The following is a 230,316-nucleotide window of genomic DNA, read 5'->3' as shown; positions in this document are numbered from 1 at the left end:
AGCCCGCCCGCAAACACACACACTAAAATTATAACACTCACGTGAAACACCCAAAAATCGACTTGCCACGCCCCCGCTTCGAAGGTGTTGGATCCTTTTACCACGTTTCCGTTTTCAGTCTTCTCTATATTCTATTCTCAACAATCAATAAATACAGAAAAAAAAATTATATTTATAAACAAACAAAACTAAATGGAAAACTCATTGAAATTAAATTGATGTAAAAAGTTTAAAGTTGTTCGAATTGAAAGAAAATGAAAATACCATGATGTGGAATAAAAAAATATATATAAAAAAGCTGTAAAAATTATGAGAAACTATGTATGTATAATTAAAGATGAAATGTTGCAAAAATTAGTGAAAATAAAAATTTAAAAAATCTATTGTGCTTTGTTATTGAAGACTATTTTTTTATGTATTTGGTCATACTTTACGCTATTTATAAAAACGTTTAGATATTTTTCCTGGAAATTTCCAGATTCTAACACAAAACGTTTATTTATAACATAAACCTTATATTAATATTTTCATATACATAGATACAGATATAGATATATACATGGAATCTATAGGCTTTTATCACTATCAAATAGACATGGATATCGACACGCAGAAGCCAAATAAAGGGTAAGATTATTTACAACAACATACAGAAATATGGTGGGAAATAAGTAATAGTAATTCCTCAATTAGGAGCAACTTAAGACTTAATGTTTGGAAGATCTATTCACAGAAGTCGCGGATATAGGAAATAAGAGAAATTGATTTTTAATTTTACTTAACTTTTTATTTTATTTCAATGTTTTTTTTTGCTTTCATTCATAGTACTCCCTTTGTGTGGGCATTTTGGTAACAAATATTATTTGCATCTAAGTAACTTATTGACGAGATGCATATTTTGGTTATGGATAATAAAGGATAAGTAGTTTGTGAAATTCTTATTTATTTATTTTCTTTGAACTACATTGGGTTAAATAAATTGTTTAAAATAAAATAACAAATAACATTTATTGACAACATGTTTTTTCCAAAAATTCATTATAGTACATTTTTTTTAAACTGGAAACACATTTAGATGCTGGTTACACTATAGGGTCCGAAATATATCCTTCACTACGTTGCAAACTTCTGACCCAAATTATATACTCTCTGCAAGGGTATATAAATATGAGACTTACCATTTTGTAGTATTCCAATCAAGAATTTGGCACTGAAAGCTAATGCATATGTTTATATACTAAGTGTATAGTTATTATTATATACATCAGGTATTTAAATGTAATATTTTTAAATTTGTATAGAATTGACAGTGAGTAATTGGTAAAAAAAAAAAGTGAAGCATTTTTAACAAAATTTCTTTTTAGGCCAGTTGGTTAAATATCCAAGAAAAATGTTGTAGAGTTTTTAATTTGTTTAAGAGTATACAATTTGTTTAACTCCTACTGGATTGGTTGGAAATTGTTTCTTCAAAGATGATTAGGTTTCTTTGTTGGAGTTGGAGCTTTGTTGACGACGATTTCTGTGTCGATTTGTTTAAATATTTGTGTAATTTGTGAGTTCTTTTCCTGGGCAGGTGACAAACGTTGTTAATAATTGCATTAGGAGAGGCTTCTTCTAGGGCTTCTTCTCGAAGGTGGAAGGTGGTACCCGAGGTGGGCTCCCGATTATTGGATGATGGCTGCTGCTGCTTTTGGTGCTTTTGGTGCTTGTGGTGCTGGTTAATCTGTTGCTTCTATGGCCTCTTACAATAGCCGCTGTCACACGCACAAGAGTCTTAAGTCTAATCTTGTGCAGTGGCCAGCAGCTGCAATAAGTACCTTTCGGTTCGCGACGCAGTCGGTGAATCACTGGCACATATATACTCATACTCTCGTACTTTATATATCTCATATTTTAGTAGTGGCTATGGGGCGATGGGGCTATGGGTTTATGGGGCTATAGTTAAACGGACATTGCCGAACTGAGTGCTGAATAAATGATGATGATGCCCCTCGACATATGGTCGAAATTCCATGCTATAAAACGGGGTCTTGGCACGTTTTTGAATAATATATTTAATGGCTCTGCTTGCTTATTGATTTTCAATTGGAAAATGGCTTTCGGTTAAATATCCTTGTCACTTAATCACAGCGCAAAAAAAAAAAATGGTTTTTGTCTTCTAGTATCCTGTTTGGGCACTTGAAAAAAATTTGTGTGTGTGTATGTTTTATTTATATTTGTAGCTTGTGCTGGTTCTGTTTCTGTTTCTGGTTCTGGATCCTTTAGGCTGTGGTGCTCCTGTCCGCTGGTTGTCGCTTAATTAACGCTATTTAACTGAGACATTGTTCGGTGCGGCTTGCAGCTTTTATAGTGGCAGGTGGTCGCGGAACATCCCTCTGGTTTTAGCTTGCTTAAGTGCCACACACTGCCCGAAGTCTTAGATGTGTGTGTAATATTATTAGGGGCGCATTAGTGTGTGTCCCAGTCGGCAAACGGCTGCCTACTTTTCAGCGCTGCCCCCCCGAGGGGGCAACCGGAATCCGAATTCCAAAAAAATCGACAGACATTGAGGCAGGTTTCCCATATACTTTTATACTTTATATGTTATATGTTATATGCTATATGCTATATGGTATATGGTATATGTTATACCTACACCCGGGGTGTTTGACCAGAAGCCAAAGTCCCCGCTGGCGAAATATGATCCGAATGGAGATATGCAACTGCAACTGCAACTGCAACTGGATGTGGATGTGGAAGTGCAACTGCAAGTGCCACAATCACTGGTAGTGGTGGTGGGCTAAAAACCTAGCTAAAATGCCAGCTAAAAAGCCAACCAAAAACCCCCGCTTCATCCCCATTTCTTAGCCGAGGGCGTTACAAAAATTAAATAACATTTTGCCCGGCGGCGACTGAGGCATTTGTATGGCATCTCTGGGGCTCTACGGCTCTATGGCGTTTGGGTACGGAATGCTTCGCTGGTCAGCGCCCGTACAAAAGTGTGCCTGTGTTTAGTGTTCAGTGTTCAGTGTTCAGTGTTTAGTGTTTAGTGGGGAATCTCAACAAGGTAACGTGAACGTGAGCGGTACAGGCAATGGTAATGGTGGCTTAGCGCGTATCAAGTGACAGATTGTCTGCGGCAAGGAGGCCGGCAATCCAGTCGATGTCCATGTCTATGTCGATGTCGATGTCGATGTCGATGTCGATGCCGATTCGCTTGCCGTCTTGGGAAACCATAATTTCCGACAGCTTTTCACAACTGTCACTGCTCCCTGCAGCGCCAAAATTATGATTTATATGGCCGGAAATTTGCACCTAAATTTTGCTGTAAGTAAATCTTAGAAATCGCATAAAAATCATTAAAATAGATAAAACTAAAATTTATTGGCTAGTTGAACAAGCCATCTGCATTACATTTAGACATTTATCATGCTGCATCAAAATCTTTTTCAAACCATTCTTCAAATACTAAAATTTGCAATTTAAAATATAAAAAAAAAAAATTGTAATATAAAGGAGTATATTGTAAAAAGTATTAAAGACAAAACCATAATTTTGATCAACAGAATTGTGAATCACAAACTAAGAGTAGATTCAAGAAACTGAAAACTTAGAAAACAAATTAAATTTTGCTAAAAAGTCTGTTTGTAAGCCTAAATATCAAAATTATAGATTTCAAATGGAACCAACCAACAATACGTACAAATCAAAAAACTTATAATCAATAGTCATTTACAATGAAATACTTGGCACAAATATAAAGTAAATTTCAATGTTAAGTAAAAAATTAAAAAAGGAAGTTTAAAAAAACTAAATAAAATACTTCAAATTGCTTCCTCTTAGGCAATAAAATAAAAGCAAAGATCTATAACTTTAAATGTATTGAATATATTAACATTTTGCAGTTGTAACAATCAAGGTGCAATAAAGGAGGTGTCTCAAGTTATACGTCAAAGAAAAACTGGTAGAACGACAACAAAGCGTAACTTTTCGAACTTGTATGAATTCCTAATCAAATTGAGCAGGTGCTTTCTCTTAGCTTTCCAATAAATTCCAAATAGCCAAGGGTCGAAATACAAATATTTGCAAAACTTCTAACCAATTTAGCCTTCAATGTTGTCAAATAAATTGCTACACTTTTCAAGGTGGTTCAAGTAATTTTCCGTGGTTATTATAGAGATAATCATAGTAGAACTTTACTTATAAGTTTCCCTAAAGCCATGGAAATGCAAATATTTCCTTAAAATTGTATAAACTTTGGTTTTTAATTTAATAGGTAAAGTAATTTAAAAGAAAACGGGGTTCATTTCAAGCCAATTCTATATTCATAGCCATTTAGTCGAAGGCCAGCATTGAAAACGTCTTTTGTTTTGGCTGCCTGTCAAAAAGGTTGATTTGAATCAATATTCGTGAAATAAACTTGTAATTAAACGGCCACATATACACTTCTATTAAAAATTCCCGTGAGCGCGTCACACGTGTCCTTTGCAGAAAGAGAGGGACATAGCGGCGGGGGAACAGAGAGGGGGATAGATCCGCGACCTTCGCCGCTACGTCACAGTGCCTCAAGATAATCGAGAGAGCGGAAAGGAATGGCGGAAAAATCCTTGCGAAGGGAAAATTACAAATGGAGGGGAGTGCGTCTAAAAATAGAAGCCCCCGAAAATCTAGGACACTCCGCCCCCCGACACAGTGACGTTGCAGACGCCCCTTTTTCTGTTTCGGCACTGAGAAAAATGTTCGCAATCCAGTCCTGTTTTTGTAAGTCAAAATAAATCAGAAGGAAAATATATTATTTTATTTATTAAATAACAACAAAATAAAAATAAATTGTTTCAATTACCTCGGCTATAAACGTTGCTGTAGAGTATTTTAGAACATTTTAAATGTAAATGAAAATGAGAAGTTAAATCGGTGCATTTAAAAAGAAAAACACAAAGAAATATGTCAACAATCATGCAATGAACATTTACATCAGATATGCGTAATTAAATAAATTACTGTATATTTTTAGACAAATTATTAAGTGTTTTCAAATCACGAATGTTATGTGTATGTTATGGCACGCTTGTTAATTTTTTTGTAAGTTATGAATTTAATTTTTAATTATTTTTTAATATAAATATGTGAAGAACATTAAGTATGACATTTGTAGTACCCAAAGTAAGTAATGTTTTGAAATCACAAAGGTGCCCAATAATATGAAATACAATATTTATATGGGGTGCTACAGAAGTCACTAAAGTTTTCAAATTACTTATAAATGTGTCAAAAAGTATGCAGTAAAAAAAGTATCTACTTTTTTGGGGATCGAATTCATCCGGCTTTCGGTCTCAAAATATATTGTTGCATATTTACAGACATCGTAAAAAGTGAATTTAAAACCCAAATGAAAGGGATTTCAAAACACTTAACTTATGGGAATGTTTGATTAATTGTGAGTTTTTAACGAGATGGTTTAATCTTGAAATTGAAATGTCGACTTTGCTTCCTTTATTTCTCCGTGTGCTGTGTGCCCAGCCTCTTTGCCTTTCACTTTCGCCCAGCCAGCCACTTTCTCCCCGCGGATGCCTCGTTTCGTCTTCGGCGGGACATCGTCTTGGACTCGGCACTGGGTTACTGGGTCTGCACATCCACGTCCACGTCCACAACCACATCCACATCGCAGCATCAGCTCGGTGGCGAGCAGCGACTATGACGTCAGTGGCGGCGGGTAAATGGCCTCTGCAGGCTCGTCACATGTTGCTGTTGCGCCCAGAAACAACCACCCCCTGTGTGTGTGTGTGTCTTTTGCATCCCACTGCCACCCCCAAGGGCAGAACAACAAACAGGCGCAGGGTCAACAATGTTTGGGCTGCCCCCAAAAGTAGGCTGTGTTTTTAACGCTCCACCGCGAAGAATAAACAGAAATGTGGCAGGCGAGCTTAAATTGCTGTTGGCAGGACAATGCAGGATATTGGAGTTTGCAACTTCGCATGTTGCCAACTTTCGCTGCAAGTCTAACTTTTATTTGCTACCATAATATAATTAGCTTCCTGGAAGTAGGAAACACTACGGTTTCAAAGTAGTTGCAGTTTTTAATTTAAAACTTTGTGCTGGCTTTTAGCTATGTAGTTAACTTCATTTATTGTGTCCTGCTTTGTATAATTTATTTAAGTTAATTGTTGTACAATTTTAGAGAAAACACCAGTTTTATACATTTTGGATGACTTGTCCACTGAAATTTGTATTTGCTATGAGTTTCTTTCAATGAAATAAATATGTTTTGCCGCCAAAAGCACTTTGTTGTATGATACATCTCTAGCAAAAGCAAATATTTGATCAGAAATATTACTTGTGTTTTTAAATTTTAATTCAAAATATGTATTTCTGTGCATATAATCACTAGTAATTTAAAAGATCTCAAGAATATTTACTTGTTTGGTGGTGATAGTTGAAATAAGTAAAACAAAATCGGTAAAGATTCTAAAATATTATAGTTTAAATAACTAAAACAGAATCTTTATAGATTTTGAAATATTAGATCAATCAAAGTGTTACTTGTAAATATTTTTGTGAAATATACACTTCTCAAGTATGGTGTTTAATGTATTAACAAAAACATTCTATTAAATGAAAAATAAAGGCAGTTTTAAAAGTTTATACCGTTTTTAAAATATTAACTTTCAAGTCTTTAGATGTTCAAAGAAAGTTTTTGCCATTATTTAAATACTATCTATCACCTTTTTTTGAATACTTACAAAGGACTTATATGAAATAAGTAAACTTTCTTGGTTTATTTGTAGGACTCTGTTAAACTGAAGTTGTCCATCCCACGAACGAGCTCAACGTGTCAAGTTTTTGTTTTTAAAAACGATCTCAAAACTTGCTTAGTGGAACTCGTACGTAGGACAGAGATTTTTGGGAGATTACCCGTGACATCGATGGAACTTACTTCTTCACTTTTTGCACACTCTATAGGCACTAAACAAAAAAAAAAAAAACAAAAAAAAAAAAAAAGGATTTTGGCGCCAGACTTTTTGGTATTATTTGGGCTTTATGCCTTATTTGTTTGGCTTGGCTGGCTGGCTGGCTGGCTGGCTGGAGCCGCTCACGACTGTTTGGCTTGGAGACGAGTTTGCGACTGATTTTCCTAGATGCTGGCACCGCGAATGTAAACCCATGACCAGGCTCGATTTTTGAAGCGTCGACTGCGGCAGCGAACTGTGGCAGCATGGCATCGCATAGCATCCTATCGCCATCCCATTGCCATACCATCGCCATACCATCGCCGATGTCGCACACAGTGTCCTTTGCAGATTATGTCTGGGGTCGCATTTCGGGGTCGATCTCTCTCTGGGGCTGCGTCCAATGTTCGGTGCCTTGCTTTTCTCAATGAAAACTTCCATTTGCAGCATATCCATCGTCCATTTTTGGATGCAAGGCGAGATGTGCCTCACATCCTGTGAATGAATGCCAGCCGTGACGTCACTGGGCCAAAGCCTTCGTGCTCGCGACTCGGGTTGCTGCTCGGCATTCGGCACTCGGCACTTGGCATTCGTCACTAGGTCACTGTGTTAGCAGACTTTCGCCTGCCGCACCAAAGTCAAATAGAAAGAGAGAGTGCAAGAGTGAGAGAGAGAGATAGGGAGTGTGAGGGCGGCAGGACGAGGGGCGTGGCCGGTTCGAGCCCCAGACGGCAGATAGTCGGGAGTTCTGTTTTGTACCCCCGTGGAATACCCCGCCTAAGCCCATGCTAGACATTCACAAAAGTCAACTTTATAAAAGCCTCGAGTACAGAAAAGACGTTGAAACTAAAAAAAAAACTAAGAGACTACAGAATCTTTAAGACCTGACAATTTTTTAAGAAATTTTCTTAAATTTTTTTTTTTAACATATATGAAACTACTCTCCGCTAGAGAGGTTAAAATAGTTTTCACAATCATTATTTTGGATTTATTGGGTTGGCTAAACTAAAATAACTTTTTAAATTTGTAGATTAAGTGATAAATGTTTCTTCTTTTTACAACGAAAGGATGCTTTAGGATTTTTTTTTTGACAAATCTCTATAAACCCAAAAAAAAACACCCAAAAAATCGGTTTTTGAATCAAAACCTTGGGAAATAATGGTCAACGGATGGAATGTCATACATCGGCGAATTCGTCATTAAATTGCCAATCAAATGGCATTCTCAATTACAAATTTTTCAGATTTTCAAAATTTAGCAAAAAATGATGATGTACCCCCTTACAAAAAAGTCAAAAATTTAGACAAAAATAAATTTGTCAAAAAACGTTTTTCAAAATTCGGTTTTTGCGTCAAGACAAAATAAATTGTTTTCAATCGATCAGGGCTGGATAGTATGGGTTGCCAGCTGTTCAAAATAGCAACTCTTTTGACTTTGGGTCTTATTTTGGTAAAGTTACACCAAAAAGACTCTTCAGAAAAAATGTTGTTTGAAAAATCGCCAAAAATCCCAAAAAACACATTAAAAACTTGGTTTTTGTGTCAAAACCCTGGGAAATAATGGTCAAAATGTGGAATGCCATACACCGTTGAATTCGTAATAAAATTTCCAATCGAATGGCATTCTCAGCTAAAATTTTTTCAGATTTTCAAATTTCTGCAAAAAATGATGATGTACCCCCTTATCAAAAATGCAAAAATTGGTCATAACGTTAATTTTTCAAAAGTCTGTTTTGAAAAATCGGGTTTTCTTATTAAAATCAAATAAATGGCTCCAAACCGATTTTATATGGGTAGTATAGGTTACCAGCTATCCAAAACAGTCAATCTTATGGCTCTACCTCTAATTTTGGCCAAGTTACAAGAAAAGGACGCTTTAGGAATTTTTTATTTGTCAAATCTACAACAACCCAAAAAAATCACCTAAAAAATCGGTTTTTGTATCAAAACCTTGGGTAGTATAGCTCGCCATCTGCTCAAATCAGTCACTCTTATGGCTCTACCTCTAATTTTGGCCAAGTTACAAGAAAAGGACGCTTTAGAAATTCTTTTGTACTTATACATTTTTAGCATGAAACATTTTAAATATGCAATCTTACGGTATAAGGGTATGGTTTTGACTTTGGTGCTGGTACTGGAACTGGTGCTCGAACCCTTTGCCTGACTTGATGGAAGGGTGATGGAGTGGTGATGGTGGCTTTTGTTCCATGCAGCGGCAATGACGTCGACGGCGTCTGCACACCTGTTTGACATTGCCCATTGGCCCCGCAGAGTGGAGCAGATGAATGGAGGAGTCCGGAGCTCGGAGCACGGAGCACGGAGCATGGAACAAAACCCGATCCGATCCGAGCTGAACCGAACAGAACCGAAACCGAACCCGATTCGCAACCGATTCGGATTCCGATTCCGATTCACTGTCGCGCTGCTGCTGACTCTGCTGCTGTTGCTGTTGCAGTTGACACTTTGACCTTATGCAGTTGTGCGTCCAAGTCGGAGTCTGCTTCCGCCCCATTACAAAAAAAAAAATACATCCCCTCCCCCACCCACCGAATCCCAGCCAACCCAGCCAATTACGGACCGACCTTCCCATTTATTTTTAGTGCACTTCTAAAAATAAATCGGGGTCAGCTACAGAGAGCCAGAAAACCCAAACCATATCAAATCGAACTGAACTGAAACTTTCACTTGAGCTTCTTGCAGGCAAACACTTTTGCAAGTTCAGGAATTTTGATTCCCAGTTGGATTCCAGATGCCAAATGCCAAATAAAACCAGATGCGGTGCAAAGAACCGAGTAGGTGGAATATGGCCAGGAGGTGCCTATATCTTAAGATGGGCTACTATAGGTGTCAGCAAAAAAAAAAAAAAAAAGAGGAGCCAAGGAAAAGAATAGAGACACAGCCCGAAAGAAGCGTATTTTTGTTATGCCACATATACATTGTATGGGCGTCTATATAGACTGCTCTATACTATAATACATACTATGCCATATAGCTGCATACCCGTACCCGTACCCGATTATTCGGCGCTATGTGCATGCATGGATTTCGTTCTAATGCCAAACACGATTATGTGCGTCTGAAGATCTATATACTATATAGACGTATATAGTGGACTCATCTGTGTGCAAGATCTGTGGGCGATTCTCTTATAGGAATGCGTCGATTGCCGATTGTTGTTCATGCAAGTGTCTGGCACAAATAGAGGGTTTCCTGAATCAGCGCTGCAAAGACGCCTATCTACATATAGATTTAGGTGTTTGGGTAATACTCGGAAATAAAGCGATTTCGTGTTATGCCCCAATTGCTGAGACAGTGATTTTTTAAATTATAAAATACCTATAGTTTCAGGTGCTTTATTAGTTTTTTTAAACAAGAAGATAGATGCTTAAAGACTGTATTATATTTACATACCTTTATATGTACTATTAAAACCCCCCTTATTTAAATATTAAATATTTAAAATGTATGTTCAATTTTAAAACTAAATGTTTGATCTAATTGTATAGAAAGTATAACTACCGTTGACAAATTATTAACATACTTAAGATATTATTCATTATATTATTAATTGAAGAAAGTGGTTAGAATTTACTATAAATTACGATTAAAACTAGCTTTAACCTTCAGTAATGAATGATGATATCTTAAATAGCTACCTGTTAGTCTGCCTCCCGTTTTCCCCATAACAAAAACCAACATCTGTGATTACAGCGATGGAACAATGAGAAGTTTCCGAATTGGATCAATTAAAACGCAACTACCTTTGCATTCAAACCCAAATTGCAATCGCATTGGCCATTTCCCTTTTGCAATTCCTCATATGTCTGTCTGTTGCAATTCAGTGTTCGCTTAAGTCATCAAAGTCCGGCCAGATGAATTGCCCCGAATCAGATCCAATTGAATGCCAAACGGGACAAAAGGAGCACATTTCCATGGGCCAGGACATTGGGCCAGCGAGCACATGGCCAGCTTGGACCGCTTGACATTTATCTCGTGCATTTGCATTTCAGTATTTTTTCTGTTGCCATACCGCCACGCCCACCACCCACCACGGCAAATGGGCGGCCCATTGATGACGCTGAAGATTTTCATTCACAAAACTGCAGGATTTCAAGGCAGGCACGGAGTGGCAAACGTCAGCAGTGAATGGAAAAGCCAAAACACCCTCTCTCTCTTTCCCTCGGTGAAAATGTGGAAAATTGTGCAGCCCCGCTGGATGTCCTTCGTGGCGGATGTGGATGTGAATGCGGATGCGGATGAGGATGAGGATGAGGATGGAAAGGCCGGGCGGCGGAGGTCTCTTGGCTAATGAAGACCAATGACGTCCGACGGGCCACAGAGGCTCTCGGAAGAAAATGTTAAAGAGAAGATGAAATTAAAGTTAAGAACATTATCTTTGGTTTGTGAATTGTGGTCTTTTTAGGGAATTTATTTTAAGAAATATGCTAAGTGATTATTCATAGTATTTTTATATTACTAAAAATTAAACTCTATATTTTATAGCCCAGCTAATGTAACCCTAGGCAATCAGATTAAAAAATATTGTCCAAAGGAATTGTTTTCTAAATATTATTCACTTTTTTTATTTTTATGAAAAAATTAAATCTTACAAATCTTACAAGCAAGTTCATAATTGTCGGAAAGTCGGGGGAAAGACGTCGGAAAATGGTGGGGAAATCGGGGCTCCTGATTGACCTCAGCTTATTGGACCATCAATCAATTAGGCGCCATTTTCCTTTCCACGAGCGCATGCACATGGAATCCATATCATATTCCTGCAACACCATTATGTTGCATGTTGCATGGACTGACCTCGCCACTCCCGATGACGTCTGCCGTGGAAACTATGACGTCACTGCCGGAGAAACTAGTGCAAATCCACTACACGCTGCACACGCACACCATCGGTGTGCCCGGCTGTTTGTGTTTGTATTTGTGTGTGTGCGCCCACGTCATCAATATGGAATATGGAAACAAATATTTAAAAAAATAGCAGCATAAAAATAGATGCCTGGCTGTATAGATATTTTACTGAAAAAGATACGAAATACTTAATCCATGAAGAGGTTAGCATCTTGAGCTGGTTTTAAATGGTGTTAAAGTTCATTCTTCTATTAATAAAAAAAAACAAATAATTATTATTAACTTTGAAATAAATATATAACAATTTATATTTAGATTGAATTCGTTTTAGAAAAATAAATAGAAAAGAAGTTACTTTTATTATTTTAATTTATTGCTAAAAATAACTAACTATAAAATTGCTGCGAAATACTGTAATCTGCAATTGATATTTCTGTGGCTCTCATTTATTGTTTAATATTACTACTAATTTTTTAAGACAATTTTATTTAAAGACATTTTCTTTTTTAATAATTTTTTTTTTATTTTTGAATAGCTGTACTTGTGTTGTGTAACTCAATTTGTGTTATAATGAAACAAACTTTGACTTTGTCATCCAGCTGATTGCATTTTAGATTGAAAAGCTCACCAAAAGTTTTCATAACTACAGTTAATCCACGCAATATAAGTAAAATGCATTTGGACACTATAATCCGCTTAGGTGATTTAAATAAATTTGTAAAAACTTTGCAAGTTTGTTTCCAAGTTGGGCAGTGTTATTTAAATATTTCGCAGGACTTTGCCGGAGTAAGCGAAAGCTGACAGCTTCCATGAGTGTCAGTACATATATAATGCAAGTACATATAGGATTGAGGATGCAGGATGGAGGATGCAGGATATGAGTGCCTGTTTGTGCCTGTGTATATGTAAACCTAAATAGGTCAGCAGCAACAAGAGGGGAGTTCGGCGACGACGACGACGACAGCAGCGACAAATAGTTGTCAGGTAGAGCGAAAATTACAAGGCCAAGCCCAGAATGGGTGGTTAAGGGGGGACGGGTGGGATGAACGGGGGGTGAAAGGGGCGAAAGGTTGTTCTAAGGGGGCTTATGACGTTTGTTTTGTTTTGCTTTGACGCACTCGCAGAATGTTGACCATCGATGGTTCGCTTTTAACCCCAAACTAATCTCAATTTCGGCCACTTTACTGAAAAAATTAAATAGGAAACTTAAAGTTAAGTAAAACTAAAAATGCAAATAATATTTAAAAAATTTTTTTTTTTATTTATTTATTTTACTTTATTATCCTGATGCTAGAAGTTTAATACTTTAACATTAATGCGCCAGTCACACCAGTTTCACAATTGATTGATAAATACATAGATAAGGATAACTTAATATTAACATGATTTAGATGACTTACTGTACAAATAATGATTTAATAGTTTTTATTTTTATTGGAAGTGTTTCTTATTGCTTCTATTGTCATTTTATTTTAATTAATGGTTTTTATAAATATTTATGTGCACTTAATATTTATATTTATATTTTATTTTTATTTTTCAGTGTAATATTATATGGTTATATATTAACAATATGTTCTTTGTAACTTTGCAGCCCAGCTCCGCCTTTAATATTTCCTGTTTGCCAAAGACCCAAAAATTAAGAAGAATATAAAAGATGTTTTTGAAAAGAAAAACATTGTCAAAATTCATAAATTAAAACAAAAATTGGCTGAGCGCACAGCGAAATTGTTTTAAATGCTTTGAACGAAAATAAAGGCGAAAATAGATTCGTCCAGACATAGCCGAATTGATCAAGTTCCCTACGCAAACGAAAACGATAAAGAAAACGAAAAGGAAAACGAAAACGTTTCCCTCAAGCTAACCCACTGCCCTTCCGCAGTCCCCTTTCCATTTTCTCCCCCCTGGAAGCCAAGTTCTAAATTTAAATGGGGAAAAACAAAATAGAAATCATCGAAAACACATTTCGAAATAGAGCTAGAAAAAGCCACACAACAACAAGAACCAAAATGAGCAGAGAACAAATAGAAGAGCAAGGAAAAGCAACATTATTTTAAACAATATTTTGTTTTTGCTTTTCTGCAGAAAGTTTATAGAATCAGAACATACATATACGCGTCTATGTATATCTAAATTCATATATGATATATATATATAGACACGGTTTTGTGATCGAAACGTTTTATTTCTTTCGTTCTTGGCGAAATTTGAAAATTACTTGCGACAAACGTTGCAAGGCATTTTGTATACGGGGCGTATGCGTGATTTTCGTTTAATGGGCTGCTATAGGTGTGTTGCAGCGTCATCCGCACAGTTTACCATTATAGAATATATATATATATGGGATATATATGTGGTGCTGGCCATGTTCCGTACATACATTATATTTAGATTGACGGTGCCAAAGTAATTCAGCTAAAACATTGATATTAACAAGTTGGCTATATGTACGTACAATTCGGCAGGAATTCACTATTCGAAAAGTTTATAGTTATGTCAGCGTACAACATCCAAGATAAATAGCCGAACAACATGAGGGGGATCGTTAAAAGCGCTTTTCTAGATCAAGTCCAAAGTGGCACGGTCCGAAAATGATCATAAATGGAATAATTCCATTGATGGCGAATTACTTACTAATATGCCCATCGAAAGGACATTACTTCAAGAAGGGCTTTTGAAACTATATGAAGTTATAAACTTAAGTGAATAGAGATAACATTTTAATTTCTTGAACTTCTGTAGGATTTACATTTCCCTACTTTTTGATCTATAAAATTATTATATGTTTTAAAAACACGATTGCTTTTTACTTTCAGAGCTATAATATACAAATCACATATTTTAGGGAATTCCCTTCTATTATTATTATTCTTTCAAGTCGGGAATTCCAGAAAATATTCACTATTAAACTAAACAAATAGTTTTTTCAGGAAAACCATTTTCTGTGGCATTATCCTTTTTCTAGATATTTATCTGGCGATAAGGATTAATGTGCAATAAAAATCTGCAACTTGATTTACAAAGAAATGCATTTTATATTTAATTGTATTGCTTTTTCAATCATTTGGTTGATTGAACCAGTTGGGAATTCTAAGGGAATATTACTGATATTTTGTTCAAGCTTATTTTTATCGAAGACGACATTTTCTTGAGCTTTTATGCTCAAAAGTGTAGTTCGCGTATTGCCCAGTACTAAGGAAATATTTTCATATTTCGATCAGGGCTGGCGAAACCCGCCGCCGCCTGCAGGCAGGCCCCATCCCTGGCCGCATAATCTTGTAGAGCGACTGCACTGCCATCGCGTAGCCTCCTCCTCCTAACTGGAGCAAAACTTATTTTTATCCATTGCATTGAATTCCAAGCGGCTCCGTTTACACACAGCGCACACACAGACTGCAGATACGAATTTTTTGGGATACAGATTCTCCAAGCGGTATGATGGGCGTTACGGGCTGCAGTTGAATGGGGAGGGGGGAGGGAAGAGGGGAAGCGGTACCGGATCGGCATACGATCGGAAATGCTCGGCACCGGCGCCGAACACTTTTCGGTATCCATTTCGATTTTGGGCTCTGTCAGTTTGGCGGGTGCTATTTTTGGACCTCACACCCAGATACATAACCCCGCCCCCCCGAACCACTCTCGCCCGCTCTAGCCGTCTCGCTCTCGCACGTTCGTGAATAACGGTGGGCAGGTGGGCGGTATTCTGGTACGCAACGATACCGAAACGATCCGAATCCGAATCCGTATCTGTATCCGTTGCTTGGCTGGCCGCTAGAATATAGTCTGCCGTGGATCGTCGGACCGTTCAGTCTTTTTGTGTCGTTCAGTATCATCCGATTCGTGTGATCGACAGCACAGCCGAATTTTTTTTCTTTTTTTTCTAATTCCTTGAAGGTGAGTGCTTGAAGCGGAGCAACATCCAAAATGACAAAAAAATGAGAAAAAATGAGAAAAGGAAAAACATCATCGATAACAAATAACAATGCAAGATCAACAGCAAAAAGGAACAAAAAGCCGAAAACTTTAAAATGCAAATTGCAAATTGCAAAAAGAAAAACAAGTGTGCACTAATCCTTTCTCATACGATATATATGCATATATATCTGGACCTGACCTGAATAACGTGTGCGTGTTTCCCAGAGGAGGATTCTACCCTTTTTTTTTGCCAACAATTTTTTTGATATTTTTTTAAAGTGACAAAGTTTACAAGTGTTTACAAGACAATTCAACGAACAATATTTGCAACGTTATTTTGACTTGAGTTTTTTGAACAATTTTTTTTTGTATTGGCTTGCCAATTATGTAAGAAGTTGCAGTGTGTGTATGTGCGTGTGTGCGTGCGAGTGTGTGCGTGCTGAAAGCTAAAAATGTATTGCACAGAAAGAGGATCCATTTCGAAAAAGCTTAAAATGCTGAGAAAGTGCCTGAAAATAGAACGAAGGGAGAATAAGAAATCCCAAGAGAGAAAAACAATACACACACATGCCAAACACACTCACACACACACACACACACTCAAACACACACATAGAGAAACAAACGCACATATCGTCTATATAAAAATATCTGGATAAATACTCTCCGCACTTTTGGATTATTATTCGATTTGAATTTCGCTGTTCCAATTTCATTTTTTTTTTTGCCATGAACACATAAACAAATTGTACGGCGAATCATAAATAGCTGCCATATTTCTCGCATCCGAAATTCGTGTATCTATCAACAGGTTTATTTTTAACACAGACAGATACTAGATACAACAGAAGCCATCTCATTCGCTCTTACTCTGAGATCTATGCTAAATGGAGCCCGAGACTTGTACATTGCTTAAATTTGTTCTGCATTTCTCTCGGTGTGTGTGTGTGTGTGCATATCCGAAGGTCGTCGTTGTCAGAACATTTTCACGCCTTACCTTCGCAAAGGTGCGCAAAGACAAGTCGAATTCTTGGGGCTAAATATACGCCTAGGCCCCCTAGCTTTTCATTCTATTAAACCATATGGTTTTGGCATTTTGCTATCTACCTTTTAGAGACAAATAATTATGCTTTATTTCGTAACTTCCGAGCTACAAGTTTGCTAAGGTTTGCTTAGCTTGTTCTAAAATTATTAAGAAACACTTGGGGAAATTATTTCTGTGTAATTTTTAAAAGATTACTTTTAATAACAAGCCGAATCTTCACAGTAATATAATGTCTGCCTATTTTGTAATAGTCTTATTTAATTCAGCTACACATGGATATTCACAAAGCATATTGTGTTTTACTCCTTTAACCATTGACTTGTGGAACCACTTTCAAAAAGATTAATTAGCAATCTAAAGCTAATAATCTATATTTTCAATAGAATCTTTATACTTCCATAATAAAACAAAACAAAATAAAGTTTATTATTTGTTTTAAGAGGCAAATGCACAAATTACTACCTTGCAAACGGCGACGGTTTAAAGTCGAGCCAAGGTTACATATTGTGGAAAACTTTCCATCAACAAGATCAGCTGACTGAGCTCGCTCAGTTAAGAGGACCCGCTTACTTCTCTTTACTCGATTTCTAGGCACTCACTTGAAATTGGATATCGATGAGAGAAAGCAAAAAACAAAAAAAAACTTAGCAATATCGTGGTCTTTTTCTGGCAGGCAAACGCCCACGCCAAAGTAAATGTGCGAAAGAAAAGCTATCGAAAAGAGAAAGAGAGAGAGAGAGAGAGAGGGAGAGAGAGAGGGAGAGCGGGAAAATGAGTGTATTGCTGGGGTTGCCCCCCATATACGGCATGGCCCAATGCTGCGTATACGTAATATGCGGCATATGCTAGCATCATTGCGCATACGCACTGTGGGCCCCCGGTGAGATCGTAGGCGTGAGAGAGTGTGAGAACGAATGATTTATGGAACATATATATATATATATATATATATAAACACATAGATATATACACATATGTATATCGGCGTCTATACCTATAGCCATGTATATATAGGACAATTGGAATGATGTCATCGAACATTTCCATTCACCATTCACCATTCACATTCACCTCCAGTTCCAGTTCCTTGAGTTCACCTCTCGATTTCTTTTCCCTTTTTGCAGTAACCAAAAACACAAATCAAAATGGCTGATGATGAGGTGAGGTGAGTATCGTTGATGGACCCCTAACCAAACGCTTCGATCTATGGTGGATTAACCTTTGACCCTCTTCCGCAGTTAACTTTTTATTGGAAATTTATCGCACGCACTGCTACTGAAAATGGATGAGATTTGGACGGGACTACCCTTGACTGGACGTGGCTAAAGGTAAGCAGATTCCTCAAAATTAGGATCTTTTGCTTCTACTTATACTTGCCGCCCCCACTTTGAACAACCATGCAAACCAAGCCAAAATGCCTTTCTCTTGCTTTCACAGGATCGCTGCGATTTTCGACCCCCCCTTAGAGTCCCAGCCACATTTCTTCCTTTCGCTTAAGGAGCACAGATAATGATAACTGTCAAGTCTAAATGCAAAAACTATGTCTGTTATCGTTAGTGTGTGTCTATGTCTCTGTGCTTTTTGCTGTCCCTCATTGTTTTACGTTTGTTTGTGCTTGGAGAAAATCGTAGTCTTCAGAATAAATCTAAAGTTGCATCTGAAGTTGAGATGTCATCACTGAATTAATTCACTTATTTTAAATGATAATGAAAGAACTACTTTTTACTTGTAATGCTTATAACATATTGTATACATTAAAATAAATATTTCTTTGAATTACCAATAATTTGTAGTTACTTAATAGACCAATCCTTTTTATTTCTTAGTAACTTGCAATAGGACAAAAATTAAATTCGATTGTCAAAGTTGTGCTAAATTACTTTTGAATATAAGGTTTTTTAGCATTTTTTTGGTAACTAAATGTATAGTAATTTTTTTCAATTTTTTAAGTAACTTAATCCTTTAAGCTACATTTAATCCTTAAGCTACATTTTCTCCAGGATATACCAACGCCTTTGCCTCTATGAACCCCATTTAATTGTAAACCCTTTGCTTTAATTTCAGAAAAAGGCAGCAGCTCCGGCCGCGGCACCGGCAGCGGCACCGGCAGCGGCGGCCAAACCGGCGGCCGCGGCACCAGCGGCAGCGGCGGCCAAACCGGGAGCAGCCCCGGCGGCCAATGGCAAGGCAGCCGCCGCCGCTCCCGCCGCCCCCGCCGGTCCGCCCAAGGATCCCAACGACCCCAAAGTGAAGGCCGAGGAGGTACACTTGTGTACGTGTGTGCCCGTTTAGCTCAACGTCCACGTCTACGTCTACATTCAAGTTCTGTGCTGTGCTGTGCTGTGCCGTGTTTTATAGTGTTATGTCCAGTTTTGGAGATGTGGTGGACTGACCAAGCTAACCCACGGATTGTGTCTTTGATTTGCAGGCTAAGAAGGCTAAACAGGCTGAGATCGAGCGCAAGCGTGCTGAGGTGCGCAAGCGCATGGAGGAAGCCTCCAAGGCCAAGAAGGCCAAGAAGGGTTTCATGACTCCAGAGAGGAAGAAGAAACTCAGGGTAAGTAAGGGGTTTTTGTTCTAGTGTGGAATCACCTGCTAAAACCGCTAAAACTCCAATCCACAGTTGCTGCTGCGTAAGAAAGCCGCTGAGGAGCTGAAGAAGGAACAGGAACGCAAAGCGGCTGAACGTAGACGCATCATTGAAGAACGTTGCGGCAGTCCCAGGAATCTCAGCGATGCCAGCGAAGGTGAGTAGCCTCGGTCCTCGAATCGAGAGTGGTCTGCTCAAGATCCCGAAATGGGGTGCTCGGAAATCCCGGTTCTCGTCGGGGTTTCCTCGCACCTTCAACGGGCACAGGCATATGAATATGAATAACAAACGTATAAAGGAGATAAATGAAATCAATCAGTAAACCAGACTGGTGGATTATATATCCGCTTTGTCGAGAAACGATAAAACAAAATCGATAACCAAAAGTTGAACAATTGTCATCTATCGCATACATACATACATACAAAATCCATACTACACCAATACACTCACACCAACACGGACACACAATGCATTAAAACCACACACACACACACACACACATCAAAACACACACACACATACATACAATAATCGCAGGATAACCGATAACCGATAACCTCCGACCTCCCATATCGGATCTCGACGTCGCAGAGGAACCATTGTCTTATAACCATAGCCTGAAAAAGGACCACTGTGTGCAACATGTATCTAAATGTGTCTCTATCTCTATCTCTCTTTTGCCGCTCCCATGTCCGTTTTATATCCAATCGATCCAAACACACACACCCCAATCCACCACTCCACCACTCCAACACAACCAACACAACCAACACCCCATACCAACTCCGAACCACTCCGATACAAAAAACCCCCATTGTGAACAGACACACTCAAATCTCTGATCAAGCAACACTATGACAGGATTAATAAATTGGAGGACCAGAAATATGATCTTGAGTATGTTGTTAAACGCAAGGATGTTGAGGTACACGAACACCACCAACTTTTAATACGCCACCTAAATACGCCTAAGTCTATCCTCGATCAAAATCAAAAGTTAACAACTACGCTTAACAACTACAACAATAAACACCTTCTGTCAGCTATCTCTTTCTATATATCTAAAATACTATCTCACTCTCCAATCTATTACTTTTACTGTTTACTGTATAATACACTCTCTTATATATGTTCGTGAAAAGTGTTATTTGCCCAGGCACTAAAAACTGTACAGAAACTCAATAGCTATATAGCTCTAAAGCTCCGTATACTCACCCGATTAATGCAGGTCTCTTTCTATATGTCCCTCCAGTGAGGATGATGTCTGTTTATCTATGGAATTATAGGTCTCATACCTCGAGTAGTTTAGTTTCACACAAAAACACACTCACACTCCCACTCCCACAAAAGAAAAAAACAAAACAAAAAAAACACAACAAACACTTAAACACCTATCCAGATCGAACCGTTTTGATAACCAAACTACGTTCCGCAGATACAATTCAGGGTGTTTGTAAGGACTACAACAGTAAGATACTGAAACTGGAGTCCGAAAAGTACGATCTCGAGTACGAAGTAGCCAGAAAGGATTTTGAGGCAAGCAGCTCCGGTTTCCAATAGTTTCAATCTCTCGCAGATCGTAGAACTTGTCGATAACTCAATATACTTCACTAGCCGAGGCAGCAGCACAATCAGCCCAAAAATATATGCAAATATTTCGGAGCTATATATACACTAGTGTGTGTGTCCGGCGGACAAAAAAAAAAAAAAAAAAAAAAAAAACCAAAGCACTTTGTAGAAACCGTAGTTAACAATTTGTATTTTTCGAAACTCCGTTTTCTTTTTGGGAGAGAGCTTTGCAAACGAGGCCCCCACAAAACCAACGCGGTGTTTTGCGCACCCGAAAATCGTATATACCATATAGAAAGTAGAGCCCTAGTCAACGCAGCTAACCCGTAACATAAGAGCTTCTAGATCGTTCCCAAAATATCGGAAAGATCGAATTAACCTCGCAGCCTTTAATTACTAACAACCCAAGCCGAGTGCAACAAATGCTGACAATACCTTTTTTTGATGTCACCGTATTTGTGCGATTTTTTGCTTTTTGCGGCTTTAGCTATAAGCTTTTTGTGGCTACAAGTTTTTTGGCTTTATATTGTAGCGAAAAACACATGTACTATTTTTGTATTTTTGGATTTTTGTGAAAGCTTCTACTAACCCACCAAACGAAAGAATATTGATAAATGAAACGAAACGGTTAGAGGTAGGGAAGTGCAGCCTACTCCTAGTGTGACCAGAGCTCAGGTCAACCACGTACAGTCATCCCAGAAAGTACAGTCACGCACAAAGAAAACAACAGAAGACACTGACACTTTTACAGACACTTCATGTTGCACCAAGAAACGAATACACAACACTGTCTTACATTTAGAACATCAGTAGGTGATAAAGACCGAGTTCAATCTATAACTTTTTATTAATCAAATCTTAATCTAATCCTTCTTTTTCTCGAAAACGCGCCAAACAATCAATCGAACAATCAAACAAACAAAAAACAAACAAACCCAAAACGAAACAAACAATTTAATGCGTCGTTGTCGTCGTCTTAATCTTTCTCTCTTTCTCTCTCTGTCTCTTTTGCTATCTCTTTTTGACTATATCCATCTCTGTAACTTTACCTTTAACTATATCTGTCACTGTCTTTTCTTCCATGTCACTCCTTTTCTCTTCCCCTCTATTTTTCTCTATATCTGTCCTTTCCAAATCTTTCACTCTATATCTATATCTATATCTCTATATCTATTCTTTGATCCGTAACACTTACACACACACACCTACAAAACAACAAACAAACACCAATACCAACACACCCACAACGACACACTCGCAAACACCAATACAAAACGAACTTTGTTGTTACGTCTTCTCAAAAACGTCGAACGTTTACCGTTTCGTAACCGCTACTGTTACCGCTACCGTTACCGTTACTGTTTACCGCAGCCGAACTGCAAACAATATGCAAACAATATTGGCAACGCGTTTACGATTTGGAGGGCGATAAGTTTGATTTAGAACACGTGCAGAAAGTCAAGGCCCAAGAGGTAAATTCCCCAAAGATTTACAAAGTTTTGCCATGCACCCAAAAAAAAAACAAAAAAACGAATACAAAAAAAAAAAAAATCGAATGTTTTTTTCTTACTTTCTTATCAAGCAAAAAAAAAAGATATTTACATATATATAAATCGATTATTAATCATAACTCTACTTTACAATTATGCCCTTGATTTAATTATTTGATTTCATTTCTAAATATTTCCTAATCATATTTTTAGTTTTTACTGCGATACTTCTGTTCGTTTACCTAATTTTGATATTGTTTTAACTGCGCTAAACTACAGAACAAAAACAAAATCAGAGAGATCTTCTCGCATCGGCGCGTGCTTCAAACAGTCCGGATTTGGGGGGAAATAGTTTCCGGGCCGCCCGTGTACATAGTCTATCCGTCCGGATCCGGGAACTGTCTACCCCCGCCGAACCCCCCAAGCCAGGTCTTCGGTCCGCCGGAGGGGAAGCTTGTAGGAAAATCAATAAGGAACAACTTTCATTAATTGTCAAACCCGAATAATAAGTCTCAGCTAAACGTTAAGCCCATGGAAATCACGCGAACCCAATAAGCCAATAACGTAAACCGTAACGATCGCTTCCGTTCCGTTCCGCTCCGATTTGTTCCGTTCTGAAACAGTACAAAAATCAAAGCCAAAAAAAAATTGAAGAATGAAAACTCATCGAACACATAACATCTAATGAAGCTGCGAAACAACAAACGATATGATATCGATAACCATTATTGCGATAAACCAAAAGAAAACTCTATAAACAGTAAATTCAATCATAACTACTTTTAGTCATACCTAGATTTAGAACTTTACCAAACGTCCAACGTCGATTAAAAGTTTAAGCCAAAACCAAAACCAAATCCCGAAAAAATAAAATATTTTTGCAGGCGAATTGCAAGAGATTTGCGAAGAGTATTACGAGCGTATGTATATTTGTGAAGGCCAGAAATGGGATCTGGAATACGAAGTCAGGAAAAAAGACTGGGAGGTACTGCAACAATTTCAATTAAAATTTTCAAATCGTTCTCAATCAATCAATCAATGTCAAAACTCTGAATACAAAAGAACAACCAACCAAACAAAAAAATAATAAAACCAACTCACCCAAGACAGAATGCAACAAAATTGTATCAAAACTAAAATTTGAATTGATTATCTAAAGTATTCATTTGAGTTCTAGTATCATGTTCGTTTCCGTTCCGTTCAGTTCCGTTGTTTCTTTCTTACTTGTTGAATGCGCATCTCAAAAACATGTCTCTTAGTTTGTATCTGTTTAACTTGACTGTTTCACAAAACAACAACCACTCGTGCTCGCTCCGCCCGTATATATATACAGAAGCATATATGTGGGTGTGGGTGAGAGCACACATCAGTGACTATTATTCGTACTACTCCCTCTGTTCGATTTCAATTTCGATTTCGAGTTCCTAATGCCGTTGTTACTTACGTTTAACTCCAAAACTCAAGACGGAAACACGAATAAGCTGAGAACGCGAGGATTGCCAACCAGACCAGACCAGACCAGTCAATCGTTATCGAATCTATCGAGAAATCTACTCAACTCAATGTGTCGTGTCCAGTGAGGTTATGTCCGAACGTTTAGTGAGGTTAAGTCCGCTACCAAGCACACGAACAAACATGTCACATAGCACCTCCTCACTTCCTTCTTGCAAAAATATCAAATTAACTGGCAATCCAAGTATGCTCATCAGTCACACTACACCCCAGACAACAAGAACAACAACCAATCAAAAAACAACAACAAGCAACAACAATGTAGTATTAGTAAATTGCACAACAACAACAACAGCAAGATAACTAGTTTGTTGCACCATTTGTGAATTTTGTTTTGTGTGTGTGTTATTTCTCTTTTTCTTAACTGTAACCAAAAAAAAAAAAATTTGTTTGTGCCGCTGTCGACGCGTTACCGCCATTACTCAACAGCACCACAGTCTGTGCGTCCGGTCCACAAACACAATTACAATTTAAAATTTAAAAGCACAAAAGCATACAAGCACACTAGCACAAAAGCACACGACCACAAGTGAAAAATAAAAAGTACAGTCACGCTCACACGAAACGCAACGCAACGCACGCAAGCACGCAACATTTTGCATGCAGCACATACAAAAATCAGTTTAAAAATATACACCGAAAAGACCGACAAGCAGCAGCCAAGAACCTATCCCGATCAGCCACGCCCTCTACTGTCCACCGCCCACAAAGCCACCGCACTTCATTGTAAATAATGTTTGTGTAAATTTTTCCCATTGCCGCTCACACTGTCTATCTCTGTCTCTCTCTATCTATCTCTGTCTTTCTGTCACTTTTTTTCTGTGTTTCTATTACTCTCATGTCCGCGAAAAGCCACAAGAAAAGAAACGAAAAGCAAAGCAAAGCTAAGAAGAACTGAGTTCCATGTTGAAGAGCATAAAAGCCAAGCGTCGATTACTTCTCGATTGAATCACTTAATGCTAGTCCACTAAACGTGAAATACCGATTACCGATACCGATTACCGTTACACGAACCCGTCAAAAATGCCAAATGAAACGCGCAGCCGAACAAACAAATCAAAAGAAAGAGAAACAAGAAAGTAAAGCAAAGCAGGAAAGCAACACAAAACAAAATAACGAAGGGAGCAAACAGAGGAGGCTGTTATTAGCGATCCGATAACGATTACTATAACGATATATTCGAATACCGTTAAGCAGTACCTCAGCCCAGTCGCCCAATTGGGTTTTAAGTTTGAGTTTCAGTCGTTTCAGTTTCAGTTCCATTTCCATTGCAGTTGCAGTCAGGCCAACGTCGCTCGTTCCGTCTCACTCACTCCGAATCCGACTATCTATATCTCTGTCTCTCTCACTTGATCACTTTGACTATCTGTCTCTGTCTAGTGTATATATGTATAAACGAACAATACTCTCTATAAAACTACAAATAAAGCATTAAAGCAAAAGCAATCGACATTTGGATGTTATGCTGTTCAATCAACAAGAGGCGCGAGCTGAATATAAATATGAAAAGCGCCAATCTATTGAACCACCAAACCGCAACCACCAATATCCTCGTCTCGCTCCCACTAGGCAGTTTAGACCGCAGAGAACTTGGCTCGTATGGCTCGCCCGCTCGCTCGCTTACTCGCTCTATCGCACTCACTCACCCACGCACGCCAGCACGCCCTAGTATTAGCACTTAGAACTTAGCATTACGCCTTAGTGGTAGTGCCAATGGTAGAGTATGCTCTATACGTCTGCAACCCATGTTTCATGTTTCCTATGCATGCCTAGCCTAAAAAAAACCGCCCATCGAAAGGAAAGAGCTCGAATCTTTCAGCATTTTGATTTTGATAGTTGCCCGCCCGTAGCTGTAGCTCTATGTGTCGATAGACCGATTGACAACAGTCGATGAACTCGTACTAATTGCGTAACCTCTCTCTTCCCAACTCTCTCTTGAAATCTGGCGTTTGACCGCAGATCAACGATCTCAATGCCCAAGTTAACGATCTTCGCGGCAAATTGTAAGTACAATCGAAATAATCGATAGGAAAATCGATTATTAATCGACTGTTTTGTTACCCATAGCGTCAAGCCAGCCTTGAAGAAGGTCTCCAAATACGAAAACAAATTCGCCAAGCTGCAGAAGAAGGCCGCTGAGTTCAACTTCCGTAACCAGCTCAAGGTGGTGAAGAAGAAGGAGTTCACGCTGGAGGAGGAGGAGAAGGAGGTAAGTGGGCATCATCATTCTGGGCATCTACGGGAATCTGTTACCTATAATATCTCTACTCGACGATGATCTTCTATCTATCTCTTCTGTGACGTTTAGAAAAAGATAAAAGATGCCGCTGTGCTAAAGCAAGCCAAAAAGTGTAAGAACCTGAGTGTGTGCGTGTGTCCCAGATATCCTTCTGTTTGTATTGAGCACCTGAGTGCACCCACTCTATATCTTTCTCTCTATATCTATTGTCGCACTCTGATCTGTCCTTGTCTTTCTACGATTGGTAGCTGTCTTTAGTCAGTAGTTATAGTCAAACACTTTCTCTCCAAATAATCACTCACACTATATATAAAAAAAAAAATCCATAGATTTATTTAATATGTAACGAGGTCAATTTGATCTTTGTTTTTTAAAATAACTTACCAGTCAAATATTAAATCTTTGCTGTCTCAAAAATCGATCGATCGATAGATCAAATTGACCATCATACCATATCATAGTCTTTCGGAGCACACACACACGTCACTTGTATATGTAGATCACAATGTAGTTTATAGTGTCGGCACCGAGCATCCGCATCCAGATGTTGTATGTGGCCATTCGATTGTGATTATCCAACTAATGCCGATTCGTTTTCTCCTCTATTCCGTCATGATATCAACCAATCCACCACCAATCCTGGTTCCTGATTCTGGATGAGCAGAAGAAACCCGACTGGTCCAAGGGCAAGCCCGGAGATGCCAAGGTGAAGGAGGAGGTTGAGGCCGAAGCTTAAGTGTCCACACGTCCACTAGTGTCCACTGACCCGTGACTCCCGCCCTAAACAATAATTGAAATTATTTACAACAATTATCTGAAGCAATACAATTTATATAAATCTATTAATATATATATCTACAAAAATATATATGCATGTATATATCTCGCCATATATATGTGTCCACAATGGATTTGATCAGAAATGAAGTCAATAAACAACAACAGCAACAACTTAAACAACTCAAAATCAAACTCAGACTCAAACTCAAAAACTCAACTGCTACAAATAATTCAGATCAACGATTCAAAACAACAACCAAACATCTGAACACCTTGATGAATTATTGATTATATTTCATTATTTACAAATTATATTTTTTAATGTAAATTAAATTAAATTACAAAAAAAAAAAAGAAACAAACAGACAGAGTCTCGCACATTCTTTCTATCTCTCTATATTCTAATTTTCTTTCGGCACTCAAAATCATAATTAGCACACATACATTCACACGGGGAGGGATTCCATTTTAGAAAAGACTTCTCGGAGGAAATGCTTTTTTTCAAGGACCGAGGACATAGGTGGACTTTTCTAATATGAGAGAAGGCCCAAGGAATCGTTATATTATGAATTATTTTCGTATACAAAAAGCAATTTCGATACTCAAATTTATCTGTGAATTAAAATTAGCATATTTATGATCTTTTTATTTATTCTTGCAATTTTAAATCATGGCAGCAGCATGTGTGACAATATTATTAAATTCACATCATACAACCCAACAATATTTCCCTTAGTTTAATATAACCAGAAATTCGGGTGTTATTATTATATTATCCCAGACAGTAAATATTCCCTAGATAAAATCAAATACCGAATCCCACTGGATTAACTTTGGGGCATGTCAAATACTGTGCACAATCTCGCATTAAATCGAATCATAATTCCGCGCTTACGGTGTAATTCAATTACAAGTATTTCACAATAATTTATTCCCAATGACTGAATCCAGTCTGCCCCCACTTCCTCATATTGACCGGGCTATAATAATTGGATGCATTTCCGGATAACCCTGGGAACTGGGGCTGAATATCTATATCTAATTCGATTTAATCAAAAATATGAAATGCACTATGCAAATAATCAAAAAAAAAATGACTGGACAACAACATAATCGCATCCCATAATTGCCTTGTATTTTTGGCCTTGACATGCTTGTGGTTCAGCCCGATGAAATGCATTTAATTGGTTTTCACAAAACTGGGTGCTCCTAATTTATACTAATAGGCTTGACAATACTTTTGCTTTTCAGAATTGAATGTTTTTAATAAGTGGGAGTTTTGGCAATGGAGAAGTACAATCTCGACCGATAATACACTAATAAAATGCTTAAAAGTCAAGGCAAGAACTTGAAGTAATGTTACTTTAAGAGCTAGGTATTAGGTATTACCAACCTTAATTTCAATGGTTTAAGATTTGAAAAACTTTTGCTTTTCTTTGCCTTCGATACAGCAGATTCTGAAATGCTCTAAATAAAACCTCCAGGTGGACTTAAAAACTCACCTCATCGATCAATTTGCAGCTTAGCATTTATATAAAAACCGGAGTGTATAAATTGTCTATCAATAGTTAAAACTGCATGCTACACTTAGACGCTACTTTTGGTTATCTCTAGGGTGGAGGGCGTTGGTATCGTTGGTGCCGTGGTGGCCAGACTCCGGCTTGGCATGATTCCTGGTGCCGGGCCCGTTTTGGATCGCTTGGGCAGGGTGGCGGCTCGCAAATAGGGATTATCTATGTTGGGGTTCTCCAAAATGGCCTTGTTCGTGGTGGAATTGGGCTTGATCTCCAGCTCGGGCTTCTCCTCCTTGGACTTGTCGCCGTCCATCTCCTCGTTCTCGCTGTCGCCCTCTTCGCCGTCCTCTGAAAAGGGGAATAAAGTGTTGAGAATCGATGTGCGATATGTGCAATGTGATAACAAGGAGGAACGCACCTTTGCTGGGCACATCCTCTGTGCGATTGGCCACCAGGTAGTGATACTCCAGCTCCTCGAAGTCAAACACCTGATCCGTGGGATTCAAGGCGGCTGCATACGGAGGAAAGGCGGGCTTGCAGGCGATTACTGAAATGACACAGAACAAAAGAAGGTTAATCAACGCGAAACTAGGACTATTTCGATGCATTCTTACGTGGAAACATGTTGTCTTCGGTGGGGAAGAGGTTGTTCGTCTCCGTGGTCTTGCAGAGGAACTTGGTGAGCGCCTTCTCGATGTCCCGCTTCTGGCAGGCGGCCTTCTCCCGAATGGCCTCGTATTCCGTCACAGGCTGCTTGTGCGTGGGCGTCCGTATGTAGGCGTGTGGATCGGGCATGGCCGGGAAGTAGCTGGGCACATAGTGAGGATGCGAGGATTTGCTGCCCGCCTGGAGCAGGCTGAGTTGGCGCTGTTGCGTCTGCTGCGGCGGCAGGGGAATGGCCGCGTGCGTCTCCTTGCGCATATACGGATCCAGGCTGGCGATCGAGATGCCCATGTTGATCAGGGCCAGGCTGACATCGCCCACGGTGGGCATGGTGCGTCCACTCAGTTCGCAGTAGTTGTGCGCCGAATTGCCAATCTCCCCGATCACTGGAACGGGGTGTTTATCAATAGTGGCTGGATTCTAAGCCCCGGTTTCTACTTACGCGCCTGGAGCATCTGGGTGAGCGTCTCCAGACACTGGTGGCTCGCCTGGCCGGCGCCCTTGTCCACCAGCAACTGGGACACCGCCTTGTTCAGCAGTCGTCGATATGCATCCACATTGGGCACCGTCACCGCCTCCACCTTCTCCATTGGTTCAGTCTTTGTCCGGTTTGTTTACGTTAGGAAACAAAAAAAAAGCCGAAATTGTATTTTCGACACTTTAGCGGTTAGAGATGGGTGCATTCTATCGGTACTATCGATTACTACAAGTGAGATCGATAGTGTAGGCCCCACTGGTCTTATAGCTGGACTCCACTGCATCGTATTTTTAGACTTCAAAGATGTTTCCACTAAAAATTAACCACTTTAAACGAAATTTTAGTGGATACGCTGGGCAGCGAAAAAAAAGGCAGCTTTATTCTTCTTATTTTTGTTAGTTTGTAATTTAAACTAAGATTATGAAAGCTTAACTTTTGTTTAGGATTCAAAATTTAAGACTACCTTATAAGACTTTTTATAAGTAATCTTAAAAGTAACTTTTAAGCACCTTTAATAAGACAAAATTTGACTTTAAGCGGATAAGTTTCTTAAGTAAGTACCTTTATAATACAACATTAATATTAATTAAAATTAATAATTTTCTCGGCTGCTCTTTTTCTAGGTTCAATATTTAACAATTACTAACCCCTATGCAGCCCTAAAAAATCAAAAAGTTAATAAACACCTATATACCTAATTCAACCTTATAATACCAACAAATTAAATTTCAACATCTAAAAATTCTCTATTATGAGTATCTCAGAATAATACTTTCTACAGTTATAAGAGTGAATAAGTTTACTGATATAAATCCCGGAGTTTTACTACATGTTTTAACTATCGATAGTCGCGGAGAACAATCGATGTTTAGAAAAATAGTGCTATCAAAGTGGTTCATCTCAAATAAATCAGTGTATTTTTTGTTGTTGTTTGCCAAACAATAGGAGACTTCGTACTCTTAAATCGGGGGACCGGATCGTTAATTGTTCTATTAAATGCAGTTAACGCCATCGACTCGCCGGAGCAGAGCGGGATCAAAACTTTGAGTGAACTCTGGGCCCCCTGGAGTCATAGGTGCCCGGCGGAATCGTAATCTGAACCCGAATCGCTCCATCGGGAATTATTAATTGTGTACGTATATGGGAGTGGATGCTGTGTTGACTAATGTTTTTTTTTTTTTTTTGTTTTGTTTTTGGGGAATCGAGAGAGGGGGAGAGTCTCTATTTCTTGGCAATTTGCACTTATAATTGGAATTGTGTGCGGCATGTTTTTGTTGAACGGTATTGGTTTCTCTATGGTTTCTATTTTTAAGCCAAGTGTGCTCCACTTTGGTTATCAGGCGAAGTTTCCCCACATCCCCAGCCATATATACCCATACCACTCGCACGTAAATCCCCCCTTTCTTTGTCTGCGCGCCAAAGTGCTTTTCTTTCGAAACCTTAGAAAGTATTGTAGGTGCACAGGGAAAAATAAAGATCCTAAATAATGATCGATGCGATAATAGAGTGTTTACAAAAATAATTAGACAAGGAACAAGATTAGAAATTAGGTATATCGTGGAAAAAAGCAATTGGTCATTTATAGGGTGCTCAATTACATAATACCTTTTCAAAACGTATTCAAAAATGTGTATCCATTGATACCGGATAATAATACTGTATTATAAGACCTTAATCAAAATTTAATAACATTTAGGACTTGATATTACAAGGGTATAACTTACAAGTATTAAATCGTATTAAACTTAAGTGCTTATGGGCTTATTATCCTAAAAAGCGAAACCATTTCGTCCAGTGCTGTTGATATATACATATGGTCATTCCTTGTCTGATTTTTATTTTGATTTCTTGTAAACGGGCTTTTGTTTCACTTTGCATTTGGCTTTTGCAGTTTGCGGATGACTCAGTGACCGCCACCTTCAGGGCTCAGTATATCTTATCAGTGATTAAATATAGAACAAATTGACAATCCGGAAGAGGGCAAAGAGATAATCACATCCCCTCTATTCGACTGTAAAGTGCGCACTCGATCGTGCAGCTGTTTGTTTGTTTAGTTTAATTCCCCCCGAACCGCCGCAGCTGCTTGAGTGTACATATGTGAGTGGTCAAAGAGAAACTCGGACCTGGCCCTGGTCGAGGCGACCTACAAAAGAATGCCATGCAAAAAACCCAGCGCAAGATCGTGAATCACTTGTGTGGGGCGGGAAAAAGCACCAAAAGATCGCGCCACTGAGATCAGAGATATCATGGTATGGGTACCAAGTTGCATGTGTAATCAGTTCCATATTTAGGTACTTATACTTAATTCCTTGAATATTACAACTTTTGATATTTGTATACCGAATTCTGGAAAGATAGCTTACTATAATCGTATCTAACTCTTCTCTTTAAAGTTACCCTTATTATATATACCTTGTGATACGAACTATCCAACTTTGTGTGGCAATTACAAAGGTTTTTTGATTTTATTTTGTAAAATATGCACTTTTAATATAAATGGAAATATATACATATATACATATATTATATTAACACTTGCAAATTTTTTTAAGTAGTCATAAAACAAATAGTACTTTAACTACCTACGAGACATAAATCAAAGTGGAAAATGTTTTCCTAACTAATTGTTTTCTTCGGGAACTTTCTCATTCAGGAAACTGAGCAATGAACAAGGTGGGCAAGCATATCCAAAGCGGCATCTCTGGCCTGGGAAACGGCGGTGTTCCATTGTCCACGGCGACTCTACTGGGATCTCCGCTGGAGGCAGCCAATGGAACCAATGGTTTGGCCAGTACCACTAATGTGTTCAATTCGATCATGAGCTTCCTGCCAGACAATCGGCCCATCACCTCGCTGCACATCGTCGAGGATTTCGAGCGGTTAGTAGGGACTTATCCATTCCCAATTCATATATGTATCTAACAAAGGTTTTTTTCCGTCGTCAGGTGCCCGAAGAACTTTAGTGCCATAAACCGCACCTACGATCAGGACTCGGATGCGGATCTGTGGCGCGACTACAGCCTGTTTGGGCGCCAGAATACACGTTATCTCTGCCTGTCCAAGTCCGAGGGCCTGCCGGAATACGTGGTGGAGACACTGCAGTAAGCTCATCTTTTTGTGCGCCACATCCGTTGGCTTTTGTACTAAGAAACCCCACGATTTGCAGAGTCATTGCGGACAAGACGGCGCCGCCCAAGGAATTCTCGCAGGTCTCTCGCACCGCCGACAGTGACCAGAAGGCCTGGCGCAAGCGGCAGATCATCTACAAGCTGTCCAAGCGCGGCACAGTCACCCAGGCGGTCACCGACATCATACTCTGCTCCAAGCTAAAGGTCGCACCCGATGGCTTCAAGCTGGCCGGCGACATCAACGGAGTGCTCGTCTGCTATAAGACGAGCGCGATTCCGGTGCGCCTGTCGCCACCAGTGCCGGGTGGAGGAGTTGGAGGCGTTGGAGGTGTTCCAGTGGCCGCCACCTGCGAGGTGGAGCAGGCCTTGAACCGCCTCAACCTTCAGGGCCAGCGCAACTCACGTGGACCAGTGAGTAGTCACATGTTCCTTGAATCTAACCAATGCTAACTTATCCTTATCCTGACAAACAGCTGCCACAGCCACCGACTGAACACCATGACTACGAGGAGATCCAAGCCAACTATCAAGTAAACTCGCCACAGCGACCGGCGCCACCTCGTCCGGCGGGAATGGGTGCCAGCGGAGGAGGACGTGGTGGTACTTACGGCGGCACCGGCACCCTGGGCACCTACACCGAGCTGGAGGGCGTGCCATTCGTCATGGACATTAGGCTGCAGCGCAACCAAGCTGTAACTGATGTGAGTGATGCATCCATCTCCATTTCCATTTCCATCTCACTCTAATTCGTTGTTTGCATTGAAACAGGTGCCCACATTGCCGGAGATCTCCACACTGCTTAAGTCTTTGGACTATGACTTTCAATTGGAACGTCAGATCTTGTGCACCATGAAGTCATCGGCGTCAAAGAACCCGTTCTTCAAGTAGGAAGATTGCAAACACTCATCTAGGAAACACTCGTCACAAATTGAGCGTTTAGCAATATACCATTTATACAACAATACAACAATACAACAAGGCAACAGAACCGGAAATGAGTGGATTTAATACTTAGTTTAGCGTAAGCTTGAACAGATCTGATGCGCATGTGGCAGCTGCCATGGTAGACCGTAAACCCAGTAGTTATTCAGTTGAATTAAGTTCTGAGGCCCCTGTTCCCTTAGAGTAAAATGTGTGTAATATTCCTGTGCCTTCGATATGTATCTAATTTTCATTGATTGCCCAAGCGAGCAGTCGTAGACCTCAGTTTTTTAAAGTCCCTCATTGGAAACCAACCCTAGCAGAAGCAGAAGCAGAATCAGAATCAGAATCCTACCTATTTACATCATAGAAATCATTCATATACATGCATCGATTAACCCCGAATTGTGATCAGAAAAGCAGATTTGTCATTACTTTAGAAGCGCTAAATCGGATGGCTTTACGTGTACACAACACATACAATTATGTAATTCGAAAGGCCCACGCATTAGATATACACCTACCGCATATGTTTAAACAAAAATGTAATGTTAATGTTGATAGGAGTCTAGGAAGCGGATTGCTAATAACGAACCTAATATAAACCTAGTACATACATGCATATATCTGATATATATATTATATACATACGTTTATAGGCCACTTAGCACTTAAAACCAGTTGGTTTTTAAAAAGATATATCTATTACACATTAGCTCTAGTGACGATTAGACTGTATTGCGAAATCATAGATTCTTCCCAACTGCCTCCGTCCCCGTTCGCCCAACATTCCCCGCTCCCAATCTAATCGCCTCCTCGAAAAACTTACACCCCACCATGTGTTATAGAGCAGTTCAAATACAAAATACAAAATACAAACAAAATATATTATACATATATGTACGCCCGTGAAAATCCACCAGTATTATTGTCTTTTGATGATTCAGCGAATTAATGCTTTTTGGGATGAACGTTGCTCGGGTCTTTCCGGAATCGCGAAAGTTTATGTGAGCATTAGTCAGCATTGACATCCGGTTGTTTTTTATTCAACTAATTAAAGTAAGCCAATGACAAATAAATAAAAGTACTTTCTATTAGGGTTAAAACCTATAAATTTATTTAACATAACTACAAAAGTTAAGATATACAAAAAACATTTAGAATATGGTCAATATCCCTGTATGTGGGTTATTAAACCTAAGCGCCTAAAGTCATTCAATATGTACAGTGCTCTCTCTGGCATGAAGGATCAAACAGGGCAGTCCGTGGGTCCATTTCATCGGGTCAAATCGGTATAGATTAGATCACATCAAAATAGATTGTGGAAGAGCAGGTCCGGCTGCGACAGAGTCTTCTTCAGGTTGCGCATGCTCAGACGACGCTGGCGGCGATCGGCGGTGCATCTGTAGACGACGGGATCGTTGGGGATCGGAATTGGTGTTGGGGATTGGTGTTCAGGTTCGGGCATTCGAGTTCGAGTGGTTAGAAAAGCGTTCGAGACAACGGCACAGGGATGAGCGGTTTGGATGAGGCATTGAGGTGTATAAGCGCAGCTGGGATTCGGGATTCGGACATTGGGGAAAACAGTAGTGGGCGGCCAGGAAACCAATGCACCTTCACCAGGTAAACGGGAACGCGAACTGGGGCTGGGGCTGGGGCTCCTCCTCCTCCTCCACCTCCACCTCCACTTACTCGAATATCCGCCCCTGGTACTCGATCATCAGCTTGACGCAGTCGGCCAGAGTTTCGCCCTCGCGCAGCAGCTGCTGGATGTCCTGCATGTGGACGCCCTGCGGCACCGTGTGGAAGATCGACGGCGTCACCGATATAGACAGTGTCTCCGCGCTGATCTGCTGCAGCGGCACCTTGGTTAATCTGTAAGTTAAAATCAACATTAGCATACAGTTGCGGTCAAAATAAAAGTGGGACAATGTTAAGTGCCTCAAAAAATAGCATGGACCTATTTAATATATAAAATAATATATTAAAAAACTAAATATTTTAAACTCTTAATTCTTCTCTTAACTCTTTTCTAATATACTGTAGTAGTAAACTGTAGTTTGGGATTAACTATAAATCCTCGTTCATCATACAATTTTTTTGATTTTTTGATCTTATCTTTCTTAAAATTACAATTTTTTTTTATTAATCTAAGTTTAGAAATATTTAAAAATATTAATCCTAGGTAAAAGCTCATTTTTATAATGCTTAGCTTCAAGAAAATATTAAACAGTTTTTCAAAAGTTGCTTACTATTTCCGTAAGCTAAAAAACAATTGTTATTTTGACCGCAGCTGTGTATAATTTGAACCTTTCTAAGCTGTTAGGTATTTTGTTATTGTTATTAGAGTAACAATTTGCAAAAATATTAAATACTTTAATTTCAGATTATAGTTTATTATAAAATGGCTTTTAGAAAAGCACTGATCAAATTTGGTATCTGTTGAAAAACCCAGAAGTTGTGACAAAGATACAAAAAAAATCCTTTTTTTAGCTTCTTAGTTTGAAAACTAACCTAGAAGCTAAGACGATATAGTTAAGACTACAAAAATAATGACTAACCCGGAATTATATTATAAAGCCTGGGTCATGCTGACATTTTCTATGTAATTACAATAACAAGGAATTTATGACTGTGGCTTTCCATATGAATTACATTTAATTTAAAAACCAAACGCATTCATAAAAATGGGTCCTACGATTCCGTATTGGATGTGATATTAGATAAGTTAGCGGGCAGGATGATGATTTCGGGACCACTTACCGATTGAAGTGCCCAAAGATATAGTCCATGGTGTCGCGATTGCTCTCGGGCAGCGAGCGTATCAGTCTTTTCAGGGTGTCCAGCTTCACGGAGAGATCGGTCAGCACTGTGTGTACGAAACCGATTAGTAAATAGAAACCTTATAGCGGGAGGGACTGCCGAACTTACACCACTGATTGGGCGATCCAATGAAGGTCTTGGCCTCGTTGACACTGACCAGTGGACTCTTGATTTCGCGCAGGAAGAGCTTCAGCACCCCGGTAAGCGTGTGTATATCCACATCCGGCTGACGCAGTGCGTCATAGTCGTTGGCATCGATGCTGAAGCGCAGCGTTTGGATCTTGTTGTAGTCGCCGCACTGCCGGTAAATGCCCTCAATGGGCTGCGTGGAGCGGCGGTACTTCTGCTCGATGAGATCGCAGCAGTCGACGACGATCCGGGGCACAGTGCGCTGCTGGTCGTGCTTCATTACCAACTCCAGTTCCGTGTCGAAGCAGGGCTCGTCGAAGAAGATGCGCTGTTCGCGCAACGTTTCCACGCTGGGCCGGCTCTTGAACCAGTTGGACAGATTCATCCAGGCCACCAGCCGTGAGGGTCGTACATTTGGACTGCCTGTGGGATGCGAATGGGGATGACGCTTCGATCCCGATCCGGATCCGGATCCTCCCGTGGATCGTTGCTTTTCCTTGTCCCGTTCCTGCAGTAGCTCCCCCAGTTGGCGACTCATCTCGCCCACTTTCTGCTCCAACTCCTGGCCGTAGGTGGTCTGGACCAGCAGATCCTGCTCCAGCGTGTGCACCCGCTGCTTGAGGTCATGCCACCGCCTCGCGCAGCTGCTGCAGCACTCCAGCCTGGATCGGGCCACCGCCGGACTGCCGCCGGAGCTGGAGTTCGAGGAGCAGACATCCAGACTGGTGTTGGACACCAGCACGGCCGTATTGGTGGCATCGTCCAGGAAGAGGCGGGTCAGATCACGGGTGCTGTTGCTCTTGAGCAGCGCCAGTTTGTTGGGTTTGGTCTTCAGTTCGCGCAGCAGGACAACCGCCTCGGGACGACCCGCATCCTGCTGTCTGGCCGCCTTGTCCAAGGCACTGTTGGAGCCGCCATTGCCCTCCAGCCGGAACAGAGTGCCCGAGGTGACGCTGTGGCCACGCATGTAGGCGTGCTGAGCGTGCTGCGCCTGCTGCGACGATGACGATGACGACGAGGTCGTGGAACGGTCACGGAAGCAATTCATCAGGCTCTTTCCGGGCTGGCGTCTCTCGTGTGCCACAAGTCCCGCGGCGCCGATCACGATGTGCGCCGAGTCTGGAGTGCCAGGCGTTACTGGCCGCTGATTTGTCGCCGTCGTCGTCGTCGTCGTCTGCATGATGCTGGGATCGCTTTTGCTCGGTCCGCTTATCGCGGTCCCTTCAACTGCCCAGCTTGATTCGTTGCACTTGGTTGGGTTTATCGGTATGCGCGCGACCAAGTCAGCGGCAGCGGCAGTGGCAGCTGATCCTCCTCCTTCTCCAGTGACGTCAGCGGGAGAACTGTGCGGGTACAATTAGTTGATGACCAATTGAATTTGAGTGAAGATAGTGGGCACTTCTAGTTATAAAAAAAATGAATGCTTTAGAACAACAAAGGATTTTTAGTTATTGAACTATCTCATGGAGAGGCATACTTTCACACCCACCTCTCTTCCGTTTGTCAAGTGCCGATTTCCGGCAAGTAGAGTGTTGTTGTTCCCGCAAAAGAAGTTGCAGCAACAGAAGAGCAACCGAAATTGCAACTACGGCAGCCACACTTCTTCGGCTTCTTCTGCCAATGATGACTGTTAACTTGGTCAATAGGCTTCCTTTTGGGTTTTTGTTTTGTGTTGCGATGACGTTGTATCGCCAGCGGCAGTATCAGTCGGTCATGGATTGTGGATAGTGGATAATTCGCAGGCAGCTCCAATTTCAACTGACTGGCTGGGGCGAGCGGTTGGAATTCTCTGGCCGCTTATCGCATTTTTAATTGTCACCCAGTCACAGTCGCAGTCACAGTCGCAGTCGCAATGTTAGCCACTCCGACACTCCCGATAAGATAACCCAAAAGGGGGGAGCCAGAGCCAAACAAATGCCAAAGCACTCGGCACACATATGTACATATAAATAAAAGTGGATGTCACAGAAATGGCGATAATGTGTGAAATGCAATGTAGGAGTTCCTATGCATACAATATATATATATATATATATATATATATGTATGCTATATCCATTATCCATATCGCTTTGTTTACACTGGGGTAGGCAGTAAATAGCAAATGGCAAATGGCTTCTGCTGTGGCTGCTGTTCCCCGCCAGCTTGGACTTTGGCAATTTGTGGGTAACTGGAGCAAGTCAGGGCCTTGACCAGCCGCCCATGGAGATATAGCTTATCGACAGCGATGGCAAAGGCACTCCTACGGTTTATAGCTAGGAAGTAAAATATTTATAGTGCCACAATGATCATTTTGGTTTACAAGTTAAAATATATCTAAGACAAGAATTATAGGTAGTTTCCAACATTTGACTGAAACTTAGCCCGCTTTAAATATATATATAAGACCAATTATAATTTCAAATGCATTAAAGTTGGTCGTTTAAAAAAAAATTGAATTAAAACTTGGGCAGGGTAAGAAGATTTTTATATTTGAGCATTTATACTCTACTTCAGTAAAGCAAAAAGTGATGAAAATAAATCTCTATAGTATAGTATTTATACTAAAGTATTTAAATATTGTTCATGGTTATATTTAATTTTTTAAAGAAATTTATATACGTTTTAAAGGTTGAATTCAATACATTATTCGTAGAACTTAAGCCAAATGACTGGAGCTGGGCATTAGTGAGACTGGGCCCCGATAAGAAAAACAAACAGAATAGTAGTGCCTAGATATGAACTCAAGTACAAGTACCTACTTCCCATCACCACTTATCAGCCGCAGCACTTCTCAAACGCTGGCTATTTATTGAGGGTCCTGCTCCGCCTGCTCCTTAGTTCTCTTTCGGTCGTGCGCCTTCCTGTGTGCCCTCATTGGTTCGTACTGGGCGAATGCCTTGCCGCAGATCTTGCACTGATACTGCTTGTGCTCGGCGTGGATGTCCTTGTGCCGCCTTAGGTACCTGGCGCTGGTGAACAGCTTGTGGCACACATCGCACTCCTTATCGCGCACGTTCAGATGCCCGTTGATGTGGTCCCGCAGTGCGCTGCGCTCGAAGAAGCCCTTGCCGCAGATGTGGCACTTGGCCACCGGCCGCTGTTCGTGCCGCCGCTGGTGGCCCTTCAAAATGGTGGTGGTGCTGAAGCGGACGCCGCAGATGTGACAACTATAGGGTCGTTCGCCGGTATGCGAGCGCCGATGGATTTTCAGATCCGATTTGTGAACGAACCGCTTGCCGCAATACTCACAGCTCACACGGTATTCCTTAGTGTGCCTGCGCAAGTGACTTTTGCAACTGGCGATGTTATAAAAGCCCTTGCCGCAGGTTGGACACGCAAAGGGCTGGCTGTAATCGTGATTGGCCCGATGGATCCTGTAGCCGTCCACACTGTTCATCACCATCTGGCACACGTCGCACTGCAAGGGCGCCATGTGCTGCTCCAAGAACTGCAATTTCTCGTAGTAGCGCGATCGGGGGCAGAACTCCTTGCCCTCCCGTTCGCACTTCAGTTGGCGCGCTTTTTCCTTGTGGTAAGTGGACCTCAGGCGCCGAATGAAATTCTGCAACTGCGATGGCTCGAGCGGAATCTCCAGTTCAGAGCGGCTTAGCTCCAGCAGCCGATCCTCGGCCGCCTGACGCACACGACGGAGTCGGCAGGAGATGTCCTGCTTGTCCCAACAGGCGCTGCACTGCCGATATAGCTCGATGAGCTGCAGGTTCTGGGCATGATTCAGGAAGGGCACGGTCAGCGCCTCGGCATACCGATCTTGCCGCAGGCTCTTAGCCAGGAAGTGAAGCCGCTCGTAGTACCACTTTGGGGAAGCTGTTGGCTCCGTAAACTGCTCCAGACGTTTTTTCTCCCACGCATACGCATCTTTCAACTGATTGACGTACGAAATTATTTCCTGGGCCGTCAGTTTCAGTTCAAATTGGTCATTAAGTCCATTGGCGATCTTCGCGTAGGCCTTGTTGCGTCGCCAAGATTTCCGGTAACTCACCATGTCCACGTCCCACAGCTCTGGCTTCTGCTCCAGCTGGTTGATGAAGGCCAGCATGATGGGGTGCTCCAGCATCCAAAATGGCGACAAGTCTGTGATTTTGGTGGCCTGAAAATGGGAAGAAAAGTGATGTGAGTATTGTTACTTTAGTAAATGGTTGGTAGCTCACAGTTTGCGCCTGGCCATCGCTTTCGGGCCATTCCAGCAGGGTGTCCTCCTCCTGGTCTCCTTGCGATTCCGAGTCTGTAGCCGACAGAAACTCTTCTTGCGAAGACTCCTCCGTTTTAATCTGCTCTATGATCTGTGTTGCCAAGGGATCCTCTTCCTTGGCCGAGGTCACTGGCTCCTCATCTCTGCCACGAATTGTCCTTTGTTCCAAAAGGGGATTTTTGTCCACCTCCTTCTCCTTCTCCTGCCCCTGCTCCTGCTGCGGCTTCTGCTTCGGCTTCTCTTTGGGGAAGAATTCCGGATGCTGCGTATCCAGGTGCAACTTGAAATCCTTTAATGTGGTCGTCCTGCTGTCCTGGCAAAAGATGCACTGGAAGGCAAGGGTGCGCGCCTGCCTCTTCCACTTCCATACGATTTCGCCGCACCGCTGATATGGCGGCATTATCTTGCCAAAAGCGATCTGCAGTCTAAATGTTTACAATCGCAAACGGAGCTGCCAATTTGCGTGAAAAAAGCAGTCAACTGAAAAAGTGGGTTGACTTAAAAATACCCTATTAACTTGAATTTTAAAGATTGCTAAGCTCTTTTTTGAAGAACTCTTTCTAATTAAATATTGTTGAGCATTAATTTTAGTGTTGTATATATTTTTTTTTATATTACTCTTAAATTAAGCTTGTTGCTGTTCTGACAGCATTTTATCAAGAAGAAAAGGCTTCACCTGTTGCACACAATATATACCCTTTGGTACCCTTTAAGTGCCTGGCATAAAAACAGTGTTGAAAACCGGCAAGCAGACGGGCCGCCAAAATTTGAATTGTGAGATGTGGGTGTGTGTTTTTAATAGCAAATATTACATAATTTCGGTACAGGTAATAGAACTTTTCAGCTTAACCACTAGACAATAGATAAATGCAAACTGATCGAGCCACTGCTGGATGATGCTTCTCAATGGGAAGATTTAGGGCTGCATGCGCAGGGCGCCATCGATGCGGATGACCTCGCCGTTGAGCAGCGGGTTCTCGAAGATGGCCTGCACCAGGTGGGCGTACTCACTGGGCTCGCCCAGTCGCTGTGGGAACGGTATGGACTTGGCCAGGAAGGTGCGCACCTTCTCCGGCAGCGCAGCCAGCATGGGGGTATTGAACAGACCCGGTGCAATCGTACAGATCCGGATGCCCTGGGTGCTCAGGTCGCGGGCAATGGGCAGGGTCATGCCCACCACGGCCGCCTTGGAGGCGGAGTAGGCCGCCTGTCCGATCTGGCCATCGAAGGCCGCCACCGAGGCGGTGTTCACGATCACACCACGCTGTCCATCCTGGTTCGGCTCGTTGGCACCCATCAAACCGGCCGACAGGCGAATCACATTGAACGTGCCCACCGTATTGATGTTGATCACCCGCTGGAAGTCCTCCAGCCGGTGGGCCGCGTTCTTGTTGAAGTTGTAGGTCTTGACCGCCGTTGCGGTGCCCGCACAGTTCACCGTCAGATCCAGCCGACCGAACTTGTCCTTGGCCGTCTGCAGGGCGGCGCTCACATCCTTCTCGGAGGTCACGTCCACGGGCACAAAGACCACCTTGTCGCCCAGCTCCTTGGCCACCTCGTTGCCCTTGGACGAGGGCAGATCGGCCAGGACCACGCTGGCGCCCTGCCTGGCCAGCCGTTCGGCGGTGGCGCGACCCAGTCCAGAGGCTCCTCCGGTCACCAGGGATACTGCGTTCTAAAGGGGATTTATGGGGTTAATCATTGCTTTTTATTATGGGGCAAATCAAATCCTTAGTTTGCGCGTCTTTTTGTATAAGTCTATTATTTATTGAGATCAGCATAAAACCTATTATTCCTTTTAAATTAACTTGGGATTTCTACATTGTTTTTTTTTTTGTTTCAGTTAAGAAAAATGTGAACTTTGTAACTTTTGCTGATTATGAACATATTTTTGTAATACTAGAACCAGAATATATAGAATATATTCATTCTATGAATCAAACAAGCAAACAAACATTAACTAGAGCTAGAAAAAACAATTTTTCAAAATAATAGATTTGAAAGTTCTTAAATAAAACTTTCTCTTTGTAAAATAGGGTTCTTAAAAAAAAAAACAAAATATTATATTCAAGACGGGACTTTTGTCGAACCTATAGTTTTTACAGTTAAAAAGCTCAAAAGGGATCCGCAACCTCTGACAAAACTCAACAACTGACCGCCGGTTTATTTATTTATTTTAAGCAAGCAACAGATGGCAAGAACTTCTGCAGAACTATCAGTTCACTTTCCAGATAAACCTCCCCCGCTATGATGGCATTATGTTATTGTATAACTCCTATAACGAGAAAGTAATGCTAATTGCTCGGAGGGTTCAAGGTGCATCGCTACAGAAAGCGAGACAGATACGGATACGGTTATTTATGGCCCCCGAAGACACGAGTTCAGATCCCAATTGGACTTTGCACCCGGCGACCGGGTAGTCGGACATTATGTCTGCACTAATTCCCAAGTAATCGGTATATGGCCATTATTTACAGCACCCTACATACCTTGATCATTCTGCCGAGTTGTGTTGTGGCTGCGAAAAGCGGTGATTACCAATTACTTAAGTAAGCTTTTAACAAAAACTGGTTAACAGATTCGAAACCGGAGCAGTGTGACCGTGGCCTGGCCGTTGAAAAATGCCAGAGAGGACTAAAAAAATGATTAATGAGGGAGCACGAGTTCATGTTATTACTTTTAGAACATTTAATTAGGATATTCCATTGCTCATTTTTTTAAATACAAATGCATACAAATCAAAACATTTTTAGTGATTTAATATAAATTATTTTTACTAATCTTAAGCTTGAAATTTTCAGCTTCTTAATATATTGAAAATTAATTTGATAAGTTCTAAAAACTGTGTAAATTTTTTACACATGTTCAACTTAGATTCCAGCAGTAGAGGATAATTTAATTCTGTTGTTCTTGCTCACCATTACTTATACCCTAATATAATTTCTTAATTTAAAATTAAAAACAAAACATTTGTATGGTACATTTACAAAAATGTAAACGGTGCGGTATAAATGGTGGATTATTCCGCGGTCACACTGAATACAATCACAAACAATTAAATGCTGAAGGAAGAAACATGTCGTGCAGCAACGAAAAAAGCGGAAAGCTAAAAAATTCCCATGTTTTAGGAGAAAACGAGTGGAAACAACTTATGGGAAATTCGCGGCTGCCCAATGGTGAGTTCTTGCCCCCTGCACACTACTATGTCAGCCATCTAACTAGCGAATTAAAACACCCTTCACGCGCCTCAGTCATAAGGCAGCCCGCTCAGGATCGTCTGAAGCGGCTGCAAACAAATTTGAAGCGGGATGCCAAGCGACCCACACGTAGATTCTCGACATCTAGCCAACCGGAGATTGATGCTCCGATTCCAGTGCCCAGCCGCCGAGCAAGTGTCTCCGAGGCCCCAGTGGCCATTCCTTTGGCCATTCCCTTGGCCATTCCCTTGGACAAATCCCCACCGCATAGAACGTTCGTGGGGCGCACAAGGATCCAGGGCAAACCCCCAAGGCGTTTGTCCATAATCAATCCCTGGGAGAAGCCAATGGCCCTGGTGGATGCCAGCAATCGCCTGAAAGCAGGCAATTCCCAAAGTGGTGGGTACTCCTAGGGATAGCAAACATGCCATGATAAGCCTTATAACATGTATCCTCTATCTCCCTAGCCCACCAACGTCTATCGCAGTTGAGGACCCTTCTGCAGCAAGAGCAAGAGGCCCAGGAGACCAACAACAATGATGTGGTCAAGACCAACGAACAGGGTAACAAGAAGCAGCCTGGAACAGCAGCCAACAGCGCAAGTCCAAGTGCATTTAACAGCTCGAGGGCCGTTGAGGTGGGTCCAGAGCCCATGGAATGGGAGGAGTTCACTGAAGATGAGCCTCAGAAGCAGGCTCAGGATGTGGCCTTGAAGGAGAACGAGTTCAATGGGGTTGAGTCTCCCGAGGAGGACGACATTTCGCTCATTCGTCAAGCCGCCGACGGCGAGGAGTTGCCCGCCCATCTTCAAGATCACATGTACTTCGTGCTGGACACAAACGTCCTCATGCAGAACATCAAGTTCGTGGAGAGTCTGACCGACGTGGTGCTGCCGGGAACGGTGGGCAGTGTGCTGTACATTCCCTATGTGGTCATCAAGGAGCTGGACAAGCTCAAGGGTCAGCATCAAGACGAGCGCGATGTGAAGCGACTGGTTGCCGTGCGAGCCATACGCTATTTGAACACAAAGTTCGATGAGAGTTTGGATATTCAAGGTGGGTAGTTGATCACTTACTTACTTGCCTGATCCCTGTTATTCACCTATGTACGTTACTCATGATGCAGCTCAATCGGCCATCGAGGCGGCGCAGCACCTGATCGAAGTGGACTGCCCGGACGACAGCATCGTCAACTGTTGCCTGCAGCTGCAGCAGCATGTGCCGAACGTGATGCTCATCACCAACGACCAAAATCTCCGTCTCAAGGCCAACGCGTCGGCCATTCAGGTCTCGTGTCGCTCCGACCTGATGGCCAGCTATCCCTATGAGTTTGCCGTCTTGGGTGACTAGCTCGAATGCATCTAGTCCCACTAATCTAGTTACTATAGACTGCGTTTGTGATATCGGATCCGGGAGAAACTGGCAGGGATCCACCAGTCAGGCCACTGCACCGCAGCACACATGAAGTACAACCTATCATTTACACTCATATCATAATTAAGGAGGAGACAGCCACCGGCGATGTTCACTGAAGACTAGCGTTACGGATTTAGATTTAGATTCTACTGCCCTGCCTTTTGCTACAAGCAATAAAGCTTATTTTTCGACATATTTACCTTTGAGATTAGCGGCGAAGATAGCGAAACGGTGATCCCCGGAAGCGCATCCTCGGATCGAAGACCCCCGCATGTTTGGATTTAATTAGCAGCCGCCGCACTCCGGTGCTGCCGCCTTTGAGATTGCGTCGTCTTATCGGTTGGGCAAACAAGATCAGTGGAGGAGGCGCCTCCACACTCTCCACACTCCACACCACACACATCCGCTCGATCCGCTGGAGTCCACTTGGCCCGTGCCGCTGACACGATCGAATTCAAAGCGTGCGTAACGTTCGCCCAGTGCGGTGGTTCTTCTCCTCCCAACTCCCACGGTGGAAAATACTGCGGTTTACTCTCGATAGTGACAACTTTATTGCCGCGCGATTACTTAAGCTATACAAAGTGTACGTATTTGGGAGTGTTAAATAGGGTGGGCTCAACCAAAAACAAAAAACAAAATCATTCGATTCCTGGAGACGGATAGTAATCTGTGGGTAACTCTAGTACTTGAAGGTTCTAGTGCAAATATAAATTTATTAAATTATAAGATCGGATGTATGCTATCTCTATATACAAAGCCAAAGCTAGCATTTGGTATTAAGCCATAGAATATGGAAATGTGCAATCCATTTTTAGCAATTTCATAAGAGAATGGAAGTATATATATATATATATTTTCATGAAAATATATATATTTGATATTTCAGGTCATAAAATAGCATAAATGGGGTTTCCACAAAAGATCAGAGCTTAGAATTAACCATAGGTTACTTCCCGCCACTTTGAATATCTTATCTTAATATTTGAATCCACATTAATCTCGAACTCTACATACTATATGGTATATATATCTTTGTTAATGTACAGTCTGGCGACAAAGATAAGAATACAGAGTAGGGAAGTTATTAGACGGTCCCGAAGATGGCTTTTGATTTGGGTGGGGGAAAACCGAAATCTGATTTTATGCTGGGCTTATTAATGCCACTGAGCACCTAGCCACATTCTCCTCACAATTCACACCTTGGACACCTCTTTGCTAATGTACAGTCTGGCGAAATGAAAGGGAGCGAGACGGAGAAGACGGAGGAGACTCAGACACACTGCAGCTTGAGGCTAGCGTCCCGGACCTGCCTCTTTGCCTGATGCATGGCCATTAGCTGGCACCAGCCCCAGGCCAGGGTCCTGTCCTACATCTTGGGCTCGAGCAGGGAGCCAGAAGGGCCGCCGCCGCCGCTGCTGCATGGCAGATGCATCTGCATCCGCTCCAGCTGGTCGGCCAGCAGGCGCTGTTCGTTGGTCAGACGCAGGATCTCCTGTTTCTCCTCGATGGTGTGGCCCTTGCGCTTGGCCCGATACTGCAGCATCCGCTTGTAGCACTCGAGTATCTCCTGGTCGACCGTGTCCAATTTCCGCTTGATGGCGATCCGTTTGATCTCCTCGCTGGCGGCGGAGCGGAGTCGCTTGAGCTCCTCGCTGTTGAACTGCGAGATACTGCTTATCTCGGTCGTGACCCGCTTGATCTCCAGCAGCACCTCGTCCACGTCCTCCTGGGCCGCAAACTCACTGGCGTCAATGAGACCATTCTCGATGAGGGTCTTCTTCAGGCGCTGCTCGATGCCCACGCCGTGTTTCATCATGGCCAGAGAGCGGAAATTGCCGGATGCAACCGCCGCCGCCGCATTTGCCGAGGATGAGGATAGTGAGTGGGTGTTCTCGTTGCTGCTGCTCGTGGTGCTGTTGCTGTGCTCCCCCACCGCTGCCTGTTCGCTGGGCAGCGTCATCAGGGACTCCTCCATGAGGGCGGACACCAGGCGCTGGGTCAGCGGACCCGTGATGCTCTCCTCCACCATGCCCTCGGCCTTCTTCAGCATTCCGCTGGCGTTGTGCGACTTGAGGCGTGTGCCGCCCGGCTGCAGGGTCTTCATGTCCTCCTGGGCCCACACCGTGGAGTAGTGGGGACCCAGCGTGGGCACTGGCGGCACCAGCGGGCCACGGTACTGCTCCAGCAGGTCGTCGATCAGACGCAGGTCCTCGTTGGTCAGGGGCATGCAGTAGGGCTCGACGGACAGCCAGAACTTGTTGGGCGTGTCATTCTTGGGCACCGCCACCTTGGGCAGCTGGGGCACTGGCTGGTGGTGCGGCAGCACGGAGCCAGAGGCGTTGGCCGCCACCAGATTGGGCAGGTAATCCATGCTGTCGTCGGTGTGCACGGTCAGGGGGCTGTTCTTGGCCTGATGCTTCGCAGAGCTGCTGGCCACGCCCTGCTGCTGCTTGAGAATGGTCATCGAGGAGTGCTTTTTGCGCACGCCCGTCGGTTCGTCGCGCTTTCGCTTGGATTGGCTTGAGGAGGAGGCGCCTCCACCGCCGCCGCCGCCCAGGGGACTGCCCAGGCTCGTGGAGGAGTTGCTGCCGATGCCGAGCAAGCCGTTTAGCATACTGGCCGGGCAAGGTGGCGATCCGGGCACACGGTCCAGTTTCCGGCGATCCTGGCGCTTCTCATCTTTGTCCAAGCTGTCGTACTCCGTCTTTAGGACACGCGTGCGCAGCGCCACATTCGAGAGCATCTGCTCCAGCTCCAGCTGCACTGCGTCTAAATCCTCGGCGGCCAAATGATCATCCGCCGGACGCTGCAGAGCGGTGGCAATGGTGGGCAGCAACTTGGCCACATCCCGGGTGCGGATTATGGGTATAACGACGCCTCCGGGCGTGGCCAGCACCTCGGCCTCGGCAAAGGAGCTCGTCGGAGCGGATTTCCCGCCGCCTGTGCCATTTGTGGGCAGTTTGCCAGCGCCTCCGGACGACGCCGAGATGCCAAAGCCACTGGAACTGGAACTGGGCGCTCCGCCGGATCCGCCGCCACCGAAGTGGCCCAGCTTGATGTTCTTCAGGTTCGCACTCATGGACTGCAGGGATCGGATCGGATCGGGTCCTCGGTTGTGGCGAAATAATTTGATTTTATGGTAGTACAATACAGAATCGCAATTTGTTTGCGTCAGTGGCAGTGTGACCGAACCGAAAATGCTAAAATATACCAGTGCAGTAAGGTGGTGAAATACTAAGAAAATACCAAATGCGCTGCAAATTACAGTGGGCCGAAATTGATAATAATCTTGAAATAGATTTCAAACGGACGTTTTCTTTGTTTATTATTAAAAGCTTAGCTTTAATAATATTTGAAGACAAGAAACTTGCTACTGATAATTTGATAATTTTTTTGAGGGCGGAAAATTCTTCGTTTTAATTTCTTAACTGGCATTTGCCTAAGAGGCGAATACAATTGTATTTGTTTAACTCTTGTTTAGATTTTAAATTAATTAATTATGCATTAGGCAATATAATATGGTTACAAAAATTGCAAAACAAAATAGGACCAAAAAATTTACAAATTCATTCTAAACATTTTTATTTTAACACATTTTTTCTGTTTTTGCCTAGAAATTATTTTATGTTCACGCTTATTTATTACAATTAATGTTCATTTAAAATCTCTTCATATATTCAATAAACTTTAACGGTGATCGTGACTAAAAGCACTGTTTGGCCGCTGTGCAACACTGGCGCCCCAGCAAACGCGCGCGCGTTTACCAATACTTGGTATGTTTTTAGTTTTTGTGGTGCGTTCAGTTCTTTGTTGTTGTTTGGCCCTCGCATTTCGTCCGTCGCCAGAATTTTATTGATATGCGCGCTATTCGGTGATAAGCAGTGTACTTAACAAATCAGCGACTGTTGACAATTAGTAATGGCCAGTGTGGGAACAGCCTGAGATGCTAAAATAGAAGCCCCCATTCGGAGACGAATTGCAAGTGCAAACTGCAGCGCGGTGCAGCGTATGTATGTAATTTTATGTAATTGAAATGCAATTTCCCTCCAACACCCCAAATCCTCCCCAAAAACACAAAAACCCTCCACGAAACATCCGATAATCTCGGACTGGTTGCCTCCAATTGCGCCTCGTTTGAGGCAATTGTAAGGAAGGCGATAAATCACAAGACAAATTGACGAGCGAGCTGCGCTCTGCGGTCCCGCCCACCTCGCTGCCTCCGCCCCCTTCGGGCGGAAATCAACAAAAATCAAAAAGCCAACATCAAAACGATTCAGTTCAGTATATCCCAGCTTCAAAATCGCCACAACACAGTCTTCATTCGTTTTAAAGGGTAACATCATTTCTTGAAGAGGTTTGCAATATGAGCCTAAAACTAATGATCGTCTTAGCCCAATTAAATTGGCTTACTTATTTTGCATTTTCAATAATGCAAAGGTGTTCTATTTGAGTTTGTAAATATTCCCTAAAAGTTTCATATCTACCGTTCATTACATTTCTGATAAAAAAGTGATTAAGTAAATATCAGCCAAAATAATGATCTTGCCAACCCAAGTAACTTGACATTGGCTTGCTTATTTTGGAATTTAACAATGCAAAAGTGTTCTATTTTGGTTCTTAATTAATTCCAGAGTGTTTAACTTTTCACATACTCTTAAAAGTTCTGAGCTAGCAGTGATTTAGTGAATATGAAAATAATAAAGATCTTTATAACTCTGAGTAAGAAGTGATAAATTGGTGATTTGGCTTTGTTGTTTATTAATTAAATTTTAAATTTTAAAGTTCTTAATTTCTTCTCTGAATGATAAGTAATTAACTGACTATTCTCCTATACATTTCTTTGTTTCTTTCTCTCATTGTTTTCTTTTCTTTTCTCTGCTAGCAATGAGTAGTCTACCTTGTGATCTTTTATAAAAGATCTGAAAAGTTATTGTGTTTTTAGATAATCTGCAGATTGTGGTTATTCATTGTTATTAGATCTGTCATACCATAGCTTACATAGCAATAGTTTGTGGGCGAGGGTATTTCCAGCTTCGGTCCCCCCAAACGTGCCCTCCATTCTTGTTTTATTGATCAAATATTTGCGTCTACGTGTGCCGACGACGTCGATGTGTTCCGGCGATGTCTCAGCGATTATGAAGCTTTGTGTGTCAGCTGTTGGTGCTGTGGTTTTAGTCGGCACTAGCACATGTTCTATAAGCCCAGTCGCAGCCGTTTTGTTATCAGTTATCAGTGCCAATTAAACCGCAGATGAGAAATCTGTGAACGGCGGCGATAAGGCGATAAGGACTGAACTCTGAGATGGGCGGGATAACTTAAGCTTCAGATCCGCCGCCGATGTCGATCGATCAGAGACAACACCTCTAATCCATTACGATGGCTATTGTGTTCGATACGGGTCTACGGTCTACGGTCTACGGTATACGGTCTAATCAATCAGCGCGTCGAACTGATCTATATTTAGGCTGTACTGTTGACGTTAATTGACCGCCAGTCGGTCCCACCCCCTTTGACCACCCCCTTCACTGACCCTGCCATCAATTATCGCCCAGGTATTGGCCACTCTTCTAAGTTCTGCCGGTGGAAATAGCAATAAACTATGGAAATGTTTATGCAGAGGAAAAAAACCAAGAGAATATCTGTTAAAAATGAAATGGTTAAAAAATTAAATCGATCGAAAATAATAATATAATTACAGTAGTCAATAACCACTAAATGACATCCATTGAGGCGACTTAATAATATATTTAAATTGTATTGCACCATAACAAGTTTGAAATACAAATGTATATACTTTAAACGTTAAAAATAGTATTCGTTTTTGTTTTATAAATTGACAACCTAATAACGAGATTAAGATAGTCGTGTTTATGAATAACTTCGGCCACTATCTTTATAAGAGTGTCAATGATGTATCTAATCAAAAATAAAATATAATTATGAAGATTACGAAATGCATCTCAAGTGAAAATAGCCAAAATTATATAGTTTTTTTTTTTTAACATCTAAATAAGACCTCTTTTTAATATACTTTTATTTTCTCTGTATAGAAAAGGGATTGTGGCGGAAGTTACGCCCAGAAAACAAGGAAGGGCAGCCGTGAAATAAGAGGCATAAATAGCAACAAATGCCACAGCAACAGTTGGCGACGCAAATATTTGTGCAATTGATTAAAACACACTCGCATCTCTATCTCTATATCTATCTGTATCTGTATTTGTATCTTATACGGTGCTGTTTGAACGGGCGACAAAAATTTTCCAATTTGCTTAACTCGTTATGCGGGCCCCGTTAATAATAAATACATATATTCTGTAAAGAGTCGGCTGGCACAGACCCCAATAATTGTTGTATTAAAGCTTATACGTGTGTACATATATTTGTATGCTCTTTTTTCGGGGCTCTCGCTTATCAGTTATGGAAAAAAAAAAAACAGCCACCAGCGTGCGATTTACGATCGCTGGTAGTCGTATATTATGTGTTTTGGTTAATACGCCCGATTAGCTAACGCATTGATTTGAGCCATTATCCATTAATCCAGTCAACCATCCGTTAAATTACCCTCGCAACTGGGAGAAAGCTGAGCAATGGGTTCTGACTTAACGTACACATTGGTTGATTCTGTTTCCAAAAACTGCTGACTTGACTTTAAGGCCCTCGCATTACTCACTCACAGCCAAAACAATTGTATGTGGACTGTGAATCATTCTAAAATACATCTGTCCTAATCTTAATCTCACTTGTTGCACGTTTTTAATGAATAAACATTCATTTCTGTGCCTAAAAGCCATACAAAGATTACTATACTAAACAATATTTTATATATATTTATATTTATTCATATATATTATTCAAGAAGTATGTGTTTTTACCTACTTTTTTGTTATTAATCATGTTTGTGATAAACTTTTTAAAAACTCGTTACGGATACTTACAACTTTAAAAAACGCAGAGGGAACTTATTATTTATGTCAAGAACAAGGCATAAAATATATTTATTCAAGTAAATTTAAATTAAATTATTCATGCTTATTATTAGTTTGTTAATTTGTTGCTTTTATTATGCATACAAATATTTAAAGCAATTAAAAAACATATTATCATATTAAAAAAAAAAAATATTTATATATAATTCATGTATAAAACAATTCATAAAATATATTTATTCAAGTAAGTCTTTAATACAGGGCATTAAATAGTTTTCTGTAATTATTCATGTTTATTATAAGCTTATAAATTCTTTAGTCTTTATTATACATACGAATGTTTAAAGCAATTTAAAGAAACTCTTAGGTACTATCAAATTTTTAACCCTAATACGGCTACTTAAAGTCTAGCTTTAAGCAATACTATTTTATACCAGGAAGTGCCCTTAACAAATCTAACATTTTATCGTTTTTAGACGCGCTTCAGTGCAGCGCCGATCAACGGAACGGATCCGATCTGGACTGGACTGGACTGAGCTCAAGCTCTAGAATAGGCAGCCATGAAGTTCGCCGAGCACCTGTCGGCGCACATAACGCCCGAGTGGCGCAAGCAATACATCAACTATGAGGTGAGTTTGGACAAACATAAAAAAAAAAGAAAAACCGGAGTAACAATCCAATTTGATTTGTTCCATAGGAAATGAAGGCCATGCTGTATTTGGCCGTGGAGGAGGCGCCATCGGTGGAAAGCGTCGAGGATGATGTGCTGAAGCGGCATTTTGCCAACTTCGATGAGAACTTCTTTCACTTCTGCGACAAGGAGCTAAAGAAGATCAACACATTCTACTCGGAGAAGCTGGCGGAGGCCACGCGCAAGTTTGCCACCCTGAATGCCGAGCTGAAGACCTCCATCGAGGAGTCGGAGCGGAGTGCCAAGAAGTCCAAGGGTCAGAAGCGGCATGCCGCACTGCCCGATCGCAAGGCCCGCGAACTGAAGTTGGCCTTTAGCGAGTTTTATCTGAGTCTGATCCTCCTGCAGAACTATCAGAACCTCAATCACACCGGCTTTCGCAAAATACTCAAGAAGCACGATAAAGTGAGTCTAATTTATGGCCACCGCAGAGGCATCGCTGAACCTTGACCTTGACCCAGTCAAGATCTTTGGGGGGATTATGTCTAGTCTGCGGCGCAGAACAACTTGATTTTGTCTGATGAATAAATAATATAAATTTATTGTAGGGTTTTCGGGCGAAAAGTTGGTTACAAATAAGTCAGCCTTATCGCCAGTAAAGAATTGTATTCTTCGGGTTGCACAAGTTAGAGCTTTTCAATTAAGTGCTTTTCGCTTGCCACCATAAAATATGAGTGAATCATTCATTCTAACAAGATAAGATATGTTTCGGATACATTTTGGAATAGTTTAGTTGATACTTTGGCAAGTCACAAATAATTTCAAAATAAATTGAAAGCAATCGTCGTATTTTAAATAGTCTTGTAATGGATGATTTTTTATCGGGAAAATGACATTTTATTAAAACAATATCTTTATCTAAAAAAAAATAAAAAAGGAATATCTTAAAGTACAGCTGCGGTTAAAATAATAGTAGTGAGGCATAGGACATCTTTTGTTTTAATTTACTGAAAGTTTCATGTCCTTTAACTAATAAAACATTACATTTGTATAGCTTCTACGCGTTGATACCGGCGCCAAGTGGCGGCAGGAGTACGTGGAGGCGTCGCACTTCTTCACCAACAAGGACATCGACAACATCATCAATGAGACGGAGACGACGGTCACCGGCGAACTGGAGGGCGGCGATCGGCAGCGGGCCATGAAGCGGCTGCGAGTGCCGCCGCTGGGCGAGCAGCAGAGTCCGTGGACGACCTTCAAGGTGGGCCTCTTCTCCGGCAGCTTCATAGTGCTGGGCATTGTGGTGGTGCTGTCGGCCATCTTCCACGAGATCAGCGGCGAGAATCTGAAGGTGACGTTCCGCCTGTACCGCGGACCGCTGCTCATCATCGAGTTCATCTTCCTGATCGGCGTCAACATCTACGGCTGGCGGTCGTCGGGCGTCAATCATGTGCTCATCTTCGAGCTGGATCCGCGCAATCATCTATCCGAGCAGCATCTCATGGAGCTGGCGGCCATTTTCGGTGTCGTGTGGACGCTCAGCATGCTGAGTTTCCTGTACAGCGCCAGTTTGGCCATACCGGCGTTCATCAATCCGCTTACGCTGACGCTGATCATGGTGCTGTTCCTGGCCAATCCGTTCCATGTGCTCCATCACGACGCTCGCTTCTGGCTGTGGCGCATCACGGGTCGCTGCCTGTCCGCCCCGTTCTTCCATGTGGGCTTCGCCGACTTCTGGCTGGGCGATCAGCTGAACTCGCTGGCCACCGCCATCCTGGACTTTGAGTATCTCATCTGTTTCTACTTCACCAACGGCAACTGGACGGAGGCGAGGGATGCCTCCATTTGCATGGAGAAGGACTTCATTATACGGCCAATTGTCAATTGTCTGCCCGCTTGGTTTCGATTCGCACAATGCCTGCGGCGATATCGCGATTCGCGGGAGGCCTTTCCCCATTTGGTCAACGCCGGCAAATACTCAACCACCTTCCTGGTAGTGATCTTCGCCACCCTCAAGAGCTTTCACAGTCGTAAGTGTTCATTCGTAACTTTAAATTGTATATATATATATTTAAATGGTTTTATTGTTGTCTGTGATTTCAGCGAACTATGCCAGCACCTTCGACAATCCCTATACCTGGTTGTGGATCATCGCCTCGATTGTGTCCTCGTGCTATGCCTACACCTGGGACATCAAGATGGATTGGGGTCTGTTCGACAAGAATGCCGGCGAGAATACTTTCCTGCGCGAGGAAGTCGTCTACTCGTCGACGGTTAGTTAACATTTAAAAATTACTATGATTTTATACATAAAACAGCACCTGTTTTGTTACCGCTTTTTTATAAGCCCTTTTAAACTAAAGTTTGATCCCTAATTTCGATTTACCCTTTTAGGGTTTCTACTACTTTGCCATTGTGGAAGATCTGGCGCTGCGCTTTATTTGGGCGCTGTCTTTCTACCTCACCGAGATGAAGATCGTGAGCGGCGACATAATGACCTCCATCACAGGCATCCTGGAGGTGTTCCGGTGAGTTGGTGGATGCTCATTCGAGTAACCTGACCTGTCCCAGTTAATTGCAATTGATTACACTTCATGCAGTCGCTTTGTTTGGAACTTTTTCCGCCTGGAGAACGAGCATCTGAACAATTGCGGCAAGTTCAGAGCGGTGCGCGACATATCGATAGCGCCGCTGGACTCCTCCGACCAGGCGCTCATCCTTCGCATGATGGACGAGACGGATGGCGTGATCAATCGCTATACGAAGACGAACCGACCCAAGCCCAAGAAGGTCAAGGATCCGGAGAAGCGGAGCCTGCTGCAGACGCGCGGTTCGCTGCCCGACCTTCGCATCGATATGGACAGCAAGAAATTGTAGACAGCCAGCAGCGCCGTCCACCGAGTTGTGCTTCCTAATGAACGATTTTGCGGAACGTGTTGTACGACAGTCTATCCATAATTCAATTTACACCCATTTTTTTTTGTTTAAATTAATTTTTTTTTCGCATTGTTTAGCTAATTTGTATATTTAGTGACTAAGTACTTAAAGTTGAGGAGAGACAATGTCCAGCAATAATTAGTGCATAAGTTCTCTAACTAATTTAGCATTCCATTTATGCGATTAACAAACGAAAAAGACCAAACCTCTATATATCTATAACCTGTTAACCAGTAACCTGTAACCCGTAACCCGTAACCCCTAGCCCCTAAGCCACATTTCCACGTTTCCAAATCCAATTCGAAATCCACACCTTCCACACCAATTGGAGTCGAGAACGGCAGTATTAGTACTTAGAAAAGGCGAACAAAATAACTAAAATCCAAGCAAATTAAAAAAAAACAAAAAAAAAACAAGCTGCATTGCCTGCAGTCACCACATTCCCTTGTCTATCTATCAAGTGTTGTCAGTGTTTGTCAATTAGTCATTTAGTTAGATTTGCCTTATCTGTTTTTTGTCTGTCCACCTTTTGATTGATATGCGACATGCTATAGACTGTGACACAACCGAAACTTAAACTGAAACTAAACCTTAAATTGAAACTTAAACTGAAACAGAAACTTAAACTTAAACAGAAACTTAAAACGAAAGGAATTGTAAATAGAATGCATATAATTGTGTCTGCGAGTGTGTTTCTCTCAGTATGTGTGTGTGTGTGTGTGTGTGTGTAAGCAGGGTCTAGAATTCCAAAGTAGATTTGATAATACTGAATGAGAACATTAAAAACAGTTTCTAAAAGTGCATTGTATATACGAACAAACCATAGAGCTGTCTACAAAATATATATATATGCTTATAGGCTTAAGAACATTTTGTCAGATATATAATGAAGACTTTGTCAATTTTTGCCATAACTAGCTCGCATTTTGAGCACTACTTTACCCCTGAATTTGCCTTGTCAAAATAAATTAGTCTTACGTATGTGTAAAGTTGCTTTTGATACCAATACAAAGAAAAACGAATGCACAAAATCGGAACTACTTACAAAACAATGTGTTTGTAAAATCGCTAGACATTTCTGAAAGTAGTTAATCAAAGATATCTCTAGGGATTTCAAAAACACACTGCTTTGTATTATACTCAAGTTCACAAATCTTGACCTTAAGCTAACTAGTTAACTAAGCCATACACACACACAATATGTATTGTACACCTTTGCTAACAAAACCCGAACACAAGTAACGAAATAAAGACGGCTTGAAGTATGCAGCAATAAAAAAAAAATTTCGAAATAATATCCAAAACCCACCGATCCTCATCTCATCGTGTAAGTATTAACAGATATTTTCCAATACCGCCGAGACCAGAGCTGTACCGCGCATTATCCAAAACTCCGGGTCGTGGTGACTGCGCAAAAGGACGGCCAGGATGAAGTTGGTCGAATGACCCGTGGTGGAAAGGACGCCGGATCGCTGCTGCGTCTTGTAGAGGGGCGCCTCGTACCGCACCACCGACGAAATCTCCAGGCAGGGCTTGAACCGCACCACCGGCATCCGGCAGAATAGCTCCCCGAAGTTGGCATCGCACAGACCGCCGCGGCTCAGATCCCAGCGAGCCGCCTCGATGAAGATGCCGTGCACATTGATGACCGCATCCGTGCTTTCCTGCAGGTTGCCATACAGCTTTTGGTCCTGGAAGGCGTGGCGAAACGTAAGTCTACTTAGAAAACTCCCAATCAAATATTATATGTGTCACAGAAGTGTATTTATTAATATGATATGGTGAAAACATTAATATGTTACTAATTATTAAGCCCTTTTTTAATGTAAAAAAAAGGTCTGTGGTCTAGAAACAATAAATGTAAAGCATTTTTTTTTTTTATAGTTTCGAGAACAGTTAGTTTTTAGAAACAGGTTCTCAAATCTAAAATAATCTTAATATAATATACAAATTTAAAAAAATATTCATATAGGTATCTAAAATACTCTCAAATGTACAAATTTAAAAGAATATTCTTATAGCAACTTTCAAAACATAAAAATTAAAATAAAAATTTTTTTACTTCAATATACATTCCAAATATATTTTACTTAATATTTATTTTCAGTTTGCTTTGTGTATCGGAAAATAGATCATTCCCTTATTATTATTACCCTTATTTGCATTCCAAAATAATCTGTTTTACCTACGAATTATTTTCAGTGTGGTATATCCGAATCTGTGGCATTTTCCTGATGAATTATTAATGACTCATTAAATACTCACATTCATGTCGTTCATGTGCATCTCGAAGAAATCCTGCTGGATCAGCTCCTTCTCGAACACATCGAAGTCGATCTTGAGCGAGTCGATGGGCAGGACTCGCCGGCGGGCGTAGGTCTGCAGGACGCCGGTGAGGAAGGACTGCGGAAAGAAGAAGCCACTGATCCAGTAGGAGCGCGGTGCTCCGTTCTCCGCCCACTGCTGGATGAAGTCGATGCGCCGCTGGAAGTCGGCGATGTAGCTGGGCAGCGGCTTGATCGAGAGAAAGCAGCGCTTCGCCCAGGAGGCGGGCACCTGGTTGGACAGCAGCGCCTTGAACACGTTCTCCAGCTCCTCGGACATCACCACCAGGCCCTTGATGGCCTTGGACAGGTTCGTCATGCTGTCGTGGATGATGCCCAGTGCGATGTTGAAGCGGTCGATCTCCTGCATCAGCACAATGGTCAACGATGGCACCTGACCCTTGGAGTCCAGCTGGCAAAGCGGTAAGGTAAGTGTATTACAAATTTGATTTTAAAAATCACAAAATAATAGATTATTTTTTGAGCAAAAAAAAAAAAAAAATTATAATTATAATTAAAAAAAAAAAATGAAAAAAGAAAGGATATGATATGATTAAATGTGATGATTTTCCAAGTGATATTGAAATAGCTATCTTGCATTAAAACCTATTTTTAAGCTACTAAGTTAAATGTAATCTAAGTTAATCTCCTAATATGAATCCTTTGTTATAACCTACCATCGAGAGTGTGTCGTGGATGGGCTCCCGTTTGATTTTGGTGGCCAGGGCTTTTTGGATGCGGGTGATCGTCTGCTGGCAGATCTCGTTCTCGGCGGCCTGGCCCTCGTCGGCGGCGGATCTCGGCTGGCCCAGGAGCAGCGTGCTGATGAAGAAGGCCGTCTCCTTGGTCTGGAAGACGATGTTGGCGTTCTGGTTCATGCCGAATATCTCGGGATCCTCCAGCACCGGGAATCCCTGCACATAAGCCGTGTACTCGAGCAGCGTCTTCTTGCGTGGATCGCGATAGTAGCTGTCGCCGCGGCAGTACTTGTATTCCGGCTGGATGATCCGCTTCGAGGAGAAGATGGTCAGGATGGTGCGCAGGCAGCGCAGGTCCCAGTAGTCCGTCACCCGGCCGCCCCAGGTGATGTCGCCGTTGATATAGAGTATCGCCTCCCACGGGATCTCGTCGAGCACCTGGCGATCGATGAAGAAATCGAGCGTCTTCAATCCGCACTCGCGATCGCTTTCGCTAAACTCGTACGTAATGTTCCAGCCCAGTGGACCGAACTTGCGGCGCTCCAGCAGAACCGCATGGAACATGCACAGCCCAAAGACGATGGCCCGCCAGTGGCCATTCTGGATGTGCTGCTCGAAGAAGTCCGGCTTCAGGTCCGTCATCGCCCCAAGGACATTCGCCTTGATGCCCTTGGGCGGCTCATTGGTGATCTTCACCGAGTTCTGCAGCACACTGATCGGGAACGTCTGGATGGGCATAGAGGAGAGGTAGAGCCGGAAGTCCGGATGCGCCTTCGTAATGCCCAGCGTCAGGTTGCGCACAATCGACTCCAGCGTCTGCATGAACGAGGTGGCCAGGTGGCAGTTCTGCAGGAACACCCAGTGGCCCAGTCGCAGGCTCTTCTCGATCAGGTTCTCCGCCAGCGGACCCTGCCCCTGGCCCAGCGAGATGGAGTAGTACTTGTCGGTGAACTCCATCTGGGTGGTGAACTTCAGGAAGCCCGACATCGGGTCCGAGCCGGTGGACAGCACAAAGATTAGCGGCGTCACCGCCGAGGTGTCCAAGTAGCTGGTGACGAAATATACAACATTTTCAAATTGTAAAATAAATATATACTGTATAAATTATATTTACAACCAAACATATTGAGTATATGATATTAAACTATGCAACAAAGTAATAGTAATTAAATTCAAGAAATAACCGTTGAACTCATAAATAAAATAATATTAAAATAATAAGAAAATAGAGAGTAACAGGAGTTGATGTTAAATAAATAAATAAATAAATAAAATGTACAAAAAGAAGAAGACAATGTGATATGAAAATATGCAACATAGTAATTAGTAATAGTAATTAGTAATAGTAATAGTAATAGTAAGTAAGTAATAGTAATTAAGTTTAGGAGGAAAAAACCATGAACAGGATTATTGCTTAAATTCATAAATAAATATTTTTACCGAACATTTTTTTTTTATTATTCGATATGAAACTATGCAATAGAGTCCAGGAAATGCCAGGTTAAGAAAACAAATGTTATTTTAAGAATATGTTATTAAGTACTGTTTTGTTACTAGTGGCTTAGATAGAATAATTTTCGAGAGCAACAGGGCAGTCATCGATCTCACAAATATTAAAAAAAAAATTATTCAGAAGGAACAGAAACAAAGAATTGGTGTTTTGTGACAAGTGCCTTAAATATACAAATTTGTGATAAGACTAGGATAGTAAACTCACAAATATATAAGCAACAAAAACAATGTTCAGGTGACTACTGCCTTAAATATTAGAAAATCTTTTACCACTAGGATAGGGATCGAACTCATAAATAAAAATAAAAAAAATGTAACTATGTGGAAACCAGAGTAGAGGATCTTACACAGCGCTCAACTGGGTGCCGCCGGAGGCCTCGGTGAAGTACTTGCCCACTGTGGACTGGAGGTAGCAGACCACGTTGAGCAGGAAACGCGGTTTGCGGAAGGCGGCGATGAACATGAGCTTGTGGAAGATCCTTAGACGCTTGTTCCACTTATCCGTGGGAGGCTGGTTGTTTTTGGCAAAGTCGAAGACCTCCTTGTTCTCCTGCATCTGGATGAAGAAGGGTTTGTCCAGCTCGCTGGTGAAGCCGCCAAAGAAGGTGCCGAAGTTATCCTCTAGGAAGATGCACGCTTCCCACTCCGCCTGGCTCATCTTGATGTGGTCCGGCTGCTTCTTGGGCCGAATGTTGCCCACGGGACCGCGGGTGAGGAAGAGGAACTCCTCCTCGGACACCCGTCCCTCCTGCCGCTCCACCGATAACGCCAGCAGGAAGCTGAAGATGATCTTGTGGTTCTCGAACAGACCACGTGAGATATTGTCAAAGATGGCCTTCAGTTCGTCCACCATCAGGGTGGAAATGCGCAGGTCCACGGCCAGCGGCGGATGCTCCAAGCGCAGCACATTGCAGAAGACCTGTGTGAAGTACTTCAGGCTGTACTGGTACATCGGATCGATCTCGGCCAGACCCGCCACCACAAAGTAGAGGATGGCCCCGCGGGAGGCCAGGATGCGGTAGCGTTCCCGCGACGCGGTTATCACCTTCTCCGTCTCCTCGGTGTCAATCAATCGGGCGGCAATAATCAGCGATGTTTCCTGTGTAAATTCAATATTCAATTCAATACCAAGATTAAGTTTTCATCCCATTGAAACCCACCTTGGCGTCATTGAGCGTCTCCACCAGCTCCTCGTCATCGAGGATGTTGCCCTCGGAGTTGAAGAGCAGCTTCAGCACCTTGTCCTCCAGCGCCAGTAGTTGTTGCTTGTCCGAGTTGATCTTGACCACCAGATCGTTACGCTGGATTTCCATGGCGGGCAGCTCGATGGCCACAATGTCCCTAAAAGAAATGGTATTTGAAATCACAGGATTTAAAATTTTTTTTTTTTAATTTATTTATTTATTTTTTTTTTTTTTATCAATTTATTAAAATTATTGAATTGTCATTGAAAACTCTTTTAATTTGATACTCTTTTAATTTCTGTTGGTTGGTTTATTTGTTAAGGAATTTTCTTAAAAAGCAAAAAAAATAACTAATTAATTTTTTCTTTCTGTGCAGGTTTTTTAGAATCAGTAAAACTTTCACAATTGGAAACACCATTAGGCTTAAAGAGATTAAGTGATACAAACTAATCCTTCTCTGTAATGGTAATAAAACTAGATTGACTAAGTTTGTTGGACTCGGAAAATATTCCTACTCTCCATTGCCAACAAATCGAGTTTTCAGTTCGCATTACGAAAACTCTAATTTAATATTTATGGATTATAGTGGATCTACTCACGCCAGCAGCTGATCCTCGAGACCGCTCTCGGTGACCAGGAAGTTGACCAGGGTCACGTTGATGCACACCTCGGGCAAGTAGTGGGGATTGGGCAGCTTGGTGGTCATGTAGAGCTTGAAGTTGTCGTCATAGTCGATGACCATGTCGCCCAGTTTCAGGTAGACGCGACCCTCGAAGCGGTACGTCTCCCGCTGGAGGATGGGCCGCAGACTGGGGTCGATGGTCTCGTTGATCTCCTCGAGCAGCACCGGGTATCCCTGGCGCACGCTGTTCTCCAGCACCCGCATCATGGACTGGTCGGTCATCTTGATCACCTGCAGATTGTTAGCCCGCTCCATGTTGCGGATCCAGCGATTGGCCTGCTCCTGCGGATCGATCATCAGGGCCCAGCGGAGAGCCCTCGTGGCATAGATACCATTCTCGATGGATATGTTGTCCTTGGGCAGCCCGTCCACGTTCCACTGGCGCATCTCGTACGGATCGCCCAAGACCTTGAGCAGATTGAACTCGGCACTGGAGGGTATCTTGTGCTCCTGGCACTTGGTCACCCACAAAGCACTCATGTCCCTGCGATAGGCGTGCGAGAAGGCACCCAAATAGGCCACACAGGCGGCCGCCACCAGGACATCACCCGGCACACAGGCCAAATCCGCTGTCAGGTTCTTCACCGTTTCCCGCCAGCGCACCTGCTCGTCGGAGAGGGCAGAGGTCAGGCGACCGGCCCGATTGATCCGGCCGTAGGTCAGATCCACATTGTCCTGGATCACCTGGAACTCGCGCTGCTTCTCCTCCAAACTGTCGCGCAGTCCCTGGATCTTGGCCTCCACTGCCGCCAGCTCCTTCTGCTTCTGCCGCAGCACCGTCATCACCTCCTTCAGCTCCGCCTCGGCCGCCTCCTTGCGCTTGATCTTCGGCTCCACAACCTTGTACACCTTGGAGAACTTGTCCATGGAGATCACCCACATGCTCATCGACTTGGCCACCTTGGATACCTTCTCGAATTTCTGAAAGAGAGGTTAGAGGTTCGAAAACACTTAAGTGGTTATCCCTACTTTGAATTTTAATTTTTTGTTAATATTTTAAAAATAAAACTATATGATAGAACGTTCTTAATTTCAAGCTGATTCAAACAAAATTTGAAAGGCATACATAAATATGTAGTCTTTAATCGTAAGATATTTTTTGATAAAAATTTAATCTTATATATCAAAGATTTTTTTTTTCAAAACTCGAAACCAAAATTTTAATTGCCATCACATTTTTATAAGTTCTTCGATTAAAGACTAGTTTATTGTTATATTTAACCAGATATAAACTATTGCAAAACAAAATCCTTTTTTCACATAATTATTCAATATTTTTAAATACAAAAACTACTAAAATGTTTTAATCCTTTAGATACTGTAGTTCAGTTTTCATATTTTTTTGCGCTGTAGCAAGTCTTTTACCCCTTAAAAATATGTTTAAAGACTGTTTATGTTATTTATCCATTTCTATGGCACTCTTAATAAACTGTGCAATCAACTTACAGCCGGCACGAAATCCTTGTGGTCGATGTACTTCTTGACCTTCTTCAGGGTTTCGTCCTTCATGTGCTCCTTGTCGTACTCGAACAGCCGCTTGATGAAGTTAATGTCGGCCATAATGGCTTTGGCCGATGCCCAAGTGGGTCTGTAATAAACACATTTAATGGGGTGAGAAAGTGAGATGATAGGAATGTACCCACTTGACGCCCAGCAGGATGCAAACGGCCTCCATGCAGAACTGCACCAGAGCCGGCGGCGTGGTGAAGGACTTCAGCTCGTTGATGTCCGCCTTGGTCAGACCCTTGAGCGCATCCTCCGCCTCGCGTAGGGCCGGCATGGCTATCTCCAGATCCTTGCTGGCATCCTCGGAGATCGCCTGGGCCACAGCCGCCTTCTCCTTGGCATTCATCTCGTCCTCCAGCACGCTCTGCTTCACTGCATCCGCCTGCTTGGTCTCCCTGGTCAGGTTGTCCACCAGCGACTTCATCATGGCCGACTTCTCATCCAGCTGGGGCACCATCACCTCCAGTTCCTTGCCCATGACGGCGATCTAAGTATAGAAATAGAGTGTTATACTCTCTAAAGATTAAAGGAGCTATAAACTGTACTGGTAAGAATTTGCTACTCAATTTAAATACTTTTTATTTGATTATCATCCACTACATTTATTTATAATATTTTATTTGACTACCACATAAAACTAAATATTTGAATATTAAATCATGACATTTAATATGCACTGTATTTAACATTTTATTTTAAATTCTATTATGATATATAACATTTTGTATTCAATAGGCATATATATTAATTTCCCTTTTAATCAGTGTACACTGGAAAAAATAACGAAATTAATCCAGGTATATTAAACTCAATGTAATTTAATATTTAATTTGACTATTTTAATCAAACTTAAATAAAATGCATTTAATACAAATAGGACCAACTTTCAATTTTTCACATTAATTCAAATATTTCAATATATTATAATGTGCGTTGTATTTAAAATTTTATTTTTAATTTAATTATCAGGTTATCCATCCTATTGGAGTCACTTACCACTTCATTGGTCTCCAGCAGCTTGTTCAGCCCATTGGCAATTCGCTTCCTCTTGGCAATGATCTCCATGTTCTTGATCTTCAGCAGATTCTGGTAGAGCTTTAGCAACTCCAGATAGCTACTGGGCGTGGTGTAGTAGTGTCTCTTCATCTCCTTGTAAAATTTCACCGAGGCATCCTCAACGGTCTGTGGGGGATTTGTCCATTACCAGAAGAAGCTACTCATCATGGGTCTAATCCCACACTCACCTTGTGCATGAACACCGTGGTGCTGGCCAGCGAGACGCGATCCTCCATGTTGGGCGTGATCTTGGTCAGCAGCCCAAGGGCCACCGAGTAGAGGGCCTCCGTGGGCCAGCTGGTGAACCAGTCGATGGTGGTGCAGTTGACCAGCGAGGGGAACATGCGGCATCGGCGCCGGAAGGCATCGCCCACCGGACTCATCGACATCACCACATGCAGATTGTTGCGCACCCGGTTGATGAAGAACTTGTAGATGTCATCACGCGTGCAGAGCTAAACCACATGATCAAAATGATTTAATAGTGCTACCATGTCGACTATATAGTATTTGGAATACCCACATCATCTTTCCTGAACTCATTACACCCGTCGCGGGCATCCAAGATGACCTTCTCGAACTCATCACCCTCGAACAGATTGGGCACCTCGCCGGAATTGAGGATGTTGTTGATGTCCTCGAGGAACTCCTCCTCCACAATCTGGCTGTCGATCAGTAGGAAGGTCACCGGTTGGTTTTCAATCTGTTAAAGAAAAAAATAATAAATAATAAATAATAATTTCGGCAAAAATGTATTAAAAGTTTTAAGTTTGCTAAACAAACTCTTTCCCTTTAATGCTCATATGTTTGTCAACTTTATCCGGATCGACTTGTAGTTTTTAGGACGAAATGGGTATACCTCAAGAGCTTGCACAAAATAATGTTTTAAAATTTCAAACTAGCAAATGGGTAAGTAAATAGGTGAGTAACCTCCTGAAATACTCACGCCAGCGATCCGGTAGAGGACGCGCAGATCCTCGTGGAAGGCGTTGAGGTCGTAGTTGCGCCGCATCTCGATCTGCCAGCAGTTGTACTCGTTGACGTGCGAGGCCAGACGGGTGAGGGACTGTTTGCCCATGCCGGCCACGCCCACCAGCAGCCCATTGCCGCGATCGCTGCGCAAGAGGCGCGCCAGCCGCACCGTGTGCTCCATGGCGTCCTGGAAGAGGATCAGGTGCATCTGCTTGCCCACCGCCACCGTGTTGTAGTCGGCAATGTAGTCGTTGAGCACGCTCTCCAGCTTGCCCTGATCCCTGATCTCGTCGTAGATGCGTTCGTTCTTCGGTTTGCCAAAGACCATGAAGTCGCCAAAGAGAATGGGCGGTTCGGCATCATCGATCACCGGGCGATCGAAGTGCTCCAGGCAGACGTCCCGCATTAACGACTTGAACAGCTGCTTGTCGTCGTGGTCGATCAGGCGGTCGTGGAAGACGCGCGTGGTCTCGTGGTAGAAGAGCCGCAGGATCTGGTTCTCCTGGTTGTAGTTCAGATTGCTGGCCTGCAGGATGCCCTGTATGCACTTGGACAGGTCGCGCAGATTGAAGATATAGTGCGATCGATCCGGCGTGGGCAGCATCACATTGGCCACCCGCATGTACACGTCCACACAGGCATTGACCATGGCCTCGGAGAGATTGCGCACCGCCGACGAGAAGGTCTGCAGGAAGCCGCGCAGTATGCCATTGAAGATCTGGGTAAGGGTCTCCTCGTTCGGTTTTGGTAGCGAGAACAGGGCGAAGTGCCGGACGAAGCGCGGCGTCAGTGGGTTGCGTCCTCCACCTGGCGGAGCACAGGCACAGCCCAGGACCACGTCGAGGATCTCCTTCCAGTAGAGCTTTTCGCGGTCGTAGAAGCCTTTGAAGTCGAGGAACTGACGCAGCAGCTCAATGGCCGGCGAGGCGCCATACGTGTCCAGCTTGGGCATGTTCACGTCGTCGATGAACACGATCACCGTCTTGCCCACCGGAGCACCCAGCTGCGTCTTCTTGCGCTTCTCCAGCGGCCCCTCGATCATCTCCTGGGTGCGCACACTGCTCGTCTGGGCGGAGAAGTTCAGGATCACCGGTATGACACGGCCCTCGGACAGGCGTTTCATGCAACTGATGGCCAGCACCGTCTTGCCCACGCCCGTGTCCCCAGTGAACATGACGGGCATGCCCCGTTTGAACAGCAGATCGGACACATAGCTGGAGGGGATTGGCATTGAGCACGGAGATCTGGATACTACTACTACTACTACACTGGCAGAGGAGCCATCTCACCCATATTTGGTGGTGTCCACCGTGGGCACCTGCATGTCGTAGTAGGAGGTCTCCGGATCGAACACAAACTTGGCCATTATATCCAGCCAGTTGCCCCAGTCCATTTTCTCCAGGTCGATGCGATAGTTCCACATGGAATAGTTGGGCAGGCTGTTTGGCAATAGAGATATAAAGTTGCGCTCAAAATAATAGTAGCTTTTTAGCTCAAGAATAATATCAATCAAAATTAGTTTGGGAGCAATTTTGGAAATTTGTTTTTATTTATACTATAAACTAAATGGGGCAAATCTAAAAATCTACAAATCTACAATTATCATATGTATAATATTTTAAAACATTTTTTAAAAAGAATTATAAACAAAAAATTCTTTTTTAATTTTAATTTGAAAAACATTTTCATTCCAATTCAAAGTGCAGATGAACGACGATTAATGGTTACTTCAATTAATTGCTAAAAAATCATTTACTTAACTAATTCGAAATGTTAATTTTAAGGAATTATTTTACAGTTTTTTTTTAAGTCTAATTTTGTTGAGTGATTAGTTAGCATTATAATTAATGAAATAAATATTGTCCTATGTCTCAAAGATATGTTTTAAGCATTTTACATTTTTCCACTACCTAAATGCAGAGGTGCTCAATTTAATTAGTTAATTAATTAAGTTAAAAGATTAGCGATGAAAAATAAATAATCTATATAATTGTGGATAGTTTGCACATTGTTAGTGTCTACTGTGTGCAATTGCAAAGGCGTGATGGTACAGTGAGCCCCCCCTCCCACCTACTCTTACCTCATATTCGGATGCTGGGAAATGGCCCGGCTCCACTGCTCCTCGAAGGACACCTTCTCCGCATCCTTGAGATTCGAGGCAACGGCCCAGAGCACCGCCCAGGCGAAGATCTTGGTCAGCAGCTCCTTGGCCTGCACCTCGGCCAGCGGTGTCCACTTGACCGCCTCCAGCTGGGATGAGATCAGCTCGCAGCACAGTCGCACCTTGGAGTTGAGCACCTGATGGATGGTATACACCGCCCGCTTCCGTTCGATCTTCAGCGCCTTGTCGAAGTGGCCCACGAAGAGCTGGTAGCAGAACTCGGCCAGCGGTGCCGGCAGCTTGTGCCGCATGTCCACCTCGCGCCAGGTGTCGATCAGCGGCATCCAGCCGAGGTCGCCGGGGTCCACGTACACCATGCCGCACCGCGAGACGGTGGCTGGGGAGGCCTGCAGCAGGTCCTGCACCTCGAAGAGCATGTGGATCCAGGCGGTCAGCTTGATGCGCTCCGAGTTGGCCAGGCACAGCATCTTGTTGTCGTCCAGCACCGTGTTCAGGTTCTCGATCCACACCGCATCCACGGGCCCGTCGCACATGATCCACTGGTGGATCTCATCTGCAAAAAAAAAATAAATAAATTAAGTAAATAAATAAATAAAATAGGCAAAAATACAGCTAGCAAACAATATTTTGGTAACTGAATTAGATCATTTTTTTGTCATTATAAAATGCATTTAAAAAATAAGTTTTGCAAAAAAAAAATTAAATAAATAAAAAAAAAAATAATAATAAAAATTTAAAATAGTAACAACACAGCTAACAAAAAATATTATGGTATAAAAATCAAATACAAAAAATGAAAAAAATCATTAAATAAACAATATTTTGGTATAACAACTTAATAACTTTTTCTTTTCAATATAAATGAGTCGATTTGGCTTATATTATTCATATTTGCAAGTAGAGTGTTTTTACTAACGAAAATTATTTTGAGAACTTTCCGTAAAAATAGGACAACTCTAACAAAATTTAATTAATCCGGGTATATTAATCTGTAGTCGTAAAATATTTTTAAATATTTGTAAAGATAAATAAAAACAATAAGAAATTATTGTTATCATACAACATAGAAAGATAAAAATGCCTCAGGTTAAAGCCCTTACCTTCTATGGTGGTGGCCGTTCGCACGGCCAATCCCAGGAGACCATCCTGCCATTCCAGCGTCTTGGGATCCACATAGCCGTACAGCTCGTTCATGGTCACCGCCTTGGGGTTCATGGTCTGGATGACGACGGGCCGGAAGTTTGGGTCCTGCACCTCGTTCTCGAAGAGATGCGCAAGGGCGAACTCGAGGGCGTGCAGCACCACGGACTTGCCGCCGCCAGTGGGACCCACCAGCATCACGCCCCAGCGGACGCACATCGTCTCGTAGAGTTGCAGACACTTGCGGATCGTGGTCGGCACCGCCTGCAGGTTCTTCTGCCGCAGTCCCAGTCGCAAGCTCTCCTCCAGATGCGGATGCTGTGAGTCCGGCAGCTCGACGCCGGGAAACAGATCGCTGAGGATGCCGCGGAACAGGACCGCATCGTCGGCCAGGAACTTGGGTATGTTGGAGTCCCGCAGGGCGGCAATCAGGGTGATGTCCTCGCGTTGATCGGGCGACGCTCGCTTAAGGGCACCGGCCATCACCAGCACCGATTTCACGGCTCGCATGCCGAAGTCGTAGTGATTCTGCTGGCTCAGCTGCTGGCTGCACAGCTGGTACATCTGCACCATCTTGCGGGCCAGGATCTTGGGGTCCTCGAAGCCCTCCGAGTACAGGATCACCTCCGAGATGAGCGCGTAGTCGGGCACCATCATGGAGATGGGTCGGAACAGGGCCTTCAGATTGTCGGGCAGCTCGGTGCGACCCGCGTAGCCGGGATTCATCGTGATGAACACACAGCAGGAGTGATTGATCTTGATCTCGCGACCCTCGAAGACGAAGCTATTTGAAAAAGACGAAAAAGGTGATATAGACCCTTATGAAAAATGCAAAATTTGGTAAAAAAAACATATGACGAAGAGTGATGGGAATTATTAGATAAGTCGTTTAGCTGTGCAGTTTATTTTGGCCAAGTTATATAACATTTTTTTTTTGACAAAAATCATGATGTATGAAATATGCAAATATTGATCATAAAATTAATTTTGTAAGATCCGCGGGGAATGGAAAATACAGTTTCTCAAACTGGACAATTTCTGGCTGTACAGCCTATTTTCGTCAAGTTACAACAAACAGAATATTAAGAAATGTGTTTTTTTTTTTTGAAAAATCTTCAAAAACCCAAAACAAAAATCCTAAAATTGGTTTTACACCAACAAGATTAAAATATATCTCTTTTACTAAAATAAACCTGTCATATGTTTGTTTTCAATAAGTTTATGTTAGTAAATATGTGAAACTCGCAAATATGTTTAATATATTGTATAAAAACTAAGGTTAACTAAGGTTAACTTACCGCTTCACCCGCATGGCCTTGGCCGTCCGGATGGTGATCAACTGCTGGGCAATCACGGACAGCACCTCGATGTCGATGCGGTTGAACTCGTCGAAGCAGCACCAGGCACCGCACTGGGCCAGTCCCGAGAAGAAGCGCCCCATCATCTTGTAGTCGAGGCCATCCGAGCAGTTGAAGACGACGCACTGTTTGGCCAGCGCCTTGGCCAGATCCTTGGTGGTCTCGGTCTTGCCCGTTCCGGCCGGTCCAGCCGGTGCTCCGCCCAGGTCCATCTGGAAGGCGCCCATCAGGCAGAGGTAGCAGCGATCGGTCAGCGGGGTCAGCACGAGGACACCACCTGCCCCCAAATACTCATAGTAGTAGGGTATGTTTGCGGCAGCCATGCGGGAGTAGACCGATTCCGTCTCATCGGCCCAGTAAAATCGCAGCATCTTCAGCCAGTTGAAGTCGGTTCTGCAAGGGAATATAAATTTGGTGATTATTTACACAAATGCTTACAAATTGTGTAAATACTTTTGTATTTAATATATATATTTCCAAATCCCAGTAAAGGGCAAAAAAAGGCCATTTTCTGGAATTTTTCGACCGAAAACTACTAAACTTTTTCAAACGATCAATAAATTATCTTAAAGTACATCAATTAAATATATTTATCAAATTATTTAATATTTATTTAAAAAAGATCTGTTTAATAAATGTCCTCTGATTTTGATTTGCGTTGACCAAATTGGCAAAAAATGTCATTTGGCTTAATAAAAATACCACTATAAAATAGTCTTTAATCAAATTGTTTATAAAAACATGAAATTTAAACAAAATGGCTGACAATTAATATATGTGTTTTGATTTCTAAAAAAGATCGGTTCGGTAGTTTTAAAATTACTTATACTACTAGAAAAACTCATTTTAAAATTTATATTAATTGGCTACCCAGCGGATTCTTTTCTTTTAAATGCTCATATCTTTGTCAAGTTTGTTTGGATCGACTTTGGTATTTTAACGGCACATTATAAGATAGTTATAATAAAATGTAAAACATATTAAAGTACCGGGTTAACCCCTTAAACACTCACGCCTTGCAGACCTCCTTTTCGATCAGCATGCGCACCGAGTCCTTGGCATGCACATCGATGGTGATGAGGGCGCAGAGGACCTTGCGCAGCAGCGAACTGATGCTCTTCCTGGTCAAGGCGGCCAGGGCGCCCAGATCCTTGAGGCACTTCACCTCGAACTTGCCCATCTTCTCGATGATGTTGAGGGGATTGCGCTCCTTGCCCTCGTAGATGCGATGGATGTCGGCGGCCCACTGCACCTGGGAGACGGTCAACACCACCTGGTTGGGATGGTCCTGGAACCACTCCTCGCGCTCCTTGGCCGGATAGCACTGGTATCCGAACCGCATGTACCGCTTGTCGGCCACGAACATGGCCTCCTCCACCTTGCTCAGCCACTCTTCGACGGCCCCACGGGCCTTCAGTCCCTTGCCGAACTGCAGCTTCTCGCCCTCGGGCGACAGGAAGGCCACAATATCGTTGGTGGCCACCATCTTCCCGTCGCCGCCCTCCTTGGTTCCAAACTCCAGCCGGTAGATGGCGTCGAAGCACTTGCGCAGGTGCGGCTGCACTGCCTGCGGAATGCGCGTTTGGGCCAGGATCTCCAGCAGCTCATCGTTGGACAGAAAGTAGAATCTACAGGAACAAATTTTGTAACAAATTAAGACCAACATACAAAGACAAACATAGTAGCTAGTCTATCGATCACTGAATGCATGGCCTTTAATTCTGGCTTTGTTTTATAATAAATTGTCTTTATTTTTGTATACTATGTTAAATGTTTTTATTTTGTATAACTTTTTTAATTTATACCACTCTTATATTCAAAGATACTCACAAATCTTTTGTCTTACTATACACATAACTATTTAGTTTCTTGAGTTAAAATTCTTTTGAAATACCTAAACTAGGTATATAAAATCAATGTCTAAAAATGCAAAGTATATTTATCGCCTCAGAATGTATTCAATTAAAAGAACTTTATTATCTAAAGGTAATTGCTAATCGTTTGACAACCTTATATACACACCTAATAATTAAGTATCTTGAGATAAATATGTTTTTAAATATAATAATAAATAAACACAAGAACTGGCTATCAAAAATCATACTTTACTTTTTGTCGAAATTTTCAAAAATGTATTTTTTAAAAATTATTTTATATAATATTGAGCAATATACATAACAAACGAATATAATCTAAATCAATGAATTGAATATTTTCCAATGTTTTTAATGTACCTTGAATATACAAATATTCTTACCTGGGGAACACCACCCGCTTCACCTCCAAGTAGGCCTCCAATCCTCTGGAGATGAGGTCCAGCAACCGGTTGTTCTCCAACAGGACCTTATGCACCTCCACACTGGACATGGTGGGCAGGGCCAGGGCCACCTTCTTCGCCTGCCGCACCGTCTCCTTGAAGCTTTTGTCCACCGTGAAGAACATCTTGGCCTCGTGGGGCAGCTGCCGCTGGATATCCGCCGAGGCGAAGATGGCCTCCAGGTAAATCCAAGCGCCCTGGCAATCCATCCAGCTTTCTGTTGGACGAAACGGGTGAGTTGTAATATTTTAAAATTAGGCATTCTTATTTTTTAAGTTCTATCCTAGGATATCTTAAATTCTGCAAATGCTAAAAAGGATAAACCATTACTTGATTTATGCCATATTTGTTTATAAATTCAAAGTTAGTTAAGCTTCAACTGGCCGAAAGAAATTTTCATTTTCTTTTTTCCTCGACTTTTCACATTAAGATTTCTTTACTAAATATAAGGATACCCACCAAAGGTCTTGCTAAACTGATCCATGGCGTTAATCCACTCGTTCACTTTTCCCTTGATGGGGCCCACAAACTTGGAGGCGGCTATGGTGTTGATATTCACATTGGAGTCGTCCAGGACCGCCTGGAGCTCCTCGGTGCCGGCCAGGATGAAGACATCCTTGGCGTCGTGGTGCGACACAATGGACAGCTCCGTCTCCTTCCAGGTGGCTTCGATGGCCTTCAGCATGTTCTCCAGCTGCACCTCGCCGGTGGCCTGCGAGGATATCTGCATCAGGGCCTCGCCGATATTCACATCGTCGAAAGCGTGCACATCCTCGTACGTTTGGATCTTAATGTCCTTCTCCTGGAAGAACTTTCGATTCAGCAGATCCTCGATCTCCGCCCAGTGACGCTAAAGGAAGATAATAAAGGAAGAAAAATTAAAGGTCTCCAATATGGTTTAGGTACAAGAAAGTAAATCATTGTTTTGAAAAGCTTAAAAATTCCTCGAACAGAATAAAATATAAATAAAATTGAAAAATAAATAAAATAGGAAACTTACAGCTCTGAGATTGGGATTACGCAGGTAGCCAATCACGGGTAGCTTCTCCCTGAAGGCCTCTGCGGACTTAAAGAGCACGGGCACAATGTTGTTATCGGGCAGGTACTTTTGGAACTGCAGACAGTTCTTGATGGTCTTGGCATTGAGCTCGACCAAGTCGTTGACCGTGAGGGTGCCGAAATCGGCTGCTATCCACTCGGCCAGCGATTCCTCCCAGTCGGACCAGGTGCGGTACAGATTCTGGCGCATCCGTATGTCGTAGAAGCCGTTGGCCATCTCCTCGTACATGGTCAGATCGATCTGGAACTCCTTCTGGTAGCCCAGGAATTCGTCGGCTCTCTCGCGGCATTTGTTTAGGCTCTCCAGCAAGTCGTCCAGCTTATTGGTGACCGACAATCGGTTGGAATTGGCCTGCAACACATTCGATTTGAGTAGAAACATTAATTGATAAAATATTAAAAACAAAATTATCTTTAGTCTTTAAAAAATAATCTTTATAAATTCCGAGGAAATCTTTCCTCGGTTAACTAAAGAACTACTTTTATTTTGACCGCAACTGTATGATAAGTAATAAGTATAGGGAGTAATATATTCTTGAAACTTTCTGACTACAAATTTCAAAAACAACCAACCCAAAATTGTTTTACTCATGTAAATGTAAATGGATTTTGACTTAGAATACCATTAAATAATTATACTGTCAGGGTAATTAAAACTTAATGCACTCACATCCAGAAGCCATGGCTGCAGAGCTTCAATGGCCACCTCGTGTATCTCCTCCTTGAGTGTCGCTATGTCATCCTGCATGGCGTCCTCCAGCCGATTGATGAACTCCTGCCGCTTTTCCCTGATCTCCTCCAGCGTCTCCCGCGTTCGATTCAAATAGTCCTCGGTGTCCATGTAGTCCTCCTTGGCCTGGTCTTCGATCGGTATGCCAAAGTCCTTGATAATCAGCAGCAGGTCGTGCACATAGTCTATGCCATCGAAAATCTCGTCCAGTTCGGATGAGCACTGGTCCAGGAATCGGATGTGGGCCACAATTTCCAGCGTTTCGTGCGGCTCATAGCAGATCCGGCCAAAGAAGTCCTGGGCCTCCTCGTAGAGCCTTGTGGTCTCCTCCTCGGCCAATTTGGGCAGGTAGGTGGCCAGGACGTTCTGGAGTCGCGAGCAAACTGGCGTCACCGTATCCTTGAAGTTCGTCTGGGTGAGCTTCAGTTGTCCCAGGTACACATACTCCAAGATTCCGTCTAAAGCTCTCAAATTATTGCAGTACCTATCGCAGTAGGCCCGCAGCACTTGAAGATCTGAAATGAGATGTGGGCTATGTAGTTTTTCTTTGTGTGTTATTATTTTATTATTATTATACCTCTCTCTGTGTCAAGAACAGCGGGATCTGTGCTGTTGTCTATCTCAAAGTTCTCACGTATTTCCATGAACCGCTGGGTATAAAGACTAGCTCTATCATAAGCATTGCGGATCAACGCGAACATGTTTTTGCTGGCGAGGAAATCAATACATCATTATAATATTTACTTATATTTTAGAAATATCTACCGATTAAACTGGAATTGTTGATCAGAGCGCAGCAAAAAGTGCAAATCGGGGGCTCCATCGTATAGCACCTCCTCCTGACGACCCATAATCGAGGGTCTAAAATCATATCAAGTCAATACAATGTGTATATAGTCTTCGGGTGTACCTAAAACTTGTGTTTAGGTACAATTTTGTGGTATCTTAAACCCCACCTAGGTAGGTTACGGTTTTAAATAACCTTAAGCATAAGCTATGTTAGGTATTTAGGTTCTGAAATTTTTTTTTTTTATGTTTTCGAATTTAATTTTTAATCTTTTCTATGTGTCAGTAAATGGCATAATTTTAAAGCAAGGTAGAAATAATGATGTGGGTTTTTACAACCTCGAGAATTTAACTGACCTCAAAAAGCTCTTATTTATTCAAATTCAACCTAAAAATGTGTTTTATTTTTACCTTTGTTGTACCTTTAACCTCACCAGATACTTAAATATCGTGTACCATACCTAAGTACCTATTTTTGCCAAAAAAAAAAAAAAAAAACTAGTACTTTCCTAACACTGTGAGTATTCAACATATCATCTGCAAATTTAACCAACTTACTTAGTGTACTGCAAGAAGTAGGGATCAGTGGTTAATGGGTGGATATCGAGGACCGTCTCAAGTATAAGCCCTGTGATGCGCTGAAAGATAATCCTGATCACATCCTCCGAGGGCTCCACATCAATGCGATCGGGCAGCAGTCGCAACATGGCCAAAAAGAACGGACTCTGCGGCTTGTCCTCCGGCCGTTGCCTCTCAACCGGCTTGTCCACCCGATTGTGTCTGTTTATATCCTCCTCCGAAGGACCAAGCTCATCGTGCAACTCGAAGGCCTGGGCCAAATCGGCGAAACTTTTGATCGTAATGCGGTACAGCATTTGGTAGATCATCATGTCGCAGTAGGTGAGAAAACTAATCGAAATAGTCAATTGAAATGTGATCAAAATATTGATGGTTATCGTATTCAGGCCTACTTGGTCAAGGTCTTGCAAAAGGCTCGCTTTCGAGCGCGATCCATAAAGCTGTGCGCCTCACGCATTTTCTTCAGCGACGGGTAGTAGTTGATCTCGTCATCCGGATAGAAACCACGTGCTTGAATTGCTTCCGTGCAGGATCGATCTTTTATGGGGTGTACAAAGAAGACAATTTTATAAGGGATTTTGTTGGTGCTTTGCAATGATTACCTATCCTTAAAGCAATAAATTGCAAATTTTTCTTATAAGATGCTTTTAAAATGTCTAATTGAGGCTTATAGCTCATACAAAGAAAAATTGTCTAAAAGTATGCAAACATATTTTTAAAAGCGGAAGTCCAATAGATTCGTTGATAAAGATAACCTTATATTTTCCACTGCATACTTTTAGGCATCTTTAGGAGTGATTATAAAACCTTAGTGATTTTTGTGAAAAGTTAATGCTTTTCCTTGAGAATTGGTCAATTAAACATAACACTCACATATGGTCTTGCCAATGAACTCCCGAAAATCGATAAATGTCTTGCGGAGCTGCTCGTAGAGGCGCATGTGCACTTCCAGGAAGTAGAACGGATGCCAGTTCTCGATGTTGGAGACATTCACGAAATTAAGTCGCTGCATCTGGACAATTTCGTTGCGCATGCGCAGAATTGCCTTGGCCAGATGGGGAATCACGATGAAGAGGTTATTTTGCAGATAGTCGCGTGCTTCGTTCAGTTTTCGCCACTTGATCGTCTTTTGCCACACCTAAAATGTGCAAATTAAAGATAGTATTTGTTTAATACCAAAATAGTGTGGTCAATAAATTACTCAACTAAAAATATTTTATGTTATAATACTCTTTAAAAAGGTAGGACAATTACATTTATTTAAATTAAAGGGTGTTGGCCTTTGAGTATGTATATTGATTAATGGGTTTTACTAAATTAAATTAAAAAAATAGCATCAAAATTAAATAGAAAATATTATTCTTTAGGGTTTGTTCAACAAAAACGATTTAAAACTAAACCCTGATTTAGGGTTGTGTTATTTTGGCGAACCTTACCTTGAACCCCTTCCACAGCCGGAAGATGGCGAAGGATCGTATCTGGACGATGCTGAGGAACTGCTCGAACTCCTGCTGCCACTGGTCCAGTGGCGTGAAGAAGTTCTCGGAGCAGTGCCAGTAGGTGACCCCGTGGCGGGTGACGGTGTAGAAGGGTTCGTAGGTGTTCAGCTCCTTGTACTCCACCTGGCGCAGGCTGTACGGGGTGAAGTACTCGCTGTCGTGGGGCAGCATGTAGTCCATGTAGACGAACGTGTCGTCGGGCATGTTGCGCATCCGGTTGATAATGAGATTGAGGTCGGGAATGAGGGAGGCACCGGTGGTGATTTTGGTGGTGCTGGCGCTGCGCGATTTGCCACCACCACCCGCTGAAATCACGGATTTTTTGATGGAGAAGTTAAGCCGGTACCTGGGCGTCTTCTTCTTTTTTCCGCCGGCCATGCTCTCCGACGGGCCGGCGCTGCTGCCATCGTTGCCATCGTTACCATCGCTTTCTAATCGCTCCACGGACTGGCGCTTTACGTGATCCTCGGCGGTCAGTGGCATTTTGCTGTTGGCCTCGTTGTTGGGATCTGCACCATCTCCCGCCGACTGCCGCCTTCTCAGCCTCATCCTCCTTCTCCGCTCCCCGCCACCGTCGTCGTCGCCCTCGGCTTTATCTTCGTCCTTGCCCCGATCCCTGCCCTTATCCTTGATGACCACTCGGCGGCTGGACATTACGGAAATCGGCGCCCGACGGTGCCGACCTGGAAAAGTGATGGGGTTTCGATCGGCTTCGCACCGACTGACAGCTGTTATTTGTTTGTTTTTCCTGTTTGTTTTCCCGTCGCTATGTCTACTGTTGTCACCCTGCCGGAAAAGTCAAGAACTGTGTTTAAAAACAAGCGGTTCAAATACCCTGAAATTTCATGATTAAAAAAAGGTTAAATATTTCCCATGCAATATTTAATGTTCGAATTAATGTATGACCTTAATATATATTATATTCGCATATTTTTAAAATGTATTACCCAAGAATATTTTTGAGAATTCGTTAGTCCTTAAAAAAATGATGGTAGTAAATGAAAAGTAGTTAGATAATTTATAACTTTAAAAATAGTTTAACAAAAGATTTTGGCAAACAGATTTGTCATTTGTTATAATATTGTAATGATAATTTGTTCACCTACTAGATCTACCTAATATCTATGCTCCTAAACTCACCTTTTCTAGGACTTTTAACTTTTAAAAGTTGTTTTGCAAGTTGCCGACTATAAGCTTTTTGAATAAGCTTTGAAAAACTTGAAAGCGAGTTTTCCCTTAGAAGTTAAATATGTAAAACTCACGCATGCAAATATTGCAGCTAATAAATTTTAAAAAAATTTGTAAAAACGTATAAGTATAATTAAATTGTTACAAATGTTAAGTTATTTATTGTTAATAAAGATTTAAAAATTAATTTGTACTTATTAGTATTTTTATTTAATTGTTTTTATAGTTTATAGTTTTAGCTTAAATAACATTTTTTTTTAATAAATCTTCAAGCAACTTTGTTTTAACGGTTTTAATCCTGGCAAAACTTTGTGGAAGAGCTTTCGCGTGTGGAAAAGTGGAAATTCGAAAATCTGCTGCATTCCGCTGCGGTGGTTGCGTCGCTCCGAAGCCAGTTTGGCCCACTTTCCACCGCGTGTCCACGTTCTGCGTTTACACACTTCCACCGGCAAAAAAAAAAACACACACGAAGGAGGCAAGGGGCAGCGATTGTTGCGCCTGCCCGCCACTGACCTTCAAAGCTGCGCCGCAAAAGCTTTTTCGACATCGAACATAGAACGGTGCGAAAAGAAAGGCAAGGTGAAAGCATCTCTCTTTCGACGTCGACGTCGGCGTCGATGTCGATGTGGGCAGCGACGTCTACGTCGGCGGCTGCAGTCGGTTTTGGCTTTTTGGGATTCGGAAAATAGCGACTCGACTTCGGATTTTCGGAAACGAATCGGTTGGCGATATTCGGGCGTTGCGATTCTGGGTTCCGTTCCGCACATTATGGTCTCCAGCTAGTCGTTGGGTATACGGCGCGATGTACAGAGCCGCGACACGCGACACGCAACCACCAACAGCAGCAGCAGCAGCAGTAGCCGCAGCAGCAGCAGCAGCAAAAGTTGTGGCAGCAACACCAGCAGCAGCACTTGCAACAGCAGCAACAACAACAGCAACACTTGCAGCAGCAGCAACACTAGCAACAGCCACATCAGCCGGAAGACCAAACGACCATTGAGCCGCCCTTTTTAAGCCGTGTTAGTAGACCGTCGTCGTCGTCGTCGTTGAATTCGTCGCCAAAAGTCCGCTAAAACCGTCGCAGCCTCCTACGAATTCTTCTATTTTTTTCACATTTTTTTCCAGTGCTCGCGACGCGAAACAAAAATTTTTAATCTAAAAAAAAAATCTATACAAAAAAAATCTCTTTCTAACTTCATCTCACCTAGAAGAAGCTTTAAACACCCAGCATAACTTTGAGGTAGGTGTTTAGCCCTCGATCATAATGTTCGCATTTCCTCTGCTTTTATTAATATTTAAATAGCCATCAAATGGTTGTGACGTAAATACTAAACTGATTTTGTTTTTTTTTTTTGGTATTTTTTTTTTTTTTTTGCTGTTTCAAATCTTTCTATTTATTTTGAACGTCGCGACGCATCGTTAAAAACGATTTTCATATTCATAACATTGCAGGTCGGCTGTAATACATAATTTGAATTTTTCCTCTGATATTTTGTTCGTACAAAATCTAGAACTTTAATGGTTCTCACATGTGTGATGTGCGATGTTTTTGGCGATCCATTGAGCAGGAATATATTTTCCCTTTTTGCGCACTGCCATTGGAAATGTCCTTGAACATTTTTCGCTGCACATGTGTGCGTGTGTGGCTGAGCATCAGTCAAGTGGGCCTGGTTTTTCCTCAACGGACCACAGTACAAGCCGTAAAAATGTTAATGAAACCCCAAAGTGTAAAAGACAACAACAAATAGTGAGAGATGCAAGAAAGTCGCGTTAAAGAAATTCGAAATGGTAAAAGAAGCCAGGGGGAAAGTTCAAACTTTGAGACCATCCCCCAAATCTCCAGTCCCTTGCAATTTTTGTGGGCGGCTGCAGTACCGCCCCCTCACCCCGCTAAATTCCCAACCCAACCCTACTTTTTAGATACACAGTTAACAATGGGAACAATTTTACTGACTTCATTTATAAACGGAAGATAAGTTATTTCTATCTACTAAACTAAAACTAATTTATTATAGCATTTAATCAGAGAGAGAGCTAATTATAAATTTTGATGTTTTCTGAGAATTTTTATTATTTGCTGATTGCTGGTTTCTAACAGGAAATAATTAAAAATTATGCATACTTTGGTATGAATTATCACATTCAAAATTAATAATATAAAGTGTGTTAGCCTTTAGGGTTTTTAAACTTAAAAATATTAACATTTAAAGTTGAAAAATATGGCAAACTAGGTTCCATTTTTGGCTCTCTGTACTTTACGGCAACTTTGTGCCATTAGCGAAGTAAAACGAACTGAAATGAAATGAAATAAAACTACAAAAGACAAAGTCAAGTCGGGGAGCATTTTGGGCCGCAGGCTGCCGGAGCACAGGAATTCACTTAAATTGCGAAGAATGCGAATTTGGTTAAAGACCCAGCGAAAGAGATGACTATAGCTGGAGGAAAAAAGACAGGAGAGCCCCCCCTACACTCTCCGTTGAATTTGCAAAATTTTGCACTTCCCGTCAGGGGTGGCGTTATAAAAAGGGGTCGGAAAGGGGGTTGGGTGGGGGGTATGGAAGGCCAGGTGAGAGGGAATCGGAAAAGTGGCCAAAAAAGTAGGCGGGGCAGTGCTGACAGCATCGCAGGCCCTCGAGGGAACAAGGCGGATTCTTTATCAAAATGTATGACAAGTTTAAAAAGCCTTGCGGAGAACATCAACAAAATGAAGGTGGACGGGTGGAAAACGAGGGGGCTCGAAACGGTGGTCGGTAAGCCAATATGCGAAAGGATAAAAAGATAAAGTAATATAACGCCGAGGTACCTGCCGTTTTAAGCTTTAAGCCAAATAAATCAGACTGGCGAAAGTTGGGTTAAATTGGGCCAAGGAGTCATATATCATCAGGCTCTGGCACAAAAGAGTAGAGCTAAAACTTTTTAAGATTGCGCAAATTCTTCTGTTTTCTTCTCATCTTTTCCTACCTAAATTACCTTTTTTTTGTTAACACAGGTTTTAGCTATGGTCTAGGAAAGTATGATTAAAACTTGGCACATATGTGAAGGTTTAATTAAAAATGCTTATGAAGTTAGTTTTGGATAATAGGTAAGACTTATAACCATTTTCAGCAGCTATACACAAGTTTTTTTCATTCAGAAAAACATTTAGTTTTTCGTTTTGTTGTTGATGTATAAATAAAGTCGTTAGTATTATACTAAATTTGTGTAGCCTCTTAGGACGATAAGTGCACTTGATTAGTGCCAGATAATGTTTGATTACTGCATTAAGTACGTGACCTCATTAGGGCAACTGCACTAGGTCGATAGCCCACTTTAAAGTCCTGAAACGCACTGTACGCGGTGGAAGAAGGCCTGCAAACTAGGTTTATTTGGCCAACCTCAATCCCATCGGCAGTTTGTGCAAACACTTCATCCATCACCCACACACATACATACACAGATACACAAATACACACACACACACTGGCACACCCACAACCACACGCACAGCCAACGACGACCATAATTTGTTGCAAATTTATTGAAAAGCCATAAAAGAATTTCCGTTTCCTTTTGCTTTCCGCTTTTCCACGATTGCAGGCGGAAAAACCGACACGAATGCGAATCACACCCCAACTAATACCGCGCCAAATGAGCTGGAAATGTCCAAGTGGCCGGTGGCGATGGTGATGGTGATACTGATGGTGATGTTGGATGGGCCATCAAGGGACCAGCACCAGCAGCAGAAGCAGAAGCAGAAACAGCAGCAGCGACAACGGTGGCAAAGCCAAATAAGCCAAATTAACGAGATCCCGGCCAGAAGCAGGCACATCTCATTCGCATCCGAGAAAGAACAATGCCCTGAAAGAAAGCCATTCAAATCGCCTAAGTAATCGGCAAATAATCGAATAGTCGCTTTTCGTTTTCTCGGCATCGGTTTCGGATTCGGTTTCGGATTCGGATTCGGAATTTCGCGAGTGCTTCAACTACCACTTCCGTTTCCGCCTTCGTCCTTGGTGTATGTGTGTTTTTAGTGTTTTTAGTGTTTTTGGGTGTGAGCATTTGGCCAGTTATATCTATCTTCATATTTTTTTTTTGTTTTTTTTTTTTAACCCACTGTCAAAGATCTGGGCCGCTCGAAAAGTTTTTTGAATAACTAACTAAAGAATACAGACAGAGGATGCGAATCAAATCGGATAAATGAGCACTGAGAGTTGCGGTCGAGGGCAGTTCCAGGACCACTTTCGCTGGCCTACACTGTGCATCGCGAGTGGGACTCGAATCGCAGCCATTCTCGCTCTTCCCCATCCTCTGTCCCTCGCTCTCAGCATTATCAAGGCCAACTACGGATATTAATAGTTCTTAATGCATAATTATCAAAGCAATCTACGATTCAAGTAATAATACAATACATATTCGAAACATAATAACTACCGGCTCAGCCAGCACACGGAAAAGCAATAAGGTGAGTTGATTTAAATGATAACAATTTTATAGAATAGCTTTTATATTGTATTGCGCACTCTATACAATTTTCCTTTAGATAAACATAGAAAATAGAAATGATCAAAATTTAAGGATTTATCCTAAGCGGATACCGATCCCTTTGGCATCCTTCTTCTGTGACACATAATTGCGAAAAATAATTCAATTTGCTTGCATTTTATGGGCCCAAAAGCAAATCATTGACAATAATCAACAAGGGGATGGATGGCGGAAAATGGGAATAGCTCGGCTTGGCTAGGGGCCAACCTGCCGCCAGTTGAATGGTGGATAGTGGATGGACCAGCGGTTGTCCTCCAGCCACCCACAGCCCAATTTTTTCATGCCATGCATGGTGAATGTTGAATGGAAGCAACAGCCTCGGCTGGCTCGTAAATGTGGATGATGCTGCTGATGGTCGGGTGGGGACTCAGCCGGAGAACTACGGACTAAGGACTACGGGCTACGGGCTACGGACCTCGTTTGCGGCGAAGTCTCCTTCCAGGGACCGTGGCCCAGCTAAAGTGCTCATAAACATTTTGTGTCCAGTTTAGCCCGCTTTCCCAAAAGAAATATATGGAAATATTGCATGTTTCGCTACACTGAGTGTAAAGTAGTCCTAAAATAGGAAGGCTTGTCCTTCAAAAATATCACTTGGACATAAAATTAGTCTTCTCAATGATCTTGAAATAAATAAATGAACAACATTTTGAAGTAGAAGATTTTTAAGGCTATCTTGGTTATTAAATTAGCTTGCTAAATAATTAATTCGACAATTTGGATAACATTTTACTCAGTGTAGCAGCCGCTCATAGTTTATGGCCTCCTCTTTGTATGCAAATATTTTGGGACCCCTACATTTTGTTTGCTTCATTCCGCGAAGAAACCAAAAACTGCAACAGAAGCTTTGAAAATTTGTGTAGGCTTTTCTAAAAAAAAGATAAAAAGCCAAACTATAACCCAAAAAAAAACACAAACAAAAGAAACCAACAAAAATATGCGTACGCTCCAGAACAGCCAAGGTCGTTCCACTTGCCACCCCCCACCTTACTTCCCCTCAAACTCCCGCCACCGCCTCCCATGCGCACTTTCTTCATATTATTATTCGCTGTTGCTTTGCGCGTGCCATTCGTTTTGCGAAATTGCTGTATTTAATTTGGCCAGCTTCTTGTGTCCATCGCCCTCTCGCTCGCACGCCCTCTCAGCAACGCGAGCAGGATGAAGGGGAGGATGAAGAGGAGAGGAGCGGTCCCGTTTGCGCAATTTTACGACTCACCAGAGGCATACGGCTCCTCTTTTTCATCCTCCCACTCTCCACTTCTCACTCCAAAACCTCATCTCTCCACTTCACTTGCTTGTTTTATGTACACTTAAATTTTTTTTTCTTAAAAGTTTTTGTATTTTTACGAATTTGGAAACGAATTGTCATGCGTTACAGAGAATATTTTTCATAAAGTTAATTTAAGTATGATTTAGTTTTTATATAAATTATGTATTTAAATGATTTAAATTAATGTTGTTCTCAATTTTAAACTTACTGTGGGGTACAATTTTTTCGAAGTGCATCGGGCTAAAACTCTTGTTGTTGTTTGTTTTTGCGTTTTGGGTTGTTTTTCCTTCTTGCTCCCTTTGCCTATGCAGCTCCACATAATTTAAGCCGCCGACTGCTTCTTTTTCGTTTGCTTGTTTTTCCTTTATATTATTTTTATATGCTCCAATTCGAATAGAAAATTTGCAGATGGTGTCCAAAGTTGGTTTTCAGTCGCATTACTGGACTGGCCTTAGCTGCTTTGCAAGTCTGATTTCCAGCAATTTTATGCACTTATCGATTGCATGGCTTTAACCGGTTGGTGGAATTTATAAGTATTTTTCTTAATTGGCCATTATTTTTATTACATTTATGCATTCATTTAACATTTCAACATTTAGCACTGGTAACACTTTTTACCTTACAGTTAAACTTAAGCTGGCAACACTGCGGTCAACGGTAAACGCAATTGCATTCTCTCTATTGTTTGGCGAATGAGCTAGCGTGTCAAATAAAACAGATTTGCCTGTTGCTGCGTCATTTGTTGTTGCCGTTTCGCCTTTTTTTGGCTTTTCGTTTTTCCAAAAATAAAGTGCGTTTTGGGATCAGTGCGACAGACGACAAATCCACGGCTGCCCGCCAAGACTTCTAAATTTATGTAAGTTTTATTTTCGTTTTATGGCCGTTGTGTTGTTGCTATTGCATTTCGCATGTGCCGCTTGGTTGCGTTTTTTTTTTATTCCTATTTTTATCTTGACACACTCACATATTCACGTGTGCCTTTGCTATTTTGCATATTCGCTGCGCTTGTATTTTGGTCCTCCTCCCCTTCAAATCAATGAGATTGCCCGGAAAATTGGGTCGAAGGGATATATATTGGGCCAATATTTGGGTTTTGTGTGACCGCACACGTAGGAACAAAAACAACAGCGTGGCTTCATTAAAATTGCTCATTTCACTTTTATTGTGGACAAAAATTCGCGAATTTCGCTGGTAGAATTGCAAATTACAGGGGGGGGGGTTGGTCAATTTATTTTGCGGTTTTTAAACTGTGGCATCGTTGCATATTTAAAGTTCCCAGCTGTGGTCTTATTTTATGTGCTCTTGTGTGCCCCGTTGAGTTGGATGTGGAAACGCAGTGAATGAAATTGGGGGAAATCAAATTAAAGCACGTGCATGAAACATAAATGGAAATACGGTAGAACATACATATGTATGTATGTATGTATGTATGTATATACCTAACTCCGTTACGTTTTTATTTGTTTGTGTGGTCGGTAGAGATGATAAAGTGTCTGAATTTCAGTTTCAGACTATTTATACGACATATGTACATATGTATGTATGTATGTTCTTTTTGTTATCCACTTCGCTGGATTACTTTTCATAGAAAGTAGCAATCAATAATGATTTTGAATATAACATTTACCAGCTTCTTGAAATTATATAGATTTGAAATCGACCCATAATGATTTTAAATATTTTGTGAAAATTTTCCAAATAGCTTATATAGGAGCTAATTTGTCTATTAAAATATTCGAATATTTTTAAAAGTGGTATACAAGGGTAACGAAAAATATATATTGTAAGGTCAAACAGTTCTTGGAGAGGACAACTATTAATTCAAGCGAAACTAGAAGCAATCTGGCTCTTTCTGCCGCTCTAACAAATTGGCAAAACGAAATGAAATCAATTGGAAATGAGCCTAGAGGCGATCAAAAGTGGACGCTTCTGTTTCTAGCATGTGTTTTATAGGCCCACGCAAAGACACACACAAACGCACATGAGATATAGACAGTGGGACAGACATGCGATAAATCGCCGTTGATATTTATAGAGGAGTTTAGTTCAACGACACACCCAGCGAATCAAGAACAACAAAATGCGGGGCGAAAAGCGAAGCAAAATAAAAACTAAAACAAAACACGAATCACAAAAACCAGGCTAAGCTGCAGATGACCTTGCGATACCCTTCCATGTTGGCTGAGATCTTGGCCATTGGAATCGATTAATTTATGGACAAGCTCATGGCCCACTTCCCTCGATAACGCATGTACTCTGGCGAAGGGAACAAATAGCGAAGGACAGAGCACAGACTTGATACCAAGACATACGTACACAGCGAGAAATATCCGTTGATCATTAAATTCATAAAATAGGGTACACAAATTTATTGAAATAGTTTAAGTGCTCCGTTCAAATTGATCATTATTTTTAATGATATACAAAACTTAAAGCCTTGTATGTAATTTTTTAAAATCATATTAGGTACCTAACAGATTTAAGATTTAAATTTTTTTTTATGTTGCAACAAAATAGATAACAATTTTCATCTTTTTTAATGGTTGATATTTGTATTAAGGATTTTCTTCAGTTAATTAAGATGATTTTATAACTGTTTTATGTTCTATGATTGTTGGCCAATATACGTAGTATTTTTTCGCAGTGTGCACGCAACTTTGGCCCTGTCATCATCGGGCAATATTCAAGACATTTTATAGTACGCGCGTGTCCATCGATAAGCAGCAGCCCTGCCCGCCCTTGTTACTCCTTGATTTTTCCTAATTTTTTTTTTTTGCTGTCCTTTGGCATTGAAAATGTCGTAAAACGCCAGAGCGAGAAGCGACATCAACATTGTAAATCGTTAACAAATTGAAAACCAAACAAAATATTCGCCAACTTTTGGCCGTCGAGTTGGCTTTTGGCGAACAACTATAACTTTTACCATATCTTGTTGGCAAGTATTTTTGCCTGTCGTTTGAAGTCTGCACTTGATTTCAAAATGCATTCAAGGACAACTGAAGTCTGAAACACAAGAAGGTAAATTTATTAAGATGGAAAGAAATTATAATAAATTTTCTTTTACTGTCGTTAAAATAATTGGTTTGGTTAATATCGAGATATTAATTGTTAACATACATCTTTAACGACTTTCTTAAAAGCATAATAAAAAATGTGAAATTATTTTGTATATACTTACAATACTTAAAATTCAGTTTTTATTATTATATATTTTATGATATGTGTTTCTTTAGATACCCAAAAACGATAATTAATATAACTATCAGTATGGCATCAAAGAAAACACATTTAATAGCTTTAACTTTCGCTTTTTCCCCTTCGCTGTTCATTCATTTTAATTTCAGTTTCGTTCGATTTTAAATAGTTTATTTTTAGTGTTTACGGTGACAAGCGTTGGAAAACGGCGCAATACATTTTCCGATGATAATTTGCCAAATCGAAAGACCCATGGGCTTTTCCCGATTTTCACGCACAATCGATAAATCCACGAAATGGCGATTTCAACAGGTGGAAAAGCCGCGAATTTGAGGGAGTTGCTAGGCTGTGGAAGTGCTAGAAAACGCCACTAAGTAAAAACCCGAATAAAATGGCCGCTAATCAAAAGCTGCACGAATATTGTGAAACGTTGCGGCAGTTGGGTGGCAGTTGGGTGGGTTTTAGGTTTACGAATTTCTGTTTTCGATTGGTATATGCCTGCAACAATAACTAATCAAAAACTGGGTGACGATGGCCGGCGGTAAAATGTGGGGGTGGAGTGTTTAGGGCTCAGGTTTAGGTTTAGCTTTGGGCTTAGGTTTACGGATTGTAAACTTGGTCCTTGCACACGCACACAAATGCATGTGCAACATGGCAGCAGCTGCAGACATTCAGCACTTTGTTGCTGCCATTGCTGCTGCCGCTAGAATTCATTTTAAATTGAGAAAAATCGCAGCTACACTGGCACGAAATCACGAAAAGTTTTAATTATTTTCTAACAGGCGAACACACACGCAGCAAGGGAGGGGCGAAAGGAAAAAAAGGGCACAGAAAAGCCAGTGAGCGGAAGAGGAGAAAAGCAGCTCGAGGCATTTCAGTTTTATACAGCAGTTTGTCACGTGCCCTTAAATCTACAATTTTCGAAAGAAGCCAAACAGAGTTGGTAACCATAATTGGTATTGAAAAGAAAAGACCATGTGGTTAACGAAAAACCATTGCTAAGTTCAAACAGGTCATCTTATAGCCATATGTGTATACACAATTTGTTAAATTATTATACTAATTTTTTTTATAGAGAATTGGGAGTTTTAAGGCAACACACAAAATCGAGATTTTAATTAGTTAAATAGTAACAATGCTATGGATATATCTTAGATTAAATAAAAATGTCATTTATTGAAAAACAACAGCTTAATTTTAAAATTTTAATTTTATTCTGATGGTTCAACAAACCATTTTTTGTATTTAAAATTTTTTAATTTTTACTAGTTTCTAGCTACTAGTATGTTTTAAGGAACATCAACGTTTTGATGAATAATTTTTTTTGTTTATCTTTGTCTTAAACCTTTCCCTTAAACGTCGAGTTCTTTGCTTTTCCAGCTGATATTAAAAATGCAACTGAATTTGCAATTAAATGAAGTTGTAAATCAATCGGGAGTGGTTTGGCACTTGACCTGGAATGGTTATACCCTGCAATGCTATGATGGGTATTTCTGTAGAATTTCGGCACGTCTTGGGCGCAGAGGAGATCCAAGAAATGGTCCTGCAAAATCGTGTCCTACTGTGTGGGTGAAAGAGAAGGCGGGGAGGGGAGGTGAGGGATATTAAATACGTTAAATAACCTATATACATGCACGTAGCCGCACACACTCACACATTCCCACGGCAATTTGTGGTCATTTCCTTTTTCATCAGCTGGGGCAATAATTCCTCGTCCTCATCCACGTCCTTTTCTCTCCCCCCCACTCTCGCTGCCTCTTTCTTTCTATGTCTATCTCTATCTCTCTTGTGGGCTGTTTTCTTTGGTTCGCTTTGTTTACCGTTAGCTCTCTGCAATTGCGGTACGTGCAGATGCCCGTCTTGTCTACGTGTGTGGGAACGAGAGGGTCAGCAAAAAAAAAGAGAGATAAACAAACGAAGAGTGAGAAAGAGATATAGAAGCCAGCCTTGCATAAATATTTTGTAGCTCGCTTTTCGACAAATATTTTTCCGACAAAGAAAACGAAAAAAGGAAAGCATTCTTGCTTTCAACCATACTCTTAAATTAATTCTGGAAACGACTGGAGAGCCCCCATGAAATATTGATGCCGTGCACAAGTGCTTAAGATATAGTCGATACAGTCGCCCGAACCCCAAAGAGCATCTGTCACGTTCGAACCAAATTGAAAACTAGTTTAAAATGCTCACAAAACTTAGCAAAACATGTGCTTGAACTTAATTTCAGCAAGGAACCTTTTCATAGATATTTAATTTCTGTAGTCTACATATGTTCTGATATATATGTAAGCTAGAAATGTGCTAAAAAATGATTAATAACAATAACTATATTTGAAAGCAATTACCATTATCTCAATTGAGCAATGGCAACAGTAGGTATGAGTGATATACTTTATGGCCAATGCTTAAAAATTACTCATACGCAACGTAGACCAATTGGAACTTAGAACTATTATTTTTTTAAGTATAAAACAAATATATTAAAGGTACCAATCACTCAAATCAATAATTTATAGTAGTCATGTTTAAATATAGCTTAGTTCGAAAAACAACGGTGCGTATGAGTAATAAACTTTGAAGGCAATGCGTTTGACCCTAAAACGCATTTTATCCAACAAATTGCTCATATTATGAGCTGGTAAAAATACTTCTCGTGCCAGGTTGCGATATAGTAAAAAATTGTTATTTAAGTGGGAATATCTGCAACTTATTCAATCTCGCAACCGTTGATTAAAGCGCAAAACCGAACTGAATTCAAATGAAATACATAAATTTTGGAATGCAATTTGGTAGCTCATGCGGAATAATGCTCTTAGGACACCGCATATGCATCTCAATTGCCGTCTCGCTCTGTTCGCATACGTGTTTGTGTGATTCTCATGGGTGTGTGTGCTTGTGTGTGTGCGTGCGAGGACATGTGGTTGCATGCATGTGCAAGAACCAAAATGAATGACAAACATTCGAGCGAGCGAGAGGGGACATGTCTCTGGGCCATTTGCATAAATATTGCCTCTGCCGCTGCCATTTGCTATCTCGCTTGCACACACTTGTCGCGCTGCGTGCGGCGGCCGCTAGGTGGCGTTGTAATCAACTGTGTCAAAATGCCAGCGCAGAAAGTCAAAAGTCGTCGCTGTCAAGTGAAGAAAAGGGCAGAAAAGGGCCGAAAGACGAGTGGTGTGGTGTGGTATGGTGTAGTGTTGGGAGCGGAGGGGGGATAGAATGGGAAAGGACTCGAGTAAGTCAAATTTTAAACACACCAAAACACACACATAGATATCAAGACACACCTGCCCAGCATCAGAGACGTTGTATATTGAGGTTAAAACGAAACGAAACCAAAGGAGGCAAAAAATGGGAAACAAGACAGGCAGAAACGAAAACGAAAAAAAAAACACGACTGTCAACTTGACAAGCACGTAGGTGACTCGCTCCCTCTTCCTCTTATCCCCTCGATGAAAGGTAGACAAGATGTGTAAAGCGCTATCTCCGTCTCACTCTATCATTTGTCATTTGTCATTTTTCCTTTTTTTTAGTCATGTCTCGCGTTTTTTGTTGCTGTAATTGACACTTAAACTCGAAATTTGACGCAAATTGCTGAAATACAATGAGAAAACATGGGGTCCTTAAAAATAATGGAAGCAACTAGATAGTTACCCTAGTTAATACAGTTAAGAGTCTTAAAATCTTTCTTAAATGTTTCATCTTGTATTTTTTCACAATAATTAAAACAATAAAATTTAATTTTAATGTAAATGAATCTGCTCAAAGGACATACTTTTTATATTCAAAAGAACGATACTTATAAAATGAAGATAGACATAGAATTACTGACACCATAGACCCAAGGATTGTTGAATTTTTAAAAGGAAGGGTTAAGTTTTTGTTTGTATAAAATTGGAGGAGTTCCTTTTTCTATGCAACCATTTTAACCCAGCAGTTGAGAGTGTCTTGCAACTGTAGTCAAGGCAGAAGGAGCAGAAGCAGCGACATTTCAAGTGTCGCATGCGGAAGTCTCTGCCGCAGCCTCGGTCGCGTCTCTGTCGAGGCTTAAAGCCTGCTTGCGTCATAGCCGCGCTGCTTGACAATGCCTCCCTGTCACTCAAACCACACAGGTGCACTGAGGATTATAATTATAACTAAAGTACTAGAAAAGGACGTTTTTTCTAGGTATTTTGAGTTCATTTAGCTTAAAATTACAAGAATTGGTTACAGAGAACAGTTGGTTACTTTAGTAAACTGCCACAAAATGCTGTATGTTTTTAAAATCACATATGAAGGTGGCTCAAACATAGAAATTGGTCTTACGCCACTTGCTTTTTAGAATTTCATGCTCATTTCATGGGCCCATCTCTAGAGGTTTAAAGCCACTTAAAAAGAGTCTTAAAGTATGCCGTTAAAGGTATTTTTCATTGGTAACTGTCCTGTGGCACATTTTGGCCCAAAATGTACCTGCATGCATTTATGTGGTACTCTTGATTCTTTTTTCAAATTTATAATACTTAAAATTAAGGATTGTTACCTTATTTTAAAGTATAAATTGACATTATTGAGGTAATGTTTCAGTGCACATACTCGTACTTACCGTGTGCACACACTCGCTCGCTCGCCACCTGTACATAATGAATTGTAATTTGAACAGACGCGGAGCTCTGAATGCGTGCTTCTGTGTGTGTGTGTGTTGGCTCTCTCCCTTTCTCCGTGTGTGTGTGTGTGCATGTGCGAGTCGGCTATTAACTTAAATTACGTAGCATACTTTTGTGAGCCGCCTGCGGATTTAACGGCATGTCCTCGTATGTGTGCTACAAAAGCAACGCATTAAAGTCGCACATACATGCATGCTCTAAGTTGTTAAGATTGTGCAGGAAAAGCAAAAAAAAAAAACCAACAAAAAAGAAAAAAACGCCAGATTTATTGTTGATGCCAGGTAACAAGAATTTTAGTGCCAGCTTGATTAAAGCACAAACATTTTTAACGCACACACACACACATACATGCTGGGGACATTTGCATAGTTATGCTTGTCACTTAACACATGTAATATGCCAGGAAAATGGATTTGACTTGGCAAAAGTCTGCCATTAAAATAAATATAACCCAAAAATGGTCGTGACATTTCACTGATAATTCGCCTAAATGTGGAAAATATTTAATTTATGCAAAAATCTGTTTAGACTAGCCAAACAAATGTTTACAGTCAAAATTAGTGTAGCCAATGGAAATATATGTGGGAATGTATACACAATTTTGGCTGGTATCCGACAGGTGTATGTGTGGTTAAGGGGAAACGGAGAACGGAAAACGGGTACCGGCAGAGGTGTCAAAACCGGAAACGGAAACAGAGATCACACTCGCCTTCCGACCACCGACGGCAGCCCCAAAAATAAAAATCAAAAGCTGCCACATCGGCGGTAATTCATGTGCGATTAGTCCAAAGGACCTGCAGGGGCGTAGCTGGAAACTGGGCTTAAAACTGGGTGTGGTTTTGTGTCCTTGTTGGTGCACAACAAACTGAAAAACAAACCGCAATTGCAGCGCAAATCTGTCAATGGGTAAACGCTCAAGGGAAAGTGTAAGGCATCAACATAGGTAACAGGGTATTTACTTTACTTTACAAGCTTAAAATGTTTTTATTTTAAATGCAGAAAATGTTGAACACATATGTAATCTATCAATAATAAGTAAAGCCGTACAAAAGCTCTTTTTATTTAATTGTTGAATATAATTGTTAAAATATACTTAAGCAAATATATTATTTTAAGTCATTAAATATATTTATTATAATTTTAAGAGTATTCGGAAATTCCACATCCGAAACTTTGACTCATTATCCCTCCTTAAAGCCCAGTTCACATTCAATTCAATTTGGGAAAGACAAATACTTTTTAATTATTTATTTATGCATATGGAAAATGGCGGTGGAGGCGGACTTGCTCATTAACAAAACAAACGATGGCTGAAAAGGGGCGGGGGCGGGGTGGTACGGGCTGGAGGCATTTCAGTTGACGCAGTTGTCAGACAGCTTGGCGCCAATTGCGCTGTGCGACCTTCACTGGCGGCCACAATGTGCGGGAAGTTAACCCCCAGCCTCCAAAAAGAGGAAAAAACAACAAAAGCACCCACCACACGCAAGCTGCGTATACGCAGCGTGGTCGCTTTTATCCTTATTTGTAATACCCTTTACTTGTAGAGTTTCTTGTTATTGGAAAAAAGCATGCAAACACCTTTTTCTCACTTTATTTTTTGGCAGTGATACGAATAGAAATTATTTTCTGTTTAATAAAGTATATATATTGCCTTAAAAATCCATTAACAGATTCAGTATTTTTAATTTTTTGCTAAAAATAAGCTGATAGAATAAAGGATAAAGATTTGTTTTTATTTCGATCTAATAATTAAGTATTCGTGTTCCTCCAAATCGTAGGCAACAATTTGTGAAATAGTAGGGTACTTTATGGTTGGATTGCTCGTCCTTCTCAGTTTTCCCCTACTCATCCAGCTGCTTAACCGCTTCTTCCTTTTTCGCCTCGGGCCAAAAATGGAATGACGGGCAAAGTGAAAAAATGGCAAGAGGCCCAAGCGAGCATTAAGGGATAAGCTCGCTGTGAATATGTTAATTGTGCCGCCTTTGTACGGGAGTGTGTGTATAAGACGGGATTGGGCGGACTAATGGGTGGCGCATATATAGAGTCAGTATGGGGGAGTCCATGGGGGAGAAACCAAACAAACTGCTGACAGTGGAAATGTATTATAATTGGAGAGGGAGACAATTTCGTTAGAGATTGATGATGCCTTTGTGGCAAAACGCTATTCCTAAGTGGATAAAAAGCTGAATTATCGATATGGCTCTGCATTATGTATCTTATGCATAGAATATTTGACAAAACATTAAATCTTATATGCTGGGAAAAGCTTTTGTATGCCAACATTAACAAAGTTGGGTAAAAGGAAACTAATGTCTATTAAACCATTTAAAAATGCACTCAAAAGTATGATTTATTTTCATTTCTCGTTTTGTAATCTTATTTTTATTAAAGATTTTGATGATTTATCGATATAGTATTGATTTCTGTATTATCAACACAAATTTAGCGGTCGAATCTTGGCTATATGGTCCCTGGGAAAGGGTCCGATGTTTCTCCAGACTATTATGTACTATTATGTTTAAAATTATAATTAATTAAGTTAGGTTACCAAAATATTTCTTTCTCTTTTTTTTAAATATCAACATAAACTGAGCGGTCGAATGGCCATCAAAATCTTGGCTATATTGTCCCTGAGTACTGGATTCATGGTCCGCTGTTTCTCCAGACTTCCTGGCTGCGCATGGGCTTGCGACAACTGATACAGATCGGCGTAGTACTCCATTCCGGCAATGCCCACGGCATTGAAACTGGCCGACACCTCCGTGCAGTCGATGATCGAGGTCTTGAGCGGGGTGACCAGCAAGGTGGAGTAGTACGGCACCTTCTTGCCCTCGATTAGTTCACGAACGAGCAGGACGGCAGTTCGGGAGCCGGCCAAAAGGTTCCAACGCGACCAACTGAAATTGTGGGACTGGGCCAAAGTGGACAAGCACGCATAGCAGTGCATTTCCATCACGTAGTTCTTCTCGCAGGATCCCTCCGTGTAGCAAAAGGCATCCTCGTCCGGAAAAATATCCACTGCGGACAGGATCAGAGTGGCCTTGAGTTCCGCCAGCGATAAGGTCTTCCCAATCATATCGGTAATGCCCTGAGTGCTGCCACCCTGAAAATTGTTGACTGTATAGCCCGATTCGGTGATTGTCATATCCAAACTGATCAGCGAGGCCGTAAAACTAAAGATAATGGTGCCGGGACTAGGAAATTGCAGAGTTAACATTGGCATTCTTTCATTATAAACGTACCAACTTTTTCATATCTGGCCGTAGGTCCCAAGTTTGATAGGGCATATTGCTGTATTTATTCAAAGCGAATCCAAAAATACCTGTATTCGGTAGGTTTGAGGTTTATTTAGGTTTTCGATTTTGTGCTGTGATTTTCTTACCCAATCTTCCCGTTCGAAATTGAATGGAGAGCTTGTCCTCATTAAACTTGGTGTCATGAACATCGCGAGTGCTCCATTTGCCCTGAGTTATGGCTGCCGCATTACTCATTTTCTGTTTGCTATATATTGAGGTTTAAAAATATATAATATAAATAAATAATATGGAAGAATTTTTATGCAGATTCTACCCCAAAAAAAAATTGTCATAGAAACTAAACTATTGAACTTTAAACTATTCTGTATGCAAAATTTCTCATTAGATTGAGTAATAAATTAATGCCACGAAAGTATCAAAATAAAACTTATGTGGCTTACAAAAAATGACTTAGATTACAGTTTTTGACTCTTCGGTATAGAAATGACACTAAAATAAATAGGGGTTATATTATTAAGTATTGAATTAATACTTGTACTTTAAAATTGTCTGTAGTTTATTTTCAAGTCACACTTTTTACTTAATTTTCCGAATCCCCCCATTTATTAAGTATTCATAGATCTGTGATTACCTTTCGCTGTCATCCTTCTTTAAGTATTATTTAAATGTATATATATTAAATATATATTTATAACATACAAGTAGAACCCAGATCCATCGATCTGCGATTACCTTTCGCTGTCACTGTTGTCACTTTTACTGGGGGGACCCAGCAGGTCGTGCAGCGTATTTCCCGCCGTGGAGGCTCCTCCTTCGAGGAGCTCCACCAGGCTGTCCACATCATCGTCGTCGTCCTCGCTGCTGTCCATGCTATTGGAGCGTTTGGCCGTGGCCTCCGGTTCGGGTTCCGGCGGGAGCTGTGAGTCCCGGACAAAGGAGATACCCGTATAGTAGGCGAATGCGGCAGCTGCTGCGGCGGGTTGCAGCACATCCACTAGCTCCTGACTGAGTGGCTGCAAATTCTCCGCCAGATCCTCATCGTTTTCCACTTCTCTAGGATCTTTCTCGGCTAGGAGTAAACAAAAATAGAATACCTCACAGAAATATCTATTGAACTAAGACAATAATGGAACATTAAAAACAAATTGCCTAGAATTAGTAATTTATGTTATATCTGAGGTTTCTTTCAATTTAGTTATAAGTAAAATATTCTTTTGACTTTAGGTGTTAAGTTTTCCAAAATTAAGGATAAATTCTATTCCTTAAGTGTCATTTTAGGTCAAAGTACCTTAAAATTCAGGAAATTTTTGTACTTTGTAGAACTTTTTTTCTTTTGGGTGAAAGCATAAGTTATTTAAAGAGTACCACGTTTTTTTTCTAGTGTAGTTTTAGGCAGACATATCTTACCCGGCTCACTCGCCCGCGAGCCAGTCGGCGAAAGCTGCTCGGATATCTGCTGGATGAGCTCCTCCTGCTGATCCCTGGGCAGCTGCAGTCGCCACAGTCGATCCATGTCCTCGATTAGCTGGGAGAATAGGTAGCCCTGGAGGTGGGCCGGTGGTCCAGATCGTGGAGCCAGCTGCCGGAACTTGAGAAGCTTGTCGAAGCACAGGGGCGGAAACATCTCGGCCGGCTCCTCGGTGTCCAGAAACTCAGCTCCCAGACCCGTTTTGTTGGACCGCAGCTTCTGAAGCTCCTTGGGTATCGCCAGTTGATCGTCTGTTTGTTCCTTGCCCTGGTGACCCAATCGGATGTGGGTTTGTCGAGCCAGAAACATCACTTTCCGGTGTCGCAGACCCGTGGACATGATCGGCGTCGATTGTTCCAGGCGAACGCAGAATCCCTGGGGCAAACGCGGCACCACAAAGTCCTTGACCAGGCCATACAAATCCACATCGCTGGGAATGGCCCGCAGATCGAAATCGTTGATTTCCCGGAGTACCTGCTGCCGGGATTCTCCGGGAATGTCCGATTTCTGGGAACGCATACGCGCCGGACAGCGGGGTGAACTCTTCAGGGGACTGGGTTGAGCGTGTGTGGAGAGGGGTGTGGCCTCGGTGGGCGTGGCCGTTGTTTCAGCCGCCGTTCCCGTCACCGCACCCGTGGCATCCGCCTCCGCATCGGCCTCCATGGGTGGTTTCTTCGACTCCGGCTTCATGCCATCGGCCAGTTCCATTTCCAGGGTCTCCACATTCGTTTCCCAGCGACAGGCCACTGGCGGCTCGAACCAAATCACCGAGTCCGGTAATCTATTATGGTTATTTTTATTCACTAAACTATATATCTTGAGGCGTGACTGTTCTTACTGCAGAGTGACCAATGCCAGTTTGTCCAGCGCCGCCTCAATCCATCGCATTTCAGCCTCAATCTCCTCGGGCAATCGTCGCACTCCGGGCAAAACTGGAGGTGGTGGCTTGTAGGTCTGGTAGTACTCCTTGTGCACCAAACTGTTGGCCGAAGTGACTGGAAGTAGTCAATGAGACCGAAAAACCGACTATTTTGTTAAGCTCATGATCCTAACCATTTACTGTTTTTGTTTTTGTAAATTGGCCAAAACTATAACTTGGAGCTAAGGCTTTTTCAAAATTTATACCGATGGTGAATTATTATTTGATACTCAACTGGTGCGAATGAAGGATCTTGCGTTTAGCTGCTTGTCCTGCTGCGGAGTTTCGAGGAAGTCGATGCAGTAGACGCCGCCAATGATGCGGTACTTGCGCAGATTCACGTCCGTCTCCAGCATGCCGTAGGCCTCCGGTCCGATGGCCCGTCGATGGGCCTTGCTCAGCTCGTCCTCGTACTCGGCATACAGCTTGTCCACGTCGTAGGTGCGCTCCCTCGGAGGCTGCGAGCTGGCCGAGTGCTGGTCCTGGGTGAGCTGCTCCAGCTCCGACAGGGGAATCTCCCGGCCGCACTCGTCGAGCATCGCCTGCAGGATCTCCTTGCGCTTGCGCCACTCCCGCTTCGTCTGCCGCAGGATATCTGCATCGAATAAAGACTGTATTTTATGCTTTATATGGGACTTTTTAATTTCTGTTTTAAAAATTTACAAAAATATTAAACTATAGGAAATATTTTATGCCAGTTATGTGATTAATTACTATATTTTACAACAATTTACATTTAAATTAAAAAAGTCAAACCATTTAAATCACATTTTATTATCATTTAACAAGTAATACTTTATTATCATAGAAAAAAGTAATACTCAAATAATTACATATATTACTAGGTTGTGAAATAAAGGAAGAAGTTGCTTACTTAGAGACGTCTTTATAAGTTGATTTTTTAAACAAATATAACTTACTAGCATTTGCAGATCGTGCATGTTTCAAGCAAAAACTGCTGCAATAGTCACTAAAGTGATCATAATTTAATCTGAGACCCCGCAGAGCTGAGCTCTGCAAATAAACCGTGGGCGGCAGTGAGATTTGCATTTCGATGGTGGGAAAGTCGATCTCATTGTGCGCAGACTGCTCGCCAATGCGGGCTTTTGGATTGAGGGCTCTGGGAAATAGGTTTCAAACATATAGGTAGATAGATAAATAGATAGATGAATATATAATTAAATAAATAGATATATAGAAAATACTTTATGGGCTTACATTTGAGCATCTTTGGAGAAGGTCCAGACGAAACTCTGAAACACATCCGAGGTGTAGATGTGTTTGGACACACCTGGCCTATCGATTCTGCATAAAAGTTTAAAAGAAGTCACCAACTTTATTTATTCATTGAATTTATATAAGTTTATATACTATTTTCAGTCTTATCATAAAAATTAAAATATAATTGAAGATGCTATTAAAAGCAGTTTTAGTAATCTTTTTGTTGTCTCTGGCCTTAAAAAGGTACTTAATACATATTTTCTGAGGCTTTTGAATTTAAAAGATTTATTCAAAGATTACGGAAACACTTACTCCATATCCCTTTCAATGTGCGACATGGTCTTGTAGGTGAACTCATCCAGATGTTGCCTAAGGAACACCCGCATCTCAGTCTTTAGCTTCACCAGATCGGCGGCAATAAGGGGTGATTTTTGCTTGAACGGCAGCATTTCGTCCAGCTCATTGAGGATCTGCCATGTACATAGATATTTGGAATAGTTTATTAAAAGGAGAGAGTGAAACCTACCCCCAGAACCTCCTGAATCCTCCGGGAGTAGACATCGCCCAGTCGACCCTGTTGTTGGCGCAGCGAAATCCTGGTCAGATCCGGCACCTGGGCATCCTGGGTCAGCAGGGTGCGCTCGTTGGTGCGCAGCAGCCAGTTGCGGGACTCCAGATGCCGCCGAGCTATGTCCGTGTGCCACTGGTGGATGTACTTGCGCAGGTCACTCGGACTGGCCGCATTCGGCAGGCCGTTGCAACGCATGAACTTCTCCCAGTCCCGCTCGTGCCGCTCCCCATCCTTGATGGCCTCGATGGCCGTGCGCACGGCGTCGAAGAAGAGCATGCTGTCCTTCAGCTGCGACCGCCGCAGCCGGTTCTCGGCCACCTCCTGCTGCTGCCGGTGCTTCGCCTGCTCCATCTCCAGCTTCTTGCGCTGACGCGCCTCCTCCAGCTTCTTGAGTCTGGAAGGAATTGAGGTTTTCGATAGTGGAAGCAAAGCATTCAGAAGTTGTTGCCTAAGAGTCAAATCTTTAAAGAACGAACTAAAAAAATTATATGTCCCCAAGCAAAAGCAATTTATTTATTTATTTTTTAAAAAATCTGTAAGTCTCTTAAAAAAAATGTATGCCAAAAAGTATTGCTTTTCGAGAACAAAAACTTTGAAAATTATATTTTAAAAGTTTGATAAGAAGCTTAATAGCTTTAAAACAAGCTACAAAAAAAATCTCAAAATTTAACAGTTCTGTGCCTTTTTTCCAAAAGACTTATTGTAAATCCTACTTGTTTATAGAGTTATAAAGTTGAAATAAAAATGTGTATTGGTATGAATTTTTGGGACTTACTTCTCCTTTTCCATTTCAATCCGCATGAGCTCGGCCTGCTCGGCCTCCAGACGGGCCTTCTCCTTCTTCGAGAGCTTCTTTTTCGGCGGCTGTTGTTCATGAAATTTGCATCATCATTATCATCATCATGGTCATAATTAATATGGTAATTAGCATTTTGAAGGGGGCTAAGCTGAGCGTTTGACCCGTGGCTTTCTTACCATCTTATCCCGTTCAGTTCACCCGTCTAAATTAAGACTTCGCCACGTTGCTATTGATCCAACATGACTCCTGGCAACCGGAGCTCGGAGCTCGGTGTTTGTGTTTTTGTTGTTGTTTCTGTTTTGTTAGCTACCCGGGCAACTTTGGTGGCCGGTAAGCAATCCTTTCTGGCCACGCCATAATTTGCCTAATTAAATATTCAATGGGAGCTTAGCTCCGTTGGCCAAAAATGTTTACCGAAAATCCCCCGTCAGGTTGCGCGTGGCAGGAAACTATTCGTTGGGGGGAACAAAAATGCCAGGTGACACGGTTGATTCCCCCAGGAAACAAGGATTGGATGAGATTGGATTGGATAGAAAGGGGTTTGGGGATTCCGCATCCTGAGATGAGAAGACAGCGATGCTTCGGGGACTTTGGGGAGTTGCAAAAGCTTCGTCTAGAAAGTCACCGGAGCGAATTTCGATAAATCGGTTGTGTCATATTAAATACGAAATCGGGGTATTTTTGATTAATAAGCTATTAGTAATTTATAAGCGAATGTCGTAAGGATATAAGTAATAACAATTAATCAATGCCGCAGGCAGTAATAAATGCAATAAAATAATTAAAATAATCTCAATGACACTATCGATGCCAACGGAAATTGAATATCCACCAGAGAGGCCAATTAAATATCTTACTTTGGCTGCCAATAATTTGGAGCACTTTTTTGATTTCCCACGACAGGGCTGTCCATTATTACCGAGTTAATTGCCGCAAGCATTACTCCGTTTTCGAATTGAACTTTGCACAACTTTCCATCGCCCTCGTCCTCTCATTTAATGTTTTTTTTTTTTTTTTTCTACCAAAGTTTTCCCCATGCGAGTCCTTGTCTTGAATTTCCGTTGGGGTGAAAATCAGGGGGTTTTTCCTTCTATTTTTTAAACGTTTTTCGCCCCTGTCCCCCAGGTGTCAAGGTGACAACGTCGCTTAATTACCAGCCTATTTAAATTTCAGCCCAGGCAGCTCGAGTTCCTTCTGGTTTCCTGGCTAATTGCAGCCCACCATTGGCTTATCAAATTAATAGCAGGTGCAGGGCCAAGGATGGGTTTTAAACGAGCACCAAGTCCAGGGCACTCAATCATTGGGCTCTCATACCCTTACCAAAAGGGTTATTTAGCGGTGTTCAATTAAAGAAATTAAGATTCCTGAGAAATTGCTTAAGGACTTTTGGTGAAGGGATAAATCATACAATAGTATTGAAGATGATTATTGTCCATAGATTGATTATAATAATAATATTAATAAACTGATCCAATCCAATCCATTAGTACTAGAAATTTATTTAGAATGATGCCTTAAAAATTCTCTTCATTTTTTTTTTTTTTATTAATAAACAAACGAATGTTGATGATTATAAGACATCAACTATAAATACTTTTTTTGTCCTAGCATACGCAAGAGATTTGTATTTAAATAAATTCTTTTATTTATTTTATACTTAACTGGGATAAACTTATTGAAATGATTTCTGAAAAACCCTTATCACAGGACATTAAAACCCCTCCATTCAAGTTGAACTACACTAAGTGCTCTTTCTGTCTACTCTTTTCCTTCATTTCTGCTCAATTTTCTGTGTCCTTTCTTTCGTTTCACTCTGTCTTTCTATTTATATTTCTAGTTTTATATATACTTAATTTTTTTCTTCACCTTCGTAGTTATTTATTGCAGCTCCCCCGTGAGAGCATTGGGCAGCCAGAGGACATGGCTTGTAATCCCGTCCCTCGGCGGCTGCGGCTTCGGCTTCGGCCACTCGAACCCATCCTCCGGCTTGACTAGGTGCTGGTGCTTATAATGCGATATAATTTTTGTGTAAATAATACAGATTGTGGGGCCACTGCGGTTGGCATGACAATATATACTTATAGAAGACTCCGGGGGTAATTAGTTTAAATTGGTTGGCAACTTGCAGTGGCCAAGTGGAAAATGGAAAAAGGCAGATGGCAAATGGTGAATGGCGAATGGCAAATGGTGAATGGCGAATGGCGAATGGCAAATGGAAAATGTGAAATGTCAAATGGCGGGTGGAATGGTGTTATGGTGGGATTCATGGCAGTTGCACAATACAAATTTATCATACGCACCGTTGACGTTGACAGATCGTCGAGCTGAAGGGCTGCAAGTTGCCACAGGCGACAGGCGACAAACTGCAACAAAAGCGATAAAAAAAAAATGAAACAAGGAGAGGGCCTTAGAATCCTCAGCTCCATCCTTCATCTCCATCTCCATCGCCATCACAATCAGCATCTGGGTGCATCCTTTCCATCTCGTGGCTCTGAATCCTGAATGCGGCACGCTCGAGTGAACTTTGCAATCTGACAAAATTTTTGAATGGCGAACGTTTAAATGCTCCGTGTTTTTGAGTCGCACAGAAGCTGGAAATGAAACTGCACTTCATGCGGAAGCTGCACTCCGAGTTGCCTTTGTTCAACTCCATTTTCTTCTTCGTTTTCTTCTTTTTCTCGGGCGTGAAAGGAATTCTTGAATACGAAATTGTTTTGCAAGCTGCATCACAGTTGCAAATTAGGTTTAAGTCAAATGTTCTTGTTCGTAATTCACTTTCATAGCAAGTCAAGGAATTTAAAAACGAATTTATTACAATTTATTTATTTACCTTTGCTTTTGTATACTGTATTCAAATGTATTCAGTACTTAATAAATATTTAATCAGGACCGTTTGGATAATTACTGATTTTGACTAGGTTATAATGCAATAAATTCATTTACAAAATTTTTCATATTTTGTCTGAGTGAATTTATACTAAGAATCAGCAAAAAAGAAAGGAATTTTTAAACGTTTATGAAAGTAACTATGCCAAAAGTTCTCCAGAGTTCAGTTTAAAATGGTAATGTTGCGCAAAAAATATATAAAATATATAAATATATAATACTAGTTTCTTTCAATTTAACTTGTTATTTGTGTCAGTTAAAATAATAAATCCATTCAGTGAGTAACTCACAACTGGATACTCGATTCTTGCGCTCTTGGCTGTCGATTTTATAATTATGTATTCTGTGGCTATAACTGGTGTCCAGCTGGGCGGGAATGAGCTTGGTAACGACCCAGTCAGACATCCTTGGTGGCTGGAAATGGTGGAGAAAGTGAAGAGAAAGTGGCGCTGTTGATGTGGATAGCAAATGGGGATGCGGATGACAATGACGATGGCGATGGCGATGGCGATGGAGAGAGTGTGTTCCGAGGTGGAATGGTTTCTTAATGTGCTCGATGCGACGTTGATGGCATTGCAAATGTGCACACGCTCGAGTCCCCAAAAAACGTGGCTGTATGAGAGTACTTACCAGACAGACAGAAATGGACAACCTACCTTTCCCCCATTTTTATGTCAGATTTTTGGGGGGAATACATTATACTCCCCTCACCATAGAACATTGAAAATTGGAAATATATTGAGACATTCCCATAAGCTTAATGATGATTCCCATTTGGAGATGACTCGAATCGTTGACATAATTGAACCGATGGAGAGCTTTGTTTTGGTCATGGCCATTGCAAATGGCTATGCTATGTAATGTTGTATAAATTATGGATAATTTACTGCAAACAGGTGCATATTTGATGAGGTATAAGGGAAAAGATTATCATACAACTGAAACACAACATAAATATGTCGAAAATGGAGTGTATTATGTATGAAATGATGTTATATAAGCAATTTAACCATCAAGGTGACTTTATTTTTAATAAAATTACTAATACCTGATTTATATTTACATTTATCTTTCCAGCTGCCTGTGCACGTAATTCTCATATCGTCGTTTAAACGCCTTCCTGCCCTATGCACTATATCAACAACAACAACAACAACAACAACAACAACAACAACAACAACAACAACAACAACAACAACAACAACAACAACAACAACAACAACAACAACAACTACACCTATCACTACTATAACAAACAAGAAAAAAATATAATTCAACAAAAAAGCAATCGTATAAAGCAAATAACTGGAAAATGTTGTAATTGGAACAAATGTTGTACATACCTACGGATAAATTGTAAATACATAAATAACTTGAAATTGTGAATACCCGTTACCCGAGAAAGTTATGAGAAATATGATAGTAATATAAACTAATAATATAAAGAAATACGCTTCCTTCAAATTCATGGCTTGTCCGTTACAAAATAAAGCTTTGTTTTGGTTTCTAAAATTGGGAAACTACCTAAATTGAATGTTACATTTAATTTCACGAGTTTCGGGTATCAAATAGTCGACTGCCTCGACTATCCATAATTCCCAAATATATCAATATTCGGACTAAATCCATTCGATAGAACCTTTGGCCAGCAAAATTTAGCTAGAAGACAAAATATACAAGAAGAGAATTTTTTGCACACTAAATTTAATGAACCCATGTGGAAATTACAAAAGGCAAAAAATAACAAGCGAAGCAGAGACCCAACAATAATTAGTATTAAAAATTGGTTAACAAACGGAAGACCCCGAAAGATCGAAGGAGAAGGATAAGTTGTACGCCCATTGTGATTATTAATTTTAGACATTAGGCCAAGAAACCAAAACGGCAATTCGAACTGAACGGAACAGAGCCAACCGGAGATTAGTTGCTTAGCCAAAAAAAAAAATAAAAGCAAAAGCAGCAGCACCAGCAGCAATACACGACCAAAAAAGCAAAGCAAAAGCAAGAGAGAAGCAAAAGTAAGAAGCAACTTTAGCCGCCCAAAGAAACTTGTAAGAATTAGTTAAAAAAATACAAAAAAAAAAAAAACTCTTAGTTCAATTCCATCCAAAAATCAAAACCAAACTCGGCTTTGACAAATGTGAGGCGTTCAAACTTAAACCAAAAAAAAAATAAAATAAAACCCATTGATGCGGCTGCCGAACACAACGACAACGACAACTCAATCTCAAACTCAACTTTTGCCCTGAAGCATATTCCTACTATAACCGAATCTGAATCTTAATCTGAAGTTTCCCCCGAACGCAAGGTTTCTCCTTCTCCAAATCGCGAGTGCGTTCCCAAATCCATTTCCGTTCTCGTTCTCGTTTCGATTTCGGTTTCGGTGGGAAGCTAAAGCGACTGCTGCCACTGCCACTGCCACAGATACAGACTCAGTTTCGATCGGAGTTGGATCTGGGAAACAGCCGCCAAGATGACCATGTGGCAGAGTGGCGGCATGGGAGGCCATGGCTCCCAGAACAATCCATGGATGAAGCTGATGGGCATCGTGCACAAGGAGCGGCGCCACACGGAAAACGTCCAAAGTCAGTCCGGTTCCAACGAGCGCAACCTGAACCAGTGAGTATTGATCATATAATAAAAGTATATATATTTTTGGCGACATAAGTACACATCAGATTGGCAAAGGTTGCAATTTATCAACAAAAATAACCAAGCCCCTCGTTCATATTGGTTAAAAACGGTGGCAGCATTTGGATTACATAGTGGCAACATTTGTAGCAAATGTAGGCAGTAGTTGTTAAACTTGGTAGTTACAGTTGTGCAATCAACTTGCTAAATCTGTACACATTTAGCACATATGAATACATTAAAAGCTTTGCCCCACCGCACGTCAATTTTGGTTAGACATGGTGGCAACATTTGTCTAACTTAGTGGCAACATTTGAAGCAAAAAAAATAGTTATGGTTGTAAAACTACAGTTGTGGAACTTGGGGGCAACTAAGTAATTAACTTTGTAAAATCTTTGCACAAATGAATACATTTAAAGCTTTGCCACCCCGCACGTCAATTTTGGTGACAACATGTATATAACATAGTGGCAACATTTTTCGAATAAGATGGTAGCCGTTGTAAAATTTGGTGGCTACAGTTGTGGAATTTGGGGGCAACTAAGTAATTAACTTTGTAAAATCTTTACACAATAAGCACAAATGAATACATTAAATGCTTTGCCACTCCGCACGTCAAGTTTAGCGGCAATGTCCGTATAACAAGTGGCAGCATTTTTAGAAAAAGATTATAATAGTTTCAGTCACAACTTAATATAAATTATAAATTATAATTAAAAAACTGAACCTATTCTGCATTTCGTGTTTAAATCGGTTTATTAACAGGGCTATCATAAATGTAAGACACAGTGTAAAACAAGCATAAAGTAGTGATAAGTGGGCTTTACGCTTTCCCTCCGTCATTTATTACTTTTTGTTTTTTTTTTGCAATTTCCTTGGAGCTCAATAAGCGTAATTTGGCATAGTTATGCGAGTAAATCGAGAGCTATCTGGGCCCTGAAACAAGGATATTCGACGCTGCTTGCGCAGGAAAGTATGCGGCGGTTCCTCTTTTTTTTTTTTTTTTGTTATATTTGCCTAGCCAGCGACTTTCGAATGTCGAATGTGGATGCCATGTTATGCATATTGGTCGTAAAACATGCGCCAACTGCGCAATTAAATGGCCCGCAATGCAAATGGAATGGCCAGGACGAGGAGCAGGACACAAAGTGTGCGGCTCAAGGCGGACTTGGTGGTTTTGGCGGGTTTGGTGGGCTTGGCGGGGGCTCTCGTGGAGAGTCATTTGCCACAAATCAACGCTACCAACTGGACTTGCCCTTCCCCCGGGTCACCTTGTTTATCCAAGTGAAGCGCCCCGTAAATGATATATCCAGACGGCCATTACCCACCCACTAGCCACTAGCCACTAGCCACTAGCCACTGTGCACTACCCACTACCCACTAGCCCACAATCCAACAGTCTCGGAAAGTGCAGCTCTTTGGGCTTTTAAATTGGCTATAAATGCGCTGGAGCATAAATGGATTTACACACATGCAGCTTGTTGCTGTCCCCCATATTCCCCGCCTCACAGTTGCCATCACTCATTTCCATTCCATGTTGCATGCAAATACGAGCCACTGCATCGACACGCCCCCAATCCCAATCCCAACCCAGCCCCTTTCCTCTTTCCCCTTACGAATCCAGGCCCGATTCCGCATCGCATCCTTTTTCCGCACTTTTCGCTGTGGAGTCCTCATAAAAGTTGTACAACTAGCACATGTACTTGTGTACGCCAAGGAAGTTAAATGCAAAAAGGAACTTCCGGCAGTCAGATGAGCGAAGCGGATGCCGTGCAGATTGAAAGATGGATCGAAGAGGAACAGAAGCGGCAATCTGATTAGTTGGTGGTGGCAGGAAACTGGGTCCTTGAGATACAAAATAAATTCGATTTCTTGAATGGGTTTACAAAACATCAAATTTTAGAGCTCTGGATAATTCTGGTTTAGATGGGTTAAATAATGAGCCTCGGATGAGCAGTTTTGGTTCACCTTAATGCAGGCTAACGGCTAGCTTAAAAATGGGTAGAAAATTTAAAAATTTCGGATATTTCTTTTTTACTGCGTTATTTTTTCATGCTGGTTATATTTATGCTCTCCCAAAACTGAAAGTCTAAAAGGACATTGGCAAATTATGTGTTTTATTAAACGTTTTAAATTACCATTTTTCGCAATGCATAAGTTGCACTGCTAAACTTTTGTATCCCTTTGCCCCCATGCCAAAACTTCGCTCGAGCGGATTAATTGAACCAGTTTCCCAATTTGCCAACTAATGTGCTCTAGAATCCGACGTCCTGCGTCCTGCATCCTGCATCCTGCGTTTTTCCATTGGGTATCATAAATTTATGCACCCGCAATGGCACACATGCACTTGCACACAATGGAAAGCACTTGAAAATGAAAGGATAATAATAATATTTTTATTTTATTATATTTTTAGTTTCGCTTTTTCCGTTTTTGTTGCAACAGCAGTTGTAGCAAGCAGCATCAACATATAAGAGGTCGGTTCAGAGGATCAGGGGTTAAGGGGTCGGGTTGTGGGGGGCGTGGCTGGGCTTAAGTGCACTCTAGCGCCATGGGGGTGTGTATATGTGTCTGCGTGTGTGTGGGTGTGTGTGGGTGTAAACTGTAACTGCAACTGTGTGCTTGCGTGCAAGTGTTGGAAAGTGCTTGCTAACTGTGCGATGATTTCGGGATTCCGCCGGATTATTTTCGCCCAAGTATTTCGCAATTTATGTCCAATTCACTCGCTCTCTTTGCTCTTTTGCCCTTTGCCCTTTGCCCTTCGACCTTTTCCCCTCCCATTTCCATTTCCATTTCCTTTTACCATTTCCCTTTACCTTGCACTTGTGTCTGCCCCTCGACAAAAGTTATGAATCATTTTATTGCCTACCAAATGAATTTGGAATTGTTCATATTTTTGTAAGTGGTTTGAAGTGCATGTTTGAATAGCATTGAAACCCGAATGGGGAATTTTTAAGCCAAGCGATAAATATATAAATAAGTAATTAAGCCATTCACAATGTTGTCTTAACCTACATTTCACCGATGGTTTATAGATTATTGATAGATTTGAATTAAATCAGTTTCAGTTCATCATTGAATGCGGTTTTATTTATATATTATTGATAAGTCTTCAATTTTAATCGAAGAATTAATTTTTATTTAAATTTTTTGTATTAATGCTGTTCTGTACTGTTTACCTGTTCGGTATTCGAGCACTTTTTGCCCAAGAAAATGGGAATTTTCATAATCATTTGGTCATAACTCTTGTGCCACAGCCTTCTACCGATTTTTCTGTCTCGTTTTTGGCACAGGAAAAACAATGTGCATAGGGCGGAAGGGTGCCTATGCATAAATATTCCGAAGGTCAGAGATGCTAACATAAAAGGGTTACGGAGGCGTGGCAGCAGTCCTACTTTTGCCAACCGAATGTTGTTTGCTATTTTATCTATTCTGTTTTTTTTATTATTTTTTTTCGGCGAGCAACAGTTGAACATTTGGAAATTTGCATAAATTTCACAACACATCTCCTGGACTTCTTTCCCCTCTTCTCCTTGGCAAACTTGGAATTTATAGAAATGTGCACAAAACTGTTTCCATTTGCCTGTTTTGTTGCCCTTCAAAGGCATTTGGGTCCAACATGTCCAAATGAATACTTTATAAGCCCCCCGCCCTTTATGGCCAAAGCCCAGCCTCTGTATCTTTCTCTGCCTCTGCCTCTGTCTCCGTCTCTTTCGCTCTTTGTTGCGGTCTCTGGCACCGTCCCCTTTCTTTTTCTCATTTTCTCCCTGCCAATGTGTAATATTTATGCTGCGAAATGTTTGAAGTTGACGAAACCATCGGCGTGGATGTAATATTTAACGCCAACTCTGTACAATTTACACCAAAAAAGAAAGAATCATTTAAAAAAGATGCGTTATTTTATTCAAAGAATGTTGTATCTTAAAAAAGATTGTATTTAAGGCATGTTGTTTTTAAAAATGTCATAAGTAGGCTTAAAATATATATCCTTTTTTTTATTTATTGTATAATTATTTTTCTTCCCAAAATATGACATCACAACTTTTTTTTTATTCACTGCCAAATTTCTTACCTTCTCATATGTTCTGTTTAAATAAAACATACATTTCTCTCAGTGCTTGTCATTCCACTCGACGGCATTATCTCCCCTTTTTACCCATCATCATGGTCGCCTGAGCTATTTTGCATTGAAATTGAAATGTCCGCAGCTTTTGTGGGATGCGTCCGCTTTTGGCCAGGTGAAAAGCGTTCGGTCAACTGGGCCAAAAACACATTTACATTGGCCAGCTCATATACGATACGATTGTACACTCGTGTGAGGTAAAAGTGTGTGTATGTGTGTGTGTGTGTGTGTGTGTCACTAAATCCTTATCATTTTGTCAGGCCATTGCAAAGCGACAGGCGCGGCGAATTAATTGAAAATTCAAACATATTGACCGACATAAATATGTGGATAAAGTGCAAGTCCAGTCGGTCGGTTGATTACTGCTGGCCATGCTGTTGCCTGTTTTTGTTTCTGCAGATTTATCAATGTCAGAGGCGGCATCTGGCGTACAGGGTGCGTGTGCACATATATCCTGCGGCAATTAAAGGATTACGGCGAAAGCTCCCCTTTTAAGCATCGATTTTTGTCGAGAAACAGAGATTTTCGCTTGATAAAAACATACAAACAATATGTCGGGTTCTTGGGAACTCAGGTCGATTAAAATATAGTTTTTATTTAGGGGATCTTTAAAAAAAAAACCCTTCAAAAATTTTACTTGTGCAAGTACACAAAGTTCTAATACTTTCCAAACTTCATTCGATTTGCAACTTAATAGGCCTTTTGCCTCCGGCATCCTGTCATCGTTTGTTGTCGCTGTCATCGATTTCGGATTGCATGAGACACGTTAGTTAGTTACTTAACCCAACCCAAGAATCCCTGCTTCTCCTTTTGTTTCCCCAGCCTATTAACCCATTAATTATTTGTGGTCAAAAAATCGTCAAGTTGATTTGGCAATTACTGCACGCCAGCAGAAAATGGACATAATTTGGCAGGCGACCAAGTACATTAGTTTATCCTTTTCACAATATTTTGTTAAAATTTAATAAATGATTAAAATACTTATTTATAAACATTTATTTAAGTTCTGGATAAATAAAAGGATCATCTAATTCCAATCACAATATACACACATATTTAAATAAAATATATTTATATATGTATATAATTAAAAAAAAAAGTTTATATTTAATCAAAGATAGAATATAGAATGTGCATAGTAACATTGTAATATCCTTGGCAAATTGAATAGTGAGTTAGCAAATTTTCGGTCGGTTGTAATGGGTTAAATTGCCGCCGGCGTCTTGGCCTGCTGTCTAATTGCTGGCCATTCGTTTCGGCCACGTTACTTGGCCTGGCTCAGTGCTTATCAGCCAGCTGCTCCTCCGCCGACTTATGACCACACCCACGTAACGAAAATTGCGACCCATTTGTTAGCCGGGGCTGGCAAATCATTTTTCATTTGCCCCCAGCAAATTCGCAGCACTTTGTCTGGGTGGTTTTTTTTTCTCTCTGTTCTTTCCTTTTTTCGGTTTGGGGGTTGTGGTCTGGCCAGGTGTCCTATTGAACTTTACTCAGGTGAAATTAATGAGCGCATACAGGCATAACACCCATTACCACCGGACTGCGGACTGCGGACTGCGGAGTCTACGTCCACTGTGCGTCCACTGAAGTGCACCTAAGCGCGAAATGTGTCGGCGGGGCAGGCAGGGTGTCCTTGTCCAGTTCTGGTCCCTTTTCCCCTTTTCCCCTTTTCCCCCTTTTTCCCCTTTTTTCCCCTTTTCCCCCTTTTCCCGATCCCCATCTGGATATGGATCCCCCGTCCAGATCCCTACGGCTTTTATTGGCGTCCATAAAAACCCAAAGTGTCAAAGCGAAACGCTTCAAAACACTGCGTGACTGCCAAGGAACGAGCTGGGGCCACATTTTGGTTAACATTTCAATTGACACGGCCATAAAGAACTCTTCGGGCGGCAGTAAATATAAATAGTTGGGGAACGGACGAATGAGTACCCTGCAAAAAGGTAAAACACGCATTTTTATTATTTGCTATTCATCTTACTCATTTTAAATGAGATTTAAATTATTACATTCGATGCAAAAAAAAAAAAAAGAAGAGGTAAAACCGCTCAATGCTAATATTCAACTATTTAAGCACAACTACCAGATTGAAATATTTGCAATGCATAATTAAAGATACACAAATTATGGGTTTTAAGCCTGTAGCGATTTTGGGGGCATTGTATTGTTTCAAAGATACCTTCAATAAATATTACATTTGTAACAATTAAATGAAATCGCAATTCTCTATTTGCTGTAGTAATTATATTAATGTAAAAGCAAGTTTATTTTCTTTTCATGACAAACTTGTTTTGTCTTTAATATTTTAATCTATGCTCTGTGTGTATAAATAAATGAATCTATTTACTCAATCGACTTGTGTTTGTTTGTGCTGTTAATAAGCGAATAAACATCAATTTCAATTTTGTTTTGATTGGCATCCGATTAAGCGATATGTCATCCGATTACCGCTCCCAACTCAAGCAGCCCATTAACCCAACTGTCTATATGCAATTCCGGATTCCGGATTCCGGATTCCGGGTTTGACTTTGACGGTGGCCACCTGGGTGTGCTTTGTGTTTGCGCCTTTGTGCTGTGTGTCTCGTTGACCATTTGACTTTGATTTGTTGTTTGGCTGCGTTGGACTACAAGTACCGACCGAATGCCTCTCTATCTACAGAAAATAAAATATATATATATATAAAAAACACACACAGAACACACAAAGGATGGCAAACAAACATAGACAGAAGGCGGTGTGCAAGTGGCGAAAGACAATTCGTAGCACTCAATTAACGCATTTAAAAGTACAATGAAGATCCAAGGCGGGGAGGTCAGAGGTCGCCACTTGTCGGGGTTTATTTCGAGATTTCGAAATGTCGAGATGTCGAGATTTCAGTGGTGCTCTGATGCCCGGCATTGTGCATACGCCCCATTGTCTCTGGCACGCGGCGAGAGCCATCATTGGTATTGTCTAGCCCACAATGGATCCTCCTTCGCTTATCCTGCCTTCTGCTCCTACTGTTTCTCAGGTCTCTCATGTTTCTCATGTTTCTCAGGCTCCACCCGTGACACACACCCCACACCCCAAGTTGCAGCAAACAAACCCCCAATCACCGAGAGAACGAGAACCAACAGCCAACAAAAAAATTGAATTGGGGTCCAGCAAGAGCTGGATTTGGTTTAGAGCAATTGCCATAACCCGTAGCTTGCAGCACCATCAATTGATTGTCCCGATCCGTTTGCTCTGCAGATAGGAAGTGATTTCGATTTGCTGAAAATTGAAAACATACTGGGGAAATAAATCCTCTGCCTAGGTATCCAGCAATCGAGTGGTTAAACATTCCCAATTTGATTAATCCTTTGGTAATGCTGGATAATCTTATGGTTATGTGTGGATTTACATAAACAATAAACAAACTTTAAAAAAATAAAAAATATAATAAAAAGAGAGCAGGCAAACACACAGTTTGTGCACTTTTTTGGGAATTAAAATATGTAATGCATAAATAAACTAAAGGGCTTCAGTAACTTATTCATATTTGTAGAGTCTCTTTATTAATGACTAAAATATGGATTTATTAAATTCCACCAAAAGCAAAAGTAAAGGACTTCGAACCACCAATGATTAATCTCAGTCTGAGCAGTATTAAAGTTGTAATAGTTTCAAGATGACGTTTAAGCTATCATTTGAGACTTGGTCAAGTCGTTCGAGGCTCAATTTGCGACGGTTAAGGGCACGTTATGGCCAGCCCAAGTGATCTCTGCCACTTGACGGGGTCATTCATTAAAGTTTCATTGGCACACACCCCCTCGTCGGCTTTACTACGAGAAATAATTTAACGCATCAACGATTGGCAGCTTTGGCCATGATTATTGGCCCTTTTCCCTTAAACGTTGGCCTCTTGTAATTGCTATCACTGTCCCTTTCGCACGGACTCTGGCCCTCTCTTTCACTCGCTCTATCTTTGTGCCCTTTAGTGTTGGCATTTTGGCTACTAGCCGAATGAGTTTTGTTTTAAGTTGGTTAAATGAAAAGGTGCATATAATACCTATATTTTTATACCCTTGCAGAGGGTATTATAATTTCAGTCAGAAGTTTGCAACGCAGTGAAGGAGACATCTCCGACCCTATAAAGTATATATATTCTTGATCAGCATCACTAGTAGAGTCGATCTAGCCATGTCCGTCTGTCCGTCCGTCTGTCCGTCTGTCCGTCCGTCTGTCCGTCTGTCCGTCTGTCCGTCTGTCCGTCCGTTTATATGCAAACTAGTCTCTCAGTTTTAAAGCTATCTGCATGAAACTTTCCCAAAAGTTGTCTTCCTATTGCAGGTAGTATATAAGTCGGAACGAGCCGGATCGGACGACTATAGCATATAGCTCCCATAGGAACAATCGGAAAAATAAATGAAAAAAAATTATAACTTTGCTGTTTTTAAATTTTTTTTTTAGTTCTTCGACATATGGCAATGGTTAAATATTTCAGAATTCTGGTTTAAATTTCATCAAAATCGGACGACTATAGCATATAGCTCCCATAGGAACAATCGGAAAAATAATTGAAAAAAAATTATAACTTTGCTGTTTTTTAATTTTTTGTTTTGTTCTTCGACATAAAGCAATGGTTAAATATTTCAGAATTATGGTAAAAATTTCATCAAAATCGGACGACAATAGCATATAGCTCCCATAGGAACAATCGGAAAAATAAATGAAAAAAAATTATAACTTTTCTGTTTTTTAATTTTTTGTTTAGTTCTTCGACATTTAGTAATGGTTAAATATTTCAGAATTCTGGTTTAAATTTCATCAAAATCGGACGACTATAGCATATAGCTCCCATAGGAACAATAAAAATATATAAAATAACTATCAAATAATTGAGCTGCAAATCATCACAGCTTCAATGTTTTTAAACGTATACGCAAGTAAATTATAATTTTAATGTTTTCAAAAATGTTTAATTCTTGCAATAGCTGCAAGGGTATATGAACTTCGGCTTGCCGAAGTTTGCTTTCTTTCTTGTATTTTATTATTAAAGTAAAGAAAAGAACTGAGGACTTTCGCAAAAAAATTTCTTTGTTAGTAATGGTTTATTAAAATTATTTAGTAATCATTAGAAAAAAATTTTGATAAATATATCTGGCCTTTTAAACTTTTTTGATTTATAACCACCTCTGTTTGTGCTTTCTGATTAAGGAAGCCTTGCTAAGCCATGAAATTGTTTGGGTCTTTATGGCCCAGTGACCTGCTCACGTTGTTCATGTTAAAATTCCAAATTACATTTTGCATTTTGATTAAAACGTAAACACAGTGACCTCCTCCAGCCATTTACTATTACTACACAGTGTTTAGGAGAGGGTGAAAACAGGGGAACAGGGGAGTCTGGGTCTAGAGCAAGACACTGGATTTCTCGATGCTCGTTTGCAATTTAATGAAGCAAACTGTTGCTAAACACAAGTGAAAGCGGGGGTGAAAGTGGGGATCGGATCCGGATTTGGCTTGGGCAAAGTTGAAGAGTGGTGCGAAGTGGCGAGTGGGGAGTGGCGTGGCGTTCGAGCATGAAAATTGTTTGTCCACGGACTTCAGCGAATTCCGGCGGAATGAAAGCGACTGAGGCAGATGGAAGGCGCTTAGCGTCCAACAGCTGTTCCAAATCCCCACCTCATTCTCACTGCCATACCATCATGCCCACCAGTATCCTGTAAACTGTATACTGTATCCTTTATACTATATAGTGTATACTGTATACCCCCCTTTTGGCAATTTGACAAGAGCGCATTATCCTTACAAACGGCACCAGATGGACCTGCCTCAACAACGCAACAAGAAAAAATGAAAAATGATAGAGACTCCCGACAGAAATTCGGCGGAGATGATAGAGGGGTTGGGTTATAAAACTGGGGATTAGCCCAGTCAAACGATTCCGCTGGCATTGTGCCAACAAAAAAAAAAAAAAAAAAAACAACAAAGGAAACACAAACGCAAGAGTGCGGAAATTATATGTATATTTAAAACTGCATAAATCAAAACACTCGTGCAGAAAGGCCAAAGGTCAACCGCTGTGGTGATAATTGATTGACGGTCAGTGCCAACTGCCAACGGCGTTTTTAAAAAGCCTCTGTCACCGGCAATCAATGATGAAGGTTTCAAGCTGAGAATATAATCTAAATGGGCGTTAAATTACTGAAAACTCAGCTTTGGCCTAAGGCATTTGATAAAGCTAAACACTATACAAATTTAGAAAATTACTAAAATATTTTAAATAGCAAAAACTAAAAAAAAACTTGTTTATAATTCAGATTTTCATTTACAAAGTTATCCATTTCAATACCCACAAACTACCACTTTCAACAATTGCAGTTTTGGGGTATCGAATTCAATTTGATGTCATATGTTTGCTTTCAATCGTCGATAACTCAAAGCAGACTTTATTTCACTCACACACTCGTTGGCTTTGACTTGCCCACAAAAATGGGGAATGCAATCCTGTGCAGAGGAATCCTTATTTAGGAGCCAGTGACATCTGCGACTGCTCTGTTTTTACCAATTTTCCACATTTTCCCGCAGAGTTGCCGCAATCCGTGACGCATTCCGTATCCTCGAATCGCCTCACGGATCCAAACGATGACAAAGGGAATCGGAAAATGCAACTGAAAATCGCACAGACAATGGCCGACGGGGGTTAAGCGGGACGGTGGGGCCGTAGAGGGTTAAGGGGCTGTGTTGGGTTTGGTGTTGTCAGGGGGTGAAAACGAAAAATGCAAATTGTCAAACATGCAACGCAATTGACGAGAAACGAACTCTGAGGCACGCACAACAGCGGAGGAGGTTTTCCTGTAGCCATCCACTGAGCTAAACTAAACCGAATTACACTGTACTTCTTTTCTAAAGCTCATAAATGTACATAATTTCCAAAAATTAATGCAAACTTTTGAAGATATGAAATTTTGAAATTTAAATGCAATTAGTCAAGTTGTAGTTTCTATAAATGCAACTCATGGGAAAGTGGAATAATCCAGTGTAACATAAAAATAAATAAATAATGTAAAATTGGAAAAGTATATTTTAAAAATAATGAACTAAAATGTTTCAAAATTAACAGAGATATCTTAATTTAAAGAAAATCTTATTTTCAGGTAAAGATATCACTTAGACCTACATTTTCTTAAAACTTAGTTCATTTGGACACATTTAGGCCATTGGCTATGAATATTTTCTCAAAAAGATAGATGAGTATTAAATTAATACCCCAAAAGTATTAACATAAAATTTATGTGGCTTAAAAATAAATTCTTTCAGCACAGTGAGTTTTATTATTTAGTGTTAAATTAATATTTATAGTAGTTTATTTTCAAGACTTATTAAAACTAACCTATCAGTTATTTTTGGGTGTATAAATTTGTAGAGGGAAAGAGGTCCTTTTTTTTCTGAGTGTATAAACTTAGTTGGTTGGTCGAGGGGGTGGCAGTTGGCGCTGGCTCCTGCCAAACAACGAAACGCTTTCGTGCCGAGCTTGGGTGGTTTCCCATATTGACAGGCCGTCACTCTGCCAGTTCGTCAATCTGCGGAGCTTCGGCTGGACATGTGGCCTACATAGCCGCCCATTTAGCGCCCTGCCAAATCCCCTGGCCGATCGGCAGCTGGGTCCCTGGCTGGATATTAACTCGAACCAATACCTCGCATCTCGCAGCTCTCAGCTCTCAGCTCGCACATCCTTCATCAGTGACGTCTCAGGCCAGAATCAAGGTGGACTTGTTGCTGCAATTGACAGCGCAGACGTGTACCCAAAGCCCTGGTTCCAGGCACTTTAAGGCAGGCATAATTAATGGAATGGAACCGACCCCGGATAATGTCAACATTATCGCAGCTAATTGACAATCGAGAGGAGCTGCAGAGTGGCAAACGGAATTTAATGGCACTGGGAATTCGGGAATAGCATTATTCCGCTTGATAAGTGGAAGATGGGGAGCCAGTAGCTACAGGTTAAACAAGACACTTAATTTAATGAAAATTGTGTAAGAAGTTACTAAGAACAAACAAAAATACGAGATTTTCCAACAAGTTTCGATTAAGTAGAGAGAATTACATTAAGTAAAAGCAACATGGTAAACTGCAATTGCAAGTCTTAATGGAAAGGGTAAATTTGTACACCCCCTTTTTGCCATCCTCTATTATTTGTAGCACTTTTTTGTTCCACCTTTGGCAAATTAGCAGTTCACACCCCACTATTTTCGCACACTTTCCTTTGCTGTGCCTTTCAATTAGCGAATTTCAAGACATGTGAACAAGCGATTCGACAAAACAAACTAATACCAATGATCTCAGAACAACTATTGACGCTTTAGGAAAAAAAAAACAGTTTATTTATTGTGCCTTAGACTAGGTTTTAAATTGAGCCTGGACTCTGTGGATCTTTAAGATCATTTTATTTGCTGTTTGTTTGTGTGACAACTGACTTCTAACTATTGTCGGAGATAAGACGCTGTTCGTTGTAGCGTATGGGATATGTGAGTGCGTTGCCCTTGTCCCAGGAGTAGAGTTCCTTAAAATAATAATAATTATTAATAATAATTATGATAATAATAAAGGGTAAATACCTACCACAGTCTGGGGATTGTAGCCAACGGTGGTGGTATGGCTAAAGGGATTCGAGAAGGGCAGATTCGTGTTGAGCAGCTTGCCCTTGTACAAGTCCACCACATAGCGAATCTGGGTGTTCTTGTCCGTGCCCGAATCGATGGCATACAGGTTGCCACAAACGATGAACATCTCACCGAATTGATGATGGTCCAAAGTGATATTAAAGTTGTACTGCATCTTCAAGGTTTCCGCATCCAACTGGATTGCAATACCATTTTAGATAAAAATACTTTTATATAACATCTTGTATTTTACCTTGGCCACCAGTGTGTTGTTGGAGTTGTAGGTGCTGTAGATCACCCACAGACCCACTTCATCCACATTGAAGTCCATGTAGTTAAAGTCCGTGGTGTAAAGTCTATTCGCGGCAGCCACTCCAGCATATGGTAGTTGTGTGGCTACGGGTAATTAGTTTTTAAAAACTGCTATACCATTATGTTTTCCATTGCCACTCTTACTTATTTTTTTAAGGCTTATCAAGTCCAGCTTGACCACCAGATCCGAGTTTCTTTGTTGATAGTAAAACGAATTGTTAAACACCACATGAGCATTGCCCTGAAAAGGAAATATATATTAAATTACGGATATATTTGAGCTTAAAGTGTCTCAACGCACATGAAAACCCTCTTGTATTTCGTACTTCCGCCTTGGTATGCTATTCATTCGGTACTGAATGCGGGTGGTGAACTCAAACAGATTGTACGGATCGTTTTCGTTCGTCACGAATGTCTTCTCACGATCGCTGTCCGGCGATGGATCTCTCAGCCAAGAGCCATACTTTTCATTGACCACCTTGTGGAACACTGGCTTGCCCACCGCATACAGATAGCAAGCTGTTGGAAAAAGGATGATAAAAATGGAATAATGCAAATAATAAGTCTACTATTTAATTCCAAATTAAAATTAAATATTAAATCTTAATATTAAATACAGTGCATACTAAATTGCATGATTTAATATTAAAATACTTTAATTATTGTGAAAAATGTAAGATTTAACATAGTTTCTATTTAATTTAAATGCATTATATTTAAATTAAATATGGTTAAATTTATATATAATTTTCAGGTATTAAAATCATTTCCAAAAATATTCAAATTAAAACTTTTAAGTAATTGTTATATTTCCATATTTAAAGTAACTAAAAACCGAATTCAAAGTGTAAAAATATTTAAATTGAGTTCAAAATGTTTTTATTTACTACATTTTTTAGCAGTGTACTTACTTTTTGGTCGCTTGGGTAAGCCTGGATAACTCAGATTGCCAGTGGCCTGGATTTCAAAGTTATTCAGTATGGAGTCCTTGCACTGGTACAAACTGGGGATAATTTTATACTCTAGTTTACTAATCAAGAAGTTTATAATGTTGACTAACCTGGGATCTGGACACTGATCGCATACAGGACACTCGCTTTCCGGCGGTCTTTGGCCATACACCTTAATGCTATTGCCCACATAGGGGGTCTCACTGTTCGGATCTTGAGCTGAAACAGGTCTTGAGCTTAGCAACAGGTTTTCAGTTCTTTTACCTTCAATAGACCTACGTGCTATTTCAAAGTTGACCATGGTGGCATTCAGCTCATTCCGGGCCACGCAGTGATAGTAGCCAAAGTCATCTTTGCGCAGATTGCTGATGGTCAAACGCATGGATGTCTTGAAGCTGGAATCGCCTCGCAGTGATTAGGGAATCAAGTGCAATCAAATCAAGTAAAATACTCACCCATCCGGGTACGTTTCAATGCCGTACTTCTCACTGGGATCCAGAATTTTGCCATCGTAGGCCCGTTCCCAGTACTTAATGGCCTCGGGAAAGGCCTCCACCAAACACTCGAGTGTGGCACTGCTCGAGTACTCGGCATAGATCATCTGACGGTACACCGATATCATGGGTGCAACTGGGAGAGGGATGGGGATGGGAATGGGCAAACTCTCGATTATGAAGGTCATTCACACCTAGGGCACCAAACTCACACTGCACTTCCACGATGTAAGTGGCATTGGCCACGGGAGCAATGCCATTGTTGGCATAGCAAGTGTAAGCCGCCATCTGGTGTCGTGTGATGTTGGTGAACTTCAGGAACTGGCCGGTAATAGAGCCCACTAAATGCAGGGAAAGATTAGTAATCAGTTGATAAGTATATCAAATACCCACTCTCTATGCCATTCACATTGATGGTGCGACCATCCTCGCGGCGCCATTCCACCTGCGGCGTGGGAGTTCCCGTGGCCGAGCAGCTCAAGTTCAGGGATCTGCCCTCCTCCACAATCACCGTGCGCTGGAAGTCCGGAAGTTGCAAATCTGGGGGGTAAAAAGGTCAAATAAAATATTATACAATTTTCATATTGAAAATAATTAAAGCCGCTTGGAAAAATATTTAAATTGAGTCCAAAATATTTGAATTTACTACGTTCTTTTTTTCATTCTTTCGGAAAACTCCTTATAAAAACTTCAAACCCAAGAAACAATCCCCTCTCAATTTGTTGCCAAATTATGTATTAACCTCAGGTTAAATGCATTCCTGAAGAAAAACTCACCAGTTATGGAGGGCGGAATGAGCAGATCGTTGGAAGAGCTGCCATTGGGGTACTGCAGCTTCCAGGCATTGATGCCGGGCACGCCGGGTGTGCCATTGGTGCCGGGCTTGCCAGGACGCCCACGTGGACCGGCAATGCCTGTTTGCCAGCAATGGGGATAAAATAACCTCTAGTTAGACGATGCTATAGACTACTCACCCTTGAGGCCCCGCTCGCCGGGCGGTCCCTGGGCTCCCTTGGGTCCCGTAATGGACAGCCCATCCTTGCCGTCCTTGCCGTGCAGCCCATCCTTGCCATCGCGACCGGGCAGACCGTTCTTGCCATCGGCTCCCGCCCGGCCGGGTACTCCGTCCAGTCCCGGCTCCCCGGGCACTCCATCCCGGCCATCTAGGCCGGCGCGTCCGAGGGCACCGGCATCTCCCTTGGGTCCACGCGGTCCGGGGGGACCCAGATGACCCACACCGTCCACGCCGGGGGCACCGGGCAGGCCGACATCGCCGCGGTTGCCCTTGGGGCCCGGAATGCCGGGCAGGCCGGGACTGCCGGTCGGCCCCTTGGGACCCACTTCGCCCGCGGGTCCGTGCGGTGCCGGCGGACAGTAGTCCTGGGTGCCCTTGCAGAAGCCCGTGATGATCTTCTCGGGCACGCGGCAGTAGGTGTTCAGGTAGATCCACTCATCGCCGCCGGGAGCAGCGCCCTTTTGACCCGTTCGCTTCCGGATCTCGGTGTCCTGCTCTTCGAGCACCTTGCGATGGTTGGGATTGAAGAACTCGATCAGTGGATCGGCTGGGGATAGGAAAGATTCGTTATTGGCATGGTTCGTCATGGGACTCTGAAGCTTGCCATGCATGGAGGCGGGAGCGGAGGAGGCTATGTCCCGGCGCATTCGCTTTCCGGTGGATCGGGGCGTATGGCTGATCAGGTTGTCCGTGAACTTGCGTTCGTTCTTCAGCGGATCGCGCGATTGTGTGGTGTCTGCTCTCGTCGTGGTGCTGCCACCTAGTTCCTGCTCCTCGTCGAGTATCCGGCTGACAAGCGTCCGCAGCTCATCCTGCGATCGCATCAGCTCCGCCTGGAATTGAGCCCGAAAGGCCCGAGACGAGTAGTCCACGGATGGCGGCGGGGATTCGTCCTGGGTGTGCGTGTAGAAAACGATCGAAAGGCTGGCCAGGATGAGGGTGAGGGCGCCGAGGTAGATGTAGACCAGGGCCAGGGACTGGCGACCGGGGCACTGGCACACCTGGCAACGCGTGGATCCTGTTCCGGGTCCGACCAGCTGGTCACTGGACGCACTGGATTCCAGGGGAGGAACCGGCACAGGATCCTCCTGTGGGTCATCCTCAGCTGTCCGCCGCTTGCGCTTCTTCTTGCTGGTGTTCTGCAGACTCTGGTTAACCGCCAGAAACATTTTACCGGGTCCGAAGAGCTACACAAAGAGAAAAGTCTTGGGTATGAAAAATAATCCTATTATGTAAGAAAAAAAAAAAAATTTCTAATTAATTATAAGTATATAAAATACTAAATTAAAAATTAAATCCTAAATATGAAAAATACAATTATAAAATACACTACAATATATAAAATATCATTTTAAACTTATATTTTTATATTCTTTTTAAATAAATAATTCTTAGTATTTAAAATATTGAATCGCTTTAGTTAAAATTTTTTTTAAGCTTTAAGAATATGTATAATTGAATATGTTTGATCAAAACTCAAAGCAAATCATTCAATAGATTTAAAAAATTAAATCTTAAATGTTCATAGCATTTAAAATCAGATGATCATTCATCTTTTTGTTATTAACCAATTCAAATATTTTGTTGTTTTTTTTTAATATTTTTTTTTTCAAGACTTTTGATTTGTTTTGATTTATGGCCGGCAAGTGCAGTTCGAAAATAAAAGGCCACATTTATAGATCGCATATTAAATGATGTGGCTAAAATTAAACGATTGCCCATGGGCTCCAGAAACGATAAGGTTAATAATAATATAAGACACGAAATTTCGATGCATTTCTTCGCATTTTTCCCCGCTTTTTTATTACATACTTGTATACATAAGAGCAGAACTTTTCACACTTTTCCTCTGGAGTCGTTGAAAATGTGTGGGGTGTGAGTGAGATGGTGGAGGCGAGGAGGCGAGATGGAAAGAGAGAGACAGAGGCAGAGACAGAGAGTGTGTGGGAGAGAGAGCTGGTTCCGAACGCGTTGGCGTCTAATGCTCGACTGAGCGAGTTGTGCGGCGACATTTTCCTCCGTAGCGGTTTGTTTTCCACGCTTTCGCCGGCAACTTTCCCACGCATCCGTTTCACACTCTCTCTCCACTCTTCACTCTTCACTCTCTCCTGTTTTCTCTCTCTCAGTTTCGTAGAGAACGAGTATCCTATATAGCAGCTATATTGGCTTGGGCACATCGTAAATAAATCGGAAATATTCTAAAATTCGCTTTATTTCTGCTAGTTAAAGAACTAAAATAAAATCACATAAATAATGGCTGCGAAATGTTTACTGCCTGAAATAATAATAATAATCTATAGAGCGTATCGTAAAAAAAACATATTATCCATAGAAATGTAGGGGAAATCATTAATAACTATGGGCGAGAGAGTTAGTTGCTCTTTAATTCCACGCCTGCGCCTTGAAAGTATTTCCGTTTTTTATTCCATTTCTTATTGCTGCTTATGACTGCTCTGGGATATCCCTCTTTAAAAGTGGGCGGGAGGCGGTAAGGGGGCGGCGAAAATCAACAATGAATGCACACCCAGGCTCAGGAGAGAACAAACTGTCTTGGCTTGAATTTTCCTTCTCGGAGAGGGAATACTTTGCGATATCCTCAACAAGTACAAAGTTTAATGGGGCAAACTTGGCCCAAGCCAGTCAAGTAAAGTTTTGCTATTCGCAATCATGGGTTTCCCACTCAAGATTCTCGCAGAACGTGAACATCAGGAATAGTTTCTTATATTTATACACTGCAATTGATTGCTAGAAAAATATTTACTTACCCCTATAGTTAGGATACATTTTTGTAAATAGACAAAGTCTATCATTATTCAATTTAAATACAGAAAAGTTTTCTATTTTTATAATTATTTATAAGGCATTTTTCTAATGGTTCTTAAAACTTTTGAAAATACTCATTCCCATCACTTATTTTTTGATTGTTTTGAAGAACTCATCTCTCTTGCTAATGTATCAATTTCAAATGCGCTTTAAATATGCATTTGTTTGCTGAGATTGTTTTGTTTCCCAATATTTATTTTCAATCTCCTTTGGGTTCGCCATTCTGCTTACTTGGTAATTATCACAATTAGCGCTTCAATTCCGTCGCTTCGACCGCAAACGATTTAAATTGATTGCATTTGCTCAAATAATTATATGTTATTATGTGCCGTTTCCGAGTGCCACTCGATTATTGTTGCCACGCCCACACCCCACCCCGACCCCCCTCACTTCAGCCACCCACTTTCCGTCGACGCAATTGCGAGCACTTTGCGCTTAATTTGCATTTCTGCTTCTGTTTGAAAGGCGGCGACTGCGACCGGATTCAATTTACATTGGCCCAATGCATACGATGGCGCGACCCAAAGGTCAATGAGGCGTAAAGAGCTCGTTAACTGGATGCCGTAGTTGGATCCTGGATCCAGGACGCTGGATCCTGAAGCTGAAGCTCCAAATCGGACCAGCTACCAGTTGCCAGGACCTGCACTTCAGCCATTTACTTTGGGCCAGCTGTGCTACGCATTAGTGGCCCAAACACAATGGTCAGAAAAGCGGGTGGAGAGGAGCCTTTTTGCTGTCAAAGGCCAATGTCAGAAAGTTGGCAGCATCGGATGCACTGAGAAAAAACCTTACTAGCAATGAGGTGTCTAAAAATTTAAGGCTAACAGCTTGTTTTGCCTCAAAACTCCTTGTCGAAAACGAAAAGTTGCTTAAAGAAAATGATTTTATTCATAAAGTGGCCATTAAAAGTTAACATTTTTTATTGTATTCCAGGAAAAGTCTGATTATTTTAGTTGAAACTTTAAGAACTAATACTTTAAATTGATTTGGAGAGCTGATACTTAAATATTTATGGATTTCGAGTATAGAATTAACTTATAATATAGCTGAGTTCTCAACTGAGTTCTTAGTGTGTCAAAAAGTGATGATATTTTATTATTGCGGAATATATGTACCAACTTATACATAGTAAATTCATAATTATTGTTTTCTTTGCACTATAAAATAAAGAAAATTGCCCAAGGAAACTCATTTAAGAACTGTGCTTTTTTAAGGACCCCCATTACACTGTGATATATTTACAGAGGAGCACAACAGAGAGCATATTATGAGTGCATATTATGCTTATTATTGTGCGGGGATTTTCTGTGTGTAAAACCAACTGGGAGCCGGGCCAAGTTGTTTGGCGGTTTGGCACAGAGTGTTTCCAGGCGGGCCAATACTTGTAAGCGGCTTACTGCCAAGCATTGGCAGCAACAGCAGCAGCAACAGCAACAGCAACAGCAGCAGCAACAAGCCACAAGGAAAGCAACAAGCCAAAGCCAAAGTTAAAGCCAAAGTGAAAGCCGCAGACCAAGTCGGCAAACAACGGCAGCGAAGCCAATAAATCAAAATGTCAAGATGATGGCCTTTGAAGTGCTTTCGGGCTGACTGAACTGAACCGAACGCCGTAGGTGAGATGAGGTGTGGGGTATAAGGTGCCATGAAGTGGGTCGACGAAGGTGCCAGCTGAAAGATCCAACAGGCAACAGACATCAGGCAAAAGACAACAGACAACAGACAACGAGCGACGGCCAACAGATGTCGCTTAATTTCGCTCGAGCCGTGGATCTCCCGGGGAAATGATAAATTAAATGACAAGAACTGTCGGCTCAGGATGCCGACATTTAGTTAGCCCCGAGCTTAACACGCCCCCATCTCCACGGTGCCATCGAATTTGAGGTGTAGCTAAGCATATTGATTGTTGAAAATGCGCTCTGACCTCGGGCCACGTTGCGTATGAGTAATAAATGCATGCAAATTCATTTCCAACGGAAAGGAAAGCGCGCAGAGGTTGAGGGTAGGAAAAATAAAGTAAAAATTAAAAAAAAAGGAGAGCACTTGAACCAAAAAGTGCTCAATAGTCATTATATGTTTATTACATTCTTAAGGTTCTTAAGGATACATTAATAATTTGCACCTTAATGCACAATGAAATATTTTGAAAATGTTTAAATGTTATGAATTAAATAAATTTTATTTTTTCAAGTTTTTTTTCGAAATTCTTTAATATTATTTGGATTAGTAAAATGTATTTTTTATAACGGTACGTAACGAGTAGAAAATACCACAAAATTTTATTTGTGGCCTTTGGAAGTTTGTCATTTTTGTTGAATGTTTTGTCCAACTTTCTAACTCCAACTTGCTTCTTTTATCAGGGGTACATCAAGATTTTTCCGAAAGGTTGCTAAAATTAAACATTTCTATTTATAAATGCCAATTGATTGGAAATTTTAACACGAATGCAACGAGGAATGCAATTTTAACATTTGACCAATATTTCCCACGGTTTTGATCAAAAAAACGTAACTCGAGTTGAGACTTATGAAATATGCTGTGACTATGAAAGCTTTTTTTTTTGTTTTTTCCTGTGCAGCTGTTTTTTATGACCCCAACAGGCGCACGGCCGAAAGTGCATTCGGAGTTTGGTTCTTTATGGCCCAGTGAGCAATAAAAAACCCAGCACAGCAACAAAAAGCTGCCAAAAGACATAGAAAAACAATATGGCAGCAGCTCCACTTCCTTGGAGAAACTGAAATTGAAATTTTATTAGCATATTTCTCCGGCTTCTCTTTCAAGAATTCTGCCCAGCTTGCAATCAGCCTGATTGGAGAATACGGTTTTTTTAAAAGGAATCTCGAAATTTAACTCAAAGAAAGCATCACAAAACTAAAAAGCATAGTCAGAATATGTAAACAGGCGTTGAAAGGACTTAAAGGAAAATACAATCAGGCATTATAGACTAGTTAATGTATATAAATGCTCTTTAAATGTTCATATTTGTTTAGATATTAAGCCTAGGCCAACAAATTTTCCCTTCGTGCAAATTTCAATACAAATATGTTATTTAGTTTGTTAAGAAAATGTATTAGTTACATTTAGAAGAATTAATTAAATCATTAAACGGTAAAAGTAAAGAGATTCCCTGACCTAAAAAAAAACCCTTCAATTTCGAGGCGTGGGAAATGTCTTCAGGTAATTTCCTAATTGCCGCCTGTCGCGAAAAACGGAAGTGGGCGTGGCAGCCGGAGCTGAAATTTCTGACAGCATCTCCTCACTACATCTTTATTTGTTTGCGGGGCGGCGGCGGAGGGGCGTTTTTTTTTTATTTGGTTCGTTTGCTTCGGTTTGCATTTCCTTTGCATATTTATGAGGGTGGCTGTTGAGGAAAAGGCGTGGAAAGCGGGAGAAATCTACAGGAAGCATTGAACACCATCGAGCGGCGGTGCTTATCTCCCACAGAGAAACGAAAAATGAAAAATAAAAAATGAAAAAATAAAAGTAAATTCGAGGCCTGCGAAGGCTTTTGCTTTCGGTTTTTCGCAGGGCAACGCAAACAACAACAAAATCAACAGAGGAAAATGTTTTCCGAGTTCAACTGAAGCATAAGAGCTAAGCCGAGTCGAGTCGAATCGAGTCTACAAAAAATATTTGATGAATTTTAAAGTCGTTATCGTTTTCGGGTATTTCGTTTAGTGTATTTAGAATTTTTTATGGCAATCTAAAGGAGATGTTTAAGTAGGATTCTTCTATAATATTATTGGAAGGTCTATTAATAAGCTGATATACTCAATGCAATTTTTTTTTTTTGCTTTTCATTAAAGAAATAAAATAAAAAGAAAATAAACATTTTCTTTCATTAAAAAGGAAATCTAATTAAAATTAATATATGCTTTTAAAGAGTATTGCCTTATAACTTTTAAATAAGTAAAATACTTAATTTAAAATCTTTTTTTTATTTTAGTTAAAAATGAATACTTGTGAATATGGTTTTTTAGTTGCCAACAATAATTATAATTAATTAAGTAATGGGAACTATATGCCAGTCATTCTTTCTACATACATTTAATGTTGCAACCAAGTCTCTCTTAAAACCAAACTTAAAGTTTAGCTATCATTAGCATTTATCTTTGCTAAGAAACATACTAATTTAAAAAGAGATACATTTTAACTTTTGAGGTTTCACTTAGTTTAGCCATTCTTCTGCGTTCTTATTTATTTCAATTGTGCTCCTTTTGTCTTTGTCGCTTCAATTGCCTCGAAAAAATAGGAGGTAAACTCGCAGGAAGTAGAGATGATGGAGCGTGACTTTGGGAGGGATGGCAGTGGGTGTTAGTGGGTGGTGCTTGGTGGTGCTTGGTGGTGCTGGGCGAACGGTGGTGCAATCTGCCGCAGATGCCGAACTCTGCTGACTGGCGGTGAGCACGTGTTCGCCTTTGGCTCCTGCTGAGCAACAAATGCCGACGAGCCGAGCGAAACTTCGCCGTCGCTGCCGACGTCGCTGTCTCTGCCGCTGCTGGCGTCTCTGGCGGCGTCGAGGTTGCCTGTTGAAAACCTCGAAAATTAAGCAGCAGCGCATTGGAAATTCGAAAAAGTGCAAAAGCTCTTGGGAAATGCTTTTGGGCTTTCCACGATTTTAAAAGTTTTAGTTTTCCTCAAGTTTTCACATTTTTAAGTTTCAATGGACAGCAGGTTTTCAAACCCTGGTCGAAAACAAATTCAAACAACCAAATCCAGTTTATAATCAGAAAACTATAATATTAATGGATTCAAATTTATTAAAATCTTAAATCGTTTCAATAGTTTAGCAAAACCGGCACAAACCGATTCAATTTTGAAACTGATTATATAAACGATAATAGTATCCGATAGTATCCGATTCTGTTTTTTAAAAATAAGCATAATTTGTCAACGAATTTAAACATGGAATAATTTGTACAATTCTATTTTAGTTTGTCTTAAAAATTTAAATTTTTAGACAAAGTAGTTCGTAGTATTACTGATATTAAAATATATATTATTTATTTTTGTGTCGTCATCATCTACTGATTGACCTTTGAGAAAGCTTATTGACGTCATATAGCAAAAAAAAAAGCTTCACCTCGATCTACGACAACCTGAAAAATATGAGCCTTCGAGTTTGTGGTGAAAAGCGTCACACTTGGCCCAGAGTCACGTTTTTAGCCTTTTATCCTTCTAGCCTGCATTGTGTCAATGTCCTTTTAGCCAGCGAAAACGCAGCAAAATAAAAGAGAACGGCTGAGAAGAAGAAGAAATAAAACATTCCAAACGAGGTCATGAGGTCACTGCGGCTGTGACGTCAGTGCCTGACCCCCAATTTTAGTAGGCAAAAAATAAGCTAAGCTCTAAGATGAACATGGAATATATATTTCTTCTCTAACCCTGTAAATACTATGAATAATGCTATGTTTATGCCTATTGCCTGTCGCCAAAAACTAATGTTATATTTCTACTCCATCTTTTTTTATTGCAGGTGAGTAAACGCCGCCAAAAGCTGATCCTTCATATGACTATACTTAAGTACAAATCGAGTTTGGCCAAGCAAAGGGTTTGGATTTAAAAATACTAATATATTTAAATTTATTAACCTGAAAAACCATATTCCGATATCTAAACAATAATAACTCATTATTTCTCAAGCATAATTCTAAATCCGCCATCCTTGAACTTTGAGTAGTTTTTATCATCCATCACCCAGCCCATCAATCATTTCATCAATCGTTTAAACATAATTTGCATCCATTGATTAAACACTTGCCACCTTGCGAAAGCATAATATATATAAAGCAACTAGATGCCAAAATTCCTAGTTAAATGCGGTTGGGGCTTATACACTTGGCAGATGATGATCCGTTCGCATGATCCATCCCTGCCAATCCATCATCGGCGCTTCCATCTCGTCCCTCCGTACATTTTTTCCAATTTTCTTCCACCCACTTTTCGCGCATTTCCCACATTTCCCACCTCCCCGGTTTGCCCAACAATTCTTGTTACTCATGCAAAACGTTTTTCGAGGGAACATCAACAGCAATCAATCGGCAAATGAAAGCCAATGCCAGGAATTGGAAATTGTGAAAATGCATTAAAAATGTTTCTCTCTCGGAAAATCACCCCGCCACCCATCAAACCACCCACTTTGTACGGGGAAGTGTGTGTTTTGTATGCGATTTAAACATAAAACCGGGTATACATATTTTTATCAATCGTAATTGAGGTCTCTGGGAAGTCTACTAATGATTATAGTATTTTGGCTTAAATGCAATTCATTATCAAAGGAAAACTAAATATTTTATATTGACTTATTGGTATGTGTATTGAATAAATAGTTCCTTTAATTTATTTTTTAAAAGTAATCATATAACAAAATCGAATATAAATCATGGTTTTATTCTACCATATTTACTATTTATTTTAATTTATTTCTCATTCTCAAATTAATTAATGCCTTGATCTCTTATTATTTAAATTATTTTTAAAATAGACAGTACTTAAAAAAAACGAAGAGAATATTACTTGAATGTCAAAATACAGTCATGCGGCCTAAGATCTTTATTAAGAGGTGTCAAGTTCCGATAGAAAAACCAACAACTATTTAATTAGTTTATATATAAAATTATTAATAAGCAAGGGTATATTAAGCTTCGATCCCTCGATTGATGACCTTCCGTTTTAGTTTGGTTTTATGGTTTTCTTTTTAAACAAATAAAGAGGCGCATTAAAAAAGATATTGTCGACAATTGACGAAAACAGGGCAACATGGTCGACGGCTCTTTACGCAATCTTCGCTTTTCGCCCCTTGTGAGTGAAATGAAAATGAAAATGAAAAACGAGTGAAGGTCGCCACGAGTGTGTGCTTGTGTGTGTGTGTGTGTGTGTGTTTATGTTGTTAATCTAGAGACGCTATAAAACCGCATTTATAAGTGTAACAACATTATTTCTGCCCCATTCATTCACTTCTGAGTATCTCTTTTGGCTGCTGCTTTCTATCTGCTGAATGCAAATATTTATGATTAATTGAAATTGTGCAGGAATTGCACTTTGCAATTGCGTCGATTACGATGGCCAGTCGGAAGATGAAAATCACTTGTATAGTATGTACTTGCCGTGCCATCTTGTTATCATCTCATCATTTTTTCCCATTTTCCTGGGCAATTGCCATCGATTCTCTGTTGCATGTCATTTGTGTAATCGATATTCCCCTCAAACGTCGCTTGTTTGTTTGGTTTTTTGTTTTTCGCCAAATTCTTGGATGGGTTTCGATGCCGTGATTATCTCTGTCGCCCTTCCCTTCCACTTGTTGCTGTCGGATCTTTCAAGGGTTCGCTTCGAGTCATTTTGAACCAAGGCCGAGGACAGGCATCCAACGCCTCCTTTTCGCCTTTCCATTTTTAGACCTCCCGTTTGAAAATCATCGAATGCAATTCGAGAATGGTTCACAGGGCACTTGGCCATGGCACTAAGTGATTGGTTAACGATTTCGGTGAATACTTCGTTTATGCGGAAATGGTTTTTAGGCTGTTAAACCCTTTTTTCAGGCTTTCAAAAAATGAATCATGAGTATGATAATGAAACGATTTTTAATAGGTTTAAAAATACATTTCGATATATTGTCATGCACAAGTTAATCAATTATAAGATTTATTTAATATTTAAATTCTGAATTTTAGTGATGTTTATTTTAAAAGATAAACTTTTGGGTTGAGTTGGTAAAAAACTCTTGTGTTTTCATAAACCTCTTCATCATTTGATGACAATTCGCAACATTATTAACATGTATAAACGCATTTTTCGAATGCTGTTTCTTTGGGTCGTCGCTGGCCGTTGACGTTGCAAACAATTTGCGTGAAAAACACTTTCCACACAAACACACTGCCACATTGCCAGTTGGAATCCCACTCACCCACACTTCGCGGACGCAAATTCACATTTCAAATTGCTACAGTAAATATTATCGGCTAGGTGACGTATTGTGTTGATTTAAAAAACATCTTTTTCTACACCGCCTATGTGAATTTATGGTCGTTTAAGTTATAATTTATTTTGCATTCACAAGATGCTTTTTAATTGGTGGAATATTTTGGCATGAAACATAAAGGCAAAAGCTACATGATCACATTTTTAAGAATTATTAATTTTAATATTAATTATGTTATTAACAACCCCTTCCACACTTTAATTTTATTGGGAGCCAGAAAGAAATGATTAAGTTATATTAAAATACAGTATTTGAAGTATTCATTATTATTTAGAAACTCCCACAATAAAAATAAAACGCAAAATATGATTAAAAAAATATCAAAATCCTAAGAAATAATGCATTTTGATGGGAATGTAATACATCGTTGAATTTGCTATAAAATTTCCAATCTACTGGCATTTACAGCTGAATAAAAATGTATTTTTAGCCAGTCCTTGCAAAAAATCATGATGTTTAAAATTCAACAAAATAGGCAACAAATTAAAACAATAAGTATATGATTTTTTTCGATGTTATAATGAAGTCATTTTGCTTATTACCTTTAGCCACTGTATTAACATCGGTATATAGACTGGATTTTCCCGATTCTGCCGACGTCGCTGCCTCTGCGCCTAGCCGCGACTGCGACGCCGGCAGAATTTTGCGGCCTGCGAGCAGAACGATTTTCAGTACCTCGCACGCCGGTGATCGCTTCGCACTTGTTTCATAAAAAAAAAAAATTTAAAAAAAATTAATTACAAAAATACAAATAAATGAAAACAAACGAATATAGAAAGCGGGAAAAATCCTGAGCCCATCTTCTGTGTGTCTGTGCAATTTTTTTCTGTGAGTGCATTCCTTGATCGTGAAGTGAAAAGTAAATAAAACCAGAGATCGATGGAAAATCGGCTTCTCGTGTGAAAAGTGTCGCGTTGGTCGTTTTTGTTGTCATTCTCGTTGATGACGTTGTCAATCTGCCATTGCCCCTCTCTCTCTCTCTCTCTCTCTCTCTAACAAGCTACACCCCTCTCTTTCTGCCCCACACACCCGCCAGAATTATATGTAAAATTCTTCATTTTTTGTGAGTGCTATTTTGTTTTTTTTTTTTTTTTGTCAATGTTGTTTCTTTTTGTTGTTATGTGTGTGTGTGCCACCGCGCGGCGTTGGAAATGTGAAAAATGTGTGCGACAACTGTGGCCCCGCCCCCTCAGCCTCAGTCTCAGCCTCAACGTCCCCCGCCCCCCGCCCCCCTGCCACGCCACGCCTCTGCATGCGTCGACGCTGACGTCGCTGCCCGCTGCGTGAAAAACCAAAAAAAAAAGTGAAAAATAAATGAAAATTGTCTCGTTTCATTTCTTTTGTCATTTGAATATAAATAAATATATATCTAGACGTCTGTCTATTTGTCTCCCCTCACAACCATCTATATGTATGTATGTATGTATGTAGCTACATATATAAGTCCGCATATCGGCTGATCTATATACGATCCGTACAGTCTTAAGTGTTTCCCGACTTCCCAGCACCCCAAAGAAGAAAAGCCAGACAATATCGAAAAAGCGATTAAAAGACGCCAAAAAAAAAACCAAATTCCAAATACAAAAACCAAAAACAAAAAACATCGAAGAGGAGATCAAAGTGCAAGTACTATACAGAGCGAGAAAAAGTGGAGTAGGTCGATGAATGGATTGCCTGCATGGCCCACATCACGACGACGCACGGCAGCTTAAGCCAAGCGCCAAGGTAAGCGCCCTTCCCGTACCGCCGCTTCCTCTGCCGCCGTCGCTGCTTCAGTCGCCGTCGCTGCCGCCGCCTCTGCCTGCGTCGCCGTCGCGGATGTATAAGTCCACGGTTTAATATTCGCCATACCATCCATCGGTTGGGGTAATCTCTTCTCCCCACCATCATATTTAAATAATAAATTAATAAATAATATTCATTTTTAAGCCCGTTTTTTTAAGTATATATAGTCTTGATCACGATCAGTTTAATAAATATATTCGGGTCACTCAAAATAGCATTGATAAAGCAAGCACATCCACAGATTAGCCAAAAAGTTTATTAGTCAGAATAGAAGAGTTTTGCTTTGCGATACAGATTTTTTTCTTGACTTAAACATTTCAAAATAAAAATGAGGATTTTAATATATAATAATTCGGCCCTTTAATCGCGCATCCAAAATCGAGTTTCTTTATGGAATCATTTGAAGTCTAGTCTTATACGTTCTTAATTATTTCGAGATCTCGAAAACTATACAAGTCAGAGATTTGGGACATAAGATATGGAATTCTAGTTATGCCCATGCACCGCTTATTTAACAAGCAATATCTTAAGCTTTAGGTGGTTATTTCAAATTACATCACATCGTCGACCGTAAGTGTTTTCGAGGAACATGTTTTTGTTAAATGTTCAAAAATATACATAATATTCGAGACGAAAACAATTAAAACAAGTGGTCCGCTGTGTTTGCAAAGCTATTAGCGAGACAATTAAAAAAAGCCCTTACTCAGCGTGTTTTGGGATTATGAAGTGCTATATTTAGTTCACTGAGTTGTTTCCCTTTTTTTTTTTTCATATGTGCTATATCGTGTTTGTTTCGCTTTTGTTTGCCACGCGATTTCGGACTTTCCTTTTCTTTCTCTTGTTATTCTCTGCACGCGCTTCGGCTAAATCATTCTTTTCCCATTTTCCATTCTGCATTTAAATTTGGTTTTATTATTTTCTAAATATTTACTTTGGAGCGAGCATTTGGCGTTTACGACTCGGGCTGGGAAATATTATGTATGTGCAGGTGCCCAGAGCAGCGTTTGAGTTATGATCCGCGGGGGCATCAATCACCAAAATAGTTGTCCAAAATAGTTGATCAGATGATCATTATCAACGGTCGTGTAATCGTTTATGTCATTTTACTCTGGAACGAGCCAACCTCGAAATGGAAAATGCCAAACTGTTAAGGTTTTCCCTTGCTGTGCATTATGTTACATTTTTTGGTTTTTTCTTCCATCGATTGGCGAGGTGGCTAATTAACGTGGTCCAAAAGCGCATATGCCATGCATTTGTGTTCACTCAAGAAGCGACAGAGACGGGCTGAGTGGGTGCGAGTGAGAGGGAGGTAGGGCGGTAGAGAGGGACAGGCTGATAATTAAGAAGACAAAGGGTCAACCTTGGCGGCGACTTAAAATGCGCTAACAAGCGGACTCCCATGTCTCCCGGGTCTTAGCTCACCTGCCCCTCATTTCCCCTCTCTGTTAGCCATAATTTTTGTCTCTCAGCACCCACTTCTCCGCTCTCTGCTGCCTGTTTTCCACAGCAGAAACCTCTCTTTCCATACAATACTACAATATTAAATTAGAAGGCATGACTGGACACCTACTGATATGACCGGCTCTTGAAATGCACTCTTTAACCGATCAGTAACTAAATATTAAATGGCTCGGTTAATGTCAGCTCAAAATTCTTTCTTAAATTTTAAATTTATTGCTAAACAATTTTTTTTTAAATCATTGGCTAATTCTCTTAAATTCTTTACATAAATACTTTTAAAGTAATAAGTTTTAATAAAAAAAAAACTACAATTATTTTAATTATATGCAATGGCTTTCTGAAATAAATTTGAAATGAATTTTAAACAGAAAGGTCTTAAATTCTTTACATAAATACTTTTAAAGTAATAAGTTTTAATAAAAAAAAACTACAATTATTTTAATTATATGCAATGGCTTTCTGAAATAAATTTGAAATGAATTTTAAACAGAAATGTCTTAAAATGGAAACAAAGAGGTTAAGTACGCTTTAAAAGGGTAGGGAAAACATTGCCACCGTCGATCGTTGGCGTCTTTGTGGACCCAAACGGCGGACTTGAAGCCACCGAACCACCCAACCACCCACTGTCGCTGTGGCCATGTCAACCCGCCGCGCTGTTGCACTTTCAAATGGCGCGCGCGCCCGTTCACATCGCTCCCTAAATTAAAAAAAAAAGAAATCCACAAAACTGGTGTCTGGAATTATGCATGCAGCGCCCCACGTGCGCTCGCCAGCAGAGATGCGTCACAAGAAGAAGAGGTAGTGATCTACAGTCGCCATTTGCAACTGTACAATCGGCGGAGATTCGAGAGATTTCAATACTCTATTTAAACCGGCTCGTTGAATTTTGATTAGCTAATTTTTTCAAATATTTTTTCAATGTGTGTGCATGTGGCTTGTGTGTAAACTCGAAATGACGAAATTATTCGCATCGAAATGGAGGAACAGACAAAAGCAGTTTGTCATGCAGGATAATTTTAAAATGATGTAAATATGTGACACCCATTTGTGACTCCCAACTATCCCAATGGTGTAGTAAACATTAATTGAGCGCAGTAAACAATTGCTTGCTTCGTATAACCCAAGGATTTATTAATGGAATTTATTTGCTTAGTAAGTCCTATGCGATTGTTATACATTTGAAGTACCTATGTAGTTTGCACTAAATCTAAATCTTGGTAAACCAATTTTGAATTCTATTTATTACGACCAGTACTTTGCAAAGTTTTCGATTTTTATTGTTTTAGTATGACCATTAGCTTATCATAATGTAATAAATAATGTAGTTTTGTAATATATTTCTGAATTTTAAAACCATGATGAGGCTCCATGGAAATTCACGAATATTGGAGTTGCAATACTTTTTGCTGTGTAAACACATAATACTTTTTCTGATTTGGGTGGCAACTGCTGGGAGTTTGGCAGTTGGCAGTTGAAGTGGCAAAGCGGATATATTGGACGGCACGAAACAATCCCATCAAGCACTCTTTGGCGTCCTTTTCTGAGTTGTGTGTGGTGTGTGGTGTATGGTGTGTGCCTTTTGATTGCCACAACCTTGACGTGAAGCGGAAATATTTGCCCAGCACTTTTCGTCTTTGGTTTTTCTTTGTTCGGTTTCCATTTTCCGTTTGCTGTATTGTTTTGTTTCTCACGAAAATTTTTTAATTGATTTGCCTTTGTTTAGTTGTCGTTGTCGTTGTCGCTGTCGTTGTCGTTGTCGTTGTCGCCTTCACCGTGGCCATGACCAGTTAGCCGCAAAAACAACCGCCGCTTCCTCACTTCCCCACATCATTTCTCCGACTTTCTTTTTCGCCTTATGAAGCACACACGCACACGACTCTGCTTCAAGTGTGAGTTGGCGGAGGGAGCGGAGAGAAAAGGCCATCAATTGTGTTATTTTTAGCATGCAAATCGTTTTGTCAGCCTTCGAGGCAAATGACTTGGTCGAAGGGGTGCCTTCATCTTCATCTTCATTTTCATCTTTATCTTTATCCATGCGACTTCCAGCTGGGCAAGATCCCCCAGCTTCCCTGCCATGCAATCTGCTGCACTCGTTTGTTTTTTGACGGATTTATTTGTTTGTTTTTACCATGCCCTCCCCTGCCCTCCTTCCCCCTCCCCACTTTTCTCTCACAAGCTATGGCAAACATTTGATCAATAATATTTTGGAGTAGCCCGCCCCGAAAAACGCTTTCGCCATTCTACTCACGTGCCGTGACTGCTTATTAGCCATGAAGGTTGCCGGCACCAGCTGAGTTAAGTTGGGCTCACAGTACAAAAAAATTAAATGCAATTTTAGAAAATATTTATCAAAAATATATACACTCTCTGAATTTAGCGAACATTTAAAAACATTTTTTTACCTTAACAAACAAAAAAAAGATCATTTATCTATGGAACATATTCTTATCATTATTATTTAATTCCACTTTAAACTTATTTAAGTGACTTTGTCACAAAACTGTGCCATAAAAAGCCTTGCAAATATTTCGCTTCAATTGAGATTTTTCGCTCAGTGTCGGCTTGGTTTGGTTCAGCTTTTGTCACATGGTCGCCAGGCATGCAAATGCAGCCCCTTAACCCCTGACCGCCCAACCACTGACACTGGGCCGGGGCAATTTGCATGGCAACAACAGAAAAATCAACAGCAACAGCAAATTCAACAGCACGGTGAATATGAAAGGCACAAAGAGTCGGCCATGATCCACGGTCCAACATTGCGTATGCGTCATATGCTCAATGTTGCTCCCAGCGCCGACAAATTGCAGTCGCACATGCAATTCAATTTCATTCCCAGCACTCGGCAACAATTGTCCTTCGTCCTTGACGTTCCCTTTCTGATGGCGGGGCAAATGATATTGGAATTTGAATTTGAATTTGGTTCGGAATATGAATGGGTGCTTGGGTCTTACGAGCCATAAGTTGCAAGTGTTTGGTGTTGAAAAATTCATGGAAGAAATTGGGGAAATGAGCAACTGGCATTCGCATTTAAATTAACACACATTTGGTTGGTTGCTCAGAAGAAACCCAATTCTGGCAGTATATTTCATTTCTTTAATAATTGCCAAAAAGGAGTATGAATGATTGCCATTGCACGAAACAGGAAGGCTCTCAATTGAGCGCTTTTTTTTCTGGTCGAGGCCAAGCTGGGAACAATTTACCAGACAGCTGCTGCTTTTACACCGTCAAAAATATTAAAATTTATAAAGGAAGATTATTTTGTTAAAGCTCTTAGAAATTCATTACCTTTTTAGATTCAGCTTTCATTATATATCTATATTCTGACTTTATACATAAGAACAAATATAATGAGTTTGGGTTTAGTTTTGTTTTGTATAATTAAGTACTTACTTACTTGGTTTAATTGATTAATTACATCTTTACAAATTTAATAAATGGTTTGAATAACTAGTTTTATACCCATCGGTTTTGTCGTTAAGAGCTATAAATTGATTTTTATATTTTGTTGGTTAATGCAGAGAAATCTATACAAATAAATGAGTAATGTTCCTTATCTACATATGATTTAGCCTTGTTTTTTAACTGTGCATTGTTGGTGCTGCTGCACACACATTAACATTAATCGCCATGCTAACGCACACATACTCACACTCGCACAGCGAACACTCACACACGGTGAAATAGTTACGAAACCGAACAACAAACCGAGCAAAACAAACTACGAAAATGACGAACGCGACAACGACAACGACAACACAGCGACAGCGACTGTGGCAACGACAACGACAACGACACGAAGCCGAATTGAAATGTTGCCCTCGGCTGTCAGACCAGCACTCACACTCATTCACATACGCACAATGGCGGCCAAAATAATAGGAGTTGAAATAGTAGCAACGGCATGGAAGCACTACAACTTATTTGTGCATTTTGGACTGATAAATGGGTTGGAATCGACTTTTGTCCAAAAAATGGTTGAAAAAACAGTATATTTTGGACTTTTAAAAAGGTTTAAAGGAAAGAATTATTTGGTCTAACTGATAAGATAAGATTAAAAACACTTTGGTCTAAAAATGCACAAAGTAAAAAGCGGAGGAAAAAAAGCTGTAATCTAATGAATCAAAAAAAAAATGAATAAGAGCTATCAACATTTTGTTTCTGAAAAAGTTAGAAATATTTTTTTGGCATTTATTTGGAAATGTTTTAAATACTTATTTTGCCCAATTTTTTTATTTGAGCCCTTAAATAAAGGAATTTAGTTGTTAAAAAATTTAAAAATAAATAAATTAATAAAGGGATTACAAAACTAAACAACAACAACAGCCTTTGGCCATTATAACACGTCAGGAAAATGTTTTTTTTTGTAAGCCCGCAAAATTATGCTACTATTTTAACCACAATTGTGTACTATCCACTCGTAACTCCGAGTTCACGAGCTTTGGCCTTTGTTGTTCTTGTTCTTGTGAGTTGAGTTGAGTTGAGTTAAAGTCGGGCTGCCAGCATATGTGTGTGTGTGTGAATAAGAGTGTGTAAGTGCGCTAGTGAGTGTGTGTGTGTGTGTGTGTGTTGCCGCCATCTGCAGCATTTAGTTAAGTTAAGCAATGAAGTGAACCCAACTGAACCGAAACTGGCCGAAATTGAAACGACGAAAACAGCGATGAGGAATCGTTGCCATGCCTATACTATATAGGATATATATATATATATAATATTTTTTTATATGTGTGTGTGTGAGGGGTTCAAGTAGTGCTGCTGGCTTAGATTTCTGTTCTTTTTTTTTTTTTTTTTAGCTGTTTCTGGCTTTTGGTTCTGGTTTTTGGCGAATAGTTTGTCCCGGCCAGCCAGCCAGGAAGCCAGTTAACAGAGCCCTCTCTCTCTCTATACACATATACCTCTCTCTCTCTTTCTCTCTGTCTCTCCCTGTGTCCTGCTCTCTCCCTCTAGCGAGCGTGTGTGTGTGTGTGCGTGTGGGGCAACTTCGTTGTTGCTAGTGGCATTGCTGCTGCCACTTCTGCTGCTGCTGCTGCTGCTACTGCTGCTGCTGTTGGCTTTTGGCATTGTCAACAACGCGGCACAAAGTTCATACAATTGTGACACGCGGCGCGTTAAGCACGTGGCTCTGACTGATAACACCGAGTGTGTTAACACAATAGAATCAAACTCGATAGAAAATCAAATATACGTCACCAGACTGGCATGCATTTTTTAAACAATTTTTTTCGAGTGCCTCCTGCGGCGGTGTTTCAAGTTTAAGTGTACACTGTGTGTTGATAAGCCCCCATAATGACCTCCTGACCCCCCCGTCTGTGATTTTTGTTCAAGTGCCGCGAGAGTAAAGTGCGTGAAAGGGCCAGGAAAAACTCGGCGATTAGCTAACGTCTGGCCATAACCATTTAGCATTTACCATTTACCAGTATCCAGTAACCGGAGCAGTGCATTCAACTCCATTTGGACGCAATCCAAGAAAATAAACATGAATTGTGAAATGTAAAAGGAGGGGTTCTTAAAGATGTTTAAACAAACATTCTGGCATAATCAAAACATTTAATTCAAGTAAACTTTAATAATATAAATTTTAATTGAATAAAATATTAACTTACAAATTGCGAGAGCAATGTCATAAAACAACAAGTTCTAAGCAAGTTCTTTTTAACTGAAAGTTCAATATAAATGAGCTAAAAAAACACTTCAACTATTTCTTAAAAAACATAAAAAATGTAAGCAATTTTTTTAAATAAAGTTTGAATGTTATGTGTGATATTGAAGGAACATTTAATATTACTCAAAAATTAAAGCAAAATACCTCATGATTAGTGTTCAGTATGCTTATTAAATTTTAAAGTAAAAAAAAAGTATTTTAAAAGTTTCATGAACACACCAAAGTAATCACCACAAACAAACACTTCAAATAATAAATAAATACATAATTTATAAAACACAAATTACAAAAGCTTAAACCTTAATTATTAAATAAGAAAAGTAATAAAGACGTGTTTTAATATCAATAATTGCTTAAAATGAGTCATAAACATTAATTTGGAAAAGGTTAACGTTTCTAAAAAAAATAGCCCATAACAGCAACAGCTATGAGCAGCAACAATGGCAACGAGCAACCGCAACAGCAGCAGCAGGCGGAAGCCCCAAGAGCAACAGCAGTTGCAGCTGCAGCAGCAGCAACCACAACATCCACTGCCAACACGGAGGCTAATGCAGCTGGATCCGGATCCGGATCCGGATTGGGATCACAGATATCGCGTCCTGCCACGGCACCAGCACGCTCCAGCAGCAGCAGCAACAACAACAACAACAACAATAATAATGCCACCAGCAGCAGCACAGCCACCAGCTTTTACAGGGTCAACCTGAGCAACACGAACGGCAGCAACATCAACAACAACAGCAACACCAACAGCTGCACCAGCAATCCGAACCAAGCCAGCAATAACAATCACCATGAGATCAGCAGCAACACCACTTTGGTGGTCAACACCAGCAGCACTGCAGCAGCAACAGGAGGAACAGGGGCAACAGCAGCAGCACCAGGAGCAACTGCTGCAGCCACGAACAACAACCACATCTATGTGAATCCACACAGCTACGACAGCAGCACCACCGGCAGCGCCAGCGGATCCACGGCTGTGATTAGTCTGCCGCTCAACCTGCAACACCAGCCATTGCCAGCGACAGCAGCAACAGCAACAGCAACAGCAGCCACTCTTGAGCCCCAGCAGCAGCAACATCCATTGGGCGGCAGCAACACGGGAGCAATCAGTCGGATTGGCACTTTGACGGGCACTGGCACTGGCACTGGCACTGGCACCTCCACATCCACCACCCTGAGCACCCTGAACACATATCTCTTTCCCTGTGGCGTCGATTCGGCCAGCAGCTGCGACCTGGACAGCAATTTCAGCCAGATGCTGGGCGCTGGCAGCGAGGGCGGGGCCAGCAGTTCCCTCAGCCAGACGACGGCACCGGTGGGAACGGTGACGGGATTGGGATTGGGTGTCCAGCTGGGACTGGGCTTCATCAACAGCCGGCGTCGCATAAGACGGCTATTTGGCGTGGGTGAGATGGTGCCGCCCGTGGCCACGCCCACACCCTATGCAGCCGCCCTCCGACGGCGCAGTTCGCAGATAGTCCAGATGACCAAGAAACGAGAAAAGGAGTTGGAAGATCTGGAGCAGCAGCAGCGCATTGCCACGGTGGCCTCGGCAAATGCTGCTTTTCTGGAGCGTCGTGAGCAGCAGCAACAACAGCAACAACAGCAACAGCAGCAACATCAGCAACAACAGCAATATCCTCAGCAGCATCTGCAGTTCGCCTTTAATCCCCTGCAGCCAGAGGCTGGTAAAAAGAAGAAAAAGAAACCGCCTGGACCACCGGCCCATACGCGACAGCAATCGTCACGCACCATGGACGATCCCATGATGAATCGGCCACGGAAGAGCACACCGGCGAGTAGCAAGAAGAAGGACAAGGGACCGGAGAACCCCTATGAGAAGTACCCATCACCACAAATCCAAAAGCACCCACCGCTCTTAAGCCTCACCTCTATGAAACCGAAAATAAGAACAAATTAATGAAATTTATGCAGCAAAAAAGTGCTTCTCTTACCATTTGATTTAGCGCTGCCGTTTATTTGATTTTCTTGCTTGTAATGATTTGAATAAAATGATCAAGAAGAATACCTGCAAATACATAGTTTGTTTAAATTAGTTTTGAATACCGCTTTGCTTATCGCTTTTCAATGCTTTTTCGCCTTGTTGATTCTCCATGCCTTCAAGCACCTACAAATTTGATTAAATGCCCATGTGACAAGGGGTTTATGCAAAATTTTGAGGTATTTAGTATTAAGAAAGTGTTTTAAATGAAATCATCTGCTGAGGCTGTTACGAAATGGCACAGTAACTCATTAAGATTTTTTTTATATGTCTATTTAACTATTTCTTAATTATTATTAATTGCCTAATTTTTTAGAACTTATTAGAATTTTTTGTGTAAAATATTTTGGACAGTATCGGAAAATGTATAAATTGTTTAATTGCATGAAAATTCAGAGACTTACAAATTATAAATATTTAATTTTAATATATATTATTGAAATATTTTAAACATGCGTTTTAATATTGCTTTCGTTGATTATATTGTAAAGAGATTACTTTTAAGTTGCGTATATTCTGACAATTTGATAAATATTTAAATGCATAAGCCAAAGACTAAAATCTAATGAGATTTACTGTGGCACCTTGGTTTTATATGAAAATACTAATCTCCCGCTAATTTTTACTTCCCAACAATTGTGCGCAAGTGTCACATGGGTGTAATCAGCTTGTTCACAGAGATTTTCCTGTCCCACAGGACGAATGCGTAATGTCCGTAGCAGAGGGAAAATGTCAAAAAGCAACAAAAAAACCACCAAAAAAAAAAAAAAAAAAAACGAATGAAAAGTAGTAACTTTTTTGCTTGGGGTCAGAGACAGAGCCAAGTTGCCGCCAAGTCAATGCCCGAAAGTCAGACACAGAAACCGTAAACGAATCCAGAATCTATAACCGAATCTGAATCAACAGACAGTAGACGGCGCCAGCTCCAAACTCTGACCAAAAATAAAAAAAAAACATATACATATATAGAAATGGAGAACTCTGGGAGCAAAAAACAAGTACTGAAAAGTTTTTGGGTGGCAAGGGGGCAAAAGGCGAGAAATAAATGCGTAGTCATCTGTGCGACTAACTGGAGCCGGCATAAGTCAGTGTCCTGCCCAGATCTTGCCATCCCTTGCGTCCCTTGAGTTATCCTGTCTGCCAGGCCGCGTTACGTATACGCCACCGAGGTGGAGCAAATAGCGGAATTTGTAAGCGGTTTGTTAATTGCCGTAGGTCAGCACAAATCAAAGTTTACTCTCAGCTCTCAACTCAAGGATCTGTGGCAGCTGTTTCCCACTTCTCTTGACGATTTTGACTCGGAACTTTGGCCTATTTTGTCATATATTTACCGACTCTTTATGTAATGCCTTGGCTTTCGGGCCCTGGAATGGGCTGTGCGGAATTGCTTTAATGTGGCTTGCGTGTCGCTGTGAGCTGTGCCCTTTGTTGCTCTGCTTTTTTTCGCTGCTAAAAAGGAATTTATGTCAATGCCAGAAGCGACAAACAACAAACGGCGAAACAGCAAAACAGCAACAAGAAAACAATAACACAAAGCGAATATTATAATGAAAAGGGTGGGGGGAGGGGTGGTTATGTCAGGGAGTGGGAGTGGGAGTGGGTTGAAATCGGGAGTACTGACTTGGCCCCAAACATTACTCTGCAGTTTCAGTTAATTGGCAAGGCACACACATTCGCTCATTGCTGGTGCCTATCCCCCTTTTTAGTGGCCAACACGTGGGCGACAAAAAAAAGCCAGCACTGAGAGAAAAAATATCGCCCAACTGGTCGTCTCATTGTTAATTGAAAATATGGGTTTGCCATTTAAATATCCGCCAAGATGCATATCTAACCATTTTCTAAGAACTAACTTTATTTTGTTGATGACGAAAACAATGGAGTATGGTATATACATGCAAATTTAAATCCAATTTTAAAGCAAACAATATTTTAAATATTATTTCAAATGTTTCCAAAATAATAAAATAAAATAAGTCAATAACAATGGAAAAGTTTCCCATCGATTGACATTCACAGCAACAAAATTTCACTTGTGGTTCATTTTTGCAAAAAGTCGTGATGTAACCCCTTGCGAAAAATGAAAAACAAATTTTTCGATTTTTTTTTAAACGAAAACCCTGGGAAGTAATGTTCAAAAGTTGGAATGCCATACATCGGTGAACTTGTAATAAAATTTCCAATCAAATGGCATAGACAGTTAAAAATGTTCAATTTTTGCAAAATATCACAAAAAATTAGAAAACCCCTTGTTAAAAATATGAAAATTTATCACAAATTACATTTTTCAAAATTGATTCTGTTTGGCGGTGCGTCATAATTTTTGACAGTGTAGCGGCAGAGTGATTTCGGTGTGGGGTTGAGTGAGAGCAAGAACACGCGACGCCAGAGCTGCGACATGTAGCCGCCATTTAAATTGCCCGGCAAGGCGACCTCGCCACCCTCACTGGCTACCCACCGACCATCCACCATCCACCACCCACCAGTCCGTGCCCCTCCACCTCCCCATCCCCCTTCCCTTTGTCTGCCCAAAACGTGGGAACAGACCCGGAATGAGACATGTTGCCCTTGATTTGTGTGCACGGCATGTGGCGGCGTGTTGACTATTTGCATTGCATGTCCCTCTCACACACATGCGACTTTCTTTTCCCTTGGTGTGCGTGTGTGTGTGTGGGTGCGAGTGTGTGTGTGTGTCCAATAATTTCGTAACATGGCCTTTGTGGCGATCCTTGCACAGCGATAAGCGAACTGGGAGGCGAACTCATTGAGTTGGCCACTCGCAACTTATTTGTTTCTCCCTTTTCCATTTTTTTTTAATGTTTTTTTTTTTTTTTTTGGGCCAAGTGTAAAGGCTATTTGCGAGGACAAAGCAATATCATTCGACCCACTGCAATTGACTGAGTGAGTGGGTCCAACGCCAAGTGATTTGCATTTTTATTTGTGATTTCTTATGCCTCCGCCTAATGACGGGGTAATTATTAATTATTCGATGCCAGTTGTGCTCAATTGCTCTGTTTTTTTTTTGCTGAATAATTCTCTGGCTTATTCCAAAGCAATTGAAAATGGTTACGCAATTAAATAACATCAAGTGGCGTATTAGGCAGAAAGTTTTTTATATGACAATTTTATAAACAAAATAGTTTCAGTTTTCTTAAGTAAACATAAGCCAAGATTTTATGCAAGCTAAATTAAAAGCATATTTTATGTTTATAAAAAATCAGTTATAATTTTAATATCAAGCAGCTTAAATGCTCTTTTGTCCTTTATAAAAATTATAAAAAAAAACATGTGTTGTATTTCCAAAATTTAATTGATATATATTTTCTTTTTAAAAAGTCGAAAAGGCATTTAACATATTTGAATGGTCAATTAAGTTGTTAAATTGAATAAATCTTTGAAACTTATATTTATTTAGAGGTCATTTCTGCTTAAAAAAGTAGGGAAGACATTTGAAGCACAAACGTTGTTTTTTTTTTAAATGGTAAACAAAGTCAAGAAAGTCAAAGAACTTTGAGAATGCAATTTAATTAAACGGATTGCCTTGTCTCGTGTTTACCAGCTGGTCCAGCTAATTATTTGGCTGCATAAACGTGTTCAAATTTGCACCGGTTTTTGGCACAAAAAGAAAATGGATTTTCCTTGGGACGCCGAGAAGTAGGCTACGAAAAAGGTTCACTTAAAAACTGCAGTACGAAGAACCGCGTCGCGTCTCGTCTCGTCTCGTCTCGTATCGCACACAACTTTACCGCAAGGGCCACCAATTAGTGGAGGCACCAGTGGCAAAGGCAAAGGCAAAGGCAAAGGCAAAGGCAAAGGCACCCACCACCCCCCTGCGGCAGCGACCTTGAACTCGCCGGCAAATCGAAGCACGAAACGAACACAAAGCGAATGAAAGTAAAAGTTGCACGTGCTTCGTCTTCTGCGGCTTCTGGTTTTGCCTCGCTTTTCCAGCTTTTCCTGCCTTTCCTGCCTACTGGTAGTTGCTACTTGCGGCAGCTGCATGCATAATGTGAAAAGCCAGCAACCAGCAACCAGCACCCACCCTCCTTTGACGCGAAGGTCGCCACTGCAGGCTATAGATGGCTAAAAAAAATCCATTAGGCCCTGTTGATGAACCTTACAGCCCCCCTGTACCCCTTTCACCCCCTTTCCACCTCTTTCACCATACAAACACTGACGTCACCGAAGTCGCAGACCTGACTTTCTCACCTTTCTCACCTGGACTCTCACCTTTGTCTTTGTCTTTACGGCCTGCATTTACTTATTTATTGAGCGCTGCGACAAAAATTTGTAAGAAATAGGTGTATGGTGTATGGCGTATGGTGTATGGCGTATATATATATATATGTGCATATAGTTATGGTTATAGCTATAGAAAAATAAAGGGGGCGGGACGAAGTGACGACGTCAGCAGCGATTTATTTCGCGACAGTTTGCCGTTCATCTTTTTTTACGACCACCGACTTTCAGATTGCTGTTGTCATTTATTTGCCGTCATAAACTTTCAATGGAATCACGCAAGCGATTTTTGCCAACTTTTCTCCTACTTACTATATCCTTCGCCACCGCCGCCTGCTGCTTTCTTTTATTGTTCCGCATATATGACAACATGTGACAGCGACAGCAGGCCTATTTCCCTATCTCCTCATCCCCCACCCAAAATTTTTCCATTTCCTTTTTTTTCGGGAGGAATCAAGGGGACGCATTTTGTCTATTAATTTCGCAAGAAAACTTTAAATTTCTGTGTGATGTTTTGCATGTTTGACACCGAAGCGGGGAGAAAACGAGGAGAAAGCGGCGAGCTGAAGGCAAAATGGAGCCAAAAGGCGAACAATAAGCAAATTGGCCAAAGGGCGAACGGCAACAACAGCAATGGCAATAACATGCCAGTTCCGATTTAGAGCGAATCGGTTATGCCCTGACTTTGGGTGCTCACTATATATTGTATGTGGTCCAGTGATAAAGTCGAAAGCTCCTCAAATATATTATATTTCACAATTAATTTTGTGTGTATTTAAAATTATAACTCGGATTTGGTTTAGTCATAGGCACCTTAATTCTTAAAGAATTATTTAACTTAGCTGTTGTAGGCAAGTATTTTCTTTATTTTAAACAAACTGCATATGTCTGGTTTACCATTTCATAAAAAGGAATTAAAAAGGAAACCTTTTAAAACTACATATATAATTATACACCACTTATCATCTCTTAAAAAGTTTTTAAATCCTTTGAATTTTAAAATATTTCTAAACAAATAAAATGGTAGAAACCCTTAAATTTTGTGAACTATTTAAGGCACCAAGACAAAATGATCTTCACAAAAAAGATCTTTCAGTTAGACTAGAGTTTTTGATGAACAATTATTCAAATATCTGTTTCCTTATTTACATGTATTGATACATTTTTCAAATGAATATGATATTCTAAGAAAATTAAATTATAGAAAAGCTACGAATTTTACATTTCGTGACCCAAAAACATTCAATAGTTAGGGGAGAAAAAATGCGAAATAGTAAGGGCTATGCGCTAGTCGTTGAGCTTGGCAGTCTTTAAATGGCCTGCTGTTTTTTCCTCCGTTCTGTGTGTGTTCTTGCCCTGTATAAATAACATTTTTGTCAAGCGCCTCGTATGACAAAGTGTCAGCTATAAATGTGTTGGACACACACTAGGGCAGGCGCTCGTTCATGAATACATATATGGCTAGGCCTATTGGGCACTCAAGTGGCTGCAATTGCTGGTGTTGCTGCTGCTGCTGCTGCTGCAGTTCAAATGGCAACAGCAACAGCAGTAGCAACAATTGCCGCAGCTGCTGCTACCGCTGTTGCTGTTGCCGTTGGCGTCGCTGCTTTTAGTGTCTCCAATGTCTTTGATTGTTGTCGTTGTGGCAAGAAGTGTTGTTGTGGCTGTTGCTGTTGCCGTTGCTGCTGATGTTGCAGTTGCTACTGTTGTTGTTGCTGCCACTGCCTTTCGCCAGTTGGATGCCCAAAAATGTTGTGGCGTCTGCGTTGCCCCTTTTCCACTTGTTGTTGCTGGTGTAATTTTTGAAATTTCTACTGCCTAGTCGTTTGGTGTTGTTGCTACTGCAACTGCTGCTGCTGCTGCTGCTGCTGCTGCTGCTGCTACTGTGGCGACAAATATTGTTGTTGGCTGGCGTTTGAATTGAGTCTGCCCTTTTTGTATTTGTTATTTTTGCCAATTTTGTCCTTTTTTTATTTTCGTATTTTTCGGCAGTCAGGCAAAAACATTTTCGGTTCTGGGTTTCTGGTTTTCGCTTTTCGGTTTTTCGGTTTTTCTGTTTTTCGGGCTGATGTTGCTGCCGTTGCAGTTGCAGTTGCACTCGGCGCGGAAAGCGGAAGCGTTGCCTGCTCCTCGCTCGATGCGGATAAAAATTTATTTTCGCTTGCCATTGTGTGATCAGCCAGCTGAGCAGTGAGTGTGCCCTGTGACCAGTGATCTATGATCTGCGGTCTGTGATCTGTGATCCTCGATCCTTGATCGCCGTGTGTGTGTGCTTTGCTGTCTGGGCAGGATAGCAGGATAATGGCCGTCGGCGGCTTCAGGCCGAGGAGCAAAACGCATTCTGGCCGGCCAGCGGATTGCCGTTTTCTTTTTGTTCAAGTTTTTCACATTTTTTTCACGTGATTTGTGCCTGTGCCAGTGCCTGTGCATTGTGGTCAAGTGGAGTTGCAACAGCAGCAGCAGCAGCAGCAGCAGCAACAGCAACAGCTATATAGCCAGCTGCTCCAGGATGTTCGTGGTGCATGCCATCAAGGATGAGATCGATAAAATGTAAATATCATCCCGGCCATGTCTATTATCCGTTTTTCAGTTTTCAATTCTCGCATTGATTTATTTCGTTTTTTGCAACCCCCAAAAATTTCTGCCGACCATCAGATAAAATGAAAAATTAAAAATTTATTGGCTAAAACAACGGGAAAAAGCAGTAGCACAGCTCAATTATGCAGAACTCCTTGATTTGATTTGATTTGACTTCGACAAAAATGTTGTACGGTGGGGGGGAAAGGGAATTTTTCCCTCTCGGAAAATCAATTGATACGCAAATTTCGCCCCTTTCACCTCCTGACATGCTTGTGTGCTGTGACCCAGCCAAAAATAAACTTCATTGACCGCTTCCACTTTGCTTTGACGCTACTTTTTGAGAAAACTTCCAAAAAAAATGCAAGTTTCTGGCCAATAAAAATTACACTGCTCTACACTTGAGAAATTGTAAAATGCGGGGAAGGTATGGAGAGAAATAACAAAAATAATAAGAGAATTTAAAATATAAAATATGCTTTCGTAGAGCTAAAAATATCCTGAGTTTTTTTTGGATCTCCTGAATAAGTAATAATTACAATATTATTGTTGGCTATACAAATAAATATGATTCAACCAAGCAAAAACTGAGTTTTAGGCCTAAAAAAAATGTAGGTCAACAAGATTTTGATTTTACTTTCTTCTACGTTATACTACAAGTGTATAGTTATCTAAGAATATAGATTCAGAGCCTCGAAATGAGATGTGTTATGCGAAATGTGCAGAAGTCATGTTTGTGTGTGGTCCATGTACTATATTTATCGATAAAGTAAATCTATATTTTCCGTCCATTGAATAACATATCATTTTCCATTATTATTTTCTGCGCGTGTGGCCCTCTTCTGCTCCTGCAATCCAGCAATCGCAAGTCAATCGAGTTGATTGATGAACCCACCGATGGCCACCGACCAATCAATGTCAATCGCTCTTCCTTCTTCCCTCTTCCCTTTTCCATTTTTCCTGTGCTTTCTTTACTTTTTTTCTTTTGACCAACTTCCGCTGCCTTATCTCTCCTCCCCTCCCGTGTGCCTTTCTCCGTGTGTCATGTTTCTGCTCCTTCTGGCCGTCTGTCTTGATATCTCCTTCGACTTCTGCTCCGATAACCAAGTTTAAACGTCATTAGAACACTTTGCGTGCCGTGTTTGCCACCATCACACACCCAACCATCGCGGCACTGTGAAAAACCAATTTCACAATTTAAAATTTAAAATAAACTTGGGTGAAAATAAGAAAAAAAGTGATTTGAAAAATTTAAGTGGCAAAGCATTTCATAATAATAAAAACTTCTTAAAATTAGCCAATTTAATCAGCATTTAAAAATTCAAATTATTTATTTGAACACATTTTGTGAATGATTATCTATCATATGTTAATTATTAAGTCATGAGAGATTCTTAAATTCTCAATGAATAGGGGTTGCATTTTGAGATTTAAAAAATCGATTTGCTTATGTGAATTATTAGAGCACTTTTTTTAAAATGAACAAAATATCAACCTACAAACTTCTTAAAATTAGACGTACAAAATACCTGTTATTCAGTGAGGTAGTGAGTTTTGTACTTCTTGAACATCCTCTCATTACTTTACTTTCAAATGCCCCTTAAGAGAACCTTTTTTAGGGGTAATGAAATGAAATACATTTATTTAACGGTTTTTAAAATGATTCTTCATGAATCCTAAATTTTTCTAAAACAGAGGTTTTCTTTTAATAATAATAATATTTAATTTTATAAAAGTTATCCTCATTGAGAGGGTTAGTTGAATTTATATTGCTTTTTTTAAGCTCAAAAATCCTTTTTAGTGTTGACAATTTTCGACGTTTTCTATTTGTTTTCCAAGTGTGGCTCTTTTTTTTACCGCCTCCATTTTCGCAGCGTTCTAGTTCCTCTTTTGGTTTCGGTTTTGATTTCGGTTTCGTTTGCTTATTGTTTCTGTTTTTGTTTCTGTTTTTTATTTGTTTGTTGTCTGTGGCCTTTGGCGCTTGTCTGGCGGCCTTAGCCACCTCAGTCAGTCAGTCAGGCAGCCAATTCCCCCCCCCCGCACTTCAACCACTCCCCACCATATATCTTGGCTGCTATATTGTCTTGCACTTTTGACTAAGCCTCAAGTCGGGCTAAACGCTAAACGCTAAATGCATATCTCTGTGTCAGAATGTGGAACAGTTGGCTATAATTACACACACACCTCGCTGTCTCTGTCGCTCTCGCCCCATAAAAGTAAAAAAAAAAGTAACTGAATTTGGTAGCGCCGATCACCTTTCACCTGCCGCTCGGCGAAAGTGGGGTGAAAGTGGGCTGACAGGTGGCACAAAGGAGCGTGAGGGGCAGAAGTTCCGCCGGTAGTTCCGGTGGCGCCAAAGAAACGTTTAACGTTTTATTCCCATTCTCATTTTCGCCAGTTTCATTTGCATTGTTTGCCACCGCTCCAAAGTCCTTCCACAGTTTTAGTAATCAATTTTGTGTTCTTGCTTTTGTTGCACCCAAATGCTGTCGCTATCGATGTGTCTCTGTGTGTGTGCGTGTGTGTGTTTGTGTGGGTGTCGCTGTATTTGTGTGCGTGCTGTGGGAAAACTGGTGAAAATGTGGCATCGACACAGCCAGTTGCATAAACGTCGCAGTCGCACGCGGAACCAGTCGAGAGTATTGCAATCGCATTAAAGCTAGAGCCCAATTTTCGTTGTTTTTGTTTTTGTACCAATTACATAAATCCTGCGTATCCTTGAAAATGGCATCCAATTCACAAGTTATCCGCTCACTTTCACAAAAGCCCGTATGCCATCTTCGTCAAAGGAAATGAAATAACAAACAAAAAACGTGATGCTGCTGCACTCTCAATCGCTCCGTCTCACTCTACTGCTATGCTCGCTCTCCTTCTTTTTGTATATGTGTGTGTGTGTGTGTCCTACTCTATATCTCTCTCTCTCTTTCTCTTTCGCTGGCCCTCTCTTACGGGCATTTTCGCAGGGAAACGTTTTGGCAAAATGTGAAACATGAAGATTGGACTTTTCTTCTAGCCGCTTTCCTTTTTATTGTCATGCTGCGTTGAGTTTCCATTCGCCAGTTGACATTACCATTACCGTTAGCATCGGGCTTTAAGTGTTATCTTCGCTATTTTTTCGAGTGTGATTGGGAAAACTCCTCTTTCCTGCGATTCCCAATTTTTTCCCGTGATTTTTGTAATTTTTTTGCTGTGATTTGGCCAATTTTATCCGAGATATCGGTTTGTTTGCCTTCGAGTTGCGCGTAATTTTTGTTTATGTGTATATAACAATAAATAAGTGCCTTGCGGTTTATCGTAGCTATTAAAAACAGATTTCGTGACTACCAATTTGTGGATACCACCATCTGCGGAGGGGGATAGCTAATTCTTCGTGTGCTCTAAATATAAAATAATTATTTATGTTTCCCAAACAGTTCTTAGTTAAATGAAGTTAGAGGTTTGATTTTGTGCTTAGATAAATGTAAAACAAAAAATCAATATATATATCGTATGTTTTGCCTTTCAAGATTAAAATATAATATATAACATAATATATTCTGAATGTGATTTGTTAATAGGTTCTGTTTTAATTATTGGCTTGTCCAAAATGCAAATAAATTAATATTTAGTCTATGCCTCCCCGACAGAGATGTAATCTTTTTGTTTAATTGCCTAAACTACAATTGTTCATAAAAAAACATACAAACTAAGCGTATAAACAATTTGTTTCGTATCTAAATGGATTGTGGTTTAATATTCTTTGTATATCCAATTTCATTTTTGGCTTTCTATGCTGTATATAATACTTTGTTTGGTAATAATATTTATTTGTTTTTTTTTGTCCATTTTTCTTTAGCTATTTAAAGTGGATTTAATTGTGGAATAATAGTTTGTTGCTTTGCTGTAAAACTCGAAAATTGTCAAAAGTATATATATTTGTTTATTTGCTTTCAAGTAAATCGTTGCCTCAAAAGTTTCTAAATGGACTTTTGTTTCGTATTTTAGTCGAAGGTTTCCTAAAATATATTTGCATTACATTTTCCCTTTGCCTTTTGAGGATTGAATTCTTGATCTACCGTGCTCTATAAATATTTGTTTGCCTGCCAGTTGCAGCACAATTTGCCCAGCTTAATTGAAACAAAGAGTTAACTCAGTTCAACACTCGGACGCAGGGTCATATGATGTCCGAAGCGTATTAAATGTAAAAGCTTTTCATAGTCCTTCTCGTCCTACGCTACGTTGGGTCCAAACACCGCCCACTTTTCCGCCCGCTTTTCCACCCCCACCTTGCATTCGACCATTTTACACGCTTTCCGATGTCAGTGTGTCAGTGTTACAGTGCCAAAGCCGGGTCCATGTCCGTGTTTTTGTGCTGCTGTCTGTGTCCTTAAGATGCCGACATTCCACGAAGCCCTTCTCCCACTTTCTCCCCCTTTCTCTCGGTCTCTGTTTTTATCCCTCCCTCTCTCTCGCACTCTTTCTCCCTTTTTGTGCTGCTGGGGAAACGATTTGGCAATTGGAACACGACAGCACATTCACAATTTGGTACGCGTTCATTTCGCGGCATTTTCGTTACGTATACGCAATGTGAGCCAAAGGTTAAGGGAATAATTGTTAAACGTTTGGTCGAAAACATTTGAAAAAAAAATATGGAGTTCTCATTGACGAAATCTTTGATTGGTTATCGGTATTTGTGTGCTAGCCATAAATGTGTTGACTTTATGCCAGTGATTGTGTGTGTGCTCACTAGTTAACTTCCTTCGTTGGCCCGGTGTTTCCTTTATTTTCCCTGTCTCCAGACAAATGTAAACAAATTTCAATAATGGAAAATAATGTGAGAAAGGAAAGTGTGTATATGTGTGTGTGTGGGGTCAGGCGCATGTCTGCAGCAGAAGAAGAAGAGCGGTTAAAGCAGCTGTGCGAAGTTCTCGTTTTATTTACATTTATTAATATTTCCTTCGCCTTTCCTCTTCTTTTTATCACTCTGTGACTGTTTGTCTCCGAGTGTGCGGTTTTGCTCTAGGGAATTGTGGCGTCGCCATGGCGTATGCGTAATATTTTGTTTTGTAATTATATGCGCGGCGGGCAAACGAAAATTTGTGTTTAATTAATTAATTGAAGCGCAGCAGCAGCAGTAGCAGCAGTAGCAGTGGCAGTGGCAGCAGCAACAACGACCAACCAGTGACAGTGGCGAGCGTTTTTAGTTGACCGCGTGGCGCCAACTCGAGCGCAACTCAACGGCAGCTCCCCCGAAAATCGTTGTATTTTTTGTGTTCTTTTTTTTTTGGTTCCCCCGATTTTTATGGGAACCAAAATACATAAAATACATGTGTGTACCTCTCTATGTAAGACTTTTTTTTTCTGGTGCCCAGACCTAAAAACAGCTGCTTGCGTGAGTGCGTGTGTGTGTGTGCCTTTGTGGAAGCGAGATGGGCATATATAAATAGAATTTCTTTTTCTGCCTTGCATCCGCCAAACAACGACCTTGGTGACCAACAAAAAAAAAAAAAAAAGAAAAATAAAAACACAAACACAAAACGAAACGGAACGGAATGAAACATGCAGCGGCAAATGATAAATAAGGAAAGCCAAGTGAAATTATAAATATCAAGTTCCATTTTTTTCCGGTGCCCCCATAAGTAGGCAATACTTTTGGCCCCATAAAGTGCATTCACATTTACAGCCAATGAATAAATAAATAAACGACAATTGGCAGCAACATGTGGCCAAACCGCAATGCCAATGCCACTAAAATGTAATTACAACTGGAAAACCAAACCGGCAACGAATACGAAAAACCACAATGATTCGACGACAATCCTCGAGGAGCATAAGAACGACAAAAAACAACAATTAAAAGTGCAATGAAATTTTAGTTAGATTTTATTTAGTTTTGCGGAAGGGACCTTTGGTGACGATCATCTAAGCTGTTGCTTGCTTTTAATATTTTAAAATAGTATTATATGAATAAGAATAGATTTATAGATAAAGAATAATGTTTTTGAAAATTTCAATATTTTCAGTATTTTTTACTTGTGGCCAAAATTACTGAAATAATTAACAGCTTAGGCACCGCATTTATTTTATGCTGTGAGTTGAGTGAAATCTTCAAATGTGTCTAAATTATTAAAGCTTTTTAATTTATTGGTCAGGGTTTGATGTTTTGGAAATTCCCCTTACCTTTTTCCAGTACGTTAATTCTTAAAAATCAGTATAATTATTTTAAAATCTCCAGTAATGTTCCCGTTGACTAAGAACAATAGCTGGGCATTTTAATTTTGTAATCAAAAGATGGCAAAATATTGTTACGTAATAAAAAACATAAAATGTCACTTGATTTTAATAGAATTCGAATCAATCAATATGTATTGGAGATTTTCGAATTTTAACCTCCTGAGAGAAATCTCTAATTTTGACAAAATTTTGTTGTACCTAGTGCGCCCTGCAATGCGCCTATATGATCGCCCAGGGCCCCGACTCGATCGATTCGCTAGGCAGATCCAACACAAAAAGTGACCAAACAAATTGATCCCAAATGCCGATCTGCAAATGGCAACCAAAGCAGACGAAGCACAGACAACAAACGGAGCTCGAGTTCCGCCCACGCCACCGCTTCCAGTACGAGTGCCAGTTTTTGTTCGTCCAGCAGAAGCAGCAGCAGGAGCAGCCGTGGTGACTACAGTGAGACAAAGCTAACAGCGACGCGCGATCCAGCGGGAGATTATCGGCGCCCGAGAGGCCAGGAGGTGGCCGTCATGCAGCTGCAGGCGGCCGGGGCCCAATTAACCAGCAGCTGCATTTAGCTCACCCATACAACATACCAGCACATTCTCACAGTCACACACACACACACACCAGCACACTGTCACACTAGCACTCAGTCACACAGACACAGACACACGCACACACACAGATCAATACATTGGCCAGGATTCAGTAGTGAGCTCATCGAAGCAGAACCAGAACCAGAACCAGAAACAGAACCAGACCCTGAAAACGAAACTGAAACCATGCAGATGATACTTGTTGCTGGCGGGTAAGTGAAAAGCCAAAAGTGTCCTACCTTCCACCTTCCACCTCCCATTATCCTTCCAAAACAACCTCCCCCTCGATGTGATATGTGTGCCTCTGTGTGCGTGTGTGTACTCGGAACTACTCGTACTAACAGAAAATATCTGAGACCTTGTATGTAACCGCCGTGTATCTATCAGGAGTATCTGTATCTGTATCTATATCTATATCTATGCTAACAATTGTACTATACTACGATCTGACTCAGTCAGTGCCATGCTACATCTGTCTCTCCTTCTCTGTACCCGTATAGTTATTCTGCGTACTGTGCTTATTGTTTCGCCTTATTTGCCCGCCCAATGCCTTTGCTTGGCACTTGTATCTAGCTTATATATTTAGTTACCATATCTCGTAACTCTCGTATTGTGTACTAAGTATAGCTTTTGTCTCTCGTTGAGCAAATACATATATGAATTTCTTTCTAATCGCTTTCTTTCTTTGTTTCCCCTTTTGCCACACTCTACGCTCGCTACGATGACCAAACTCAATGTGTCTCGGTGCTTTCATATTGCAGGTAAGTGACAAGATATAAGTATTTTTCCGTACTTGGTATCAATATTTAATGTTATCTATAAGATCGAATCTAGTTTGGACCCAATTGAAAATGAAATAATTATGCAGGTTTTTCTGCCTTATTACCCTTTTTTGTTCAATATGTATACACTTTTATTGCAAATTTTGTGACGAATTCAACGATGATTGACATTCAAACGTTTGACTCCAAGGCTGGATTTTTGGAGAAATAGGAAAATAAAACATTTCCAAAGAGTCGTTTGGTTGTAACTTGGCCAAAATACGACGCATAGCCAAAAAGGTTTTGTGCAAATGGAAACCTAAAAAATCTGGCCCAATCGATTTACAAATTCAATTTGTTTTGATAAAAAAAAAACGATTTCTTAAAGACGTTTTTTTTTAAAAATGGCAAATTTTCGCATTTTTGATAAGGGGCTACATCATCATTTTTTGCCGAAATTCGAAAATCTGAAAAAATTTTAACTGTGAATGCCATTTGATTGGAAATTTTATTACGAATTCAACGGTGTATGACATTCCAACATCTGACCATTATTTCCCAGGGTTTTGACACAAAAACCAAGTTTTTAATGTGTATTTTGGGATTTTTGGCGATTTTTCAAACAACATTTTTTCTGAAGAGTCTTTTTGCTGTAACTTTACCAAAATAAGACCCTAAGTCAGAAGAGTTGCTATTTTGAACAGCTGGCAACCCATACCATCCATCCCTGATCGATTGAAAACAATTTATTTTGTCTTGACGCAAAAACCGAATTTTGAAAAACGTTTTTTGACAAATTTTTTTTTTGTCCAAATTTTTGACTTTTTTGTAAGGGGGTACATCATCATTTTTTGCCGAAATTCGAAAATCTGAAAAAATTTTAACTGTGAATGCCATTTGATTGGAAATTTTATTACGAATTCAACGGTGTATGACATTCCAACATTAGACCATTATTTCTAAGGGTTTTGACACAAAAACCAAGTTTTTAATGCGTATTTTGGGATTTTTGGCGATTTTTCAAACAAAATTTTTTCTGAAGAGTCTTTTTGCTGTAACTTTACCAAAATAAGACCCTAAGTCAGAAGAGTTGCTATTTTGAACAGCTGGCAACCCATACCATCCATCCCTGATCGATTGAAAACAATTTATTTTGTCTTGACGCAAAAACCGAATTTTGAAAAACGTTTTTTGACAAATTTTTTTTTTGTCCAAATTTTTGACTTTTTTGTAAGGGGGTACATCATCATTTTTTGCCGAAATTCGAAAATCTGAAAAAATTTTAACTGTGAATGCCATTTGATTGGAAATTTTATTACTAATTCAACGGTGTATGACATTCCAACATTTGACTATTACTTCCCAGGGTTTTGTACAAAACCGCAGATTTTGGTGTTTTTTGCGTTTTCGCAAGTTGTTGTTACTTGGCCAAAATAAGACGCATTGTCATAGGAGTGACTCTTTTTACGACGAATTCACTGAGTTCACTGAGCAGTTTCAAATTGTAAGCATTATTTTTTTGGTAGTTAAAACCAAAACCGATTCATGTTGTTTGTAAAAAAAAAATACCTTTCTAAACAGTTGTTTTTTTCGTTATTTGTCCGTAATAAGACCCACAGCCAAAATATTAACCGCTTTGTGCAGATATCTTAACAGACCATTTCTACATTAGCTAGGGTCAAAGACTTAAGATACTTTTTCAATAAATTAGCAAACATCTTTAAAAATTGTTTTACATGATGTGCACTAACAATTCATGGTTTGTGTTTTGGTAATGTATTTTCCAAAAAAGGAACCTATTTTAGTTGGGACACTGGAGCTTAAAGCTTTCCTCAAACTTAAGACACCTTCGGAGCTTGAAAGCTTAGCTCAAACCAGATTTATTTGATTGAAGACAACATTTGAATAGCTTTTAAGCTGGCCAACAAACTACTATCCAAACTTTGATAGAACGGTAAAGCTTAAAGCTGCGCTTTATTCAGCTTTCTCTGTCCGTTCCCCGTTCCTTGCCTTTTCCTGAACTTTCTCATGCTTTGTTTGCGCGCGCGATTGTATGCGTGAATGTGCCATGTGTTTATTTATTAATAATTGCATTACTCATACGCCATGCTGTCCCTAGCTGGAAGCAAAGCGTTCAAGTGCGCACGTGACACGTATATGCCAGAGTATGTGTGCATTACTGGGAGCCAGTGTGTGTGTAGGTGTGTGTGCAGTTATTCGCATTATTATAATCAAGTGGAGCCCAACAAAGGGAAGCGAAGGCATAGTCATAGGCCGAGGAAGCATAACGAGCCCGGCGGCGTTTTAAAGCACACATTAATAATGGAGCAGTTCACCTTGCCACCAGGAGATGGGAGATGGGGCTATGGGGTTATGGCTTTTGTGGTTTCTCCTTCGATTCGATTTTCACTTGCTCTCCGGGCATGTGTATGTGCATGTGTTGGTGTGTCTGTGTTTGGTTCATTTACAGTTTTCACCTAGTTTTCATGTTTTGGTTGTTTTGCCACTGGCCGCCGCCTCAGCGGCCCCAAGCGGCATTCGCTTTGTTTGACACCCCGTCCGTCGGCTGGCCCCGTGTTTCCAGCGGCCGGTGCCCGAGTGTCGCCAGTGTCGCCAGTGTCCCTGTGTCCCTGCGTCCCTGGTTCCCGCTCTTCTTGCTCAGCCATGTTCACTCAGGCTACTCTTTGCCATTGTTGTTGTGGTGGCCGCTTTGTTGTTTTCCCATTTTCCATTTCCCATTTTTTTTCGGGCCTGCTTTTGGTCCCTGTGTTCGTGCCAAGTGGCACTAAAACTATTTGCCTTTTGCCCAGTTTGGCCAGCGGGAACAGGAGCGGTACCTGCCACACACACACGGCACACATAGCACATGCCACACACACACGCTGACACAGACACAGACACAGACACAACGCTCGGCACGCAACACGCAGAGGCGCTAGCGGAGTCGGAGTGCAGCGCTGGGAAACTCCATGCCATCCGATCCAGAGGAGTCGGAGTAGGAGCAGGAGTCGGAGTCGAAGTCGGAGCCAATGCAGCAAATCGCACGTGTTCGCCTCGGCCCAAAGCGTTCGTGGCTGGTTCGTGGCGCCCAACGTGGGGCATCGTGGCATAGTGGCTTCGTGGCTCCGCAGGCCGTTCGGCTCGCCGTTCGTCGGCTTCGGCGGTGGTGCTGGTGCTGGTGCTTGGGCCACGGCTGGTGGCGCTGGACACTTTTGCAGCGCCTCAGTTCGGTTCAGTCGTCGCAGTCGCAGTCACGTCGTCACAACGTAATCGTGCAACGCGTTCCGCGCTTGGCGGCGACTGTCGTCAGTCAGTCAGTCAGTTAGTCAATCAGTCAGTCAGTCAGTTAGACAGTCAGTGAGTTAGTCAATCAGTCAGTCAGTTAGTCAGTCAGTCATCGTATCAATCAGACAACTGGAGTTTTTCTCCAGTTTTCAATACTTTTTTAACCTCGCTCCCCCCACTCGCACTTCTTTTTAAAGCAGGTGCTGCGTGCCGCGTTGCCGCGCGTGATTATTGTTGTTGTTTTTTTTTCGGTGAATGTGAGTGTGTGTTTTTCTTTTTTTTTTTAAATGTAACTCTTGTTGTTGTTATTGTTGTTGTTGTTATTGTTGTTATTCAGAACGCGGTGCGTGTCGCGCAAAACGAAGCAGAAGGAAAAACTCCATTTAAAAGGTGTTTAAAGGAGAGCTTAAGGAGCCACTTAAGCAACGTGCGTCGCGTGGTTGTCGCCGTGGTTGAAAAAGAAAAAAATAAGAAAGAAAAATAAAAGAACAGAAAAGAGTAACAATGGCCAGGACATGATCAGCTTAGAGCTCTGAGGCTACCGTATCGCACTATCTGTGTTTGTTTACCTTAATTAATGCAATGGCAAACGGTAAACGGTAAACGGACCCGAACACGGCCAACATAATTTGCCTTGGGGCGCCACTCGAATCCACACCGCTGCAGCCTCCGGTGGAAAAGGTAGTGCTGGCTGGTTGTTGTCCAGCTCCAAGCCAACTTAGCAGCTGCAGGTCGAGTTAATTAATATTTCACTCTAGTCAGCGGGGTTCTGGGGTCAAGGGTCACGGGGGCGGAGGATGGAGGATGGAGGACGGATGACGGAGGACGGAGGACTGACGGCGGAGGGAAGAATGTGAAGAGGCACACCACTGAAGTTTTGCTTGCATAAGCAACTTCAATTCCTATTGCCATTTTCCATTTCTATTTCCCTTTCCATTCCCATTGCCATTTCCATTTCCATTTCAGTGGCCTTTCTGCCACAGCCAGTGGAGTGGCCCAAAAGAGCCAAAGGAGCCTAAAGAGAAACTGGCGAATTGCTCATACGACGCATTGGCGCCGTCAAAAACTGAACGAGCCACAAAGGCAGAGGGGAAAGCAGCCGAAGCTAAAAGAAAAACAAGTTGACCCAATTTGCAATTGTAAATCAAACTTAAAATCACAGCCGAAGCTAAACCAAAATAGAATAGTCAAAGAAATATGCACAAGGCAAACCAGATTGGGTAATTTTAATACATATACAAAGCCTGCCCCCAAGGATCAAAACTAAGATCATTAGAATAGTTTAAGCCATTTATTAAAATTGGCATGTGGTCAACAACAAATTTGTATATTAAATACCACATTGATTTTATTTATTTATGTTTTATTAAAGCTTAAAAAGGGGATTTCATTTCATTGCCTAAGAGAGTATATTAATTCTACGCATTGGAAAATAAATGTGAACCCATCGAAGTTTTTTTCCATGTAATGGCTATTACTCGCGAAGGTTTTACAAACTGTTAATTCCTTCTGTGTAACAGTTAAAACTCCGTTTTGTGGCTTTATCACTCAACAAAACAAGAGGTTTCCTATAATTTTACCATCCATTGTTTTACAAGTAGCTGGAATGTCTTGGAAAACTTACCGCCACCCAGTTTTCCATGGAAATTAGTTCGGATTCTCGCTCTTTTCATTAATTTGTCTAAGAGCAGCTGAGGTTTTTCCCTATTACAACTTGAGCACAAGGCATATGGGGTTATTATTCTGCCTCGTCTCTAAGCTTCTTTTGTGTACGCTTCTCCTTTTGTTTTGTGTTTTGTGTTTTGTGCTTTTATTTTTTTTTTTTTTTACGCCATGTTCTTATTGTATTTGCGATTAAATTCAAGTTTGACTCGCACACGCCAAAATTAATTGGGCACTTGAAGAGTTGAAGAAGTCGAACGGTGTGGCGAGGGGTTCGAGGGGAGGGTGGATATGCCGTGACGGCTCGACAGCCCAGTCTTCTCCTTAACCCTTATCCACTAATGGGGGCTCAGTGCCCACCAACCCTCCCTTCCCTACCCTTCCCTTCCCTTCCCTTCCCTTTGCTGTTTTTGTGTAATGTTCTAGGCAACTGATTTATTTTGATTGAACTTTGCATGCAAGCAGCTGAGGCAACAGGAAGATGGGGTGGGGTGGTCTGAGTTTGAGCAACAACTGGCAAGTGAAACATCATAAAACAAAAGCAGTTTGCGGTTGAATACGAGTACGGGGAACACCCCTTTTCGGGGGAAACACTGAATTGGAGGCCATTCGCACGCACATAGCTCGGTTTTTTAGGCGCCGAGGCTTAGGCTTAGCTCCAGCTCAATCGTAAATGCGTCGAGTGTGGCCCCAAGTCCCCCAACCCAACCCCCTCTCTTAACCCCTTGGTTTCTGGGTGCCTGGGTGTGTGTGGGTTAAGTGGTTATGGCAACAACAACAACAGCAGCAGCTTCTCTACCGACGCTAATAAATCCCCTCTTTGCTAAGCTCTCCTAATTCCACTGAGGCCAACTCGGCTTTGTCTTTCGCCTCTCCACCGTACATCGAGTGGCTTTAAAGTGCCGACTGTAGACTGTCTTCAGCTGTAGATTTCCGATTTTCCCGTTTTTCCACTTACCACTTTGCGATTACCACATTTTTCGATTTTCCATTTTCAAAAAAATGAAATAAGAAATGAAAAACATCTCTGATTGAATGCGTGAGTGCCAACTCTTTCGCTCCATTTTTTCCTTCCTGCCACGCTCGCCCATTTAGTTTTGGCCCAATTGCCAACTTACATATGTATATATTTATGCGCATATGTTTGCGGTATGCCACTGACACACGCACACTAAAAGAAATTCGGTTGGTCATCAAAAATATCCCCAGAGTTCCTGTCCACTCTATATGCTATTATATACTTGGGGAATTAATGCCACAGTTTTACATTGTCACCATAAAATATTTAATGTTTCAGTAAGACTCTTTTATACTTTCTTTTCTAATTTGTGCACTTAATTTAAGACTCACTTTATGGTAAAACGCCATAAAGATAACTTTTTAAGCTTTTAACTGTAATTAATTAAAATCTGTACAGTTTTTCCTCATTTGCATAAAATTTTCTAAAGCAGAAGTTATTCTTCTTTGCATAAACTTTAAGTTACAGCAGTTTGCGGTGAAAAGTAGTAAGAAAGCAAAATAGTTTTGCGCCAAGTGTGTCATCTATCTGGGTATGGATATTGTAAATTATTCGCCTGGATCCGGAATCTCTTGCCAGTGGATTTGGGTCCTCCGGTTTGGAGGCTGCTGCTCGGAGAAATGTGGAAATGCGAATGGCGAACGGAGAAAGGAGACAGGAGAATGGAGAATCGAGAAAGTTACGCACTGCGGCGATGTCGAGTTTTGGGCTTTTAATATGCTGCCGAGAGGTGGAAATATTGGTGTATGTGTGTGTGTGTGTGTGTAGATTGCACGTGCGCTGCGTGATTTTAATTTGAAACAAACATAGCCAGAGCACCCAAACACAAACACACCAATTTTCTTCCTCGTTTTGCGTTCCTCTTTTTAGGTTTTGGTTTCGGTTTCTTCTTTCTGTGTTTTTTTTTTTTTTTTTTTTTTTTATTTCTTTGTGTGGCCCCGGCTTTTCACAGTTTTATTTGGTTTTTCCGTTTTCGCTTGGCTCTCACTCTTTTTTTTTTGCGTTTTTATTTGTTTTTTTTTTCGTAATTCTTTTTACGACTCAACAAGCAGCAAAAATATAACAAACCAAAAAAACAGAAAAAAACAAAAAGAAATTGTGGTGGGGGGGTGGTAGAAAGAGAGAACATTTATTGATCTGCGGCCGCTTGAAGCCAATTTGAAGGTCAAGCATACGCACTGTGGGCCCGAGGAGGAATCCACTGCGAAAGAGTTATGCAGTGTTATATAAACATATGCACCCCACCGCCAACCAGTGACGTCATTGTAAATTATTTTCAAATTTGCTCCCAAAGGCCAAACAAGAAGCAGCTGCTGCACAAAGCGGAAACGGAAGTAGCATCAAGGAGACAGGAGGCCACAGCACGGCATACATAGCATACTTTTCGGGGCGAAAGGCATTGGAGTGGGCTGTATTTTTCAGTGAATTGTGGGGGGAGAGGTGGTTGTACGGGAGTTTGGCTGCAGTTTGGCTCCCGCTGCTCCTTGTTGTTCCGTGTCAAACATTTTCATCCACTTGTTCGCATTATCCTGCCAGACAGCGCACAGCGGGCGAGGGCTTCAAAAGATGCCGCCAGCAGCAGCAGCAGAAGCAGCAGTGGTAGTGGCATTGGCAAAAATTGTTACAATTGTTGTCGCGGGCGGGGGGCTCCAGCGAAAGCCAAATCCGTGCGAGCCAAACGAGCGAGAGAAAAATGAAAGGAATAAAATGGCAATAAACAGGCAGGAAAATGGTCGTGATAAAACGAAAGTTATATACACTTTCCATGCTTCCCCCGCCAGATGAAGTTTAAGGAATACTAAAAGTTTGCTTAATTACAAGCATGGCTAAATTCTTTTATATTTAGAAAACGTACTTCCACGGAAAATCGTCAAAAGCTAAATGTTCCTATTTCAAATGGATAGCTTATAATTAAAAACAAAAATGTTCTTAAAAAAAATTTTAAGGCTTTAGTTTAAGTAAAAAGTCTTTGACACAGAGCCATCAATATAATAAAAATAGGAACTATGAAAGAATATTATTTTGTAATCCCTAAAATAGCCAACAAAAAAGATCTGACTTTAAAACTCTTAAACTAACCGCATACAAGACAAAACCCACTTTAATCGAAAAACATAAATATTTATTGCTATACTCGTACTCCCCTCTATTGGCATCTTCTAACGAACAGAAAGAAAATTGATATGCCCACTTTTGCAAAACCCATGATTGAAAAGACTTTCCTATTGACTGCACTCTTAAGTTTATCGCTGGCTTTCAGGAAAGCAGCTAGCTCTGGGATTATCCCCAAGTTGCAGGGTATTCGTATCAAGCCAAAGGCTTTTCCTTTTCCTACCTTCGACGCCCCTTGTGAAAATTCTTTGCGAAATCATGCAGAAAATCGCCAAAAACCCAACAAGCAAGTGAAGCCAGCTCAAGACGGTGGGAAGCACGCACATTTCGTTCGTTTTCCTCGTTGCCTCGTCGTTGCTTTTTTTTCCTCCATTGTTGGTGCCGGGGCGAAAAAATTTCATTAATGTTAAAATAGAATTCCGAATCGCATTTCGGAATCGATTAGCATTTGGCCAAGCTCCTTGAAACGTGAGGATGGCGTCGGCAGTGGATGCATTTCAATTATGCAGCAGGATCCACTGCATTAGGACGCCTTCAATCCGGGTGCTAAATGAAAACGAAGGCGGAACTCATTTTCACCGGCTTCTAGGTGAAAAGTTTCCCAGATTACAGAAATTAATGAAATGAATTCCAGACTTATAAGGCAGAGATAATTGCATAAATTTAAACTGACATTCTGTTTGACATTTTAAAAGTACATTATGCCAATGGACTTATCGCTCATCCGCCAGGTAATCCGTCTAAAATAGTCGAGCACTCTGGACAATAACATAAATGAATTTCCGACTTTTGAAATAAAGGCGAAGAAAAAAATGGCAAAAATTTGCAATTGAAAGGCAGTGCTTATATATTATATATTAGTCCATTTAATTTCAATTCGACTCCTTTCTCTTTTCTGGCTTTTCAAGATCTATTGCCGCCAAGTGTTCCATTTTTGGGCGCCTACACAAAAACTTCAGTGCTAAATTAAGCAAAAAAAAAAAAACAATTGGCCAAGTAGAGGGTGGAAAGAATCGCAAATTAAATAAAATTAATTCAAATGGCAGCAGCGGCAGTGCCAAGAGCAACCACAACAAGCAACAGTAAAAATGAGCAATAAAAATTAACATAAAAATGCGCGAATGTCAGGCCAACTTGGGCTTGGGCTTCTGTTTCTCTGGCTCATTCTCTCTATTTCTCTAATTCTCTAATTTCCCGGCCCTACACAGAGTGTGTGTCTATAAAAATCGTGTTGTGCTTTAGTTTTAGCCATTGCTTTGGCTTTATTTAACCCTAAGTCCCTGCGGCAGGTGCAACACACGCTCTGTCCAAAAGGAACTTTCCTTTACTCCCTAGCGCTCTCATTTTTTTTTGCCTTTTTATTTTTGCTTCCAGCTTTTTGGTAAGCAAAATCGATACAACCACTGTCGAGGAATTAGAACTTGGCTAACACACACACACACAGAGAGAAACACTCATATAAGCGAAGCACGCGGCAAAAAAAGAAATGCAAAGGCACAGAACTTTTGTTCCCCTAATTAAAACGAGTTATCTTTTTTTTAACCTGGCTTTCATTGATTTTCACTGCACTTAGCCTAATTAAATTTGTGCAGCTTAATTTTCGTGTGTGTCAATCGATTTGCATATGCCACGGCGAGTTCATGAAATGCCTTTTGTCTGTGGCCAGCAAAACTTTCGTTCAACTTTGAAAGTCACGTGCGCCAAAGTCCGAGTGGCCAAAAATGAACTCGGGCCCAGTCTCAGTTTACAAATTTCAAGCTAGCGCCCAGGAAAAGAGTTCGAAATTGTCGGAAAAAAGGTGCGAGCGAGATGGGTGGCACAGCAAGAGCGAGAGAGGGACAGACCCCATAGACTGGGATTCAACTAAACTCGACACGAAACTATAAATGTTAATAACAAGCAACATTGTTACTAGTTCCTCTTCCTCTGGCACATCCTGTTCGCCCGCTTTTTAAAGGGTGTCACTTGAGGTATTTTCTCGCAGATGAATTTTATCTGCGAAAGTGGTTAATCCTTTGACAGTTAAGCTATTATGTACAAATGTGTGGATTCTATAGATATTATTTTGCAGCTCAAAATACCTTAAGAAATTACTTTAACTGATAAAAAAATGAAATAGTAAAAATAAATATCTGACTATTGAATTCAAAATTTTATATTTAGTATCAAAATTATATATTAAATCATAATATTATATGAAATGGACCTAATAGTTCTTTTTTTTTAATTGCATTTTATTTAAGTTAAATATGGCTTACATTTGAGATTTCTCCAAAACTAAAAATTTGCTTACCAATTTAAAAAGAAAAACTAGAATACAGCTAATATTGTGCGGACTGAAAGGCCTTCCCTTGTTTTTTTTTCACAGGGTATATAGACAGTTGGGAGAAGCGATTTAATGGCAAACTTAATTGTTCGCCTGTATCCTGACTGGCATGCCCGAGTTGAGTCCTTGCTATTGTTGTTGTTGCTCGCTTTTAGTGTTGCTTTTGGGTATGTTAGACAACAAAGTTTTAATGGTATTACCAAGCCAAAAATAACACACACAAAATGTTGCCAACAACAATGTTGAATTTGAAGCGAGAAGGACTACACACACACACATACAAAGTAAGTTGACAGGAAATGAAAAAATCCATTGCCTACTTTTTCGGGAGCGAGGCAAAGAGTTTTCCCTGGAATTTGCCACACTTAAATCGAAATTATCGTAAATTAATTGTGAAAACACTGGCCTTAAAAGGTGATGAAAGTCCCAGTGGCAATAAAATTTCTGTCCTGCCTTTCTTTTTCAACTTTCCTTCTCATTTTTCGGCCATTTTTCGGTGTGTGTTGGTGTGTGTATGTGTGTTGTGGTCAGTGCATGTGTGTGAGGGTGTTGCCATCCATGTTAGTGTCAATTATCTGTGTCCATGTAGACGAGCAAAGTAAGCTTTTCGGAGGCAGAGCAAAGGGAAGCTTGGCTGGCAGAAATTTAACTTTGTCAACCTTTGCAGTTTTATGAATTTCAAGGCCCACGCCCACTCTCACCCCCACACTAAACGGGTGGAAGTGAGAAGTTAAGAGTGGAAAATTAGCTGATAATGCTGCTGGCTCTTGTGCTTGTGTGGCTTTTCTAGAGGATTATGCGATGACTTTTTGGTGAATATTATGGAAATTGTGCAAAATTGAGAAATACACACAAAAGAGCTACTTCAAAGCCTCACAAATTGCTCTTTATGTGCACTGGTATGTGTTTTTTTGGGCGTTGAAGTCGAGAAGAATTGCATTTTTAATTCCCACTAAAAATGAATTTACGAAGCGTCCATAAACAACAGAACCGAACAGAACTGAACAAACCAGAAATAATGGCAATAACAAAACCAGACCAATTGCCCCATGGAAAATTGAAATAAAATTCTATTTTGCATTTGTTTACACATTTTGCATGAAATATATATGTATTGACCAGGCCAAATAGACCAACACATACATATATTTTCTTAGAGTCCGGCCAAAATAAATGGCAGAAAATTAAATTGTTGAACAAAATTGTTGTTTGTGTTTTTCGATTTTTTTTTTGTTATATATTGTTTTTTGTGATGCCGAGAAATGCAATTGCAAATGCTTGCATAGACGAAATTTGCATAAAGAATTTCAATTAAAGTTTTAAGGGTATTTCCACATGACCCACCTTTTTCACAGCCAGCTTAATTTGGCTTTAAAAGAGAGAGCGGGAAAATACGAAATGCCACTGAGGCAAAGCGTCATGAATCATTTCCTGCTTCGGATTCTGACATCTGGCAATTAATAAATCCACCTATGAACAGGGCGTTGAGGTTAAAGTAGGGCTAAAATTTTCATCGCGGTTTGTTTACCGACCAAATGATAGGGGGTGGTTCGTGGGTGGTGGCAGGTGAATCAGGTGCCTAAGGGGAATGACCAAGCACGCACGAATACTCACCGCCCTCCCCCCTCCCATTTCCTCCTAAACAAAACTCAACTTTTTTTTGCCCTCAAGTTTCTAGGAATGTCAGCTCTGATATTTGTCGGCGCTTGTCTGTCATTTCCAATTTGTTGTCCCTGTTTCCCTCGCTCCTCACTCCTCACTCCTCACTCCTCTCGCTCCCTCTTGTTCTCGCTGTCGCTCTCCGTGCCCCAACCTTTGACCTCCCCTCAGGCAGAGCCTTCATCGCATTGGCATTTCCGCTGTCATTTTCTAATCGATAAATTTTGTATTTGCCTTCGGTAAATGCTTCTCGTTTAGAGCTGGCTTTTGTCAATGCCGTTGGCCGCTGGCAAAACTGTTTCGCCCACATTTCCCAGCCCGTTTTCCATCCACACCTTTTTACACATGTGGGCCCGGCAAAGATTTGCAAACAGTGAACAAAATATGGCTTATTCCTCCAAAGATTAATTTCTAAGATTTATACAAAATACATTTATGCAAAATGCAATACTACCTTGCGCTTGGAATGGTTTTTAAAACAAATCAAATTATTTATATTATAATTTGAGATGTTTAAGGTTTGAGGATTTTATAAGCAGCACATTTAGTTCTAAAAACTATTTAATATAGACAAATTCTGCGTTTCGACCTTAAAGAAGGCGAACTAACTACTTTCATTTATACTTTTTTAACAAAATAAATAAATTGAATTTAATTTTGTATAGTCTCATAGAATTAAGTAAAAGCTCTAGCTTTATAAAAATTATTATCATAGCTTCAAATTTAATAAAACATAAATTGCAAAAATGTCCTTTAGAGTATGGGAATTAAATACTTTATGGCATTCATTAAAAAATAGTTGAAATTTCGCTATTTGAACAAGTTGACAGTTTGTTTCACATTTTCACAATTTTAAATAAAAATACTCACTGTCGTACTTTTAGACACCCATTTTTATGTGTCACTACTATTATTCTGATAAACAAAAAGTCGCAATGTCAAAATGTCGCCAAGTAACAGCTAAGCTATGTACAATTTTTCGGTTAGCGATGACATTTTTGTGCACCGTGCAACTTGGCTGCATCACCGGGCATATCAATCAATCAATCAGAAGGCCGGGCTGAGTGGATGGCAAACTGAAACGAAATGAAACGAAACCGCCAAAGCCCCCATTATCACCCCTTTTTGGCCAAAGTGGAGATTAAACAGCCAAAAACCCCAACCCCCTTGATTTCTTGTGTGCATAAAACAATAATTTTTGCATTAACCAAGCGAAAGCGAAAACGAAACGAAACGTTTCGAAATGTTTATGGCACCACGGGGATCTCGGAACGCAGTTCCTGCAGCCTCAACTATGTCATCCTTCTATATAGAAGTTGTGGCACAGCAGTATGTATATAAATGTGGCACCAAAGAGAGAGAGAGAGAGATGGAGATGGAGATGGAAGGCCGTGAGAGTGGGACAGCAATAGGGGGCGGCCCCGAAGAGATTCTTGTCATTAGTTTGAATATTTTATTTATGTGTATTTTGAAACTAAGCTCACAGTTTCGGCTGCGAGTATTATATCACATGGCCTTTCAATGCAGTTTCCAGCTTAACCCATTAAATAATCGGCCTTTGACTTTGCAATTTTCTAGGCAGACAAGTATTTTGCTAACTTAATATGAATAGTATGTATATTGCATATGAGTGAGAGTGTGAAAGGAAGGATTTTGAATTGAATTTTAAGCTACAGAATATAAACCACCAGAATGTTGGTACTACAACTAAAGCTGAAAATTTGTTTAAGAAATAAATTAACTCTCCTTCTTATTAGTTCATTTTATTAATGGATGAATTCAGTAAGTTTGTTAAAAAGAAAAAGCTTAAAGTAAGACAAAGCTATTTGACTGCATCCATATGCTGCATAAGTTTAATCTCAGAAAACAAAATAAAGCTATGGGTTAATTTAGGCAGATAATAGGCTACATAATGCTAAAAGCAAAGAATCCAGTGGAAAATGTATTTTCCATTATTTAATTTATACTGCTGTCTTATTTTCCGCTCTTTCGCATTCGTTTCGTGCTAATGCAAAAAACCAATTTAATTTTGGCAAATTTCACATGACACTTGGCTCTATTACCTGTTTGTCCGAAAAACGCAGAAAATAGGAGGCTGGAAGTGCATTAGATGCGCATTATGCGGGCAGGACTTCACCTCCATTTTGCCACCCATTTTCCAGGCATTGTTTTATTGCTTTCAAATTAGCGCAGAACTCAATTAAAGGCAAAGGAAGTGGAGAAACTGGTGGTTCAGTTGTGTGGTTCAGTTGGGTGGTGTTTGGGTGGTGCGTTATATGTGGATGCGCTCCAACGCGCATTTTATACTCACTCCCATTTCCATCACCCACTCTCAATGCAGCTCTCGCATTTAATTTAGTTGATTCTAATTTAATAACGAGTTGAATGGGTTTTTGTGTACAGGCAACGCCCTCTTAACAGCCACGCCCACCTCATTTGTGGCCAGCCACATCATGTTCATATTAATGATCATACTGATGAGCACTGAAATTACAGCCACAAAATGCGAAAAGCAAAGGGAGAGTGTGGGTTGATGAGTTGAGGACTACCTATAAATAACTATAAATAAACTAAGCTTATATTTCTTAAGTCCACAGCTTACTGACTTACCAGATTCAAGTTCAAGTTCAGTAACGAAGCTAATTCTATTTAGATCAGGGTCACCAGGGTCACAGCAAAGAAAGCTCTAGTGATTTATAAGGAATTTTTAAGGCGTCTTAAAGTGGACAGCAAAAAAGTGTTAAGAAGTTTAATTAATATTATGAATATCAATTTTGTACAGCTTATTTTTGTATAGAAACTAAATTCAATTGAATTAAGTTACTTCGAATTTAAAACGACATACTAAGAAATTGTTTTAATTTTTATAAATGTTCTTAGGAAAAATTAACGTTTTAAAATAGGAATAAAGCATTTTAATAACTCTAATTTGGATGCAGTTGAATATAGGGCTTGGGTTAAAATGCGATAAATCAGTCAAATTTACAGAAATATGTTGACCCACAAATAAGTAACCTGCGGCCTTACAGTCTGGCCCATGTGAGCATGCTTGTAAGCCAGTGAACGAGGCGATTGCCCAGGGAGGCGATGGTTGCCTCGAACACCTCGGATGCCCTTTCTGTCGCCGTAATTGAATGGCCGATGGACTGGTCCACCCCCCCTCGACCCACACTCTGGCCATGACCTTGCCGGCTGGCCGAGGCCTATGCTGCCTACTCACACCCTCCCCTCTCGCCTTTTGCCGACGATTTACCCGTTTGCTGTATGAGTTAATGCGCTTACATGAACGTCAGCGTCAACGCAAGTGTTTGGCATTGCATTTTAAGCCTGTGCAGCCGGGCAACTGTCACCTAATGGCCACCGTCAAACGAACCACCGACCGACCGACCGACCGACCTACCGACCGACTGACAGACAGACAAACCACCGACTGAAGAAGATTAGGGCAATAGTAGCAGCAACAGCAACAGCAAGAGCAACACGAGGCGTATACGTGATGCGAGGGCGCATAAATCAATAAAACCCGACCCAGCATTGAGCTCTTTGGCACCTGAGCACCAAGCATTGTTAACTCAATTTCAACACGGAAGCAATTTCCACATACGGCTTAAAGCCTTTTTGGCCTAATAAATGCCACCTTGCCACTTGGGCCACAAAACTGCAGTTTGCAGTTTGCAGTTTGCAATTTGCAATTTGCAATTTAGCATCTTCTATTTACAATGAGATGAGACAGCCAATTCGTTGTTGATTACCGAAAGAGCAGCGCTAAAATCTGCCTTAATTTATTTAACTTTCCAGTTTAATTTGCAATTTTAAGCTGGCAAGGCATGCTTCTGCATTTGTAATTCGAAATGAAGTGCGGATGTGTAATGTGCATGCCCATGAATACACCGCTCTCCATTAAAATAATGGGCATAATTCAAATAAAGATAAAAACAAATATCAATTAGCAATGATGAAGAAAGCATTAATCTTATATGCATATGCACAATTTCAGCTGATTGGAAGCAATCTCTATGTCATAACATTTTCAGCGCAAGTAATTTATGAGCTATTTTTATTTTAAGTAATTAATGAGATATTATTTATTTTTATAACGCAGCAAGGCGATGTTATAAAATTCAATTAACTGTCTTAATGCATAGTAACGATTGAAGAGGAAATTAAATTGGGTTTGGATTTCATAAACATTTTGAATTATTAGGAACAATAATAATATTAAGTCGATATCCTTAATCTCATCAAATGGCTGAGATAGAATCTCCTGCATCCCTTCTAAATCGAAGTTAATTTATTAAGGCAGACATGAGGCATCCGAATTCCATTTGATAATAGATTGAACATGCCGAATACCACATGCGGCGCAAATGCCAGCTTTGTTTGCCTTTGCGAGTTGGTTTCGATACGATTCGATACGATTCGATTCGATTCGATTCGAATTGATGTGATGTGATTCACTCTCCTGTGCGTTTTTTGTTTGCTTTCCCAGCAATGTGCTTCAAGCCAAACAACAAAGTAGTAGAACCAACAGCGATGCAATTATGGCTGGTATTACGCAATACTTACATAAGTCTCAGGGCTCAGGGCACGCTAATTGATTTGCCAAGCGAGTGGGAGGTACGGGAAAAAAGAATGGGGGATGAAGGGAAAAACAAGGTGAATAGAGGGAAAAAAAGAAGGCAATCGAAGTGAGCCGGAAAAGCGGAAGTTGGAAATCGAAAGAGTGTCGCGGGGGACGAGCGAAAAGCAGCTAGAAATATATATACTATATATGTACATATAGGTTTAATTGCACATTTTAAGGGTCTTAATCGTACCCCGAGATTACCAGCTATATTGTCTACTAAAGATGACAAGCTATCAATAGCAGTAGGTTATTATCGATAGTTTGATTATGACTTATGGCTGAGAACAGCTTAGTAAAGCCCCATGTCCGATAGATATTTCTTTTAAATTCAAAGGTGCCTAACATTTTTGCAGGCAACAGGAAATTATAATGAACTGGCACTTTTGAAAGTAGTCCAAAACAATCGAAATAATCGATAACCAATTCGTTTGTTTTGCCACCTCTATTAGCCATGTATTTAAGTGAAATGCCGCGATAATTAAAATGAAAACGAAAGTGAAAATGAGCGAATGGCACAATCCGCGGCCACAGCAATCGATCCATGACAATCGGTCCAGTGACAAGCAGTCGTCCCCCAGTGAATCCGAGTGAGTGTGCGACCCCAAGTGAGTTTGGGATTGGGTTCGGGATCGGGGTCAGGACTGACCACCTGGTGGCATGGCCGCCGTCGCCGGCCTCTACGGCCTTGGTGAGGATCGGCAGCACCGCAAGAAGCAGCAGCAGCAGCAGCAGCACCAGAAGGAGCAGCTCGAGCAGAAGGAGGAGCAGAAGAAGATCGCCGAGCGGAAGCTCCAGCTGCGCGAGCAGCAGCTCCAGCGCAACTCCCTCGACGGCTACGGGTATGCCCACAAATTTTCCATTAATTTTTGAAGCACAATCACCTTACCATTAAAATACTTTACTTTTTACGATTTTACAATTTATAAACAAGTTACAATTGCTTCTACTTCTTATGAAAAATTGTATAAAAAGTTGTAAATTCTAAATTTTAAAAATTCTATATTTGAAATTGTTTGATTGAATTAATTCCATTTACAATTTGGCAAATAAAAAAGTTTCCCTTTTGAATCAAATCAGGCTTTATTTCTTGCCTTAAAAAATATACAATCAATAATTTATTCAAGATTGATATATTCCAAATTCAAAAATTCTAAAAACATTTACTTCCAAAATTTTGCAAATAAAATAGTTACCAAGAAATGGTTCTTGTTAGTTTCAACTATCGTAAAAAATCTTAAAATTAATTTATATATCTTTAAGTACGACAGAAAATATCCTTCACCGTACTCCAAAGCTATTTATGATGTAAGATTTAATTTTAACAATCTGAACATCTTCATAAAACTAAGTTTTATGTCTGAGAAATAAAGCATCTTACAAGCGATATGGATATTTATTGACAAGGGACTTTTTCCATATAAAAACTCTGAAGTATAAAGTTTCCAAACATTTTGAAATAGTTTTCAGAGCTTTGCAGGCAAAGCAGCATACTAGCATATTAGCATTTTATGAAAACCCCCCTTTAATCCGCCCTGGGAAAAGGTGCAAAACTGTTAGCCTGCGGCATTGCTGATGGCTTCATCAGAGCCGAATCTCCTTCCATGCGGATATCCAAATGCAAAATAAATAAATAAGGAGCGGCGGAGGCTGTATGCCACGAATGTAGCCTAAAGGACTCGTTTATCTGCGACCCACAGCTGGCACAGATCTCGGGGCACTTGGGTGCACCACCTGCACCACTCGAGGAACGCCCCCAAACTCCGCCACTCGAATTGTTTACCCAGTTCGCCCAGTTCGCATCTGGGGGCCAAAAAAAAAGAGGGCCCGGTAGTGAAGATATCTGTCCTAAAAGCGCAATAAACGTGACTAAAGTAAACTAAATCAAGAACGAAGCACACGGAGAACTTTGAGCTGAGCATTTCGTGTTGCACTTGACAGCGAGAAAGGAGAAGAAAAAAGTGGTAAATAAAAGCGGACTGAAACTTAGGCTTGTATATACACTGGGGGAAACGGGGACGTTTTAAAAAGATAAGCTAACATTAAAAGTGAGAAAAACGGCAAAGTAAAACGAAACATTAAAATGATTGAACTTTAAATCAACTAATAACATGGTAATGTAATTATTAACATATTTAATTGTTTTATCCCATAGGAAAATAATACATAGATTAAAATTTTTTATATATTTTAAATTAAAATATTTTCTTTTTTTTTTTTAAAGTGCAAAAATATGGATTTGTAATGAATATTTATTTTATTGGTGCAAGACAAATAAATATTAGCATGTTTCATAGCTAACACTATCTAAAATATTTGAATTTAGCAAAAAAATTCTCCACTCAATCGAATTAAATAAATAAATAAAGTAGAACAGTAACATATTAATTTGCTTCCGCGTAGAAAAGCTGTCTGAAAGAAATCATATGCATATTTAATTCCCTGAAAGCGGAAGTACAATTGTTCACATAATTTTTTTCAACATATCATTTGCATATTTAAAATCTCTTATGAATTAGAAATTATATTTTATTTATATTATTAAATTATGCTTGTATCCTGAATATTAAATAACATTTTGTCATAAAAAATAGTAATCACATCTTACTTATTTTGCTGTTTCGTATATCCAAGAATACAAATATAAATAAAACTATCGAATAAGTTGTGTTTAAAAGGAACGGAAAACAAGCGACCCATTGCAAATTTAATAACAAAAAGTTCAGCTGTAAATAAGTAATATGTTACTTGGCAATGTTTCTCGGTTAAACAAATATTTGGGAAGTCAAAGTTGGAATTGGTTTATATATTATATATAATTTTAAATTTAAATTGTATACTCCATGCATTATTTATATTTGCAGTTTTTCGATATTACAATTGCCATTTACAAGTTTGGGTGGATTCTCGTTCACAGATTTTGAAGCGTTATTTAAGTGGCTTTTCTTTGTATCTTTGCATCTGTGCAGTTGAAGACAACAAAAACCATTGAACAGTAAGCAATGGAAAATGGCCCAAAAATAATGGGAGAAAAACAGCCTGGCTGGGAAATAGAAAAATAAGACTAGGCAAAAAAAACAAAAAATAAAGTGAAAGCCAAAATGTTATTTTGTTCAAGTTGCAGGGCGCCAGGCAGGCAGCCTGTCAAGCTGGGAAAAACCCCATCCTTAGCCATGTATGTTCGGGGAAAAACCTGAGTGAGGGTGGGGAAAAACTCTCTTGCTGATTTTTCAGTGCGCATTTCTTTTTGTTTCCCCCTTTTTTTTCGGAGAAGTTTCTTATTGGACTTTTGTGTGCTTGCGCTTAAACTCGTATTTTATAGAATGATATTTTTGGCTGAATGCCAAAAGGCAGTTACCAGCTGAAGGGAGGGGGAAGCGAAATGGGGGGGGAATATCCTGCACACACATGTTATTGTGTATGTGTGACTGACTGTGACTTGTGTGTGTTTGTGCACTGAAAGCCTTTTGGTAATTACATTAAACATGCCCAAAATGCAGCAGCAATTTACACATTTCCCTCGGCCAGCCACGCCCCCTGTGACGCCTATACCCCCCTTGGCCTACCCCTTTTCAACAAATCCAACTCCATTTTCTCCAGTCTGTGTGTGTATGTGAGAGTGTGACGTCACACGCTGCAGCAGTTGCCAAAAATTGCAACTGAAAACTCTGGCGGCCATAAAAAAGGATAAAAGCGAAACACAGGGTACAATGTGGCTGATGCCTTTGGGTTAAGCACATATATATACACATATATATACAGATATATATATATATATATATCTATATACAACTAGATATATCTGTGTGTGTATGTGCCTCAAGGACATTTCCACTTGCATCTGCTTCAATTTTGTTGCATTAGTGTCAGAGTATCTCTCTCTCTCTCCTTCCCACACTCTCTTTTCGTTCTTTCCGTCCTTTTCTCCTTTGACTTTTTGTTTATTCCGGCAAAGTTGTCAGGCCTTTGGGGGCGGTGCTGAGGACATGGTCTGGGGGGCGTGGCAGTGCTGCCCAGACACAATGTCGCGTCAAACGAGCAAAAATGAAATTAAATTCATGTACCCCGCCTTGAAGTTCACATAATTGCCAGTTTTGTACTTACAAGATCGCTGGCAAACGAAGTGGTAACTAGGGCAATTTATTACCCTCTCTAATTCCTAATCATCTAATCATCTTAATTATAAAGTCTTAAATCATTTAAAGCTTATAGAAATTATAATAAATATTTCTCAATCACTAAATGTTAGCATACTAAAGGCTTTATTGCTACCTTTATTATTGAAAAAGGTTTTAAAGAGGTTTTATAAAAAATACTTACTTTAAAATTACTTAAAGAATTTTTTTTAAATAGCTCCTTGAAATAATAACAATTTAACTACTCAATAAGAGTTGTCAATTAGTAAAATGTTTTCGAATTTTCCCAGCATACCGAGCATTAACTTCCAAAGCATAACCAATTAAAACTTAAATTCTATTTAGCATTCAAAGTTTGGCTGGCGAAAAAGTTGGTCCTCTCAGTTTATTTGTTTTGCAGTGTGCAACTAATGACGTTGACAAATGCTTAGTGCAAGTGTCGCTCGTTCTGGCCAAAATCGGAGTCCAGTTGGGGCACAGTTGCAGTTGCAGTTGCTGATACGGATACGGATACAGCTTCAATTTCAGTTGCAGTTGCAGTTACAATTGCCAACTGCCTGCCAGCTGTCTGTCGGATTCGGAGAGCCGCAGACAAACTGACGACAGGCAAAGCGTCGCCAGTTTCGGCAATCAAAAGACCACCAACACCGCCCCCTTTAGGCCTTTTTGCCCGGCTTTTCCTCCGCCTTTCCATCGCTTTTCCTTTCCATCTCCATCCCCCTTACGGAGTCAGCAGGCCTCCAGCAACTGACCAGTGCTGCCAACTGAAGATTACCAAAAAAAGCTAAGACAGAAATATATTTTATGACCGAATTAGTATTCTTGCCCCCAAATTATCACTTATTTGGTAAAATAAATAAAATTACATTGAATTATTTTTCCTATAACATCTTATATATGTTAAATTAAATTATATTTATTAAGCTAAAATCATGAAACCCTCTTAAATAAGAATCACCTTTAAGGTGAAAGAATTCGCTGTGCTCCAAACGGAATTAAATTGAATACGAATGACTTATAATAGTACAAGAAATAATTTTTTGACATGCTTATTGACATGTTTGAAAATTGTAACCCAAATTTATTACGTATATTTTTTAACAAAACATATTACTTATATAAATTCATAACAAACGAAGATATTATCAGAAAGGATTCAGACTTTCATTTTATCGATAAATGCTAGTGATATAAAACGAGTTGGCAGCACTGTTTATCGTATCCTTTTTGCTAAGTTTGAAGTTTTTATACCTTAAGCTTTTGTGTTATTTTTGCAAAAGATATAGCTTTCACAAGTTTATGAAAAACGAAGATTTATTGGTAAATTACAAAGATTTTTAACTGTTCGACAAAAGCTAGTAATAGAATTTGAGTTGGCAGCACTGTTTATCGTATGCTTATTGATATGTTTAAAATAATTATCCCCAAAGTTATTATGTTTTTGTCACTAAACTTGTTTCTTATATAAATATATAACAAATGAAGATTTGTTGAAGATTTGTTCAGCAGTTCAAAAAAAAAGCAAGTGATATAAGTCGAATTGGCAGCACTGTTTATTGGAGCCGGCGGTGCAGTAAATTAACATCATGACACACATTTAAATGCAGACAAACAGGAGGGGCTGAAAGTGCGGCGACTGGGAGAATTGGAGTGGCAAGTGGAAAGCGGAGAGTTTCTGCAATACTAGTACTCGGGGACTTGGGAAATTGAGGCCAAATACACACACACACCCATCCGAGCATGGAGATATATGGAAATGGAGAGATGCAGACTGAAGTTCAAAGAAGAAAGTCACCCTTACTTTCACCAGATGTTACTGCAACTCACATTTCCATATAAGCCATCTAATTACACAAAAATTTCCAACGCACCCCGTGAAATTCGATTACCAATACATTGAAATTTAATTGCCTGTTAAAAAAAAAAACAAATTGAAAATAAATTTGCTTAATCGGTTAAATGATAATATATTTACATACGCATTTTAATAACTGAACTATTTTCGCATAATGTATTTTCAATACATAATTATGGATGCACAATCAATAAAATCAGCTGAAATCACATTCCGCTTTTTTGTTATTTATGTCTTATTTTTGAAAACTTGGCCCGAAGCGAAACTTCGCTTGCATAATCGCCCAAAAGTCAGCGGAGAAAGCGTGGGGAAAGTGGGTCTTTTGGTGCCGTATGCCCAAATAAATATGCAATTGTTATGAAAAATCGAAGGCCAACTTTCAAGTGTCAGCCATATTTCACACTCTCTTTGCAGAGAGTGTGTGTGTGTAAGGGGCAGAGAGAGACAGAAATATAACGAGAAGAAGGGCAGACGAACCGGAAGTGACAAGCAATTTGGGTGGAAAATAGATGCAGCACATCAAAAAAAATATTTTTATGAAATAGTAGGAGATTAGGCTTTACTTCACTTAAAATGAACCTTTGGTGATGACTTATATCCTTGATATATTAAAATATTACAAACTTAACTTTACTAATTTATAACTTTGTTATATTTACTTATTGACATACTTAATTTAATAAAATAGTTATATTCCAAGTATAGCACAATGGTTTATTTTTAAATTTCTCTTTTCCCTGCCAATTACTTGCTCTTAACATAAATCGTACATCTCTTTTGAATGAATAGTAATTGAATTAATTGTTGCTTTATTAAGAATTTGTTTATTGACGTTTTATGTGTTAAAAATTAAATGGTAAAAAATACACAGGCATGTGAAAGTGGAGATGAAGATGATAATGTAAGATGTAAGGTTTGTTTTCAGTTTGTTTCTCGGCTCATCAGCAACCTCACACACACATATACAGATGGTTGTGGCGCCAAACTGCCACCTCCCCCCCTTTTCCAAAGTCCACGTCCATGTTCACGTCCACGTCCACGTCTATGTGCATGTCCATGTCCCTTTACAAATTTTCCTGCCATTGCAACTTGCAACTCGCTCGAAGGATGCGCTATAAATTTTGCACGTTGTTTTGCTGTGCTGCTCAAATTTCGGTGGTCCTAGTCGTTCCGCCGCTTCTCGCTCCCCCTTCTCCTTAGACTTTTACCCGATTTTCCCGTATTTTTTCCAGCACATCGATGGCTCCGGCATTTTTGCCTCGTTTTTCTTTGCTACGGCTTGCTGAAAAATATGTATATTTTTCGTCCCTCTCGACTGCCTTTGGTCGCATATTTTATGCAGCTGCCTTTGGGTCCTCGGATCCGAGGCGTCCGCCTTTGGGTCCTCGAACAGGACGAGAAGGACGAAAAGGACGAAAAGCTCGAGCCCCAGACGGAATGTCGGGCAAAGCTGCGGGCCACAATTTCCACGTTCGCTCCGCATCCATTGACGTTTGAGGTTGCTGCCGCTGCATTGTTGCTGAATTGTCGTCGAGTTGCCACCGCCCAGCTAGCCAGTGTAATTGCACCAATCGCTGCTCGGCTGAATATGAACTTCCTGCTGCCCTTTCATCCATAGATTTTCAACCTTTTTTTTCCCCACCCTTCATATCTGCTTGACATCTCATAAATCTCATTAAAAAAGCGGGTGGAAAAAACGATAGCATAGTGCTTAGAGTGGCTACCATTAAATTGGGTTTAAAAGTTACATCAATTATTATCGCTACTTAAGTTGTCACAGAATTTGATATCAGGATCTCATCTATTTTGGGTAGACATTTTACATTCTGCATTACAACATTGGTTTCTTATTTCGGGTCTTATTTCTCGACATTTAACCAATGTAAATATAGAAAAACTGGCCTTGCGTAAAAATGGCCAAATACCTGCAGCTGTAAGCCCACATCCTTTTTTAAAGACAACCGATTTAAAAGTGGAATATCGTAAATGACTTGCGGCTTAATTCTCTAAAAATCTGCATTTAAATCTTGGTTTGCAACTTTGGGTCGATTTTTTGTCATTTTTATGATGTAACCAACCCCTTTCTAAATATCCAAAAAATGGCTTTACGGAAAAGTGTCTAAAATGCTGCACTTTTAAATTCGTAACTTTTCTTACAGTCATCCGATTTCAAAATGGTATATCTTTAAAGACTTGCGTTTCCTTCCTCTAAAAATCTGCATTTAAATATTGGTTTGTAATTTTGGGACGATTTTTTGTCATTTCTATGATGTAACCCATTTCTAAATATCCAAAAAATGGCTTTGCGGAAAAGTCTCTAAAATGCTGCACTTTTAAATCCATAACTTTTCTTACAGTCATCCGATTTCAAAATGGTATATCTTTAAAGACTCGCGTTTCCATTCTCTAAAAATCTGCATTTAAATATTGGTTTGCAACTTTGGGTCGATTTTTTGTCATTTTTATGATGTAACCCCTTTCTAAATATCCAAAAAATGGCTTTGCGGAAAAGTGTCTAAAATGCTGCACTTTTAAATCCATAACTTTTCTTACAGTCATCCGATTTCAAAATGGTATATCTTTAAAGACTCGCGTTTCCATTCTCTAAAAATCTGCATTTAAATATTGGTTTGCAACTTTGGGTCGATTTTTTGTCATTTTTATGATGTAACCCCTTTCTAAATATCCAAAAAATGGCTTTGCGGAAAAGTGTCTAAAATGCTGCACTTTTAAATCCATAACTTTTCCTACAGTCATCCGATTTCAAAATGGTATATCTTTAAAGATTGGTTTAATTTAAATATTGGTTTAAATATTGGTTTGTAATTTTGGGACGATTTTTTGTCATTTTTATGATGTAACCCATTTCTAAATATCCAAAAAATGGCTTTGCGGTAAAGTGCCTAAAATGCTGAACTTTTAAATCCATAACTTTTCTTACAGTCATCCGATTTCAAAATGGTATATCTTTAAAGACTCGCGTTTCCATTCTCTAAAAATCTGCATTTAAATATTGGTTTGCAACTTTGGGTCGATTTTTTGTCATTTTTATGATGTAACCCCTTTCTAAATATCCAAAAAATGGCTTTGCGGAAAAGTGTCTAAAATGCTGCACTTTTAAATCCATAACTTTTCCTACAGTCATCCGATTTCAAAATGGTATATCTTTAAAGACTTGCGTTTCCATTCTCTAAAAATCTGCATTTATATCTCGGTTTGTAACTTTGGTTCGATTTTTTGTCATTTTTATTTCTAAATATCCAAAAAACAGTTTTACGGAAAAGTGACCAAAAACCTGTAGTTTTAAGTCCAAAACTTTTCTTAAATTCGTGCGATTTCAAAATGATATACTTGTATAATCTTGTTGTTAAATTCTTTAAGAATCTAGGCTGAAAACTTAGTTTGTTTTTTGGGGTAATTTATTGTCATAATTTGAGTTTGCGGCTTAGTTTTCTTGATATTTTCTTCAAAATCTAGCACATCCAACCCCAAATTTTTTTTTTACCTTTGTCCGATTAAGCCTAAAATTGCTTTTGGTTTCTCTAATTTCCTAAAAATCTCTAAGCCTTGGTTTGTTAATTGAAGGACGATTTTCTGGACAATTCCAAACTTTTGGAAAATGGCAAACTTCTTTAGCAGGAAAATGTATTATCAGATCACCTAATTTGTGGGCCAGCGTAGTAAGTAGCCCTGGTGGCCCAGTGGCCGCAGATATATCCTGGTGGCCACCTTTATTGTCATCCTTGTTAAGCAGGCTCACCCAATCCACGGCCAGCCCCTCGGAAAATGTGCATTTTCCGCATTTTTCCCTCGTCGCGCTCTGTGGCGAATCGCTGGCCATAAATTTGGCTAGCAGCTTAACAAGCGAGCAGAAAAGCCAAAAAAAAAAAAAAAAAAAGAAAGAAAAAGCGAGAAAAAATGCAGCATCGAGGGGGGAAGGGGAAACAAGGGGTGGGGAGGGGGAACAGCAGGCGGCTGGGTAACAATGTATAACACGACACTAAAATTTTTATGGCTCCCACAGCCTTTGACTTCAGCGAAGGCATCGGCTGCAGGCTTCAGCTTTTGGGCTCAGCTTTCGTTTTGGACTTGGTTAAGTGCAGCCACGGCTAGCCGCATTATCCTTGTTCCTCTGGCCAATTCCTTGTTGTATGGCCAATACACGACTGTATATCCGCAAACGCTGTGTGCGTCACTTTGGGCCCTTTGTTATTGTTTGTAGGCCAAAATCGTTGCCAAAAATAGCATATCCATAGCCTGGCTAATTGATGAAATACTAGTTTTGCCGCAACCACAGCTCGAGCGTTCGATTTATTATACCCACTCGACATACTCTGTATACATATGTACATCCTGTGGCCTTTCAGCACACTCCTAATCGATGGAGTGATGGCTACAAAATGCACAAGCCCACAGTGAATATTTCAGCTTGATTAATTGCCAGTCGAACAATGCCAGCAATGGCAATTTCAAAATTCAACCTCGAGTGCAACACATAACTGCCATAGCAATCTGGTTGGTCAATAATTATTGCATTTTGTGCGTTTTGTGCCACGAAAATCACAAACAAAGTTTGTTAGTCCTGCCTGGTGGTAAAACTTCCAAGTTTTTTTAAACAGAAACAAATTCTTGAAACACAGTTGCAGAGAAAATTTTCCCTAGAGAAATAATAATAAACAAATGCTCTACTACACCAACAATATTTACTTTTACTAGTTTCTTCATGGATATAACTGAAATATTACATAATTTTAGCAGACATCAACCATCGTAATAAATATTCAATACTCATATGTTTACGCTGACATGCAACAACAACTCAATTACTCTTCACTTAAACCAATTATTTGGTGGCTCCTTGGAAAAAGTGGCAAGTTTTACAATAAATAATTAATACGTACATGGCCAGAAAGTACTTCGCATGCAGTAATTTATTAAAATTACCCTTTTTACAAAATGTGCTGGTAGACTTATAATTAAAGTTTGGATTAAAGTATAAAGATTACCTGTAATGTTGAACTTTTATATGTGGCTTTTGGTTATTTGGTGTATCTCCTTGTTAAAGATAATGGAACTATGTTGTTTTATTAATCTGAATTCAATATTTATGAATAAAGAGCTTTCCATGTTATATGATCAATTTAAAATGCTAAACTCAATTTTTTTGCATCGCTCAAAAAATATGTGGATTTTATCTGAACCAAACTTTAAAGATAAAGTAATAAACATGTTTTTTTTCTGAATTTTCTACCCTCGTATGCAACATTAAGTGAATTATTTTCGCCAGAATTGGTCACGCCGATAAAGAGCTTGTTTTTTTTTACGCCTAAAGTCCTTTAGTCCTTATTGGCCAATGGACCTGACTAATTGATTTTGTACACGGAATATGAATTCGATTTGAGTTGTTTGCCATTGCTGGTTGGGTCGTGTCGCATGTGCCGGATTAATCGCATTAGGTGGTCCGGTCGGTGGTCATTGGGGGTGGAGATTGAAGGGGGAGGGGAGTGGATTTCAGCCTTGGTAGTCTGTCAAGGATACGCGGATGGCAGGGCCCGCCCACTGACGTCATACGGGGGCTGTGAACTGCGGCGATGGTAATCGATGCGGCTGACCCACCGACCCATTAACTCACCAAAACCATCAGCTTTCATTCACCTGCGGATTTGAAGATTTTCAATTTTTGTAGTGCGCGCCCAGCATCCGGAGGACGAAGCTTTCTGTGGCGCCCCCTGTGCGCCGAGCTTTTGACTGGAAAACGGAAAAGCAGCAGCCGCACAGCTTCCGGCTTCCAGGCGAAAAGCTCGCTCTGTTGACAGCTGACCAACTGACAGTTGGCCGTGTTCCGTTTCCGCTGCATTCCGTCAGCCTTTAATTGGGATAAATCAGAAGAACATTTTACAAGCATAAATATTTGACACTAATTGGATTCATATGCCCATTTCGTTTTAATTGCGGTTTGGTGATTTCTGCGGCGTTCCGTTTTTTGACTTTTAATCTTTTGTCGTTTCTAATGGCCTTTCATTCATACATTTAGACGGCTTATTGATACACCTTTATTCTTAAAATAAAAGTGCATTTCTGCACATGTTGCGCATTTTACTAAACGTTGCGATATTGTGAGTTGACTCAACAAGTCTTTGTTAAAAAAAAAAAAAAACACAATCAACTGATGATCTATATTTATTTACACGGCTTTACTATATTCCTCACATAAAGGTCTACATGAACCTTTAAATAAATAAAGAAGCTTCGTTAATACATTTTACAAAAATTAGATGATACCAAAATAAATGTTGTTTATATTACAATCTTTCCGTTCCCCAGAATGTTTTGTTTTGTAATTAACCTTATTTTGTTTGCATATACAAAAAAAATAATGAGTAATAATATCTAAAAAACTACCATCTTAAGCTAATTTAAAAAAAACTATTTGAAAAACACCTGTAGGCATTACTGAAATCTTTTCTATTCAAAAGATATCAACAAAAAAATTTACAAAAATCTGAGTTTAAAATATGAATAAAATTAACTCGAGATTTGGTAAAAAAGAAATAGATTGTTACGAAATAAGCTTTAAATTTAAAAGCGGCTTATGAGGGCTTGCCTTAATGAAAGTTTTGGTGGCGCAGCAGCCGCTTAGTGATTTTGACAGCTGTCAGCGGCTGTGCCACCGCGAGCTTTATTCATTGAGGAATCTGGCGAAGCGAAGCCCAAGCTTAGTGGCGGGTTCGGCTGGAAGACCAGCTGACAGCTTCCAGCTTCCAGTGGCGGAGCAGCTGTCTCTCCAGGAGAACCAGCAGAAGGAGAAGGAGATGGGGTGGGGAGTAGGCGGCAATCAGGGGAACGCTGGCAGCGAAACTGGGGAACGGCGGAAAGGGAACTACCAGGGGGAACGACGAACGCAGAACGCCGAGCGGATGGCCCAGTATATTCCGCCGAGAGTCAGTCTTTGGCAGCCAGCAGCCGACAGCAGATGCCGACGAGGATGCAGAGCAGCCGACCTAAACAAACCGAATACCGAAATCCAAACCGAAACCGAAATCGAAACCAGAACCCATACTAGAACTGAATGCCGAACCGAAATCGAAACTGAAACTGGGAAAGTGCGCGGCTGTGTTCCATTGCCGATTCGTGGCGTTCCAGTGGCGGTGCATCAACAAGGGGGCGGTCGTCGCGAAGGGGGCGGGGCAGGACACAAGACCAACGACGAACAAGAAACGGCCGCGGGCAATAAAAATACAAAAAAAAAACCCAGAAGAATAAAAAAAACGTGCTTAAACCTACTAAAATAAAACGCATTTTTTACACATTTTTTTTTAAAAGAAAATACACTTTTTTTTACTGTGTGTGTGTATGTGTAAAAGCAAAAAAAAAACCATTGAAAATAAAAGAAAAAGTGCGGCAAATGGAGAGATTAAAACCGAGCGATAAAGATACATAGATCCATGGGATTGCGTTCGTGTGCTTAACCTTGACATATCAAACAAAACAACAAAATTAGACCTGTGTGTAAAAAGCAATGATATTGTGTCTGCAGTGCAGATTCTGCGATTTTGGCATCGCCGAAATTCCGCTGACATGCCAGGCATTTCAACAATAAATCGAACAAGCGCAAGGCAAAAGTTTAGATAGCAAAATAACCAACAAATTAAATAGAAAGAAAAAATAAACTCAAAATAATACCAAAGAGCACTTAAAAAATAGCATTAAACAAGTGGCCGCCAAAGAGAAAGTAGTGCAAGAAAGGTGAAAGGCAGGGGGTGGGTTGGCACATAACATATTGCTAAGCAGAAAACACACAGAGAGAAAGCGAATAGCACACAGAGAGAGAGAGAATAAGAGAGAGGTCCCATTGTTGTTGTTGTTTGCACCTTATTGTTGTTGTTGTTGTTTGCACAGCAGCCTACCTGAACAACAACAACAAAAACAACAACGAGCATCAGCAGCAATTCCGCTGTAAGCAATATTTTTGAGGTATATCCTTCTTAAGGACGTTCCAAAGGCAATTTGATGCCTTCTTTTGCTGCTGCTACTGCAGTGTGTGTGTGTGTGTGTGTATGTTTTTTCCTCTCCCTTTTCCCTTAACATTCCTCGCTTTACGCTTTGTCTTCATCTTCACGCAAACACACTCACACAATATCCCAAACGAAACAACGAAAACCTTAGGCAGAAATGAGAAAAACAGGCATACACGTAAATATCCTTAAAGCGTTGGCAAATTGTTTTGAAAAATTCAAAATACATAGAATATTTTTCGCATAGATTAAGCATGTTGTGCTATTTTCCCAATTTCTACCTTGCTTATCCTCCACATCAACTATAAACAAAAATGTGTACAACTGCCTAAGTCACACATTGCGTATGAGTTATATCAGCTTGATTTGTTTCGCAAATTTACAAATTCCTGGAAAATACTTCAAAGAGATGAAGAGTTTTTCTTTGCTATTCATAAGTTACAAATTCTCATTATTGACATCGACCACTGTGTGTATGGGCTATTTATTGTAATTTTGTGTGTACGACAGTGCGTATACATGTTCTTTGTGACTCATACGCCAAGGTGGTCGTCTTAAACGTAGAAATCACATTTTATTTAAAGTTTTTCCTGTTGTAAGTAAAGGCATTTGTGAATTAATTAAATAATATGTCTGAATGAAGAGGTTTGCTGGTGTTTTACAAGCTCTTATATAAAATAAGGTATACCGATTTACTTAGGCTTAGTTTATGAGTAATAATTTTAGTTGGTACACAATCCAAATCGTTACTTACCGTGGTGTTTAAATTGAAAGCTTACTAATCTGTGAAAATAAATTCCATTTACATTTAAAAAGAAGAATTTTGCCAACATCACATTTAAGTTAAGAAATATCTAAAACAGATAAAAGCTTCATGAATTTATTTTAAAGAATCGAACTGTTCAATCACTCCACGTTGCGTATGCGTTATATTCACTGAAAACAACAATGCAGATGAGTTATTTTATTGCTAGCCAATGGGCCGTAAAAAATAGCAAGCTAACCACAAATCGGCCCCAAATTGAGTCCTTAATTTATCCTTTATCCGTTCGGCCTCTCACCTGGCTGCAATTTGGCTAAACTTTTGGCAAGTGCTCAATTCCGTGGCGCACAGATGCTATATGCTGATGTTGACCTTTCGAGGATGCCAAACTCTCACACTGGCGCACACAGACAGCTGAAATTGATGGATGAGCTGCTGGTCCTGATTCTGTTTTTCGTTTAGAAAGAGATTGGCAACGTGTGAACTTCAAACTGTTGCCAAAAGCATCGCCAGCACACAGACAGGCACACGAAAATACACGGATAGCTAATCAGAATTGATTAAAACTCATCGATGACAGCGGATGCAGGAAAGGGCGGAGGGATGTTAACACAATGCAGTTAGACCCATCAATCAATTAGCATCGGCAAGTGACAGCCAAAAAATTAAGCAACTGAAATACTTGCAAGCTAGGCAATATTTAAATCGAAATTAAAACTTAAAGCCTTTTCTACGGGGCTTTCAAAAATTCACCATAATTATGGACTCAGCATCCACAATGGACCCGTCGTATGTATTTCTTTTAAGTTTATATTTATTTTACTTTCTTAGAATTATTATTATTTTTGGTCAGATGAGCTGATTGGTTTAATCCATAATTTTGTGTAATTATAAGTGTTCAGCACTCTTACTTATTTATTATTACTTATTTTCAAAAAAAGGACATTTATTATTTTTTTCTTTTATTTTGAATTTTAGTTTATTTTGTTTTGATTGCATACTGACCAAATTGCTACATATTTTAATTATATTTGGTACTAGCAAACACATTTTTTTATTTGTGTTTAAGTTCCTATTTATATATTACGTGATTTTACTAATTGTATTATTAAGTTAATATTATACCTTACATCAGTTTAAGTTTGCTTTTCATTTTATTTACTTTAATTTAATAACATCCTTACATAGGTTCAGGGCATCTTGGGATGAAACTTGAATGCAGTTTTTCCTGAATAAAATTGGAAAGTAAGGTTATAGATTTTAGGTCTATGAAGCTGGAGGTTATATTGATTAACTATACAAAATTCAAAAATAATAATCTGGTACCAACAATCAAAATCTCGACGTTCAAAATCTCAAGGCAGTGAACGTGTAGCAACTCAAATTTAGTCTAGTTTGGCAAAGTAGAGTAAAATAAAGTAAAGGTACCTTGGGTTGAGTTGAGTTCAGTCCCATAAAATGCGTGACAAGACAAAGGCAACAACAGAGGCGTGAGTTGATGTCTCTTTCTGCCCAGCTGCTACTCTCTCTCTCTCTCTCTCTCTCTCTCTTTCTCTCTATTCTATGTCTCTTTCTTTTTGTGAGGGGTGTGGGCCATGGGTGAAGTATTTACTGCGCACACCGAAAAAATAGAAAATAGCAAAGAAATTCGTTGGAGATGCGAAGAGATGAAAGAGGGCATGGCAATGGGGACCCGGTTCACTTTTTCCCGGCCGAGGCAAAATTCCCGGCCTCAAAGGGAACCCTCCCTCCCCCCTCGCACTCACACACACATATACAGCAAACACGCAGACGCAATGGCAAAAAAAAGAGGAAATTGGAAAACAAAAAACTGACAGCTGCTTAACACTCCTGCGAGAGAGAGAGAAAGAGAGAGAGAGACATAGAGAGAGGGAGATAGGTGTAGCGGAGGTGTCTGATAATAACGGTAAAGATAATGGAAAAGCGCACAATACGCTAGGCTGCAAAGGCAACGAAGCAGCGGCCCAAGCAGGAAACGCCAATAAACGGGGCACACAGCAGAGAAACGCTAAACGCAGCCAGGACACGCACTAAAGTCCATGTGCGTGTGGCACACTCTCTCTCTCTTTTTGTGCGTGTGTATGGGTTGCATAAATCCGCCAACAAGTTTCCCATTGTGCAGGGCCATTAGACCAAAGAACCCAACTCAATTTTTACCTCAACATCATCCTTTGCGCGCTCTTCTTCTCTCTCTTAGTGTGTGTTTGTGTGTGTGTGCTCCTACAATTACTCACGAACTTTTGCCCTCGTATTGGTGACTTGTTATACACACACGCTACACGTGTCCGGCTGTGTGTGAGTAGGAGAAAGTGTGGGTGTGCTGCTGCTGCCTCTTCTGATGTGTGTGTTTGTGTGTGTGTATGTGTGTGTGTATGTGTGTGTGTGTGTGTGTGTGCGTCGGTGTCATTACATCGCCAGTTAAGCGCTTACACGCTTCAATTTCTCGCTTGCCACTTATGGCACAACATTCGTCGCCTTTCGTCCTTTTGCGCCTCGCTGTCCGTTTCACTGCCATTCCGTTTCCACGTTCCACATCTCCGCCCGTTTCACTGGCGGTCCATTGCCACTGTTTCCTATGCCGCGCCACGTTTTTGCGCGCTCTTCCAGGCGAACTGTTGTTTGTTCTGGCCCTCGAACTGGAAACCAAGCGAAAAGCGAAAAGGAAAGGACGAAAAGCAAGAAGCAAAAAGCGACAAGCGGGATAAGCCCCAACGCATACAAAAGCGAAAAGGGAGCAAAAGCAAGGAAAGCCAGAGGGCAAATCAAAAAAGAAATATTCTTGCTGCTTAAAATATCTAAACATAGAAAATAAAATAAATAAAGATATTTTCCTGATGTGTGTGTGTTTGTGAAATAATCAAAAATAAAACATCTGCACAAATGAGTGAAGGCGTGGTATGTTTGTGTATGTGTGTGTGTGTGAGCTTCACCTGTTTCACACCCCCTCCATTTTGCTGCCCAATTTCTCTGCTGAACCGAAAGGTTCAAGGTTGTTGTTCCCAATCGAAAAGTCGCGCCAAAAACAACAGCAACAACAGCAGCAACTGCAGCTGCAGCAACCAATTGTAATTATTTCTCAAACACACAAAAAAATGTGTTGGAAAACACAGAGGGACAAATGAAATCGCTTTAAGTGCGACCCATAAATAAAACGTGAAAAATCTGGGCTCTAAAAATCAATAGGTAAAGGACATCTCACAGGCTCTCTCTCTCTCTCTCTCTCACTCGCCTGGCAGCCTATTTTTATCCAACAAATTCAAAACAACCTAAAACATGTAAGAGTGCTTCCAAAAGCGGAAATTGCCATTTTCACTTGCTGTTTCCGGTTCAAATGAAACTGTCACTGTGTGTGTGTGTGTATGTATAGATTGGATTTTTTTTTTGGGAAAATAAATGGTTGAACAAAAAGCTAATATAAATAAATAAAATTCAAATGTGTTCATCAAACTGCAGCTAAAAATGTGATGAAAATCCCAAAAGCAATGTCAACAAAACAGTGCAAAGTGCATTGCCTAATTGCCAAAGTGATAACTGTTCCGAGGGCCAAACAATAACAACAAAATTCCAGACTCATCTTCTTCGCCCCGAAAAACAAGAAAACAAAAACCCCCAAAGGACTTCCTCGTTTTACACTGCAACCAATTGCCAAATGCTAGCCCAAGTAGTAGCCAAATCAACCTTAATGGCCAGAAGCAGCTGCACGGAGGTGCCACAAACCAGGGTGCTCGCCAAATAACAGACGGTGCTCCGTACCAGCATCGCAAGTGGATTATCGTAAAGTGGAGCAGCAGCAGCAGCAGCAGGAGCAGGAGCAGCCGCTGGACGAGGCCGCGGCCGGGATACGCCATCATCCGAGCAGGCTGAACATTGGCGCAATTAGCGATTCGCACCACTTGCTCGTCCTCAACCATTTCCCGCATCGATTTCATCGAGCGATGGGGCCTCACACCGGTTCTGCGACCGCGCCAGGAGCAGCCGTTGAGCGGTGAAAACCTATCGAACGCCTCGCCCCCTCTTCTCTGCGATAGGTAAGGTCCTTGGGCGCTCCGCTTGCTCTAATTCGATAATGTTTATTTCGCGGAAACAAGCGGAGGACTAAGCGGAAAGCCTTTTTTGTTTGCATTTTACTCATCTCAAGCTATTAAAAATCACTTGCTGAGGTGCCTGCAAGTAAATAGACTTCTTTGTTGCATTTTAAAGTGATCTCAGTAGTGACGGAATACCTTAAGACTTTCAAAATATACATTAAGAAGGGTATTTATTTTATTTAACTTATTAAATGGCATTTTAAGAGCTATTTTTCTACACGAAAAAGCAGAATCACTTGATATTAAATAGCATTTAAAATATAAACAATACTCGCTTTAGTTTATTGATTATAATACTCTTTAAATCGTATCCATAGAAAAAATTCTTCTGTGGACTTAAAAAAGTAAACGCCTTAAGATCTTAAAGCCTTTAAAAAATGTTTTCGCTCAACAATACTACTGATAAAGTTTTATTAAATTTTTCAAAGTTTTGGCAATTTCCTTAGTTTAAGTTGTTGCCAAACTATTTGGCAAGGAACAAGACAAAGAAATGCTACTCACTAGCATTACTATATAAGGCGAAGGGATAAGAGTCGCAATATGTTAACCGCTTGTCAAGAATTTCCATTGCATACCTTCTGGGGCGCATTCCTCCGAGATGATGACGATGATGATGATGATGATGATGATGGTGAATGACAAATGGTGAAGCGCCAGTCGCAGAGGAATGAATGCAGATGCACAAACAGACAAGCAGAGAGACAGGCACACACAACACACAACACACACACACACACTAACCAACACTCACCCATCCAAACACTCACACTGACTCTCACACTCACCTCTAAATGGTGGGTGGGTCAATGCGGCGTATGCGCAATGTGACATTGACAGTTGCCCAAACAGCAAACACAAAAGTGGCACAGCATCAATATCATTAACATTCCAATGGCCCCAGACCACACCATCATTCCACCCAGCCTTTTCAGCCGATTGAGACATAACAATATCCTTTGATGATATCCTGTAATCGTCTCACTGAATTGACATGAGTTTGACATTGATAACGATGCTGTAGCTTTAGCTATAGCTTTGTTGCCAGTATGCCTGTGGCTGGCGCTCCTTTGATTTTCCCCACTCACAAAGACTTTGCCCACCAGAAGTTCAAGAACGAATGAAGAGCGAATCTAATGCATCTGGGTAAATTGGTAAATTGATGCCCGACGCCAGCGAAAGCAATTCATGACACTAAAACCGCTGACACCGAGTCCTTTCCATCCTGCAGAGAGAGAAACCAATAACAAATAATTGCATAGTTAAAGTTTTTACTATTTTAGGTTAGGTGGAACACTTTGCACTTTTCCCAGAACGTAGCCATAAAAATAGCAAACATTTAAAATTTACAGCTGTGGTGGCAAATTTTAAATTTAGGAATATATGTAATGCTTAATTTTTAACACAAGATCATGAGCGTTCCAAATTGGGTGCCAGAATAAAGAGCTTAACGTTCTCATACATTGCCCAAATTTTCCTTAGTGTCCAACTGTTCTTATTGTTGTTGATTGACGAGGCTTACACTTTCACTTTGCCTTTTGCCCGGGCAAACAATTGCCGCACATTTCAACTTGCAACTTGACTTTTGCCCGCTGCTCGCCGTTTGCCGCTTGCCGCCTGCTACTTGCTACTTGCTATTTGCTGTCATTGTTCTTGACTTTTGATCCTGGCTTTTGGTTGTTTGGTTGTTGCTGTTGATACTAGCACTAGTGGCAGTAGTTGCTGCTGGCAGCGACAAGGCGACAAGCGACGTCAACGTCAGCAACAAAGCAACAAAGCCATGAACAATGAACACCGAACAGCCAACAATGAGCGCAGTGTGTGAGTTTGTGTGCTGCTGCCATACCATAAGCTTTGTGTCGCTTTCACTCGCTTGACTTTCCCCGTACTTTTACCCTTATCTCGACCACGAAAATGCCCAACCCCTCCACAGATTCCCTGTGCAGTGCATTAAAATTAAAACCACACAACCGAAAGGGGGGAACATTAAACGGTTTCGGGGACTTAACAAATTGAATGGAGATTACTTTGATTGTGGCCAAGAAGATTGGAATTTATATTGAGCTGTAGCTGTGGGGGCAAGTTTCTGGGTCATCTTTGACCATTGTGGAAATTCCCTCGCTACTTCAACTGAAACCCTATACATATGGAAGCTAGCCACCTAATTAATTGGACTGAAAAGGATATCTAATTGCTACTAATCGAATATATTATTGTATTAAAAAAAAGCACCAACTATGATAATTTCCAATTAAATATTTTTTAAATGTTGATTTACATTTTATCAATTACTGATTAATAACAAACGAATATAATAATATAGAATATTTATTTTTCCAATTAATTAGTTCATGCTTTACGGTTTTCCTTTATGGCTCAACTCAAATAAAAGGAGACAATTCTTCTCATTTTCTTGAAATAAATATTTTAAAGCTTGTTATTTTACCCTTATACAACCAGGCAATATCGATTAATGAATATTCCGCAGTCTTTTGATTGTCTTATCTCTGCTTAAGAGCTATGAACTGATTGCACTTCGGCGAGCAATGGCTAAGAGCCCTTCTATCTTCGCATAGTCAAGTGTCCATTCTTCAGTACCTTTTTCACCCCTTTCCACCCCTTTCCACCCCTTTCCACCCCTTTCCACCCCTTTGCCACCCCAATTCAAACCCCTTTAAGCCCCCTTCTGACCAATCTACTAACTCTTACGCCTTTGACGCACTTGAGACATTTGAAAAGTTTCACCTTTGGAGAAGTTCGCTTCGCTTTTAAATTGCGCGCTTAACAAGTTCGTTTCCGGTCCCTTTTTTTTTGCCTCGAACTCCTTTCCGCCGTTCTGTTGTTGCTTTTCTTTAAGCTAAGCCTGCTATTTCGAATAATAAACGACGAAAAGTTTCAAATAGCGGAACATGTTTAAAATGCCTGACGTGCACACTTTTCCAGCACTTTTTTGCACCTTACTCGAGGACCCCCACTCCATTTTGCCCATTTTCCACAACACCTTCTCCATTTTCCACAGCCCTTTTCATTCATTCTTGTGGGCAAACGTGCAACGGCAAATGCAAACAGCACCGAAAACAGAAAGCGACAGGCAACAAGCTTTCACCCAACGCCCACTTTCACCCCTTTCACCCTTTTTGCCCCTTTTACCCCTTTCACCCCCACACCCTTGCTGTTGTTGTTTGGCTGTTGGCAAACAGCTTGCATGTCGTTGCACACGAGTAGAACCTGAGAATGGTTGCCAAAAATAAAAAAGCCAAACGGAAAACAAGAAATGAGAATGGAAATGAAAATGAAAATGGAAAACCAAAACTAAGCCCCCCGAACAACGAGTTCAAAACTTCTAAATGCCCTGCAACTTAAGATCTTGAATTAACTTCTTTGAAATTATTATTATAATTTATGGCAACATAAATACAAACAATACACACAATAAAAGTAAACAAAAACCATGCCAAAAAGTACAACAAATTTGATATATTATTTTCTTGTATTAAATTGAAAATAATTTACCATAACAACATATGCTTTAAAGTTATCGGCGTAAAAATACCGCATTTCTACCGCTCCAAATAGCCCATAAAACTCCAGTTTTCAATGGCAAGGGGTATTGCAAAAAGCAAATCACGAAAACATACCAGCAACTCACACAAATTGTGCACGCAACTGGCCAAGGTCGCTTAGGGCAGGCCAGTTGGTTGTAGGTTGGCCCGCCCCGACTATAACTATCCGTCCGTGAATCTTTCAGCCCGGGATTTGCATAATTCGACTCTGCGGCGGCCGTGATTCCCGATCCCCGATCCCCGATCCCCCGAACGTCTGGCGATTGATGGCCCCGGATCCGAATCCGAATCCGAGTCCGAGTCCGGATCCGGGTGCACATACAAGTCCGGGAGTGGCAGGTGCATTTCCAGGGCAAATTGGTCAAATGCAATCTAGTTTTCGCAAAATTTAAGTGTTTGCACAGCAAAAGCGTAGGTCCAAACAATTTAAAGATGTTTAAAAACACAATTGTTCATGTTGCCAAAAGAAAATAACATTATCTATTATTAATAATATTTATTGTTATAGGATTTTAAAGTTCCTCCAGGCTTTATAAATAAATGTATCTCTTATTTAAAAATCCTTTTCCAATTGAAATAACTCCAAAATATGTTGAAATATTATAGTAACTAACTATTAATAATAACTAATAACTATTATTAATATTTAATATTAAAGGATTTTATAATTCTTCAAGTTTTGCTACCTAAATGTATTTCTCATTTCAAAAATCTTTTCCAAAAGAGTTGTATGCCCTGTGAATAAGTTATTTATTAGTTATTTATTGCACGTACATTTTCATTCATTCATATTCACTTTGAAACTTTGAAACTTTGTCAGTCGAATGCCGTTCGTGACGTCAGCCTTGAATCCAGTTTCGCATTCACCTTGCACAGCCTGCGGCGCCTCTCGTTTGACGGCGTTGATTGAATCATGTTGACACGCTGCTCGATCCCCCCACGCCCCCCGAAACCCCCACCCCCCTGGCCGTACGCCCATGTGGGTTCCAGTGGGAGGCGGCTGCAAGGCAACCTTATCAATGCTATTTCCCAGAGGGGAATCGATTTGGCCGTGGGCAGCACACAAACTTGCGGCTGAGCCAAATAGAGACTTCAGGCTTTGAGCCAGGACCTACAATGTAGGGTGAGGCTCGGATAGGATACAAAGTCCAAAGTCAAGACTTTAGTACCGAATGCTGAGATTTTTGGCTTAGTTGCTAAACCACAACATACAAGGTATGGCTCGACTTTAGAGAATTCCGATTTAGTTTTGTGGTTAAGAAAGTATGTAAATGTTGTAAGACAGGAGATATAGTTAACAAATTTCAATGCCTACACAAATTATATAAATTTGGCATTTGCTTGATAAATTTTCCAAAATTCCTGTGAAAGACAATTAACTACTGAATATTAGACATAGCAGATGAATCCCTTGCTAAATAATGTGCTGCACAAAAGTCCTGCTTCGACATTTACTTATTTAGAAATATAATGAAAAAATGGATTGTACCATTGGGAAGGAGCAGTGTTATCCTCCAGTTGTTCCTGCCAGATATATGTCCATGGCATTCTTGTTAAGGTGCACGAACTGACGTCTTCGTGGAATCGGTTGAATATGGGGCAATCGGGTGCCATTGACGGCATTTAAACTCAGATTGGAGTTGGGATCGTCGTCGTCGTCGAAAGAGGTTGCTGTGCTTTCCGTTCTGGCTCTTTTTGCCGCTGCCGCGGCACTAGTGGTGGGTCCTTGGTCCTGGGAGGAGCTTCTCTCTGGAGATGGAGGCACAACTGCGGCATTGACCGTAGAACTAGAGCCCGTGGTCTCAGTGCTAGTCAATGTCGAACTGTTTGCAGTCGCAGCCCGTTTTCTGCGCTCCGCGTGCATCTTCGCATTGTTGTTCTTGAGATTGTAGAGCTTTTCTAGAGCCCGGTAGCAGGACAAACAGAGTGGCTGTGAACGGAGCTCGGAGTTTATCCGTTGGCCGAACTTGAGCAAATGCGGATTCCTCAGAACGCGGTACGGGGTCCTCAGCTTGTGACTTCCCAGGCCGCACCATCGTCGTTCCACATGCGGTGTTTCATCAGCCATCTGCAGTTTATACATTCATAAATTATTATTTTTCAATCCGAAATCTAGAAATTTACATTTACCTGTTACCGGTTATCTGCTTTAGCTTGGTCTTAAAATACCAAACTAACTTATGCTGACAGTTTAGGCACAGTCTACAGTTGATTCCATTTGGAAATTTGATGTTTGGATGACCGATTAAAAAATCGAGCATTTTGTTAAACATTACATTTTAGGGTTGTTTTAAAATCGTCACCTGATTTGTTAACTTCATTGTTTTTTTTTGCATAATTCATTAGTTTAATAAAGTGCATTTTTTTTATAAGATTCTAAGGTCTCTTGATTTATTTATTTACTTGCATTACTAAATTTGCATAGCAATTCAATATTTAGTGATCTCTAAACACTATATTAACGAAATATATTAATTTAATTTATTTCACTTTTTACTTTTTTATTTAAAAGAGGTGATTAAATTGAATTTTCGTATTACAGCCAGTACTCTTCTCAGCGCTTCTCAATTGGCTTACTTAAATATAAAAAAATCAACATGTGAAAGTATTATTCATCTTTTCGCAGAGCTTCGTGATGTATTTATTTATTTAGGTCGCAAAAACTATTTGCCCAGCAAATTATTACTTTATGAACTCTAAATAATATTTCGATAAACGTGATACTGTCCATTGTATTGTCTTAATAAGATTAAGAACCCTCCTCGACGATTCTCAATGAACTCACTTAAGGAGTGAACAATAATTGTGTTTTCATTTTATAAATAGCTAAACGTAATAAATTCATCCTTTCAAAGTTCCTTATTACAGCCAGTGCACAATGGGCTTAGTTAAATGTCGAAAAATGTCCTCAGATGCGGTTGTCCCAAAGGTTGGTTGGTGCGCAGCTGGGGAGTGCGGCATGCATAACCGGGTCCTCATTGAGGACTGACTGGGTGGCGAGTGCGAGTGCAAATGCACTCCCTCAGTTCAAGGCTCCTTTGGCGCGTGTGTGTGTGTGTGCATGCCTTAAATTTCCTTTCGCCATCACATTAATTCATAAATTTCAGCATGCCGTTGTTGACGCAGCTAAAAATAGTCCGAAAAAAAAGCAGTGGAGGGGTGGGGGTTGAGTCTTGGGTCTAGGGAGGTCTTGGGAGGTCTAAGGACTGAGGCTGACGTCGCCTTGACCGGACAAAGCGAAAGGCACACACTCACTGTGCACATGTCAGATACCAGGACACTCGCACATACGATCCCCAGGACGAAAATGCGCTTCGATTTTCGGCCTTGCATTGAACTTCATTCATCGCCATTGCTGTTTCCGTTTCCTTTTCCGTTGTAGTTTCAGTTCCATTTTCAGTTTCAGTTGCACTTGCACTTGCATTTGCAGTTTCAGCTTTTCGACTTATGCAATCCACCTACAAAACGATGCGGAAGTGGGTGAGACTCGACTTGACTCGACTTGACTCGACTCGATTCGACCTAACTTGACTTCGCTCGACTTGAATCGAATCTACTCACGTTGCGACTTGTGGATACATATGTATCTTGTAAATAGGTCGCTGCAGCAGAGCACCGACTCATCGACATTGGCGGCATCTAGAAAGGAGGCGACAATGACGTCACAACCGCATCAGGCCGTGCCGCTGACCTATATACATGCTCACAAGTGCAACAGAGACGAACACCGTGTGAGTGAGATGGATATAGAGAGACAGAGAGAGTGTGAGAAAGAGAGACGAGCGTAAACGTATGCATAAATTGCTGACTGACATTTACATATAGTAGATAAACAACAAAATTGTTTCCATGTACTATACATGGATGGAGATAAATAAAGAACAGGCCTACACTGCCACTTCTACTGCACCCAAACTGTTTGTTGACATTTAGTTCGGAGCACGGTACGAATTTACCTGTGCCGGTCTTTTCCTCCTCCACCTCCCATACTTTCTTTTTGCGGCTTGCAACACCTGCTGACGTCACACCGAACGATATGCCAATTTGTGATTGCATTTACAGGTCATGAGCTGTCTATCGTTACGGAACAATATCCATAAGCCAGTTAACAGTTGGTATTTTTTTTTTTAGAAAAAGCACTATAAAAATATCTAACAAAATTAAAATATTTGAAAAACTTAAAAATACGCTTAAAATTGAAGTTTCTTGACTTTGGCAACTCTGGTCACTCAATGAAAATAAATGAAATATGATCTGCCTTCGCTTTACAATCGCCAATCGATTTTCCAAGTTTGAGGATACTTCTCTTCAATGTGAAAATATTTGTTCATTAAAATATAACATTAATAACTCCAATAACGAGTCAAAAATATTAGAATTCATAAACAAAACTAATATAATTGACTAACTATAAAACCTAACAAAATATTCATTTAGGCTCACATACTATTGATTATAGGTTTAGTATAGGTTAAGTAAGCGCTTATGAAGCAAACATACACTATGATCCTCTAAACCCAGCATAAACCTAAACCCAAAAGATTGAGTAAGCCTAACCCTTATTAGTAACAATGTAGTCGGCCAAAAGCCAAAGTAGTTATTTATATAATTAAATAAATTTAAGTTTTGTAGTTACCTCTTTCAAAGAGACACGAATATGTGTTAAGTTGGCTGTCAAACCGATAAATTACTTTATTTAATCATGTTTTTTCAAAACCATTATTATGTTTACCACATGTCCGACCATAAATATGAAGAAGTACCGCGGCCGCCGCAAAAAGATAGAGTTGCAGCCGGCAAAGATTTATGCCGGCAAACAATTTGTCCGAGCAGGCAATCGCCATTATTGCAGTCGAGTGGAGGGGATAACTGATGTGGGCGGTGGATGATGATGGGGATGAGAACGACGAGGCTTTCTGGCTTTCTGGTTTTCTGGCTTTCGAGGGTGGGATAGTGCACTTACACGCTTAATTAAATGCCACGGCACGACGCCAGAAAGCAGGCAACCTGCCATGCAACGCCAAAAAGTTGCCAGCAGCGGCAGCAACAATTGCGACTGCAACAACTGCAACAGCAGCAACAATTGCACATTGTCAGCAACATCAGCGATAAGGGCGGAAAATGTTGGGCACATTGCCAGCAAATGGGTGTTTTTTGGGTGGTTCGATGATGATAATGATGACGATGATGATGATGATGATGGTGTTGCTGTGGTTGAGCCCGACTCGTTGGGTCCTTTTTATATGCGATTGTAATACAATTTCAATTACAAGTGTAAACATAAGTATATTGCCGGCATAGGCGTGGTGTCCATATATATATATATATATATCTGTATATCTCTATACATATATATATATGCTTGTGGAGTGCAATGAATTTAATTTGAGTGAGGCCTAAGCCAAAGGAAGCAGTATAGTATAGTATAGTGTAGTATGGTATAGCATGCCTTCTCCCCGCGTCGTTTCTATAGCCTCAAATGGTTGGCATCGCAATTGCGAATTGCAATTTGAAATCGAGAAAGTGAGGCTGAAAATCCCCGACTGCCGCCGGCCATGCAATATGCATGGCCATTGAATATTCAATGGCAGAGCATCTGGAAATTGATTCGAGCCGAAAAGTAATTAAAGACCAGGCCACTGGAGAGCTTAAAGATCGAAGGCGTTGAATAATGGAGATGTGACTTTCACTTGCCAAGAAAGAAATTCGAACGCCGAAACATGAACACATATAGTATATATGATGGCAGTGGGATAAGTAATGGTTAAGTAATTGCCGTCTGGGTTGCCTTAAATATTCAGTTGAAAGTTAAACGTCATGCCTTGATTGAATTGATTAAGTTTTTACTGGAACTAAGATGGGAATTTATTTTAATTTATTTATTTATTCGATAAGCCTAAGTAAATTGTATCTAAATAATGAACTGAGAGCTTCTGCTCCCCAATTTACCTGGATTAAGTTCATGTTTACTAAGGTTTTAATAATACATACTAGAGATTAATGTTAGTATTTTAAGTAATAAGTGATTCGTTTTACTAACTGCAGATGCCTTCTCTTACAGGTCTTTGCCCAAATTGAGCAGTCAAGACGAAGAAGGGGGGGCTGGTCATGGCTTTGGTGGCGGACCGCAACACTTTGAACCCATTCCTCACGATCATGATTTCTGCGAAAGAGTCGTTATAAATGTGAGTCACCAAGTTGAAAAATAACATCATAATATATACAATTTCACTTACTATTGCTACAATGTCATATAGGTAAGCGGATTAAGGTTTGAGACACAACTACGTACGCTAAATCAATTCCCGGACACGCTGCTTGGGGATCCAGCTCGGAGATTACGGTACTTTGACCCGCTTAGAAATGAATATTTTTTTGACCGTAGTCGACCGAGCTTCGATGCGATTTTATACTATTATCAGAGTGGTAAGCATTCAGTCGATATTCGATATTCGATATACCAGAACCTAAAACCAACGACAATTTATTTTATGTGTAACCACCGGCTAATGTTTCTCTATTTCTCTTTATCCTCGTCGTCGCCGAAACAACAAACAATGAATACTTGACTTTATTCACACACCGCCACTCACCCACCCACTCACACCCACCACCACCCCCAAAAACACACTCATCACCATCACGTTCATCCACAGGTGGCCGACTACGGAGACCGGTCAATGTCCCTTTAGACGTATTTAGTGAAGAAATAAAATTTTATGAATTAGGTGATCAAGCAATTAATAAATTCAGGTAAGCCCACGTGTTGCCCTCTAGAAATTCCACCACTCCCTTACCAAAAGAAAGAAAAAACAAAACAAAAAGAGTGATAACAAGGTCCAAAACAATAACATAACCGACAAAAATAAACAGAAAAACTAAAACAAATCAAATAAAAAATGCAGGACAACAAATTGGTTCGGTTTGTTCTATATTGGTAGCACGGCAAATTTTCTATCGAATCAGTGTAATGAGGCATGCAACACGGCTAACAGACCGACACACGCACATAGACATAGAAATAGATCTAGACTTGACTTGAATACAAACATACATACCTACACATTGCGTTGGCTGGACGTGTGGTTCAAAGGGGAACTTATTTTGTTTTTCAAAAACGAATGTACTTGTAACTATTAATTTAATTGTAAATTATAGTGAAATAAATTTGTATTTTGTAGCCATAACATTACGTTTAATAGGATATTTATATCTCGAAACCATGAAATTGTAATTTTAAGTTTAATCTAATACATGTATAGTTTGTTGGCAATTTTTCCCCTAAAACTAATGCATCTCCAGCTTTGGCGAGGTAGAAGCAAATTTAATAAGAAAAAAAAACACAGATATAGATGGACTGGACCCTGGACCGAGGTCAAAAGCGAAAGTGAATGTTAATCACTTGACCACCAGCTTAAAATTTTGTTGATACGGCACGGGGGGCAGTGTGGCCGGACCCGTGGAGCGGAGATGGAAAACGGATGTGCAACCGAGGCAAGGACGATCAAGGATCCGGCGGAATGCAGCCTACTTAATCTTTATTAACTCTTTGCTGATTGCCAATGCCAATGCCAAAAACTAGACACACCTAAGCTTCTTGAACGGCTTTAAATCCATATCAATTTTAAGTTTAGCTTAGCTTTCGATCAAAGCCTTTTGCCAGCTTCCGATTATAGTTGCGAACCAATAAATTAAATCTGTGCCTAAAAAATACGAAAAATACTTAAAGAATGCCACACTCCCACAGACCTACACACACACCAAATAAAAAAATAAAACAAAAAAAAAAAACACCCCCACACACTATAAACGGAATGAGAAATTGTTATGAATATCTAATACTAACAAGAGACCATCAATCATTGCTCTATTTGCAGAGAGGATGAAGGCTTTATTAAAGAGGAAGAAAGACCATTACCGGATAATGAGAAGCAGAGAAAAGTCTGGCTGCTCTTCGAGTATCCAGAAAGTTCGCAAGCCGCCAGAGTTGTAGCCATAATTAGTGTTTTTGTTATATTGCTATCAATTGTTATATTTTGTCTAGAAACATTACCCGAATTTAAGCATTACAAGGTGCGTACGAATCCAACCGAAGGACCTCCAAGGGATACATCTCTCTCTCTCTCTCTCTCTTTCTCGTTTTCGTTCTCCTTCTTTAAAAATTTACAGGTGTTCAATACAACAACAAATGGCACAAAAATCGAGGAAGACGAGGTGCCTGACATCACAGATCCTTTCTTCCTTATAGAAACGTTATGTATTATTTGGTTTACATTTGAACTAACTGTCAGGTAGGCCGCTCACTTCCACTCTAAACTATTAATGCGTACACCTAGTTATAAGCTAAGCGAACGAAAGAGAAATATTAGTTTGAAATTGAACTCGAATACAATATCTCTCTATCCATCTATAACTCTGTTTCTAATTGAGTAAACATTGATTGATTTTCCGTTCTCTCCTGTTTTGTCTTTGATTTGATTTGATTTCATTTATTTATATATATATATAAATATATATATATATATACTCGTATATATTTCTCTGTCTGTTGCTTTGCTTTTGTTCGACACTCATGGTTTAATTCAACTGTTTCAATCTGAAATCTTCTTTCTCTCTCTTACATCTATATTTTTCTCTCTCGCTCTCGGTTTCTCTATCGCGCTGTCTGTGTGAATCTTTAAACCAAACCAATCGCTGGTCGTTGTATCGATTTTGTGTGTGTTCAGGTTCCTCGCATGTCCGAACAAATTAAATTTCTGCAGGGATGTCATGAATGTTATCGACATAATCGCCATCATTCCGTACTTTATAACACTAGCGACTGTCGTTGCCGAAGAGGAGGATACGTTAAATCTTCCAAAAGCGCCAGTCAGTCCACAGGTATGAGATTTCTGTTTGCCCAATGCCAACTACACATATATCGATATTAACCACTCACACACGACCACACACACTCACATGCATATACAGTTGAACCGATTTAAGTAATAAGTGTTGCCATCATCATTTATGAGTTGCCTGACATGAATAAGGGGTTGCCTGCCCGCCCCAAACCCAAAAAAAACAAACACAACTTTCAGTCAAAACTTTTCATTTGTTCCAACCTCAATCGATAATCAAACCACTGATCATTCCACATCCCCACTCCAAATCCCAGTTTATCGATAACTTATGACCAGGTTATGTTCATTGTTGTATATTACCGATATTACCGATACTAACACAAACCAACATCTGCTTACTCACCTCTATATACATACAATCGAGCTATGTAAATGAACATCCATCATATATATATAAACGATACACACCAACATACATATATATATATGCATACCACCTATAATATATATATATATATATATTTCGATAAAATTTTTAGGACAAGTCATCGAATCAGGCTATGTCCTTGGCAATATTACGAGTGATACGATTAGTTCGAGTATTTCGAATATTTAAGTTATCTAGGCATTCGAAGGGTTTACAAATATTAGGACGAACTCTGAAAGCCTCAATGCGGGAATTAGGTTTACTTATATTTTTCTTATTTATAGGTAAGTTCAATACAGTCAAAAAAATAAAAAAAAATAACAAAAAAAAACCTACCACATTTACTTATCGATTTAAATACAAGTTTTATTCAAACAACAAAAACAAAAGAGAAATACTGCAAAACGACTGCGACCATCCAGACAGACTTTTCACCCCTGCTACCCTGCACCCAAAAGCTCTATTTCTAATACTACTTCTCTCTGTCTCAATGTCCCGATACACACGTACTTACTATAACTATATCGATACGAGAACCCGCGATATCGATCGCGAATTAAAACAACCACAAAAGATACATATTAAATATATATATCTATGCTTACGTCTGTCTCAAGCCAGCACATTTATGTTAACGCTCATCACGAACCCCAAAACACTCTAAACAAATAAAAAAAAAAACCGAACCTGCCAAATATTTCATTGCGCCACAGACAACAACAGCCAACCAAGCCACAAATAAACAAAACAAATAAAAACAGAAAAGTGTTATGCTTTTTAAGAACTTATCATTTCCGATTTGATTTGCCTCACAAAACTCGGCGAAAGCCAAAAAGCCCAGACTTAAGACTAAGGTATACCAAACACGAGAGCTCCCAGTACTTGCATAGATCAAGTATCCAACATTAAGATATAGTGTATCTGCAGACATCCCCTTGTCCCGTCGTCCCAACGTCCCAACAACTCAACTCAAAACCACCTGAAAAAAGGAACCGCTCCAATACAGATTAGACCTAAAACATCAAGCTAAACTAAAGTTAACTAAAGTAACGTAAACTAGTCATACTATATAGTTACAACCATACACATCCACACACACTTCACACACCAAATGCCCACATACAAGCTAAATAAATAAACTAGAAGGAGGCCCTTAGAGCGTGTATCCGTATTATCTAGGTGTACTCGTAAAACTCACCCATTACGTATCTTTTACTTATTTAGTGTCGTCTAATCCTAGCGCTAAGTAGGTACGAACTATCGCCCAATGGAGCAGCGGTACGTTAGCGATCCCCTGATCTCCTGATCTCCCGAACTAAAAAAAAGCTCTATAAGTATCATTCACTTTGGATATGTTCGTTGAGTTTTCTTCATTTGCGTTTTGTATTAAGAATATCAATTTAAATTTGAGTTTGGTTTTGGCTAGCTTTTTGAAAAACCAGCTGGAAAGTCTCACAATGTACTCGAATTTTAGTCTATTACTCCTGATATACTCTGACAAAGTGCAAACGGCAGACCAGGGAGGCGAAAATGATCGAGTGTTCTTAGCATCGCATCGTTTCGGGATTCTCCAAAATGCCGCGTTCAAGTCGTTGGCAATTTTAAGGTCGTCAAGCAATTTGTGCGCAGATCTTACTTATTTTTACAACTCTATAATCTTTATATCTGTGTCTTGTAACCCGAATCTTTTCCTTTCCTGCCCTTTCCTTCCTGATCCCAAAACAACTAATACCATTTTTGATATGCCCAAACTGCGTTAAATATGCCTTAAAATTGGCAATCTTCTTGGCATTTAAATTGTCCAACCAAAAATCACATAAATAGCAACTAGAAATGGTGATCGATATATGCTACAACCTTATACATACAGAAAGATCAAGCGATAATAAATTATACCATCTGTATCAAATAAATTATATATATTTTGTATTGTTGTTCATGTTCTACCACATTCAAGTTGTTCGTAAACCGTAATCAGTAATCCGTATTCAATAATCCGTATACCGTACTCATCATCAACGTTGTCGTTTCGATGTCCATGTCCACAGATTGTGCCGTGGTTTGAATTTTGCTTTTAGTTATATAGTTTTTAGCTTCTAGTTTCTAATTTCTAGTTGGTAATTTCTAGCTTATAGTTTGTTGTTGTATCCGTTGACCAATTAACGTATTAAACTAACCATACCTAAGTATATCATATGTATAATCTATAGTGTACCATATCTAAACCGACATGAACATAAACACATCTATATCAATATATCGTTCCTTAAATACTCTCAATTATCTGCATATCCAAAACTAAATATATTTTGTATATATCAGTTACGTTGAGTTCTGTGTCTGTTGTGTTTCATTCCATACATTCCATTCCGTTTCGTTACAAAATGTTAGATACTTGTTCTTTAGCATTAAATAACATTGCAAAGTTCCGAGGGACAGCTGATGATCTATAAAGAAAAAACTAGCTACTGCAATATATAACTGATATATACATGTATAGTATATTGATATTTCCAATAGGCATTCGATGGTTGTTTCGATTCATTTCGTTTTCGTTACCGTATCATTTGTCTTGCCGTAGTGTAGATCTATCATATCGATATATTGATATATATGTATAGAAATCTATTGATATGACTACTTACCTACTACTACTTATGAACCGATAACGTATGTATATTGTATTGTACAAAGAACTTAGCTAGTTTCATGTTTAACTCTAATCAAACAAACAAACAAAAATAATAATAATACTCTCTATAAAAAAAATAATCTTCTGTATAGCTAGATTCCACCGATCAAGTAGCCTTACTAACTTACTAACACACACACAGACACTCACACACATTCTATCTATCTCTCTATATATATATATCTTTCTTTCTCTTACACACCCACACTTGTGAAAGCGCAGAGATGTAGGCAACGAAAATGCATCTCTGCACTTCGCACTCTAACTTCGGTTCCTGCCGAGGCACATGTCAATTTTTGTTATCGCCTTTGTAATATTTTGCTAACTTTTTGTGTGACACTCAAACTGATAAACTCCCACACACACACACACACACATTCCAACTACTTATACATACATGTCCAACGAAGAATATTCTTAAAACATTTTTAAATTACATATATATAGTTTTCTTTATCGTGCACCGAATTCTAAGAGAAAGAAACCCCAAAGCATTTACTAACTCATAATCACAGTCTTATGTATATCTTGTAGTTGTTTTAACGAACTAATAAAAGGGGTTAGCAGTCCACCTTAAAATCTGACGGGATTCAGATATCACAGCCCTTGCGACCCAAAGAACCAAAACCAAAAACCAAAACCAAAACCCCAGAGCCCAGACCAACCCCCAACCGATTCCCAAGCAGAAAATAATAATTGATTGCACATTTAATAACGATTGATCTCTATTTAAACGATCCGATTGGATCGTGATTCAGGCGTGGTCCTGTTCTCGTCGGCGGTTTATTTCGCGGAGGCTGGCAGCGACAGTTCCTTTTTTAAGTCGATACCGGACGGCTTCTGGTGGGCTGTAGTGACCATGACGACGGTGGGATATGGTGATATGAGGTACAGCCCACGTTTTAGCTCCAAAACTACCACTGGTGTGGTCCCGGCACTAACTACTCTCGATCCCGCCTTCTATATCTACACTTCTCTCTCTCTCTCTGTCTCTCTCTAACTCTCTCTATGTCTGTTTCATTCTGTCTCTATTTTGTCTGAGTGTTTGTAACTGAGTGTTGTACAGTCCTCCCATAACTCAGCCTAATGTCTTTCTGAAGCTTTATGTGTATCATTGATGTTTTGCTTTCGTCACTCTCCTAATGTTAATGTATATAAAACAAAAAAATAATGAGTGTTCCATTCCCATGGGTTTCGTTCCCAGACTGTGCCTTTTGTACAGCTGTGTCCAAAAAGAGGTCTCTGTAAATTGAACAATGTTAACATACTATAGATGTTGTGGTTCGCTCGCTTTTATGGTCCTAGACCCCCATTCCCTTCCCCTGTGTTTTTTGTCTTATTTTCATTTCCGTTCATTCTTATTCCTTACCTGTTTCTTTTGTGGCATGATTAGTTAAACGTTTCGCGCCGCTGTCAATCCCACATTCTTTTTTCTGTTTTCCATCTGTTTAACGTTATGTTCGTCCTCAGTATGTACCAACATCCCCCCACTCCGCATCCCACTAGCCCCTAAATAAGGAATGGAGTCTGATTTCGTTTTCAAGACATTTGTTATGTGGTTCACTATCGCCGTTTGTTCCATCCGCAAAAAAATATCACCATATTTCTTGGCCCCATAGCAGTACCAACAGCGGGAGGCTCACCAGAAACCGAGTTACTATCATTGCTTTTCTGACCTACCCAATTACTTTAGAACAATAAAAAGCCACCTAGGTAAGCCTTGATTTTCTGCTTGGGAATGCCGCCGGATTGTGGTGAAGTCGATCCGAAACACACGTGAATATATTAGAACTCTTTTAAGTTGAACCGAAAACAAAAACACTGAAACAGAAAAAGAAGCCGTGCCAGGGTTGCCAAATGTATTTTTGCAACACAAAATACCCCAACATCACATACGTACACCACCTTGACGAGCTTCCGACGCATCCAGACATATAAGACTTACTTTCAAAAACACTCTTTGGTTAAATGTTCATTTTGAAAAAATAAATAAAAAAAAAAAAATACAAAAAATATACAACAAAAAAAACATAAAAGAATATAATACCAATGCAAAGCAATGTTTCTCCCATCAATTTTTTAGGCGTCGTACTCTTCTCATCGGCGGTTTATTTTGCGGAAGCTGGAAGCGAAAATTCCTTCTTCAAGTCCATACCCGATGCATTTTGGTGGGCGGTCGTTACCATGACCACCGTTGGATATGGTGACATGACGTATGCAAATCTATACAATTCTAACTTTTATGATTACGTTTACGAAAACTCCAGTTTTGATTTAACGTTTCGTTTCCAATATCGTTCCGTTTTTGTTTTCGTTTCGTTCCCGCCTCTTGGGAGCGCCTCCATTCTGGGCGCTCCATTCCTTCTCCGTTCCACCTCTGTATTCTGTTCTAATTTTCATTTCCAACTGTTTCGTTGATTGCGTTATGTGTGATTATTAAAAGCCCGCCCCAACAACGCTAACCAAACTAAAGCTATATATCGAAACGTATCCAAAACTAACCGTACTTCTTGTTAACCCTTTTGAGTTTCGTATCTCCCGATTTATAATATGCAAAACCAAACTTTAAAGTTGTTGTCTCTTACTTTCTCTTACTCGCTGAGCTGTTTGTTTGTATTCGTATTTGTCTATAACGACTTCTATTTGTATTTGTCTTTGTCTTCGTATTTGTATTTATCTTTGTCTTCGTTCTATATCTTGTGTTCCATTGTGTTTCGTTTTGTATCGTTAAACGGTTTTCAGTTGGCATCACTTTTTCTTTCTCGCTCGCACTCGTTCACCCTCCATCTCGCTCTCTCGCGTGTTTCGTTGCCATCTCATTGCATTCTCACCTTCTCTTTTTAGCTGTTTTATACTTTGCGCCAAGTTTATGTATTTTGCTTATGATTTTCTTATCGCAAATTACCTATGTAACGTTGTGTCGTTGTTTAGTTCACAAAAGATACCGAAATAATCTCGAAAGCTACCGAAACAAGTCGTCATCAGTTCGATGTAATACTCATAGCGGGCACTGTATCTCCACAGTGCAGTGCCACCCATAACCGCCATCATCTAACTCACAAACTATATACACACACACACAAACACAAACAAAGATGAAACCACGCCCACCGAGCGATAACGATAACTTCATTTGCTGGCTAAACAGCTTATCGAGTTTAACCCCCCTAAAACACATCCACAACGAACAAAAAAAAGCTGGAGAAGAAAAACAAAAAAAAACATAATGGTTGGAGGGAACGAAGACGAAGAGAAGCATGCTGCATGTGCCCGATAAACACACTTACACGACACACTCACTCCCCCACTCGCCCTCATTCAAACACGCACACTGCGACAAAAAAGTTTAGCTACAGCCGCCTAATGAGCAGCAAAACCAAGCCGCCTGCCGAATCCAATTGCCTATGATACCAGAACCTACCCCCTCAACGATCCACTCCTTTTTCCCCATTTTTTAACTGGAGGAAGAAAAAGTTTTCACCACACTCACACACATGCATCAACCCCCCTTCACCTGCCACACACACACACACACACACACACGCAAACACCTGAGCCAGTCGCTCGCACTTATGCAATAATTATATCTGTATATATCTGCACACAAACAAGCCGCCTCAGAAACTGCCAACAAAAAAAAAAAAAAAATACAGAAGACAAAAAAAAAAACAACAGATTATACCCAGATATACGCTTATCCACCCACCCGTTGTTCTAAGTGTTGTGCCTTCTTCTTCTTTCGACTTTCGTACTCTTTGCGCCACTTTGATTTGATTTGAACGTTCTCTGCTAGACTAATGCCTACTCAAGCCCTCCTCTCTATAAATATACTTATATAAGCGTACACCTATCGATATCTACCTGTATCTGTATCTATACAATGCGTAATGCCGTATAATTTTGCCAATGCATACAGTATATAAGATAAAAAAAAACCAACGCAAAAGAAATACTAAGAACAAAACGAGAGTTTTACTTTACATTTCTTATATATGTATTTGTATTTTCATTTTATTTATATCGTTCGTTCGTTAACATCGCTCGCTTCCATCCAAACAAACAAATACCAAAAATCAATTAAAAAAAAAAAAAAAACAACCAACCAACTCCAAAATTCTCAATTCAAATAAAATATACATCAATTGTTAATCAAAAACCAAAAACAAATATCCCAAAAAAAAAAACAACAACAAAATTGCACTTATTTATTATCATAAAAAAATAATAAAAATCAAAATAATAAAATGCAACCCTTAAACGCCCGGAAAAAATTTGTATGTGCAAATGATTGCCAATCAAAAATTGCATTGTATCGTTGTATCGTTTGACACACGATCACGACTATCGATTGAAATCGAATTCGAAATTGAATTGAAAAATTGATTATCTAAAACTGATTGATTGATTGATTGAATGATTGAATGATGATTGATTGATGGTACAGACCCGTCGGCGTTTGGGGCAAGATTGTGGGATCACTGTGTGCCATTGCTGGCGTGCTGACCATCGCACTGCCGGTGCCGGTCATCGTCAGCAATTTCAACTACTTCTATCACCGTGAAACGGATCAGGAGGAGATGCAGAGCCAGAACTTTAATCACGTTACTAGTTGTCCATATTTGCCAGGTACATTAGGTAAGTTCAACACTGTGTGTGCACTCCCAACCCCCCCTGTCTCTTTGTCCCCATCGCTCTGTGCCCCCGGATCTTCGTGTATCTGCTGTGGCCTTGAGTGAGCTCAAACCCCTCCCTCCCCCACTCCGTACTCGATTCGCATTTACCCCACCCCAAAACCCCCAACAAACCTAACCAGAATACCAACCAACTTACTGCCTACGACAGAACCACCAAAACCAAACCAAACCAAACCAAACCACAAATTCAAGTAGAGCAACAAAAAGTAGAACCCGTCGAATAAAAATAGAAACATTTACGAAGAAAGAAACGAATTGTGGATGCCGATGCCGAAGGCGGTGCCGTGTGCCCCCAAAAACCACCAACCAAAGCAAAAAATACAAAAAAAAAAAAAATACAAAAACCCCACCATCTATCCTCCCGATTGGCAGCACCACCAACTGGCGCCCAAGCGGATGGGTACCGGCACTGCTTTCGAACCAGAGAACCTTGTCTCACAGAGAAAAAATATCACCACAGTCGGGTCATCGATTTCGAGCTACCTTTGATCTGAGGCATATCAACGTCGTATCTCTAATATAGTAACAAACAAAACGGAGATGATTTTTGAATCTCTAGATATAGTTTAGGCATAGTTTTTATATTGGCCAAGAACCCTAAACGCTGTTTTTAACCTATAAAGACACTCAAAATACATATTCTCAAAGTACATTTTCTACATTTTGTCATATATTTGTTTGTTTTAACCCGGACAACAATATGTGTTGATATCTCTTATGGCAAATTAAGTTTAATTTAAATTTAGTTACCTAATCCGAGCTGTTTTCATGCAAAAACTTCGAAGTAATACAAATACTGATTGGTAAAATCTGCGATATAAAATATTACTAATAATTTCAAATCATCTATTAATTCAGTAACTATCTTAAATATTATTGATTCACAATGCTATGCCAAATATTATTGACATTGTTTAAGGAAATAATTGAAAAAGTCGAGATGACAATATGAAACAGATGTTATGTTTTTTCTCTGAGCACTGCCGTACATCCACCATCCCATCCACCAAAACCGGTGGGCTAGTGGGCTGGTGGATGGTGGCATGCTGCAGCGCCGGTGGGTGGCAACCCTGTCGGTGGGGCAGCGGTATTGACAGCAGTGCCACAACCAACGTGCACGAACCGTGTGTGTTTTGTGTGTAAGCGAGTACTACAGCAAAAAACATTACTGTTACCGATGCATTACAACTGTATGTGTGATCTCTTCTTTCTCTCTTCTCTCTCTCTTCTTTTTGTTTCTCTCTTTATTCCGTCAATTGTATGGTTAATTCGAATATCGAAACGTGACCTCCACACAAATAATTCCCGAAAAACCCAACAATAAAACCAAACCAAAAAAAAAACCCAAATTCAAATCAAACTCGAACCAATCCAACCAAAACTCCGCTCCTGCATCCCTGGCATTGTGTGAATCCCCCAATCAAACTCACGTACACACTTCATGAATACACACACACACACACACACACATGCAAACACACTCTGTCTGCCAACGCGTGATATACACTGCGACAAACACACACTAAACAAATGCATACCAACCACCAAGTAGGTCAACACATGAAGAAATCATCGTTGTCCGAGTCCTCATCGGATATGATGGATTTGGACGATGGTGTCGAGTCCACGCCGGGATTGACAGACACACATCCTGGACGCAGTGCGGTGGCTCCATTTTTGGGAGCCCAGCAGCAGCAACAGCCGCAGCAACAGCCGCAGCAACAGGTTGCATCCTCAATGTCAACGTCGATCGACAAGCAGTTGCAGCATCCACTGCAGCAGCTGACGCAGACGCAACTGTACCAGCAGCAGCAGCAGCAGCAACAGCAACAGCAGAACGGCTTCAAGCAGCAGCAACAGCAGCAGCTGCTGCAGCAGCAACAGTCCCACACAATAAACGCAAGCGCAGCAGCAGCAACGAGCGGCAGCGGCAGCAGCGGCCTCACCATGAGGCACAATAATGCCCTGGCCGTTAGTATCGAGACCGACGTTTGACTACTGGGTAAGTGTTGGATAACGCCACTCGCTTGCTGCACAGACCCCTCCACTCCCATCTTTATCACACTCTCTATCTCTATCTTGCTCTGGCACACTCATTTCTCAACCCCCCCCCCCCACCAAACCACTACCGAAACCCGTGCACCTTGAACCGTAGAGCGTAACTAGGTTTAAGTGTTGCAAAATGCCAAAAAGCAAAATGCAAAATTCTAAAACGGATCGTTCGCACTGGCTGCCATAGAGGCGGAGCAGTGAAAACACTTTGTTTTGCTGCTAAGTGAGAGTAAAAGAATTAACAGAAGAGAACACACTTCATTTTGCTGCCAAAAGAAAAGTAAATACATAGTTATTAATTAAATAATCCAAGAAGTATGAAATTAAAATGTTAATTTTTGGTACTATCGATTTTGTTTCAAAACGATCTAATTATAAAAGACAAAATGTCCCTCTTATCATCATCAAATATCATAAATAAATCATTTAAAATAAAACACTGCTCTTCCCTGTGCAGTGCGAACGTCCGATCAATTAAATTGAACTGAATTGAATTACGATTTGATTAGAACATAACTTTTTCTCTCTTTTCTCTCCACGTGGCGCGCTCTTCTACCTACGCAATACATATGTTTGCCTATGTTTACGTATAAACCTAATCCTAAACCTAAACCTTTGCCTACGTCTCGATCCCTCTGTATGTATTACCGTATGTATGATATACTATATGTAAATGATGTATGATTAACGCACTAATCAGTGCAAAAGACGTTGCGTGGTATAAATTTGGCCTTGACAGGAGTTACGTTGGATGCCAGAAACGACTACAAAAGCTGTTTATATTTAATTTAAGTAGAACAAATAACAAAAACAAATTTAATCTATTGCTAAATTAAATTAAATCTAAATTTAAACTTAAATTAATTTAAAATTAATTTAATTAAATTATACATTTAAAGATAAACAACACAAAAACCGAGAAACAAATTCAAATCAGAACAAACAAAAAGTAAAAAGCAAAAAAATGAATGAGTAAGGGAATATCAGTAAAAACGAGTAGCATGGCATAATCCAAACCAAAAACCATTGACAAATAAAAATGTTAAACTGAGGAGAGATAAAAAAGCAACAGCATAAACATCGAAGAAGTGAAGGCAGAATTTAAATCAAATTTTTAACAACAAAGTTGAATAACAAAACCGATTAAACTGTAGCAGTAAACGGAAACTGTAAATAATGCATTAAATCATTTAGCACAATGCAGAGAAGAAAAGCTTTAAGAACTCCGATTGTAGGGACAAATGAATGATCCGAGTGATGAAGCCAGGCCACGATGTCAATATCGAGAGATGCCCCTTTAACCAGCTGAAAAATACAAAAAAAAAAAAAATCACATGCAGATTTACGATTTACATTCAGTCACCGAAACACACTCACACACATTACAAGAAAGTATAGTAAAACTGCCGTAATATTTAACAAAAAAACCGAATCCAACTTGTATAGTCATCAAGCGAAGCCCGAGGCAATGTCTGCTTTTAAATGTAACAGGAAATACTATCGTATAACAAAAATTTAGACAACTAACCATCTAACTGAACTACTGAATAACTGAACTAACCAACTAAGCATATACACACATATATGTGATAGATGTTATATGTGTATAACCTAAACAATATCGTTCGTGGCATTCTCAAGACGACCCTTTGTTTTTTGACTAAAGCTTAAGAGAAATCTATACCCTCCGCCTATATGACCACCAACCAACCCACCCTTCAAATTGCTAACCTCTCCACCTCTCTACCGACTAACTGAACCCATATCAGCTATATCTTCTGCTTCGTTCCCCCCCGAATTAAAACGAAATAAAAAGTACAAATATTCAACTAAAAGCAAAAGCGAAAGCGAAACCACTAACGTAAATAATACGAATGCTGCAGAGCCAGTGCTAAAAAGTAAGGGCGAAACGACTGCAATTTAACTAAAAGACCGAACATTAGTCAAAACATCCAACGGATTGCTTGAATTCCCCAGTCACAGATCCGCTCAATCACAATAAAATCACAAACAAACCAAATGGCGACAAGATATACAACAAAACAGAAAACGCTCTTATGATTTTTGTAATGAAAGCAAACTAGATACCACAACAACAAAAAAAAAAAAGGAAAACAAAAAAACAACCAAATCCAAAGCTAAAGAATGGTAAATGTTCAACTACAAAATGGGGCTCTCCAGCGATGATTTCTTTGACTGAATTGCAGGGGTTCGAAAGAACACTATCGCCTCAAAAACAAAACCCAGAGAATCCACCCTCTCCAGAAATTTTACAGCAAAAGGTAGTTGAAAAATAAATAAAATCATGAAATCGTTGACTGAATTATGCGAATTCAACTTTTGCATTAATTGTATAAAATAAAAGAGAATCTTCACAATTATATATTGTAATATGAAAATATATATTTATGTGTGTGTATGTGTCTACCAAACTGCATAGATGAATATATATTATATATATATATATAAAAAAGAAGACCTGTATATAAGAAGGGTTGCCGACGTACATTGATGGATGACAATGGCAACAAGAAGATATCGATGATCATTCAAGTGTAAATTTTAAAAAGCTTCGAAAAACCGTCCACGCACACACACACACACACACACACACACACACACACACACACGCACTCACACACACATACACATAGATATGGGAGGGTGGGGGCTGACAAGATCAGGGGTGGAGAGTAAGAGGGGGTTGGTGGGGTCCGAAGTCAACCAAAGATCCGGAGGAGCAGAGCAGAGCAAGTGCCTTAAGGAACATTGTGCGCTGGCCGACTTCTCGATCCCCCCTACCTCAGCCCCTGATCAAGAGAGCACGCCACCCCCACCTCTTCCCTCCTCCCTTTGTCCCCGCGCCCCTGAAACCCCTGGCAATTCAGTGGAGAACCGCAAAAGGCGAACAATAATGCAACGTTTCCAATGTGTGCCACAGTGGAGGCCAGACATAAAGGGCCGATCGATACGTGGACACTGTGTAAATAATCGCTACCCAAAACCCCATGAAAATAGGGTATTCCCACTGTGGCTGCTAACTGCTGTAAATACTCTCCAGATACAACTACATCTTGCAAATGCTATTTTGTACAAAAAAAATATAAAGAATAAAACAAATGCTTAACGATAAACCCAATAAAACTCGAAGGTATAAGTAATAAAAGAATAACACATTCAAATGTCAGTTAGTTGTACTGTACTTAGTCTCTGTATCTGTAAGAAGGCAAAGATTTATGAGATGAATAAGCATTAGAGAAGATAAAGATAAAGATAATGGTCCAGACGAAGATGATGAAACTAGCAAAACACCAAAAACGGATGAGGATTGAGGAGAGGGAAATGAAGCATAACGAAAAGAAAACCGCTTACTTAAGATTAGATTTTTTGTTTTAAATCGGTCGGAGGAGATGATTTTAGCTTCATATATTCAAGATACCAGATAGCAGATAAAAGATAAAAGGAAACCAGATAAATGAAATGGAAAAATAAAAAACAGATAGCAGATACAAAGAGCCGAGTGTAAAGTAAGGTTGTTTTTTTTTCCTAGCCTTAATCTAGACAAATGAATAAATTTAGCAAACATAACTGTAAATGAGTCTAAGAATTACCGATGTATAGCAGAATTTAGAATTTTATTTTAATTTTATTATTACAATTATATTATTATACGTTCATATTTTGTGTCCTACATCTTAAGACTTTGATTTAATCACAAAATAAGCCACTATAATTAAACAACAACCAAAACAAAAAAAAACACAAAACCACAAATAAAGCGGAGAAATCAGAAAATAAAAATCGTGTTAATATTTACCTATGAAAGCTTAAAAAAAAACTAAAATTATAAAAACATGAAAAAAAAACAGAAAAAATTTTGGAATAAATGTGTTCAGCAAAGAAATGTTATTATATGTTTAAATAAATTAAAATTAATTCGAAATGAACAAAAAATTTAATGTAATTAAATTGAGCTAAGTACACAAGTTAAATTCTAAACAATTTCAAATTGTACATAAACACAGCATATACAAATACAAAAACATATAGCATGTATCATATATCTAGACATATGCATATGCTGCAACCGAATTACAAGCTAGCTATCCGCAGACTAAGCGCCGACTAAAATACGAAAACAAAACAAAAACAAAAGAAAACAAAACAAAACAAAACAAAACAAAAACAAAAACCTTGAACATACCAAAGAAAAACTAGATACACAAGATGAACAGTGAGAAGATTAAGATAAAACGGAGCCCCATGCTGATCCAATCCGATCCGTTCCGAACCCACACAATAAAGAAGCGATTTCGAAGCAAATAAATTGACAAAAGTTTTTATTTCAATTTCGCACAGTCCCCTGTGCCCCACTCCCTCCGCCTTGTAAATAATATTCGCAACTCGACTTATCGACTATCGACCTATATCTTATCCGTCTCATTCCATTCCGATTCGCTCCGTTCCGTTCCATATATATATCTATATATTTTGTATTTGTATTTTGGCGTAGATCCGTAGTTAGTCGAGTCGAAATGGAATCGGAAACCGTATCCCTTTCGATCTAGGATCTAGTCTAAGGCAAAAAAGCTAGTTCTGTATCCTTAGTTCGTATTGTAATTGTATTAGCTGGCGCTCAAAAATGAAAATGAAAATGAAAAATAACGAAGAATACTGAGCTATAGGTATTTTATTTCGTTTGATAACGTAACTTGTAACTTGTGTGAGCTCAACCTAAATCTTGTCATTGGCATATCAATCACCCAGCTGTAGTTGAGTTATCCAATCAGTAATCAGTCAATCAGTCAATCAGTTAATCAGTTAATCATTCGATCAATGCTAGCCGATTAGATACACCCACATATACATTCACAAACACGACTTAGGAGCTGAAAGCGCATTTCATTCGGTTTTCGTATTACTTTCGTATGCTTGAACTATGCTCTACTCAACTCTACGCTCTACTCAACTCAACTCTAGTCTAGCCTACTTTAACTCAAAAGCGAAATGCGTTAAACAAAAAACTTAGGACGATAATCTAGTGAATGGAAATCCAGACAAGATGAATAAGATGATGAAGAAGCAAACATATCGTTGTAAAGCAAGAACTAAGTTATGATAACCACGAATAACTCAAAGGAAAAGTCTAACTTATTGATGCATATTTATTTTCGAATATAACACTAACACGCCACAACAAACACTCGACTTCGACTTCTCCAGTTCAATTCAAACCAAAAACAATCTTTTCAAGTTTTCCATTAAATTTAATTGCAAGCCTAACGAAACAAATTTTAACACACATACGTAAAAAAAAATATATTTAAAAAATAATAAAAACAATTCGATTGTACGGATTATGATGAAACAATACACATTTACCATATGCTATATACGAGTAAATCAAAACATAAACCAACAAAACGAAAAAAAAAACAAATAAGAAATCTTTCAAAATCTTCTCAATGCTTCAAATACAAAGAAAACGAAAACCAATTTCTATTAAGGACAAAGACTGCAAATAGAGATTTAAAAAAAAAATACACTTAAAAACAAAAAAACAAAACCAAAACATTTTTAATTAATTGATTTTTAATTCTAATTTGGCCTTGATTCAACCTACCAATAAATAAGTTTAGGTTTAGTTAGAAGTTCAAGACACAACTCAACTCAACACAACCGAACCGGACCGGACCGGACAGAACTGAATCGAATCGAACTTTCAATTTGGCGAACTCCACGCGAACCCAAAAAATAGAGCATCAACAGTAGCATAACTTTAAAATAATAACAATAATACAGAACCAAACAACAAAACCAAAATCAAAGCAATTGAATGATAACAGATAATACAAACTTGAATGCGAATAACAGGCGCAATAAATCCCCATAGAAAAAAATCCAAAATTTAGTATTACGCCCAATAAGATATTACAAGAAAAACGAAAACCGAAACTCACACACAAATTAAACCGAAAGAAACAAAAGAACGCAAAATGAAAACAAACAAAACAAAATGGAAATGTTGTTAAGATTAAAAATGAAATGTTTTATAATCGTTATTCAATAAAAATAAAAAATAAATAAATTTCCAAGAAATCATTAACCCAATAACCGCAAGCAATGGCGCAATTCGAATTCATTCGAACAATTCTAGCTGTAATCTACCACTACCCGAAAAACCCCTTTTTACCTCATTCTAGACTAGCTGGTAGTATTTGCTTTGTGTTTGTTCTTCTACTAAGTAATTTTTTGGGTAGTCATATTTGAAGGGGGTGGCATTATTACTAGTTAGTCACTATCGCTATTCCTACAGTTATCGTATTTGTAAGCTTTGGCCCTAGTTCCGTAGATCTAAGTGCAGACCCTTAGCCCGAAAAGGGGGGCTTGACACCTCCCCTCTTTTTTGAACACGCAGACAGACAACCCTCACACACACACAAACACAGCGCACACACCAAACACACCAAACACACCACACACACACACCAGTCATAAGCCAGTATATCTATAGTATATATATATATATATATATACAACAAATGCCATGCCAGTAGCACATTCCATTGCAGACATTTCCTAGCGTAGTTTAGCTATATTGCCCACCTCCCATCACTCCCCAAAAAAAAAAAAAAAAGAAAACCATACACATACATATCTCCGTGAGCACACACACTGTCGCAGATTCGCTCATAAAAATGCGACAAATAGAGTGAAAACAAAAACAAAAACAAAAACAAAAAAAAAAAGAAATATTTCTAAAAAGAGTATCCATGCAACTTACTGAAAATCTTGGAAAGTTGAAGTCCAAACAGGTTAAATCTGGCCCCGGCAGTCAAAGCGATGCTAAACTAACGAACGGTGAGTGTGAAAATACCCCGAGTGCCCTGCCCAAACCACCCAAACCACCCACGGTTATCCCCCTCTGTCTCCGTCTACGTCTCCGTCTCATTAACAATACCCTTTAATGTATACAAAAATATAAATGCAAATTTCTCTCGTTCCCTATGAAAACTCTAAATCTCAGTCGGTTTTTTTCCCTGTCTCTTCTCTATCTTTTTACGTTTTGATTTTGACTTTGACTTAAACTATTCGTATTCGTTTTTTTTTTTTGTGTATGCCTCCGCCTCCGCCTCCATTTTGATTTTGCCTATGCCCTCGGATCTACGCTATATATATAGTATACATATGTATACACCTATCGATTTACGTATAAGCATTGACCATATTAAATGATAATCGTACTTGGAATATTTTGTAAACTTTTGCTTACGTTCTCCCCCCTGCGCCGAATGTAAAACTGTAAGAATCGCTTCAGCGCTCGGCCGCCTGCGCCTGCGCCTGCACCTGCTCAGCCGAAGCTCCTGCGCTATCCTGCTATATCGTTACCGTTACCGTTACGTTACCGTTACCGCTATATCATTACCGCTATCTCGCAACCAGCAGCAGCAACTGCAGCAACTGCAGCAACTGCAGCAGCAGCAGCAACAACTGCAGCAGCAGCAGCAGCAGCAGCAACATCAGCGTCTAGACAACAACAACGAACAACAAGGAAGATCTAACAGCTCTCAAAATGCTGAGGCTGTGCGGCTCCTGCTTCTGCTCCTAAGTCCCGTTTCCCTGTGCTTCCCGATTCCGGTGCATGTGCAATCAGTTGCTGTATCCAATCGAAATCGAATAAATCGAAAATCGATGTTGAGATCGCGACAGTACCAGAATCAGATCGCGTCAAGCGCAATCTGCCAGCAAATTCAAATCGAAGCAAAGCAAAACAAAACAAAGCAAACAAAAACGCAAAAGCAAAGCAATCCCAAATCAAAAGCAAAGAAAAAACAAAACGCAAAACGCAAACGCATAGCAAACAAAAAAAAAAAAAAAAAAAAAAAACACAAGGGCGCACGCTTAGCACATTTGCATAAATACAAATTACTTGCTACCCTACTATATATCCCCAGGCCACACACCTACACCCACACACAGACACAGAGAATACACACACACAATCACACAGGAATGCATACACAACCAAAGAGTTGAATCGAATCTTTTTTGGCTTTTCTACTCACTTTGAACACGTTTTTTCTCTCGCTTTGATTTTGATTTCGTTCCTTGACTCGACTACTCGAATGAGCATTATATCAGCAACTACTCTTTGCCTAATTACGATCGCTTAACTATACCTAATCTCTATATTACGAACACATTTATAAAAACACTCCCAAAAAGAAAAAACACTGCACGGTAACTTTGCTGTTAGTTCAGGAAAATTGCCGAGCAGCATAGAACACATAGAACCCCCGCCCCTCATTCGCCATCAGTCGTTCGCCATTTTCACCGTGGCAGAAAAATGAAATTCTTACGCACACACACAAAGTCATGACACACATACACTCAATTGAAAGAACCAAATCGAACCAAAGAATCATGCATTCAAAGTACAGTCAAATTAAAACCCAAAGTACAGTCAGTTCAAAAGACACAGTCAGACAGTCTACACAGACGATCCAGAACAGAAAGGAGAAAAGAAGAGATGAGCTTCAAGCTCTACGCCAAGACGACGAAGAAGAAGAATTGAAAGAGAAGAACGAGTAACAGAGTCCCCAGAAGAACAGAAGAACAGAAGAACAGAAGAACAAGAAGAAGCGGCAGAAGAAGACGTCAGAAGAAGACTTCCAAGGATCAGTCGCTCTTGCTATGTGTCTCCCTCCCACCTCCGCGTGTGTGTGTGTGTGCGCCGAAGCAGACGCCACTAACCGATCATCTATGTCGATCCCCAACCAGATCGGGATCGAGATCGGGATCGGGATTGGCGAGGATCGATCGGTTCGATTTGCTTTGGTTTTTCCACACACATCTCTCTCTATCTATGTATCTATCATTTTATGTCCAGTTTAACAGCGACGACGCCAAACGCCGGCACATTTTGTTTATTCCATTTGGCAATAAGTACGCTTCGGTTTTTCGTTAGCCAAACCAGCCCTGCTATCCACCCATCTATCTATATGTATAAGTAATTCGACTTCTTGTTTTTTGAACTTCATTTAACGGTTTTGACTTTGACTTTGGTTTTGATTTGAGTTTATAGTTACAAGCCACCCCACCCCACCCCACCCCACCCCACTTTAAGTTGGATTTTGCAACCGATGTTGGTTGCCGCCAACGAATTGCTTTCGTTGTTTGCATACGAATACTTATACGAATACCAATATCATTAACAATACCTAATCCTATACTAATACCAATACCAATACCAATACCAATACCAATACCAATACCAAAACCGATACCTAGTTGAGCATTTAGTTTTGGTTTTTGCTTTACCTTGAGTTCAGTTATCGCTTTCCTCAACCGCCTCCCAACCCACGGATACTTACTCGAACGCCTCCAGCCATCCACTTATATATCTAACTCGTATCGCTTTGTTTATGTAAACCATATGTATATGTTGTGACACGTTATTATCTTTTGCGTTCTTAACAAGTTTTTAACACTTTAGTTGGACCTTGAGCCACGAGCTCTGGGGCCCGGAATCTAAGCCGCTATCTAGAATAGTATATCGAATATATCAAAACTTATAACTTATTTCTATTTGTTTGTTTTCTTACCACCTGATTTACATACTGCGTTCTTCTTCTACGTTCTTCTTCATACAAATACCAAATCAAATCAAAAAACCAACAAATCACACCAAATTCAATTGACTTTGAAACGAATTTGCATATTTAAAAACGGATCGGATCGGATCGGATCGAATCGATTTAAATATACAAACCAATTCGAACTCGAACACACCCTACGACAATGACCATTGACAAACATGAATCGAATCCACAAATATTGCCATTAAACAAACGAATGCATTCAACAAAAATGCATCCAGGCCCGTCGGCTTCTGGGGCAAAATTGTCGGCTCTTTGTGCGTGATCGCTGGTGTGCTGACAATCGCACTGCCGGTACCGGTTATCGTCAGTAATTTCAATTACTTCTATCACCGCGAAACGGATCAGGAGGAGATGCAGAGCCAAAATTTCAACCACGTTACAAGTTGTTCATATTTACCTGGTGCACTAGGTACATACTACTACTACTAGCGGTTAAGAAAAATCCCAAAAACAAAAAAAAAAAAATAATGAAAATAATGAAAATCTCCCCAATCCCTGAATCCCGCCCACTCTGAGCAACCCATTTGACTGCCCTTTCTAATCGTTGTATCTGATCCACGACCCCGGATATAGGTCAACATTTGAAGAAATCCTCACTCTCCGAATCGTCGTCGGACATCATGGATTTGGATGATGGCATTGATGCAACCACGCCAGGTCTGACTGATCACACGGGTCGCCATATGGTGCCGTTTCTCAGGACGCAGCAGTCCTTCGAGAAGCAGCAGCTTCAGCTTCAGCTGCAGCTGCAGCAGCAGCAGCAGCAGTCGCAGTCGCCACACGGCCAGCAGATGACACAGGCACAGCAGCAGCAGGTGGGCCAGAACGGCCTACGGAGCACAAATAGTTTACAGTTAAGGCACAATAACGCGATGGCCGTCAGTATTGAAACCGACGTCTGACTACTAGGTGAGTATGTTCCGTGAGTATGAACAAGGTCCCACATTGGGCGCCACATACTTCTAACATGTTCGTTCCATGTTGAGCTCCAAAGATATGTGGCATTTGAAATTTTGTATTATAGTGTTTATCTCGTCTTAAAATATAATTATTTAATTACCATTTTAAACATTTTAATTAGAAATGTAGCTTAGTAAAATATATGTATTGAAAAAGTCAACAAATTATTGTTATTAGACAATATTTAAAATTCATTTGAGACCCTCCAAAGTCATATCACTAAACAAAAAAGTAATTTCTGTAAATACCATTGAAAGGCTTAATTATCATAGTAACACCATTATTTAATCGTTCGCTGTTTTATTCCTAGGCAACATTTGAACCTTTAAGTCACTTTCTTTATCCTTCTACTCTGACTTTGTTTTACAGTCAAACAAATGGAAAATGGACGAAATTTGCGCAGTGAAATGCTACGTTGGATGCCAGAAACGTCATCAAAAGCAGTCTAATTTAGAATTTTATTAATAAATACAATTAAATTATAATTATAATAATTAGTAAGCAGCGTAGTTGTAAATTAAACAGCAAATGTACACAGACACAACACACACACACAGTGCCAGTTCACTCAGCTTGAATTAGAGTATTCGTAGACACCAAAAAGAGTCAAATATGAACTGGCTTTCTATAGGGGTTTCTTTGTTTCTCCTTTCATTTTCCTTCTGGTAATCTCCACACCGAAGAAACACACACCCTCCACACACACACACACACACACACACACACACACACCAATACACACTTTCACAGACACTCGAAGAAAAAGTAAAACTCTACTTGATACTTATGTTCAAATTTAGCAATTAACAACTAACAATCGTTAACAACAACAAAACATAACAAAACAGATAAAACCAAAAAACAAAAAAAAAACAAACGAAACAAAAATCTAATTATCTTAGTAGACTAATCTAATTGGAGTTTCTTCCTTTCTTTAGAAGCTAGCAAAACAAAAACAAAGAACAACAACAACCAGACAAAAACAAACAAAACGAACAACATACAATATCTGCTGATTTTATTTTCAACTTTAAATTATGCTCTATTAATTAAATATTAGTCAGAATATTAGTAAAACAAACTAAACGAAAAAAAAATACCAAAACAAGAACAGCAACAAAAAGCGGAAACGGAAATAACTAAAAGCAAACTAAAGGCAAGGCAAACAAGAAGAAAAATATATATTTAACGGCGGCCCGTCGTCGTTCAAGCAGTGCTCTGGCTTTAATGTATCTTTATGAAATAAAATTGTAACATTTTTTAAGCCCAGAAAAAACTATGCAATCAAAGCTTAAACTAATGTCTAAAAATAGCTTCAAACTGTTATTTTTTACCAATGTTTACAATTGTTTGGGCATAGAAAAATATGTTAAAAAATGCAATTTTCGAGCATCTTTGTAGCTTTTAAACTAAAATGGTTAATTATTATATGAGTTTGTCCGATAGTTAAAACGCAGTGATCGTTATTACCCCTTATAATTCGTTTAGCCCGAGCACTGTTTCTATATTTCGTTGACACAACAGACACAGCCATACATATAGACACATGAGACACACATGATAATGCTAAAAACATCAAAACTGCCGTTAAGTTTAAAGAATGAGTAATACAAAAATTATATATAAATAAATATATATTAAATATATACATACATTTACATATATAATTAAATATACATAAACTAAACTAAAACTGCTATTTTGTAAATAAGTAAGTCAGAGCTGAAGCTAAACAAATAGACATAAACATAAAATAAATATTAAACGACAAAAAAAAACCAAAAACCAAACAAAAACCAAGAAAAAACAAACCAAAAAACCAAAATCATAGCTAACTAATGGGAATACAAAAACGAACCTAAAACCAAAAAATAAGGAAAGCTGCTAACGATACAAAAACAATAATTAAACTTAGCAAATACAGACAACCGAAAACAGCCACAACAAAAAAAAACACAGAGAACGCTACAAAAACCGCGCGCTGATCTTTCCATTTAGGAAACAACCAAAAAATGTATCAATAAAAAAGAATTGCAAATTTTATATGAGACCTGTAGGGGTTCCTGGCTCATCCAGTACTAGCTATGATCTCTTATAGAGACCCTTGTGATGCACTTGTGCATGGACCTGCTTTCGTTTAGTTTAGTACAGTTCATTATAGTTTTAGTTTAGTTTAGTTTAGTTTAGCTTAGTTTAGTTTAGTTTAGTTTGTCTTCCTTAATTTGAGAAAAACCTGTAACAGCTTCGATACTCAGACTTTAACTTGAGAGATATTCGTATATATCTGATATTCCTCAGAACTGTTGCATATAACAATGTGTCTTTCTTTTGTCTCCACACGCCTGCACAAAACACAGATACAGATACAGATACCAAATACAGAAGCTTTTGGATCTAATAGCTTTCACACAAACATATTCATGAGTTGTAACTTGATTCGCTGTCTTCCTGATTTTTGTGATTTGAACATAATCGAAATCTTCTCATTTGAAAAACGTTTTATCTAGCGACTTCAACTTTTTTCAAACTCCTAGAAAACGGCAACCAAAAACCGAAAAAAAATACCAAAACAAAACAAAAATGAAACCAGATAGGAAAATCGTAAGAGGTAAACCAAAATTATCAATTTCAATTTGCATGCGCATTCGATATATCAATTCTTTACAACATAAGATACAAATACGTATGAACTGCTTCCACTGCTTCACTGTGCAGTGCATAGTGCCGAATGTTAGCGTGCAAATCGATCGATCGAAGCCATATCTAAATTTCTCTATACCTAGAATCCTACCTACAAAGCTTTGCTTCTACTGCTCTTGCTAACCAAAAAACGAAAAATGAAAATCGAAAATTGAAAATTGAAACAGGGGGAGGAGAATCCGACGAAGACGAAGACGAAGACGAAGACAAAGAGGAGGAGCCACAACTTACTTTGGACCACAGAAGAAACATCTCACAAAACGGAAGATTAGAAAATGGGGGACACGATAACGATAAATACGATGATGAGGAGACGGAGAATACCAAGCCGAGAACTAAGCTAACGCAGGCATATATACACACACACATATATGATATTTATATATATATATGGAGATATATATATATATATAAATATGTTTTTTTGTTAGATATGCGACTGAATAAAAAGTTTTTATTGATTTGCTGCTTGTTGTAATTAAGAAGAATTTAAACCAATATTTATACCGAAGCAATCTGTAAATATGTAAAAACAAAAAAAAAAAACAAAAAACCGAAAAAAACGGGAAAATCAAGCAAAAAAAAGTGAGCGGAGAGAAAAATAAAGTTAAATAAATCGAATCAATTTACAGCTTTGAAAACCGTCCACACGCACACAGCAAACGAAAGCGAAAAAGAAAGCGATAGCGATAGCGATAGCGAATGAGAAAGAACATAGAGAGCGTTGATGAAGAAAGTGGGAGAAGGAAGAAAAAGGCAGAGAAACAAAAAGGGAAAGAGAGGTAGAATCAACTAGAACCGAAAGACATTCTTACGTATACTTGATTTGGCCTTAAAGACACACACCCGCTTGCACACATACATATACACTATACACACACACACACACACTCAACACTCAACAATCAGACGTATATATACTCAGATCGGCCCTATATATATATATATCTGTATATACTAGCAGCAAAAGTTGAATTATACCCAAAAAATCCAGAGCCCATATTTTGTACGTGCCGCGCACTCATGTCAATGTCCCGGCCATATCCATTAGCATTATATCATTAGCGGATTTACGGATTTCCTGATTTACGGATCCATGGATTTTTGGATTCACGGACCTGCGTCCTGATTCAGTTTGGTTTTAGTTCGTTCGATTCGTTGAGAAGTTCTCGGTCGGCCAATCGATTAGACACAACCAATGAGCAATAACAAAATACCACAAGATTGCATATAAAATATTCTTAATATTAACTACGATAATTACACAATAATCTCTATATAGACATACAAATAATAATACAATTAAAAACATATCGTCTTCAAGTCATGCAAACGGAAAAACCAAATTCAAAATATTTTTTTTTTTTATAAGCGTAATTTACAAACTAATATTAAAAAACAAAAAAGAGAAATCGCTAAAAAAAAGCTTACTATTGAAAACGAACAAAAAAAAAAGCAGAGAAACCGCAGCATAGGAACGATAGAAAGGATAAACAGAGGGCAGAAAAAGAAAAAGAAAAGAGGAAGAGAAGAAGGAACCAACTTGGCCAGACTACAACTAAAAGTGATACAAACCAAAAACAAGA

At 40.2% G+C, this 230,316-nt stretch overlaps 15 protein-coding genes and 1 pseudogene across 32 annotated transcripts; 6 read left to right on the top strand and 10 right to left on the bottom strand.

Moving 5' to 3' along the window:
• The first annotated feature begins 15,561 nt into the window (after nucleotides 1–15,561).
• LOC108142551 (troponin I) lies at nucleotides 15,562–27,118 on the top strand. Of its 3 annotated transcripts, none has more exons than XM_017266487.2 (8): nucleotides 15,562–15,682; nucleotides 17,873–17,908; nucleotides 19,177–19,305; nucleotides 19,372–19,495; nucleotides 23,285–23,385; nucleotides 25,872–25,915; nucleotides 25,980–26,121; nucleotides 26,816–27,118. In XM_017266487.2, exons 2-8 carry the CDS (start codon nucleotides 17,894–17,896, stop codon nucleotides 26,885–26,887), a joined length of 627 nt encoding a protein of 208 aa, XP_017121976.1. In that variant the 5' UTR covers nucleotides 15,562–15,682; nucleotides 17,873–17,893; the 3' UTR covers nucleotides 26,888–27,118. The 3 variants fall into 3 exon arrangements, with proteins under 3 accessions (XP_017121976.1, XP_017121975.1, XP_017121974.1); XM_017266486.2 differs by lacking the exon at nucleotides 23,285–23,385 and adding an exon at nucleotides 20,777–20,877; XM_017266485.2 differs by lacking the exon at nucleotides 23,285–23,385 and adding an exon at nucleotides 20,166–20,266 and having other exon boundaries at nucleotides 15,564–15,682.
• A 193-nt stretch (nucleotides 27,119–27,311) lies between these two features.
• LOC108142550 (transcription initiation factor TFIID subunit 8) lies at nucleotides 27,312–29,788 on the bottom strand. Its single transcript, XM_017266484.2, has 4 exons — nucleotides 29,551–29,788; nucleotides 29,060–29,494; nucleotides 28,864–28,992; nucleotides 27,312–28,793 (listed from the first exon to the last, which is right to left on the bottom strand). Exons 1-4 carry the CDS (start codon nucleotides 29,696–29,698, stop codon nucleotides 28,519–28,521), a joined length of 987 nt encoding a protein of 328 aa, XP_017121973.1. The 5' UTR covers nucleotides 29,699–29,788; the 3' UTR covers nucleotides 27,312–28,518.
• A 717-nt stretch (nucleotides 29,789–30,505) lies between these two features.
• LOC108142444 (multivesicular body subunit 12A) lies at nucleotides 30,506–34,534 on the top strand. Its single transcript, XM_017266309.2, has 6 exons — nucleotides 30,506–30,718; nucleotides 32,240–32,465; nucleotides 32,532–32,687; nucleotides 32,753–33,125; nucleotides 33,188–33,415; nucleotides 33,483–34,534. Exons 2-6 carry the CDS (start codon nucleotides 32,251–32,253, stop codon nucleotides 33,600–33,602), a joined length of 1,092 nt encoding a protein of 363 aa, XP_017121798.1. The 5' UTR covers nucleotides 30,506–30,718; nucleotides 32,240–32,250; the 3' UTR covers nucleotides 33,603–34,534.
• A 186-nt stretch (nucleotides 34,535–34,720) lies between these two features.
• LOC108142447 lies at nucleotides 34,721–35,170 on the bottom strand (annotated as a pseudogene).
• Nucleotides 34,721–38,823, bottom strand: LOC108142442 (rho GTPase-activating protein 15-like). The gene is made up of 4 exons (XM_017266307.2): nucleotides 38,077–38,823; nucleotides 36,567–38,010; nucleotides 36,399–36,504; nucleotides 34,721–35,510 (listed from the first exon to the last, which is right to left on the bottom strand). The coding sequence occupies exons 2-4, from the start codon at nucleotides 37,765–37,767 to the stop codon at nucleotides 35,324–35,326; spliced, it is 1,494 nt and encodes a 497-aa protein (XP_017121796.1). The 5' UTR covers nucleotides 37,768–38,010; nucleotides 38,077–38,823; the 3' UTR covers nucleotides 34,721–35,323.
• Nucleotides 38,824–39,023: 200 nt separating this feature from the next.
• Nucleotides 39,024–41,440, bottom strand: LOC108142441 (zinc finger protein 431-like). Its single transcript, XM_017266306.2, has 2 exons — nucleotides 40,739–41,440; nucleotides 39,024–40,677 (listed from the first exon to the last, which is right to left on the bottom strand). The coding sequence occupies exons 1-2, from the start codon at nucleotides 41,177–41,179 to the stop codon at nucleotides 39,376–39,378; spliced, it is 1,743 nt and encodes a 580-aa protein (XP_017121795.1). The 5' UTR covers nucleotides 41,180–41,440; the 3' UTR covers nucleotides 39,024–39,375.
• Nucleotides 41,441–41,545: 105 nt separating this feature from the next.
• Nucleotides 41,546–43,397, bottom strand: LOC108142446 (3-hydroxyacyl-CoA dehydrogenase type-2). Its single transcript, XM_017266310.2, has 2 exons — nucleotides 43,269–43,397; nucleotides 41,546–42,454 (listed from the first exon to the last, which is right to left on the bottom strand). Exons 1-2 carry the CDS (start codon nucleotides 43,275–43,277, stop codon nucleotides 41,696–41,698), a joined length of 768 nt encoding a protein of 255 aa, XP_017121799.1. The 5' UTR covers nucleotides 43,278–43,397; the 3' UTR covers nucleotides 41,546–41,695.
• A 113-nt stretch (nucleotides 43,398–43,510) lies between these two features.
• LOC108142443 (transcriptional protein SWT1) lies at nucleotides 43,511–45,586 on the top strand. Its single transcript, XM_017266308.2, has 4 exons — nucleotides 43,511–43,955; nucleotides 44,031–44,375; nucleotides 44,444–45,031; nucleotides 45,102–45,586. The coding sequence occupies exons 1-4, from the start codon at nucleotides 43,754–43,756 to the stop codon at nucleotides 45,323–45,325; spliced, it is 1,359 nt and encodes a 452-aa protein (XP_017121797.1). The 5' UTR covers nucleotides 43,511–43,753; the 3' UTR covers nucleotides 45,326–45,586.
• Nucleotides 45,587–45,918: 332 nt separating this feature from the next.
• On the bottom strand, nucleotides 45,919–48,577 carry LOC108142458 (transcriptional adapter 3). The gene has a single exon (XM_017266335.2). The coding sequence runs from the start codon at nucleotides 48,468–48,470 to the stop codon at nucleotides 46,758–46,760; it is 1,713 nt and encodes a 570-aa protein (XP_017121824.1). The 5' UTR covers nucleotides 48,471–48,577; the 3' UTR covers nucleotides 45,919–46,757.
• Nucleotides 48,578–49,178: 601 nt separating this feature from the next.
• Nucleotides 49,179–57,248, top strand: LOC108142457 (xenotropic and polytropic retrovirus receptor 1). Of its 2 annotated transcripts, none has more exons than XM_017266334.2 (7): nucleotides 49,179–49,397; nucleotides 52,794–52,946; nucleotides 53,015–53,413; nucleotides 54,003–54,978; nucleotides 55,052–55,221; nucleotides 55,343–55,476; nucleotides 55,549–57,248. In XM_017266334.2, the coding sequence occupies exons 2-7, from the start codon at nucleotides 52,878–52,880 to the stop codon at nucleotides 55,823–55,825; spliced, it is 2,025 nt and encodes a 674-aa protein (XP_017121823.1). In that variant the 5' UTR covers nucleotides 49,179–49,397; nucleotides 52,794–52,877; the 3' UTR covers nucleotides 55,826–57,248. The 2 variants fall into 2 exon arrangements, with proteins under 2 accessions (XP_017121823.1, XP_017121822.1); XM_017266333.2 differs by having other exon boundaries at nucleotides 49,179–49,401.
• Nucleotides 57,203–78,174, bottom strand: LOC108142456 (dynein heavy chain 6, axonemal). The gene is made up of 27 exons (XM_017266332.2): nucleotides 77,347–78,174; nucleotides 76,784–77,048; nucleotides 76,303–76,447; nucleotides 75,890–76,240; nucleotides 75,311–75,406; nucleotides 75,123–75,253; nucleotides 74,486–75,060; nucleotides 73,757–74,167; nucleotides 73,216–73,606; nucleotides 72,697–72,973; nucleotides 71,453–72,067; nucleotides 70,380–70,832; nucleotides 69,042–69,865; nucleotides 67,900–68,494; nucleotides 67,109–67,258; nucleotides 65,794–67,033; nucleotides 65,371–65,550; nucleotides 65,036–65,302; nucleotides 64,788–64,973; nucleotides 63,929–64,278; nucleotides 63,732–63,873; nucleotides 62,203–63,206; nucleotides 61,580–61,760; nucleotides 60,767–61,518; nucleotides 58,887–59,955; nucleotides 58,151–58,621; nucleotides 57,203–57,576 (listed from the first exon to the last, which is right to left on the bottom strand). The coding sequence occupies exons 1-27, from the start codon at nucleotides 78,061–78,063 to the stop codon at nucleotides 57,220–57,222; spliced, it is 12,195 nt and encodes a 4,064-aa protein (XP_017121821.1). The 5' UTR covers nucleotides 78,064–78,174; the 3' UTR covers nucleotides 57,203–57,219.
• Nucleotides 78,175–82,773: 4,599 nt separating this feature from the next.
• On the top strand, nucleotides 82,774–226,580 carry LOC108142282 (potassium voltage-gated channel protein Shaker). Of its 14 annotated transcripts, XM_017266020.2 has the most exons (13): nucleotides 82,774–83,038; nucleotides 104,419–104,697; nucleotides 104,978–105,960; nucleotides 202,762–202,885; nucleotides 202,958–203,126; nucleotides 203,357–203,453; nucleotides 204,578–204,773; nucleotides 204,870–204,991; nucleotides 205,427–205,580; nucleotides 206,083–206,254; nucleotides 210,746–210,875; nucleotides 213,107–213,297; nucleotides 214,906–216,259. In XM_017266020.2, the coding sequence occupies exons 3-13, from the start codon at nucleotides 105,815–105,817 to the stop codon at nucleotides 215,349–215,351; spliced, it is 1,947 nt and encodes a 648-aa protein (XP_017121509.1). In that variant the 5' UTR covers nucleotides 82,774–83,038; nucleotides 104,419–104,697; nucleotides 104,978–105,814; the 3' UTR covers nucleotides 215,352–216,259. The 14 variants fall into 14 exon arrangements, with proteins under 14 accessions (XP_017121509.1, XP_017121511.1, XP_041563939.1 ...); XM_017266022.2 differs by having other exon boundaries at nucleotides 104,419–105,960; nucleotides 214,909–216,259; XM_041708005.1 differs by lacking the exons at nucleotides 82,774–83,038; nucleotides 104,419–104,697; nucleotides 104,978–105,960 and adding exons at nucleotides 132,955–133,117; nucleotides 133,795–134,014.
• LOC108142167 (axonemal 84 kDa protein) lies at nucleotides 94,675–100,666 on the bottom strand. The gene is made up of 13 exons (XM_017265851.2): nucleotides 100,632–100,666; nucleotides 100,432–100,520; nucleotides 99,612–100,050; nucleotides 99,398–99,555; nucleotides 99,083–99,169; nucleotides 98,785–98,984; nucleotides 98,100–98,459; nucleotides 97,784–97,940; nucleotides 96,885–97,726; nucleotides 96,210–96,546; nucleotides 95,603–95,721; nucleotides 95,467–95,542; nucleotides 94,675–95,414 (listed from the first exon to the last, which is right to left on the bottom strand). Exons 1-13 carry the CDS (start codon nucleotides 100,632–100,634, stop codon nucleotides 94,799–94,801), a joined length of 3,483 nt encoding a protein of 1,160 aa, XP_017121340.2. The 5' UTR covers nucleotides 100,635–100,666; the 3' UTR covers nucleotides 94,675–94,798.
• Nucleotides 118,419–123,485, bottom strand: LOC108142284. 2 transcript variants are annotated; one of them, XM_017266029.2, is made up of 15 exons: nucleotides 123,304–123,485; nucleotides 122,096–122,716; nucleotides 121,451–122,038; nucleotides 121,253–121,390; nucleotides 120,870–121,016; nucleotides 120,689–120,817; nucleotides 120,438–120,612; nucleotides 120,262–120,377; nucleotides 120,093–120,201; nucleotides 119,944–120,035; nucleotides 119,334–119,551; nucleotides 119,177–119,273; nucleotides 118,974–119,116; nucleotides 118,680–118,916; nucleotides 118,419–118,620 (listed from the first exon to the last, which is right to left on the bottom strand). In XM_017266029.2, the coding sequence occupies exons 2-15, from the start codon at nucleotides 122,658–122,660 to the stop codon at nucleotides 118,537–118,539; spliced, it is 2,838 nt and encodes a 945-aa protein (XP_017121518.2). In that variant the 5' UTR covers nucleotides 122,661–122,716; nucleotides 123,304–123,485; the 3' UTR covers nucleotides 118,419–118,536. The 2 variants fall into 2 exon arrangements, with proteins under 2 accessions (XP_017121518.2, XP_017121519.2); XM_017266030.2 differs by having other exon boundaries at nucleotides 122,096–122,678.
• LOC108142287 lies at nucleotides 158,881–174,766 on the top strand. Its single transcript, XM_017266033.2, has 2 exons — nucleotides 158,881–160,897; nucleotides 174,715–174,766. The coding sequence occupies exons 1-2, from the start codon at nucleotides 160,606–160,608 to the stop codon at nucleotides 174,741–174,743; spliced, it is 321 nt and encodes a 106-aa protein (XP_017121522.1). The 5' UTR covers nucleotides 158,881–160,605; the 3' UTR covers nucleotides 174,744–174,766.
• Nucleotides 198,090–198,976, bottom strand: LOC108142286. The gene is made up of 2 exons (XM_017266032.2): nucleotides 198,831–198,976; nucleotides 198,090–198,768 (listed from the first exon to the last, which is right to left on the bottom strand). The coding sequence occupies exon 2, from the start codon at nucleotides 198,766–198,768 to the stop codon at nucleotides 198,208–198,210; it is 561 nt and encodes a 186-aa protein (XP_017121521.1). The 5' UTR covers nucleotides 198,831–198,976; the 3' UTR covers nucleotides 198,090–198,207.
• Nucleotides 226,581–230,316: the final 3,736 nt, after the last annotated feature.

The sequence above is a fragment of the Drosophila elegans genome, unplaced genomic scaffold, assembly GCF_018152505.1.
Source record: "Drosophila elegans isolate 14027-0461.03 unplaced genomic scaffold, ASM1815250v1 contig_149, whole genome shotgun sequence".
Taxonomy (NCBI): domain Eukaryota; kingdom Metazoa; phylum Arthropoda; class Insecta; order Diptera; family Drosophilidae; genus Drosophila; species Drosophila elegans.
Note: the sequence above shows the minus strand (reverse complement) of the source record. Positions and strands in the feature narration are given on the sequence as shown.

Bases quoted from the DNA above. Each gene is read 5' to 3' on its own strand.
- LOC108142282 (XM_017266012.2), top strand. From the start codon at position 141,622: ATGAGCAGCAACAATGGCAACGAGCAACCGCAACAGCAGCAGCAGGCG. The intron at 205,581-206,082 runs GTATGAGATTTC...TAAAATTTTTAG, and splicing joins AAGCGCCAGTCAGTCCACAG to GACAAGTCATCGAATCAGGC. The intron at 206,255-210,745 runs GTAAGTTCAATA...TCAATTTTTTAG, and splicing joins TATATTTTTCTTATTTATAG to GCGTCGTACTCTTCTCATCG.
- LOC108142442 (XM_017266307.2), bottom strand. From the start codon at position 37,767: ATGCAGACGACGACGACGACGACGGCGACAAATCAGCGGCCAGTAACG. The intron at 36,505-36,566 runs GTAAGTTCGGCA...TCGTACACACAG, and splicing joins TGGATCGCCCAATCAGTGGT to TGCTGACCGATCTCTCCGTG. The intron at 35,511-36,398 runs GTAAGTGGTCCC...TTTAACTTACAG, and splicing joins ATCTTTGGGCACTTCAATCG to ATTAACCAAGGTGCCGCTGC.
- LOC108142551 (XM_017266487.2), top strand. The intron at 19,306-19,371 runs GTAAGTAAGGGG...TCCAATCCACAG, and splicing joins AGAGGAAGAAGAAACTCAGG to TTGCTGCTGCGTAAGAAAGC. The intron at 23,386-25,871 runs GTACTGCAACAA...GTTTGACCGCAG, and splicing joins TCAGGAAAAAAGACTGGGAG to ATCAACGATCTCAATGCCCA.
- LOC108142287 (XM_017266033.2), top strand. From the start codon at position 160,606: ATGCAGCAAATCGCACGTGTTCGCCTCGGCCCAAAGCGTTCGTGGCTG. The intron at 160,898-174,714 runs GTTAGTCAATCA...CACCTCTATTAG, and splicing joins TGTCGTCAGTCAGTCAGTCA to CCATGTATTTAAGTGAAATG.
- LOC108142443 (XM_017266308.2), top strand. From the start codon at position 43,754: ATGGTACATTTACAAAAATGTAAACGGTGCGGTATAAATGGTGGATTA. The intron at 44,376-44,443 runs GTGGGTACTCCT...CTATCTCCCTAG, and splicing joins AGCAGGCAATTCCCAAAGTG to CCCACCAACGTCTATCGCAG. The intron at 45,032-45,101 runs GTGGGTAGTTGA...CTCATGATGCAG, and splicing joins TGAGAGTTTGGATATTCAAG to CTCAATCGGCCATCGAGGCG.
- LOC108142457 (XM_017266334.2), top strand. From the start codon at position 52,878: ATGAAGTTCGCCGAGCACCTGTCGGCGCACATAACGCCCGAGTGGCGC. The intron at 52,947-53,014 runs GTGAGTTTGGAC...TTTGTTCCATAG, and splicing joins AGCAATACATCAACTATGAG to GAAATGAAGGCCATGCTGTA. The intron at 54,979-55,051 runs GTAAGTGTTCAT...CTGTGATTTCAG, and splicing joins CCTCAAGAGCTTTCACAGTC to CGAACTATGCCAGCACCTTC.
- LOC108142286 (XM_017266032.2), bottom strand. From the start codon at position 198,768: ATGGCTGATGAAACACCGCATGTGGAACGACGATGGTGCGGCCTGGGA.
- LOC108142441 (XM_017266306.2), bottom strand. From the start codon at position 41,179: ATGCCGCCATATCAGCGGTGCGGCGAAATCGTATGGAAGTGGAAGAGG. The intron at 40,678-40,738 runs GTGAGCTACCAA...TCCCATTTTCAG, and splicing joins GCGATGGCCAGGCGCAAACT to GCCACCAAAATCACAGACTT.
- LOC108142167 (XM_017265851.2), bottom strand. The intron at 100,051-100,431 runs GTAAGTCCCAAA...AATTCCTTCCAG, and splicing joins ATTGAAATGGAAAAGGAGAA to ACTCAAGAAGCTGGAGGAGG. The intron at 99,556-99,611 runs GTAGGTTTCACT...TGTACATGGCAG, and splicing joins GGATTCAGGAGGTTCTGGGG to ATCCTCAATGAGCTGGACGA.
- LOC108142550 (XM_017266484.2), bottom strand. From the start codon at position 29,698: ATGGAGAAGGTGGAGGCGGTGACGGTGCCCAATGTGGATGCATATCGA. The intron at 29,495-29,550 runs GTAAGTAGAAAC...ACCCCGTTCCAG, and splicing joins CACCCAGATGCTCCAGGCGC to TGATCGGGGAGATTGGCAAT. The intron at 28,993-29,059 runs GTAAGAATGCAT...GTGTCATTTCAG, and splicing joins CGAAGACAACATGTTTCCAC to TAATCGCCTGCAAGCCCGCC.
- LOC108142444 (XM_017266309.2), top strand. From the start codon at position 32,251: ATGAACAAGGTGGGCAAGCATATCCAAAGCGGCATCTCTGGCCTGGGA. The intron at 32,466-32,531 runs GTTAGTAGGGAC...TTCCGTCGTCAG, and splicing joins ATCGTCGAGGATTTCGAGCG to GTGCCCGAAGAACTTTAGTG. The intron at 33,416-33,482 runs GTGAGTGATGCA...GCATTGAAACAG, and splicing joins GCAACCAAGCTGTAACTGAT to GTGCCCACATTGCCGGAGAT.
- LOC108142284 (XM_017266029.2), bottom strand. From the start codon at position 122,660: ATGTTTCTGGCGGTTAACCAGAGTCTGCAGAACACCAGCAAGAAGAAG. The intron at 122,039-122,095 runs GCAAGCTTCAGA...TCCTATCCCCAG, and splicing joins CGCTCCCGCCTCCATGCATG to CCGATCCACTGATCGAGTTC. The intron at 121,017-121,252 runs GTGAGTTTTTCT...TTTACCCCCCAG, and splicing joins CATTCCGCCCTCCATAACTG to ATTTGCAACTTCCGGACTTC.
- LOC108142458 (XM_017266335.2), bottom strand. From the start codon at position 48,470: ATGAGTGCGAACCTGAAGAACATCAAGCTGGGCCACTTCGGTGGCGGC.
- LOC108142456 (XM_017266332.2), bottom strand. From the start codon at position 78,063: ATGTCCAGCCGCCGAGTGGTCATCAAGGATAAGGGCAGGGATCGGGGC. The intron at 76,448-76,783 runs GTGAGTGTTATG...ACCCCATAAAAG, and splicing joins GTTCATTGGCAAGACCATAT to ATCGATCCTGCACGGAAGCA. The intron at 63,874-63,928 runs GTGGGTACATTC...TGTTTATTACAG, and splicing joins TGCATCCTGCTGGGCGTCAA to ACCCACTTGGGCATCGGCCA.